General features: G+C 43.6%; 4 protein-coding genes across 8 annotated transcripts; 1 reads left to right on the plus strand and 3 right to left on the minus strand.

The window, feature by feature from the left end:
* Positions 1 to 210: 210 nt before the first annotated feature.
* LOC141091953 (cholesterol 24-hydroxylase-like) lies at positions 211 to 58,921 on the minus strand. The gene is given in 17 exon segments (XM_073577763.1): positions 211 to 614; positions 827 to 893; positions 978 to 1,066; positions 5,430 to 5,540; positions 8,305 to 8,389; positions 8,495 to 8,567; positions 8,676 to 8,738; positions 10,978 to 11,632; positions 13,855 to 13,995; positions 24,050 to 24,093; positions 24,096 to 24,147; positions 24,319 to 24,457; positions 31,847 to 31,933; positions 33,676 to 33,746; positions 34,074 to 34,155; positions 35,401 to 35,478; positions 58,718 to 58,921. Coding segments are annotated over 17 exon segments (2,124 nt in total). The 5' UTR covers positions 58,855 to 58,921; the 3' UTR covers positions 211 to 464.
* A 173-nt stretch (positions 58,922 to 59,094) lies between these two features.
* On the minus strand, positions 59,095 to 114,895 carry LOC141091926 (cholesterol 24-hydroxylase-like). 3 transcript variants are annotated; one of them, XM_073577712.1, is made up of 18 exons: positions 114,729 to 114,895; positions 103,883 to 103,951; positions 95,474 to 95,533; positions 95,224 to 95,301; positions 91,008 to 91,089; positions 84,220 to 84,290; positions 81,796 to 81,882; positions 80,195 to 80,333; positions 78,183 to 78,281; positions 76,127 to 76,283; positions 75,715 to 75,777; positions 71,021 to 71,093; positions 70,739 to 70,823; positions 64,712 to 64,822; positions 63,895 to 63,983; positions 63,672 to 63,738; positions 63,376 to 63,519; positions 59,095 to 59,431 (listed from the first exon to the last, which is right to left on the minus strand). In XM_073577712.1, exons 3-18 carry the CDS (start codon positions 95,509 to 95,511, stop codon positions 59,387 to 59,389), a joined length of 1,428 nt encoding a protein of 475 aa, XP_073433813.1. In that variant the 5' UTR covers positions 95,512 to 95,533; positions 103,883 to 103,951; positions 114,729 to 114,895; the 3' UTR covers positions 59,095 to 59,386. The 3 variants fall into 3 exon arrangements, with proteins under 3 accessions (XP_073433813.1, XP_073433812.1, XP_073433814.1); XM_073577711.1 differs by having other exon boundaries at positions 95,474 to 95,758; XM_073577713.1 differs by lacking the exons at positions 91,008 to 91,089; positions 95,224 to 95,301; positions 95,474 to 95,533; positions 103,883 to 103,951; positions 114,729 to 114,895 and adding an exon at positions 89,107 to 89,473.
* Positions 111,225 to 114,047, plus strand: ARF6 (ARF GTPase 6). Its single transcript, XM_073577714.1, has one exon. The coding sequence runs from the start codon at positions 112,582 to 112,584 to the stop codon at positions 113,107 to 113,109; it is 528 nt and encodes a 175-aa protein (XP_073433815.1). The 5' UTR covers positions 111,225 to 112,581; the 3' UTR covers positions 113,110 to 114,047.
* A 151,621-nt stretch (positions 114,896 to 266,516) lies between the features above and the next one.
* On the minus strand, positions 266,517 to 277,676 carry VCPKMT (valosin containing protein lysine methyltransferase). Of its 3 annotated transcripts, none has more exons than XM_073577716.1 (6): positions 277,377 to 277,676; positions 275,666 to 275,776; positions 275,508 to 275,580; positions 274,422 to 274,541; positions 270,745 to 270,849; positions 266,517 to 269,653 (listed from the first exon to the last, which is right to left on the minus strand). In XM_073577716.1, exons 1-5 carry the CDS (start codon positions 277,610 to 277,612, stop codon positions 270,745 to 270,747), a joined length of 645 nt encoding a protein of 214 aa, XP_073433817.1. In that variant the 5' UTR covers positions 277,613 to 277,676; the 3' UTR covers positions 266,517 to 269,653. The 3 variants fall into 3 exon arrangements, with proteins under 3 accessions (XP_073433817.1, XP_073433818.1, XP_073433819.1); XM_073577717.1 differs by having other exon boundaries at positions 266,517 to 269,679; XM_073577718.1 differs by lacking the exon at positions 277,377 to 277,676 and adding an exon at positions 275,874 to 277,359.
* Positions 277,677 to 288,358: the final 10,682 nt, after the last annotated feature.

The raw sequence follows: 288,358 nt of genomic DNA on the forward strand, positions 1-288,358 counted from the left end.
GACAATATATGAAAAGCCACGATTTGGTCATGGATTTGACTCTTTGTTATGCTATGGTAGTAGTGAAATCCAGAACAAAACATGGACAATATTCCCATTTTTGCTTTTGCATGTACATTTTCACAGATTCAGATTCCTTTCCCATAGGTCATAGAGTATGTAAACACAACTCCTCCAAACCTTTAAAATAAATTTACAATGACACAAATATAAAGCTCTATAATGTTAGACATTTACTGTTTGCTGAAAAAATACATATTTTACATACAATTTTTTTTGTCGTTGTACCTGTAACAAATATTTCAATGCTTACATTCAGTATCTACTGTATATAGACATTAAAGCCTGTATAGCAATAACTTGTAGTTGTTTAGTTTAATATTAGTCTGGGCATGTTTTGATATACAAAGCATTATCTGACTTCTTTTGTTCTAATGTAATTTCTTTGCGTTTTTGATTATTTTTTATTTTAGTTCCTCTCGAAGTCTAATTCTACAGACTACACCATCCAAAGGACGAAGAGTCCCATTATCCAAAATTCTGAAGCTCTGTCCTTCCACCAGCTCAAACTCAAATCTCTGCAAAATCTTTGCCATTACGACTTTTGCTTCCATCTGTATAAGAGAGAGAATGTAGACATCATATGGGGGAAGTGCATCGTTAAATTTGTACATGCCCAAGGGATACTTTCTTTTTCCATTTAGGGCATTTTGGTGGTGTATTTTGTCTAAGACGGTCTTCCATTTGTAATGCTTCAAACATAACCAATCCTTTTTTTTAACCCTCAGAGGTGTCTGACAGCTGCCTACACCCCTATTGACCTCACCTGAGCAAATACTTGACCAATGCATGACCGTGGTCCGAGAGAAAATGGAAAGTAGGCATAGCCAGGTCTGCGAACAAAAAAATAATCATATACTCTCTGCATAATACACAGGGCAATAACGATGATATCAAAGAACGAATAAGGCACATACTTGGGAGCGTCAGGATGAAATCTGTCTGGATTGAAGACCAAGGGATCATGATAGAATTTCTCCATCCGGCCCATAACATAAGAATTGAACTACAAAGAGAAAATTATGTCAACACTTACTAATACCTTATACAGATCAACTCTAAAGATGACCTAAAATACATCAACTTTCATCATAAACTATTTACTAGTAGTATAATAAAGTTATCACTAATAATGATTAAATTGATTTTATGCAAATTGAATTTGAGTCGAATTTAATTAAATTCGCAGGTCACCACAAATTCAGACAAGTTTGAATTGTGAAAAATGTTTGCTGCCTTCTTACACATTGCAGAAGACTGTATCAGTCACAGAGGGCTAGTATCACCTCAGGTGTGACTGTGTGGGCTTAAAAATAATGCCTTGCAGCTATCACATTACATTGTACGTATAGCAAAGCCAAACAGAAGGACTATCATAGCCTGTATAAAAGCCGAGGCAGGGAATGCAGCAGCCATATTAGCGTAATTTAGAATAGTTAGAGGATGTCAAAGATCATAGCTCAGCAAAAGAGGTAGGAAAACAAAATCTTACAACATTGAACAAATACACCAGAGTGTATTATGTTATATAACTGCAGCACTGAAGAAGATGAATAATAGTAGTCTGGGAATAATACAGAGATTGAATTGATAGGTGGAAAGTGACAAAGGAAAGGTCCCAGCTGTAGTGGCAAGCACAGCATGACTGGGCAAGTATATTGTAGGGCTTGTATCTGCTCTACTATTTCAGTTACATTTCCACATTGTTTTCTTTATTAATAAAACACTAGAAAGCAAAAGCAAGACAGCACAATAGTTTTTAAGAAAAAAAGTAAACATAAATGTTAGTCTGTTGACACAAACAACTGTACTGAGTTTTTGAATTTCTAGTTTTTCAATGTGGTAACACCAAGCCTTCTTGAATTCACTGGATCAGGAACAGAGGCCGCTATCTGCAGACCGGATATAACTTCAAGAGAAATGTGCTGTCTTCCAGGTGCAAAAATTAAAGATGTGTCTGACAGGATATCAGGACTCTTCAGACCTACAGATGACTACCCATTCCTGCTACTACATGTGGGGACAAATGACACCGCAAGAAACGACCTGGAAACCATCTGCAGAGACTTTGAAGACTTAGGCAAGAAAGTGAAAGAACTGGGAGCGCAGGTGGTCTTCTCTTCCATCCTCCCAGTGGATGGCCATGGAACAAGGAGGTGGAATAAGATTCTGCAGGTGAACAACTGGCTACGTCGATGGTGCCGTCAGCAACGATTTGGATTTCTGGATCACGGAGTGAACTACTTATACGATGGACTACTTGCTAGAGATGGGGTGCACCTTACGAAGACTGGAAAGCATGTATTTGGAAGTCGCCTTGCTACACTTGTAAGGAGAGCTTTAAACTAGAACAACATGGGAAGGGAAGCAAAAGACCAGAAAAAGCCATACACCTGACAAATGCTATTGAGAACTCTGCTAATAGAAGTGGAAAGGAAGAACAAAGACGAAAGAATCTAATTAATAAAAATATTGGAGAAAGAGAAACCAATCACAAACTAAAATGTTTCTATACTAATGCACAAAGCATGGGCAACAAACAAGGAGAATTGGAACTACTAACACAGGAAAAGAAATATGATGTCATTGGAATCACTGAAACTTGGTGGGACGATACACATGATTGGAATACAAGACTAGAAGGATACAACTTATTTGCAAGAAACAGACTTGATAAACGAGGAGGGGGTGTTGCATTGTATGTTAGAAACGCATATATCTGCACAGAGATTGAAGCTTCAGAGACTGGGAGTTCTGTGGAAACTGTTTGGGTAAGAATACAAGGACAGAACAATGGAAAGGACACCATTGTAGGCATTTACTACAGGCCGCCTGTGCAAGCTGAAGATATGGATGAACTCTTTATGCATCAAATGGCCAAGTTCTCCAAAAAATATGACATAGTTGTCATGGGAGATTTCAACTATCCAGACATTTGTTGGGAATCTCTCTCAGGCAAAACTAACAGGTCAAGGAAATTCTTATCCTCTCTTGCTGACAACTTTATCTTCCAAAAGGTAGGGGAGATAACAAGGGGAACTGCTACCTTGGATCTAATCCTTATAAACAGGGAGGAAATGGTTGAGGAGGTAAAAGTGGCTGGAACCCTAGGAGGTAGCGACCATGCTATTTTAGAATTTTGGATAACTAGAGGCGGAAGACCTGTGAAGACTCAGACGTCAAGGTTAGATTTCAGAAAGGCAGATTTTAAGGGATTCAGAAAGATAATTGGAGGAATCCAATGGCTGGATATCCTTAAAGACAAAAATGTCCAGGAAGGATGGGAAATCTTGAAAAATGAAATTCTCAAAGCACAGTTGTTAACAATTCCGAAAAGAGGGAAGAATAGGAAGCATTTAAGGAAACCAGGATGGGTGAACACAGAACTTAAGCACATGCTAAAAAGGAAGAAAAAAATGTTTATAAAATGGAAAGAGGGAGGCATATCTAAAGAAGAATATAATGCTGTCTGCAGAATCTGCAGGGCACAAATCAGATTAGCTAAAGCTGAAAATGAATTGAGGCTTGCAAGAGATGTCAAAAGCAATAATAAAGGATTTTGGGGATATGTCAAAAGTAAAAGAAAAGTCAAAGATGCTATAGGATTTTTACAGGATGAAAATGATGAAATGGTAAGACAGGATGTTGAGAAGGCTGAACTTTTAAATTCCTATTTTGCATCTGTTTTCTCTCAGAAAGGAAATGTAACACCAACTGTTATTCACTGTCCTATTAAGGGAATAGAAGAATCCAGGATATCTATAAACAGAAAGATAGTGAGGAAACACTTAGCTAACCTAAATGAATTCAAGTCTCCAGGTCCAGATGAATTACACCCCAGAGTACTGAAGGAGATAGCAGAAGAAATTTCTGAACCACTCTCCATAATCTTTGAAAATTCTTGGAGAACAGGAGAAGTGCCAGAAGACTGGAGAAGAGCAAATGTTGTTCCTATCTTCAAAAAGGGGAAGAAGGTGGACCCAGGCAACTATAGGCCGGTGAGTCTGACTTCTATACCAGGAAAGATCTTTGAACAAATTATTAAACAACATGTAAGTCAATACCTGGATAAGAATGAAGTGATCAAACAGAGTCAGCATGGGTTTGTAACTAATAAGTCATGTCAGACTAACTTAATTTCCTTCTATGACGGTATCACTGATTGGGTGGATCAAGGAAATGCTGTAGATATAGTATATCTTGACTTCAGCAAAGCATTTGACAAAGTCTCTCATACAATCCTTATTGAAAAAATGACTAAGTATGGAATGGACAAGGCAACTGTTAGGTGGATTCATAGCTGGCTTAGTGATCGGACCCAAAGAGTGGTCGTAAATGGCTGCACATCCAGTTGGAAGAATGTCTCAAGTGGGGTACCACAGGGCTCTGTCCTGGGCCCTGTATTGTTCAACATCTTTATCAACGATTTAGATGAAGGAATTGAGGGTAAACTGATTAAATTTGCTGATGACACAAAGCTAGAAGGGATAGCTAATACTAGAGAAGAGAGAGAGAGGATTCAAAAAGATTTAAATAAACTGGAGAAGTGGGCAGTAACTAACAGAATGGTTTTTAACAGGGAGAAATGCAAAGTACTACATCTGGGCAATAAAAATGAAAAAAGCATATATAGAATGGGAGGAATAGGGCTAAGTGACAGCACATGTGAAAAAGACTTGGGTATACTAATAGATCACAGACTGAATATGAGTCAACAGTGTGATGCAGCAGCAAAAAAGGCAAATGCAGTTCTAGGATGTATTAACAGAAGCATACAGTCTAGATCACGTGAAGTCATTATTTCCCTCTACTCCTCTTTGGTCAGACCTCATCTGGAATATTGTGTCCAGTTTTGGGCACCACATTTTAAAAAAGACATCAACAAACTGGAGCAAGTTCAGAAAAGAGCGACCAGAATGGTGACCGGTCTGCAAACCCTGTCTTATGAGGAAAGGTTGCAGGATTTGGGAATGTTTAGTTTGCAAAAGAGAAGACTGAGAGGAGACTTAATTGCTGTCTACAAATATCTAAAGGGCTGTCACATTGTAGAAGGCTCAACTTTATTCTCATTTGCACAAGGAAAGACTAGAAGCAATGGGATGAAACTGAATGGGAGGAGACACAGATTAGATATTAGAAAAAACTTTTTGACAGTTAGAGTGATCAATGAGTGGAACAGGCTGCCACGAGAAGTGGTGAGTTCTCCTTCAATGGAAGTCTTCAAACAGAGGCTGGACAGACATCTGACTGGGATGATTTAGCGAATCCTGCTTTGAGCAGGGGGTTGGACCAGATGGCCCAGGAGGTCCCTTCCAACTCTACGATTCTATGATTCTATGATTCTATGATCTCCACAGTCTATGGCTCACCACCAAAGTTGCTCTAGGAGGAATCCTCACTCCTTCGATTACCATTTCCTCTTCTAGGGTTCTTGATGTCCCAGGAGCTGTAGGATATAACCTCAAGGTTTCCTTTAAGACCTGTTAGAAAAAAAAAGAGTTGTATTGTTCTAAAATGCCAAGAGAAACACAGCTTTTTGTATTTGTCTTTAAAGTTAGAGTTACGCCATTATTCTTATTAGTAAAAACTCAAGTGAAAAGGCCAGTAGCTGTGGCAGCTCATTCATTCCTTCCATTCCTCTTTTCTTAATGGGATGTAACTAGGATTGGATGAAACTTTCTAGTATGCAGCAAAATTTTGATTCTGAAACTTGAAGGAAGACTATGCTTTGCAATTGTAGAACTTCTTGATGTAATTTCAAAACACTGGACAATGTAGCTTTACTATCATTAGCCTAATTAAACATTTTGAAAAATTTGATATGTCAAAGCCACTATTTATTAATTAGCGTGGAGAGAAAAGATTACCAGGGCCTAGTACAACAGCCAATAATCTACCACCAGCTGGCATCCCCCACACCTCTCCTGATTAGTGAATCCAACATGATGTCATGTGTGAATGAAACTGACCCAATGACATTGGTCTGAGCCTACTAATCAGAAGTGGCGTTAGGGATGCTGACAGACAGGAGGAGGTTCACAGGCCTCTTGTCTGGTGGCCACGGACTACCCACAATACTCTGTGCAGCCAGTGGATATTCTGTGAAACATATGGACAAAATTGTTGGAAATTCTTCTGTTAAAGTAAGAAAAGCTCACAATGGCTGACATAACTGGAAATTGATAAAACTATTATATCTTTAAATTTAAATTTACCGAATATTAACTAATGAAAATCAGACATTGCTTTCAAATTGTGGCTAGAAAAATAAATGAATAATGAAAATTTGAATAAACATGATGGTTTCCCCTAGAAGATTTAAAATAATTTGATCAGAGGTATCTATTAAACTGAGGTGTCTACAAACTTGTAATCAGTCAGTTGCCTATTTACAGGGTGAAAAGTAGTCACTGTTTTGTTTGGTATCATGGTGTGCACCACAATGAACATGGAGCAAAGAAAGCTAAGGATAGAGTTGTCTTCGGAGATTAGAAATAAAATTAAAAACAAACATGTTAAAGGTAAAGGCTAAAAGACCATCTCCAAACAGCTTGATGTTCCTGTTACTACAGTTGCACATATTATTCAGAAGTTTAAAGTCTATGGGACTGTAGCGAACCTGCCTGGATTTGGCCGAAAGGGTAAAATTCATGGCAAATCGAAGACATCGATAACACGAATGGTAACCGAACCCAGAACAACTTCCAAGACGTTTGATGTGAACTCCAAAGTCAAGGTCCATCAGTGTCCAATCACACCATCTTGCACTGTCTTGGCCAAAATGGACTTCGTGGAAGACTACTGTTAGGGAAACAACTGCTAAAAGCAAATCATAAAAAAGCGAGACTGAAATTTGCCAAAATGCATATTGACAAGCCACATTGCTTTTAGGACAATATTCTTTGGACAGAAGAGACAAATCTGGAGCTTTGGGGCATCACATCAGCTCTATGTGTACAGATGTAAAAATTAAGCATACAAAGAAAAGAACATTGTACCGCCTATGACATATAGAAGAGATTCGTTTAAGTTTTGTGGCTGCTTTGCTGCACCTGGTACAGGGGGTCTTGAACCTGTGCCGTGTACAATTACATTTCAAGACTATCAAGTCACATTGACGTGAAATGAGCTGCTGAGTGTCAGAAATCTTGGTCTGAGTCACAGGTCCATAGGTCCTCCAACAGGATAATGAGCCAAAACATAGGTATAAACATTGAAGAATGGCTAAGAGCAAAGCTAAGAGCAAAGCATCAGACTCTTCTGAAGTGGGTACTATGAGCCCTGATCTAAATCCTACTGGAAATCTGTGGAAGGAGCTGAAACCTGCCATATGGATAAGACGCCATCATACCTGAGACACCTGGAGCACTTTGCTAATGAGGAACTGCCAAAATACCTGTGGACAGGTGCAGAAGACTCTCACTGAGAGTCACAGAATTCAGTTTCAGTGATTGCCTCAAAAGATTATGTAACAAAATATTACGTTAAATGCACCTTCATTTTTGTCCAGGCCATTTTCATTAGTTTGTTTTTTTATTCTGTTGAACCACAATTCGAAAGCAAAAAAGAAACGTCTGATGCTCTTTAGTTAATAATCAGTAGATTTAAATAGAAAATTACTTGTGTCAGTTTCAAGTTATTTCAGTGACCATTGTAGACTTTTCTTACTTTGCCAGTAGGTACCAACATTTTTGTTTGTGTGTTTATGTTGTCTAGGGCAGATATGGAAATAAAGATCTTACTGTAAGGCCTGTTTCACACTTTCGTTTTTGAACATCAGTCAAAATCCGCCGTTTTTGAAAAAAAACGGATCCGCCATTTTTTTGGTGGATCCGTTTTTTTCCCCTTTGATTTGCATTACCGGCGGATCTTGACGGATGGCCATCCGTTGGATCTGTTTTTTTTCAGATCCGTCAATTTTTTTGCGTTTGCCGAGATGCCTGGACGGACCTTGCAACGTTTTTTGTGCTGCAGGATCCGCATTTTTATAGTGCGCATGCCCGGAGGAATGAAGTCAGGAGGAAATTTAACCCTGAAATCATATCTGGCGGACAGAAAAAATTCTCTCTCCCCCCCCCCCCCTGGGCAGCAGTTCCTTTAAAATTCTTCATTCGCCGGATTCCGTAAAAAAAACGGTCCGGTGGCATCCGTTCACATCAGTTAACAACGGATCCGCTTTCCGCCATTTTCGCAAATTTTAACTGACACAAAAAAACTGATGTGTGAAACAGGCCTTATCAGTACCTGGGACAGATATTGCAATTTCCTAAGATCTTCATATTCAATGTCTCTTTTGGATCCAATAGCTTCATCCACTTCAGCCTGGACCCTGAGGAACCAGAATTATTATCTGTCCAGGGACTAATATAATGACAGAACTAATATAACTAATATAATGACAGAACGTCTTCACAGCTGAACATAGTGGATTTACCTCATCAGGATCTCTGGGTTACGCGCTAACTCCATCCCCGCAAAGGAAAGCTGGTTGGCCGTTGTTTCTTGCCCTGAATATATTTGTAAATCAATGTTCCACTTCTTACTAACATATGGATAAAATGATAGATAGATAGATAGATAGATAGATAGATAGATAGACAATTAGATGAACTAACCTGCTATGAAGAATGTGACAAAGTTATCTATTAAATCCTCCTGACTGCAGCCATCTTCCAACTCTGAAAGAAGAAATAGAAGGAGATGTAAAGCATTAGGCTGCAAAATAGTAGTTGTTGTAGCTGTAGTTGTAGTTTAGGAATTTAAAATAGGTTTTATTGTGCAACAATACAAGGGCTTGTATGATTTAATTGTCACAAATATTTCATAATATACAGCCTATTGTCCTTTACATATATTCAGTAGGATATGTATGGTATGTAGCACTTTGCATATATCTAAGAATGCACATTATGTTTAGTATTCAACAATATATGGAAGTGTGTATGTTTTGTATAAAGCTTACTACTGTATACAAATATGTATGTTGTACTTCTTGTTTTGTTTTGGAGCTTAAATAAACAAATTTTTAAAAAAAAGAAATAGAAGGAGATGATGAGAAACCAGAATAATTTAATCATAAAAGCGGGATGACTATGTCACGGACGTGGTTTGTGGAACCACTGGGCCACGGGCCGCAGAGAACCTGGAGGGGCGTGACTAAGCAGTAACCTGACTGTTCACTAGAGCCTCTGATGGTGATTTTAGATTTGGCTCCCGATGAACACCAAGTACCACTCCTGGACAGACCAACCGTCGCGCAGCAGCTGGACCCAGAAGGACAGACTGGATGGAGAAGCAGGCAGAGCTTGCATCAGAGTGCAGTTGACCAAGTTCGTATCCGAGCGCAGCAGACAGAGTTTGTGTCAGATTGCAGTAGACAGGGTCTGCATCAGAGTGCAGCAAGCAGGATTTGCACTAGAGTACAGCAGGCAGGATTTGCACTAGAGTACAGCAGGCAGGATTTGCATTAGAGTGCAGCAGGCAGGGCTTGCACTGGTGTGGCGCCCCCTGGAGTATGGTCGCCACAATGGCATTGCCTTCCTCCTAGGGAGAGTGATGTCACGCCTGGAAGCAATGAAGGGTCTCTCTGGCAGTTAACCACTGCATGCAACACAGTTCCCGCTCCAGGTCAGCAGAGGAGCTCTGAACCCAGAACTGAGGGGAGGAGCTTTCTCTGGGGGACAGGAAGGAGTGAGTGAGTTAGTGTGAGGAGGGCGTCGTGTGCAGACATGGAGGAGACGCGCTGGGGAGACTGAGGAAAGTGGAGAGCTCAGTCCCAGTGATAGCGCATGATCTGGAGCCTGGTCTCCAAGGGTGTATGGATACTAACGTTCCTGCACCAGAAACCAGAGGAATAGGAAGCTGTAAATGCCCTATTCCCACATAATGCTCGGAGGCACAACAGCGACTGGTGAGCCAAGAGAGATAGAAGGCTACGGCTGTCTGCCATGCGAGTGGAGTGTGGATAACATCAGAAAGGAGGAACTCCAGTGTAACTCAGTACTGGGAGTACTTTATAGAGAGCGCTAGTAAGGAGACTGCACAACCCATCTGCCAGAGTGATTCCTGATTTGCTTCCAGGCTAACCAGCTCCTGTGCCATCTGTACTCAGGACCCTGGACTGCATTTGCCAGGTAAAGGTACAGAAACTGCAACCTATTGTGTCCTTGCCTTCTTGCTGCAACCTCCCCGGCACTGCTACATCTGTGTGCCTGACACTGCACCTTCCTTTCCAATACCCATCTACACTGCCCTGGGACAACAGCCCTGCCTGTGGAGGGTTATAACATCCTGGCTGCACCACACCATCGGTCCCAGCAGATCTGTCTGCAGCATCGGCTTAACATCTTCGCTGCTGAACACCACAGGTGGCGTCACGAATCATCTATTCATAAACTTTATTCCATCACTTCACTCCCTTACATGGACGCCCAGGGCCACGGACCGGGTCACCGCTACTGGGACACTTCCCTGTGAAATACCGGCCCGGTACCGAGTACCCCACTGCCCTGGCGGGCGATCCACTGGTATGCGACCTTACACAACATAGACTATAAACATAGACTATAAACAGGAAGGTTGCTCAGGCACCTCCCCACTGGGGTGGAAGCAATATATACATAATGTCCCACAGCCATTGGCTGGAGAGGAAATAGCATGTGCATGTGCTGACCCTTTAAGAGAGCGGGAGAGAACTGACTGGAACCATTTGGAAGGGAAGAACTGTCTGCAGCTTGGGTGAGTAAAGAGACACGCTGGAGACCCTGCCTGTCAGAGCAGGGATCCGGTGTGGTGCAAACAGTACCACCCCTTTATACCCCCTCCTCTTCAGGCAATCTAGGAAGTTCCGGAGAAGAATCGGAGCGTGAATATTCTCCTTAGGCTCCCAGGATCTTTCTTCGGGACAAAATCCTTTACCGTTGACCAGGAAGAAGATCTTGCCTCTCACCCGCTTCATGACCAAGATGTTCTCCATGTCAAAAACATCATCTGAGGCAGTTGGCACGGGTTTGGTACTGGGATCCTTGAAGAAGGGGCTCAGGATGATCGGCTTCAGCAGAGATACATGGAAAGCATTCAGAATCGGTAATGAAGAAGGCAACTTCAGTTTATAGGAGAACTGATTGATCCGCTTCAGCACCTCAAAAGGCCTGATAAAATGAGGACCCAACTTGTACGAGGGAACCTTCAGTCGGACGTACCTGGATGAGAGCCACACCTTGTCAACAGGCCGGAAGCACTGAGGATCCAGAGGCCTTTTATTTGCATGTCTCTTCATACGGGCGGAGGATGCTTCTAAAGTGGCTTTGGTATCCTTCCACAAGTTTACAAAATCCTTGGAAAGGACATCTGCCACAGGGACATCAGAAGGAATCGTCACCAGCAGGGGAACCTCAGGTTGCCGACCAAACACAATGCAGAATGGAGGCTCTCGCGAGGCTTCACCAACGTGATTGCTGTATGAGAACTCATCCCATGGAAGTATTTTTACCCAATCATTATGGTGGGCATTGATGAAGTGTTGCAGGTAGTTGCCAAGGACCTGGTTGACATGTTCCACTTGTCCATTGTACTGAGGGTGATAGGCCGAGGAGAAACCCAAGACGATATCTAGATGTTTACAGAGCGCTCGCCAGAATCTGGAAGTGAACTACAAATCTCGATCGGATAAGATGGGACGAGGAAATCCATGCAGGCGGAAAATATGCTTGATGAAGCTGTCAACCAATTCAGGAGCGGACAGAAGAGCAGACAACTGGGTAAATTCGCCATTTTGGAGAAGCGATTCACGACTACCCAGATGACGGCGCAACCCTCGGAAACTGGCAAATCCGCAAGTCCATTGCTATGTGCTACCATGGACCAGGTGGTATGGGAAACGGCAGGAGAGAACTGGAAGGAAGTCGTCTAGGAACTTTATTGCGGGCACAAATCGTACAAGCAGCCACATAGATCTCCCTCCTCATGGACGGCTACCAGTAGTGACGAGAGATCAATTGTAATGTCTTCCTTTTTCCCGCGTGACCAGCCACTTTGGTCGAGTGGCCTAAAGACAAAACCCGCTCCTTCTGAGATTCACCCACAAGGGTCTTCCTGGGGGAATTTGCAACAGGCTGACTGGGGTGGCAGTAATCATCTGGAAGGGTTTGATGATAAATTGAGGGTCCTCCTCTTGGTCCCCAGACAGAAATGAGTGAGAGAGCATCAGCTCTGACATTCTTATCACCACACCTGAAATGTAAAAGAAAGTTGAAACGGGCAAAAATCAAAGACCACCTATCTTGGCGAGGATTAAGTCTCTGGGTGGACTGGATATACGCCAGGTTCTTATGGTTTGTGTAGATAACTACTGGATAGACTGCGCCCTCAAGCAGGTATCGCCACTCCTCCAAAGCCATCTTAATGGCAAGCAACTTCCAGTTCCAGATGGCGTAGTTATGCTCTGGAGCAGAGAAGGCCTTGGAGAAGAAACCGCTTGAGACACTGTGACCCAAGGAAGACTTCTGAGTAAACACCACTCAGGTCCCTAACAAGGATGCATCCACCTCAAGGAAGAACTGTTTGTTCAGATCCGGACAATGCAGAACGGGTGCAGTGAAGAAGGACCGTTAAGAGAGTGGAAGGCCTTTTCAGCCTCGGAGGACCAGTTCTTTGGATCGGCTTCCTTTCGGGTCATAGCAGAGATGGGAGCAGTCAGAGTGGAGAAGTGAGGAATAAATTGTCGAAAATAATTAGCAAAGCCAAGGAATCTTTGGATTGCTTTGACTCCAACGGGCAGCAGCCATTTAAGGATGGAAGAGACTTTCTCAGGATCGATCCTGAGTCTGGTATCTGAGACAATGTAGCCCAAGAAGGACCCCTTGCAGAATGTAAAAGGAACCAGTGGTCACTGCAGACTCTCGTAGATAACAATGTCACACCAGAAGGAAGAAAAAGACCAGGTTTTTCAATGTATCCGCGCTGACCACACAAGGACAGGATTATTCTTGAAAGCTTTATTGTGCCGATGTGTTTCGTGGCAAATCTGCCACTTCCTCAGGGCCAAAGAATTGATTGAATTGATTCTTTGGCCCTGAAGAAGTGGCAGATTTGCCACGAAACACGGTCTTTTTCTTCCTTTTTTTTTGACAAAAATGAATTTCTCATACTTGGCGTAGAGTCAATTCTCCCTAAGACGCTGAAGTGCTTGCCTAACTGCTCATCTGTGGAAGGCCAGATCCTGGGAAAATACCAGAATATCGTCCAGGTACACTACAAAGCAGGATTAAAGCAGGTCCCGGAAGATATCATTGATGAACTCTTGGAAAACAGCGGGTGCATTACTGAGACCGAAGGGCATCACGCGGTATTCATAATGTCCATCCCTGTTGTTGAAAGCCGTCTTCCATTTGTCTCCCTGGCGCCCCTCAAATCTAATTTGGTGAAGATCCTGGCACCTCTTAACCGGTCAAACAACTCAGGAATTAAAGAGATAGGGTATCTATTCTTCACCGTGATCTGGTTGAGATCCCGATAGTCTATACAGGGTCGGAGTGATCTGTCCGTCTTAACGAAGAAAAACCCAGCCCCAGCAGGAGAGGAGGACTTCTGAATGAACCCCCTGGCCAAATTCTCCTGAATGTAGTCCGACATGGCTTGAGTCTCAGCTGGAAAACAGATTGTAAATTCGACCTCTAGGGGGGTGTTGATCCAGCAATTAAGTCAATAGGACAGTCATATGGCCTGTGGGGCAGCAAGTCTCTGCTTTCTCCTTGTCAAAAACATCAGCAAAGGACCAATATGCAAACGACAAACCGGGCAGCGATGCTGGAGAAGACGGAACCTTAGCCGGACGTACTGGATCCAGACATCTCTCATGACAGGAATTTCCCCAGCGGAGCACCTCTCCAGTTGCCCAGTCCAACACAGGTTCATGTTGTCGTAGCCATGGAAAATCTAAAAGAAAGGAGTGAGACATGTGCCGAAGAACATAGAAGATTATCTTCTCTGTGTGAAGCATCCCAATACGGACCACAAGTGACTCAGTAACCAGATGAGCCGCCTCCCGAAGAGTTCTCCCATCAACAGAAGTTATGGCCAGAGGGTTTTGAATTGGCGGACTGGAATTTGGAAGCGATCCACTATAGCCTGGAGGACAAAGTTTCCTGCTGACCCAGAATCCACGTGCGCAGTCTCAACAAACTGGGATTCACCGGTTGTCACGGCCACAGTAAGAGTCAGGGGTTGAGAGGAGACTTTTCCTTCTAGGAAGGTCTCTCCTACCGATCCTAGATGCTGAAGTTTTCCAGCCTCACTGGACAGGCACGAAGGAAGTGACCTGTGTCACCACAATACAGTCACTGGCCTTTAGCACGGTGATCCTTCTGTCGCTGACTGGCAAAAGCAAAGCAGTCGACCTGCATGGGTTCTGGTGAGGCCTCGACAAGGCAGGGTGGAGGAACAAGCGGTCTATGAAAGGACTGGGCCAGACGCCGTGATCTTCTTTCACGTGCGCTCCTGGAAACAAAGGTCTATACGGATAGTCAGGGAGACCAGGTCGACAAAGTTAGTTGGTAGGTCGCGACCTGCTAGTGACTCACCCCCAGAGGCTGTGGGGTACTCGGTGCTGGGCCTGTTGATTTCAATGGGAGGTGTCACAGTGGCAGTGGCCCGGTCCGTGGCCTCAGGCAGTCAATGTAAAAGGGGTTGAATGATGGGGATAAAGTTATTGAAATGATTCGTGACGCCACCTGTGGTTCCTGGTCAGTTTGACCAGCGCTGCAGGGTTGCTTCTCTGGGAGAGATGGTGTGGGGCAGCAATGATGTTGAAGCTCCCCGCAGGTGGAGCTGTAGTCCCAGGGTAATCGTAATAGGTGTCGAGGGAAATGGTGCAGTGTTAGGCACAGGGATATAGCAGTGCTGAGTGGGTTGGCGCAGGAAGATTGCAATGAGACAGCTGAGTGCTGTTCCAATTTCTTTTACTCACGTTCCTGGCACAGACAGGTGCCTGCTTCAATGCCGCGGTATCCAGGCCAGGGGCTCAGCCAACTCCCAGGCAGATGGAATTAACCTTTCCAGCACTCCCTTTCGTGTGTCTGTTATGAACGTCTCCTTTCTAGTGCTTATTTGAGGTACTTGCAGTACTGAGTTACACTGAAGTTCCTCCTGCTTGATGTTACTCAAACTCCACTTGTACGGCAGACAGCTGCAGCCTGCTTCGGGGACTTCTTGCTATCATGTCCCGGCACACACATTGCTGTTGTGCCCCCAAGTCTTAAATGGGAATAAAGAGGTGACTTCTATTCCTCCGGTTTCTGCTGCAGGAACATCAGTGTCCATACAACCTCGGAGACCGGACTCCGGACCATGCGCCTTAAACTTGAGGAGGGGCTCTGCGCTCACCCTAGTCCTTAGTTTTCTTCTCCTTATGTCCCGTACTAATCTCTCTTCCTTCTGAAGAATTAGGCTTTCTCTTGCTCTTTCCCGTGCCAACAGCTCCAGATCACAGGAGTCTGCTGCAGCACTTGCTTTCACTCCATCCCTCTCCGGGGATCTTCTCTCACCAACTGACCAACTTCCTAACATTCTCCCGCTCTCTTGTGCAATCTAACCTCCACCCACTTCCCAGCACTCTTTGTGTTCCAAGCAGGGAGCCACAAAGGGTGCTCTGCTATTCTAAAGTGTCTGTGCTGGATGTGAGTGGTGGAGTCTGGTCAGGTGTTACCATCTTACCTGGGGAGTGGGATACTACACCTCAGGAGGAGGTGCAGTACCTCTGTGGCGACTGAACCCTCAGGGGCGCCACATTAGTTTCCAGAGAGCCCCTCCCAGAATGTTGCCACCAATGTTTCGTTTTTCCAACTGAGTTCGGAAGTCAGAGTTCCCAAGCATATCGCATATTGTCTCACAGATGAGTTGGACTGGCGTAAGCGAAGAAGAGCAGAAGCTGACAAGGTAGCTCGCCCGGGTTCATCGAATACATTGCGAAAGGCCTCTATGAATATTTAGAAATTGGAGTTGATAGGGTCCTCTCTCTTCCATAATGGATTCAACCACGCCAGGGCCTCACCTCCAAGATGTGACATAAGGAATGCTACCTTGGCATGGTGTAACAGGAAGTGATGAGGAAGGAGTTCAAAATGTAGCCAGCACTGATTGATGAACCCACAGCAGAGTTTAAGATTGCCGTCAAAGTGTGGTGGAGCTGCGAGTCAGGGACCTGAAGCTTGAACTAAGCAGACTGACTGAGGGGTCTCCAGAGAAGAACGTGAGGAGACTCTGGAGAGATGTTTAAGGCCTTTATCTTGGTAGTCAGGGACTGCAACTACATAGACAAATTCTCTTGTATGCTTTTCTGCCGACAGAGCTCTTGGTACATGGTCTGATCAGACGGGATCCGAGATCCAGTGGGGTCCATGGCTTGAACAAACTGTCACGGACGTGGCTTGTGGAGCCACTGTGCCACGGGCTGCAGAGAGCCTGGAGGGGCATGTCTAAGTGATCACCTGACTGTTCACTAGAGCCTCTGATGGTGAGGTTAGACTTGGCTCCCGATCAACGCCAGGTGCCACTCTTGGACAGACCAATGGTCGTGCAGCAGCTGGACCCAGAAGGACAGACTGGATGGAGCAGAGCTTGCATCAGAATGCAGCTGACAAATTTCTAATGTGAGTGCTGTAGACAAAGTTTGTGTCAGAGTGCAGCAGACAAGGTCTGCATCAGAGTGCAGCAAGGAGGATTTGCATCAGAGTGTAGCAGGCAGGATTTGCATCAGAGTGCAGCAGGCAGCATTTGCATCAGAGTGAAGCAGGAAGGATTTGCATCACAGTGCAGCAGAAAGGATTTGCGTCAAAGTGCAGCAGGCAGGATTTACACTAGAGTGCAGCAAGCAGGAGTTGCATCAAAGTGCAGCAAGCAGGAGTTGCATCAGAGTGCAGCAGGCAGGACTTGCACTGGTATGCCACCTTACATAATATAGACTGTAAACAGGATAAACAGGAAGGTTGCTCAGGTACCTCTACAGTGGTGAGGAAGTAATATATACATAATGTGCACGCAAGCAAGTGCACGTGCTGACCCTTTAAGAGGGTGGGAACGCACGTGCCCTAAGTACATAGCTTGAGAACCGTCTGGAAGCATGCAGAGCATGGGGAAGGGAAGAACTGTCTGCAGCATGGGTGAGCAGGAATCTGGCGTGGTGCTAAGGCTAGGTTCACATTAGCGTTTGAGTCCGTAGCGTATCATCCGCATCCACAAACGCATGCAAAAATGCATGCAAATGCATGTTTACGCAGCATTTTTTATCTGCATCATCTTACGCATAACGGCAAATAAACGCATTTGTATGCGTTTTTGCATGCGTTCGCATTGTTTAGAGCATGCATTCAATATGACATCAGACAAAAATGGGCGTGTCTCATGGAATTTCTATTTACATTTTGAAGAATGCTTGCGTATCGAACGCGTGCGTACGCATGCGTTCCCATAGACCGTAATCCTTTTTTTGACGCACTCATCCACTTGTGCATGACTGCGCATATTTCACGGATTTTGGCCGCTTCCAAAAATGCAATATGATGCGTTCGTCGGACCCCACAGCACACCGAAAAATGACGCTTGAGTCCGGTGACGCATGCGAACGGATGCAAACACATGCCCCTGCGTACACCATGTTAAAGTTAGGGAAACATGACACATGCGGATTGCTGCGGATGAAACGCTGTGCACACAGACACAAATGTGAAACCAGCCTAACAAACTGTATTATGTACACACTAGATGGAGGCCCAATGCAATAGCTGTCTCCCTCCAGTGCTCTGTCTCTCATCCCTGTGTCTGACCGTGTACATAACATTCCACATCTCCTGGGCAGGGGAGGAAGCAAAAGACAATACTGACATTACAGTAGGAGATCGCAGAGGATACATTTTGTGAGGTAATATTGTTTAAAAACAGTCAGTGAAATATTTTACCTCACAAAATGAATCCTCTGTGATCCCCTGCTGTAATGTCAGTATTGTCTTTTGCTTCCTCCCCTGCCCAGGAGATTTGGTATGCTCCGTACATGGTCAGACACTGATAATTTTTAAAATGAACTTTCGTTCGTGCGAAAACCCCTTTATTGTGACCAGGTTCCTCTCCCTGTAGACACGTTGCGCATCTGCCGCTGGGATCAGCTGAATGATTCACTGCGCCTGCGCAGAATTAGCACAGGTGCAGTGAGATGGTGTTCCGCTGGTGTTACGGCTCTGCAGCACAGGAGTAGGGTAGGAGGGAGAAAACTGACCCTGTACTGCGACTAGGCTGATGCCCTGCAATGGAGTGGGAGACCCATTCCTTGTGTATAGACCCACCGATGATCCTAGGCTAATCTCAAGCAAAGACCTATAGATAGGGGGAAGTGGTTCCCTGAAAGATATAAGGACTGGGTACAAAAACGGGTCACCTCCTAACAGAAAACACAAAGAAGGCTGCAGAAACAAACTGAAAACAGAAACTAAGACTAGCAGAACCAGAGGTCCCAGAACTGCTCTAATTAAACACACAGAAAGCAAAGCAAGGCACCAAGCCAGACTTCAAGCGGATTAACACTGTTGTCCAGCAAGGAATGGGAGACAGATGCAGATTAATAAAGGGTGATACAATCACCTGACCAAAGGCAAACCCAGCACCACCAGGGGAAAAAGACCAGCAGCCAGAACACTACAAGAAAATGGCAGATAGTCACAAACTGAGCAGATTATAACAGCCGGTGGAACCGTGCAAGAGGCTGCGTGAGTGTGAGTATGAGGGTGTTAGGTTCCTACCTCCACACAGGAGGAATCCCGAGCCTTGCCTTCTGCGGTCTCCCATTCAGTCCCGACTGCAGAGGAGGCTGCTCAGCAAAGACGCCATTCCCAGTGTCTTGCTCAAGCTAGTGCTGTTAGGTTGGTTGCTGCTGCCACCTCTGGTTCAGCTATAGCAGTCTGCACTAGCCAGCAGCGAGCAGCTCCAGAGTCTAAGTCCTTTTTGCAGCCTTCTGAGCATGCCCGTGGGAAGACCTCTCCTTGGAGGTCGGAGGTCACATGCTCAGGTCCACAAGTGGCTCGGATTGGACCATCAGGAAGGTCCCGGAAGGATGCTGCTATAAAATGTTCGCATGACCACTCGGCCATGTGCTAGTATAGACTCTTATTATATTTTGTGTGAGTGATGATGGATGCATGTATCTGGTGACTGACTTATCATGACTCCCCTCCCTAGGAAACGCATGTTATAGTGCTATTAGAGTCAGAGTCAGCGCCTTGTAGTGGCTAAATTTAGTGCCACAGGGCTTCCAATTCACAGCACCTCTCTTAGCGCCATATTGTGCCATTCAGCACAAGGCATCTAAGTGACTGCATCCGCCTGCGCAACGCCGTGCGGAGTCTAGCGCTTTCCTTACCCTAGTCAGGGTGGTTAGTGGCATCCGCCAGAGCGGTGCAGTGCGCACTAGGTGCATTACTATTTCAGTTGCTTCCTTGCTGGCACCGCGGCTGCGGCGCCGACTGCTAGTGAACTAGAGGGACTCTGTTACGGCAGCCACGACCGCCTCCACTCATACTCACCTCCTCACTCCAGCAGCACTTCCTTCTCCACGTCGGAGCTCGCGGCGTCTGACAGGTCCGCGGCCGGCGGCGCCTCTGCGCATGCGCCCTAGACCGCAGCCGCGCGTCACCTCTTCTCCCTGAGCTCCGGCAGTGCCCTGACCCGGAAGCGCCGCCGCTCCAATGGGAGCTTGTGGGCCAGGTATATCTGGCCGCCCTCCCTTAATGGAGGCACCTGATCTTAATTTCTCTAACATTTGGCCTTGTTTCTTCTCAGCAGCATTACCTTGTCCTCTTCCTGCTTTTGTCTCCCCAGCTCTGCCCAAGCCTCGTCTGCCTCTCCTATGTTCCAGCTGTGCCCACCTGTCCTGAGTCCTAGCCTTGCCCGTTTCTCCTGTGTCCTAACCGTGCCCGCTTCTCCTGTGTCCTAGCCTGCCTGCCTGTCCTGTGTCCTAGCCTGCCTGTCCTGTGTACTAGCCTGCATGCCTGTCCTGTGTCTCATTCTGTGCCTCCTGGGTTTCCAGCTCTGTCCTGCCGTTACGTGATTCCTTTTTGTCCACCAGTTCCACTGCTGATCCACCTCCTGCACTCCACTCCGTCACCCTGTGCTCTCTCTGTCCTGTGGAGGGGCTTCCAGCTTCCCTAAAGAGCTGCCCCTCTTGGTACCGGCTATCGTGTCACTCGAGCCCCAGGGCCTGCTCCTAACTATTCCTGTATAGGGGTCAGCTCCATCTGGTCCGCTCGCCCGGGGGTCCTTGGTGCCACGATCCAGAGGGTCCACTCTTTGAGGTTTGCCTCGCCAAGTCGTAACAGACTCTAACCCCGTGTCTATGGGGCAGAGTCCTGTGTCTGCACTGCATACTAGCGCTCATCCGAGACCCATGAGTTTAACAGGCTCTGCTGTTTACACTGTGCGTGGTTCTGTGGAGCAACAGAACTTGCTCCAGTGCACACCGGGTGACATTAACCCACGTGTGTTCATTTATTAGTTGCCACATACCCTCCGCCATTACCGAGCAGTAGTTAACATCTCTGCACGGTGAACCCTGTGCTGTGAACGCACCTTGATTCCATCTCTTTTTCTCGGTGCGTTCCGCTAGCCCTAACAGAGTGTTAGTGTGTGTGTGTGAGAGTGTGTGAGTGCGTGTGTGTGTGTGTGTGAGAGTGTGAGTGTGTGTGTGTGCGAGATTGCGAGTGTGTGTGTGAGTGTGAGCAGGGCTGCCACTAGGAATTTCGGGGCCCCATACTGGCAAAATTTTAGGGGCCCCCTTGAGACTCTGCCCAGGCTCCAACCCAGCCCCGCCCTCCACCCCTCGAACAGTCCACAGTCTTACCGCTCTCTCTTGGAAAAACTCCACTTCTCACCAATCACACATTAACAGTTCCCATTTCCAGATCACACACATAGCCAGCAGCTTTTGTTTTGGCCAAAATATTTTTTAAATCTGCCACCACGACAAGGTAGACTCTTTTGGCCAGGCCCTACTCTACTCTAACCTAATAAACATTTGTTAAAATATCCAATATAATTTAGGTATATTTTTTATTTATTTTTCAATTTTTAAAATGAACAATAATATCACATCCAAAGGGACAAATATCACCACACCATGTCCAGACCACATATTACCACCACATAGTGACCTATAATACCACATATAATACCAAGGAACAAATACAGCCACACCATGACCAGACCACATATTACCACCACAGTGACAGAATAATAGCACATACAAGGGACCAATACCTCCCCACTATGACCAGACACCATATTACCACCACATGGTGACCAATAATACCACATACAAGGAACAAATACAGCCACACCATGACCAGACCACATATTACCACCAGTGACAGAATAATAGCACATACAAGGGACAAATACCACCGCACTATGCCCAGACCACATATTACCACCACATGGTGACTGAATACTACAATACTGTTCCCTCACTAATCTCACTAACTCACCTCTCTCCCTGTCTGACCACAACCTACTGACATTCTCTTCCCTCTCCTCTCCTACTGCGCAAGCCCCACTCCACAAACTTGCTCACCCTCACAGAAATCTCAAACAGCTCAATTTACAATCACTCTCTGAGTCCCTTCTCCCTCTCACAGACATAGCTTCCCTTCATAACACAGATGCTGATGCCACTTTTTATAACACCACAATAACAGCAACACTTGATTCGGCCACCCCCCTCACGCAGAGCAAAACTCATACAATCAACAGGCAGCCCTGGCTGACCAGCCTGACCAAAGAACTGAGATGGGTTTCCAGGGCCGCTGAGCGGAGATGGAAGAGAACTCGTTCTACTGAGCACGTCAACGCATACAAGCAGTCCCTTGCCAGCTTCAAGTACACACTCTCTGCCGCAAAACAAACTTACTTTGCATCTCTCATATCCTCCCTGTCTCACAACCCTAAACAGCTTTTCAATACTTTCAAGTCTCTACTCCATCCCACAGCACCTCCTACCTCTCCTCTCATTTCTGCTGAAGACTTTGCCTCCTTTTTTAAGCAGAAGATCGATACGATCAGAGAAAGCTTTGGCCCGCAGCCCCCAATGCCCCTCTTAGCCACTCAGCCCTGTTCTTCCAAAACCAGCTTCTCTACCATGACAGAAGATCAGCTCTCCACCCTCTTGTCAAGATCACACCTCACCACTTGCGCGCTTGACCCACTCCTGTCCCACCTCATCCCTAACTTTTCCACAGTCTTCATCCCAACCATAACCCACCTCTTCAACCTTTCACTTACAGATGGTGTCTTTCCCTCATCTTTCAAACATGCCTCAATCACACCCATCCTCAAAAAGCCCTCCCTCGACCCATCCTCTGTGTCTAACTATCGACCAATATCTCTTCTCCCTTATGCCTCAAAACTACTGGAACAGCATGTATATCTTGAACTGTACTCCCACCTCTCCTCCTGTTCTCTCTTTGACCGGATACAATCTGGCTTCCCACAGCACCACTCAACTGAAACTGCCCTAACTAAAGTCACTAACTACCTACTTTTTAAAAAAATGCTATTAAAATATCAAAGCTACCACAAATTGCTATCAATGAAAACTACAGATTATTGTGCAAAAAAATAATCCCTCACACTTTCATCGATAAATAACAAGTTACAGGTCTCAGAATTTTTAATTCTCTTCTAGCTGCCCCTGTAATCATACTGACCTGAAGAATAATGCTACCATATAATTTTTGCTACAAAATGAACCCTGTAAAAATGGACCCCGTATATGACGGCATTGCATTTTTTCCATTATTTCACTCCATTTTTCAGTACATCATGTAGTAAAGTGAATGGCTTCTTTCAAAGAAAAACAAGCCCTCATTCTGATGTTGACGTAAAAATAAAATGGGTGTCTCTTTTAAAAAAGGGGAGGAAAAAACAAAAGAACAAAAACATGAAAAATCGCCTTTTCTTGAAGGGGTTAATGGATATATGTGTGTTTGCCTCCCCCCTGGGTAGAATATAGGTATGCAGAGTATAATATACTAGATGGAGGCCCGGTGCTATCGCATCGGGAGGGCGGTAATGTCACGATGGGGGCAGGCTTTGCAGCGTTGAGAATCTCTCCCCCCATGTGCTCACCCACCTATCCACTCTCTCTTTCCCCATGTGCTGACTTCTCCCGTCTGTGCTCTCTTCTTTGACCTGTCTACCTCATGTGCTATCCCCCTTGGCTGCTGTCTCTCTCTTTCCTGTGCCGTGTTCTCCCCTCAAGTGCTGTCCCATTTGAGCTGTCTCCCCCCCTGTGTTCTGTCTCTATCTCCCCTGTGTCTGACCGTGTACAGAACATATCACAGCTCCTGGGCAGGGAAGGAAGCAAAAGACAATACTGACATTAGAGCAGGAGATCGCAGAGGATACATTTTGTAAGGTAAGATATTGCTTAAAAACAGTGAGTGAAATATTTTACCTCACAAAATGAATCCTCTGTGATCCCCTGCTGTAATATCAGTATTGTGTTTTGCTTCCTACCCTGCCCAGGAGATGTGGTATGCTCCGTACATGGTCAGACACAGACAATTTTTAAAATGAACTTTCGTTTGTGGGAAAACCCCTTTAATGTGACCGGCTTCCTCTGCCTGTAGACACATCACGCATCTGCGGCCGGGATCAGCTGTATTATTCACTGCGGTTGCGCGGAATTCGCGCAGGCACAGTGCGATGGTGTTCCGCTGGTGGTACCGCACAAGAGGCTGTGTGTGAGTAAGTGTGAGTGTGTGTGAGTGTGTGAGGTGTGCACGGCGTATAGAGTGTGTGTGGTGTAACGGTGTTCCACAGGTGGTACCGCGCATCACTTGGGTGTCCCAATATGGCGGTGGGTGAACTTCCTCCGCTTGGAATTCTGGGATGTGGCGACATCTGGACAGAACAGGAAATGAAAACATTACAAGGCAATTATATAAATAGATACCTTCGCCAAAGGATTCCGTGTCTCAAAAATCATTCCTTTCATCTGGGGAATGGCGTCTGGTCATCATGAAGAGAATTCAGCTCTATCCCAAAGGCGACCTGGAAAAGGCAAATAATAAGAAAAAAGGTTAATTATAGTAAAAATTTTCCTAGCTTTCAAGGGTGTTAAGGGTATGGGGCAGATAAGCAGCGCATATTTCAGGACGGACAACTCCTATAAGCAGTTTTCTAATATTTTCAGGCACAAATTTGAGGATTGTCCATAGGTACCTTGGCAATGACATCCAGGGTGAGTCTGCTCAGCATCTCGTGCATTCCAACCTGACTCTTTCCATCTGCCTTATTCCCCAGCTTATCCACCAGGTCTTCTGCTTTTTCATTGAAAGATCCCATTAATCCTATCAGGTAGCTTTGGAAGAAGAAAGGTAAAGACATTGAGCTCTCCAAAGACATACTGATAGAGAATGTAGATTGTGAGCCCCATCAGGGACAGTGATGATAATGTGTGCAAACTGTAAAGCGCTGCGGATATGTTAGCGCTATATAAAAAAATGAAGAAATAAATAAAGAAAAAAGCTCTCATGTTTACTCTTTGCATACTGTGCATTTATAGTTTTTAACCCCTCTCCTGCTGCAGCCAATTTTTGCTTTTGTCCTTTCTGCAATTTCATTTTTTCCGCCCCTTCTTCCAAGAGTCATAACTTTTTATTATCTTTTCCGTCTAAATAGCCACATTAGCGCTCTTTTGCCATCTAACGAGTTGTATTAATTGATTGAAACCAGTACTGAAAAAAAATCCCACTACAATCCTGAATTTTTTTTTACAGTGTCCATTGTACAGTTAAAATATCCTGGGAACATGATTCTCTGGATCAGTAGGATTACTTGTATAGTTTTAATTTTATATATTTTAAATTTTAAAAAACCACACCGTTTTTTTGATTAACTTTTATTTTTTTCTGTTGATGGAGCCGTGAAAGGTCTTTATATTTTCCGTGGCGCGCTGTCATTTATACTGATGTCATTCTGCGGCACACACAATGCTCTGATCACTTTTTATTGCATTTGTGGAGGGAGGAGAAGCAAAAAACAGCAATTCTGGCAGTTCAATTTGTTTCTGCTTTATGGCGCTTAAAATACGGCTTAAATCATTTTATATTTTTATAGATCCTGCTGTTAATCATGCAGCAACACTGAATACATTTATTTTTTTAACGTCTTTATTTTTAGTAACATCTATTGAATTCTTATGTTTTTTTTTATTTTATTGCTTTAAAACTTTTAAATACTTATTTTTAAGTTCTTATGTGGTACTTGACCCTGCTCTCTGAGGGGGCTGGTGGACTTTTAGATTGGGTTGCCCAATTGGACTACCCACCTTTAACTCCTTTCCGACGTTGGGCATAATGGAACGCCCACGTCAGACTCCCCATGTTTGGTGCAGGCTTTGGCACTGTGCCTAGACCTTTCCAGGCACATGACAGGTGATCTATGCAGCTGACATGTGCCAGCAACAGCTGCAGGTGGAATTGCAATCCACCCACGGCTGTTAACTAGTTAAATGCTGCTGTCAATCTCTGACATAACAACAAGCAAGCACAGCAATAAACACCATGCCAAAATATCCAAAAATATTAAAGAAGTCTTTAATGTAATAGTATCAAAATATAAAATTCACATAGATGAATAGTACAGCATGTAACACGAAACAGATAGTTATTAACACATGAGCCGGGAAAAAACGGATGAAAAAGCAGTCCTGCGTCCAGACATGGACATAAATGGGCTAAGAAACAAGAAGTATTAGTTCCTTAATTAGGACCATATCCCTTAGTCTGTAGCATAATGCCATCAGAGGATAAACCCCAGTCACCATATAATACTATTCCCTGTAGTAGATCCCCGTACACATGTAACCATGACTAGTAAATGGATCCCGGTATATGGGACAAAAACCACCATGGTTACTTACCGGTAGCCGGTTTTTCCGGAACCCATGACAGCACACCTGAGAGAGGGATCCGCCCCGCCAGGACAGGAACCTACTGAGATATAAGGGCGGCACCTCTCCCCCGCTTCAGTTGGGTTACAGAGCATTGAGAGGTTAGTACATGTTAATCCAACACCACATCACCCAAAAGCACCCTACTAAACATGCACACCCATACGGTGAAAAGGGGGGGGAATATACGGGTGCTGTCATGGGTTCCGGGAAAACCGGCTACTGGTAAGTAACCATGGTGGTTTTCCCTTCACCCATGACAGCACACCAGAGACACTTTTGGAGACTTCGAAACACCTTAGGGAGGGACCACCGCTTGCAGCACCCTTCTACCAAAGGTTAAGTCAGCAGAGGAGGATAGATTTAATCTATAGTGCTTAAAGAAGGTGGAAGGTGAGGCCCAGGTAGCGGCCTTACAAATCTGCTCAATCGATACCTCTGCTTTTTCAGCCCAGGAGGTCGCCACGGCTCTGGTAGAATGAGCCTTAATGCCGTCAGGAATCGGGTTACCACTAGCTGAGTAGGCTACATTAATGGCCTCCCTAGTCCATCTAGCAATAGTCCCTTTTGAAACCCCATAGCCTTTCCTGACACCCTGAAAAGCTACGAATAGGGACTGGTACCTCATCCACTGGCTGGTGATAGATATGTATTCTAGCAGGGCTCTCTTAACGTCCAAACTATGGAACTTTTCTTCCCCTGGATTCTTTGGATTATCGCAGACGGATGGGAGGATAATCTCCTGACCCCGATGGAAATCTGACGCTACCTTAGGCAGATAAGCGGGGTCTGTTCTTAGCACCACCCTGTCCTGAAAAACTTGTGTGTAGGGTGGGTTCACTGAGAGAGCCTGCAGGTCCCTTATTCTACAGGCTGATGTAAGGGCCACTAAAATTATTGTTTTTAGGGTCAGAAATTTTATGGGGAGCTGATGTAATGGCTCAAATGGTTCTTTTGTAAGGGCCTCTAGTACTAGATTTAAATCCCAGAGAGCTATCCTGGGTATTGGAATAGGTTTAGACCTATGACATGATTTGATGAATCTGGCTATCAACCTATTTGCTACCAAGTTGCAGTTATAGAGCGCCCCTAGTGCAGATACCTGAACCTTAAGCGCATTTACCGCTAACCCCAGCTGTAATCCTGCTTGTAAAAACTCCAGGATGGCACTAATCGGGGGTTCTTGTTCTAACGACTTACCTAGGAACTGTAGGAATTTATTCCATGTTCTGCTGTAGATATTAGTCGTCACCGGTTTCCTACTTTTAAGCAGGGTGGCCACCAACCCAGGAGAGAAACCTTTACCCCTTAAAAGCGACCTTTCAAATTCCACGCCGTCAGATGGAATCCCTTGACTTGCGCATGGAATATCGGGCCATGGGCTAGAAGGTCCGGGATTTCTGGCAGAACCCATGGATCGGAGAGGGACATTCTCCGCAGTAGAGCAAACCAGGGCCTTTTTGGCCAAAATGGGGCTATTAGAATTACTCTGGCCTGATCGCTCCTGATCTTCTTGACCACTGTTGGGATCAGAGCAACTGGGGGGAACGCATAGGCCAGCTTGAAGTTCCACTTAATGTGCAAAGAGTCCACTGCCCATGGATCTTCCCTCGGGTTTAGAGAGCAAAACCTTTGTATTTGCCTGTTGTGTTTGTTGGCAAAGAGGTCTATCACTGGTTCCCCCCAAAGCTGCATTACTTTTTTAAAAATGGACCGATTTAGGACCCATTCTCCCTGCCTCAGAGTATTGCGGCTTAGGAAATCGGCCTCTATATTTTCTGCCCCTTTTATGTGTAAGGCTTTCAGAGGAGTCTGAGGAGGACGCCTGTTCTGATTGAGACGAGGCCGAAAAGGAATTTGAGGGAGAACTAGGGGGGTTCTTCCTACCTTTCCTCCCTTTTTTAATAGGGTCTTAATTGAACCCTCCATTTCCGACCTAAGGGCCGATATCAAATTAGCCACGAAACTAGGCTCTTCCTCCGCTATGGTTCGCTGAATACAACTGGCGCAGAGGTCTTTCTGCCAGTCTCTTGCTAGGGCTGTTTTACATATCGCACAGTCCCTATTATTCTTCTTGCTTCCTGCTTTTTTGGGCCTTTCCTACAGGGTCAAGCATACACAGAGAAACCCTATTAACATAAATGCTAGCATTCACGAAGATCACTCACCACCTGTAACCAAGGGTACCGGACTAGGAGGCTGCGTCAGAGCACGTGACCTGTGCTCTCTGGATCTTGAGGATTCTCCCGACCTGCGGCTGGGGCGGCTGCTGCTTGAGCGGATTCCGTGTTTGCGGCCGGAGGGCTGTGAGGGCGGCAGAGACAAGGACCTCTCCTGCTCTGACTCCATACTTGCACCGTCTGCCCCGCCGCTTCTCCTCCTTTAAATATGCCTCCGTCCTGGTGAGTGGCCCGTTAAGCTGCCTCCCCTCCCCCTGCGATCGCCGGCCGACTGCTTCAGAAAGCCGGCCGGCGTCGCACTCGGCACCATGACACCGTCGCCTGGAGCTGACATCAGCCGGCGCACCCACAATCCTTTGCGCCGATGACGTCAGCGGCCGGAAGATGCCCGCGTCTCTCCCCATCAGATGCCTCGGGGATCGAGATGCGGGCGCACGCGAGGGGAGGGTGGCACGGTGGGGGCTCCCCGGAGCCACCGGGATCCCACCTGCGCCCACACGAACCCGGAGCCCCGGAGGGTCCGGGGACTGTGCCTCCAGCATCTGACGGCCGGCACTACAGGTAAGATACCTGTTCTTCCCGCACCGGGACGGAGATGGGCCCTTTTTTTTTTTTCTTCTTTCTTTCTTTTTCTTTCACTTTGCCCATGACAGGCACCGCCAACAGTGGGATTCCTTTCCAGGACAGGAACCCAACTGAAGCGGGGGAGAGGTGCCGCCCCTTATATCTCAGTAGGTTCCTGTCCTGGCAGGGCGGATCCCTCTCTCAGGTGTGCAGTCATGGGTGAAGGGAAAACATTTCCTATGCCGCATGTTTTTGTCCCATATACCTGGATCCATTTACTAGCCATGGTTACATGTGTACGGGGATCTACTACATGGAAGAGTATTATATGGTGACTGGGGTTTATCCTCTGATGGCATTATACTACAGACTAAGGGATGATCCTAATTAAGGAACTAATACTTCTTGTTTCCTAGCCCATTTATGTCCATGTCTGGACGCAGGACTGCTTTTTCATCAGTTTTTTCCTGGCTCATGTGTTAACAACTATCTGTTTCGTGTTACATGTTGTACTATTCATCTATGTGAATTTTATATTTTGATACTATTACATTAAAGACTTCTTTAATATTTTTGGATATTTTGGCATTATGGTGGTTATTGCTCCGCTTGCTTATTACATATCTGGAGCTCCATAGGGGATTTGTCTCCAAAAGTCACTGAGGGTGACCTAAGAAGGATTACTATTATGTACTCTGCACTTGGGATCTTGTTATTCATTGTCAATCTCTGACAGCGGCATTTAACGTGCGCTTACCGGAAGCATGTTGCTAATCCCGCCCATCAGTGACCCCGTCACATGATCGCGGGTCACCGATGGGTTGGCATGACAACCAGAGGTTTGAAGCAGACCTCTATGGTTGTCATTGCTAGATTGCTATGAACACCACCATGTAGTCAGTGCTCATAGAAAGTGAGCATTTCCGCTACACACAGACAATCTGATCATCACCTGTGTGTAGCATGATCAAAGTACTGCAGCTTCTAGTCTCCCATGGAAACTATTAAAGCATGCAAAAAGTAAAAAAAAAGTTTTTAAAAATATAAAAAAATTAAAAGTTCAAATCACCCCCCTTTTGCCCCATTCAAAATAAAACAATAAAAAAGCAAATATACACATATTTGGTATCGCCGTGTTCAGAATCATCCGATCTATCGATATAAAAAAAGGATTAACCTCTTTACTAAACGGCGTAACGAGAAAAAAATTAAACATGCCAGAATTACGTTTTTTTGGACACTGCTACATTGCAATAAAATGCAGTAACAGGCAATCAATAGATCCTATCTACAGGGGTAAGTTGGTTAGTGCTGCTGTTAGAGATTGACAGTGTCATTTAAGGGGTTGACAGCAGCAATTGAAGATCAGGTTTTTGTTACATGACATTAGCTGGGTATGGTGTGGACTCCACTCCTGAGCCCATGCCATACACAGGTACGGTGCATGTGATATACATGCATGTCACATGTCAGGTTAACCCCTTTCCAACGTTGGGCGTAATAGTACGTTCACGTCGGAATCCCTCCCTTTGATGTGGGCTCCAGCGCTGAGCCCACATCTTTCCCAGCACGTCAGTTATTTTGAACAATTGTGATCCGCCCGAGGCTGTTAAACTGTCAAATGCCGCTGTCAATCTCTGACAGCGGCATTTAACTTGTGCTTACTGGAAGCATGCTGGAAATCCCACCCATAGGTGACCCCGTCATGTGATCGCAGGTCACTGATGGGTTGGCATGACAACGAGAGGTCTCAAGCAGACCTCTATGGTTGTCATAGCTGGATTGCTATGAGCACCGCCTGGTGGTTGGCGCTCATAGCAAGTGAGCATTTCTGCCACACAGAGGCGATCTGATCATCACCTGTATGTAGCAGAGCCAATCGGATTATGGCAGCTTCTAGTCTTCCATGAAGACTATTGAAGCATGCAAAAAGTAAAAAAAAATTTAAAAAAATATTAAAAGAAATAAAAAATATATAAAAGTTAAAATCACCCCCTTTTCCCCCATTCAAAATAAAACAATTTTTTAAAAAAATCAAATATACACATATTTGGTATTGTCGCGTTCAGAATCACCCAATCAATACAAAAAAAATTAACCCAATTGCTAAACGGCGTAACAAGCAAAAAATTCAAAAGGTCACTATATTGCAATAAAATGTAATAATGGGTGATCAAAAATCATATCTACATTAAAATGGTATCAATAAAGACATCAGGTCAGCGCGCATAAAATGAGCCCTCACCCAACGTGAACTCACAGATAAATGGAAACGCTACAGGTCTCGGAAAATTGTGCAATTTTTTTTAATCAAAGTTTGGATTTTTTTTTCACCACTTAAATAAAAAAGAACCTAGATATGTTTGGTGTCTATGAACTCGTAATGAGCTGGAGACTCATAATGGCAGGTCAGTGAACATGGTAAAAAAAAAATTGCCCTTGGAATTTTTTTCCTTTTTCCAGTACACGATATGTTAAAACCAATGGTGTCATTCAAAAATACAACTTGTCCCGCATGACCGAAAAATAAAAAAGCTATGGCTCATGGAATAAAGGGAGCAAAAAAAAAAACCAAAACCGCAAAAACAAAACTATCTCCGGTCATGAAGGGGATAAACAAGCTATCTGATATGAAGAACCCATTGTCAAATAGTTAAAGAGGTCATCTGTGGAGAAGCGTCAGTGCATTCATACTACCTAGCTACCATACTACCAGACTCCTTATCTATGAACTGTTCCAATGTTTATATTTATGTTTCTCCCTCTCCCATATTGATAATTCTGCTTCACATCACTTGTCTTATCTATTGCATTTTTTCTAGGCTATATTGTGCATAAATATGTGACTTCAGATTTTGTATTAGTTAACGCCTGATGAAGAGACCTGAGTAGTCTGGAAAGCTTGCAATTTGTTACCATCTTTTCAGTTAGCCATTAAAAGGTATCAACCACTGAGGACTCTCAATCCTGAATATTTTTCTATCTACTGGCTAACTCGGTACAAAGATATACATCTTTCCTGTTTCATACTACCTAGTCTTCAGGTTCTTACGTTCTGCTGAATGCTGGGTCCATAATCCTGCTCTGTTTGTTCCAATGGTTGTAATCTCGATCTGACAGTAAACCCTTCCCCATAAATCTTTAAAATGGAAAAAAAAAATTCATAGAAAGTGTTAAATATTGCACTAGACAGTTTAGAAGTTTAATCTATACACAATATATAGGCAGGGATCTTCATCTTTAGCAGGTGTTTACAACAGGTGGAAACCCCTTTAAAGACCTGCCAATTTTTTACATTTTTCCCTCTCTGTCTTTCAGGAGCCATAATTTTTTTCTATTTTTCCACTGATGTGGCCGTATCAAGCTTTTCGTTTTATGCGAGAGAAATTGTATTTTGTGAACTTATAAAATTATTTTGTGATGCAAATACAGAAAAAAATCAACCATTTTTGGCTTTTTCAATTTTGTTTTTACAAGGACGACATATGCAAGGAGTTTGTATGTTCTCCCCATGTTTTCTTGAGTATCCTCGGGGTTTTCTGGTTTCTTCTCGCATTCCAAAGACATATTGATAGGTAACTTAGATTGTGAGCCTTAATGGGGACAGTGTCGATAATGTTTGTAAAACGCTGTGGAATTAATGGTGCTATATGTGAGTAAAATAAATAAATATTTGCTATTGAAATTTCACATTAAATAAGCTGTTTAATTAATTACCGTCATTGAAATGTATTCCTAAGAAAATGGATAAAAGAATTACAATTGCTTATCATCCGCAAGCCTATATGCACCAAAGATCTGTGGTTAGTTCTTCAAGTTATTTGGAAAAACCTCCAAGCCAAGTTATTTAAGGAAACTGTGTGCAAGTACAAGTACTTGTATTATTGATTTAGATTCATTGTTAATTTACTTTGCATTTTGTTAATTGATACAAATAAATAAATTAGCACAAGGACAAAATTAAGGATTATTGTGTGTACAATTTTTGAAGTGATCTGGAGAGTTTTTCTTCTGACACATATTTTTGCAGCATTTTGCTTGGACTATGCCTAGTTAGAAGTGAGAACCATCAGGAGACTCTTCAAAGAGGTGACATGCACCTTATGAGACATGGGAACATGAGACCAGGAAGGTGTTTTACAATGACAATGAATAGGAAAAGTCTTTCAAGCATTTTTTTTAAAGCGGATATCGAAACGGACCTGCTCCAAAAAACTCCTCAAAAAACTCTGTGTGCACCTACCCTAAAATATATACATAGTGAGTCTAATGCCACTTTCCTCTGACCAAAATTAAATGCAATTTTTTTTATGATTTGATGACAAAATACAGTTTAAACATTAATTTTCATAAACCTGCAGTAAGAAAAAATTACCTGCAGGTGGCACCACAGTACCCCAAAGCACACTACCAACACATTTGTAAACATGCACTGCTTTTTCGCTTATTACTTCGCCCCACACACACCCACACAAATGATACATTTGAAAGGTAAACTTGCACCCTTCAGTAAGAAAACAGCCAAACAAACCACACATTAACGATTTTATCACTAAATACAGTTTAAACATTCATTTTCATAAACCTGCAGAAAGACACAATGATCAGCAGGTGGCAACTCAACGGGAAAACATTTTTTGGCCTCTACTTATCAAAACAATTTATTGTATTGCCAGACTACATATATAAATGACCAGCTTGCTTTTTCTGAAATTGCCTGTGCCCCTGACGACCAATGTGCGACAATTTCGCACGGGCGAAGCTAGTATATATATATATATATATAGTGAGTCTAATGCCACTTTCCTCTGACCAAAATTAAATGCAAACTTTTTTTTATGCATTGAAACAAAGTTGCTAAAGAGGGCAAGGTATTGTTACCTTGTTCCAAATAAATTTTCAATACGTTTATAAAGAGGATCTTTGGGGTATTTTGGTGACATCAAGAATTCCTGTGAAATGTAAAGAAAATGAAACCATGAATTAAAGATAGGATTTATAAAAAAAAAACAAAAAAAAAACAATTTGGCCATGAAAGTCATATTGGTAAAAGTAACAAAAATATATCCAGTTGAATTGGCTTAGATACATTGGAACATAAAATACTAGTTGTGGGTGTACAGTATCTGTGTATATATGTAAGATCTAATTATAGAGGGGTAGATGTGAGACACTGATGGGCACTGTTGACTTGGGCAAACACATGGACATCAATAAAGGGTACAGAATCTGAGTGATTTGTGACTTATCTGACTACGTAGACATGTTTGGCTACTTACCTTAACTCCTTCTGAGCTGTGAACAAGAATCATTACATGGTGTAATCCATTAACCCGTATCACAGGACCGTACTTCTCAGCCCTAGAAAAAAAATACTATTATGGCATGACAGACAAGTGTGTGGATACATGTGCAAATCCTAAGAAGAGGCTAAGATAGATACAAACCAACCCCTTTTAGTATGAAGTCGGCCCAGAAATCATCTGATTGCTATATCTCCGGCTTCTCAGCCACAGGAGAGTTGCCTACAGACTGGAAAAGAACACCTGTAGCATTCAGCAAACCTAAAAAACGACGCAGACAGAAAAAAAGTGCATAAAAACATCATAAATTAGGCATAAAATTTGTCTAAAAACACCTATTTTTAATTTAAAAACATGAGTAAAAAGAATGTTGGGTGATTGGGGAAAAAAGCCTGAAACCCTTAAGAACTAGGTAAGTTTTCAATTCCAGTTGGGGTGAAATGGTAGAAAAAACCTCTGCAATTCTATTATTTCTTTTTTTGCGTGTTCACATCATGATTCTTCAGGTCAGTATGACTATAAGGATACAAAATAGGGTTAAAAATTTTGCCTCCCATACGCTGTTCAACGCCATTAAATTATTGTCGTTTGCATGTACCACTTCTACTTTGATCGAGACAGTGAATGCCCGCCTGGCATTGGCCCAGTAACTGATATCCAGCCTGCTGCCCTCTGCATAGGCGGCGACCAGAATGACAAAGCACTGAATAATTAAATGAGCTTTCTCTCATTCGCAACCTATGCAAAGCGCAGCAGCCTATGGAAAAACTAATTTCAGCTACTGAGCTGTGCATAATGTGACAGAAGCGGAGTACCTAATGTATGAAGACAGTAAGGAATCAATTACTTTAAAGACTTATTGAAACTAAGAGCTGCTTTTTACAGATTTTTTAACCCTCACTAGGTTTAAAGGTCATCATTGGAATAGGGTTAATATTAGGGATGGGGTAAAAACTTGTTACATAAAAAAAATATAATAAGCAGAAAAAAAATAAATCAACGTATAACTTTTTATTTTTAATATTTTAGCAAAAAGCATAAAAAAAACCTTGGAGGTCAAAGCACAAACTATAAATACATCAGTATTAGCCTCAAATAATTACAGTGCATATGCTTGAGTGTTATGGGGTTCAATAGTGGAAGGTTGGTGGGAACTCAGGGAAAGCTAATGATTCCTGGGATTGGGAGTGCAAAATACTTGCCTGCTCCCTGGGCTATGGCAACCCATACTATGCCACTGGTTGCACCATCTTCAAAGAAACATGAAAGCCAGTAATTAATCATCGCCGATCTGATAACTTACCATTCCAGAAAGGTATCGTATACAACCAAGTTATTCCTCATGATCTTAATTATTGTGGGTGAGTGTCCAAAAAGAAAACTGAAAAATAGGACATAGCTATGGGTATAATTATGCCTATAGTGAGCAAGTTTTGCAACAATCATGTTAGACATTGCTTCCAAAATGTTGAACTTTTGTACTTGTCTATATGTATGAAGCACATTAAGAGTGATATGTAACAGCCACTTCCGCATATATATTCAAGAATGTATAATATTTTGATTCACAGGATTAGTTTAGAAAGTGCTCACCAAAAGATTAATACCATTAAAAATGGACTTATTTGTGAATATACACAGAAATTCCCATATGCCTCCTGACGAACTTTCATCATGGGAGGGAAACGCATCAAGGCTGAATTCATATTTCTATTAATAAGTTCAGATAAGTCTATCGCTATCATTTGTTTTTAAGTCTTTATATTGATCTACTTTGGGCATGGTGCAATAGCTGACTACTCTGTGCATACTGCTTCTTGCAGGATTTCTGTTTAGGCTGGAGTCACACTAACCTGCGCAAAATACGGTCAGTATTTTACATGCGTAATACGGATGACAGACCCCTAAACAGTGCTCCGTATGTCATCCGTAATCAAGGTGTGTTCGCGTATTTTGTGCATGTCAGCATCCGTATGTAATCCGTATGGTGAGATTTTCTCGCAGGCTTGCAAAATGGACATATAATGGAGCCCTATGACAGTTTTAATAAAGAAATGAAAGAATAGATATAGACACATAGAATGCGCATATACAGTGGGGCAAAAAAGTATTTAGTCAGTCAGCAATAGTGCAAGTTCCACCACTTAAAAAGATGAGAGGCGTCTGTAATTTACATCATAGGTAGACCTCAACTATGGGAGACAAACTGAGAAAAAAAAATCCAGAAAATCACATTGTCTGTTTTTTTTTTCCTTTTATTTGCATATTATGGTGGAAAATAAGTATTTGGTCAGAAACAAAATTTCATCTCAATACTTTGTGATATATCCTTTGTTGGCAATGACAGAGGTCAAACGTTTTCTGTAAGTCTTCACAAGGTTGCCACACACTGTTGTTGGTATGTTGGCCCATTCCTCCATGCAGATCTCCTCTAGAGCAGTGATGTTTTTGGCTTTTCGCTTGGCAACACGGACTTTCAACTCCCTTCAAAGGTTTTCTATAGGGTTGAGATCTGGAGACTGGCTAGGCCACTCCAGGACCTTGAAATGCTTCTTACGAAGCCACTCCTTCGTTGCCCTGGCGGTGTGCTTTGGATCATTGTCATGTTGAAAGACCCAGCCACGTTTCATCATCAATGCCCTTGCTGATGGAAGGAGGTTTGCACTCAAAATCTCACGATACATGGCCCCATTCATTCTTTCATGTACCCGGATCAGTCGTCCTGGCCCCTTTCCAGAGAAACAGCCCCAAAGCATGATGTTTCCACCACCATGCTTTACAGTAGGTATGGTGTTTGATGGATGCAACTCAGTATTCTTTTTCCTCCAAACACGACAAGTTGTGTTTCTACCAAACAGTTCCAGTTTGGTTTCATCAGACCATAGGACATTCTCCCAAAACTCCTCTGGATCATCCAAATGCTCTCTAGCAAACTTCAGACGGGCCCGGACATGTACAGGCTTAAGCAGTGGGACATGTCTGGCATTGCAGGATCTGAGTCCATGGTGGCGTAGTGTGTTACTTATGGTAGGCCTTGTTACATTGGTCCCAGCTCTCTGCAGTTCATTCACTAGGTCCCCCCGCGTGGTTCTGGGATTTTTGCTCACCGTTCTTGTGATCATTCTGACCCCACGGGGTGGGATTTTGCGCGGAGCACCAGATCGAGGGAGATTATCAGTGGTCTTGTATGTCTTCCATTTTCTAATTATTGCTCCCACAGTTGATTTCTTCACTCCAAGCTGGTTGGCTATTGCAGATTCAGTCTTCCCAGCCTGGTGCAGGGCTACAATTTTGTTTCTGGTGTCCTTTGACAGCTCTTTGGTCTTCACCATAGTGGAGTTTGGAGTCAGACTGTTTGAGGGTGTGCACAGGTGTCTTTTTATACTGATAACAAGTTTAAACAGGTGCCATTACTACAGGTAATGAGTGGAGGAAAGAGGAGACTCTTAAAGAAGAAGTTACAGGTCTGTGAGAGCCAGAAATCTTGATTGCTTGTTTCTGACCAAATACTTATTTTCCACCATAATATGCAAATAAAAGGAAAAAAAAACAGACAATGTGATTTTCTGGATTTTTTTTTCTCAGTTTGCCTCCCATAGTTGAGGTCTACCTATGATGTAAATTACAGACGCCTCTCATCTTTTTAAGTGGTGGAACTTGCACTATTGCTGACTGACTAAATACTTTTTTGCCCCACTGTATATATATATGTATTCTATGTGTATATACTGTATCTATTCTTTCTTTCTTTATTAAACCTGTCAGGGTGAGTTTACTGTATAGCGCACTGAATTGCCGGCTTTGCTAAAAGACACCGGGTGCGTATTTCTCGCAAGTCACATGTGTGGTCCGTGTGTAATCCGTATTTTTTGCGCACCCATAGACTTGCATTGGCATACTACGGGCGTAGTACGCTGAAAATCGCAGCATGCTGCGATTGGCACGGAGCGTAGAATACGGATGAGAAATATACGGCTGGTGCGAGGGACCCCATAGAGAATCATTGGTCCGTGTCTAATGCGTGCTTTTAGCGCCTCTCACTCGGCCTTATTCCTCGCCAGTGTGACCCCGGCCTTAGGCACATTCTCTGGGCTGTGGTTAATGTCTAATTACATGTTATTGGGTACTAGAACCAAGCCTTAAAGATATAGATACACTTGTAAAACTATAGTATTTTTTTAAAAACCCATGGCTGCTATATCTATGTTTGCTTTCTGCTTAATGTGTACTGGTGTCGAGACCCTAGGGTGTCTATTTATAGTCACATAGCCCAATCACTTTGCACCTTGCACCCTTAAGGGGCCTTTACACATAGCGATATCGCTAGCGATATTGCTAAAGCGTCACCGATTTTGTGATGCAGCAACGATATCACTAGCGATATCGCTATGTGTGATACTTACCTCCGACCGGCTCCCCCGCTGTCTGTCGCTGATCGTGCGAGATCGTCCACGTCCATTTCTCGTCGGGTGCTTCCTGCTGGCGCCGACGAGCGACGCGTGGACGTGGGCGGGAGGACGTCAGGATCGCCGCGTCTGAAAGGTAAGTAACGACCACTGCTGCATCGCTACATCGCTGTGAGATCTGCCTGTTTGGCAGCTCACTAGCGACCATTTAGCGATGCACCAGCGATCCTAACCGGGTCGTATCGTTGTCGGGATCGCTGGTGCATCGCTAAATGTAAAAGGGCCTTTAGGCTGACTAAACTCTGGAGTCCTATGACTCTTTAGCTCCAGATTCCCTGTAGAAATTGGTTTTGTGGAATGAATTAATATCCTGAGCAGTTCCAACAAGGGACACCCTGAGTTTATCGCTCAATAACTTCCCTCTCCACTTCATTTGCACCCTTTTGTTCAAGTACTCTGTGGAGGGAAAGATTTAGGGGTCAGTGAGCGAGAGTCCTTGGTGAGCTGGTGCACCACTTGCGAATAACCTAGAGTGCCAACCTCCACAGCAAGGAAGGCACTCCTTTATTAGGGATTCTAGAGGGTGAGTTATAGTTACTATATCCTTAGTATTTCCCCCTCTCTCCACTCCTTCTAAAACTATAATGTTAATTCCTTTGGTTATTGATTGTCTCTTTATTTTATTAATATTGCTGTGATTTTTGGATCTGTAATTACATTTCTCTTGTTGGTTGGCATCTGAACTTTGGCTGTTTTCTTATAAAGTCCCACCACAGTCCTCTATTTATGTTGAACTGCTCCTCCAGGCCCAAACATGTACCGTATACCGTAAATGGTCTGGTAATAGGTTTTTTTTTTGTTGTTGTAGTATTAGATTGTATCGCTTGGTATGGTATTTTAACTTTGCCACTAGCTGAGTAGGGACTCCTAGGGTCCTCAGGGTGAGCCACCGTTGAGCAGTGGCGCCAATTTGCGTTCAAGTAAGGGTGACAACCTCCTTTGGTAGGCAGGGTCTTATCAGGGGACATAAGGCTGAATTAGGAACCCACTCTCCTTCCTATTGTTGTGCTAATCAGCTGTAGGTAAGCTAACATTTTATTGCCCGATAGGCGTTATATGTGTTTTATTGGTCATTTATAAATATTCTAATAAACGTCAATTTTTAACGCGTATATATACAGCACTGCTACAAATAGGGAAACAAGTTTTATTGTTGCATCTGTGTTTTTTAAAAAGAACATGAACAGACTGAAGACTGAAGGTCAAGTAAAAGGAGAAAAGTTGAATCACATGGGACACAATAAGCAAGCCATGGGTGAAATATGGCATCTTTGACATCATTGAGTGATGGGACCCTTTTAAAGTGGTGGGTTCATAAACAATATATCACATATACATCTCTATATATATTTCTGAATGTGTGTGTGTGTGGATATCACCATCCAATCACAAAGCATCTTTCATTTCACCAGAGCTGTGTAAAAGAAGATGAGCTGTGATTGGTTGCTATGATCAACAGTTTTCCTTGCAACCAATCACTAAGCATCTTTCCTTTCACCAGAGCTGTTTTGGTTGCTATGAGCAACAGTTTTCCCTCTCCAGAAAACACCTCAGCAGACACTGACATGGTGGGAGAAATCTAGCATTCCCGGAAATTTAAGCTCCCAGCCATTGTCTGCCCCCCAAAAAGGAGCAAAGAACACGACAGAAATGAATCACCCCTTCCGTGCCCATATACACATCACACATCCTCCATCCTATAGGTACATCTTCCCTCTTAAAGGGATTATTGGTATTGAAGTCGGGGCAAATCCCTCAGCGCTCTGATACTGACCCCAGGCTTCTATTAAAGGGATCATTGGTATGGAAGTCAGGGACAATCCATCCAGTGCTCTGATACTGACCCCAGGCCTCTCTTAAAGGGATCATTGGTATGGAAGTCAGGGCAAATCCATCCAGCGCTTTGGTACTGACTCCAGGTCTCTCTTAAAGGGATCTCCGGTATGGAAGTTAGGGCAAATCCCTTAGCGCTCTGACTCTGACCCCAGGCTTCTCATAAAGGGATCATTGGTATGGAAGTTAGGGCAATTTCACTCAGCGTTCTGGTTCTGACCCCAAGCTCTCTTAAAGGGATCCCCAGTATGGAAGACAGGGCAATTGCCTTCAAATGCTCTGGTACTGACCCCAGACTCTCTTAAAGGGATCTCCTGTATGGAAGTTAGGGCAAATCCCTCAGCGCTCTGAATCTGACCCCAGGATTCTATTAAAGGGATCATTGGTATGCAAGTCAGGGCAAATCCACTCAGCGCTCTGGTTCTGATTCCAGGCCTCTCTTAAAGGGATCCCAGGTATGGAAGTTAGGGCAATTCCACTCAGCGCTCTGATTCTGACCCCAGGCCTCTCTTAAAGGGATCCCCAGTATGGAAGTGAGGGCAAATCCACTCTGCACTTTGGTACTGACCCCAGGCCTCTCTTAAAGGGATCTCCGGTATGGAAGTTAGGTTAAATCCCTCAGCGCTCTGATTCTCACTCCAGGCTTCTATTAAAGGGATCATTGGTATGGAAGTCAGAGCAAATCCACTCAGTGCTCTGGTTCTGACCCCAAGCCCCTCTTAAAGGGATCTCCCGTATGGAAGTAAGGGTAAATCACTCAGCACTCTGAATCTCAACCCAGGCTTCTATTAAAGGGATCACTGGTATGGAAATTAGGGCAATTCCACTCAGCGCTCTGGTTCTGACCCCAGGCTGACGGGATGATGTGGGATATTAGGGGTAGTAGTCCGGTGGCTCTGGCTGATGGGACGATGTGGGATATTAGGGGTAGTAGTCCGGTGGCTCTGGCTGACGGGACGATGTGGGATATTAGGGGTAGTAGTCAGGTGGCTCTGGCTGATGGGATGACATGGGATATTAGGAGTAATAGTCCGGTGGCTCTGGCTGACAGGATGATGTGGGATATTAGGGGTAGTAGTTCGGTGGCTCTGGCTGATTGGATGATGTGGGATATTAGGGGTAGTAGTCAGGTGGCTCTGGCTGATGGGATGACATGGGACATTAGGGGTAGTAGTCCGGTGGCTCTGGCTGACAGGATGATGTGGGAAATTATGGGTAGTAGTCCGGTGGCTCTGGCTGACGGGATGATGTGGGATATTAGGGGTAGTAGTCCGGTGGCTCTGGCTGACGGGATGATGTGGGATATTAGGGGTAGTAGTCCGGTGGCTCTGACAGGCTGATGTGGGATATTAGTGGTAGTTGTCCGGTGGCTCTGGCTGACGGGATGATGTGTGATATTAGGGGTAGTAGTCCGGTGGCTCTGGCTGACGGGACGATGTGGGATAGTTCGGGTAGTAGTCCGGTGGCTCTGGCTGACGGGACGATGTGGGATATTTGGGGTAGTAGTCCGGTGACTCTGGCTGATAGGATGAAGTGGGATATTAGTAGTCCGGTGGCTCAGGCTGACAGGACGATGTGGGATATTAGGGGTAGTAGTCCAGTAGCTCTGGATGACGGGATGATGTGGGATATTATAGTGAATGTGGCTATGCGGAGTGGGCGGGGCTATACACTCAGCTTTATATATATATATATATATATATATATATATATATATATGTATATGGATATAATCATTATAATTTGTTATAACTAACCGTAGTTACTATGCCCGGGCATCACTGGACTGTTCAGCTAGTAGGTTATAAATGTGTGAACGCTAGGGACCTGATTGATATGGGGAAATGTAGGACCTCCAATGATTATAAGATGTTCACAAACTCCTCATTGTTTTTGGTTTTCACAAAGTTTGTTGCTTCAATGTATTCATATCTTTTGTCGGATATTTCTATGATCACTGAAATACAATTATAATCATTTCATTAATTTTTTAATTTTTGACAAAAACATAAAGTTTTCGTAAAGAATCAATGTGTACTTTTTTGACCCTTATTGTTCAAGATTTCTGCCCTTTGCCCTGGAGGCTGGAGATCAGCTACCTGGCCAGATTTTGACTGACAACAACCCATTTTTGTCTAATCAGTACTTGGAGTTTATTACAATTTCTGTTTTTGTTTGTCCTGCTGCTTTTTGAGGATTAACTGCAGGTTCTCAGTGTGTTTGAGATCTGAGGAGTTTCTTGGTCATTGACCTAAAATGTAAATGTTTTGTTGACCTAGCCACTTAGTTATCACTTTTCCCTTTGACCTGGTCTCCATTATGCTGGAAAAAGCATTGCCCATCATCACATTGCTCCCAGATCACTGGTAAAAGTTAATCTTGGAGGAGGCTTGGATCCCATTTTTTATTCATAGCAGTGTTCTTAGACAAAATTGGGAGTGAGCCCCCTCCATGCATGAAAAGCCCCCACACATGGACTCAGGATGCGTTACTGTTGGCACATATGACTCATAGTAGCGCTCACCTTTTCCTTTCAGGACAATCATTCTACCAGATGTCCCTACCAGTCTGCATGGTGCTTCATTAGAGAAAACCCAGGACCCATTGCACAAGTATAACGTCTAAGTGTGGCTCTGAATATTTCTTCCCAGGACATATCAGCAGTCAGGGTACCATCGGCTACCATGTGAAGGTCTGTGTGACTTTCCAAGGCTATACCTTTCCAGACCAACAATGACCCAAAAACAAACTGGTCTTGGTGGGTGATGTTGCAGAGAGCATAATGTTCACCATGTTGTCCCCAGACTCTCACTTCGATCACGTGCTCAGTGTGAACCTACTCTCATTTGTGAACAGAATGGAGCAGCAATGGAAGACCTTCCAATTCTGATGTCCTTTGATGAAAGCCAATCAAGCAGCACAGTACTGGGCTGTGAGCACAGTTCCCACTGCAGAATGTTGGGTCATCATTCCACCTTCATGGAGTCTTTTTCTTACTTTTTTGGTCAGAAACATGCACTGTAACTTCTTAAAGTCATTTTGTAGGGCTCTGGCAGTGATCATCCTGATCCCCCTCGCACAAAGAAGCAGATACCAGTCCTGCAGCTGGGTTGATGCCCTTCCACGGCCCTGTCCAGCTCTCTTCATGTAATGGACCATGTCCTGGCATCTGCATAATGCTCTTAACACTGAGCTGAGAGACACAGCAAACTTTACAGTAACATAATGGATGGATGTGCCATCCCGGAGGAACTGGACAACTTCTGCAACTTGAATGGGCTCAGGTATGGCCTCATATTGCCAGCACTGACAAGGACACTAACAAAATGCAAAATTCGAGAAGGATCAGTCAGATGGGGTAAGGAGAGAGCATGTGTCAGTGCCGCCCCTGCAAAACCATTCTTTTTGTTGCCTCTCCACTAGAGTTGAGCGACTTTTGTTTTTTTAGGGTCGCGTTTCGTTTCGTGAAACGCGACTTTTCCAAAAGTCGGGTCGAGCAAGATCGTCCGATTATAGGGAAAAGACGGGGTCGTACCGAAACACGAAACCCAATGTAAGTCAATGGGGAATAAAAGTCAGCAGTGAGAGGAGGACAGGAAACACACCAACAGTGCCCATTTGAATGCCAAAAGCATCAATTCTTCTTACTTAAGCTTGTCAACCTTAATTAACTTCATAATACAAGTTACGCACTGAAAAATGGGGGTTATTTGGCTACAGTTGTGGGGGGGAGGGCTGGCTCCAGGTTTTCATGTGCCCTGGGCGAAAGAGCGCCCCTTTAACACATACCACAACTCATCATACTCCGATACAGCAGAGAAATAGCGGTATAGTACAATGAAAAATACTTCACTTTTTACATCTCATGATGAGGCCCATCTATTTCTCCATACAGAATCATTGGTCCCATATAATGTTTGAAACAGTATATGATGAGCTCCACATAATACTACAGTATATGTTGGTCCCCATGGATGAAGCTCCACTGTCTTATGGGCCCAAATAATGCTCCAAACATAATGGGCCCCATTTCTAATGCTCTAGTGTATAATGGGCCCTGTAAATGCTGCTCCAGTGTCTGATGTCCACCTTTGGAATGTTCCAGTGTATGGTGGGCCCCATCTATCATTCTCCAGAGTATAGTGCTCCCCAAAAATTGCTGTCCCAACATTGAAAACAATCAAATAAGTCTCCTCGCTAGGGAATCCCTGTACTTGTCTGGACTCCTCGTCGTCCCCATCTTCTATCTCACTGCACAGTATTTCAACTTTGCAAGTGCTGTGATCCTGAGCAAGCAGGGGGGGCCCACTCGTTGGCGACGGCACTGGCACAGGGCCCCTGATAGTACGGTGGTGTGTCTGATGGCGGGTGGGCCGAACCTGCACTTTCATCTGCAGCTTCCTCTTTGTCACCGTGTAAGATGGAACTGTATATGGGAAGGGTAACCTGAGTTTCATCAGGGTCAGATTCAGGCCGTGTAGCGTGCGAGGGGAATGTAGTGGTCTGGGTCAATGTACCAGCAGATTCATCGAGCAGTGGCTGGGCATCAGTGCACTTGTGTCGCCCCCAGGAGTACGGTCGCCACAGTGGCATTACCTTCTTCCTAGGGAGTGTGATGTCATGCTTGGGAGCAACGAACGATCTCTCTAGCAGGTTAACTGATTGGGCGGCGTTATTCCCACGAGTCATGACCCTCCAAACAGCGTTCATGAAGGCAAAGTGTTTGTTTTACGTGGGCAGTATGGTTGCAAAGCTGAACCTTAAAGGAATGTCCAGAAGGGCACCACCAGGAGTGGAGCCTACGGTTAAATTCGACTCCACCTGGGAAACCTCAACCATGCCAGCTACAGAACAGATGCACACATTGCAAGCTTAATTCCGTTAACGAACGAGACTCCATCATGCCCCGCGGTCCGAGTCCGGCTTACTAGAGGGACACGTGAGGCTCTGGCACATGAGATTGGCCAATAACTGGTGTGTCATGCCCTTACATGTCCGTGGCTGCATGTGCGCTACACTGAAAAGGCCAGCGTTTGTCGCTTACAGGTGCAGATAACCCGCTGAACAACGTTAGTGATGGGGATCACTGATTACAATTATTACCCGCGAACAATGATTTCCCAGTAAGTGCAGGTCAACCGCAGTTCCGGAATTAGGCCTAACCGTCATTCCTGAAAAAATGAAAAACTTACGTATGCAAACCACAGGTGCTGTAGCTTGCTTAACAGCTCGCCAGCCGTTCTCACGCCCAGTATGGATTACACGTGATTGCACAAAGGTGAGAAAGGGTACCGTATCCCCAGATAACATGTATGGATAGCGTACACATTCAAAATATATGTCTATACATCAGGAGGCAGGCTCAGACGGTGTTAGGCCCAGTATGGATTGCACGCGATTGCACAAAGGTGAGAAAGGGTACCGTATCCCCAGATAACATGTATGGATAGCGTACACATTCAAAATATATGTCTATACATCAGGAGGCAGGCTCAGACGGTGTTAGGCCCAGTATGGATTGCACGTGATTGCACAAAGGTTAGAAAGGGTACCGTATCCCCAGATAACATGTATGGATAGCGTACACATTCAAAATATATGTCTATACATCAGAAGGCAGGCTCAGACGGTGTTAGGCCCAGTATGGATTGCACGTGATTGCACAAAGGTTAGAAAGGGTACCGTATCCCCAGATAACATGTATGGATAGCGTACACATTCAAAATATATGTCTATACATCAGGAGGCAGGCTCAGACGGTGTTAGGCCCAGTATGGATTGCACGTGATTGCACAAAGGTTAGAAAGGGTACCGTATCCCCAGATAACATGTATGGATAGCGTACACATTCAAAATATATGTCTATACATCAGGAGGCAGGCTCAGACGGTGTTAGGCCCAGTATGGATTGCACGTGATTGCACAAAGGTTAGAAAGGGTGCCGTATCCCCAGATAACATGTATGGATAGCGTACACATTCAAAATATATGTCTATACATCAGGAGGCAGGCTCAGACGGTGTTAGGCCCAGTATGGATTGCACGTGATTGCACAAAGGTTAGAAAGGGTACCGTATCCCCAGATAATATGTATGGATAGCGTACACATTCAAAATATATGTCTATACATCAGGAGGCAGGCTCAGACGGTGTTAGGCCCAGTATGGATTGCACGTGATTGCACAAAGGTTAGAAAGGGTACCGTATCCCCAGATAACATGTATGGATAGCGTACACATTCAAAATATATGTCTATACATCAGGAGGCAGGCTCAGACGGTGTTAGGCCCAGTATGGATTGCACGTGATTGCACAAAGGTTAGAAAGGGTACCGTATCCCCAGATAACATGTATGGATAGCGTACACATTCAAAATATATGTCTATACATCAGGAGGCAGGCTCAAACGGTGTCAGGCACAGTATGGATTTGACGGCCCAGACTACACAGCGGAGGAGCAGGGAGAGGTAAAGATTGCAAATGCTGGGGCCCTGCCCAAGCAAGGGGGGCCCACTCGTGGGCGTCGGTACTGGCACTGGGCCCCTCATAGTACGGCGGTGTGTCTGACGGCGGGTGTGCACCACCACCGTCAGAGACACTTGATTGCACTATGAGGGACCCTGTGCCAGTGCCCGCGCCCAAGAGTCGGCCTACCCACCTGTCCAGGGCAACGGCACTTGCACGGTGTCGTGCGCTAGGTGGTGACACCGGCCATGGGGGGGGGAGGCAGCACAGTTAGGGAGTTTTAGAAAGTGGCATATGTTGATGTTGGACATTCAGCTGATGCAAAAGGTGAAATAGGTCAAGTCCCAGGAAGAGGTGGACCAAAGCAAGCCATTTTTCTGTCACCCTATGTGTCATAAGGGGAAGGTGGGACAAAATCCTTGGAAACCCATGCGTGGTTCATTTTAATGAAGGTTAGATCATCCACATTTTGGGTTGACAGACAGGTCCTTTTTTCTGTCAGGATTGATCCAGCTGCACTGAAGACTCTTTCCGATAGCACACTTGCAGCTGGGCAAGCGAGCTCCTGTAGGGCATATTGTGCCAATTCAGGCCAGGTGTCCAGTTTAGCGGCCCAATAGTCAAAGGGGAATGACCTGTGTGGGAGAACATCGATATGGGAGGAAAGTAGTTTGTAACCATAGTTGACAACTGCTGTCTCCTGTCACTTTCCATCGATGCAGTATTACCAGTTGTGTGAGCGGTACTTGAAAAATCAGTCCACAACATTGTCATGAAACCCCTGTCTTCAACGCCACTTCTGCTGTGTGCACCACGAACACCTCTGCCAAGCTGACCCCGGCCCGTACGGCTCGTGTGAGAACCATCACCGCTGCTGTGTGCTGGGAATGCCTCAAGCAACCGATTTACCAGAGTTGCTTGTTTATTAGCCAATATTAGGTCAAGGTTCTCCTGTGGCATGATGTTTTGTAATTTGCCTTTATAGCGTGGATCCAGGATGCTGGCCAACCAGTAGTCGTCATCGTTCATCATTTTGGCAATGCGGGGGTCCCTTTTTAGGATCTGCAAGGCATAATCTAACATGTGGGCCAATGTTCCCGGTGTCAATGATGCTCTGCGAGTGCTGGTTGGAGGAGCACTTTCTGGCAAATCCACATCCCTCCAGTCACGCACAAACCGTGTACCAGACCTTGCCACGCCAACATTTTCACTTGCCCCATGAGATGCATCCTCCTCCCCTAAGTAATCATCCCCATCATCCTCCTCCTCCTCTTCTTCCTCCACCTCGTCCAGGAGAGGTCCCTGAGCAGACAATGGCTGAATGTCATCAAGGATTCCCTCCTCCTCTTCCTCCTCATCAACATTGGCTGCAGAAGCCTGCTCCTTAAGGTGCGTCAAAGTTTGCATGAGCAGACGCATAAGTGGGATGCTCATGCTTAGGATGGCGTCGTCTGCGCTTACCAGCCGTGTGCATTCCTCAAAACACTGAAGGACTTTACAGAGGTCTTTCAGCTTCTACCACTGCACACCTGTCAACTCCATGTCTGCTCTCAAAGTGCCTGGCCGTGTATCCTCCCACAAATGCATTATGGCCTGCCTCTGCTCGCACAGCCGCTCCACCATGTGCAGGGTGGAGTTCCACCTTGTTGCAATGTCGATAATGAGGCGGTGGTTGGGAAGGTGGAGCAATCGCAGCAGCTTCTGCATACGAACGGAGTGTACAGGCGACCGGCGGATGTGCGCGCACAGTCTTCGCACCTTCTGGAGCAGGGCTGTTAACTCCGGATAATTTTTGAGGAAGCACTGCACCACCAGGTTCAAGGTGTGAGCCAAGCAAGGTATGTGACTGAGTTTTGAAAGGGCTATGGCTGCCACAAAATTACGGCCGTTATCACTAACTACTTTGCCTTCCTTAAGATGTACACTGCCCAGCCATGACTCAGTTTGTCGCTTCAAGTACTCGGCCAGCACCTCGGCGGTGTGTCTGTCGCCCAAACACATCATCTGCAACACAGCCTGCTGACGCTTTCCACTAGCTGCTCGATAGGGGGACACCTCGTGTGCAACAGTGGCAGCTGCAGATGGAGTGCTCGTACGACTGCGCTCTGTGGACAAGCTTTCGCTTCTGGAGGAGGAGGAGGAGGGTCGAACGCCTACAGCCAACTGTTTCCTATACCGTGGGCTAGGCAGCACTGTCCCACCACCGCTGTCCCCTGTGGACCCTGCATCCACATTAACCCAGTGCGCAGTGATGGACACGTAACGGCCCTGGCCATGCCGACTGGACCATGCATCAGTTGTGAGGTGCACCTTTCCGCTCACTGACTGCTTGAGTGCATGGACAATGCGGTCTTTCACATGATGGTGGAGGGCTGGGATGGCTTTGCAAGAGAAGAAGTGGCGACTGGGTAGGTCATAGCGTGGTACTGCATAGGCCATGAGTTCGCGGAAAGCTGCGCTTTCCACCAACCGAAAGGGCATCATCTCAAACGAGATTAGTTTGGCAATGTGGGCGTTCAAACCCAGTGTACGCGGATGAGAGACTGAGTACTTTCTTGACCTACTCATAGTGTCTGGGAGGGTGAGCTGGACTTGAGAGCTGCATATGGTGGAAGTAGCGGTGGACAGGGCGGACTGAGAGAGGGTTGATGATGGTGATGGAGTTGGTGTTCTTTCTGATGGCCTAGAATCAGTCTTTCGTTGATATAACAGTGGGATTCCCTGACTGCTGTGGCCTTGCAACGACACCTCAACATTTGCTGCTGTGCTAACCGGTGGGCTTACAGTGGGGGAAACAATGTAGCGTTGCTGACTACCTTCGTTGTGATCAGTTGCACATGTGGCACTTGAGGTTTGGTGTTGTGTCCACGCTTGCAAGTGCATGGTGTTTAAATGTCTAAGCATGCAACTGGTATTCAAATTTTTCAGATTTTTCCCTCGGCTAAAGGTCTTTGCGCACTTCTTACAGATAACCTTGGCCTGATCATGAGGATTTTGTTCAAAAAAGTGCCACACTGCACTCTTCCTACTTTGGCAGACATTTTGCGGCCTAGCACGCTGTGATCTTTTGACCCTCTGGACAAGCTGTCCAGCAACTCTTTTGATTTTTGGAACCTGTCTTTGGAGTGCTCCGGGCCTGCCAGATAACAGCTGTTGCGATGTCGATGTCTGCTGTGGATGCTCCTCATCTGAGCTATTGGAAGCAGCACCCTCTTCCCCCAATGGATGCCAATCTGGGTCAACAACTGGGTCATCCATCACCTCCTCTTCAATGTCATGTGCACCTTCCTCTGTGTCACCGTGTATGGTGGTATAGTGTGCGGGAAGGGGCACCTGAGTCTCATCAGGGTCAGAATCTGGCTCTGTACACTGCGAGGACAATGTAGTGCTCTGAGTGAATGTACCAGCAGAATCATCCATCAGCGGCTGTGCATCAGTGCACTCCATGTCAGATTCATCTTGGCCTGGGTAATTCACCATTTGACTTGATAATCCAGGCATGGTATGTGAAAACAGATCCATGGAGTAATCAGTAGTATGGCCTGCGTCATCCTTCAATCTTGGTTGGGGTGAAGGACACAAGGAAAGGTGTGGTTCATGAACATGAGCCTCCAATGACGACTCAGTGCTTTTACTTTTTACAACTGAAGAAGAGGAGGCGATAGAGCTGGAGGCTGAGTCAGCAATGTAAGACAAAACTTTTTCCTGATGCTCTGGCTTTAAAAGCGGTTTGCCAACTCCTACAAAACTAAGCCTTCGAAGCCTTATGGAGCCAGATGATGACGCAGGCTCAACACCTCCTGCATTCGGTCCTATTTTGCTCTTGCCACTACCATCAGATCCACCACCAACACCATCATTACCAGCTGCCAACCCCCGCCCAATTCCACGGCCTCTTCCACCAGCCTTCCTCATTTTTGGTAGAAATGTAGACAAAATCCAACAAACTATATAGTAATGTAAAACAAGGTACAAGGTGTCTATAGGACAGGGGAGATTTTGAATTTCTGCTCACACTAGTGGACACTGGACACTTTTGGATTGTGTGAGGCCCACTGAATATCTGAGCGCTATGTCACAGGCTCGATGGCACAGCTGTGACCAAAGTGACTAGAGGATAAGTGAGATTTTGAATTTCTGCAGACACTTGTGGACACTGGACACTTTTGGATTGTGTGAGGCCCACTGAATATCTGAGCGCTATGTCACAGGCTCGATGGCACAGCTGTGACCAAAGTGACTAGAGGATAAGTGAGATTTTGAATTTCTGCTCACACTAGTGGACACTGGACACTTTTGGATTGTGTGAGGCCCACTGAATATCTGAGCGCTATGTCACAGGCTCGATGGCACAGCTGTGACCAAAGTGACTAGAGGATAAGTGAGATTTTGAATTTCTGCTCACACTAGTGGACACTGGACACTTTTGGATTGTGTGAGGCCCACTGAATATCTGAGCGCTATGTCACAGGCTCGATGGCACAGCTGTGACCAAAGTGACTAGAGGATAAGTGAGATTTTGAATTTCTGCAGACACTTGTGGACACTGGACACTTTTGGATTGTGTGAGGCCCACTGAATATCTGAGCGCTATGTCACAGACTCGATGGCACAGCTGTGACCAAAGTGACTAGAGGATAAGTGAGATTTTGCATTTCTGCTCACACTAGTGGACACTGGACACTTTTGGATTGTGTGAGGCCCACTGAATATCTGAGCGCTATGTCACAGGCTCGATGGCACAGCTGTGACCAAAGTGACTAGAGGATAAGTGAGATTTTGAATTTCTGCAGACACTTGTGGACACTGGACACTTTTGGATTGTGTGAGGCCCACTGAATATCTGAGCGCTATGTCACAGGCTCGATGGCACAGTTGTGACCAAAGTGACTAGAGGATAAGTGAGATTTTGAATTTCTGCTCACACTAGTGGACACTGGACACTTTTGGATTGTGTGAGGCCCACTGAATATCTGAGCGCTATGTCACAGGCTCGATGGCACAGCTGTGACCAAAGTGACTAGAGGATAAGTGAGATTTTGAATTTCTGCAGACACTTGTGGACACTGGACACTTTTGGATTGTGTGAGGCCCACTGAATAACTGAGCGCTTTGTCACAGGCTCGATGGCACAGCTGTGACCAAAGTGACTAGAGGATAAGTGAGATTTTGAATTTCTGCAGACACTTGTGGACACTGGACACTTTTGGATTGTGTGAGGCCCACTGAATATCTGAGTGCTATGTCACAGGCTCGATGGCACAGCTTTGACCAAAGTTACTAGAGGATAAGTGAGATTTTGAATTTCTGCAGACACTTGTGGACACTGGACACTTTTGGATTGTGTGAGGCCCACTGAATATCTGAGCGCTATGTCACAGGCTCGATGGCACAGCTGTGACCAAAGTGACTAGAGGATAAGTGAGATTTTGAATTTCTGCTGACACTAGTGGACACTGGACACTTTTGGATTGTGTGAGGCCCACTGAATATCTGAGCGCTATGTCACAGGCTCGATGGCACAGCTGTGACCAAAGTGACTAGAGGATAAGTGAGATTTTGAATTTCTGCAGACACTTGTGGACACTGGACACTTTTGGATTGTGTGAGGCCCACTGAATATCTGAGCGCTATGTCACAGGCTCGATGGCACAGCTGTGACCAAAGTGACTAGAGGATAAGTGAGATTTTGAATTTCTGCTCACACTAGTGGACACTGGACACTTTTGGATTGTGTGAGGCCCACTGAATATCTGAGCGCTATGTCACAGGCTCGATGGCACAGCTGTGACCAAAGTGACTAGAGGATAAGTGAGATTTTGAATTTCTGCTCACACTAGTGGACACTGGACACTTTTGGATTGTGTGAGGCCCACTGAATATCTGAGCGCTATGTCACAGGCTCGATGGCACAGTTGTGACCAATGTGACTAGAGGATAAGTGAGATTTTGAATTTCTGCAGACACTTGTGGACACTGGACACTTTTGGATTGTGGGAGACCCACTGAATATCTAAGCGCTATGTCACAGGCTCGATGGCACAGTTGTGACCAAAGTGACTAGAGGATAAGTGAGATTTTGAATTTCTGCAGACACTTGTGGACACTGGACACTTTTGGATTGTGTGAGGCCCACTGAATATCTGAGCGCTATGTCACAGGCTCGATGGCACAGCTGTGACCAAAGTGACTAGAGGATAAGTGAGATTTTGAATTTCTGCAGACACTTGTGGACACTGGACACTTTTGGATTGTGTGAGGCCCACTGAATATCTGAGCGCTATGTCACAGGCTCGATGGCACAGCTGTGACCAAAGTGACTAGAGGATAAGTGAGATTTTGAATTTCTGCTCACACTAGTGGACACTGGACACTTTTGGATTGTGTGAGGCCCACTGAATATCTGAGCGCTATGTCACAGGCTCGATGGCACAGCTGTGCCCAAAGTGACTAGAGGATAAGTGAGATTTTGAATTTCTGCAGACACTTGTGGACACTGGACACTTTTGGATTGTGTGAGGCCCACTGAATATCTGAGCGCTATGTCACAGGCTCGATGGCACAGCTGTGACCAAAGTGACTAGAGGATAAGTGAGATTTTGAATTTCTGCTCACACTAGTGGACACTGGACACTTTTGGATTGTGTGAGGCCCACTGAATATCTGAGCGCTATGTCACAGGCTCGATGGCACAGCTGTGACCAAAGTGACTAGAGGATAAGTGAGATTTTGAATTTCTGCAGACACTTGTGGACACTGGACACTTTTGGATTGTGTGAGGCCCACTGAATATCTGAGCGCTATGTCACAGGCTCGATGGCACAGCTGTGACCAAAGTGACTAGAGGATAAGGGAGATTTTGAATTTCTGCAGACACTTGTGGACACTGGACACTTTTGGATTGTGTGAGGCCCACTGAATATCACAGCGCTATGTCACAGGCAGAAATTGGCTAGTGTATCACAAACTACAAGGTGTATGTAGAATTGGGCAGAGTAGGAATCTCCCTAGAGTGCAGGTCTGTAAGAACGGAACATGTCCTCGACTTATTCTCACAGAGTGACACAGATAGCTTCACTGTGGCTGTGATAACAGCCGTTACACGGTACTGTGAGGAGCGTACACCGCTGTATGGTGTGAAAAAATGCACGCTCAGTACCTCAGCAGGACAAAAAAAAAAAATTGGGATTGCTTTTAAAAAAGCAGTTTGCAGAGCAGTGGGTAAACAGCAATACAGCTGTCAGGAAGCCTTAGAAGGCAGCCCAACAACCAACACCACTGATACACCACAATATAGCCTCCCCTTGCACTGCACACACAGTGACTGGTGTGTTGTACAGGCACAATCGCTAGCAGCAGAAGCAGATTTTTTTTCTTCTTCCCTGCCTAACACTCTCCCTACAGAATCAGCAGCAACCTCTCCCTATGCTAAGATCAGCAGAAGTAAGATGGCGGTCGGCGTGCACGCCCTTTTATACCCCCTGTGACGCCCACCAAAGCAAGCCAATCACTTGCATGCCCTTCTGAAAGATGGTGGTGACCCGTGCCTATGTCATCACGTTGCCCACAGTGTCCGTGGATCCTGATTGGCTGAAAAAGAGCGCAAAACAAACTTTTGAAACGCGACTTTGGCGCGTAAGTCGCCGACCTCGTGGCCGACCTCATCCTAGGGTCGGGTTTCGTTTCATGAAACCCGACTTTGCCAAAAGTCGGCGACTTTTGAAATTTTTCGACCCGTTTTGCTCAACTCTACTCTCCACCACTCATTTTGTAACTTTAATTTGCACCAAAGCAGGTAATTCACACTCGTGTTCTTACTTGACAATCTGATACAGGAAAGATGTATATCTTTGTACCATGTTAGCCAGCAGATAGAAAAATATTCAGAATTGAGAGTCCTCAGTGGTTGAGACCTTTTAATGGCTAAGGCCGGAGTCACACTAGCGATAAAATCGGACGAATGCAATGCGATAAAAAAATCGCATTGCATTCGTCCCAATGTTATTCTATGTTGCTGCTCCCATCATGCGTTTTTTTATCGCATCCGTTCATCGGACCGAGACAATCGCAGCATGCTGCGATTGTCACCGATTTTCGGATCGGATTCGACAATGCAAGTCTATGGATGCGATTAAAAAACGCACCACACGTGTGACTTGCGATTAAATCGCAAGACTTCTCCTGGTCAACAGGAAAGAGCATCAGGCATTGGCATTGGATGTCAATTTGATGCTTAGATGCAAATAAAATCGGTTAATCACCGGAAAATGGGATGACAGACGGATCCCTTGACAAGAATTCTTTGTGCGATTTCGTACCATTAAAATGGGACCGATTTTTTTATTCGTTGTGTGTGACTCCAGCCTAACTGAAAAGATGGTAACACATTGCAAGCTTTCGAGACTACTCAGGTCTCTTCATCAGGCATAGACTAATACAAAATCTGAAGAGTCACATATTTATGCACAATACAGCACAGAAAAAATGCAATAGATTAGACAAGTGACGTGAAGCAGAATTATGATTATGGGAGAGGGAGAAACATAAATATTGGACTAGTTCATAGATAAGGAGCCGAATGTTTTATTGTCCTCTGATAGGGGTCTCCTAATGTGTTGTGATGCCCCCACCAGGTCTTAGGAGCAAATTCCTTAATTGATGTAAAAAGACATAAATCCATGTGACACATTCATTCCAGCATTGAAAGTGTCAAAAGTCATCATAAATTTATACTCACAGACTCTTCTCTCTCTCTGAGATGTGAAGTTACCTTTCAATACCAGTAATTTCATATCCCTGGTGTTGTGGTCCATCATACAAAAATGTTTTGGGGTCTGTATGTGGGGGAGACAGGGCAAAACCTTAGAACAAGGATGAATGCTCATCGTCACACAATAAGAGAAAAAAGAATGGATCTACCTGTGGCAAAACATTTTTGTATGATGGACCACAACACCAGGGATATGAAATTACTGGTATTGAAAGGTAACTTCACATCTCAGAGAGAGAGAAGAGTCTGTGAGTATAAATTTATGACGACCTTTGACACTCTCAGTGCTGGAATGAATGTGTCGCATGGATTTATGTCTTTTTACATCAATTAAGGAATTTGCTCCTAAGACCTTGTGGGGGCATCACAACACATTAGGAGACCCCTATCAGAGGACAATAAAACATCCGGACTCCTTATCTATGAACTGGTCCAATATTTATGTTTCTCCCTTTCCCACAATGATAATTCTGCTTCACGACACTTGTCTTATCTATTGCATTTTTTCTGTGCTGTATTGTGCATAAATATGCGACTCTTCAGATTTTGTATTAGTCTATGCCTGATGAAGAGACCTGAATAGTCTCGAAAGCTTGCAATGTGCTACCATCTTTTCAGTTAGCCATTAAAAGGTATCAACCACTGAGGACTCTCAATTCTGAATATTTTTCTACTTGACAATCTGACATCCCTGAAATTTCATTAATATGAGGTCATACTGTGACATGGAAATGTTCACTTCATTTTTTTAGCAGTGCAAATATATATATATATAATTATATTTATTTATCTCTACAGTTGTGCTGAAAAGTTTACATACTCTGGCAGAATTTTTGCTTTCTTGGCCTTTTTTCAGAGAATATGAATAACATCAAAACTTTTTCTCCACTCATGGTTAGTGGTTGGGTGAACCCATTTATTGTCAAACTACTGTGTTTTCTCTTTTTAATCATAATGACAACCCAAAACATCCAAATGACCGATATCAAAAGTTCACATAGCCCATTTCTTAATACCGTGTATTGCCCCCTCTAACATCAATGACAACTTGAAGTCTTTTGTGGTAGTTGTGGATGAGGTTCTTTATTTTCTCAGATGCTAAAGCTGCCCACTCTTCTTGGCAAAAAGCCTCCAGTTCCTGTAAATTCCTGGGCTGTCTAGCATGAACTGCGCACTTGCGATCTCCCCAGAGTGGCTCAATGATATTGAGGTCAGGAGACAGACATGGCCACTCCAGAACCTTCACTTTGTTCTGCTGTAGCCAATGACAGGTCCACTTAGCCTTGTGTTTTGGATCGTTGTCATGTTGGAATGTCCAAGTACATCCCATTCGCAGCTTCCAGGCTATTGATTGCAAATTTGCCTCCAGTATTTGGTAATGTGCTGCATTCATCTTTCCTTCAACTTTGACCAAGTTTCCTGTGTCTTCTTTGTAGATCACACAAAACATCAGCAATCCACCTCTGTACTTTACAGTAGAAATGGTGTTCCTTTCATCATATGCCCTGTTGACCTCTCTCCAAATGTAACGTTTATGGTTGTGGCCAAAAAGGTCAATTTTGGTCTCATCACTTCAAATTACTTTGTTCCACAAGTTTTGAGACTTTTCTCTGTGCTGTTTTGCGCATTGTAGGCAAGATACTTTGTGGCATTTGCGCAGTAATGGCTTTCTTCTGTCGACTCGACCATGAAGCCCATTTTTCTTCAAGTACCTCCTTATTGTGTATCTTGAAACAGCCACACCACTAGTTTCCAAAGAGTCCAGTATTTCAGCTGATGTTATTTGTGGGTTTTTCTTCGCATCCTGTACAATTTTCCTGGCAGTTGCGATCAAAATTTTTGTTGGTCTACCTGACCATGGTTTTGTTTTTGCAGATCCCCTGATTTTCCATTTGTTAATCACAGTTTAAACTCTGCTGACTGGCATTATCAATTCCTTGGATATCTTTTTGTATCACTTTCCTGTTTTATACAGTTCAACTACCTTTTCCCGTAGATCCCTTGACAGTTCTTTTGCTTTCCTCACGACTCACAATCCAGAAACATCAGTGGCTGGATGAAAGATGCAAGAGTCTGTCTACAGTAGATCGCAGAAACTCACTCGGCTTTTATGCACACACACTGATTACAAGCAAACAGGTCACAGGTGAGGAGTTACGTTTAGTAGCCATTGAAGCCCATTTGTGCCAACTTCTGTGCATGTTATCAGGCCAAAATCACCAGGGTATGTGAACTTCTGATCAGGGTCATTTGGATGTTTTGGGTTGTCATTATGATTTAAAAAGAGAAAACACAGTAGTTTGACAATAAATGACTTTACCTAACCACTGACCATGAGTGGAGAAAAAGTTTTGGTGTCATCATTCATATTCTCTGAAAAAAGGCCAAGAAAGCAAAAATTCTGCCGGGGTAAGTATACGTTTGAGCACAACCGTATATATCAATATATATTTAAATATACCTGCAATAATGAAACCCAGTCATATGTACGTATATATATGTGTATTTTTTTCACAGTTTGAATACATACTGTACTAATTATAATCTATTGGACTGTTCACATCTCCGTGATTTTTTGCAGACCTAGTTGTGGATCAAAATTACCAATACAAGTTTATGGGTCTGTGAAAATCATAGACAGAACACATTGTCATCTGTGTGCAATCTGAGTGCTGCCATTTTTAACATTGTAGCGGGTAGAAGAAGCTTTCCAAAACAGTGTTGAAGACGAAAAAAAATCAATGATGAAACACTGATGATAAAACTGACACACGGACCAAACACTGATGAAAATCGGACTTTTCTTTTGCGCACGAGAAAATTCAATGACGTCTGAATGAGGCTTAAAACTCCTGGACTCAATGTACCAGCTGCACATGATGACGGTAGTATATAGCATGGTGTGCACTGTGTATCGATGCAACACCCACTTATAGAGCTCATATCTGTATTAGATTGTAAGTGCCTATATTTGTGCACCCATGAAATCTAAATGTCCAATATCTATGCCTGACCTGCAAGTTGTCAGCATGGGCAGAAAAATTGTTGTTGATTTTGTTTGTGTGTACCCCCTCCTAAATCCTTACCTGTCTCTTTGGGGCCCAGGGATGTGGTCATACTTCATGTGTGTATAGTAGATGTAGCCACAATAAAGAAGGAAACAGATGGAGACCAGGATCAGAAGCAAAATAACAGCTCCCATAATAAAACTCCACACCGACATGTTTTGTTCTTGTATCGAGCCGGGTATCAGAACAGTACAGAGGCTGATTTACTGTAACACAACCCAAGCTAGGAGCAGCAGGCTATACAATCAGTCCCAGTGTCCCTCCCCCAGAAACACAAGGAGGTGTTTATTACATTCTTGGGCTGAGGCCCTTTACATAAAGGAAAGCATATATTTCCTAGACAGAATGAGGCACATGATTGTGTGAACGCTTCCTAAAGAGCAACAATGACACAATTCTGCTGAACTCTTTATTTCTACATTGTTATACAGCGTTATAGACACATATACAAAGTGTTACACCCCACATAATGTAAGAAAGAAAAGGTATGAATGGGCGATAACCCAATACTACAAAAAAAATCCATAAATTATAGTTTAGTTAATTTAGAGGAGAATATCAGTACACCGGTAGCCATTGCTTTCTGCCAGCTAATTTGCACAATGTCAACTTTAAAAGAAAAAAAAATAAGTTTAGGGTCCAGATATCAATGAATGATAAACAAAGACTTCATTGTGTGAATGGACGTCAAACATTAATACATGGTTCAAAGATTAAATGTCTTCGAATTCTCTGAAAGAAAGAAACAAAAATGAGTCTAGAAAATAATATAAAGGTGTGAGTAATATAAGACTAAATCAAACACTGTAATGAAGAAATGGGCTGTAACATTAGGGAGTGCTACAGGAATTCATATACAGAGTTGCTTTGGTGGCTGTGTGGGTTTTTCTCTTATAGGAGCCACTGTGCTAATGATGTCACTCCCCACTGTACATTATGCAATGTAGAATCGCTAGAAATAATGCTGCTCACACATGCTGCAATAATGAATCCCATTCATAAAGGATCACATATCCGGCAGCAGATGTACAAATGCAAAGAAAATGGACACGTTCCAGGCTGCATGATCCTCACACTGCTGCCTGTGTCCAGGGCAGCCATCAGGGCATTACTGTCCTGACTGGCGTATGGGGTCCGGTGGGCAGAGGGGGCCTGCATTGGGCCCCGTCTCATCTGCTCACCGGGCCCTACCGGCAGATAAAACCGGGCCCTGGCTAGCGGCGCTGCGGCAGTTCAACTCTATTGAAATGCGGGCTCGGGTCCGTACGTCAATAGTAAACAGCCGCCAGCCAATCGGAGGCTGGCAGCTGACGTCAGCCGCAGCGCACACGTCGTCGGCGTCAGACGTCATTGTCAGTCGCCTTCGAGTGCGCGATTTAGCTGCGCGGAAGGAGCTTCTCCACAGGAGCGCGGCCAGGTAAGAAGAACGTGTTATTTTTGTTTTGTTTTTTATTGAAAGCGGCAATCCGGGGGCCCGGGTCAGAATGGACATGGGGCCAGAATGTGAGACACCGGGGCAGAATGTGAGACACGGAGGGCAGGGGGCAGAATGTGAGACACGGGGGCAGAATGTGAGACACAGGGGCAGAATGGACATGGGGGCAGAATGTGAGACACGGGAGCAGAATGTGAGACATGGGGGCAGAATGTGAGACACGGGGGACCGGGGGCAGAATGTCAGACATAGGGGCAGAATGTGACAGTGAGACACAGGAGGCGGATTAGTTGGGCAGAGTGTAGGATAGACTGGAGTGGTGCCAGAGTGCTGAAGGGGAGGCCAGAGAGTAGGAGGTTGGAGTAGTCGAGGCGGGAGATAATAAGGGTGTGCACTAGTGTTTTTGTGGTTTCATGGTTGAGGAATGCACGGATCTGGGAAATATTTTTGAGTTTGAGGGGCAGAAGGAGGCAATGGCTTGGATATGTGGTTTGAAAGAGAGGGCAGAGTCGAGGATCATCCCAAGGCACCGAGCGTGTGGGACTGGGGAAAGCAAGCAGCCATTGACATTAGATAGGTCTGGTGGAGGGGTAGAGTGAGATGGGGGAAAGATGATGAATTCTGTTTTGTCCATGTTCAGTTTGAGAAAGCGAGCAGAAAAGAAAGCTGAATTAGCAAACAGACATTGTTTTGGAATTTTGGTCAGTAAGGAGGTGAGGTCAGGTCCAGATAGGTAGATCTGCGTGTCATCGTGCGTATAGGTGACACTGCAAGCTGTGGAATTCTATGAGCTGTCCCAGGCCGAAAGTGTAGATGGAGAACAGTAGGGGTCCTAGAACTTAGCCTCGAGGGACACCGACAGACAGGGGGCGAGGTGAGGAGGTGGTGTGTGAGAGGGAGATACTAAATGTTTGGTCTGTTAGGTATGATGAGATCCTGAATAGGGCCAAGTCTGTGATGCCAAGAGATGAGAGACTCTGTAGCAGGAGGGAATTGTGCACAGTGTCAAAGGCAGAAGACAGGTCCAGGAGAAGGAGGACAGAGTAGTGTCGCTTGCTCTTGGCGGTTAGTAGGTAGTTAGTGACTTTAGTTAGGGCAGTTTCAGTTGAGTGGTGCTGTTGGAAGCCAGATTGTATCCGATCAAGGAGGGAACAGGAGGAGAGGTGGGAGTACAGTTCAAGATATACATGCTGTTCCAGTAGATTTGAGGCGTAAGGGAGAAGAGATATCAGGCAATAGTTAGACACAGAGGATGGGTCGAGGGAGGGCTTTTTGAGGATGGGTGTGATTGAGGCATGTTTGAAGGATGAGGGAAAGACACCATTTGTAAGTGAAAGGTTGAAGAGGTGGGTTAGAGTTGGGATGAAAACTGTGGCAAAGTTAGGGATGAGGTGGGACAGGAGTGGGTCAAGCGCGCAAGTGGTGAGGTGTGATCTTGACAAGAGGGTGGAGAGCTGATCTGTCATGGTAGAGAAGCTGGTTTTGGAAGAACAGGGCTGTGTAGCTAAGAGGGGCATTGGGGGCTGCGGGCCAAAGCTTTCTCTGATCGTATCAATCTTCTGCTTTAAAAAGGAGGCAAAGTCTTCAGCAGAAATGTGAGGAGAGGTAGGAGGTGCTGTGGGATGGAGTAGAGAATTGAAAGTATTGAAAAGCTGTTTAGGGCTGTGAGACAGGGAGGATTTGAGAGATGCAAAGTAAGTTTGTTTTGCAGCAGAGAGTGTGTACTTGAAGCTGGCAAGGGACTGCTTGTATGCGTTGAAGTGCTCAGTAGAACGGGTTCTCTTCCATCTCTGCTGAGCGGCCCTGGAAACCCATCTCAGTTCTTTGGTCAGGCTGGTCAGCCAGGGCTGCCTGTTGATTGTATGAGTTTTGCTCTGCTTGAGGGGGGCGGCCGAATCAAGTGTTGCTGTTATTGTGCTGTTATAAAAAGTGGTATCAGCATCTGTGTTATGAAGGGAAGCTATGTCTGTGAGAGGGAGAAGGGACTCAGAGAGTGATTGTAAATTGAGCTGTTTGAGATTTCTGTGAGGGTGAGTGAGTTTGCGGAGTGGGACTTGCTCAGTAGGAGAGGAGAGGGAAGAGAATGTCAGTAGGTTGTGGTCAGACAGGGAGAGGGGTGGGTTAGTGAGATTAGTGAGGGAACAGTATTGTAGTATTCAGTAACCATGTGGTGGTAATATGTGGTCTGGGCATGGTGCGGTGGTATTTGTCCCTTGTATGTGCTATTATTCTGTCACTGGTGGTAATATGTGGTCTGGTCATGGTGTGGCTGTATTTGTTCCTTGTATGTGGTATTATTGGTCACCATGTGGTGGTAATATGGTGTCTGGTCATAGTGGGGTGGTATTGGTCCCTTGTATGTGTATTATTCTGTCACCGTGGTGGTAATATGTGGTCAGGTCATGGTGTGGCTGTATTTGTTCCTTGGTATTATATGTGGTATTATAGGTCACTATGTGGTGGTAATATGTGGTCTGGACATGGTGCGGTGGTATTTGTCCCTTTGAATGTGATATTATTTGTCATTTTAAACATTGAAAAATAAATAAAAAATATACCTAAATTGTATTGGATATTTTAACAAATGTTTAATAGGTTAGAGTAGAGTAGGGCCTGGCCAAAAGTGTCTACCTTGTCGTGGTGGCAGATTTAAAAAATATTTTGGCCAAAACAAAAGCTGCTGGCTATGTGTGTGATCTAGAAACGGGAACTGTTAATGTGTGATTGGTGAGAAGTGGAGTTTTTCCAAGAGAAAGCGGTAAGACTGTGGACAGTTCGAGGGGTAGAGGGCGGGGCTGGGGTGGAGCCTGGGCGGAGTCTCAAGGGGACCCCTAATATTTTGCCAGTACTGGGCCCCGAAATTCCTAGTGGCAGCCCTGCCTGATTTTGCCAGTACTGGGCCCCGAAATTCCTAGTGGCAGCCCTGCCTGTGTCCCATGCCTTCCTCTTCTGGTGGGGAACATTACATGACCACTGTGGTTGCCAATGACTCAAAAGAAGAAAATATCTCATCATTGCTGCAGTTAAATAGAATGTCAAAGCTGCAACCAATCAGTAGCCATTGATTCACGGCAGCTGACATTTGAGGTTTCCCACCCATCTCCTTGCTTCTTCCAGGAAACAGTGCTGAAGAACATCTGGGGTCTGGTAGATCAGTATGTATTTTTTTTAATTTTTAAGACCACGATGGGACCATTTGTTAAACAAAAATATGGTAAGTAGTGGGCAACCTCTTACTTACTTTGAGTGTGCGATGTCTTACTCTGCAGATTAACCCATCCTTCAGATGCAAAGTTCCAGTACCCAGGATTTTGTATGTTTGTCCTTCTACTAGTTTAATGTGATAATTGTAAACAAGTTTAGCGATTATCACTTTAGCCATCATCTAGAAGAGAAATCACGAGGTTTAGTGCAAAAAAGTTAAAAAAAAGTTTCTTAATCATATAACTGATGAAAAATCACACAATTTTATAAGATGTATGTTAAATTATCAAAATTCCAAAATCACAAACACATCCAAGGATCTTATTTTCTTACCTGTGCAAACTCTTTTCCAATACAGGAGCGGGGTCCCAGTGAAAATGGAAAATATGAGAAGTATGGCCTGTGAAGAGACACATAAGAAGCCAACTAGAATTGTGAAATAAATTCTATAGAACATAAAACCCAAACATTAAATAATATGACAGGAGACCTTATGGAAAATAAAGTACAACAAAAAGGATGAAATACAGTAACTGTGGAGGAGAAAGCGTCATACCTGGCTTCATCTGGATGAAATCTGTCTGGATTAAAGATCAAGGGGTCATGATAACATTGATCCAACCGACCCATGATGTAAGAGTTAACCTGCATAGAAAACTATTAATTAGAGACAATAGGAAACTATGGATGGTTAGACAGGTACTCGTATATTAAGGGAGACCAGCCTAAAGACTACCAATAACATTGATGGTTCTCAGGGTGTCACAGATAGCAAGAGATTCCCATTCCAGAACAGAACAAAAGATTCACTCTTACAGGTGTTGACACAGCTCACCTCCTCCCCCTCCTGTACAATGATTGATATCTACTGTGTATATACAGTAGATAACACAGGATCCATCATTCACAATAGGTGATGTCACAATATAGTGTGAAGTTCTGGCAATTTATATTTTCAGAGCTGACCCCATCCTCTTTGATGTCATCAATGTCACCATACTGTAAGTCTTGTACATGCGCAGCTAAAGAATGTTGGGAGATTTTGTTATGTTTTATTTAGTCCTGGCATTGTGTCTGTGCCCTATGATCATACTATTAAGTACAGATGCCAGTCCTGTATATAAGCTAGATACTTCTGGACGAAGCAACATTATCTGGCTAATAATTGGAAACAAGCATTACTACAAATGTCTCATTTAACTGGGCCATAAGATTAAACCTACTGGCGCAAATAGTAGAAGGGCTAGCCTCTATATACAGCATGTCCATTAATGCACATGATGTAAAATCATACCACAACTTATTTATCAAGATGTCTTAAAAAAAATCCCCTTTTGTAAGTTGGATAAAATAAAGTCGTAATATTAAGCTACCATCACAGTGACACGAGGTGGAATCCTCACACCATCTATGACTATTTCGTCTTCTAGAGCCCGTGATGTCCCCGGAGCTGGAGGATATAGTCTCAGAGTTTCCTTAAGAACCTGCAAAGCAATATGTTCCTCTTTATGTATCAACGCAATTACAGAAATCATTTCATATCAAGAAAATTAGAACTGTAAATTGGAATATCATGTAGCAAAATCTAGAACAGAGATCGGGGACTGACACATGCGACTGTCATAGCATGCTTAGAGTTGCAGATCTGCAGCAGTCACAGACAGGGGATTAGCACTAGTAAAATATAATTGTGGTATACATCACTTCTTAGTCTTTTTATCACATTCATCAGAGTTGGAGCTTTTGGGTTTATTATGAGATTTACTATGTCATAAGTGACCCTGTTTATTATATATATATATATATATATATATATATATATATATATTACATAATTTATTTCTTGTGTGTTTGAAAAAGTGTTTGCCTCCTCTCTGATTTCCTGTTCTTTTGCATGTTTGTCACCCTTAAATGTTTGAGGACATCAAACAAATGTAATACAAAGATAACACAAGTAAACACAAAATGCAGTTATTAAATGAACATCTTTATTTTTAAGGGAAAAAGAAATCCAAACCTAGAAATCACTTAAGTAGGACCTGCCTTTACAATGTGAAGTAGACCAAAAGACCTCAAAAGCAAGACATCATGCCGCGATCTAAATAAATTCTGGAACAAATGAATTACAAAGTAATTGAGATCTATCAGTCAGGAAAAGATTATAAAGCTATTTCTAATGCTTTGGGACTCCAGAAAACCACAGTGAGCTATCCACAAATGGAGAAAACATGGAATAGTGGTGATCCTTCCCAGGAGTGACTGGCCAACCAAAATTACTTGAAGAGCGCAGCGTCAACTCATCCAAAAGGTAAAAAAAGACCATACAACAACATCCAAAGAACTGCAGGCCTCATTTGCAGTTAAGGTCAGTGTTCATGACTCCACCATAAGAAAGAGACTGGGCAAAAATTGCCTGCATGGCAGAAATCCAAGGTGAAAACCAATGTTGAGCAATAAGAACATAAAGCCTTATATCAGTTTTGCGACGTCAGTCAAAATCCGCCAGGTTGTGAAAAAACGGATCCGTTTCCGTTGTAGCACAAACGGATGCCACCGGATCCGTTTTTTGACGGATCCGCTTTAGTAGTGAGTGACTTAAAGTTAAAGGAAAATGAGTCTTGGGAGAGAGAGAGAGAGAGAGAGAGACTTTTTCTGCCGCCATAATGGAATTTGGGGTTAAATATCTGGCAAGGAAATTCTTCCGGGCATGCTCAGTGTCAAAAAACGGATCCGTTGCCGGATTCCGTCAAGAAACGGTTGGCAACGGATCCGCCGCCCATGGGCGACCATTATAACGAATGGCGGATAGCAGCGGATCCGTTGCTATCCGCTATTTTGACTCAGACAAAAAACGTTTCATTGTCCATCCAGTCAGCGAACGCCAAAATTTTGGCGGATCCATTAAAAAACGGATCCAACGGATAACCATCTGTCAAAATCCGCCGCTAATGCAAGTCAATGGGAAAAAACGGATCCACCAAAAAAATGGCGGATCCGTTTTTTTGCAAAATGGCGGATTTTGACTGATGTCAAACAACTGAAGTGTGAAACAGGCCTTAGAAGTAACACAGCATTTCAGAATAGCAACATCATACCATCAGTAAATAATGGTGGTGGTAGTGTGATGGTCTAGGGCTGTTTTGCTGCTTCAGGACCTGGAAGACTTGCTGTGGTAAATAGAATCATGAATTCTGCTGTCTACCAAAAATCCTGAAGGAGAATGTCTGGCCAGCTGTTCGTGACGTCAAGCTGAAGTGCACTTGTGTTATGCAACAGGACAATGATACAAAACACACCAGCAAGTCCACCTCTGAATGGCTTAAGAAAAACAAAATTAAGACTTTTAAGTGGCCTAGACCTGACCTTAACCCAATTGAGATGCTGTGACATGACCTCAAATAGACGGTTCATGCTCGGAAACCCTCCAATGTGGCTGAATTACAACAATTCTGCAAAGATGAGTGGGTCAAAATTCCTCCAGAGCATTGTAAAAGACTCATTGCCAGTTATCCAAATGCTTGATTGTAGTTGTTGCTGCTAAGGGTGGTCCCAACCAGTTATTAGGTTTAGGGGCAGTCACTTTTTCATACAGGGCACTGTAGATTTGGATTTCTTTTTCTCTTAATAATATAGACCTTCATATAAAAAAACGCATTTTGTGTTTACTTGTGTTATCTTTGTCTAATATTTAAATTTGATGATCTTAGCATTCACGTGTGACAAACATGCAAAATAATAGGAAATTACACATTTTTCACACAACTGTATATACAGTTGTGGCCAAAAGTATTGACACCCCTGCAATTTTGTCAGAAAATACTCAGTTTCTTCCTGAAAATGATTGCAAACACAAATTCTTTGTTATTATTATCTTCATTTAATTTGTCTTAAATGAAAAAACACAAAAAGAATTGTCCTAAAGCCAAATTGCATATAATTCCACACCAAACATAAAAAAGAGGGTGGACAAAAGTATTGGCACTGTTAGAAAAATCATGTGATGCTTCTCTAATTTGTGTAATTAACAGCACCTGTAACTTACCTGTGGCACCTAACAGGTGTTGGCAATAACTAAATCACACTTGCAGTCAGTTGACATGGATTAAAGTTGACTCAACCTCTGTCCTGTGTCCTTGTGTGTACCACATTGAGCATGGAGAAAAGAAAGAAGGCCATAGAACTGTCTGAGGACTTGAGAAACCAAATTGTGAGGAAGCATGAGCAATCTCAAGGCTACAAGTCCATCTCCAAAGACCTGAATGTTCCTGTGTCTACCATGCACAGTGTCATCAAGAAGTTTAAAGCCCATGGCACTGTGGCTGACCTCCCTAGATGTGGACGGAAAGGAAAAATTGACAAGAGATTTCAACGCAAGATTGTGCGGATGTTGGATAAAGAACCTCGACTAACATCCAAACAAGTTCAAGCTGCCCTGCAGTCCGAGAGTACAACAGTGTCAACCCGTACTATCCATCGGCGTCTGAATGAAAAGGGACTGTATGGTAGGAGACCCAGGAAGACCCCACTTCTTACCCCGAGACATAAAAAAAGCCAGGCTGGAGTTTGCCAAAACTTACCTGAAAAAGCCTAAAACGTTTTGGAAGAATGTTCTCTGGTCAGATGAGACAAAAGTAGAGCTTTTTGGGCAAAGGCATCAACATAGAGTTTACAGGAGAAAAAAGAGGCATTCAAAGGAAAAAAAACGGTCCCTACAGTCAAACATGGCGGAGGTTCCCTGATGTTTTGGGGTTGCTTTGCTGCCTCTGGCACTGGACTGCTTGACTGTGTGCATGGCATTATGAAGTCTGAAGGCTGCCAACAAGTTTTGCAGCATAATGTAGGGCCCAGTGTGAGAAAGCTGAGTCTCCCTCAGAGGTCATGGGTCTTCCAGCAGGACAATGACCCAAAATACACTTCAAAAAGCACTAGAAAATGGTTTGAGAGAAAGCACTGGAGACTTCTAAGGTGGCCAGCAATGAGTCCAGACCTGAATCCCATAGAACACCTGTGGAAAGATCTAAAAATGGCAGTTTGGAGAAGGCACCCTTCTAATGTCAGGGACCTGGAGCAGTTTGCCAAAGAAGAATGGTCTAAAATTCCAGCAGAGCATTGTAAGAAACTCATTGATGGTTACCGGAAGCGGTTGGTCTCAGTTATTTTGGCTAAAGGTTGTGCAACCAAGTATTAGGCTGAGGGTGCCAATACTTTTGTCTGGCCCATTTTTGGAGTTTTGTGTGAAATGATCAATGTTTTGCTTTTTGCTTCATTCTCTTTTGTGTTTTTTCATTTAAGACAAATTAAATGAAGATAATAATACCAAAGAATTTGTGATTGCAATCATTTTCAGGAAGAAACTGAGTATTATCTGACAAAATTGCAGGTGTGTCTATACTTTTGGCCACAACTGTACTGTGTGTATATATATACACATATATAAGGAATGGTTCAACATAATTAATGGTTAAAATTGCAATGTGCTTGTAAAAAGCAAACAATTTTGCAGTCCTCTCTGTTCCCAATAAGATATTTTTGTTCTATAGTACAGCTTGCTACCAATGTTCCCGAACATCTTTGCAGTCTGTCAGTATTGGTCAGCCTTCTAGGCAGGGTCAGACTAGCCCACCGAAGAACCGGAGGATTCTCCGGTGGGTCCAAGCAATGACACCTGCTGGCATACTGGCCAGCAACTGCCTAGGGCCCCCCCGCTGCTCCAGGAGTCCCCAGTCAGTGGCGTGTCGCTAATAGCAGCACACCCAGCTGCAATGGGGCCCCTGAGTCAGGGGGGCCCTCCCGGTGCCAGTGGAACAGCAGCTGGAGACAGGAGTCTGTCTCCAATGCCAAAGAGAAATGAATATTCACGCTTCGCCATGCACCAATGGGCGTGGAGAGGAGTGAATACCATTTCACTTCAATAGCGGGCAGTGTTAGCCGCAGGCTGTGAGAGTGGTGCTGTCTGTGTGTACTGGAGATTGGCAATTATGTGGGTGATGGAGAGAGCAGTGATGGGGGTGGTGGGGGAGAAGGCAATGTTGGTGATGGTGGAAAGGACGATAGGGTGGTGAGGGAAGAAGCAATGATGGAGGTGGTGGAATGGGCAATGATGGGGTGGTGGGGGAGAAGGCAATGATGGTTGTGGTCGAAGGGACAATGGTGGTGGTGGGGGGAGGCAATGATGGAGGTGTTGAATGGGCAATGATGGGGGTGGTGGGGAAGAAAGCAGTGATGGTTGTTGTGGAAAAGACAATCATAGTAGTGTTGCAAAGGACAATGGTGGTGGGGGAGGAGGCAATGATGGAGGTGGTGGAATGGGCAATGATTGGAGTGGTGGGTGAAAAGGCAATGATGGAGGTGGTGGGGGAGAACAATGATGGAGGTGAAGGGGGACAGCATTATACCATATGAGGGAGGCTGCATAATATCCTATGAGCGGGCTGTGTTATACTTTATGAGGGGGCTACATTATATTATGTAGGGGGGCTGCATTATATTCTGTGTGGGGGCTACATTATTCTCTCAGGGGGCTACAACATACTATATGAGGGGGGCTGCATTATGCTCTATGATTGGGCTACAGTATATTCTATGGGAGGCTGCCTTATGAGGTGATTCCATTATACTGTGAGGGGGCTACATTATATTCTGTGGAGGGGCTGCATTATACTATATGAGGGCGGCTGCATTATACCATATGAGGGTGCTACCTTATATTCTATGGGGGGCTGCATTATACCTTATGAACGGGTTGCATTATATTATGTGGGGTGCTCTATTATACCCTATGAGGGGAGCTGCATTATATTCTATGAGGGGGCTGCATTATATTCTATGAGGGGGCTGCATTATATTCCATGAGGGAGGCTACATTATATTCTATGAGGGGGGCTACTTTATATTCTATGAGGGGGCTACATTATATTCTATGAGGGGGCTACTTTATATTCTAGGAGGGGGCTACCCCAACCCCTGCTACATAAGACATGTACTACCTTATATTATACCCTGATATTATTGCGTTTTACCCCACAATTGGTGGTCTTGTATTTATTTCTATGTAGGTATATAGTGGGCCCCAAGAATGATTTTCTCTAGTGGGCCCAAGGTGCTCTAGTCCGACACATTTCCACTTCTTTGCAATACAGCTTGTAAGTGCTGTTCTAAAGCTGGCCAGTTGAGGTCTGCAGCGTAGTCTTGCTGCCAGCCTGAACTGTCAGTCATTCAGAAGCACACCCCACCAACAAGCATGAAGCCTGGAGGCAGGGGAGAGCAGTGTGCTCCTGAGCAAAATATTAAGAAAAACCCCTTTAATTTCACAGTAAAGCCATTTTGTGATTAGCCTCTCTACTTAGTGGGTATGTCTTAACATCTGACTTGCCTAAATAGGGACGTTCGTCATTTCATACCTGAGATAAATACTCAAATTGCTCAAGATCATTATATTCAAAGTCTTTTTTAGTTTGCATGACTCCATCGACCTCAAACTGAACCCTGAATATAGAAAAAAAACATTATCTGATGCACTCGAGTAATCAGTAGTCTGGTACCGTTCATGTGCAAGAATTTTATATGATCTAAACTAACAATATTACAGTAAAAGAGCAAAATAAACCTTTAGACAAACAGGAAAGCAGTCTATAACAATCAATGTAACATGTGGACGATTTTCAGCAGTATCTCATGCTCACTTTTCTAGTATTTCTGGGTTTTGTGCAAGCTCCATGACTGCAAATGTGAGAAAATTGGCGGTTGTTTCCATCCCTGTAAGACAGGTACATGGTCAACAGAATGGAAAAGGACAAATGTAAATGAGCTTGAGCTCACAGATACAACCACAATTATTCAACCTTCATCGCAAATTATGCTGATTATCATTTTGATTGCAACTGAATAATTTTGATTGTTATCCATCCTGCTAGCAAATAGGCTCCTAGCCATTACATGATGGTGAAAAATATACAGCCATTTCTTCAATCACTTACATGAGATTTAGGGACACAGCTGAGCAATGTTTAGGCTGGGTTCACATGTAGCGGAACTCTCGCGGAAATTACCGCGAGAATTCCCGAAATTCCATTCCGCGGGAAAATCGCATTTTAAATTCCTGCGATTTTCCCGTGGAAAAACTAGCATTTTGCAAGCGTAATTAGCTTGCAGAATTGCTAGCGTTTTCCAAGCGATCTGTAGCATCGCTTGGAGAACTGATTGACAGGTTGGTCACACTCGTCAAACATAGTGTTTGACGAGTGTGACCAACTTTTTACTATTGAGGTCGCCTATGTGGCTTCAATAGTAAAAGATAGAATGTAAATAATAATAATAAAAAAATATATATTGTTATTCTCACCTTCCGACGTCCCGCGCAGCCTTCCCGCCTCTCTCCACGCTCCCGGTCCCAGTAAGCTTGGTTTAAAAAATCAATTTCAGTAGTACAATTTCTCCTAATTCGTTTAAACTGGTTCACAGGTATGTTTACCAGCCATTTGTTATAATGGCCACTGTGGTAATGCAAGAAGCTATTCGCATCCACTTTCTTAAAGTATGTTCTTGTATTAATTTGAAGGTTTTCAATATAAATATTAAGATCTAAAAAATTAATTTCTTTCTCATTGTGGCATGGAGAAAAGGACATCCCCCAATCATTATTATTCAGATCTATGACAAAATCCTCAATATTCCCTTTACTACTGTCCCATATTATGAGGATGTCATCAATAAAACGTTTAAAAAATTTTATACAATTGTAAAAGCGTGATTTATAAGTAAAAATCTCTTCGAATCTCCCCATGAAGAGATTTGCGAAAGTTGGCGCCACTTTTGACCCCATTGCCATTCCCTTCTCTTGGTGATAGGTGTTTTTTAAAAAAGTAAAATAGTTGTTCTTAAGAATAAAAAATAATCCATCATAAATAAACCTCTTTTGTGCCACTGAAAAACGTTCATCATTTCTAACATAATGGTAAAAGCTTGTTAATCCCAATTCATGTTGAATATTCGAGTATAGGGCTGCTACATCTAAGGTAAAAAATGTATAGGATTTTTTCCATGTAAATTCATTCAATAATTCTATAAGATGAGATGAATCCCTCAAGTAGCTGGGTAAATTGGTCACATGTACTTTCATTAATTTATCTATATACTCTGCAAGATTACTCGAGATGGAGTTTATTCCAGATATTATGGGACGTCCGGGGGGATTGTTAATATCTTTGTGTAATTTTGGGAGGTGATAGAAGAAGGGTATGTTAGGGTTTTTTATTTTCAGAAATTTGCTTTCTTTTTCATTAAATATTCCTTCCTCAGTCCCTCTTTTTATTAAATCCGAATAGGCTGTTATTAATTCAGTTGAAGGGTAATTTATTACAACACTATAAAAATCTGGATCCGATAAGATACGGTTAGCTTCCTGGCAGTATATATCATAGTTTTGAATCACTGTACCTCCTTCCCTTATCAGCAGGGTGTATAACAATTTCATTATTCTCTAGAAGATCCTGAATGGCATTTTTTTCCCTCTTTGTTAAATTGTTTTTGTATCTATTTTTTATTCCAGATTTTTTCAATCCCAATTGTTTCATCTCATTAAGAATGATATCCCCAAATACAGTTATATGGTTCCCTTTGCTTTCAGTGGGGTAAAAACTTGATTTGGGTTTTACCTCAGCATATGCATTCACTTCTGGGTTTTCATGTGTTGGTACCTGTTCTAATTTGTTAGTGATTTTGTTTTTATTCATAATGAAGTGTCGTTTCAAGGTAAGATTTCTTAAAAAGTTTTGAATGTCCAAGAAAGTGTCAAAATCCTTAGGTGTGTACGTTGGACAATAGGAAAGTCCTTTGGACAACACCTGTTTTTCTAATGGTTTTAGAGTATAGGAGGAGAGGTTGAAGATGTTTGATCCATTGTTTTTTTGTTCGGATCTATTTTTCCTCTCTTTACTACGATTTTTTCTTCCTCCCCCCCTGCAGCCTCTATAGGGAATTTTCATTTTTTCTTTTTTACCAGAAAAAAATCCTCAATATTATTTTTCTTAGGTATTGCTCCTGGCAGGAACGGTACTAGGCACTCAGAATTATTTCTACTGTTATCTATGACAACAGTGTTTTGGCTCTCACTCGGTTGTGTATTTTCATGTAGGGAGAGATCCAGTAAGTCTTCTACCTGTATTTCATCTAAATTAATCAGATCAGAGGAAGTACTGGGGATCTCACCTGGATTGAATAATGGCATTTATAATTGATTGTCTGAATAGGATACACAATACTATCACGATCCCGAATATATGTTTTTCTATATATATATGTCACTTTGCTTGTCTTTTCCAAATATCTTTATGTGAAGCATGTGCAGGTTGACGCCCTTCTCTCACAACGGGGGTTACGCCCACACAGCATATAAAGCTGTCATTTGTATAGACCGATCACAACTCTGTACTCCTAACCTGAAGAAGAGGTGCGGTTTGTCACCTCGAAACGCGTAGTTTCTGTAGTACATATAATAAAGAACTTGAAAGATTTATATGGATTTCTGAAGAATACTTATCACTAAAGCAGCGTGGATGCTCAGAAGTGCTTTTCTTGGATCCTCAACTTATGATACCTAGTGGACGCTGTCCACCTGCACGAGCTCTGCAGCAGCTATATGACTGCAACAAACGTTGAGAGTGGTTGTGTCTGAACACAACCCATAAAGGGTGAGTACTCCAGAGTACTTTTATATTTTAATTGATTTATACCAGGTGAAGCCCTATGTCTGAGCCCCCGCCCTTGTTTTCTCTTATACATTATATTTTTAAATTTTTTATGTAATTATTTTATTACTGTAGCACTAATCCAAACCCTATCCTTAATTGTAACCCTATCTCTATCCATAACCCTATCCCTAATTGTAACCTTAGCTTTATCCATAATCCTATCCCTAATTGTAACCCTAGCTCTATCCATAACCATATCCCAAATTGCAACCCTAGCTTTATCCATAACCCTATCCCTAATTGTAACCCTAGCTTTATGCATAACCATATCCCAAATTGTAACTCTAGTTCTATCATAACCCTATCCCTAATTGTAACCCTAGCTCTATCCATAACCATATCCCAAATTGTAACCCTAGCTTTATCCATAACCCTATCCCTAATTGTAACCCTAGCTCTATCCATAATCCTATCCCTAATTGTAACCCTAGCTTTATCCATAATCAAATCCCAAATTGTAACCCTAGCTCTATTCATAACCCTATACCTAATCCTAACCTTAGCTTTATCCCAAACCCTAGCTCTAATGCTTGTTTAGGATTATACAAATTGTCTAAAATCACAAAGGCAGCTCTTAATAATGAAGGAAGACAATACTGAAACACGTTCCTCCTTCATTCATTAGTTGCTCAATCTCAGCTGCTTAGGCAGCGCTGTATGAGTGGACAAAGTGCAATTGCCTCTATGGCCCTCTGTTGTGAATTCCCTTGCTCGGACTTCAGAGCAAGAGCTCCCTCTGGTGGTTAATGGGAGTAGTGGAGCTGGCCAGTCTGATGAAAGTTTGCCACCTGACGACGATGATTGGGAATCTGACATTATTGGCTGGGAGCATATAAGTGAGCAGGCTTCTCTTAGTGGTTGCTGGTGATTTCCTCCTTGTGCATTTTGAGCTCTTCAGTCTCCTGCCTGATCTGCATGGTTCAGTTAAGTGATTCTTTTGCTAATCCTTTGCATCTGATCTGGTTGTGCCTTTTTTTGCATTCTGCTTTGTTGCGAGGGTTGAGCGTACTCCCTGCTGGGGGCAGCGCTGGGCCCTGCTCCATATGTTACAGCTTGTGCTAGTTTGTTCAGTCCCCTGTTATATTAGTATCTTTTGTTTTGCTTCCAGTTCACACCAGAGTGCTGATCTAGCGGGAGGTGAGGTCGTGTGGCCTCAGGTTTTTTGTATATCAGATGTGTTGGATTTTTTAGGGTTTTTGCATGATTGCAGACAGTATCTTTTCTGTCCTGTCCTATCTAGACAGTTTGAGCCCCATCATTTGCTCAGTCTATTTTCTGCCTGTGTTTGTGTTTCATCTTGTCTCACCGACAATATATGTTTGGGGGCTGTCTATTCCTTTGGGGATCTGCTCCGGGGCAGTTTAGATTTCACCTTTCTGGCTTTAGGCTTGGTTAGTTCTCCGGCTGTACCGAGGCATCTAGGGCATCATAGGAACGCTCCACGGCTACTGCTAGTTGTGTTGTTAGGATCAGGGGTCTGCAATCCGCTGAGTTACCAACCTCTCTGGTTTCCTGGTGGCTTAGCCTGTTCCTGCCATCCTCCTCAGTGACCCATTCATAACAGCCCTCCCTATGATACCCCAGTGGATAGCCGATTCCCTACAACCAACGTGAAATATGATACAAACCTCCAATAATAAGTGTGACAAAATTATCCACTAAACTCTCAAGATCACAGTCTTTCTCCAAATCTGCAGGAAATAAAATGAAAAAGGCTTAACCTGTATACAATATAATGACAGCTGCATCACAGAAAATATTTGCAAAAGACCTCAAAAGGTTATGTAAAATGTAATCATGTCAGTCTGGACTTTGCAGAGCTAATTTGACCTGTCGCAATGAAACTCCTGCTATACCCTGCAGGTCTTCAACCTCGGTAATTTAAAGTGATGTATGGTGCTGTAACCTTTGTTCATTATTGCTATTATACAGTAAAGTTCAGCATGAACTCTAAGTGTAAGTCTAATATGGAATATTCAGGTGATAGTCACTTGTTGTTTTTTCTATATAGTACAGTATTTTGGGGGACAACATCCATACCTGACGTATTGAGTATTTGTGTCAGTACATCATTTGGCAGCTGTTGTCCTCGTTCTTTTGCTTTCTTTCGCCTTTTGATACATTCTCTTCCCGTGTCTCGCAGAAGTCTGATGCTTCTCTGGACCTCTTTAATAAAGGCCTGCTTCCATGGAATATACTTTATATACAGTAAAATGGCATTAGTTAAAAAAGCATAAATGTTTTCATACCACTGTTATTGTACAGGAGGAGTTGAGCTGTGACATCACCTAGTGGTGTGAATGGTGGATCCTTTGTTATCTACTGTATATAGAGGTGTTATTAGTCATCCTACAGAAGGAGGAGGAGGTAAGCTGTGATATCAACTATTGTGAATGTTGGATCCTGTGTTACTACTGTATATAGAGGTGTTATTGTTCATTGAACAGGAGGAGGAGGCAAGCTGTGATATCACCTATAGTGAATGGGGGATCCTGTGCTATCTACTGTATATAGAGGTGTTATCAGTCATTGTACAGAAGGAGGAGGCGAGTTGTGCTATCTACTATATATAGAAGTGTTATTGTACAGAAGGAGGAGGAGGTAAGCTGTGATATCAGCTATTTTGAATGGTGAATCCTATGTGACTACTGTGTATAGAGGTGTTATCATTCATTGTACAGATGGAGAAGGTGATCTGTGACATCTCTTATTGTGAATGGTGTAGCGTGTGATACCTACTGTTTACATAAGTGTTATCAGTCATTGTACAAAAGGAGGAGGTAAGCTGCGATGTCACCTATTGTAACTGATGTATCCTGTTATCTACTGTATATAGAGGTGTTATCAGTCATTGTACAGAAGGAGGAGGAGGTGACATCACCTATAGTGAATGGTGGATTCTGTGTTATCAGCTGTAGAGGTGTAGAGGTGTTATCAGTCGCTCTACAGGAGGAGCTGTGACATTACCAATTGTGAATCATGGATCTTCTGATATCAGTGGTATATAGAAGTGCAATCAGTCATTGTACATGAGGATGTGAGGTGTGACTTATTGTGAATGATAAATGGTGCATCCTGTCAGTCACTATACAGGAGGAGGTGAGCTGTGACATCACCTATAGTGAATGGTGGATCCTGTGTTATGGGTATAGACGTTTTCTGTCATTGTAAACCTGTCCTTAATGATAATGAGATTAATGAGTCTAATTTTAGTCTTAGTGGACTGAAAACAGAAATTTTTATGATTTGTGTTAAGATATAGTGAAGTAATTACCAAATTGCCGAATGTGAAATAGACCCTAACGAAAGATCCTTAGACAATAAATATATAACTTTTAATGATTAATTATAATAATAATGAATAAATTGTGCTCATTAAAAATATAGTCCTGAAGAAGCCAGCAAAGGCGAAACATGTCGGGGGGGGAGCAGGTTGTTTTTAGATCAGATAGTCCACACCACTGCAATATGCCATAAGAGTGGTCCACGGCCAGAAAGGCTAAAATATAATAATAATTGCTGTCCTGTAAGCTAATGATAGGTTTCACATTGGGAAGTACTAAAAATATCTACCCCACAAAGGCTTATAACAAGCAAAATTAATCACTATAACTCGCATAAAGGGCGGAATTGAACAATACCTACCCTCATGTGAGACCATCTATCTTTATTAGATCTATACACTAATAGGGAAGTACTTCTCAATATCTACCACTGTAGTAATAGCCCCCAGCAGTTTACAATCACACTGCTTGACGAGGTATTATGTTGATGTATACTAGCAATACAACAAATCACGACATCAATAACTATGGTGGACTCTGTATTTTTAATTAGCACAATTTCCTCATTATTATTATAATTAATCATTAACAGTTTTATTTTATTGTCTAAGGATCTTTAGTTAGTGCCATTCGGAAATTTGGTAATTATTGTATTAAACCCTACGCTGATTTCAGCTGAACTGTATTGGTCAGCTAAGATATACAGTAGTGAAGGACATGTAAAAAAGCAGCAAACCTTGATTAAAAAGAAATTATATTCAACACAAAATCTAATAAAAATACATTTTCTGATAACGTGCTTTAGCACAAACCTTTGCAAGCGGGTTAAGAGCTTCATTCAGACCTTTTGTAACGACTGAAATGGCTTGTGGAATCAGTGTGTGACACCCCAGGTCCAAACCAAAAGCAGCCTGAAATACACAGAGAAGACCTACAATGACTACTACAGCCTGTAATTTTACATATGCCTGAGTATGTCTTGTTTTATGTGAGTATTATCATTGACCACAGTAGTTTCCTTGAATTCTGAGATCATATGTCCCATACTGGAGTCACAGAACAGATCTATATGGCCATTTAATTGAGTAAACACTGCACATACAAGAGTTCGAGTCACTAACAGCTCATCAAAATGTCGTATCTGTGTACAAGGACACAGTATGTACATACTATACAATTACACGTAAAGTTGAGGCCACTGTTGGAGGCTAAATTAGGTCAGAATTTAAGTTACATTTTCACCTTACAGGTGTGTGAAAGGAGTAAGACTGGACTGCGGGTACCTGTACTGAGCAGGGTCCAGAACTGTTGAGGCTGCATCCCATGTTTCCCGGGGGAAGGAACAGGGGACCGGCTAGGCCCCATGACCCAGGCAATGGGGTCGTATTCAGGCTCGGACTGGCCCATAGGGGAACAGGGGAATCCCCCAGTGGGCCCCTGTGCAGATTTGAACCCCCAACCCCACTGTATGGGCAGTACTTGTCATAATTCACTTGATTCACTCTGTACAGGAAAAAGCAGCATCTCATCATTCATTAACCAAACTACCCAGTTTATTATTACTTTGAGATATATACATAGAGATATAAATACATATGTGAACCAGGGTTGTGTAATATTTGTATGCAGGTGAAAAGTGGGCTCCCCCAAAGTCAATGTTACTGGTGGGCCCTTGGCACTCCAGTCCGACACAGGTCGTATTTAGAAAGGGAACCCGGCCGGAAGCTGAGAGAAAAGCGTGCGAAGCAGTAGTGGGATTCCCGCCTTCAGCGTGAGAGTGCAAGGTGGGCAGCACGCTCGGCACCAGAAGAGCTGGTGCTGTGACGGACTGCAGCAGACAGCTCCCGGTGCCACCAGCGAGATAGCTAGAGTAGGAGGCACCACGCGCCCGGTGACAGTAAAGTCGGTCCACGTGCAGAGAGCCCAGGGCCGGTTACAGGACAGTAACCTGCGGACCTTACTGCCGGACAGCGTACCACAACCCTCGTTTATCCCCCGGATTGCTGCAGCTATTGTTGCGTTGGCTGCACCATCTTATGGACTAGGGGCTCAGCGGAAGGTACCGGAGACCGACCGCTGCCGCCAGAAGACGGATCGCTAACCTTGGAACCCCCCTTGAGGACATTTCGTTGACAGCTACAAGGACTACTACCCTCATTGGAACATTTGCGGCTTAAGAAACCATAGACAAGATAAGTTTATTGAGTGAACTGTTGCTATTTTTTGCTATTCACCTTTATTCTTTCCCAGTTTAACTGTTTATCTCCCCGCGAGGAGTACCTTTATTATTAATTACATTTGTTAACCCTTGCAACCTGCTTACATGTGCACAAATGAAAAGCAGGTTTACCCTTTGGAGACATATTTTTCTTTATTGACACAAGTAATATGCCATGATAATGTTACCTAGAAGTTAAAAAATTCTTTGATGTGTGCAACGTTTTTCCTTTTTTTTAAAGAAAAGTTCCCTTAAAAATAGGTTGGTCAGAAATGGTCTTTCTACTTTAATCTCTAGCGATCAACAATAATTTATGGAGAACTCAGCAGTAAGTATTCAATTTCCCTGCAGTGCCACCACATGGTATATTAAGCATTGCATAGTGTACACAGAAATAAAAGGCTGTACTGGATACTACATGAATGTGCCATGTCCTGCAGCTCTTTATGTCGCTGTCCTGTCTTCTGGGCAATTGATAAAAGTTACAAATGAGAGACCTAAACTTTGAATTGCCTAATGAGGTATTTGAAAGAAGGCTTTCTATACCTTTTAATATGAGGTATACCTAGTTGGCTTGTAAAAGCGGACATGATATTTTTATTTTACCTTGGCAATTACATCCACTGTGACTCTTCTCAACATTTCGTGCATTACAATCTGACTTTCTCCATCGGCCATTTCTGACAGTTTCTCTTCCATCTCTTCTGCTTTTTCATTAAAAGTTTCCATTAATCCTATAAGGTAGCTGGAACATTGGAAAAGCAGAAAGAAGTTTATACTCCTTATGGGCACAAACTGAAAATATGCTTGCAGTGCTTGTAATGTTCAATGTGGATTTGCTGTGTCAGGTATAATCAGGCACAGCTCTGCAGAAGAGCTGACAGCACCATGAGAGGATAACTGCTGCTGCAAATGTTTGTAATGAGACAAGGTTCACTTCTGCTGTACTGTTTCAGTCAATACATGTCTCAAACTGTTAACATCCCCTTTTATTTAAAATAAGCTCTGGAGGCAGATTCTCGGTGAGATCTATGTCTGGCCTACAGATCTTAACAGCTCATTTATTTATAAGAAAAATGTGGATTTCTGTGGAATAAAATATCAGATTGAAGGTATCAAGGTTATCATTTTATTCAACTTTCTAGAGTTGCCCATATAGACAGCTTAGGCCTGTTTCACACTTCCGTTTGCAGGTGTCAGTCACAGTCCACCGTTTGGGTAAAAAACCGGATCTGACGTATTTGCCTGGCGGATCCGTTTTTTTCCCCATAGACTTGCATTGGCAGCGGATTGTGACGGATGGCCTTCCGTTGCATCCGTTGTGCGGCGGATCCGTCATAAAATTTGGGTCCGTCAGAGAAAAAAATGTTCATAGGAACGTTTTTTGTCTGCACCAAAAAGGCGGACGGTGACGGATCTGTCGGCGTCCGTTGTCTGATAGAATGGACGCCTATGGGCGACGGATCCATCCCCGTCCGTCTCTCTCTCTCTCTCCAGAATCATGTTCCTTTACATTTCAAGATCTGCAGTTTCGACGGATCCGTAAAAAAACTGAAGAAATGGATGAAAAAAATGGATGCAACTGTTTAAACACATCCGTTTTTCCGGCGGATACGCTGGACGGATCATTCGAAAAAACGGATCAGTTGCATCCGTTTCTCACAAATTTCGACGGATCCGTCATTCCGTCAAAACGGCGGATTTTGACTGACGCTGAAAACTGAACCTTAGCTGATCCTACTGATATAGTCTCTTTAGTATGTAGCAATGTAAAATAAATACAGTCAAGCTCCCTCTAAAATGAATGCAAATGTACAAAATTAGGAAATCGGGGGTGCAGACTATTTTGCTTCCTCTACAGCCGTGTGTAGAACCTGACACACAGGGTCTACATTCGGGCTGCGATGTCATGCTGTTTGGCCTCCAGCTAACTCTGACTCCTATGTGTTCAGGAGCTTGCATAAATTATGGGGATGCCTGGGCTCATTTTATGGTCATCTTGACTCCTTTTCATTGGACACTCTTTGTCTACAACAGTGGAAGTTCCAGAAATAGAACCCCCCGCTTATTAGATTATATCACATATATTATTATCGATATATATTTTGTGCAGCTCTTGAAACTGGTGTAATCACAAAATATAGCCTTTGGAACAAATAAGGTTGTGCACCTCTGCTCTAGAGAATCTCGTGTATGTCTTGACTTACTCTTTCTTGAAAGCAGGATCCATCAGCTTCCTTTGCCAACTCCAGTGATCGTTGTCTTGATCTGTCACAAGACCATTACCCATAAACCTGAAGAGAAAATAAATAAATTATTATTTATACCCTGAAAAAGGAGCATGGACCGCACCTCCAAAATATCATACACTGATCTAATGTCACCAGGCAAAAATATATATTATTGAACATTAGGTTCTTAGTTTAACATTCTGAATAGACTGTATGAATCCCACTGCCATGTCATGGCAAACCTCTCAGTAGGTCCTAACTTTTATTGCCTTAACCCCTTAACCCCTGGAGGTATTTTCATTTTTTTCAGTTTTTGTTTTTTGTTCCCATTCTTCCCAGAGCCATAACTTTTTTATTTTTCTGTCAATATGGCCATGTGAGGGCTTGTTTTTTGCGGGACTAGTTGTACTTTTGAACAACACCATTAGTTTTAACATATCGTGTACGGGAAAACGGGAAAAAAATCCAAGTGCCGTGAAATTGCAAAAAAACTGCAATCCCACAGTTGTTTGTTTTTTTCTACCATGTTCAATAAATGCTAAAACTGACCTGCCATAATGATTCTCCAGGTCATTACGAGTTCATAGACACCAAACATGTCAGGTACTTTTTTATCTAAGTGGTGAAAAAAATTCCAAAGTTTGTAAGAAAAAAAACAAAAAACGCCATTTTCCGAGACCCGTAGCGTCTCAAATTTCATGATCTTGGGTTGGGTGAGGGCTTATTTTTGCGCACTGAGCTGACGTTTTTAATGATACCATTTTGGTGCAAATGCAATGTTTTGATTTCCCGTTATTGCATTTTAATGTAATACTGACGTGGCCAAAAAAACGTAATTCTGGGGTTTTTACTTTTTTTATCGTTATGCCGTTTAGGAATCGGATTAATTCTTTATTTATATTGATAGATCGGGCAATTCTGAACATGGCGATACCAAATATGTGTATGTTTGATTTTTTTAAAATTGTTTTATTTTGAATGGGGCGAAAGGGGGGTGATTTGAACATTTATATTTTTTTAATATTTCTAAAAACATTTTTTTAACTTTTGGCATGCTTCAATAGTCTCAACTATGGGAGACTAGAATCTGCCATAATCTGATCAGCTCTAATACATGCAGGCGATGATCAGATCGCCTGTATGTAGCAGAATTGCTCACTTGCTATGAGCGCCAACCACCAGGCAGCGCTCATAGCAATCCAGCAGTGACAACTATAGAGGTCTGCTGGAGACCTCTGGTTGTCATGCCAACCCATCGGTGACCGGTGATCAATTGACGGAGTCACCGATGGGTGGGATTTCTGGCATGCTTGCCGGAAGTGCGAGTTAAATGCCGCTTTCAGAGATTGACAGTGGCATTTAACTAGTTAACAGAAGCGGGTGGATCGCGATTCTGCCCTCGGCTGTTAGAGGCACATGTCAGCTGTTCAAAACAGCTGACATGTGCTGGAAAATATGTGGGCTTAGCACCGAAGATCACATCAAAGGGAGGGAGTCCGACATCGGCGCAATTTTACATGCGATGTCGGAAAGGGGCTAAAGGAGTGGCGTTGTGTGCAAACCACTGTCGTAGAGATAATGCACCAGCAAGGCGGGTGGCCTTTTGCCCCACAGCACCTACACTGCAGGACAGAGTCCCCATAACTTCAAATCACACGGTCCCACCAGCACAAAACCACAGCAACAATGGTCGCCACACAGCACCAACACCAAGTGAAAGGAGCCATGAAACTCACCTTCGTTTTTCAGCATAATTATTACTTAGAATTCGTCGCCACTGTGGTCAAGTAGACAAAAACCAATGGCGTACCATTGAACTGTGGGAGCAATTTGAAAGGTGTACACTGTGTGAGGAAAAGTGCTGGGACACACATCTTATTCATTGAATTCAGGATAATATCCAGCCCCATTGCCCACGTGTATAACACCCGACCACCACCATGCCTTTACTAACATGCCTCAAAGGCGGGAGGTAAAGAACTCAATGATACCAGTGCAGTCCTGAAACTGGAGCCACCGGGGTAACAAGTCCATTCATGATATTGCTTCCTCCTAAATCTTCCCCATCACCTGTGAGTGATATTATTGAGAAGTGGAAGGATACGCAGGACTCCATAACTGTAGAGTCCAGACCTCCATCAGCACAAAAACTGTGGTCCCATCCAGAGCTTCAGGGCATGGAGTTCCATGGCCAAGCAGCAAGGTTCATAAACACATGACTGGGCTGTTTTCCTGTGGAAGAACATGACCAGCTGCCCAGAGTCTTGACCTTAATCCCATCCAACCCTTGCTAGGGATGGTCTGACGGGGAGTTTCTAACTCTTTTATCGAATAATTTGCCTATATTTGTAATGTTACGGTATGAATAGGTATAAAATAAAACAGGACACAGCCTCCTACCTTTCCCCGAACAAGTTATGAGCATGTCTATATTCTGCATCCTTTTTATATTTGGGTGACATAAGGATCTCCTGCAATGAAATAGAAGAATTTAGGTGTCTCCTTCCGTCATCATTTTAAGTCTTCTGTTCTCCTTAAAGGGAACTTGTCAGCAGGACTGTGCACAGTAATCTACAGACACTGTCAGGCCAGCGCCGTCATACTGATTAAAATGACACCTTGGTGGATGAAATCAGTCTTGTGGTTGTTGTTTGATCTTTATGTTCAGTTTTGAGTTAATGATATGCTCATTCTGCAGGGCAGTCTGTGGGGGGGGGGGTCTTCATGTGGTGCTCTGTTTAGGTATTCATCAGTATGGCTTCTGACAGGTCACTGATCCCTCAGTGACCTGTCCCCTAATTTACATAATGAATATTATATACAGAGTGGTCCAAAAGTAGGTGGACAGTATGTGTAATAGGGTAATGAAACATTTCCTAATAAATGGATTGGCTGAAGAGGCCCACTTGATTGGCCGGCACGTTCACCAGACTTGACCCCATTGGATTTTTTCTTTTGGGGAGTACTCAAGGACAAAGTTTATAGTCAAAAACCAAAAAGTGTCAGTGATTTGAAAAATTACATAAGAGATGCATTTCAAGAAATTAATACCCAAAGAGACTTGTGTAAAAATGTTTGTCGAAGTGTAAGAGGCAGACTTCAAAGCTGTGCAAATTGTGATGGAAAACACTTTGAGTACCTGCGTTGACAAAATTTAAGGGCTTTTGTATTATTGTTCAGAATAAAATGTATTTGTCAATGTTATGCTTGTGTTAGTAAATATAATTTTATATATAAATCAAAATAAATGTTATTATTTTCTGTCCACCTACTTTTGGACCACCCTGTATACATCTTGAAAAAATTCCCCTTCTGCAGGCAGGAGCCAGCGGTGGTGCCTGCGCTGCAGCATGACAGCATATATAATGTGTATGTAATTCATTTCTTTATTATTATCCATAAATGTAATTGAAATAAAATCAGTTTGAAATTGGTGCCAGCGGCGCCATCTTGCTAGAGAAAAAAAAATTGTCTCCACTAAGATGGTGCAGCCACCGTCTGCGCAGTAGCAGCTATCAAATCGCCGATAGCTGCTACTGCACTGGCGCCATTTTCAAACTTATTTTTTTTTAGAAATTTATGGATAACAGAGAAATGAATTACATGCACATTATAGATGCAATCATGCCGCAGCGCAGGCGCTGCTGTTAGCGCCTGCAAAATGTTATTTTTTTTACAAGATATATACTGTATATACTCGAGTATAAGCTGACCCGAGTGTAAGCCGAGGCACCTAATTTTTCCACGAAAAACTGGGTAAGCTTATTGACGTGAGTATAAACCGAGTATGTGTGGCGCCCCTGAGGCTCAGTCGCCACAGAGGTACTGCACCTCCTCCTGAGGTGTGGTATCCCACCATCCAGGTAAGGTGGAGACTCCTGACCACGCTCCAACACCTGCACCCCACACCACAAAGTAGTGTAGCAAAGCACCTTCGGCGGCTCCCTGCTTGGAGTATAGCAAAGCACCCATTGGTGGCTCCCTGCTTGGAACACGAAACGTCCTGGGAGGTGGGTGGAGTTACATTACATTAAAAGGAGCGGGAAGAGTTTAGGATGAGAGGTCAGTTGGTTAGAGAGTTGGAGAGAAGAAGATCCCTGGAGAGAGGGATAGATGGATGGAAGTGCTGCAGCAGATCCCAGTGACCTGGGTCTGCTGGCACGGGAAAGGAAGAGAGAGAGCAAAATAGACTGGAAGCCTGATTCTCCATAAGAAAGAACGACTAGTACGGAACGTGAGGAGTAAAAGGGAACAGAGGACGTGGGTTAGAAGAGAACCCTTCCTAGAAGGTCCAAGCGCAAGGCCGGGGCCCGGTCCCCGAGGTTGTATGGATACTAATGGTCCTGCAGCAGACACCGGAGGAATAGAAGTAGTGACCACTTTATTCCCACACAAGACTTGGGGGCACAACAGCAACTGGATAGTGAGCCGGGACTTAGCAGCAAGAAGTCCCTGAAGCAGGCTACAGCTGTCTGCCGTACAAGTGGAGTTCATAAGAACATCGGAGAGGAGGAACTCCAGTGTAACTCAGTACTAGGAGTACTTCATTTAAAGGCGCTATAAGAGGAGGCGTTCAGAAAGGCACATGTTGGCGGAATGTTGGAAAGGAGTATTCCATCTGGCCTGGAGGTTGACTGAGTCCCTGACCTGGAGGACACGGCACGGAGGCAGGCACCTGTTTGTACCACAGACTGTGAGTAAAGTTTTGGAACTACATGCCCTAGTGTCCTCCACTTATTCCTGCGCTAGCCTGCCCAGCACTGCTACATCCCTTGCACCTGACACTACACCATCTACGTGTCACTTCACCTACTCTACCCTGGGACAACAGCCCTGCCTGTGGAGGGCTATAACATCACTGCTGCACCACACCATCTGTCCCAGAGGATCTGTCTGCAGCGTCGGCTTACATCTTCATTGCCGAACACCACAGGTGGCGTCACGACTTACACATTGACACTGAACATTTACAATGGGCGCCCAGGGCCACGGGCCGGGTTCCAGCTACCGTGACATCTCCCATTGAGGACCATCGGGCCCGGTACAGAGTACCCCACTGCCCTGGGTGTGAGGGCGCCCCATATGCATTGTCCCCTCTCATTCCTGTCCTGGTATGCATGGCTCCCCCATCCCTGTCATTGTATGTATGGCTCCTTTTCCCCTATCCTTGTATGCACTGTCCCCTCATTCCTGTCCTGGTATGCATGGCTCTCCTGTACCTGTGCTTGTATGCATGGCTCCATATTCCCTATCCTTGTATGCATGGCTCCTTATCCTCTATCCTTCTATGTGTAAGCAGGTTGCGGGATGCAGTGACAGACAGAAGGCAGAGTAAGGGTTAACCAAATGTAACAACTTAATAGAACAAGGTATTCACTTCTGGCAGGGAGGAAAATGGTTAAGGTTGGTTACTAATAATAGTGAAAGTAAAACAATAGCAGTCCAGCTTTTAAGGAACTTATTGTGTCCTTTATGCTCCTCCTCTGCAGGTGGTCACACAGGGGTTGTAGCTTTGGCAGTGTCCGGGGGAGATTTCCTCAGATGAAGAGATATTTTCTCACATTTATTGATTACGTCTTCAGATATACAGTCGCCTACCTGCATCACAGTAAGGATGAAGTTCTACACAAAACTTGTTGTAGTGTTTAACAAATTTGGAAGAATGCCAAAAGCCATGTGTGCAGATAATGGAACCGAATATACAAGTGGTAAGGTGCAAACCATTTTGAAAAAGGATGGAATCATGTTCCAGACTACCATTCCATACTACCAAGAACAAAATGGCGTTGCAGAGAGAAAGAACCGTACTCTCTGTGAAAGTGGAAGTATGTTGTTTGATGCAAATCTACCTACAACGTATTGGAGAGAAGCCATCATGATAGTTTGCTATCTTCACAACAGAGTGCCAGGTAAAGCTACAAATAAAACTCCATATGAGCTATGGAACTACGAGAAGCCTAACCTGAAGCACCTCAGGATATTTGGAAGCAAAACGTTTGTGTAAGTTCCCAAAGAAAAACGTTTCAAGTGAGAATCACACACAAAGCAAAGAGTCCTGGTGGGCTATAGCAAAACGCAAAAGGGATACAGAATCCTGCACCCAGAGATCAACACAGTAACAATCAGCAGAGATGTAGTGATTGATGAAAACTCTATATCGCTCAAATTCCATGAAGTTACACCAGTTACTCAACCTAAGAAGCAAGAACAAGAATCTCAATTAACAAACCCAGACACCGAAAAGGAAAACACTGAAGTGTGGAAATGCACTGAAGCCACCAAGGAAGACACAGAAGAACCAAGTCAACCTTCAGTCAGGAGATCAGAAAAGCCAAAGGTATCCCAGCTAGACGCCTTTCTTATATGGTCAGAACACTTCCTGAACCAGAGCCACAGTCATGACAAGAGATGTAAAAACTGCCTGTCCATGGGAAGTAGAAGTGGATAAATGCTGCTAATGAAGAGTAGTAGTCCCATGACCAACTTCAGACATGGGAGCTTACTGAGCTACCACAATGTAAGGGAAATTGCAAAGCTAGATGAAATTCTCAACCAGCACTTTAAGACTAAGGACCTTGGAAATGTGACATATTATTTGGAAATCCAAATTGAGAGAGAGGAAGATGTGAGTTTTCTTCTCAACCAAAGTTCTAAACTTTCCACAATACTAAACCAGTTTGGAATGTCAGAAGCCAAAGATGTGTCAACACCAATGGATACATCCTATTTAAAGTTGGAGGGAGAAGAAGATCTGCTACCCAGCAATGAGAGTTACAGACAAGCAGTGGGGCCGCTTCTGTACATGGCAACCACAACTCATCCCACTATCACAGCCACAGTCGGAATTCTCTGCCGACGTGTAAGCAAGCCAAGCTAAAGAGACTGGAATGCAATTAAGAGAATTCTTCAATATCTTAAAGAAACTCAAAGGCTAAATCTTAAGATATCTGCAACAGGAGATCTCACTCTCAGAGGTTATGTGGATGCAGATTGGGCTGAAGATTCAAGTGATCGGAAATCAACAAGTGGTTACTTGATCAAGTTAGGAGAAAATTCAATTTCTTGGTCCAGCAGAAAACAAGTGTCATTTACATTATCTTCTACAAAAGCAGAATATATGTCTGCTGCTAATGGAAGTCAAGAAGAAACAACTTTTGGAAGATTTTGGAAAGCGATTAGCTCAACCAACAATTATCTATGAGGACAACCAAGGATACATTAAACTTGCCAGCAGTGAGAAGATTAGTGCAAGGACTAAGCACATTGAGGTAAAACATCACTACTTACTTGACTTAGTGGACCGTGGTGTACTCGAGTTTGTTTATTGCAAGTCTGACAAGATGATAGCTGATGGCCTGACAAAGCCATTATCAAGAGCCAAGTTTGTGGTCTTCAGAACCGCAATGGGACTAAAAGGATAAGTAGTTGTTGAGTGGGAGTGTTGGAATTTGTTTGGTGCAACAACTCCATTCCTGTCTATGAGTGTTTAGTTGCTAGATTTGTATGCTGTTTATAAAATTAAAAAATAAATAAATAAATCCCAGAGGCTCACACAGGGAGAGTATGTGATTGTATTTCCTGTTTTTCCTGTGTCTGTGTATGAGAGAAGCAGACTACTGTAGATGCTGGACAGATAGACACACAAATGAATTATTCCTGATCTATTAAGCTTATCATATACTGTTCCTGAATAAAGAAGCTCTGTAGTCACACGCTTGGAGAGTATCCTGAATAATCTGCTGCCAACAGTTTTTAATTATATTCTAATTTTGTGAGAAGCACGTGTATATGGGTTGGTAGGATCTTACTGTGATTAAAACCATAACATGGAACAAAAACCCATTAGAATGGCCAGGGCACAAAAAACTGACTTATATTAATAAACACAGAAGAAAAAATCCAGTATAACGTGCCAATATTAAAATGTACAATCTTTATTTAACTTGCTCAAAGTAGTTCATATACAAATAATACAAAGTTATTTCAAATAAAGAGTCAAGGTCACTACGTGAACCATCATGAGCCCGACCTACAGCCTATGTAAACAGTGCATTATGAAATTCTTCTTTATAGCCACTTAGAATCTCCAATCCCCGGTAACAGCCGTGTCCCACTAAGGCTATTATAAAGTAGAAAAAATTAAAAGCACTTACATTACTGGTGGTCTGCTGTGTGTGGTCACCCCAAGCGCCCCAATGCGCGTTTCGTCCCTTTGTCAGGAAGCGAACGCTGGAGGGAGGGGGTGAGTGCATTAAATAGTATGAGCAGCCAATAGCAAGCGTCGTTTCAGTTGTGTAAGAAGTTCTGTGTCATGTCAGGATCAACTCCGGTATTAATTGCGCATGCGCCGTCAACATCACCCATCTAACAGATGCCATGGATTTCCGCCGTGGAATGCAAACACAACATGATGGCCCATTTACGCAATTAATACCGGAGGTGATCCCGACATGACACAGAACTTCTTACACAACTGAAACTACGCTTTCCATTGGCTGCTCATACTATTTAATGCACTCACCCCCTCCCTTCAGCGTTCGGCTCCTGACGAAGGGACGAAACAAGCGTTGGGGCGCTTGGGGAGGCCACACACAGCAGACCACCATTAATGTGAGTGCTTTTAGTTTTTTCTACTTTATAATAGCCTTAGTGGGACACGGCTGGTACCGGGGACTGGAGATTCTAAATGGCTATAGAGAAGGATTTCAAAAAGCACTGTTTACATAGGCTGTAGGACGGGCTCATGGTGGTTCACTCCCCTATTGTGGTTAAGTAGTGACCTTGACTCTTTATTTGGAATAACTTTGTATTATTTGTATATGAACTACTTTGAGCAAGTTTATTAAAGGTTATTCATTTTAATATTGGCACATTATACTGGATATTTTCTTCTGTGTTTATGAAATTAAAACCATCATAAAGCATGTTTGTGTATTAAAAGACTGACTGTCACTTCCAAACAGAGAACATGAAATTCCAATTTCATATATTTCATATTTACATGCTAAAGCATTACAGAATGCAACTTCATTTGTTAGTTATCTGAGAAGAGAACAGGTTCAGACACAGAGTTGAGCACAGGGGCCCCTGGCTGTCAGTGTCCTCCCCTGATGATAAAAACGTGAAGACTCTTAGAAGGTTATGACTTCAAATGTTTGGTAAACACATAACTCCACATAATTTCATACCTTTATTCCTTCTGGATTACAAAGAAGAATCTTCACATTGTGGAAAGTATTAATACGTATTACAGGACCATATTTTTGAACCCTGAAAGCACAGATGATTTTTTAATAAAGGTTTATATATTTTACGAATGTTAGTTCTCCTTATGGTTTCTTGTCTGCACCTATCCACAATTTAATGAAGAAAAATGATAATGGAATATGATAGTGACCTAAGAGTCATACGTAGGCAAGGACAGATTCACACAATGGCTAGGCACAGCTAACAACATCACTAGCTACAGGACTCCTAAACTATCACCAGCCAGAGTGCCCTATTACCAGTACCAATTACTGTGCCCACAAATCACAACAAGCCACAGGGAGTCTAAAAAAGTATCAGCCATTATCATTCTCACAGCTTCAATAGCAGAACTAGCCACAATGCCCATACCAGGCACACCACCACACCACACTCTATCACAAGTTATTCTTCTCACGTATCACTGTCAGCCACGCTACCACTTTATGAACCAAAGCCACAGTGTCCTCATATCAGTGGCAGCTTCAGTGCCCACATATTCAGACCAGCCAATGGGTCCATATCAGCATAATCTTTAGAAAACTGGAATCAGCACCAATCACAGTGCCTTTAGATCCAAACTATCCATAGTGACCCCATAATATGACCAGCCCTTATACCATTGCCCGAACACAGCGCTCAAAAAGGAGAGACAACCTCAGGGTGTCTAAATAAGCATTAGCCATAATGTCCCATAATCAGTAACAATTCCATACCTCCATGACAGCCAGGGCCGGCGTTATGGGCAGGCAGACCAGGCAGCTGCCTAGGGCCCCCGCTCCTCCAGGGGCCCCCAGCCAGCGGCACATCACACAGCCACTATGGGGCCCCTGTGAGGCAGGAGGGCCCGCCTGCCCCCAGCGCCGACTCCCGCCGCCGCACTGAAGGAGGCAGTGATGGGGGAGAGAGCGTCAGCTGACGCTCCCTCTCCCATCATTCCCCGCTCTGCCTCTGACACAGCGGGGGCGCAATGACGTCATCGCGCTCTCACTGTGTGCAGGAGGAGACAGGAGCAGCCAGCAGCGCGGGCATGAGGAGAAGGTGAGGAGTGTTGTTTTTTTTTTTTTGTTTTTTTTGTTTTTTTTTTAAATCAGTGCGAGTATTAGACTGTGGGGCCACTTTGGGGGGACTATATACCATGCTGGGGGGTGCTATATACCATGCTGGGGGGCTATATACCATGCTGGGAGGGCCATATACCATGCTGGGCTGTATTATACCATGCTGGGGGGACTATATGTATACCATGCTCGGCTGTATTATACCATGCTGGGGGGGGCTATATACCATGCTGGGGGGCTATATACCATGCTGGGAGGGCCATATACCATGCTGGGCTGTATTATACCATGCTGGGGGGCTATATACCATGCTGGTCTGTATTATACCATGCTGGGGGGGCTATATACCGTGCTGGGCTGTATTATACCATGCTGGGGGGACTATATGTATACCATGCTCGGCTGTATTATACCATGCTGGGGGGGCTATATACCATGCTGGGGGGCTATATACCATGCTGGGAGGGCCATATACCATGCTGGGCTGTATTATACCATGCTGGGGGGCTATATACCATGCTGGGCTGTATTATACCATGCTGGGGGGGCTATATACCATGCTGGGCTGTATTATACCAGGCTGGGGGGGGCTATATACAATGCTGGGCTGTATTATACCGTGCTGGGGGCTATATACCATGCTGGGCTGTATTATACCATTCTGGGGGGATATATACCACGCTGGGCTGTATTATACCATTCTGGGGGGGGGCTATATACCATGCTGGCCTGTATTACACCATTCTGGGGGGGCTATATACAGTACCATGCTGGGCTGTATTATACCATACTGGGCTGCATTATTCCATTCTGGGGTGCTATATATCATGCTGGGCTGTATTATACCATGCTGGGGGGATATATACCATGCTGGGCTGTATTATACCATACTGGGCTGTATTATTCCATTCTGGGGTGCTATATACCATGCTGGGCTGTATTATACCATGCTGGGCTGTATTATACCATGCTAGGCTGTATTATACCATGCTGGGCGGGCTATATTATACAATGCTGGGCTGTATTATACAGCCCAGCATGGTATACAGCCTGTATACCATGGTGGGCTGTATACCATGGTGGGCTGGGCTGTATACTATGCGGTGTGTTATATACCATGTAGGGTACATTTTACACTATATTCTATAGGGGGAGGCTGTGTTAAATAATATGAAGGGCTACATTATATTCTATGGGGAGGTGGGCTGTATTATATTCTATGGGGGACGCTGTATTATAGTTATTATATGAGGAGGGCTACATTGTATTCTATGGAGGGGCTACATTATACTATATAAGGGGCTTCATTATATCCCATGAGGGGGTTGCCATATATTCTATGGAGGGGCTGCATTATACTATATGGGGGGTGGGACTGCATTATATACTATGGGGAGTTACATTATATTCTGTGGAGTGGCTGCATTATATTCTATGGGGGTTACATTATATTGTATGGCGGGGCTGCATTATACTCTGTGGGGTGGCTGCATTATACTATATGTGGGCTGCATTATGCTGTATCGAGGACTATGGGGAATACATTATATGAAGAACTATGGGGTGCATTATGCTATGGGAAGTGATTTGTACTACATGGGTGACTATGGCGGTGCATTATACTATATGGAGTGTATTATACGGAGGACTGAGCAGTGTATTTTAATATATGGAGGGCTATGAGGAGTGTAGTATACTATATGGAGGACTGAGCAGTGTATTTTAATATATGGAGAGCTATAAGGAGTGTATTATACTATATGGAGGACTTTGGGGCAGATTATATTATATGGAGGACTATGGGGTGTAAACTGTAGATGTCCTGCTGATAACATGATACTGTATGGTGATCTGTTAGGGTGGTTTCACATTAACGTTGCAGGCCGCTAAGCCCCCCGCTCTCTGCCGCACCTCCTTCGGTAGCTCCGCCTACGGGCGCATGACGCTTTAGCACTGGGGACGCACACGGCCGCCGCTAAGCCCTGCCACCTGCCGCGCCTCCTCTGGTAGCTCCGCCTATGTGCGCATGACGCTGCATGCGTCCTGCATCCCCTATCTTTAGCACTGGGAACGCAGGCTGTGCGCAGGTATGTGTTTGGCGGTGCATGCGTCCTTTTGACGGTGCGCCGAGCGCACCAAATTGCAACAGGTTGCGTTTGGCGCTGGTCAGCGCACCGACAAAAGGACGCATGCGCTGCCAAACGCATATCTGCGCACGGCCTGCGTCCCCAGTGCTAAAGATAGGGGACGCAGGACGCATGCAGCGTCATGCGCCCGTAGGCGGAGCTACCGGAGGAGGCGCGGAAGGTGGCGGGGCTTAGCGGCGGCCGTGTGCAGGCCGATGCTGCGGCCTGAAACGCTAATGTGAAACCACCCTTAGGGTGTGTGCACACGTTGCGGATTAGTCTGCGGCTTTTTCTGCAGCGAATCCATATCTCTTGGCAGAAACTGCAGGGTAAAACACATGCATTTTTTCTGCAGATTCCTAGCATGTGTACAGCGGATTTGATGCAGGTTCTAGTGCGGTTTGGCAGTGTGAATGAGAGAGAGAGAGATTGATTTGTATGTCCCGGAACATACACTGCAGCTGCGGTCCCGCAAAAAAGACGTAACATGCTGCGGAAAATAAACCGCAGCAAATCGGCGCGGAATTTTCCGCAGCATGTGCACGGCGGATTTGGTTTTCCATAGGTTTACATTGTACTGTAAACTGCATGGAAACTGCGGCGTAACCGCAGCAAAAACCGCAACGTGTGCACACACCCTTAGTGATCGTTCTGTTCCCATCATTCTTTCTCAGATGGTGGAAAGAGGCCGGGAAACAAGCATTGAACAACTTCAATTTTGACGATCATTTAGCGGCCCGAACTCAGTGCATGTAAATACAATCGAAATGCTTCTGTGTGATGTGCAGTATGTTAGCATTTGGGGCCCCATTTTAAACTTTGCCTAGGGCCCCACTTTGTCTAAAACCGGCCCTGATGACAGCGTCAACAATGCCAAAGATAAAGAGTGCCAGCCACATATCCACAGCCCCAGCCAACAAAAATAATAGACTTTGGAAAGGTCTAATATGTAGATTCAGAAAGCAACTTACCATTCCAAGAAGAGATCATGTACTAGCCCATTGTTTTCAAGAACTCTCAATATGGAGGGCAAATGCCCAAAGAAAAAGCTAGAAATGAAAAAAGGAATTTCTCTAAAATTCTGAATATGTATACAATGGGAATGGAACAAGTAATAGGCATTGTGTACCAGCCACAAATAAAAAAAAAATTCTTTATTTCCACATCAGTCTGAGAAAACAGATGGATTCAACACCATGCAGCATTAAATAGGTTGCCTACCTGTCTCGGGGTGGTCCAGGAATGTGGTCATACTTCATATGTATGTAGTAGATATATCCACTGTATAAGATAAAACAGACCAGTAGCAAAGGAAAAATCCACATAATCCAAATCCACATACTCATGGCTGAAGCACGACAGATATCTATATGTACTATACGCTGTAAGTTACAGCTCTACGGATGACTTCGTTTGTTTCCATTGAGACTTCATATCTCGACATGGTGAAGACGGGGCTGGGTTTGGTTCAGTGTGATATGGAGATGTCGCTCAGTCATCATCTCACTTGTAAAAAACATTAAAATTCAGTTGCTTTAGTCTTTTTTAACTTTTTTTTACATATTATTTACATATAGACACCTGCTGTCTAGGGTCTATTCTACAGTCCGTATTTAGTATTAAGATCCCTAGGGTACACTCACACTAGAGTATAAAAAATAGGTCCCATTCTCATCCAGGAGGGCAGGATGATTTTTTTCTCACTTGTCATCCGTGTGCTGTCTGTATGAAATTTGTTTTTTTACTCAGCCGCAATTAATCATTTACAGGAACATTTACAGTTTCCTCTGCTACAGAATTGTATGGTTATGGGAAGAAACAAGACTATATAATAGAGACAAAATATTATTAATGTCAAGACTTTTAGAACCATTCAATTTTCCTTTTTTGTGCTGTCATTTTTTCCTCCTCTTCTTCCAAGAACCATAACTTTTTTATTTTCCATCTACATCCAGGATATCTATAAACAGAAAGATAGTGAGGAAACAGCTAACCTAAATGAATTCAAGTCTCCAGGTCCAGATGAATTACACCCCAGAGTACTGAAGGAGATAGCAGAAGAAATTTTTGAACCCCTCTCCATAATCTTTGAAAATTCTTGGAGAACAGGAGAAGTGCCAGAAGACTGGAGAAGAGCAAATGTTGTTCCTATCTTCAAAAAGGGGAAGAAGGCGGATCCAGGCAACTATAGGCCGGTGAGTCTGACTTCTATACCAGGAAAGATCTTTTAACAAATTATTAAACAACATGTATGCCAATACCTGGATAAGAATGAAGTGATTAAACAGAGTCAGCATGGGTTTGTAACTAATAAGTCATGTCAGACTAACTTAATTTCCTTCTATGACGGTATCACTGATTGGGTGGATCAAGGAAATGCTGTAGATATAGTATATCTTGACTTCAGCAAAGCATTTGACAAAGTCTCTCATACAATCCTTATTGAAAAAATGACTAAGTATGGAATGGACAAGGCAACTGTTAGGTGGATTCATAACTGGCTTAGTGATCGGACCCAAAGAGTGGTCGTAAATGGCTGCACATCCAGTTGGAAGAATGTCTCAAGTGGGGTACCACAGGGCTCTGTCCTGGTCCCTGTATTGTTCAACATCTTTATCAATGATTTAGATGAAGGAATTGAGGGTAAACTAATTACATTTGCTGATGACACAAAGCTAGGAGGGATAGCTAATACTAGAGAAGAGAGAGAGAGGATTCAAAAAGATTTAAATAAACTGGAGATGTGGGCAGCAACTAACAGAATGGTTTTTAACAGGGAGAAATGCAAAGTACTACATCTGGGCAATAAAAATGAAAAAAAGCATATACAGAATGGGAGGAATAGGGCTAAGTGACAGCACATGTGAAAAAGACTTGGGTATACTAAAAGATCACAGACTGAATATGAGTCAACAGTGTGATGCAGCAGCAAAAAAGGCAAATGCAATTCTAGGATGTATTAACAGAAGCATACAGTCTAGATTACGTGAAGTCATTATTTCCCTCTACTCCTCTTTGGTCAGACCTCATCTGGAATATTGTGTCCAGTTTTGGGCACCACATTTTAAAAAAGACATCAACAAACTGGAGCAAGTTCAGAAAAGAGCGACCAGAATGGTGACCGGTCTGCAAACCCTGTCTTATGAGGAAAGGTTGCAGGATTTGGGAATGTTTAGTTTGCAAAAGAGAAGACTGAGAGGAGACTTAATAGCTGTCTACAAATATCTAAAGGGCTGTCACATTGTAGAAGGATGAAACTGAATGGGAGAAGACACAGATTAGATATTAGAAAAAACTTTTTGACAGTTAGAGTGATCAATGAGTGGAACAGGCTGCCACGATAAGTGGTGAGTTCTCCTTCAATGGAAGTCTTCAAACAGAGGCTGGACAGACATCTGACTGGGATGATTTAGGGAATCCTGCTTTGAGCAGGGGGTTGGACCAGATAGCCCAGGAGGTCCCTTCCAACTCTACAATTCTATGATTCTATGATTCTACATAGCAGAATGAGTTTTTTTTTTTGCAGGATGAATTGTAGTTTTGAATACCTCCATTCACTTTATCATATGTTGTACAGAAAAACAGTAAGAAAAAATTAATGTGCTGTGAAATAGTGAAAAAAAATACAATTCCACCAAATTTCTTTTTGAGTTTTGTTACTATTGTCTCCATTGTGCAGTAAAAATGGCCTGACAATATGATTCTCCAGGTTAGGCCGGAGTCACACTAGCGAGAAAATCGGACGAGTGCAATGCGATAAAAAATCGCATTGCACTTGTCCCAATGTTATTCTATGGGGCAGCTCACAGCATCCGATTTTTTCCCGGCCGTTTTCCTCGGGCTGAGAAAATCGCAGCATGCTGCGATTGTCACCTATTCTCAGCTGAGACTGATCAATGCAAGTCTAAGGGTGCGAGAAAAAAATCGGATTACACACGGACCACAAGTGTGATTTGCAAGAAAATCGCACCCGGTGTCCTTTAACAAAAGCCGGAAATTGATTTTGCATACAGTAAAATCACACTGACAGGTTTAATAAAGAAACAAAATAATAGATATAGACACATAGAATACATATACTGTATATATATACAGTGGGGCAAAAAAGTATTTAGTCAGTCAGCAATAGTACAAGTTCCACCACTTAAAAAGATGAGAGGCGTCTGTAATTTACATCATAGGTAGACCTCAACTATGGGAGACAAACTGAGAAAATAAAATCCAGAAAATCACATTGTCTGTTTTTTTGTCATTTTATTTGCATATTATGGTGGAAAATAAGTATTTGGTCAGAAACAAAATTTCATCTCAATACTTTGTGATATATCCTTTGTTGGCAATGACAGAGGTCAAACGTTTTCTGTAAGTCTTCACAAGGTAGCCACACACTGTTGTTGGTATGTTGGCCCATTCCTCCATGCAGATTTCCTCTAGAGCAGTGATGTTTTTGGCTTTTCGCTTGGCAACACGGACTTTCAACTCCCTCCAAAGGTTTTCTATAGGGTTGAGATCTGGAGACTGGCTAGGCCACTCCAGGACTTTGAAATGCTTCTTACGAAGCCACTCCTTCGTTGCCCTGGCGGTGTGCTTTGGATCATTGTCATGTTGAAAGACCCAGCCACGTTTCATCTTCAATGCCCTTGCTGATGGAAGGAGGTTTGCACTCAAAATCTCACGATACATGGCCCCATTCATTCTTTCATGTACCCGGATCAGTCGTCCTGGCCCCTTTGCAGAGAAACAGCCCCAAAGCATGATGTTTCCACCACCATGCTTTACAGTAGGTATGGTGTTTGATGGATGCAACTCAGTATTCTTTTTCCTCCAAACACGACAAGTTGTGTTTCTACCAAACAGTTCCAGTTTGGTTTCATCAGACCATAGGACATTCTCCCAAAACTCCTCTGGATCATCCAAATGCTCTCTAGCAAACTTCAGACGGGCCCGGACATGTACAGGCTTAAGCAGTGGGACACGTCTGGCACTGCAGGATCTGAGTCCATGGTGGCGTAGTGTGTTACTTATGGTAGGCCTTGTTACATTGGTCCCAGCTCTCTGCAGTTCATTCACTAGGTCCCCCCGCGTGGTTCTGGGATTTTTGCTCACCGTTCTTGTGATCATTCTGACCCCACGGGGTGGGATTTTGCGTGGAGCACCAGATCGAGGGAGATTATCAGTGGTCTTGTATGTCTTCCATTTTCTAATTATTGCTCCCACAGTTGATTTCTTCACTCCAAGCTGGTTGGCTATTGCAGATTCAGTCTTCCCAGCCTGGTGCAGGGCTACAATTTTGTTTCTGGTGTCCTTTGACAGCTCTTTGGTCTTCACCATAGTGGAGTTTGGAGTCAGACTGTTTGAGGGTGTGCACAGGTGTCTTTTTATACTGATAACAAGTTTAAACAGGTGCCATTACTACAGGTAATGAGTGGAGGAAAGAGGAGACTCTTAAAGAAGAAGTTACAGGTCTGTGAGAGCCAGAAATCTTGATTGCTTGTTTCTGACCAAATACTTATTTTCCACCATAATATGCAAATAAAATGAAAAAAAAACAGACAATGTGATTTTCTGGATTTTTTTTTCTCAGTTTGTCTCCCATAGTTGAGGTCTACCTATGATGTAAATTACAGACGCCTCTCATCTTTTTAAATGGTGGAACTTGCACTATTGCTGACTGACTAAATACTTTTTTGCCCCACTGTATATATATATATATATATATATATATATATATATACATATCATAGAGACACATATACAGTATATATATTTAGAATTCATACAGTTCTTCATAGACGAATAGCCACTAAAACATTTGCCGGCTTCATTAAAATCATTCCAAAACCCGACATGAAAAGACACATGGTTTACATACAGTAAACCATTTCATTTCATGTTGTTTTTATATGTCTTTCACTAGTAATTAGATGAGGGTATGTGTGTAAAATTTGGGAAGTGTAGGTGTTAATTTAAGGGGTTAATTCTTTGTAAAAAAAATTGTGTGGGCTCCTGTGGTAATTTGTCAACCAGAGAGGTAAAGCAGGTGAGTGAGGGCAGATTTTAATAGCCTTGAGAGGGACCATTGTTTTTGACCCACCAGCTACGAAAATCTGCCCCCAGACACCCCAGAAAATGCGCATCTATTAGATGTGCCTTTTCTGGCACTTATCCTCTCTATTCCCATTGCCCTGTAGAGGTGGCGAATGGGTTAATATAACAAAGGGTTAATGTCACCTTGCCATTGAAAGGTGACATTAAGCCGATTAAAAATGGAGAGGTATCAATAAGACACCGATCCATTATTAACCCTAGACTATGAAATGGTTAAAAAACACACACAGACATTAATCAAGTCTTTTAATGAAATAAAGACACCGTTTTTGACTAACTTTTATTATTCGGCTATTCCAAAATTAAACCATGATCTGCAAAAAAAAAACCCATAAAAAATCAACAATATCCTTACCTCTCCGCTGTTCAGTCATGTCCCATGCAGTAATCCTTCACAAGGGGTTAAATAGTTTACAATGAGGATCTGTGCTAATGCGACCAGCCCCACTGTAAACTACTTCAGAATGAATTAGTTCAGCTCTGCACAGCCTCACTGGCTGCCTGGAGATGAACTAATTAGCGTGGGAAAGTTTCTGACTTTTTCCCACGCTAATCAGTTCACCTCAGGTCAGCCAGGGACTCCCACTGACGTCACTGAGGCTGACAGCTGCGGCCTGGTATTCTCAGGCTGGAGCGGCCCATGGATTTTGGCCCTCACCAGCCTAAAAATAGCAGCCTGCAGCCGCCCCACAATTGGCACATCCAAAGATGTAGTGGTGGAAAGTGGTTTTCATATTTGAGAGGTTGTCACCTTTGCATTGTCAGGTGACATCAAGCCCACTGCTTAGTAATGGAGAGGTGTCTATAAGACACCTATCCATTACTAATCCTATAGTTGTATGGTAAATAAAGACACAGCCAGAATATAAAGTCTTTTAATTGAAATAATGACATAGACTCCTTTAATAGATCTTAATTAAACCATACTAACTGCATCGCCTATTCCACCGACGCAACGTCTCCTGGAAGAGAATTAAAATAAAAAAGCAACAATATTCTTACCTGTCCCAGAGAAGATATACATATTGTCCCACAACGAGTCCAGCACTGCTACATCTGGATGCATTTGGCTAAACGATGGCATTATGCCACCATTCAGCATGACATCCACAACACAGCGGAGCTTGAAGATGATCACCGGAGAAGCACTTTTACCAAGCGGTTACGTGCACTGCAGTTCTCGTGATCAGCTGATCATGAGAACTTGGCTAGTGACCGGAGATAACCCCGTCCTTGGCGGTCACATGCACTGCAGTTCTCGCTGTCAGCTGATCGATCGCGAGAACTGCAGTGTAGGTGAACTTCCGACTGAAACAAGGACGCCATTATTTAAATTAGTACACATGCATAGTTAGCTGCGTTCCCACACTTAATACACATGTGACTAAGAAGGTAATGCAGTTTTACCGCATCTAATGAAAGTATATGGGTAATTTACGCAGCGGAGACTGAGCGTCTCCGCTACATAAATTGACATGCTGTGGTCTGGAAAGACGCACTGCATGTGCGTCTCTGCAGGTAAGCCGGAGTCATCTCAGCATGCATAGTGGGCATGGGATTTTTTCAAATCCCATCCACTATGCTGTAACATCTGGCCGCAGCGGGTTGTACGCTGCGGATGTACGGAGCCACTGTGCACTCTGGAGATGGGGATTATGAAAAGGGGATCTCTCGCTATTAACTCAGAATTTCCTAATAGTGTGCATGAAAATTGTTTACTAAACTGAATACCGTAACTATTTTAAAGTTACACTTCTGCAACCTAATTTCTCTTTTTCAGACACATTCACTGAGGTCCAAGTAAAAAAAGTCCCTGTGCTGTATTTTTCGAATATAAGGTAATTCAATGAACTGGACATAACCAGGGTTTTTTACATGACATAAACTACACTGAACACATTATATTGCCATCCCAGGAGCAAGAACAGATAAAGATGACACTCCCTGAAGTAAGCGCTTATCTCTGGGAGGCACAGCAGGGTGGTGTGAGCCTTACTCAATAAGGGGTGAGCCACAATATATTATGTCACTGTTAGAACAATGTGTTTGCTTTCTACTTAAAAATATCAAAATAAGAATATTTATTGTGACTCTTACCAAAATACTTGATGTCCCTCACTGTAAGAGGAAGCTAGAAAACCAATAGCCATCACTATGAGCAGTACGGAGGAACAGTAGAAGCCAGGTAGAAGAGCATGAAATTTTTTGGGGACCACCATGGGCTCATATGTAAAGTAATAAAAAGTAATAGTCAAACTCTAAATGTGTTCTTCCTTATTTACTAAGTTCTATACACCACTGGGTAGTTTTTCCCCTATAATGGTCTAGAACAAACCTGGGCAAAGTGCGGCCCATGGGCCACATCCAGTCTAGCCAATGGGCTGAGAGTGCCCTCTCCCGCCCATCCGCTGTCACCGCTATCAATATCCATGGGATGCAGACAGCGGTGAATACATTGGTGGAAGAAAGTCCACTGGCCGCTTCTTCCACCAATCAGCGTGTGAGACCACTGACGCGATGATGTTATTTCATCTCATCAGCTGGGCACTGCGGAGAGTCAGTTCAGCAGAGACAGGAGCAAGGGGAAAGGGAGCAAGGTAGTATGTAGTGTTTTTTTCATGTGTACGGGATATTTATATGAATATAGGAGTCTAAGTGGGGCTCACATTGCATATATGGAGGCTATATGGGGACTCGCACTATATATATAGAAGCTATGTGGGACCTCATACTTTATGAGGCTATATGAGGCTCACACTGTATATCGGAGGATATGTGAGACTGATGATGTATATAGGAACCTATTTGGGGCTCATCCTGTATACGGGAGGCTATGTAGGGGCTCATATTGTATATGGGAGACTATGTCGGGGCTCATGCTGTACATGAGAGGCTATGTTGGGACTGATGCTGTATATGGGAGACTATGGGGTTCATACTGTATATAGGAGGCTATGTGAGGGTTCATACAGTATAAGTGAGGCTGTATGGGATATTACAGTATATAGAGGTCTGTTTGCAGGCTCATACATTATATTGGGAGCTGCGTGCGGGCTCATACAGTATATAGGGAGATGTCGGCATACTTAATTCTGCTTAATATTAAGTGATACAATTATTATTAAATAATTATAATAAATATGTTATAATTGATATTGAGTAGAATTAATTTGAGCCTATTGGCTCTGCCTCCACACAAGTCACAGTCTCTCATGTGGCCCCTTGGTAAAATGAATTGCTCACCCCTGGTCTGGAATATAAAACTTGTAAATCTCTAGAAGTGGCACACCACAGGCACAAACTGCAAAACGTGTATAACATATGTTAGGGGTCCTCAAACTTTTTAAACAGGGGGGCCAGATCATGGTCCCTCGGACCATTGGAGGGCCGGAATATAATTTAAAAAAAATTATGAACAAATTCCTATGCACACTGCACATATCTTATTTTGAAGTAATAAAACAAAATAGGAACAAATACAATATTAAAAATGAAAAAGTAAAGTTAAATCATCAAACTTACCGATTTTTGGGTTCTTCGAATATCCTACACTTCGAGTCAAGTTTTTCTCTTTCTTGATATCATTGTTTCCTAGGGATTCAAAATTGCTATTAGTAAAATACCAACATATATACAGCGCTACAAAAGCAATATACCAGCAGTAAAATTGCCCACACAGAGACATACAGACTGCACCTATGTCCTCCGCTGCTCTGAAGAGGCGCCCGCTCGTCTCAGTCTTCTTCCGTCACACGCACAAGTGGCGTGACTTCATCAGGCCGCGCAGGCAGCATGATGACAATCACGTCGTCTGTGTACACTATGCTGCATACGGAGGGCTGCGCAACGCCTTTCCTCTGCGCCTCGTCCCGCCCGCGATTACAGGACCCGCCGGCATTGAATTGCAGTACAGTTCAATGTCGGCTTGGCCAGTGGCCGGATAAAAGTCCTTGGCGGGCCGCATGTGGCCCGCAGGCCGTAGTTTGAGGACCCCTGAAATATGTCGTATCATGAGACACAAAAATAGAGGGGAGCATAAAGTGGCTAACAAGTTACTTTGCTTAACATACAGGACTGGGACCCCGGGACAACTCTGAACTACATTATGTGTTACAGTATATATTATTTTACACTATTATTATTATTGAACTTTTTGGCATTGTCTTTAATGTCAATGACTTAGGCTATGTGCACACGTTGCGGATTCCGCTGCGGTTTTTTCCGCGTGGAAACGCAGGTAAAACCGCAGGTAAAGTGACCTGCGGTTTTCCTGCGTTTTGGTCTGCGGTTTTGCCCTGCGGTTTCACACCTCTACTATGGTAGAGGTATGAAACCGCTGCGGAAACCGCACAAACAATTGACATGCTGCGGTTTGTAAACCGCAGCAAAACCGCGCGGAAAAAACCGCACCGTCAGCACAGCGTTTTTGAAACCCCATAGGGTTTCATTGTACTGTACTTGGTCAGCGGAACTGCTGCGTTTCCGCAGTGGCAAACCCGCTGCGGAAACGCAGCAGAAACCGCACCGTGTGCACACAGCCTTAAGTTCGGACATATTCTCATAGTCTCTTCCATGGCTATGGTCTTCTTCGGTTGTGGTTTTAGAGGGCTATATTTGTGAAATTTCTATACTTCATGTCAGTTCTGTACACTGCATGGATAAATGTATTAAAAACATATGTGACATTCACAATTGTGAACAAGTCGGTGGACAGTGTTCACACCACCCAATGACTGAAACACAACAAGAAAGCACAAAATGACAAATTTGCAAAAATACTTTGCATTAAAAAATATGACCGTAATCAGCAAGTGCTGGATAACAAATACAGGGTATTTAGTCGACACGTTTTTTGCAAAAAATGTATGCCAAGCTGCTCCACCTCGTCACGGTAACCCTTCACGGAGCAGTCCCTATCTAATGTATTTAAAACCTGAACATGTGAACAGTGTCTAAACACTGTCCACTGACTTGTTCACAATTGTGCATGTCACATATGTTTCTAATCCGTTTTTTCCTTGCTTAGCATGGTTTGGGAGACCCCACCCATCTCTTGTGTGACATGCACATAAATGAGCTGTCTTACACCACAAGCCCATACTAGGAGGCGCCTGTCTGCATCCTGTTCATTTAGACACTGTTCACATGTTCAGGTTTTAAATACATTAGATAGGGACTGCTCCGTGAAGGGTTACCATGACAAGGTGGAGCAGCTTGGCATACATTTTTTGCAAAAAACGTATCGACTAAATACCCTGCATTTGTTATCCAGCACTTGACGATTACTGTCATATTTTTTAATGCAGAGTATTTTTGCAAATTTGTCATTTTGTGTTTTCTTGTTGTGTTATGGATAAATGTATGTACAGTATGTCCTCCATAAAACATCTACAATATTTTAAAACCTCCCATTCCACATTCATAGACATTAATATTGATTTGGTCTCCCCTATGCAGCTATAACAGCTTCCACTATTTTCAGAAGACTATCTTTAGGATTTTGGAGGTGATTGTGGGAATTTTTACCCCTCCATTGAGAAAAGTGTTTGTGACGTCAAACCCTGATGTTGGGGAGAGGTTGGGCTCACAATCTCCATTTTAGTTTATCCCAAAGGTGTTAGATGGGATTGAAGCCTAGACTCTGTGCAGCCAGTCATGTTCTTCCACAGTATGCCTTTATGGACCTTGTGCACTGGGTACAGTCATGGGGAATATAAAAGGACCTTCCCCAAACTGATCCCACACAGTTGGAAACTACAATTGTGAAGAAATATCTTGTGCCTAAGTATTAAGATTTCCTTTGACTGGATATAAGTGGCTGAAAAACAAGTGTGGCGCCCCTGAGGGTTCAGTCGCCACAGAGGTACTGCACCTCCTCCAGAGGTGTGGTGCCCCACCATTCAGGTAAGGTGGAGACTCCAGACCACACTCCAACACCTGGCATCCCACACAACATAGTAGTGTAGCAAAGCACCCTTTGGTGGCTCCCTGCTTGGAACACGAAGCGTGCTGGGAGGCGGGTGGAGTTAGTTGGCACCAAAAGAGCGGGAAGAGTTTAGGATTGAGTCAGTCTGACAGAGTCAGTGGAAGAGTGAACATCCCCTGAGTGGGATGGATGAAGGAAGTGCTGCAGCCGACCTCAGTGACCTGGGTCCGCTGGCACAGGAAAGAGACATTGATGGAAAGCCTAACTCTCTCCATAAGAAGGAAGGATTAGTACAGAACGTGAGTAGAGGAGGACTAAGGATTAGGGTTGGAGTAGAACCCTTCCCAAGTTCACAGCGCAAGGCCGGGGTCTGGTCCACGAGATTGTATGGATACTAATGGTCCTGCAGCAGACACCGGAGGAATAGAAGTTGTCACCACTTTATTCCCACACAAGACTTGGGGGCACAACAGCAACGTGAGTGAGCCGGGACTTGGTAGCAAGGAGTCCCCGAAGCAGGCTACAGCTGTCTGCCGTACAAGTAGAGTTCATAGGAACATCTGACAGGAGGAACTCCAGTGTAACTCAGTACTGTGAGTACTTCACTATAGGCGCAAAAGGGAGACGTTCAGAAAAGGCACATATGTTGGCAGAGTGTTGGAAGGGAGTACTTCATCTTGCCTGAAAGTTGGCTGAGCCCCTGACCTGGAGGACACGGTACCGAGGCGGGCACCTGTATGCTTAAAAGACTGTGAGTAAAGCTTTGGAATTACATGCCCTGGTGTCCTCCGCTTATTACTGCGCCAACCCACTCAGCACTGCTACATCTTGGTGCCGGACACTACACTCTCTCCCTTAACACCTATCTTCTCCATCTACTCTGCCCTGGGACTACAGCCCTACCTGTGGAGGGCTACACCATCATTGCTGCAGCACACCATCTGTCCCTGAGAATCTGTCTGCAGCGTCGGCTTAACATCTTCATTGCCGAACACCACAGGTGGCGTCACAAATCATTCACTCAGAAACTTTATTCCAACATCACTTAACCCCCTTTTACAATGGAAGCCCAGGGCCACGGACCAGGTCACAGCTGCCGTGACATCTCCCATTGAAATCCACCGGGCCCAGCTTCCGAGTATCCCCGCTGCCCTGCGTGAGGGCGATCCACAAGCCCATAGCATTATCCCTCCTTCATCAAATTTTACAGCGGGCACAATGCAGTCAGGCAGGTAACGTTCTCCTAGCATTCACCAAAGCCAAATTCAACTGACAGAGAAGTATAATCCATCACTGCATAGATCACTTTTGCACTGCTTCAGAGTCTAGTGGTGGTGGATTTACACCACTCCATCCAGCACTTAGCATTATGCTTTGTGATGTAAGGCTTACAGGCTGCTGCTCAGCCATGTAAAGCACTTTCTTTTTAAATCCGCTAAATCATTTTTTTTTCCAGAATAAACTTGTAAAAATATATATGTACTAAAAAGAGATGAGCAAATTGATTTGCAGGACCCTGATCCATCGACCAATACAATAATGTATCTACTGTATATACTTCTTTCTACACATTGCAGGTTTCACTAGTACCAACAGATGGCAGTCTCTTGTAACATAAAACCTCATTCTGTAACTATGTTTTCATTCTAATCTGAGTGTTACTATTTGCACAGCTCCACCTTCCAATGTTTTGTGTGTATTTCCAAACCAGCCAGTAGGATTTCTCTGCTCCTCCTGTACCCTCTTCACGTGGGCAATAAGAAATCTGTTAAACTTATAAAAAAAATATCCAGCTTCAAGAAGCATATAGGAGTAAAAGAATTATGAAGGCACAAACTAGTTGGAGGATGCAGCCTCCAGACTGACAGCACTGGATATACCTGTGCTTGGGAGTAGTAGTGCATATTTATACCGCGTACTTGTTGGCCAGGTCTGTGTATTTCAAGACAGGCAAGCATCATTTGAAGTATGCAATGCCTTTATAATTGCACTTTTACTTCTTTGCGGACTTAGGTCATGATGAATTCTCCTGTTCTGTCACCAAAAGAGATCCTTTTATCACTTCATATTTGGGAATTTTTACCCCTTCCACTAAAACTTAAAAAATGATGGCTATTAAAAAAGATAGTAACATTCCTAAATATGCATTTGTAAATAATTATGGTTGTAAGTAGCCTTTATTTTTGCAAGTGCGTTTTATGCAAATAATGTGCTGATTCCTCTCCAAAGTCACTATGAAAAGACCTCACAATAAGTTCTAGCATATTGAGCAACATAAAATCACAATCTCTAAGTATAAGATATCGCCATAACTGGCAGCAAATTCGAAAAGGTTACAATATTTTTCATAGCCTTAATTTTATCTATTCGAAGCGTTGGTGATGTGGCCTCTTTAAAAATATTATTTTATTGAAATGCTTGTATTTGTGGTTAAAAATCATTTTTCGAATTGGACGCATATAAAAATTGTAGCACTGTTTGCCTTCTGTACAGCTCTGGCAAAAATTAAGAGACCACTGCAAAATTTTCAGTTAGGCCAGTGTTTCTCAACTCCAGGTCTCAAGACCCACCAACATGTCATGTTTTCAGGATTTCCTTAGTATTGCACAGGTGATGGAATTAATGCTTGAGCAGGTGATGAAATTATCCCCTGTGAAATACTAAGGATATCCTCAAAACTTCACCTGTTACCTTACTCCAGTCCTCTATGGTCCAATCCTTATGGTCTTTGGCAACCTTCAGCCTGGCTCTCCTTTGCTTCTCATTGATGAAAGGCTTTTTTCTAGCTTTACATGACTTGAGCCCTGCCTCTAGGAGCCTGTTACAAACTGTTCTTGCTATGCATGTCACCCCAGCTGCTATTTGCCATTCCTTTTGTAGGTCACTTGCTGTCATCCTGTGGTTGCTGTGTGACATTCGAATAAGATGACAGTCATCCCGGTCAGTGGAGAGCCGTTTTCGCCCTCTGCCAGTCTGTAGCTTCGTTGTCCCCAATGTCTGCTGCTTGACCTTGTTGTAATGGACTGCCGTCTTAGAAATTTTAAGGATGGAGGCAACATGACACACATTGTATCCCTCTGCTAGTAAAGCCAGAATTGAGCCCTTCTTTTCCTCACTCAAGACTTTTCTTTTCAACTCCTTTGGCATGGTTAAAAGTTATTTTTTTCACTCCTGTTACTTTTGGGATATTACTAGCACTTGTTTTGCCATATAGCTTGTCCTATTGCAAGAGGATTTTGAACACCACATCAGGTTTTTTATACTTTCCCTCATTAAATAAGATTTGTTTCAGGTGATCACCTAATCAGAAGCACATTAAGTAGAATGAGGTGTACTCTGGTTGAAATTAAACTGACACTGGAATGGAATGGTGTCAGTCATGTAGAGAAGCTGATTTTTATAAAACTGTGCAGTGGTCTCTTAATTTTTGCCAGAGCTGTAGTTTTTGTATTGCATTTTGAGACTATCTAATGTATATGCAGGACCTCCTAACTTTTCTCTGAGATAATGTAAGGATGACGAAAGATCGAGCATTTTGAATTTCCGCTGGAAATAAGCTGCTGCCAAAGGTTGGAAAAACATGTTCACCCTTATCCAAAGTGAGCATGCATGTGTATGAGGGTGGGGAGGTATGAGGAATAACTATCGCCTGAGCAAGTGTGATGCTTGATGCATGGACACCTCAAGCCTCTTTCAAAGATTCAATATTTTGGGGCCAAAAAATAGCACTGTATGAACTACGGTGGGCCGCTTTTTACAAATGTTCACCCACCAGCTCTCCAAAACTGTCCATAAGACCCTTAGAAAAAGGGAAACCTCCCGGACGAGCTGATAAATGATGGACACCTGATTTTCCAAACACCTCGCATACAGCAGCGCTTCCTGATGGTCCTTTGCACTCAAGACTGGGATTCTCAGCCATCAGGGCCGGCAATCTGCAATATCTCTCAAGGGCAGCATGGTGATGACAGTGTGCTACTGAGAAAGCCTCTGACATTGTTAAGTACCTCCTCCTCCAACATAGGACCATGATGGAGCGGAAACAGCATCTGCCTGTGCTCTGTACGTATTCATTCATTGATATTTTGAAGTGTTGTCTTCTCCGAGATCCAATATCATATCTTGCAAGTTAGGCAGCAGCTTTAGCACTGCCAAGGATAGGGAGATTCTCTTGGCCTATATTTCCATCTTCATTGCCGTATGAGGGTTTTTTTTTATGGGATGAGTTGTAGTTTTGAATGACGCCATTCACTTTACCATACAATGTACTGGACAATTGGAATGGCGGAAAAAAGGGTGAAAAGAAATGCAATTCCATATGCAATACCATTGTTCCTTGCATTTTGTTTTTACAGAGTTCATTCTCCATGCCGATGCGATTTTGTTGATACCAAACTTGCATGCAAGTGAAAAAAATTCTGAAGTTTGTAAGAAAAAAAGTTTTTGGCTTCTCACAGATTGAAAGTTCGGAGAGATGAATATATAGATGTCACTTGTTTTCAATTTCAAAAAAGGTTCCCTAAATATGGAAGGTAATATATTACACTGTAATCTGCATCTTATTCAAAATGACCGCCCCATTCTCATAGAAAGGACATTTCTTTGGCTTCTTCACTCTGGTAAACGCTGACGAGCCGATCTTATCACCTCACACCATAGCTGTGCAAGAACGAATGTGGGCAGAAAAACCGGGAAGATTAATTTGTTTCATAGGTTTTCTACAACACGTCCCTAATCATTGCTACAGCTCGAACCTGAGGTAAACCGTACATACTACATTTCCCTCACTGAGTCCCCTCAAAAAAAAAAACAGTTCTGGCGCGCGCTTTATTTTGAATCTTCCCTCCCACCCACGTGATGTTAGTCGCGCGCCACTCGTCACGTGACATTTTCCTTTGAAGCCTGGGCGTGTCGCCTTGTAGACTGCGCATGCGTTGGAAGTAGCAACCGCGCAAGCGCCAGTGGGCGGAGCCGTCACCGGCTCATTCTGGTGACTCGGAAGCGGCCCCTCCTTGTCAGTGGCGGCCGCCGGGATTCTGGCCCCTCCTTCTATCAGCCTGTGTGTCCTGCTCGCCAGTCCAGCACCGGAAGCTAGTGACTGGCGATATCCGCCGGGCCGGAGCGAGAGCACAGCGGGGACCGGCCTGTTTGTCCCGGGCTCCTTTTCGTGTGGTAACTGCCTCCCTCAGCAGTGCTGGGACGCCGTCCTGACTCGCGGCATTACCTCGGCAACCTCTTCATGGACTGTCCGGTCAGGGGGTACTGAAGGAAACTTGGCACTGCGGAATAGTCGAGAGTTTCCAGGAGCCTCATCTGACAGAGGGGTGACCGGCCACGCCGGCACAGGAGCTCGAGGAACCGGCGCCCACACAGGAAGGATCACACGCCCGGAACTGAGTGCCTCACCCCACACCCTCTGTATCCGAGGGCCTCACTTGGGCACCCGATAGCCTGAGGGACAAGAACTCACCCGAGCTCACTCTTCATTCATAGCCCACCCAAAAACTTACAGGACCCTCTCAACGGGCACCCAGGACCCTCCAAGCAGCAGCACCTCATACAAGTGGCACATAGGACCCTCTATGTCCCAGGATTTCATTCAGGGGGCATTTAACACCCTTTAAGCTGCAGCACTTTCTATAGGGGGCACCCAGGACCCTATAAGCCCCAGGACCTCATACAAGACCAGCTAACCACCAGGACTTCATACAAGGATCATCTAAGCCCAAGGACCTCATAAACGGGGCAGCCTCCAAGCTCCAGGACTTTATACAAGAGGCGCCCCCAACCTCATACAAGAGGTACCCAAGACCTTTTAAGCATCGGTAACTCCTACAGTGGTCACCCAACACGCAAAGCCTCAGGACCTCATATAAGGGGCATCTAGAACTCTCCATGCCACAGCACCTTGTAAACGGGGCACTTAACACCCTCTAAGGCCAACACCTAAAATAAGGGACAATCTCTTGAACTCTTCAAAAAACTCTCAGAAAAGAAGACTTTATTCAATCCAAGACTCTAATCTTCTGTATAAACCCCATTACTGACTCATCAGTGCACGCCACCTGAAACCGTCACTCCAGCAAACTATCATAACCCTACAATTCAAGGGCAATCTGTTTGGCACCCTGCCTGTGATACTGGACTTTTTGAGCTACATGATATTACACCTAGCTCCTTTGTGTTACATTGTTATTCTATAAGATTTGCTCGGATATTGGCAATTCAAGAATCTTGTCAGTATTGGATACACCCAATTCTTTCTTTCCATTTAAACCGTATTTAATGCTCCACCATGGGCAAGGTGCTTTCCAAGATTTTTGGCAACAAGGAGATGCGGATTTTGATGCTGGGACTGGATGCAGCTGGTAAAACCACCATCCTTTACAAACTGAAGCTCGGTCAGTCTGTCACCACCATCCCCACTGTGGGGTTCAACGTGGAGACTGTCACTTATAAGAATGTCAAATTCAACGTGTGGGATGTTGGGGGGCAGGACAAGATCCGACCTCTATGGCGGCACTATTACACCGGGACCCAAGGGCTCATCTTTGTGGTGGACTGTGCTGACCGGGATCGCATTGACGAGGCTAGACAGGAACTTCATCGTATTATAAATGACAGGGAAATGAGGGACGCCATCATCCTTATATTTGCCAATAAGCAAGACCTTCCGGATGCCATGAAACCACACGAGATTCAGGAGAAACTTGGCTTGACCCGGATCAGGGATAGGAATTGGTATGTGCAGCCATCCTGTGCTACTAGCGGGGATGGCCTCTATGAAGGACTCACGTGGTTAACCTCCAACTACAAATCCTAATGACTATTAGAAGATCCGTTATGGTTTTGAGATATTACTTCGCCGAAGTGTACATTATTTTGTTGATCTAACCAATCATCACATTAAATCACAAAAGAGTGGGCTGGAATATCTTATATAAATATATACTATTTCTTTTTTTCCTCTTTGCTCTGCTTTAGGTTTCTGACATTACAAATTTTTCAGTTTAAAAAAAAAAGTGAAACTTTACTTCAAAAGCAAGATATAGAGCCCCAAAGTTAAAGGGATTGAGGGTTAACGCTAATTTCTTTGCTTAATTTTTCTTTTCCCGATTTTGCTGTAGTTTCTACATTCATACAGGGTATGTCGCTAGGTCTCTTTCCTCTAGTAAACTTTACAAATTATTCTTTAAAAATCACCCGGCAGTTTTGTCTTTTATGCTAAAACTGTTTTTAATAATTTTGCTAGCTAGCATTTAACTAATTCTAAATTGTTATTTTGTTTTAATATATACCTATATATTTAATATTTTACATGATTATAAGACCTTCAAATCAGTTGCTGATTATCTGTACAAAAATATATATTTAGCGTTGCATATGTGTTGACGAGAATGTCATGACGCATGCATGAGTAAGCTGAATGCTGGAAAAAAATACAATGTTTCTCCTAATTAATTTTTAGCAAGACATTACAGGAAGACTGAGGTATTGGTTTGTACAATGTCATCTTTATCTATTATGTACTTCAAAAGAAGAAATATCTGGGGTTTGTACATAGAGCTCCATTCACATGTAGCAATACTTTCAAATTATGCAAAGCACAAGTTTGTAATTTAATGCAAATTGCGCAAAGTTTTCTCTTTTTTGGACGCTTAGTAATCAGCCTCCTGCCTGATTTCTGTGTTATAAGGTACTTTACTCCAAAGCGTCTGAATCTATATGCATTTATTAATAAATACACATATTATTTCTCTACCCTCTTAGTGTACAGTACACTTTTTCTTTCCCAAGTCTGATTGATACATAGTGTTTACAGCCCAGGTGTAATTAAAAGACATTTCCTGTATGATGAATGAGAGAAAAAAAAAAAGATCTAGCAGGTTACGTTGCGTTGGTGTTCAGGCCTGTTGGACTTTAGTCTGTACTTCTTGCACTAGTCTGCTTCTATCTTTAGCTTCTACCACCTCTTCCTTTATTGCAGGTACAGTGCTACTCACTATGCAGTCATGTTTCAGTATCGGCTATGCCATGTTATTCATAGTCTAAAGATCTGTGCGCCTATTCATAGGATCTTATTTTTTTTTTTCTTACGATTAAAGGTATCGATCAGCTAAAAACATCACTTATCCACATTGCTGTCAGTCCCATAGACATTGGAGGGAGAAGTAGTGCCTATGCATGACCACTGCTCCTTTCATTCAGAACCCCTATATCATGATCGGTGACTATTCCATGGATACGTGTGAAATGTTTTTTATTGGCCAACCTCTCTAACCTAAGTATTTAATAGTAAGTACCTTGTGAACTGTCAATGCTACCACTTTAGTTCAAACTATCTATATGTGTATGTGACTGACGCCAACTATAGACTTTAAAGGGGTTGGCACCCTTGTTTAAAGCCATCCCCCCCCCCCATCCAATTAGATTTATACTTACCTCTGTTGCTGGCACCATTCCAGTTGTGTCGGCACTGGGTATCCCAAGGATTTCATGATATTATGCCACTTGATCCCTGTGTCCAATCAGCATCGGCTTCACTCTACCCTCCTTCAGATAAATCAAGACATCTGGAGGAAGTGAGCGCAGCCACAGCTCTCTCTGGATGTCCATTACGTCCATAGGAGAGTGAAGCCGGTGCTGATGGGTGCAGGGATCACATGATATGTCACGCAATTCTCGGGAAGGCCGGTGCTGACACCACTGGAATGTTATCAAAGGTGACAATAGGTGTTATTGTCGGCTACCCTTGCAATAAATATATATGGTTTACTTGTGGATATTTCCCATAGACTTGAATGAGATTAGAAAAATCCACAGGTTAAGAACACACATTCACTTGTTTTTAGTGCATTTCCGACCCGGAAATGCCCCTGTGATTCACCTATTAAATCAAAATTCTTTGGGTGTATGAAACATGGATTTTCTAAATTGCACAATACTTCAGAGTTGACTTCACTTCAGTGACTCAAGGCCGGATTATATTTGATTAAATGTATAAGCAAGGGTAGACCTGCTGTTTGACAGGGTATTGCCAACTGGGAACAAACCACAAAACATGAGCTTACGTGTATTTCTGGTGAACTATTGTAAGGAATCATAGGTCATAATGTTATTGAGGGGGTGTACACTGATCTAGCAACCCACTCAGTTGTCTGAGGCTAGCAATGGAGCAGGTCTAAGGCCGGCTTCACATTAGCGTTCCTCAGAGCTGCGGACTTCCGTGAAGCTCCACCCACTGTCGCACCTCCTCCGGTCAGCTCAGTCTACGTCCGCATACTTCTGAAGTCCGCAGCTCCTCCATACGCAAATGTGAACCTAGCCTAATATTGCATAACAAGGAACAACCTTGTATTAATGCAAAATTCAAACTTGCCTTTCTTTTTCTCACCCATATAATAGTCAAATATTGTCTGTGCACGGTAGTCTATGACTTGTCAAGGGCTGATGACTGAGGCTGGTTTCACACTTGCGTTTTTTTGCGCTGTTTTTCCCCTATACTTTAACATGGGTGCGCATACACATGCGTTTGTATGCGCATGCGTTTTTTTTGTAGTGTGTGCTCGGGCGCACAAAATGCATCCTGTTGCATTTTCTGTGCGTCCGACTTGCCCCCAAAAAACGCATGCGCATGCAATGTGTTTTTTTTTTACAGCAAAACACCCATTAAAGTCTGGGTGCGCATACGTGCGCATTGTAATGCGCACATATGTGCAAAAAAAGCACCAAAAACCGCACACAAACGCATGATGCGTTTTTTCATGCGTTTTTGTGCGCAAAAAACGCAAGTGTGAAAGTAGCCTGATTTCTGTGTATCGCTGTAATTAGATAGGATTATCCATCTGCTTTATTGATCAGTCTCGTCTGCATTGTAAATAGTTTGCCTATAAACAAATTGACCACATAGTGAAAACAAGGAGGTTACTGCATGTACAGAAGAGAGCAAGAACTTTTTCTTTCCTGCCTACAGTTCATCATGCGCTACAAATCTGTCATACTTCTACCTCCGTCTTCAGATGCTGAGAGCTTCTGTCACACCCTGCTAATGTTGGTTTCAGAGCGGCCTATGTAGTTTCCTGCTGATAGATGACTAATAAGATGAGCTGCACGAGCTAGTCGTGTCACAGACTGTATTTTGTTTAACTTGAATGTCAATTCTTAATGAGGACAACTGCCTTGTTGTGCAAACAATATACGGTACATCCATGAGTTAAAAAAGCGACTTTTTTCTTCAAATGTGACTGCATAAGCAATATGTTCAATAACTGGAAATTAAATGTACTATCTTATTTGCTAATTAAGTTAAAGGCCCACTTAAATAGGCACCTGAGGAATGGCTAAAGCTTGTTAAAGAAATTATTGGCAGCATTTTGACCTGTATAAACAAGAACTTTTCTGTCAATAGCACAATGTTCTATGTTCAAACAATTGTGCTCGGCCCGTCTAAATAGACCACTGAAAGATGGTCTTGCATATAATTGATTGCCAGCTGTATAACAGCCATGACTGGCACATTTAAATACAATATTATGTTAATTTTATATTTGGAGGATCATTTTGTAAAAGCCACTGCAGATCAATGCAATATAATAGGGACTTTGATTAGTGTAGGGCAGGGTGTCGCTCCTGACTGCCTGCTGAAAGCAAGTGGCAGAAGTGGTTGGCTGAGTGTTGTGCCCTTTAGACTGTAATCATCTTTTTTAGCAGAGCAGTGTAAGGGTACCGTTACACTTAGCGACGCACCAGCGATCCCGACAACGATGCGACCTGGTAAGGATCGCTGGTGCGTCGCTAAATGGTCGCTAGTAAGCTGTCAAACAGGCAGATTTGCCCAACGACGCAGCAGCGATCCGTATAACGACCTCGGCGGTCGTTAGGACCTTGTCACACAGCAGCGATTCTGACTCCCACCTGCGTCGCCAACGAGGTTGCTCATCGGTGTCAAACACAGCGATGCGCGCTGGCCAGCGGGACACCAGCTATCAAAAAATGGCCCAGGACATTCCAGCAAGATCAGCGACATCGCAGCGGGGGCCTGGTCGCTGCTAAGTGTCACACGTAATGAGATCGCTGGCGAGGTCGCTGTTGTGTCTCAAAATCGGTGACGCTTCAGCGATCTCGCTAGCGATCTCGCTATGTGAGACGGGGCCTTAAGCATTGTACTGATCCACATAAGACCTGTCTCAGTACCGGAATCCCCACTGATCAAAACTTCTAACATGTTACTGTTACTTCAAAGTTTCTGATAAACCCAATATCCTTCAGAGAAAGTGATAGTTATCTATACCAACATTCTTGTATTTTTTTTTTTTTCAATTGCTTTTGTGAACGTGTGTCTTTCCTTCCATCTCTTCTGTTAGTAACTAGCAGATGACCTACTCCATTAAGGGATCTTATTCCTATAAACAATCATTTTTTTTTTATTTCATAAACTATTAGATTAATACAAAGTAATTGGTGCTCAACATCTGGTAGGACACGCCACAGATTTGTTCACAAACTTCTAGCTTGTGATTGGCCTGAATGATACTGTTTCATTTGTCAATCTGCACTGAATGTGACCTTGTATCATCTAGGAGTTCAGTTCAGCCATTAAATAGAGAGACGCTGCCCTGGAAGAGATCGTTGAAGTTGTCTTTCCCAAATATGTTATCCATTTATGCTTTGACAGCAATGTCAATAATCTACTCATAAAAATCAAGAGGAGATCTTGCCATGAGAAATAGAACATATTTCTATAGAATAGTCTTTCTTGTTACCACATACATGGGTACTGTAGTTTGGTCAGTCAGACGGCCATATAAATCTGACTTTGGTGTACTGACTGGCTGGCGGCTCACCCGACCCGAGCATGGTGGCTTTATTTATTTCTATGAAGCTGTCATTCTCTAGTTGGGAAAGCTGCCGGCCATTCTGTGCACTGCGGTACGTTTTCGGTCAATATGGCCGTCTGAATTAACAGACTGAAAAAAATATCAACTGCAGCCTTGTAGCATCCATAAACATGGACAGATTTTGCAGAAATTTGCTTCATCTTGGCCCAGTTATTTCTTTTGCAGATTTCCTACCTGTACATAGCTGAATTGTCATACTGAAGAGCAAGGCCCTGTAGTCTATAATAAACTTATGGCTTTTGAGTTCTTAGTACCCAAACACAGATTATCACAATGGAAGAAACCTAAGCAAAGGAAACTTCCACTCATGTACTAGATGAAAATAAACATTTCCATTAATCAGAAGATCGGGATCCTTTAGATGTTGTTCGTGTACGTCCCAATGCGCTTTTTGGCCTCCCTTACCTACAGGTAAGTTAATACAATTTGGCACATGGAGAGAAATTTGGCGTTAGTGCTACCAGTAGTTATATTATTACAAGAAGTCAGTGCAGTCGGTATCTCTGGCATTTTTAGAATGACTAGAAGATATTTTCTGTGCTTATAGTATCAGAATGTCAGGGAGGCAGTACTCTATACTGGCATAATTTTCAAGAAGGCAGTGCTATCTGTGGCTACATTTCAGAGAAGCAGTATTTCTCTACATATGACATTATATTGGTAGTGGTATCTAATTACATAGTTTTCAGAAAAACTAGGAAGCAGTACTAATTATACCTACATCCTTACAAGAGCCAGTACTATCTTCCTACATCAGACTTGAAGGCAGTACTACCTGTACCCACATTACTACAGGTAGCAGTGCTATCCAACTACATAATTTACGGACGTCCGCAGTATGATGTATGCACATCACTTATATAGAGAGCTGGGAAGGTAGCCGTATTTATGCCTACATAAATGGCTGGGTGTGAGTAAAGAGTATGGTTATATTAGCGTATCATTAATGGTTCAATACTGCCATGCTTATATAAAGAAAAATAGGTTAAGGATGGCTACCAGCTATGTGTGTAAATGTCAGATGTGGTTCCTCAAATAGAGGAAGTGAGTTGTTGCACAAGTTTAGTTTTGTTTCTGACTGATGGTTGCTACAATGTGAAATTCTCATGCGTGAAATTACTGTGTGCAAGGGGCAAAACCCACAACTCCTCCAGCCGTCTTATTTCCATACAGTCATGTGTTTGTATTAATATGACTACCTGATATTCTATATTCATTATATCACATGTGTCATCCCACCTCCACATTTATTATGTCTTCGTCTTGTTCTGCTGAATGCTCCTGGGAGACACTTGTCTCGTGTATACAACATATACTGTATATTCTCTCTACAGAGCTGTTCTTGATCGCTTGTAAACAATTTACTAACATCAGTATAAGGGACAATTACTGATGTATAAGTTTGTTATGATTATTTAAAAGCTGCAGGAAATTGCAATCCCCTCCAATACGAGACTATAAAATGCTAGAGGAACAGTCCAGTACATTTTTCAGGTCTTTATTCTACTTGCCCAGGGATATATATGCCACCATTTATTCTCCTTTTGTGTGAGTGGCAGTACTGAGATTAGAGAGTTAGCTACAAAGTGACTCAAAAATACGAATTGTTGCCTCTTTATAATCTAGTTGCTATGTGAAACATTACTTTATAAAAATGGCTGTCCACAGGTTAAGATTTGGAATGTCTCGCGGTTTCATAATATATTAAAAGAAACACGTCTTTGCGAGTTCTGGATTGAAGCGCTCATAGAAGAATTGGGCATAACTAAATTTAGGATAGTGCTTCACAGTTGGTATTTTGGTTTTCATACACATTGAATGACTCATTCAAGCAGGGAGACAAAATTATTTATTATGCATTGCTTATATAGTGCCATCCTATTCTGCAGCACTTTACAGACATTATCATCACTGTACCCAATGGGGCTTGCAATCTACATACAGTATGTCTTTAGAGTGTAGCAGGAAACAGGAGACCCCAAAGGAAACTCATACACCCATGGGGAGAGAATGCAAACTCCTTGTGGATGTCATCCTTGATGGGATTTGAAACCAGGACCCCAGGGCTGCAAAACAGTGTGAAGCGCTGAGCCACCATGCAGTCTGATTATTGTAATTTGTTTCCATGCCATTTCCTCACTGAGACTGCATATACTCATGGCATGGTGTCAATATGCACCTCATGCAGTTGTGTAGAATAGTAGATGGACATGCTGACCTCCAAAATGGCATTGTGAATCCAGTATACTCCTACAGTTTGGCGTCCGGCGTCCCCATCATAGCTATCCACGAAGAACATATGTTGAATAAATTCTAGTATGAGTGTTTGGAAAGGGATCTAACAAGTAACCATGGGGTAGTCATTCTATCAAGACTTCTTTCATTCTGGAAATTGAGAGTTTGATTGTTCACTCTGAACTCATGTGAGGGCACTGAATTTTTTTTTTTATCATTTGATAAACCATCTCCTAGACAATCAGTTCAGAATTTTTCCATCTTGTTTCCCATCTCTGATATTCCTGCAACTTGTGAGCAAACAAATCCTGACCGACCCTTCCTGTAAAACAAGTCTTGTTAGGCACATGTCAAAAGCTTGGAAGCAAGCAATGAATCACTGGGATACATGTGTGTAATGCACAGGGATAAATGTGTGTAAGGGTGGTTTCACATTAGCGTTTCAGGGCGCAGCGACGGCCTGAGCACTGCCGCCGCTAAGCTCCGCCCCTGCCGCGCCTCCTCTGGTAGCTCCGCTACGGGCGCATGACGCTGCATGCGTCCTGCGTCCCCTATCTATCACTGGGGATGCAGGCCGTGCGCAGTATGCGTTTGGCGGCGCATGCGTCCTTTTGATGGTGCGCCGACCAGTGCCAAACGCAACCTGTTGCAATTTGGTTGCGCTCAGCGCACCGTCAAAAGGACGCATGCGCCACCAAACGCATACTGCGCATGGCCTGCGTCCCCAGTGATAAAGATAGGGGATGCAGGACGCATGCAGCGTCAAGCACCCGTAGGCGGAGCTACCGGAGGAGGCGCAGCAGGGGGCGGGGCTTAGCGGCGGCCGTGCGCAGGCCGTCCCTGCACCCTGGAACGCTAATGTGAAACCACCCTAATGACTGCTGTGCAGTGCTGAAGGGAACTGAATGAACAGAGGAAGTTTAATGCAGGAGAATATAATACAATCACAGAGGTCATTATTATCTGTTCAAATACAGCAGGTAAACCTAATTCTTGATTTCAAGATATGAATAATAATAGTCTTTATATAGTGCCAACATATTCCACAGTGCTTTACAGTTTAATAGTTTCAAACACAACAGTCATAAGTAACAACATTAACAATAATACAATAATTAAAGCAAAGTAAATGACCCTGCTTACAATTTACAATGAGGTAGGGGATATACAAAGTACAGGTGTGTATTTACATTGATGGTCCAGCCATCTTGAGGGAGTGGGGGATAGATATAGTGAATGGGCTACACACACACACAGATAAAATGACTTTGATTAGGGAATGTGATAGGCCGCTCTGAACAAATGTGTTTTGAGGGGGTGCCTAAAACTGTGTAAGTTGTGGCTGGTCCTAATTTTTTGAGGTAGAGCATTCCAGAGGATTAGTGCAACGCGGAAGAAGTCTTGGAGTCGGAAGTGGGAGGTACGGATTAGTTCAGGGGTTAACAAATAAAAAAAAACAGCATCCAATCCAGGTGATGAAAAAAATTAACTTTATGCATCATGGCAGAATAAAGTTTGTTACTTTTTTTTTCATCACCTGGATTGGATGCTGTTCTTTTTTTATTTGTTGGACTGTTCATTTCCAAATTGGGTCCTTGGATTTGGAGCGTGGATCCTATTTTTGATGTGCTGTCGGCTGTTTTCTATATCTAGTGCAGAGGTTAGTCGAAAGTCGTTTGCAGAGCGCAGAGATCGGCTAGGCCGATAGAAACGAGGGAGGAGATGTAAGGGGGTGCTGCACTGTGGCGAGCACTGTGGGTGAGAACAAGTATTTTGAATTGGAGCCTATAATGAATGAGCAGCCAGTATAACGACTGGCGAAGAGCGGACACGTCCGAGTACCGATTAGCCAGATGGACGACCCTGGCTGCTACATTAAGGATGGACTGTAGAGGGGAAAGTCGAGTGAGGGGGGTGCCAATTAATAGAGAGTTACAGTAGTCGAGGTGGGAGTGGATCAGGGCGACAGTGAGGATTTTGTTTCCATGGTGAGAAAAGGGCGGATTCTAGAAATGTTCTTTAGGTGTAAGCGGCAAGAGCGGGTAAGCGATTGTATATGGGAGGTGAAGGAGAGATTGGTGTCAAACATAACACCCAGACAGCGCGCCTGCTGCCGTGGTGTTATTACGGTGCCACACACGGAGAGGGAAATGTCAGATTTAGGGAGGTTAGTAGACTGCGTGAGCAGAGTTCAGTTTTGGACAGGTTGAGTTTCAGATAGAGAGTGGACATGATGTTGGAGTCTGTGGATAGTCACTGGCATTCTGTAGTACAGCGGGGGTAAGGTCAGGGGGTGATGTGTGTAGTTGTATGTCATCAGCATAAAAATGGTACTGAAAGTCAAATCTGCTGATGGTCTGTCCAGTTTGGGACGTGTAGAGAGAGAGGAGAAAGGGGGCCAAGGACTGAGCCCTGAGGTACCCCAACAGTGAGATGAAGTGGAGCCAGTGAACAAAACACTGAAGGAGAGGTCAGAAAGATAGGAAGAAAACAGTGTCCTTAATGCCTAGTGACTGGAGCTTAGAGAGTAGGAGATGGTGGTCAATAGTGTCAAAAGCTGCAGAAAGGTCGAGAAGAATGAGCAGAGAGTGGTCAGCATTACATTTTGCTGTCAGAAGGTCATTGGTCACTTTGAGTGCAGTTTCTGTCGAATGTAGGGGGCGGAACCCGGACTGTGTAGGGTCTAGGAGGGAATGAGTGGAGAGGTAACGGGTAAGGTGGGAGTAGACCAGGCACTCCAAGAGTTTAGAAATAAAGGGGAGATTGAGACTGGTCTGTAGTTGTTTGTGCAGGATGGAGCAGGTTTCTTTAATAATGGAGTAATTATAGTGTTTGAAGGAGGAGGGGAAAATGCTCAAGGAGAGGGAGAGACTAAAGATTGTAGTTAGGTGATTTGTGATGACTGGCGAGCGAGACTGGAGGAGATGTGAGGGAATGGGGTCAGTAGTGCATGTAGTCGGATGAGAAGGAGATGAGCCTGGAGACTTCTTCTGTGATGGGATGAAATGCGGAGAGTGAGCCAGGGGATATGCAGGGAGGGATGGGAATCACGGCACCTGGTGGCTGGGTGTGGATTTCCTGATGGATGTTATCTATTTTCTCTATAAAGTGGGGGGCCAGCTCATCAGCACAAATGTCTGCGATAGGGGCTTGTGCTTTCAGCCTGAGGAGGGAGTGAAAGGTTTTAAATAGTTTCTTGGGGTTGTTGGATAGTGAGACGATCAGGGTGGTGTAGTAGGTCTGTTTGGTGAAGTGAAGGCCAGAGTTATAGGTTCTTAACATAAATTTGAAGTAGATGAAATCTTGTGTGTGAGTTTTTCTCCAAAAGCGTTCAGCACTCCTAGAGCATCGCTGGAGAAAGAGTTTACGATGTGAGCCACGGCTGTTTTACTCTGTGTTTGGATGTTGAGGGGCGCTACTTGGTCAAGGGTGCTTCTGAGAGTGTCATTGTAGTGATGTATAGCCAGATAAGGACAGGAAAAGGAGATTGGGGACAGTAATGAGTGTAGGGAGTCTGAAAGAGGGTTAATGGCTTGTGGATTTCTGAATGTGTGGTAGGTAGGAGTGTGCTGGGGTGGGCGAGGATTTGTGCGCGTGAAGGAGAGAATGTTTTGGTCAAAGAGGGGAAGTGGTGAGTTATCTAGGTAGGTGATTGAACAGAGCCAGACAAAGACCAGGTCAAGGGTGTTACTGTCTTTGTGTGTGTCAGAGGATGAGAGCTGTGAGAGGCCGAGAGAAGTGGTTAGTGATAGAAGCTGGGATGCAGATGTGGAAATGGGACTGTTAATGGGGATGTTGAAGTCTCCCAGGGTAAGGGTTGGGAGTTCTGAGGACAGGAAGTGTGGCAGCCAGGCAGAGAAATGGCCAAGAAAGTGGGTGGGTGAGCCTAGGGCTGGTATATGACCGCTACTCTGAAGGAGAGGGGATGCAAGAGCTTGATGGTGTGAACCTCAAAAGAAGGGAATGAGAGTGATGGAACTGGGGGGATGACCTGGAAAGTGCATTGTGGGGACAGGAGTATGCCGACTCCACCACCAAGTCTTTTTGTGGGTCTTGGGGAATGGGAGAATTGTAAGCCACCATGAGAAATGGCAACAGGGGAGACAGTATCACAATCCTGAATCCAGGTTTCAGTGAGGGCCAACAGATTATATTAATAACAGAATATTAATATCAAGGTTTGTTGCCAGCAGTGACTATTCTATAATCTCTGAGTAAGCTAGTAAAATAGTAATCTATGTAAAGCTCTCATTCCGATCTATGGCCCTCAACTCTCCACCCTGCTCTAAGCACCCTGCTCCTCCACAAGTATCAGATTGGCATTAGCACCCGACATTGCACAGACCATGAATTGTATGTAGATCTGCAAGTTTAGGCCTGGTGGTGTAACTTGATGCGTGTGGGCTCCAATGTAAAATCTCAGGACAGAACCTCCAGTCTTCTTTTATGGGCAAAACAGAACCTTTCACGTCTCTAAGCTCCAAGGCCTGGGTGCAACTGTAACCCCTGCTCTCAATATTGTTATGCTCCTGGTTAGACAGCAAAGCAGCATGCACAGACCCTGTATAGTACCCAAAGTTCATGAGAGTCTGGATTAAGGACCATAGATTTAAATAGGATACAGAAGTGTTCACAATAATAGCAGTCTAAGGCTATGTGCACACGCTGCGGTTTTTGCTGTGGTTCCGCTGCGGTTTTGGCCCTGCGGAACTGCAGCAGTTCTGCAGACATGGTACAGTACCATGTAACCCTATGGGTTTTAAAAACCGCTGTGCTCACGCTGTGGTTTTTTCTGCGCGGTTTTGCTGCGGTTAATAAACCACATCATGTCAAATGTTTCTGCGGATTCCGCTGCGGTTTCACACCTTTAACATAGTAGAGGTGTGAAACCGCAAGAAAACCGCAGGTCACTTTACCTGCGGTGTTACCTGCGGTTCCACACGGAAAAACCCGCAGGTGAATCTGCAGCGTGTGCACATAGCCTTATATGACTAACCAGATTGATCATTGGTTTTGGTATAAATGATATTACCACATGTCAAACCATTTACCAGTTGGTGCAGTCGATTGTAAGAAAACCACCAGACTCCACATTCATGATATGCAGGTTTTTGAGTCTGTGTATTAGAATAGTGTATTAGTATAATTAATTGACATGGGGTGTGTTCAAAATAATAGCAGTGTGGATATCAATTAGTGAGGTCAATCATTCTGTGAATAAACTGGTGTGAATCAGGTGGCCCTTATTTAAGGGTGAAGCCAGGGCATGTTGTACATGCATTTCTCCTTGAGATCCTGAGACATATGGGTCGTTCGAGACATTGTTTAGAGGAACAGCGTACGTTGATTAAAAAGTTGATTGGAGAGGATAAACGTATAAAGAAGTGCAGACAATGATCGGCTGTTCAGCTAAAATGATCTCCAATGCTTTATAATGGAAGGCTAAACCAGAGAGACGTGGAAGAAAATGGAAGGCTACCATTCCAATGGATGGAAGAAGAGCAAGAATGGTAAAGGCTCAGCCAATCATCAGCTCCAGGATGATCAAAGACAGTCTCACAATACCTGTGAGTACTGTGATAGTTGGGAGATGCCTGTGTAAAGCTAATCTCTTAGCAAGAAGTCCCCTCAAAGTCCCACTGTTAAAAAAAAAAACGTACTGAAGCAGATACAATTTGCCAAAGAACACATCAACTGGCCTAAAGAGAAATGGAAGAAATGGAAAAACATTTTGTGGACTGATAAAAGTAAAATTGTTCATTTTGGGTCCAAGGTGGTGGACCTATTTACCACATACCAGGGATCATGGACCATTCTGCATATATTAAAATACATGAAGCGGTCATATCGCCTTATGCTGAAGAGGATAAGCCCTTGAAATGGGTGTTTCAACAAGACAACGACCCTAAACACCAGTAAACGAGCAAAATCTTGGTTCCAGTCCAATAAAATTAAGGTTATGGAGTGGCCAACCCAATCCCTGGACCTTAATCCGATAGAGCACTTGTGGGGTGACATAAAAAATGCAATTAATGAGGCAAAGCCAACAAATGCAGAAAACCTGTGGGATGTAGTCCATGAAACCTGGGCAGGAATAACAGCCGACAGGTGCCAGAAGTTGGGTGACTCTATGCAACATAGATGGGAAGCAGTTCTAAAATACTGTGGGCATATAACTAAGTATTAGGTTAGTGATTCACAGGAATACTAAATCCACAAAAAAGTATATATTGTGAGTTTGTAAAGATAAATGCAGACACTGCTATTTTTCAGAACAGCCCAATGTTCAATTTTTATTTTCTGTAAAGTATTTATACATTATATACATTTCTCTTCATGTTTTGAATTAGAAAACCGTGTGCAACGTTCCCAATGCTGGAAATAAATACTAAGTAAAGATTTTGTGATTAATTTATATTTTTGATCACACTGCTATTATTTTGAACACCACTGAAGGAAGTACCGTATATCTGCGCTCTCCGGATTACAACACAAATATTGGTAATATAATTGAACGTTTACTGTCAACACGTTTCAGAGTCCACTGACTCCTCCTTTAGGACAACCATACATGGATTAAGGACCGTAGACAATTAGTGAGATTATATGGTCTTTTATGGTGTTTTTTATATTATCCTCACAGATTCCATATACCGTATATACTCGCGTATAAGCTGAGATTTTCAGCCCATTTTTTTGGGCTGAAAGTCCCCCTCTCAGCTTATATGCGAGTCATATGGCGGGGGAGTGGGAGCGGGGGTGTGAGATCATACTGACCCCCCCGGCGCGTGTCTGCAGCCCCCTTGCTTGTCATACAGTCTCCCTTCCTTCAGCGGTCACGTGGTACTGCTCATTAAAGACATGAATATGCGCATATTCTGTCCCCATTCCCACGTTGCTCGCCGCTGCCTGCTGCATCCTCTGTCAGTGATTTTCAGGTCAGAGGGCACGGTGACGTTGTTAGTGTGCGCCGCGCCCTCTGCTGCCTGAACGTCACTGACACGACGTGGCAGACAGCGGCGAGCAGCGTGGGAACGGGGGCAGGTGAATATCTTCGGTGCTGGGTCCTGAGCCAGCAGTTACATCGGCACCTGGCCCCCAGTGACGAAGAAGTGAATATGTAATTTTTTTTTATTTGCAGCAGCAGCGGCATATGGGCCATATTCTATGGGGCATCTTATGGGGGCCTATTCTATGGGGCATCTTATGGAGGCATATTCCATGGAGCATCTTATGGGGGCATAATCTATGGAGCATCTTATGGGGGCATATTCTATGGGGCATTTTATGGGGGCATATTCAATGGAGCATCCATCTTATGGGGGCATAATCTATGGATCATCTTATGAGGGCCTATTCTATGGAGCATCTTATGGGGGCCTATTCTATGGAGCATCTTATGGGGGCCTATTCTATGGAGCATCTTATGGGGGCCTATTCTATGGAGCATCTTATGGGGGCATATTCTATGGAGCATCTTATGGGGACATATTCTATGGAGCATCTTATGGGGGCATATTGTTTAAAGCATCTTATGGGGGCTTAATCTATGGAGCACCTTATGGGGCATAATCTATGGAACATCTTATGGGGCCATAACCTTTATGGAGCAGCATATGGGGCATATTAGTCTATGGAGCATCTTTTGGGGCCATTATTAACCTTTATGGAGCATTATATGGGGTGTATTTTGTATGGAGCATCTTATGGGGCCATCATGAACTGTATGGAGCATTATATGGGGTTCCTGATTCAATATGATTATTCAAAAACATTTAACCTACTGATGTCTCAATTAATTTTACTTTTACTGGTATCTATTTTTTTTTATTAAATTTACCAGTAGCTGCTGCATTTTCCACCCTAGGCTTATACGGGAGTTAATAAGTTTTCCCAGTTTTTTGTGGCAAAATTAGGGGGGTCGGCTTATGCACGAGTATATGTGGTATCTATCTCGGCTACTGCTTTACCTGTACAAGTGCTAAAAGGATTGCCTTGTGATAAAAATGAACTGGTGAAATAGCCATGAGCAAACTTTGCAATTTACTAGTTATTTAATCCATTCCATTCTTAAGAAAAGTGTGATTTTGTAATTATTATTATTACTTATTATTATTTTAGCGCCATTTATTCCATGGTGCTTTACATGTGAAAAGGGGTATGCATAATAAAAACAAGTACAATAATCTTAAACAATACAAGTCATGACTGGTACAGAAGGAGAGAGGACCCTGCCCGCGAGGGCTCACAATTTTTAATTGCTGCTGGTTGCCTAGATTACCAGTAAGGACCGAGGAAGGAGTGCAAGGAATACAAGCTTGTTTCTGTAGAGCTTGTAAGTGCTTCACTGAACCTGGCCAGATTGCTGGATCCTGCTACTTCAGTCTCACTGCGCTCCTGTGCTGCTGCAGATGCAATGCAACCCTTCTTTGCAGACTCATAAAGTGCACAGTTCGGACCAGTTGCTCAATTGCACCATTGAGCAACTGGTCCGAACTGTGCACTTTATGAGTCTGCAAAGACTCCAAAAAAGCCAGAGAAGGCAACTCTATTAAGACAAACATATAAGCTAGTGTAAAATTAGCTGATCACAACAATTTTGATGGAACTCTCCTTCAACAGCTGATGGAGAGTAAAAGAAGGATCAGGCTGTTGCTTTACAACATGTCCAATCCTCATGTTCCCAGGGTAATCTGCTGACAGAGGTGCCTGGGAGTGACTTACACACAGGATACTCTACAAAACCAGATATGTAGACCAAAAAGGCGTTCAGCTCCCAGCTATTGATGGGTTTTAATTTTTATGGTACTTATGGAAGCTCAGGATGAGCAACACCATATATTTTGTGAATCAGTAATGCATTGCTTGGAACAGAGTGAGAGCTCAAGGAGGCAAATGAATAGTACTTATGCTTATCCTCTGTAAGCAATGCTGCATTTACAGCTGCAGTTTATGAGGCCTCCTGAATAGCTCTTAACCGGTAGCAGGGAGATCACTCTTGCAGCCGGCCTCTCTACTAAACACTTATAACTCAAGTCTCGTCTGTATTGAAAGAATGCATTATTTCACTAACCTAGGCCTCTCTGAAGAATGCAGTGACTTCCTATAATGAAATACCAGCATTCTGTTATGCAGCTTAGGAAGTAAACATTACCTTTAATAGGGAGGAAAATGAGCCGTGGGGAGACATATAACCTCCAGTAAACATGACTGAGCGATGCATCTTACTTATGATAGTGGGTTCCAAGAAGTTATCGTTTTCTGGATGCTTTAAATGTGTGTTTTGTTAGAACGGTCTGTGTAACAAATGTAAGATGTAGCGATTCCTCACATTTGTTGGGTTTCTTTTGTCTAGTAATATTGTAGATATCCACGTTTTCCATATTTGAATCCAGGACTTAAACCTTCAATATATTACGTAGTCATAGCACAGCCAATGAGCCCCTGTCCATCTTTTAGACAGTCCTATACATTGAAGCAAAAAAAAAAAAAAAACAACATTTACTAGTTCACTAAAATTAGGCAGGTAACGTTCATTTATGATGCCAAAGGTTAGGAATCTGACAACCACTTAGCCATTGTGCAGTAATTATTGTTTACTTTCCCTAACTTTCCTCACATTAGGCTTAACACAATGTTTCATATTTGACAAAAGTTTCCCTTTAATTGAAGGTCTGCTTTAAGTAATCTGTTGTTTCAACAAAGTTTGCTTAAATTAATAAACCAGGAGCAAATATAAGAAACTTTGAAATACATCTTATCAGAATAATATGCTTCTTTCTCCTTTTATGAAACACTGTATTCCTTCCCCATGTACTCTGAAAAACATCTTAAGTCCATCTTAGCCAACATGAGACAGACTGGCAGCGCACTAAGAGTTCAACTACAGCTGCCTATGGAAAGTAGAAAGAGACAAGTCACAAACAGTGGAGTTCTACATCTTTCTAGTAAGTGTTTTATCTCACCACAGCGCTGGATTCACAGCTACACTGCTTAGTACTGCTGTAAGATGTTTTCCTTTCCATACTGCTGTTGCTTTCTAGTATTTTATCTCATCTAAGAGCTAGATTCACAGCTACACCGCTCAGTACTGCTAAATACTATGTATATGCTTCTCCATGCTGCTGCTTCTGAACTCGTGCTATGTGGCAATAAGAGAGAAATAATCCCTCAGGTCTGTGTGTTCTGTGTAAGAAAGACATAGCAGCTTCTCTGCACCCACTGGTTCAGAGAAAACCGAAATTTGGAGAGAGAGTGTAGAGGGAAAAACTAATGAAAAAATGCTTTAGACTTTGGTTTTTACTATAATGGAGTTCCCCTTTTAGACTGCTGCTAAATACATTGTGATGGTTGACATATAAATGTGTACAAAATACCACCTGTATCACTGTTCTAAGATATATTGTGTTGACATACTACAAATTGAGGATGGAAGACGAGTTCTGTTACTCCATCCTATTTATTTTCTTACTGAGGTAGTGATTGTGAAAGTATTGTGAGTCGGCCAAGCTCTCCCTGCCTGGAGCATTGATGAGCAGTCGTGAGTTACGATGGGTGTGGACAACCAAAGAACTGGAGCTGAACAATCAAGACTTTGAATATAATAACACCATTCAATGTAACACACCTCGACATGCCCTGTGGTGTGTCAACGCTTGGCTCTCTGGGAAGCAAAGAAGAGGCTGATCCCAGCGGTAACCGGAGCACAGATTACAGGACAAGGACATGACTCAGTGCAACTTATTAGCACACCTTTGTTAAACTGCAGCGTACAAAGGGCGTGATTGCACGACTAGTAACTTCAGCAGATTTAGAGGAATGTGACCGGTTACCCATTAACTTTAAAGTTAATATTGATTTACGTTTTGTAGACAGCGGTTGTATGTCTGAACACTCGCAGTGCACACGTTTGGATATTGATTCATTTGCCTTTTGGTAGATTGTACTCTATAACTGTAGGGCAGTTTGCTTAAAGCATTGCCCCCTAAAATACTGCTTTGTACAACTGACTTAAGGTCCATTGGCACAAGCCAATAATCAGAGAACGAGCATTCATCAGCCATTGTAAACATACTACCGATTGACCATTGATTGAACAAAATGCTCACTCATGGGCTGATTGGATCGTTTAAGTAGGCTAATAATTGGTAATTGGAAAAGCTTCATTGGGAAAATGGGATGAGCTGCCAAAAACTCGAACTCGTCCTGCAAACAAAGAAGCCCTCATATGGATATATTGATGAAAAAAAAAATTATGGCTCTTGGAAAAGGGGAAGAAAAATAAGGCCAAAAAAAGAAAATTGGATGCGGAGGCAAGAAGTTAAAGTGGTACTCCATGGAATTTTTTGTTTTTATTACATCAGAATAAAATAAGCCCTACCTCCACCCCTCGAACTGTCCACAGTACCACTACTCTCTCTTGGAAAAAAACCACTTCTCACCAATCACACATTAACAGTTACCATCACCAGATTACACATATAGCCAGCAGCTTTTGTTTTGGCCAAAAGATTTTTTTTAAACTGCCACCAGGACAAGGAAGACTCTTTTGGCCGAGCCCTACTCTACTCTATCCTATTAAACATTTGTTAAAATATGCAATACAATTTAGGTATATTTTTATTTATTTTTCAATTTTTAAAATTAATAATATCACATCCAAAGGGACAAATACCACCACAGTGACCATATAATAGCACATTCAAGGGAAAAATAACACCACACCATGACCAGACCACATATTACCTCCACATGGTGACTGAATACTACAATACTGATCATTAATAAAAAAAAACAAAACACAATACTATCACCATAAGTGCCATTATACACAGGAGATCTGTACTTAGTATGCAGTGTCTGTGTACAGGTAATACAGGGCTCACCGGTGATATTATACACAGGACCTCTGTATATAGTGCCAGTGTACAGGTAATACAGTGATCACCAGTGCCATTATGCACAGTCGCTCTGTATATAGTGCCAATGTACAGGTAATACAGGGCTCACTGGTGACATTGTACACAGGAACTTTGTATATAGTGTATAGAGCCAGTGTGCAGGTAACACACTGACTCACCAGTGACATCTTTAGGTTAAAGTCCTTCAGCTTCGCTTTTCATCTTCATCCAGCACAGACCACCATTACGTCTTCCAGCCAGGGCTCATCTCTGCAGGAAATAACACAGTTATCTAGAGCTCCACTTGCAGAACACATTACTGAATTTTCTCCCAATTTCTACACTACACCAGAAGAATAAAAAAATAAAAAATAGTGTCGCTCTGCACAGTAACAAAACCGCCCCCCCCATTTAAAACAGTATCCTCAAAAAAAAATACAATAAATACATCACTGCAGTAATAACATCTCTTGATTAGCCCCTATGGTAATAATATCCCTCATCCTGGCCTCGTGTATGTCATTCCTTGCTCCAGCCATATATTCTTCCATCCTGCCCTCATGAGTATCCATTCTGCCCTCATATGATCTCCCCATCCAGCCCATGATCCTGCCCCATCTGTCCCAAGATCCTTCCCCATGATCCTGCTGACCCATCTGTCTCCATCGTATCCATCCTGCCCCATGATCCTGCGCCATCTGTCTCCTTAAGAGAATAGAAGAACCCAGGATATCTATAAACAGAAAGATAGTGAGGAAACACTTAGCTAACCTAAATGAATTCAAGTCACCAGGTCCAGATGAATTACACCCCAGAGTACTGAAGGAGATAGCAGAAGAAATTTCTGAACCCCTCTCCATAATCTTTGAAAATTCTTGGAGAACAGGAGAAGTCCCAGAAGACTGGAGAAGAGCAAATGTTGTTCCTATCTTCAAAAAGGGGAAGAAGGTGGACCCAGGCAACTATAGGCCGGTGAGTCTGACTTCTATACCAGGAAAGATCTTTGAACAAATTATTAAACAACATGTATGTCAGTACCTGGATAAGAATGAAGTGATTAAACAGAGTCAGCATGGGTTTGTAACTAATAAGTCATGTCAGACTAACTTAATTTCCTTCTATGATGGAATCACTGATTGGGTGGATCAAGGAAATGCTGTAGATATAGTATATCTTGACTTCAGCAAAGCATTTGACAAAGTATCTCATACAATCCTTATTGAAAAAATGTCTAAGTATGGAATGGACAAGGCAACTGTTAGGTGGATTCATAATTGGCTTAGTGATCGGACCCAAAGAGTGGTCGTAAATGGCTGCACATCCAGTTGGAAGAATGTCTCAAGTGGGGAACCACAGGGCTCTGTCCTGGGCCCTGTATTGTTCAACATCTTTATCAATGATTTAGATGAAGGAATTGAGGGTAAACTGATTAAATTTGCTGATGACACAAAGCTAGGAGGGATAGCTAATACTAGAGAAGAGAGAGAGAGGATTCAAAAAGATATAAATAAACTGGAGAAGTGGGCAGCAACAAACAGAATGGTTTTTAACAGGGAAAAATGCAAAGTACTACATCTGGGCAATAAAAATGAAAAAAGCATATACAGAATGGGAGGAATAGGGCTAAGCAACAGCACATGTGAAAAAGACTTGGGCATACTAATAGATCACAGACTGAATATGAGTCAACAGTGTGATGCAGCAGCAAAAAAGGCAAATGCAATTCTAGGATGTATTAACAGAAGCATACAGTCTAGATCACGTGAAGTCATTATTTCCCTCTACTCCTCTTTGGTCAGACCTCATCTGGAATATTGTGTCCAGTTTTGGGCACCACATTTTAAAAAAGACATCAACAAACTGGAGCAAGTTCAGAAAAGAGCGACCAGAATGGTGACCGGTCTGCAAACCCTGTCTTATGAGGAAAGGTTGCAGGATTTGGGAATGTTTAGTTTGCAAAAGAGGAGACTGAGAGGAGACTTAATAGCTGTCTACAAATATCTAAAGGGCTGTCACATTGTAGAAGGATCAACTTTATTCTCATTCGCACAAGGAAAGACTAGAAGCAATGGGATGAAACTGAATGGGAGGAGACACAGATTAGATATTAGAAAAAACTTTTTGACAGTTAGAGTGATCAATGAGTGGAACAAGCTGCCACGAGAAGTGGTGAGTTCTCCTTCAATGGAAGTCTTCAAACAGAGGCTGGACAGACATCTGACTGGGATGATTTAGCGAATCCTGCTTTGAGCAGGGGGTTGGACCAGATGGCCCAGGAGGTCCCTTCCAACTCTACGATTCTATGATTCTATGATTCTTACTGCACCATGATCCTGCCCCATCTGTCTCCATCCTACCCCATCTGTCTCCATCCTGCCCCATATTCCTGCCCCATCTGTCTCCATCCTTCCCTATATTCCTGCTCCATGTGTTTACATCCTGCTCCCGTGTCTCCCATCCTGTCCCTGTCTCCAGTCTCCCCGTGTCTCCATTCTCCTCATATCGCCATTCTTCCCCTTGTCTCCATTCTGCCCTGTGTGTTTGTCCTTCCCCCGAGTCTCCCATCCTGCTCCCGTGTTTCCCATCCTGCCCTGTGTCTCCCATCCTGCACCCGTGTCTCCCATCCTGCCCCCGTATCTCCCATCCTGCCCCGTATCTCCATTCTGCACCATGTGTTTATACCTGCCCCCGTGTCTCCAATCCTGCTCCTGTCTCCCATCCTGCCCTGTGTCTCCCATCCTGCCCCCATGTCTCCCATCCTGCCCCAAGTGTCTCCCATCCTACCCCCCCGTGTCTCCCATCCTGCCCCCTATGCCTCCCATCCTGCTGTCTGTGTCTCCCATCCGGCCCCCCTGTGTCTCCCATCCTACCCTCTGTGTCTCCCATCCTGCCCCCTGTGTCTCACATCCTGCCCCGGGCTTGCCATTCTCAATTAAAATTAAAAACAGTTTCTCCCTACCTGGCCGCGGTCCAGCGGCGACGTCCACCCCAGGCATTTCAGTGCAGACTCGCCGGCGAATGACAATGACGTCATATGCCAGCAACGTGCGCGTTGACGTCAGCTGCCAGCCTCCGATGCGTCTCGGACGCATGTTCAGTTACTGCATCTGCAAAAGCCTGCCGCTAGGGCCCGGTGAGCAGATGAGACGGGGCCCAATTCGGGCCCCCTCTGTTCATTGGGCCCCATATCCCAATCAGGGCAGTAATGCCCCGATGGCGGCCCTGCGCTGGCTGCAGTTGTGATCTCCTCAATAATTGACTGAGTGGGTATTTCCAGTCTGTGTAAACTATGGGCCCAAGACGTGTAGACCATCCTGGATCCTGTGAGCACCAGATTGGGGTGCAGTCGAGAATCAAGGAGAGTAAGTATGGTTACTTTTATTATTTTAAAGCAGTTAATAAAATATTCTCTGAGTCTCCCTTTAATGTACATACAGTTGTGGCCAAAAGTATTGACACCCCTGCAATTCTGTCAGATAATACTCAGTTTCTTCCTGAAAATGATTGCAAACACAAATTCTTTGGTATTATTATCTTCATTTAATTTGTCTTAAATGAAAAAACACAAAAAGAATTGTCCTAAAGCCAAATTGGATTTAATTCCACACCAAACATAAAAAAGAGGGTGGACAAAAGTATTGGCACTGTTCGAAAAATCATGTGATGCTTCTCTAATTTGTGTAATTAACAGCACCTGTAACTTACCTGTGGCACCTAACAGGTGTTGGCAATAACGAAATCACACTTGCAGCCAGTTGACATGGATTAAAGTTGACTCAACCTCTGTCCTGTGTCCTTGTGTGTACCACATTGAGCATGGAGAAAAGAAAGAAGACCAAAGAACTGTCTGAGGACTTGAGAAACCAAAATGTGAGGAAGCATGAGCAATCTCAAGGCTACAAGTCCATCTCCAAAGACCAGAATGTTCCTGTGTCTACCGTGCGCAGTGTCATCAAGAAGTTTAAAGCCCATGGCACTATGGCTAACCTCCCTAGATGTGGACGGAAAAGAAAAATTGACAAGATTTCAACGCAAGATTGTGCGGATGTTGGAAAAAGAACCTCGACTAACATCCAAACAAGTTCAAGCTGTCCGAGGGTACAGCAGTGTCAACCCGTACTATCCGTCGGTGTCTGAATGAAAATGGACTGTATGGTAGGAGAACCAGGAAGACCCCACTTTTTACCCCGAGACATAAAAAAGCCAGGCTGGAGTTTGCCAAAACTTACCCGAAAAAGCCTATAATGTTTTGGAAGAATGTTCTCTGGTCAGATGAGACAAAAGTAGAGCTTTTTGGGCAAAGGCATCAACATAGAGTTTACAGGAGAAAAAAGAGGCATTCAAAGAAAAGAACACGGTCCCTACAGTCAAACATGGCGGAGGTTCCCTGATGTTTTGGGGTTGCTTTGCTGCCTCTGGCACTGGACTGCTTGACCGTGTGCATGGCATTATGAAGTCTGAAGACTACCAACAAATTTTGCAGCATAATGTAGGGCCCAGTGTGAGAAAGCTGGGTCTCCCTCAGAGGTCATGGGTCTTCCAGCAGGACAATGACCCAAAACACACTTCAAAAAGCACTAGAAAATGGTTTGAGAGAAAGCACTGGAGACTTCTAAGGTGGCCAGCAATGAGTCCAGACCTGAATCCTATAGAACACCTGTGGAGAGATCTAAAAATGGCAGTTTGGAGAAGGCACCCTTCAAATATCAGGAACCTGGAGCAGTTTGCCAAAGAAGAATGGTTTAAAATTCCAGCAGAGCATTGTAAGAAACTGTTTCATTGATGGTTACCGGAAGCGGTTGGTCGCAGTTGTTTTGGCTAAAGGTTGTGCAACCAAGTATTAGGCTGAGGGTTCCAATACTTTTGCCTGGCCCATTTTTGGAGTTTTGTGTGAAATGATCAATGTTTTGCTTTTTGCTTCATTCTCTTTTGTGTTTTTTCATTTAAGACAAATTAAATGAAGATAATAATACCAAAGAATTTGTGTTTGCAATCATTTTCAGGAAGAAACTGACTATTATCTGACAGAATTGCAGGGGTGTCAATACTTTTGGCCACAACTATACAGTGTGTGAAATAACTATTTAACATGTCACTAATTTTCTAAGTAAATATATTTCTAAAGGTGCTATTGACATGAAATTATCACTAGATATCAGTAACAACACAGTTAACCCACACCGACAAAGAATTCAAACCATAGCTGTCCATCAATTATGTGTAATAATGAGAAATGACACAGAGAAAACGTATTGAACACAGCTGAAATCTATCGGTAATTAGAAAGAAATCGTGCTACATAGTGAAAAATAATATCAGATGGTTCAACTGGTGGCCTATAAAAAGGTGTCTTTACCAAGGTGCCACACAAGAAACATCTTGATGGGTAAAACCAGTGAGCTGTCTCAAGACCTTTGCAACCTTATTGATGCAAAACCTACTGATGCCATTGGTTACAGAAGACTTTCTAAACAACTGAAAGTTCCAGGGAGCACATTTGGGGCCATAATCTGGAAGTGGAAAGAACATAATTTCATCACAAAGTAGCCACGACCAAGTCCAAGATTTCAGACAGAGAAGTGAAAATAATTATCAGAAGCGTTTTCCAAGAGTCAACGACCACCTGTGGAGAGCTATAGAAAGACCTGGAATCAGCAGTTACAATTATTTCAAAGAAGACTATAAGTAATGAACTTAACCTCCATGGCCTGTATGCAAGCTCAGCACACATGACTTCATTGCTGAATAAAAAGCATGTTCAAGAGAGTTTAAAGCTTGCTCAACAAGATTTAGACAAACCTATGATTGAACTCTTTGGATGCCATAATAGACACCATGTTTGGAGGCCAAAAGGCACTACATATCACCCCAAAAACACCACACCAATTGTGAAGTTTGTAGGTGGCAACATCATGGTGTGGGACTGTTTTTCAGGATATAGCATTGACAAAATCCATTTAATTGAAGGAAGGATAAATTGACAAATATATTCTTGATAAAAATCTGCTACCATCTAGATGAAATGAGGGTGAACATTTCAGCAAGACATTGATCCCAAACATACAACCAAGGAAGCCTTCAATTGGTTTCAGTGAAAGAAAATAAAGCTGCTAGAACGACCGGGCCAGTCACCGGACCTGAATCCAATAGAAAATGTATGGAAGGAACTAAAGCTGAGAGTTCATAGAAGGAGCCTACGGGACCTTCAGGATGTGAAGAGTGTTTGTGTGGAAGACTGGTCCAGAATCACACCTGAGCAATGCATGCGACTAGTTTCTCCATACAGGAGGCGTCTTGAAGCTTCATCACCAACAAAGGATTTTGTACCAAGAATTAATTAAATTTCCATATTTTTTACCAGTGTAATTTATCATTATCACACATAACATAATTTATGGACATCTTTGGTTTGATTTCTTTGCCTGTGTGGATTTGATGGGTTGTTACCAACATCTGGTGAGAATTTCATGTCAATAGGATCTTTACAAATATATTTACTTAGAAAATTGACGACTTGTTCAATACTTATTTTATCCACTGCACATAGATTCCTTACGTTAGCGCTCTGCTCATGTTTAGATGCTTCCATTTGCAAATTTTACAGAAATCAATTAGGTCCAAACTGTAACCCTACTGTGCTGATCTAGAGTATATAAAAAAAAACCCAGAGACGGGTGTAATTGCCTCATATTAAGGGAAAAATTCCTTCTTGACTCCAAATATTCTTTTTCACTTATAAGTTAAGTTCAACATATGTGTAAGTGAATGGGTCAGCTGGAGGTACAAGCTACCAGGTCAACCCTCAAGACTCCAGCAGTGGGTCAATGACCAACAACTGCAGAAAAAAAGAAGTCCCTATTGTCCCTGGAGCCAGTCAGCTGTCACTCTGCTTTTTATATAGTGCAGGGAACCTGTTGCTCTCCCTGTTCTCTGACAGGTTCCTGAAGCTGAATAAACAATGTATACATTATCTTATTGTGTACGTCTCCTCCCTAGAGACACATATGACCTGGGGATCGCCTTCCAAGGATGGGAATGTGAGGGACTTGTCTATAATAAGGCACCAAACACCTTAATTATAAAGATTTATTATCTGCATCAAAAGTGCAGTTGAGCAGTTGGTATACACCTACCTTATACACACACAGGTCGGACTATCTGATGGGCAATTAGAAGTCAGCTCGACAGGCTTCCTAGATGTAATGTTTTACTAGAAGGCCTTGATGAAACTAATGTATTTTTGGTTAATGTGCGATATAGTAATACTAAGGAGCAAAAGACTATTTATAAAACCTAACTTTTAATAATATCATTAAAATGTATGCACCTAGAAGTGAAGGACAATGATAATCGACCAACCTATAACAATGATATAAAGTGCAAGTGCTCAGAAATAGCCAGTGCAGGTTTTCACTGTGTTGCAAAACCTTGCACAGTTGATATGGTCTTCCAGTGCAGAGCAGTACACGCATGCCTAAAATACAAATACAAACTGAACACTCTCAGCCGTAGGTATTGGTCTTTTTGGATCACTTGCACTTTATATCATTGTTATAGGTTGGTCGATTATCATTGTCCTTCACCTGTAGGTGCATAAGTTTTAATAATATTATTAAAAGTTTAAAAGTTAGGTTAAGCTAAGTTTTAAGGCAGGCATTTACTGTACTGCACTTGACAACCATATTGACTGTGCAACACAGTGTAAATCTGCTCTGGCTATTTTTGAGCACTTACACTTTATATCATTGTTATAGGTTGGTCTAATATCATTGTCCTTCACCTCTAGGTGCATACGTTTGAATGATATTTTTACAAGTTATTTTCTCATCTTGCTGAATATACCACACATAGTCCTTAAGAGGTTCCTTGGGACTCCTCTATACTGTATAGTCCAAGTTCAAACACTTAACTCTATGTGCGATATAGACTGCACATAGGCAACACACCAACAAATCGGTAAGGGTGGAGATTCATTAAGACCAGTAATATGCCGGTTTTAACTAAAAAGCTTGTGGAGTAATTGAATAGGAAGTGCGTGTCTCTTTATAATTTAGGTGTATCTCTTGCTGTCTGTACGTGCATCAGAAAATTAAATCTCAGCTGGCGAGTTTAAACTATAATTTATGCCAATTTCTGGCATAAATGATAATAAATTTATTTGGTCGCTTTATGGCCAGCTTAGGAGTGAAGGATGTCCTGTCCCGCTGTTTGGCACTCATCTGTCAATAGTGCTGCGCCGGTAGAGAAGAATAGGCCACCAATAACTCAATATCCCCAAGGTAAAACCAAAACACATCATGATAATCTTGTCTGATGCTGTAAGAATAAAACCTTGAAAATTTAGTGAAACATGCCAAGGAGTTTTTTTAAAGTGATAGAGAAGGGACTTATATAATACATAGACATTACATCCAGTGCCATCATCCAGGTGGTAAATGCCGATACCGGAGGTGGTGACGGCCCATCCATCAGTCACATTATCACTGCAGCCAATCTCAGACCTTAGTGGTCATGTTTGCAAATATGAAACCACTGAGGCCAGAGGTTATGTGACTGATGTGCGGGATGTCATCACTAATCTTGGACAACTTACTTTAATTTATCTTTACACATTAGCTTAATTAGTGGGACTACACATTGGTTCCAGCTTGTGCCATGCAATGCTTCATCAGTGTATAAGCTGAGGTTTCCTGGCGAGAATCGCTTGCAAAATAGCAAATACTGTGCAAGATATTTACAGAATTTTATCTGTGGAGCAAAGTGCAATATAACAATGTCCATTGTGGTTTTTTCCTTTCTCACATGTGCAGGAGGTGCATAAGATTATAAAGAAAGAATGGATGCCAAGTATTTCTATAGATTTCCCATCTTGAGCAGCGTCTCTGAGCACTGCTGTAATCTAGTGTAATTAAACCATGTAACCTTTCTCCTGTATTTGTACAGTACAGGCCTCCCGTCCGCCGTCACGATCAGGAGCTTTGATAGGGGACATTTGTGCGTCAGTAAAAGACTTTCTCCTTGAACTTTTTAGATTTGTGCATGGAAGTTATAATCCAGGAATGTATCTGTGGTATGGCTGTGAAACCAGTGGGGCCCTGCGCCGCAGTTATCCATATGCTGTCCACCTGGACTTGTACTACTCCAGCAAGAATTTGCATTTTGCTGGAATGTTGATCAATAGATCGTTTGAACCTTGACGTTACTCTGCCACTTTTCTGAATAGAGCAATGACATTTAATATAACCCTCTTGACCCTGGGCTATGGTGGGATTATTAATTGGGCAAGCAAAAAGCGTTGGTTCAAATGGACCAACAGCGGACGAGAGAGTGCTAGTTTCAAATGTCTGAAATTTGCAGATGTGACTTGATGGGATGTAACACATTTATGTGAACTCGGCCAAAATTATCATAATCATGTCAGATACAATAGGGAACTTGTAGCAAAAGGCTTGTTTTGACCATGATTCCCAAACTGTCCCTGATACACGAGCTGCGCACCTGGGTCGTTTATATACTATCAGCAGATACTAGCGACCATTGGTAAAATACTAGATTCTGCTGAGAATTCTGTATGGGAACCTTAGGGAAATTCCTGTAGGTTATATGAAAATGCTCCCTTGTGTGTTATCATTAGGGGTTGTCCAATACCAATACTTGTTAGAATAGCCCCAAACTGCCCCCCAAAGTATTTCTTCTACTTTTTGTAAGGCTTTTACTAGAGATGAGCAAATCTTTTGAAATTAATTTTGGATAATTTGTTCATATTGGGTGTTAGAAAGTGTTGGGATGGGATTAAGAAACCATAAAATATTATGACCACCTGTCGTAGGCCCACCTCTCACCTATACTGCAATCGCCGCTCCCTGCCCGATCCTCCACTCATTCGCTCCAATCTTTTTTCCAAGTTGGGAATGTTTTTTGTTGTTTACTGGGCCTCATGCTTTCATCTGGGGAACAATGCACATCAATAAGGGAGCAAGTGGAGGACCAGACGGTAAGGAGTGGCAGCAGGACAGGTTAGGGATGGGCCTAGGATAGGAAAGTATAGTCTTATATTTTTTTTTTATTTTCTTCCTGGTCATCAAAAAAATCCAGCAAAATCAATGGGATTAGAACAAATTGAATTTCAAAAATTTGGGATTCTGGCAAATCCAACATTTTGCCGCAGTTTCACAGCCTTCACTAACTCCACTCGATCATGTCCCTTCTTTCAGCACCTTCAGTGCTCCCATTCCTCTCATCATCTCCATACGTGTGTTGTTGGCTTCATTGGTCAAGGAGGTGAGATCCCGAGCTTCTCATATACAGTCGGGAAAATAAGTATTTGATACACTGACAATTTTGCATGTTTTGCCACCTACAAAGAACGGAGAGGTCTGTAATTTTTATCGTAGGTACACTTCAACTGTGAGAGACAGAATCTAAAAAAAAATGCAGAAAATCACATTGTATGATTTTTGCATAATTAATTTGCAATTTATTGCAGGAAATAAGTATTTGATACAATAGAAAAACAGAAGTTAATATTTGGTACATAAACCTTTCTTGGTAATTACAGAGGTCAGACAATTCCTGTAGTTCTTGACCAAGTTTGCACACACTGCAGAAGGGATTTTGGCCCACTCCTGCTTACAGATCTTCTCCAGATCTTTCAGGTTTTGGGGCTGTCGCTGGGCAACATTGAGTTTCAGCTCCCTCCTAGATTTTCTATAGTGTTCAGGTCTGGAGACTGGCTAGACCACTCCAGGACCTTGAAATGATTCTTAAGGAGCCACTCCTTTGTTGCCCTGGTTGTGTGTTTTGGGTCATTGTCATGCTGAAAGACCCAGCAATGACCCATCTGCAATGCTCTTACTGAGGGAAGGACGTTGTTGGGCAACATCTCACAATACATGACCCCATCCTTCCTCCCTTTAATATGGTTCAGTTATCTTGTCCCCTTTCCAGAAAAGCACCCCAAATTATTGTTTCCCCCACCATGCTTCACGGTTGTGTTGGTGTTCTTGGGGTTGTACTCATCCTTCTTCCTCCAAACACGGCAAGTGGAGTTGATACCAAAAAGTTCTGTTTTGGTCTCATCTTACCACATGACCTTCACCCATGCCTCCTCTGAATCATCCAGACGGTCATTGGTGAACTGCAAACGGGCCTGGACATGTGCTGGCGTGAACAGGGGGACCCTGCATGCCCTGCAGGATTTTAATCTATGAGGCATATTGTGTTACTAACGGTAATGTTTGAGACTGTGGTCCCAGCTCCCTTCAGGTCATTGACCAAGTCCTCCCTTGTAGCTCTGGGCAAATTCCTGACCTGTCTCAGAATCATCCTTACCCCACGAGGCGAGATCCTGCATGAGGCCAAAATCGAGGAAGATTGACAGTCATCTTGTGTTTCTTCTATTTTCTAATAATTATGCCAACAGTTGTTGCCTTTTCACAAAGCTGCTTGCCTATTGCCCTGTAGCACACCCCACGCTTGTGCAGGTCTACAATTTTGTCCCTGACATCCTTAGACAGCTCTTTGGTCTTGGCCATGGTGGAAAGTTTGGAGTGTGATTGATTGTGTGAACCTGTGTCTTTTATACAGGTAACGAGTTCATTCAGGTGCAATTAATACAGATAATGAGTGCAGAGTAGAAGGGCTTCTTAAAGAAAAACTAACAGGTCTGTGAGAGCCAGAATTCTTGTTGGTTGATTGGTGATCAAATATGTATTTCATGTAATAAAATACAAATAAATTATGTCCAAATCATAGACTCTGATTTTCTTTTTTGTTTGTTTGTTTGTTTTATATACTGTCTCTTACAGTTGAAGTGTATCTACGATAAAAATTACAAACCTCTCCATTCTCTGTAGGTGGGAAACTTGAAAACTTGCAAAATCAGCAATATATCAAATACTTAGTTAAAAAAAAAAGGAAGTGGCGCTCACCAATCTTCAAAGCGTAGAAGCGCAATAGCGTGAAACGGCCGTCGTCACCTGCTCACTCCTTTTCCCCGTTCTCACGGCGAAGATATTTTAACTGTTATGTAATAAACTGTGGACTTTGAAGATTGGTGAGTGCCACCTCCTTTCTTTTTACCAAGATTTGCAAACATTGTATTATTCTTGGTGAGCACCTGAAATCTCAGGTGTATGCTTGCAGCCTTACTGGACACCGGACTGAGGTGATTTATTGCTGTGGTTTTGGCGGTGCTGTTTCCCCTTTTACTTGGACAGATGGATATCAAATATTTATTTTAACCACTGTAGTTGCCAGCATGCCTTCAGACCTGTGCTAAGTCTATCAGTGCATGCTCAGTGAAGGTTAGAGCCAGTAGCGGTGGGAGAAGACTACACAGGTGCCAGGAGGACATTTTTCAGCTACAGATTTTAGTATCGGGCAACCCTTAGGCGTTCATATTCGTATAATTCCTTAATGCAACCTTTAAAATGGATCTAGAAATGGAGCTCACACCCTATTAGGCAAGCATGACGCTTTGTTACAAAACCTGTCCTGCTTTACGAGTGAGTAAGTTGAGGTTTCACAGTTGATTCCAGGATGTTCCGGCATCGATCAGCTTTTTACCAGGGAATCTGCAATATTCCCTGGTAAAAAGAAGTTGTACTCATCAGACGAGGGGGGTTCCCATGCTAATACCAGGACAAACTGCTATGGTTGACATTGTATATTTACTTTTTAATCTAACCAAGTGTAATATATCACGCTCATAAACTGTATGTATAAAGAAGGATTAGGGCGGGATGTAATAAGATTGTCATCGGTGTGTCAGACAGAATGAACGCTTGTTTAGCAACTAAAGAAAGGTATGAAAGAGATCGTTAGATTGTAGCATGTGCAAATTCTTTTTTTTTTAAACAAATTCTGTTATCTTATTGTTGGATGTTTTTGGGATCTGAGATACAAAATATATTTGATGCATCCAAGGTAATAGTAGCAAAATTATTCATGTGGGTTGGGAGAGGTGTTTTTGCATAACATTTTTAGCATAAAAGCATAAAGAGGATGTGCAATCAGAAAATGACATCGATTAAATCATGTTTTTTTTAGTTAGAATGAAAGGTAGCACCTCCATAAATATATATATAGAAAAAGGTCTGCTTCGCTGTGGTAAGGATCCTGAAGGTGCTCTAAAGAAAAATGGTCTTCACATAAAAAAGGGGAACCCTGAACACTGTGTAGGAAGTGTTCTTTGGACCAAACCAGTGGATTGGGACCCTATATCTGCTCTGACCAAATGAGTCTTAATATTTCTGGGTCTCTTATTACACAATAACGGTATAGTGTGCATATCCTTTTTTATTCCCTCTTTCTTCTTCCTTCTAGTTCCCCTTGTTTCTTTATTTCCCTACTTCTATGCAATTCTCCTTCTGTAGCTTGTTCTCTCTCATGTTCTCCAGCACTGTCTGCCTTTACTCAGCATATCGTAATCCCCGCATGCGCACTCTCATTGCTCTGCTTGATGTTACACTGCACATGACTGCACTTCTCTCAGCAATTTTCGCCATTATTTGGCTGCATACTCTAGGCACATGCGCACTGAACATCCGGAAGTTCAGCGTATGTGCACTGAACACTCAAAGGTTCGGAACATGCACAGTGAACACTCGGAGGTTCGGCGCATGCACACTGAACACTTGGAGGTTCGGCACATGTGCACTGAACACCCGGAAGGCCGACACTTGTGTCACCTGACTGCACGTTGAGCATCGCCCACACCTTTCATCCCATCCCTCTCGTGGTCCTGTACATGGCTGCATGATTTGCGACCTGGCACCGGACGCTTCACGTGATCATGACGCAGGCACCCGAGGGGATGTGAGGAAACTGGATCCCAGCACACTGCTCTGCCCAAGTGCGAAAATAAAACATGTTACTAGCTGTTACCTGGTCAGGTGACCGGAACAGCGCAGTAGTTACACTGGACAGTTGCACCCATTAGCCACGCCCCCCTGATGAAGCGACATTGACGCGAAACGCACGTTGGGGAACGCGGCCATGGAGCAGACAGGACTGCTTAACATAACGGGTAGAATAACCTTGCCTAATAACTAAATTTTTGATACTGTACATAATGCTTTCAGGATGAACCTGCTGTTACTTGCTAACAGACACTGAGTTACCGTCTTACTATATAGACCCTTTTCCATTTAGGGATCATATGAATCACTGATTTCAGATTACTCATATGTCTCTTTTTTACTGCACACATTTTACCTATTATGTCCTGATCTATTCCTTGGTCAGTATTTTATACCTTGGGATTACATCACAAATATACCTATAACTATATATTGATATATGTTGTGAGATATTTTTTTCTCTTTTGTAACTTAATAAACTTCAATATTTTAGCTTATCTAGACTAGTAAATATGAGTTGTTACAATATATAGGTACATTTACAATGTGGTACTGGTATCCGTATACTATTCTTTTGCATGTTTGTCACACAGTTGAAACCAGAAGCTTACATACACTATTATAAAATGACACATCTGCATGTTTTTCTCAATATCTGACATGAAATCAGAATAAACCTTTCCCGTTTTAAGTCAATTAGGATTACCATAATTATTAATATTTGCCAAATGCAAGAATAATAAAAGACAGAGAGAGAATGCTTTAAGGCATTTTATTACTTACTGCAAAGTCAAAAGTTTACCGTATTTTTCGAATTATAAGACGCACTTTTATGATACCCAAAATTAAGGGGAAAATGGGGGTGCGTCTTATAAACCGAACACTGTTCTTACCGAGGGGGTCAATGCTGCAGGCCTGGAGCTGGGGGTGTTGCGGTAGTCCTACGGCAAGCGGTGGTGGTACGGCGGCAAGCGGTAGCCCTGCGGTGGAGGCATATGGCGGACGCTATTCTTCTTCCTGGGTCCGGCATCCGGAAGAAAATTTGCATTTGGCAAATATTAATAATTATGGTAATCCTAATTGACCTAAAAAGGGAAAGGTTTATTCTGATTTTATGTCAGATATTGAGAAAACATACAGATGTGTCTTTTTATATAGTGTATGTAAACTTCTGGTTTCAACTGTAAATGTTTCAGATCACTAAACAAATTTAAATATCAGACACAGATAACACAAAATGCAGTTTTTAAATTAAGGTCTTTATTATTAAGGGAAACAGAAATCCAGACCTACAGGGCCCTGTGTGAAGTGATTTCCACCCCCCTACTTAAAACATAAATTAACTGTGGTTTATCACATCTTTAAGAAGCTGTGTTTACATTCCCTAGCTACACCAAGGCCTGATTACTGCCACACCTGTTCTCAATCAAGAAATCACTTAAGTAGGACCTGCCTGACAAGGTGAGGTAGACCAAAAGAGCCTCAAAACCTAAAGATCATGCCGTGACCTAAAGAAATTCTGGAACAAATGAGAAACAAAGTAACTGAGATCTATCAGTCTGGAAAATGTTATAAAGCAAACATGTAAAAAAAAATAGTAAATCAGGAAAGGGACAAACACTTTTTCACACTACTGTATATTTCTCCACCGTATGTGTGCATCACTGAGACTCTTTCGCCCGGGGCTCACGAAAACCTGGAGCCGGTACTGATGTCCAGTTTCTATTTCTTTACAAAAAAAAAGTCTCCGTCTATCGCTGTTAAATTCTATGTGAAAATCAGGAATGAGGAGGTAGGAGTCTGATATTAGATCTACTCGCCTGTGTGAAAATAACAATATGAAAAAAAAATGATAGAAGTTTAAAAAAAGAATATGTTTAACATAAAAATCTGATTTGAACAATAGGTAATTTACTGATGACACATACCCTTTAACTCCACCCAAGTGCAGGCTTGAAGGCGTTGTTCCCTGCAGGACAAGCCTCACCCGAATACCCTTTTAACCTATGTGGACATTACAGACGTTCACCTTATTAGCTACAGAGGTCTGCAACTGGGAAAGAAGCTTCTGTTCCGGACAACTCAATGTATTACATGGTGATGTTGCAGTTGGGAATCTACTTGCTGAACACCAAGGGTCAGAGTAGCGAGACCTCAGGGGATTAGTTGACCCCAGCAAGGGTTGAGCTGCCATTTCTAGAAATCAGTTGGGTGTACCAATAGTCAGTACCTTGATTTAATATAACCCCTTGACCTACTCTGTCCATCCCCTTTACCCTGTGGATTGTATTTCTATATGAGGGCAGGGCCCTCTCTTCTCTGTACCAGTCTGTCACTGTTAGCTTTTCCATTGTAATTTAAATATGTTTTGTATATGTAAACTCTCTTTACATGTGCAGAACCATGGAATCAGTTTATCCAGGCTGTCATTTGCTCTACATTGCCCCCTGCAACTAATAGTCATCAGAGGAAATAATCACATAATCCTACCACTCACTGAAATCCAAATTTATAAACTTGAAATTGCTTATACTGTGGTTTTTGTGGTCGGACACATGATTCAGAACCTGATGACTGAGTCACAGATGTAATTACATATTTCATATAAAAGATACACCTCTATCCTTCAGTCTCACTTGGGAGCTAGAGCTGGGCCACCAGTGATGACAGAAGAGGGAAATTATACAGTGGACGCTCGCAGTTAATGAGGATCTGCACCTCAATACATTTATTTATTTATTTATTTTACACAATATCTGATTAATAATGCTAAAGTCATGTAAAGTAGATTGGGAGATACACCATTTTATATGGGAATCAGGCATGTTTTTTTTCTAGGTATCAAAAAGGTTTTCCATGCATCCTTCCTTAGGATAAGTCATCAATACTTTATAGGGCATGTGAAATGAAGTATATTTGCTATATACATCCATTAAGAATAGTGTGTGGTTTTGTTTATACATTACCGTATATTCCTGTCTGTGGTAGCGACCCTTGCTACTTCCTAATAGATAGATAATACATAGATAATAGATAATAAATAGATAGATAATATATAATTAGTAGATGATAGATAAATAGATAGATAGATAGATAGATAACAGACAGGTGATAGATAGATGATAGATAGATAATAGACAGGTGATAGATAGATAGATAGATAATAGATAGAGAGATAGATAGATAGATAATAGATAGAGAGATAGATAGATAGATAGATAATAGATATATAATAGACAGGTGATAGATAGATTGATAGATAGATAGATAGATAATAGATAGAGAGATAGATAGATAGATAGATAGATAGATAGATAATAGATAGAGAGATAGATAGATAATAGATAGATAATAGACAGGTGATAGATAGATAGATAGATAGATAGATAGATAGATAGATAGATAGATAGATTAGATTAGCAGAAGCAGACTACAATGCATTCCAGGAGTAGAGACCAAAAGGTGCAGAGGAGTAAATAAAAAGGACAAAAGGAGTGAAAATTACACCAGAGAGTGATATTTTTTCTTTTATATGGATAAAATATTGGGATACATTACCCCCTTCCCCCCCCACACACACACTTTTTTGTATTGCAATCTGTGGGATACCCCCTTTTTAAGCCTGGAATGTCCCTTTAATCATCCATTTTTATGAATAAAGCTAAAATGGAAAACAAAAAGCATAACATATGAATTATTTCCATGTTATCCTTTTTTTTCCGATTAAGAGATTATCGTCAAAGGACCAGTCGAAAAGTCTCTGTCACTCGATAGTTGTAAGAAGCAAGCGCATGCAAAAGTTACCTGGACATGTAATTATTGCACGACCCATAGATTCCTTTGCAGGGCAATTTTTGAGAAAAAGTAGCTAAAAAAAAAGTGAATCACCTAGGAAAATAATATGCAAGCAATATGTTGGTGCCATAGTAACAAGGACACAAACAATTTGCTCATCTCATGATCCATGTAAAGAAGAACTCTGTCATTTTGAGTCAGGAAAATCATGTTGCTCATAAGTGGTTTCTCTCCACTAAAATGAGTTAGGAATATTTTTTGTATGGACCCCGAAATGGTAATAATAAAGACTATAGCACATAGCGCAAAATACAAGTTATATACAGTTCTGCCGATTGAAAAAAAAAAAAAGAAAAATTACAGCTCTTGGAAGGTGAGGAGGAAAAATGTAATGCAAAGAGGGACCCCGTCCCTCAAGGGGCTGCGTAAACCTGGAACCGGCTCTATAGATCAGGGTTCCCCAACTCCAGTCCTCAAGGCCCACCAACAGGTCATGTTTTCAGGATTTCCTCAGTATTTCACAGGTGATGGAATTCCTGCCTGTGTAGGTGATGGAATTATCACCTGGGCAATACTAAGGAAATCCTGAAAACATGACCAGTTGGTGGGCCTTGAGGACTGGAGTTGGGGAACCCTGCTGTAGATCACCCCAGCCTATACCGTATGTTGGATGAATGGAGCTGTATGGATACATTTCATTTACTGTTGTATCCACCAAATCTAATTGCCATTTGAAGCATTACAAAGCCCAGTATGTGCATTTTTTACTATAAACAGGCATTTTTTGGACATTTTAATCTAGGATGTTGTAGATCTTTAGAGTTATATAAACCAAAATGTATTCAAAAATGATGCAGCCTTTGCTTATGGACTATAAAGTACAAAAAGTAAAATAAACCTAAAAAAAGGAGAAATTGTAAAATCTAAATTAAAAAAAAACTTTATTTTAATAGCATTTATATTTTCATATTTAAACATCAAAATATTAATTATTTTAAGTGCAGTCAACTTTTCTTACTAATCAACTTTCGTCTTTCCTGTTCTTATATCTCACAAAGCTAAGCTTATCTGAAAATTAATTAACTTCCAAGTCATCTATCTCCCTCATGGTAGAGTAGATATTCTCAGCCTGTTGAATGAGAGTCTCCAGGGCCCATTATTAATTTAACAATTAAAGGAACGGGAGGAAAGAAATTCTTCCAGGGATTTATGGTTTTTTAGGCTGATCTAACCCAAGGTTGAGGTAGAAGAGAACATATCCAGCTGTCAGGGGGAGGTTACATGATTAAAATACTGTCATTCAGACTCTGAGTGACTGTTTAGTCTGAAAACTCCCAGAAATCAGGAATTCTAATTAGACCCCGTGAGGGTCATGTGGAAAATTTCAATCATAAGCCAGAGCTGACAGGAAGAATTGTTTGATGTGCCAGTGGTGTCCACTGATAACTAGTCATCATCAGGAGAAATAAGAAAGTGGGACATATATGTAGTTAGTATCTTTGTCTCAGATTTCTCCTCCAAAACAAGATATCATTTTATGTGTTGTATACATGTATCTGCTCCAATATTTTGTAGTCTGATTATTTGCTATTTTTTTCTATCCTTGTGTGTTTCTTCCTAAGATTTTGTCACTCCATTGTTGCAAAAAAATCACATGCTAAAGTTGCATTGACAAATGATTGTTATGGGTCGCCCTCACAGGGCTGTGGGGTACTCGGTACCGGGCCCGATGAGCTTCAATGGGAGATGTCACGGCAGCTGGGACCCGGCCCGTGGCTCTGGGCGCCCACTGTAAAAGGGGAAGAAATGTTCAGTGTGCTTTTGTTGATTGGAATGAATGAGTCGTGACGCCACCTGTGGTGTTCGGCAATGAAGATGTTAAGCCGACAACGCTGCAGACAGATCCTCTGGGACAGATGGTGTGGTGCAGCAATGATGTTATAGCCCTACACAGGCAGGGCTGTAGTCCCAGGGCAGAGTAGGTGAAGTGACACTTAGATGATGTAGTGTCGGTTGCAGGGGATGTAGCAGTGCTGGGCAGGTTGACGCAGGAATAAGTGGAGGACACCGGGGCATGTAGTTCCAAAGCTTTATTCACAGTCTGTTGTGGCACCAGAGCCCGCATCCGTGCCGTGTCCTCCGGGTCAGGAGCTCAGCCAACTTCCAGACAAGATGAAGTACTCCTTTCCAACACTTCGCCAACATATGTGCCTTTTCTGAACGTCTCCCTTTTGCGCCTATAGTGAAGTACTCTCAATACTGAGTTACACTGGAGTTCCTCCTGTCAGATGTTTCTATGAACTCTACTTGTACGGCAGACAGCTGTAGCCTGCTTCGGGGACTCCTTACTACGTAGTCCTGGCTTACACATGTTGCTGTTGTGCCCCCAAGTCAGGTGTGGGAATAAAGTGGTGACAACTTCTATTCCTCCGGTGTCTGCTGCAGGACCATTAGTATCCATACAACCTCGGGGACCGGACCCCGGCCTTGCGCTTAGAACTTGGGAAGGGTTCTCCTCTAACCCTGATCCTTGGTTCTCTTCTTCTCCTCACGTTCCGTACTAATTCTTTGCTTCTTATGGAGAGTCAGGCTATCTATTAATATTCCTTTCTTGTGCCAGCGGACCCAGATCACTTAGGTCGGCTGCAGCACTTCCTTCATCCATCCCACTCAGGGGATCTCCTTTCACAGACTGACCTCGTCAGACTCCTGTGACTAACTGACTAATTCCTATCCTCTTCCAGCTCTTTTAGTGCAAACTAAACTCCACCCGCCTCCCAGCACGCTTCGTGTTCCAAGCAGGGAGCCACCAAGGGTGCTTTGCTACACTACTATGTTGTGTGGGATGCAGGTGTTGGAGCATGGTCAGGTGTCTCCACCTTACCTGAGTGGTGGGGTACCACACCTCAGGAGGAGGTACAGTACCTCTGTGGCGACTGAACCCTCAGGGGCGCCACAGTTATATCCTTAGCAAGTTTTATCCTTAGCAAGTAGCAACACGCATAATCAATTCAGTCAGCCCAAGGTCCATGGAAAGAGGAACCCTGTGTTACTGTGTATCAGAAAAATATTGCTAAGGAACATAGTGAAGCCCATATTTTTTCTTTAAAGGGGATCTGTTGCGAGTTCATTTTCCCCTTCATTACTGAGGCCCGGGGAACTCCCTCTTCTGGTAAAGAAAGGTAGTGAGCCTGATTATCAAACACCTGAGGCTGATGATGATGACTGGCTGAGTGGAGTTACTGACTGGATATAAGGCTGCCGACGCCCTTCTGCCCTGCGGGTGATTTCTCTGTGGGATCCTTGGAGACCAGTCTGAAATCCTGCTCCTCTAAAGCTAAGTTTGCTGCTCGGCCTTTTGCTTTTGTGCTTTGACTTTGTTTTGCTTTGTTTTTCTGGATTTCTGCCATTCCCTGCTGGGGTGTGCTGAATTCCTTTAGCTCTGTCTTCTGAAAATACCTGAGTGCTGATTTAGTTTTTGAAGCCTAGCTGCTTCAGGGCCTTTTTCATATCAGCTTGTTGGCTTATGTCTTTGATAGGGTTTTGGCAGATTGCAGACAGCAGCCTTCCTGTCCTTTCCTATCTAGGTAGTTTTGGGCCCCGTCTTTGCTCAGTCTATCTTTCTGTCTGTGTTAGTGTTTTCATCTTGCTTCACCGTCATTATATGTTGGGGGCTGCCTATTGCTTTGGGGTCTACTCTGGGGCAGTTTAGATTTCCCCTTTCTTTCTTTAGGCCTATTTAATTCTCCGGCTGTGATCGAGGGGTCTAGGGCATCGTAGGAACCCCCCACGGCTACTGCTAGTTGTGTTGATAGGTTCAGGGGTCTGCAATCTGATAGTTGCCAACTTCTCTGGTTTTCTGGACTTAGCTTGTATTTCTGTTTTTGCCTCCTACGGTGACTCATTCATAACAGGGATCTGTCACTTGCCACAATTCTGTAATTTTTTTATGTGCTCTAGATGCCGCCATTCTCCTGAATCCATTGTTGTTTTTCTTTTGTTCCTGCTCCTCTCTGTTCCTGAGATACGGCTCCTTCTTCCTTTTGTATAAATCCATTCTCGGTAGCTAAGTGGGCGTGGTCATCAACTCTACTGTGTGGGCGTATTCTCACAGGCCTCGCCCAGTCAGATAATAAGACTAGATTTATATATAGAGATGAGGAGGTCATATTCAGGAACGGAGAGGCGCAGGAACAAAAGAAGAACAGTGCCAGATTCAGGAGAAAAGCCACATTACGGCAAATTAAAATATATTTATCTTTAAGGCAAATGACAGGTCTTCCTCGAAGGTGTTTTCATATGCCCAAATAAATATTTTAAAAAGACTGTTATAACTCATTAGACAGGGGCTATATGGTAATTTTACTTCAGAACATCTAGATCTTGCTATGTCACTGCTGCATCACAGTATAATGTAAGCGAATATGGTTGTGTTTTTTTTTCCTTTATCATTGTAGGGTTGTTACTTTTCCTCCACTGTCACTGCCACTTGTCCCTTCTTTTGGCCTCTGTAGGTTCTGTAGAAGAATATGAAGATCTGTAACATTTTATTAATCTGTAGAATTTTTTAACATTTTTCTGTTTCGCCATTACATTACATTTTGGACTTGTATCACAGAGAACCTCGATATGGTGGAGATGAGTTCAGGCTCATATTAGCTGAATAGCAAAATCCAGGCCACGTGCAAAATTGTGCTGAGCTTGCTGTTAGCGCGGTGAGGAATGCTTCGGCTCTGCAGGGACACTGCCATGCCTGGGACTGCTCCACATGAGTAATTACTAGCAGCTCCCATAGGAGTTTTTGCACAGGTTTACAAAACTCTTTGCAAATCTGACTAGTTAGGCTATGTGCAAAATAAGTTTTTTTAAGGATGTCAAAAACAACAGTTTTCTTTAGTGAAAACACTTCTTAGGCCGGTTTCACATTAGCGCTTTTTAAGCGCACGCACGGCCGGGGGTAGCTCCGCCCCCGAGCCGGCTCTCTGCCCGGCGTGCCCGCCCCTTGCTTGTAGCGCCGCCTTCTAGCGGACAGCGGCGCCTGCGATCGGCGCACCCTATCTTTAGCATAGGGTGCGCAGATCGTGCGCAGGCCGTGCGCTAGTTGCGCTTTGACCTGCGCTGCGCACTTTTGACGGTGCGCCGTGCGCGCCAAAATCGAACTTTTCGGATTTTGGCGCGCACGGCGCACCGTCAGAAGTGCGCAGCGCAGGCCAAAGCGCAACTAGCGCACGGCCTGCGCACGATCTGCGCACCCTATGCTAAAGATAGGGTGCGCCGATCGCAGGCGCCGCTGTCCGCTAGGAGGCGGCGCTACAAGCAAGGGGCGGGCACGCCGGGCAGAGAGCCGGCTCGGGGGCGGAGCTACCCCCGGCCGTGCGTGCGCTTAAAAAGCGCTAATGTGAAACCGGCCTTATTTGGGTATCTGCACGCAATGCCTTTTTCAGGTGGAATCTGCCTGGAAATTACCAGAAAAAGGACTAAAAAACATTAAAAAAGGAACATAGTGCACAGTAATGTATAAACGAAAGAGAGGTCACAAAATACATCTCATCGCCTTGAAAAACTCTACAGGTAAGCCGGCGTCTAAAATACGCCATGTACACATACCCTTTTGGAAGTTTTTGGAGGAGTTTTTAGTTTCCTAAAGCAAATTGAAAGCGTTTTGGAAATTAATTTTTACTTCATTGTTTTTTTGCAGCCTTTTGATTGGACGGTGCCTAGTTTGGAGTTGATGTCATCAAGAGTTGCTTTAAAGAAGTGACATGCACTTTTTTCCCAGTAGACATTTTTCAAAAACTAAAGTGGACAAAAAAAAACACACAAAAAAACAGCGGTAACTGCCAAAATTAAGGATTTTCTTTCCAAAAAAAGAAGAAGCAGATAAGGAAAACTCAAAAGACTGAACACACGGACAGCAAAATGATTTTACAAACAAAATGAAAATGGGAAGAGTCTTTCAAGCATTTTTGACTATTTTTCGGGTGGACATGCTCCAAAAAAAACTCCTCAGAAAGTGCAACGTGCCTATAACCTTCCATAGAAGACATGGGGAAATTGGGTAATAATGGCAACAACCGGCAGATGTAGAAGCCTCTATAGGGTACATACATATGTGAGTAAGGGTACCGTCACATTTAGCGATGCACCAGCGATCCCGACCACGATATGACCCGGACAGGATCGCTGGTGCATCGCTAAATGGTCGCTAGTGAGCTGCCAAACAGGCAGATCTCACCAGCGACGCAGCAATGCTCGGCGGTCATTACTTACCTGTCAGACGCGGCGATGAAGACGTCCTCCCGCCCGCATCCACACGTCGTTCGTCGGCGCCAGCAGGAATCCCAGCAGGAAGCGGCCAACGAGAAACGGCCCAGGACGTTCTCGCGCGATCAGCGATAGACAGCGGGGGAGCCGGTCGGAAGTAAGCATCACACATAGTGATATCACTAGTAATATTGCTGCTGCGTCACAAAATCGGTGACGCTTAAGCGATATCGCTAGCGATCTCGCTTAGTGTGACGGGGCCTTGAGTGTATTCCCAGCTGGTTGTGTAATCACGGCCACATTTGTAGCATTGTAGATCGAAATGCATGAAACTAGATGAGTAAGCAGAAAAGAAGACATAAGTGGAATTCATTAGATTTATCATGTGGCTGTAAGTCTCCAGGGAACCGGCGCTGAGCTGTAAAAAGAACAAGTAGAAGATTAAAATAGCAAATCATTACATTTACATAATTTGATCAATGTGCCATTCTACAAAATAAAGGCCAGTCCACGTTATATAGATCTACAAAGGAAGAAGGATGTAGCTGTAGTTGAGATTGTAGGACACAATGCCAGTCTGCTGCACATCTAAGGGTTCTGTTACACTTGCCGTCTTTTTTGCGGCCCGTCTCCGGCAAAAAGGGCCGCAAAAAACCTTCTCGAATCGCCGTTTTTCCCTGTTGTAACAAATTGGAGGAAAAAAAACGGTGATCCCCAAATACGGTGTACCGCAAAAACAAGCTACCATTGTTTTTGCGGTACCATTGATTTAAATGGAGGCGGTGAGCCATGAAAAATATCGAGTTATTTTTTCGCGACCGTAAATACGGCCCTCACGGCCTTACGGCACACGGCGCTCTGGTGTATTTTTGCGGGCCGTTTTTGCGGCCCCATAGAAATCTATTGGGGCCGCAAACACGGCAAGTGTAAAAGAACCCTAAAGCCAACAAAAAGCTGCCTTGTACTAGAAGAGGTTTAATTTTGCTTTTGTAGGGTGTAGGGTAATATTTTAAAGAGGTTGTCCACTTTTTCTAGATGATAATAACGATTTTTTTTATACGCTCATGTAAACTTCATCACATAAGCAACTGCTTTTTATAAAGTGACAAAATTAATACTATGCAGAATTAACGGTAATCCGAAAACCAAAGGTGACTTTAATACTAAATTTAATTCATAATCTAATCACTTTTCTAATATATTTCAGTTAAAAAAATTCTACCTTCCACTCTCTACTCTGACTTCCTGTCTGCTTGTGTTTTTTTTTTGTTTTTTTACTTCCAATGACATTTTGTTTGAGAATCCCAGTGCATTTTGGGGTACTCACACGGGACATCATCAAGGGGCAGAGGATGCGGTCACTGCCACAGCTGCTTTCCCCACCATGAAAAGAAGCATCCTCTGTTTCAGAGACTGGACTGGCCCCTGCCGGGTCAACTCTTCTCCTTAGAGCCAGCAATGGAGCGCACTGTCACTGTGCATTCAAAGGAATATAGCACAGAAAACTCATATTGAGTATGCATCAGAATTCATCCGGCAGTGGAAGGCTTATGGAACTACTGTTAGCCTTCCACGGCCTGGACAGCCTTTGAAAGTTTCCTCCCGTGCCGAGGCCAGGCTTGTCCGAAGAGTCAAGGCTAACCCAAGGACATTGGTTTCAGTCAATACCATAAGTAACATACTCCACCGCAATGGTCTCCGTTCCAGACGAGCCCGTAAGGTACCTTTACTTTCAAAGCGTCATGTCAAGGCTCGTCTACAGTTTGCTCATGATCACTTGGAGGACTCTGAGACAGACTGGTTCAAGGTTCTCTGGTCTGATGAGACCAAGATCGAGATCTTTGGTGCCAACCACACACGTGACGTTTGGAGACTGGATGGCACTGCATACGACCCCAAGAATACCATCCCTACAGTCAAGCATGGTGGTGGCAGCATCATGCTGTGGGGCTGTTTCTCAGCCAAGGAGCCTGGCCATCTGGTCCGCATCCATGGGAAGATGGATAGCACGGCCTACCTGGAGATTTTGGCCAAGAACCTCCGCTCCTCCATCAAGGATCTTAAGATGGGTCGTCATTTCATCTTTCAACATGACAACGACCCAAAGCACACAGCCAAGAAAACCAAGGCCTGGTTCAAGAGGCAAAAAATCAAGGTGTTGGAGTGGCCTAGTCAGTCTCCTGACCTTAACCCAATTGAAAACTTGTGGAAGGAGCTCAAGATTAAAGTCCACATGAGACACCCAAAGAACCTAGATAACTTGGAGAAGATCTGCATGGAGAAGTGGGCCAAGATAACTCCAGAGACCTGTGCCGGCCTGATCAGGTCTTATAAAAGACGATTATTAGCTGTAATTGCAAACAAGGGTTATTCCACAAAATATTAAACCTAGGGGTTGAATAATAATTGACCCACACTTGTATGTTTAAAATTTATTAAAATTTAACTGAGCAACATAACTTTTTGGTTTGTAAGATTTATGCATCTGTTAATAAATCCTGCTCTTGTGTGAAGTTTGAAGGCTCTAACTTATTTGCATCTTATCAAACCTGCTAAATCTGCAGGGGGTTGAATACTACTTGTAGGCACTGTATATATATATATATATATATATATATATAAATATATATATATATAAATTTATATTTCACAGAGTTCTTCATAGCAGAATAGCCGCTAATTAAATTGCCGGCTTCTATCAAATCATTCCCCAACCCGACATGAAATGACACATGGTTTACATTCAGTAAAGCATTTCATTTCATGTTTTTTTATATGTCCCTGACTAATAATTAGATGAGGGTTTGTGTGCAAAATTTGGGAGTTGTAGTTGTTATTTTAAGGGGTTAATTCGTTGTTAAAAAATGTGTGGGCTTCCCATTGCCCTGTAGCGATGGCGAATGGGTTAATCTAACAAAAGGTTAATGTCACCTTACAATCGAATGGTGACATTAACCCTTTGTTAGATTAACCCACTCTCCACCACCGGGTTGGGGAAAGATTTGATAGAAACCGGCAATTTAATTAGCGGCTATTCTGCTATGAAGAACTCTGTGAAATATAAATATATATATGTTTGTCACAATGACATGTATGTATATATATATATGTATTCTATGTGTATATATATATTCTTTCGTTTCTTTATTAAACCTGTCAGTGTGAGTTTACTGTATAGCGCACTTAATTGCCGGCTTTGGTAAAAGACACCGGGTTCGTATTTCTCACAAGTCACATGTGTGGTCTGTGTGTAATCCGCATTTTTTGCGCACCCATAGACTTGCATTGGCATACTATGGGCGTAGTAAGCTGACAATCGCAGCATGCTGCGATTGGCACGGACCGTAGAATACGGATGAGAAATATACGGCTGGTGCGAGTGACCCCATAGAGAATCATTGGTCCGTGTCTAATGCGTGCTTTTAGCGCCTCTCACTCGGCCGTATTCCTCGCCAGTGTGACCCCGGCCTTATATTCACACATGGTTTCTGAGGATTTTTGGGGGGGAGTGGATCCTCTACAAAATTCTTCTCACAAACTGCTTCACAATGGCTTGAAAAACCTTTCCTACTTAGATCTATGGAAAATCTGAATTGCTGTAAATGTTTTTTTTTTACCTTTTTTTCTTCTTAAGGGGTTTGGAAAAATGCGTTGTGAAAGAAGGTTGGATAAAAACGCTGAAAAAAAAAAACTGTGTGCACACGCCTTTAATGAGTTGAAACATTTAGGGTAATATTATTTCTCGCATGATGTAAATGCTATGGATTTTCCGCAGCAGAAAAACACATGAAATCCATTGAAACGTAATTGTGGAAAGAGAGCAGACATTCCGCACATTTAATTATTTGCACTGCAAAGCGAGAAATACGCAAGGACTTGCGCAGAATAAATTGTCATGAGGATTAAATCCACAGCGCTGCAGATTTTTTACGTAATAAATTCTCATTCACAATGCTGTTGCTGTAATGCAGAGCGGATTTTCTACAAGCGAATCTGCTGCTTATTTGCTGCTGATTTTCTTTGCGGACTTACAGTATGTGCTGAAAATCTGCATCTGCAGCATAATACGGCCCCAACTGAAATCTCATCAAATCTCATTTACATGGTTGTTGAAAATTTCTGTCTGGAAATTGTATGAATTTTACCTTTTGCAATAGAAATAATGAAATCTGCAACAAAATCCACATGTGCCACGTGCTGATTTTGCTGCGGAGTTTCCTGCGGATACGCTACTGATATGCTGCACAAAAACTGTGGGAACATTCGCTTCTGAGGTTAAGTGCCCACATTGTAGAAATGCTGCGGAAATGTCCGCAGCATTTCCGCAATTCCCCGCCGTGGGTAAAACGCATGCGGAATTCGTATGCGTTTTCTCGCAAAACACTAGCGTTTTGCCAGCGTTTTTAGCTTGCAGAATGCTTGCGCTTTCCAAGCGATTTGAAGCATCACTTGGAAAGGCGTTTGACAGGTTGGTCACACTTGTCAAGCATAGTGCTTGACAAGTGTGACCACCTTTTTACTATTGATGCTGCCTATGCAGCATCAACAGTAAAAGATAGAATGTAAAAAAAATATATATATATATGGTTATTCTCACCTTCCGACGGCCCCTGATCTCCTCAGCGACGCTCCCGGTACATTCCGGTCCCAGGGATGCATTGCAAGAATCACCCCAGATGACATCACGCTCGCGAGACGACGACGTCATCTCAGGTGATTCGTGCAATGCATCCCTGGGAACGGAAGATGCTGGCTGCGTGGCTGAGATGCAGGAAGGTCTCAGGGGGCCATCAGAAGGTGAGTATATCCCTGTTTTTTATTTTAATTCTATTTTCTACAGGAATATGGTACCCAGGGTCTGGAGGAGAGTCTACTCTCCTCCAGACCCTGGGTACCATCCGCACATGAAGCGCTCACTTTACGCATGGTGGGCATAGTCAAATGCGTAAAGTGAGTGTTTCAATGCAATCCTATGGCGGCGGAATCACCGCAATTCCGCAGGAATAATACACATGCTGCGGATTTTACCGCTATGCGATTCTGCAGCTGCAAAATCCGCAGCATGGGCACAGCAACTGCGGAATACCATAGGATTGCATGGGATGCATTTTAATAGCGTTTTTTAAGCATTTCCACTGCGTAAAAAAAAGTGGCAAAAACGCTTAAAAAACGCAACGTGTGCACATACCCTGGCTCCATGGGGAACCCAAGGTGAAACCTTGAGGCTTACAAAGGAGAACTGTTCTTAATTTTATAGCGTGTGACTTTCAGGCTGTGTGGCCACGTAGCATTTTTTAAGCATTTGTGCAGCGCTTTTAGACAAGCATTTCTGCTGCAAAAACACTTAAGAAAAGCATTCAATGGTTTTGTAATGAAAAACGCACATGTTGTGCCAATGGTGTGTTTTTAACTGCTGCGGAAACGCTTAGGGGTTAAAAACGCAGCATGTTCATTAATTTTGCGGAAACCATCAATTATATGGGCAAAAACGCTTAGGAAAACGCATGCAAAAATGCTTGACAAACGCTTACAAAAGCGCGCCAAAAAACGCATGCGTTTTCCCGGGAGCAGGGTGTGCGATTCTGCTCAGGTTTATTCTGCATGAGAATCGCTACGTGGGCACATAGCCTTACATTAAGGTGATTATGGGAAAATCTCTGTAAAAACCCCAACAATCCCTAGGGGCAATGTTTTTTTTTTTCAGATCAGTTCTATGGAAATAATATTAATGTAGAAGATATTTATGTGTTTTGTATATTAACCCTTTAGATACCAAAGAAGATTAGCATTGACTTAGCAACTGCAGGCTCCTAATACTCTAGGTGTCTGCGGTGCAGGATAGCACCGTCCCCGGGGGTCTAATTATAAGACGCTTATTTTAGAACCTGCTTTCAATGAAGAGTGGGTGTCAAAAGCACTTCACAAGCTTTAATCCTGAGACATAAATTAAGAAACATCTTTTCACATTCCTCTCGCTCTTGTTATCCTCATCATATGGATACAATAATACCAGTCATCATTGCAAAGGGACTTGTGAGTACTGAGTCAGGGAGGGTCGGGGAAATAGGGCTGGGATTGCTTTACTGCAGAGACCTAAAAGCCTATGTGTAATACATGAAAGCATGAGATACACACTATAGGGACTAAAGTATTGTGACACCACCACTCTACTGGGAAAGATTTTGTAGGTGCCTGTGGGAATTCTGCCCATTCACCCAGAAGAGCATTTTTGGGGTCAGACCCTGATGTTGGGGAGAGGCAGAGATCACAATCTCCATTCTAGTTCGTCCAAAAGGTGCTGGATGGGGCTGAGGTCTTGACTGTGTGCGGCCACACATGTTCTCTCTCTCTCCATGTCTGCATGGACCTTGTGCACTGGGCACATTCATGGGGAAAATAAAAGGGTCAACTGATCCCACAAAGCTGGAAGCTACAATTGTCCACAATGTCTTGTGCTGAATATTAAGCTTTCCCATTACTGGAATTCAGGGGCTGAGGCCACCCCCTGATAGCAGCACATAGCATTATCCTCCTTCACCATCTGTACAGCAGGCACAATGCAGTCAGGGGGTCACGTCCTGCTGGAATCACCAAACCCAGACTCCTCCATTTGCGAAGTGTGATATGTCACTGCACAGAACACATCTCATCCAGAGTCCAGTGGTGGCAGCTTTACACTACTCCATCCGATGCTCGGCATTGTGCTTGGTGATGTAAGGCTGCTTGCAGCTGCTCATCCTTAATGCTCCTCTGCAGGGGCACAATGTCTGTGCTGATGTTATACCAGAGAAGGTCTGGACTCTAAATTTATGGGGTCAGCAGAGTGGTGGTGACTTTTATGGTCTTTGTGCCTCAGCTCTGTAATGTTATGGGATCTCCCCTTCGTGGCCGAGTTGCTATGGTTCCTCCAACCTCTCAACAATATAACTTACAGCTGATGGGATATTTTGGAGGGAAGAAATGTCATGAACGGACTTGTCACCCCCGTAGAGAGTACTGCACCACCGGCCATTTTGCCACATGTTAGTAAAGACAAACAACATTGTGGGGGTCTGGAGGTTATACACCGGGAGGGTTGAGGGGCTAGATGTTGTACATTTGGGGCAATTGGACTAAATGAAAAGCACAAATTCATTAAGATATATGGGAATATTTTTGTTCATATAGTGTATCTAACATTGATGCAGTGATGGCCACGAATGAGTGACATTGCTCCAATCATTGTCATTCTTAACTGCCAGAGATACAGCCCTCAGCCATCCCATAGAAAATAAATTGTGATTAACAAAGAAAAAAGAAATAGGCCACAAAGCAGGGGATCGCCCTAGGAAGGAGATAGCATAAACAATTCACATTTTATTCAACACAGAAAAACAGACAAAAAATTGTTAAAAACATTAAAAATGGTCAAACATATGACACATATACACTTTGCACAAAGCTCATAATAGAGCAAACCACCTACCGCTAAACACTCCACAATGGGAAAATGACCCTAGGTCCATGTAAACAGCATACCAGAGTGTGAAAAAATACACCCCCTCAAACAGAAATATTTAACCATGCAGAAGGTAGAAAACACTCTCTGTGTAATAAAGGTGGACAATAAATTCATTACCTAAAAAGAGGGTTAACACTAATACCATAAGTCACCACAGATAGAGATATATAACTCAAGAAGTGTCTTGTCCGAATGCAATAAAAAAGAATATATTAGAGGCAAACGGTTTAAATCACCCCCTTTAAGAACATATATTGCACTGCTTCAAAAATACACATGAAGCATACAAATAACCCACATGGTCTAAGCCCCTGAACTAAGGAGAGAGAGGTATAGGCTAAAATAGCCTCCTACAATGGTCAGCACATGTTCACATTAGCGACGTACAAAACCCATGTAGAGAAAGGTATGGGCAAAAATAGCCTCCTACAATGGTCAGCACATGTTCACATTAGCGACGTACAAAACCCATGTAGGGAAAGGTATGGGCAAAAATAGCCTCCTACAATGGTCAGCACATGTTCACATTAGCGACGTACAAAACCCATGTAGAGAAAGGTATGGGCAAAAATAGCCTCCTACAATGGTCAGCACATGTTCACATTAGCGACGTACAAAACCCATGTAGAGAAAGGTATGGGCAAAAATAGCCTCCTACAATGGTCAGCACATGTTCACATTAGCGACGTACAAAACCCATGTAGAGAAAGGTATGGGCAAAAATAGCCTCCTACAATGGTCAGCACATGTTCACATTAGCGACGCACAAAACCCATGTAGAGAAAGGTATGGGCAAAAATAGCCTTCTACAATGGTCAGCACATGTTCACATTAGCGATGTACAAAACCCATGTAGAGAAAGGTATGGGCAAATGTAGCCTGATCATTGTAGGACGCTATTTCAGCCTATACCTTTCTCTACATGGGTTTTGTACATCGCTAATGTGAACATGTGCTGATCATTGTAGGAGGCTATTTTGCCCATACCTTTCTCTACATGGCAAATACACAACTTTAAGGTGTGCCACTAATAAAACCAACTCGTGCAGCAGACCTACATTGATTGAATAGAAACAGTTGATAAACACAAATAATAATAACCAATTGCTGCACCGAGGAGGTAATGATCGTGTACCTGATAATGCACCATAGGAAAATTACAGCAGGTTTAAATCCATTACTCAAACGTAACTCAGATAATCAAGTTACAAACACCTGTAGTGAATAACTATGCACTTACCCAGCTCCAGGCTTCCCCAGTCTCTAATCACGGGGTATCATCCCGATATGGTGGGTAGAAGATGGGCAATAGTAGTATGGCACTCTGGTGTCAAAATGGAGTGTACAGGGAAGCCATGCAGAGCCAGAGGCGCCCCCCCGGCTGGTGGCGTCCCTCGTTACTCGGTGAAAAAAATGTCCGACAATGCTCAGCAGCGTGTGATGTCACTGAGTTTCACACTCAGTGAATAAGCTTAGAACGAACTCGGTCAATACCCCTGGCTTTAAAGCCTGCGGGATTGCACTTGTGTTTTGAACGGAAGTGTTTTGGGATAGCCTTAAGAGTGCCAATGTCCGACACATCATGGGCGGCCTCAATGTCTCTTATATGCTTACGTATACGTAGTTCCCTAGATGTTGACCCAATATAAATCAATCCGCAGGGACACACTGCATAATATACCACGAATATGGTTCTGCAGGAAATATAATCCCTGATCTCATATATATTGAGGCCGTCCGATGAAGTGAAGGACACAGCCCGTTTTAAATTTTTGCAAGCAAGGCAATCACCACAAGGGAAAAAGCCAGTTCTAGAGGCACCAGCCCCCAAAACCCTAGGAATTTGTTTTACAAAGTGGCTCCTTACCAACATGTCTCGCAGATTTTTACTTCTTCGTGCCGTCATCAGAGGGCACTTTGGAAGGCAGCTCTGTAATATGAGGTCCGTTTGAAGAACCGACCAATGGCGGTTCAAAATTTCTCATAATGTCCCATCTGTGATTGAAAGTAGAGATGAATCTCAAATCTCCATCTGTATTCTCAGTTTTCAAACCTCTCATCCCCCCCATCAGTAGACCATCTCTAGAGGTACCCTTTGCTCTTACATAACCCCTCTTAATACAGTGGTTAACTGTAACCTCTCATTCTAAACCTCTCCCCAAGGTCCACGGCCTGTCTCTCAAACAAGGAATCTGTAGTACATATTCTCCTGGCCCTCAGAAACTGCCCTACTGGGATGGATCTGATCGTGGATTGCGGATGGGAAGAAGAGGCATGCAGGAGAGCATTAACAGGCGTCTCCTTGCGAAATAGATCAGTATGAATAAGACCATCCTCATGGACCTTAAGTGTGACATAGAAAAAGGAATTCCCTTGCATGATAAACATACGTGAGTTGTATGTTGGAGTCATTGCAATTCAGCTCCGACATAAAAAGATGTAAATCAGCAATTATACGGGCCCAGCCATATAAAGAGGATGTCATCGATATATCTATACCATCTTACAATTTGGGGAGCGGCGTGTGCGCCATCCAAAAATATGCTCCACTCCCAAAATACCAAAAATAAATTAGCATAAGATGGCGCACAAGCTGCTCCCATGGCAGTCCCTTGCTTCTGTAACAAAAATTTATCATTGAAAGTACATCACATCACCGCACCTTGATAAAGTGAACGCGAAATGCGCATCGGTCGCGGCGGGCTTTGGTCCAGTTCAGCACAATATGGGTAAGCACTATGCTTGAGAAACTGAATAGACTCCAGCTTATTGTCTGTGCACATGTTAAAGACTTTTATTAGCAGAGGTGTTAGCTATTTAACCCCTTATTGTCGCTTGTACTTCAGACAATTTAGCACTTTCTATTTTATTATTGGTGACCTTAGCCATCATTGCCTGATCCTTGTTTTGTCTATCTATTTATATACTTATATGTGTTTTGTCATTTTTGTGGAATTGTTAAATAAATTTACAATTTTTATATCAATATGGACTTTTTACTCCTTTGCGCCCTTTTTGTTTACAAGATTATACTATATGAGGAGGCTACATTGTATTCTATGGGGCGCTGCATTATATTCTATGGGGGGCTAGATTATATTGTATTGGGGCTTCATTATACTTTATGAGGGGGCTACATTATATTCTATTGGGGCTGCATTATACTACATGAGGAGGGCTACATTGTATTCTATGGAGGGGCTACATTATACTATATAAGGAACTGCATTATGTTCTATGGTGGCTGCATTATGCTCTGAAGGAGCTGCCATATATTCTATGAAGGGGCTGCATTATATTCTATGGGGGTTACATTATATTCTGTGGGGTGGCTGCATTATGCTCTAAGGGGTGGCTGCATTATACTAAAAGAGGGGGGCTGCATTATATTCTATGGGGGTTACATTATATTGTATGGTGGGGCTGCATTATACTCTGTGGGGAGGCTGCATCATACTATATGTGGGCTGCATTATACTGCATCGAGGACTATGGGGAATACATTATACTATATGAAGAACTATGTGGTTCATTATACTATGGGAAGTGAATTGTACTACATGGATGACTGGTGGTGTATTATGCTATATGGAGCACTATGAGGAATGTATTATACTATATGGAGGACTGAGCAGTGTATTTTAATATATGGAGGAGTGTATTATATTATATGGAGGACTGAGTGTAGGGCTATGAGGAGTGCTTGGTTTGAACAGCCATTCTGTGCTGACAGAGAGCCTTTAAAGAGGTGTCCAATACACTTGAAGGTTTTGACTCTGACTCACAACATTGTATATAACGTACCCAGTATTATATATCAGTATAATGTCAGCACGATTCTCCTGCAGAGCGGGTCCACTGTGGAATACACGCAGCGGGCATCCCGCAGTGGACTCGCTAGTGTAAAGCTACTCCAAGGTTGGTATCCAGGGATTCTGTTACAGGGAATCTGTCATTGATTTCATGGTGTCCTAACTAAGGGTAACAAAATAGTGACAGATCCCCATAGCAGAAAGCTGGGTCACTCAGTTGTACCAAAATCTTGTATTGGAAGCTCCAGCACATAATGATGAGTCCTGAATATTCATGAGTTCCTGACGTTCTCCGCCCCTGCTGCTAATTCAGTTAAACAAAAAAAAAAGCTGTAAATCAGGGGCCTGGTGTAGAGAAAGCCGAGAGCTTACGAACATCTGGACTCATCATTTTCTGCTGCCAGAAATTTATTTTCCTAATGAGATATAATACAAATATGTTTAACATCCCTGTCCTTATATTATATAAAAATGCTTATAGAAGCTGTAGAGTGGGCCCCTAGAGTTAATTCCCCTGGTGGGCCCTAGGCACCCCAGTCCGACCCTGATTAGAGGATATTCCCAACATTTTAAATGAACAGAATACAGGCTCTCAAAAAAGAACATCTGTATTCTGCTGAATTGCCAGGCAATGGCAGGACCCAGGAGGATTCTGTCCAGTGATAGCGTCACATTACGGAATGGTTATACGTTACTGTAACCCCCATACAGTTCTATGTGATGTTACCACGTCTGCAGCCAGAAAGGCAATGGGACCTTGTAGTGTTTTGGATCGATTGTTTAAAAATTGTTGCAAACTGTAACTTTAATTGAGAACTATGAAGGATCTAGTGTCCAAAAGCATCTGTGCAAGGACATGAATAATACAGTAAAGATGACAGAGGAGACAGCAGGATGTGGTGTAACTGCTTCAGTGCACGATACGTTATGTGATGCAGGTGTCAGAGATGTGGCCATGTTCTTATGCCCCATGTAGTAGCAGTGGGCGATTAGAGAGAATAATACAGAACTGAGCTGTAATACCAGACACAACCTATGGGCCAGTGTGGTGCTGTTTTTGGAAGAAATGAGCCATGTTTTTCTAATACTGGACAATCCCTTTAAAAAGGTTTTCCCATCTTATGATATTGTTGTCCAATAACTATGATGTGCCATCACTTTTTGATTAGTGGGGACCTTACCTCACTAATCCTTATGTGCCAAATCATTGCCTTCCTTTGTCTTGGTGCTCCCTATGATAATATATATGATAATAAAGTGATGGTATAATAGAGTAATATGCCCTCTCTTTTCCACGAAAATAAATCTGCGTCCATAGGATAGATATTAAATATAGAATCAATGGAAACTTAATAAGTAGCACCAACACCAATCATGAGGATCGGGGTCCCAAAGACCCCTGTGGCAGTGAGGCACTAGTGTTCATGAGTGAACAGTGCATTTTCAGGGACTGATGGAGACACCAATCCCGTAGATGTGAATGGAGCAGTGGCCACGCACGAGCGCTTGTGCCCCATTGACAAGGGGATTTTGGCACCTCCATTATCATGATCAGTTAAGACCCCTTATTTAGACCTCCATCAGTTTATCCTGTCCTGCTTATAAGTCATAAATGTACTTAGAGGGATTATCCCCTTAAAATGTAAGGTGAGTAACATGCAGCTACATAAAAAGGACTTCCTTGGGCTCTCACGTTTACAATCCATATTTCAGCTTTAGAAATCCCAGGCTTTGTATTAATTGCAATGACCTTCAATACCATTCTTCATACTCTATGGGGTTTTTCACTATTAAGTGTCAGATTAAAAGAGTTTTACATATTATATTAAATTACAGAGGAGAAGGAGTATTCAGTATTATGAGTCTCTATCCTAAAACTAATATTGGAGTCAAATAACATCTGAAGCCTGAAATCTCTCTTTACTTTTACTCTTCCGATAAAGTCTCAATGGAATTATGCAGCAGTCATCTTTACATCAAGGCAGAGACAGATGATGTCTCCAGTCTTTCTCATGAAGCCATGTCTGGTTCTTTTTTTATCATGCTGTGCAAAACTTTTAGGCAGGTGGGAAAAAATGCAGTGAGAATGCTTTAAAAAAATAGAAATGTTAGGTTTTTTTTGCCAATTAATAAGAATAAACTATGGTAAGTGATACGCAAACGAGAAATCTAAATGAAATCAATATATGGTGTGACCTCCCTTTGCATTCATCAGTTCTTCTACGTATACTTGCATACAGTTTGTGATGGCCCTCGGCAGAATGTTTGTGGCAAACATCTTGGAGAACTAACCACAGATCTTCTGTGGATCTAACTTGTGGATCTAGCTTCTGTGATCCCAGACAGATTTGATGATGCCAAGATCGGGGATTTGCAGGGTTGTATCATCACTTCCAAAACGCTTTCTTTTGATATGCCTTTGTATAACGAGAGACAGAGAGACAGCCAAAGATTCAGCTAAGACTTCCAAACATCCAGGGACTCTACAGGACTGCAGCCAATACATCATGGCTTCATCGCGTGGGAAACGGATCTATCATTCTAAGGAATGTCTGCTTAGGGGGACCTCGGCCCCAGCTGGAAGAATACAGATCTGCTTCATTGACCATTGCTGAACCATGGATGCGTTTGGAGAAAGCCATAATTGGGACCTGCCAGTTGCCTGGTTCCATGGTGATGTTCGGAGAAGCCAGGTTGTGACCCTCCAGTCAACTGGCCTTGTACCTGAATGGACTGTCATCTTCCTACACTTGTCGTTACCTCCTCTCTGTGTGCGTGCCACAGGTGGGGTAGTCGACCCTTGAAGCTCTGAAGTCACAGCTGCTCTTATCCCAGCGAGTTAGCAGAAGAGTGAGACTATGTAATGTGCACCATCTTAGGGTATTTTGCCGGGACTGTTCTACGTGTTATGTACCTGTTTTGTGGTTCAATAAAGTGTTGCCACAATGTTTTACCCTCACCCTGTGATGTCTGAGTAGCATCATGCCCAAGTTAAAAGGAGAGCGGGCGTTCGGCAGGACGATCCCTTGTCCGTGCGGTTTTGACTATCTGACCGGGGATGTCCGTCGAACCCCCCCCATGTCTCCACACCCAGCTAAAACCTACCTCCTGTTACAGCCAATTATTTCATATTTTGACTCCAGTCCGGAGCACCTCGTGGTATTTTTATGCACCCTTGGTATTTTGTTGTCCTGCAGAGTTGAGTTACTTGGCTTTGTCTCCACGTCAAGTATGGTTTTGGCTGCAGTTCTTCAATGAAGACCACTTCTGACCAGATTTATCTGAACAGTAGATGGTCCCACAGGTTTCTGCTCATTCAGAACTGATGCCACTGCTGGACATTTTGCAGGAAAAGTAAGCATGATGTGTCTTTCATCTGCTGCACTGCAATCACTGTTTCTATGTTCCCAATGTTGTCCACTTCTTGAAGTTCGCAATGCTGTGAAATAAAGATAGATATTTATCCATCACGCAATTTAATCATGGAGGCTTCTGATCTGCTAAAAATGCATTGTGGGGCAGGAGAACGACCCCAAACACACAGCCAATGTCATTAAGAACTATCAGCGTAAAAAAGAGCAATAAGTCCTGGAAGTGATGATATGGCCTCACCATTATCGAGTCTCTATGGGATTACATGGAGAGATAGCACTATATAAGCAAATAATGCTATCATATTCCACAGCACTTTACATACATTGTGATTGCTGTCCCCAATAGGACTCACAATCTAAAATCACTATCAGTATGACTTTGGAGTGTTTGTGGAAACCAGAGAACCCAGATGAAACCCACACAAACACAGGGAGAACATACAAACTCCTTGCAGAGCAAGGCTGCAGTGCTAACCACTGAGCAATCGTGCTGCCCAAGATATATGGATCTGCACAAGTCTAATACACAGGAGATCTTGGGGGAAGTCCTCCAAGATGTTTGGAGCAACCTCCCTGTCGAGTGCCTTTAAAAACTATGTATATAGATATATACACATAGTTGTTGTGAACTCGCTTTCTGGCCTATCTCTGGTTAGTAGTGAAGGTAGTGGAGCTGGTTATGTTGATAGAGGGGTTGCGAGTTCTCTTCCCGGGCTCCCTCTGGTGGTTACTGGAGGTAATGGAGCTGATCTAATTAACAGAGGCCTGCCACCTGATAATGAGGAGGATGACTGGAGGTCTGGAGTTTCTGACTGGATTTAAGACAGCCGACTCCCTCTATCCCTGCTGGTGATTTTTTTTCCTGCCTCCTGAGGTCTTAGTTTCCAGCTCAGTCCTTGCATGCTCAAGCTAAGTGTTCTTTTGCTATTGTTCACATCTGATCTGGTTTTGTCTATTTCAGTTTTGTGTGGTCAGCCAGCTCCGGCTGGGGCTGTGCTGAATTTCCATCCTTATGTTACTGTTTGTGCCAATTTGTTTTTGTCCCTTATTAGATTGGCCTCTTTTTGCTCTTCTTTCAGAATATACCAGAGTGCTGATATAGTGGGCGAAGTCTAGTGACTTCAGTATTTTTTCTATCAGACGTGTTGGGCATTTTTTGCAGGGTTTTTTGCGTGATTGCAGACAGAGTCTTTCCTTTCCTGTCCTGTCTAGTTAGTGTGGGCCCCATCGTTTGCTCAGTCTATTTTCCTACCTGCATTTGTGTTTTCATCTTGTCTCACCGACAATATATGTTTGGGGGCTATCTATTCCTTTGGGGTCTGCTCTGGGGCAGTTTAGATTCCCCCTTTCTTGCTTTAGCGTTAGTTCTCCGGCTGTGCCGAGGCGTCTTGGATAGTGTTGAGCATTCCGATACCGCAAGTATCGGGTATCGGCCGATACTTGCTGTATCGGAATTCCGATACCGACTTCCGATATTTTTTCAATATCGGAAGTCGGCATCGGAATCGGAAGTTCAAAGTTGATTGACAGCCTGACGTCATCATGATGCGGTGTGTGTGCGCATCATGATGCGCCGTCATTTCGGGCCTTCCGGGGGTCTCTGCCGGCCTGCCGGGGGGCTGTGCCGGCCTGCCGGGGGGCTGTGTGGACTGCCCGGGGTCTGTACCGGCCTGCCGGGGGGCTGTGCCGGCCTGCCGGTGGTCTGTGCACCCTGTGGGGGTCTGTGCCGGCCTGCCGGGGGGCTGTGCCGGCCTGCCGGGGGGCTGTGCTGATGTCCGGGGGTCTGTGCAAGCATCGTCCGATGGGACTACAAGTCCCATCTGGCGATGCCTGCTACCATGACAGTGATTGACACATTAGCCAATGATGGGACAGTAGTAGTCCCATCATCCGGCTAATGTGTTAAATGTTAAAAAAAAAAAAAAAAATACTACATACATACTACATGCATGCTACATACATACTACATGCTACATACATACTACATACATACTACATACATACTACATACATACCACATATATACTACATACATACTACATACATACTACATACATAACACATATATACTACATACATACTACATACATACTACATATATACTACATGCATGCTACATGCATGCTACATGCTACATACATACTACATATATACTACATACATACTACATGCATGCTACATACATACTACATGCTACATACATACTACATATATACTACATGCATGCTACATACATACTACATGCTACATACATACTACATATATACTACATACATACTACATACATACTACATGCATGCTACATACATACTACATGCTACATACATACTACATATATACTACATGCATGCTACATACATACTACATGCTACATACATACTACATATATACTACATACATACTACATATATGCTACATACATACTACATATATACTACATGCATGCTACATACATACTGCATGCTACATACATACTACATGCTACATACATACTACATATATGCTACATACATACTACATATATACTACATGCATGCTACATACATACTGCATGCTACATACATACTACATGCTACATACATACCACATATATACTACATACATACTACATGCATGCTACATGCTACATACATACCACATACATACTACATACATACTACATACATACTACATGCTACATACATACTACATATATACTACATGCATGCTACATACATACTGCATGCTACATGCATGCTACATACATACTACATACATACTACATGCTACATACATACCACATATATACTACATACATACTACATACAATACATTCATACAATACATACATAGACATACAGTACATATAACATAGAGTAACATACTTACCAATACTTGTCACATTGTTCCCCGAAGCCATTGTCTTTTACGGAATAAATATTAACATAACAAACCACAAAAATACTCACCCACGATCCGAAGCAGTCCACGAGTGTGTCCCATGACGATCTTGGGTAGAGAACTGCAGCATCAGCTGTTGCTGCCGTTCTCTACGGGCTGCAGGAATCCAATGACGGAAGGTAGGTATCCTTCCGCACTGTATTCCTCCGCCACTTAAAAAAAAAAAAGTCCCTAGTCTCACTTTATGCCATTGCTGTGTGGGAAATTCCCACGCAGCAATGGCATAAAGTGAGACTAGGGACTTTTTTTTTTTAAGTGGCGGAGGAATACAGTGCGGAAGGATACCTACCTTCCGTCATTGGATTCCTGCAGCCCGTAGAGAACGGCAGCAACAGCTGATGCTGCAGTTCTCTACCCAAGATCGTCGTGGGACACACTCGTGGACTGCTTCGGATCGTGGGTGAGTATTTTTGTGGTTTGTTATGTTAATATTTATTCCGTAAAAGACAATGGCTTCGGGGAACAATGTGACAAGTATTGGTAAGTATGTTACTCTATGTTATAAGTACTGTATGTCTATGTATGTATTGTATGAATGTATTGTATGTAGTATGTATGTAGTATATATGTGGTATGTATGTAGCATGTAGTATGTATGTAGTATGTATGTAGCATGCATGTAGCATGCAGTATGTATGTAGCATGCATGTAGTATATATGTAGTATGTATGTAGCATGTAGTATGTATGTAGTATGTATGTAGTATGTATGTGGTATGTATGTAGCATGTAGCATGCATGTGGTATGTATGTAGTATATATGTGGTATGTATGTAGCATGTAGTATGTATGTAGCATGCAGTATGTATGTAGCATGCATGTAGTATATATGTAGTATGTATGTAGCATATATGTAGTATGTATGTAGTATGTATGTAGCATGCATGTAGTATATATGTAGTATGTATGTAGCATATATGTAGTATGTATGTAGCATGTAGTATATATGTAGTATGCATGTTGCATGCATGTAGTATATATGTAGTATGCATGTTGCATGCATGTAGTATATATGTAGTATGTATGTTGCATGTAGTATATATGTAGTATGTATGTTGCATGTAGTATATATGTAGTATGCATGTTGCATGCATGTAGTATATATGTAGTATGTATGTTGCATGTAGTATATATGTAGTATGCATGTTGCATGCATGTAGTATATATGTAGTATGTATGTTGCATGTAGTATATATGTAGTATGCATGTTGCATGCATGTAGTATATATGTAGTATGTATGTTTCATGTAGTATATATGTAGTATGTATGTTGCATGTAGTATATATGTAGTATGAATGTAGCATGTATGTAGTATGTAGTATGAATGTAGCATGTATGTAGTATGCATGTTGTATGTATGTAGCATGTAATTTTTTTATTTTTTTTACATTCAACACATTAGCTGGATGATGGGACTACTACTGTCCCATCATTGGCTAATGTGTCAATCACTGTCATGGTAGCAGGCATCGCCCGATGGGACTTGTAGTCCCATCGGACGATGCCTGCACAGACCCCCGAAGCCTGCACAGCCCCCCGGCAGGCCGGCACAGCCCCCCGGAGCCTGCACAGCCCCCCCGGCAGGCCGGCACAGCCCCCCGGCAGGCCGTCACAGCCCACCGGAGCCTGCACAGCCCCCCTGGCAGGCCGGCACAGCCCCCCGGCAGGCCGGCACAGACCACCGGAGCCTGCACAGACCCCCTGGCAGGCCGGCACAGCCCCCCGAAAGGCCCGTACAGACCCCAGAGAGGCTGTACAAGGGAAAAACAGGATTTTTCTTATTCCGATACCGGAAGTCCCATAGACTTGAATGGGACTTCCGGTATCGGAATCGGCGATACCGATACTTTTTTTTAAGATCGGCCGATCCATTCCGATCCGATACTTTGAAGTATCGGACGGTATCGCTCAACTCTAGTCTTGGATCATCGTAGGCACGCTCCACGGCTACTGCTAGTTGTGTGGATAGGATCAGGGGTCTGCAATCTGCTTAGTTACCAACCTCTCTGGTTTTCTGTGGCTTAGCTTGGTCTTGCTTTCCTCCTCGGTGACTCAATCATAACACTTCCTTGTGCAAATGAGAATAAAGATGATCCTTCTACAATGTGACAGCCCTTGAGATATTTGTAGACAGCTATTAAGTCTCCTCTCAGTCTTCTCTTTTGCAAGCTAAACATTCCCAAATCATAACATATAGTACTATCCATGGTGTTATTATACAGTATAATGTATAATCAGTATGCAATAAGCACATAATATGAATTTCAATTTTTTGACATTGCAATGGTTTATATTGGCTGAGTACATATTCTTTAATGTTTTATTACTTATAATCCGTAGTGTATTTATAGTTTTATAGTATATTTTGCAGGGAATGAACATGCATATTTTCAGCAGTAGATCAGCGTTTGAGTTGCATTCTCTGGTGTAAATTATTCCTTCGATTCTTGAAGCTTTCCTTTGTGTACAAATGAGCAATATTTCCTTCCTGAGTGCACATCTGGATGTTTCACCACATGGTCAGTCCAGGTCATAATAACCTTGTCCTCATTATGCCGGTTCTGCACCACAAAGCTTTTAGGATCTTTCAATGTTAGTAGTACAACAGCCTTACCCGTCTGTGCTCCGGCACTGGCTGCCTCTGCTGTCGGGCACAGCCACTCCATTTCAGTGGGCAAGACAACAGTGTCGGGGATACTCTCGTATCAACTCCTGTGAAGTGGGAGCGTTCGCCGTTTCCCCTGAGCGGTATGAGCACCATCCAGTCCTAAATATTAATTTTACAATACAAGTAAATATAAGTCCTTGATTATCGCTGGGAGCCAGTCAGCGGACTAATGTCAGAGCCGGTTTGATTGCCACATTTCCTTTAGTACGAACGCTATTCCCTGAAAATAAACTTCTGGGGGTCTGAGCAAGTATATTTTCCAGTTATTGTGTTGTACTACAGCTGATATTGGATTGACCCAGTGGCTCCTGTTCAGCGTTTATTCTGCCATTTGGATACCACTTTAGATTAGACCCCTGGGCTGTGTGTTTACTCTTCTTTCTGACCCCCTGGACTTGAATACGGCTTTTCCTGACAACCATTTTGGCGTCTGATTCTGTAATTGCCTCTGCATTTCTGGTTCTAACCCGGCTAACTGACACTGGTTCCTTCAGCTTCCACCACCAGCAGTTTTTCCATAAATGCAACTGAAGGCTAGATCCCTCTATAGGGGTGAAAAGTTGGAAATATGAGAATCTACTAAGTGGAGTTGCTTGCACCAGGTCTGTCCCTGGCAGACCATCTGGGTTTATGTAGCAGTAATGCAATGCCATCAGCAGACGTGACGTAGACACTACCACAAATACAAATCTAGAAGGCTTACAGCATATGTACAGGCAACGAAAAAAAAGTAACATTTCTTTGTTGGCATTGACGTTCCAAGGTCAGTGTCTCAGCATTTTGCTACTGTATTTAATTTTAGAGTTTTCCTATGGCAACACTTCCGGCTCAGACTTGTTATGCAGACAGTTTAAATATGTCAATTGCTGTGTACATTCATTAAAGATAAGCAAACGTTGTGAAATTGGAACATGCCAGCATAGTGAATTTTTTTTCCACAAAATCGATTTGCATTGGATCGTAGCCTGCGATTGTCCGGAAAAGACGAATACCACTATGTCACGTGGTGGTCGCAGGGTATTATAGGGAGAACTGCGCAGCCAGGCCTGGGGTTGTGTGAGCCCTCTGCAGCTCATGCAATCTTTTGTAATGCGTAGGATGGCAGCTAGTCTTCTTTTGGTGATTTGCATCAAATTGCAAATTGTTTGATTCATCAAATTACCTAAAATTTGGTTCATATAGAATCGAGTAGCTCATCTCTAACATTGATGTTTAAATTACAATGGTTGAGGTTCTTATGAAGGTTCTGGTGCTTACGGCAAGGGTCAACCATCACACTACCAGATGGGAAGTCATATGGACAACAGAGAAGAGCTGGGGATTTGGAAACTGAGAAGAGGACTGAAAACTATTTTTAAGTTTTCATTTACATTCACTCCTTGAAGTTCTTCTTAAAGGGTCTACTAGGACTTTATAATTTAGCATAGGTTATCAATTTCAGATTGGTGGGGGTATGAAACCCAACAACTCAACTTCATTTGGCACCAGAAGTGATCGATTCTACTATGCAACTGATCACTTCCAGCTTTCGACAAGACCAGGAACACCTGATCAGCCGTGAAGCCACGTATTGCACCTTCACCGATCTGGTATTGATGGCCGATCCTAAGGATGCTCCATTAGTATAAACTCCTGGACAACCAGTTTAACTGTTATAAGGTGTGAACATTTCCTTGAAGGAAGTGTGATTGTAAAGTGTATCTTTACTCAGCACTTTCCTTCTGATACTTTGCACCCAATAAAACCTTTGAGAAGATTTATAAATAAAATCATACAACACAAGTCATCTATAAACGTAGAAACAGCTCTGATTACCAGCACAGGATTGCTGCATAGTTTGAGTTACACATAAAGTGAGGGAAAAAACAAAAATGGAAAGCGCACATAGGGTGTATTGTCTTGAAGAACCACAATAGCAAGCAAGCTCAATCAGTTAGACTCACCTGCTGAAGTTGTGTGAGTCACAACAAACTGGGAATCACTCATAAAGGTCCGGTCGTCGCTGGTATCCCGCTGGTAGTAAATGAAACAAATCCAAAGTGGAAAAAAGAGCCGGGCTAAATAAACCGCGCTGACCAGAAAAAAACGCACCTTCGGCAGTCCATATAATAAAAAACTTCTTTAATAAGCCTACGCGTTTCGTGGCAAAACCAGCCACTTCATCAGGGCATAAAAAACAATCACAAATTTCAGGATATAAATACAATCACAAACTGTTTCAATACACCTTTCTTTGACATCATTTCCTGTGGAAACACCCATATATCATATAAAACCATGTAGATAAATAAAAAATGCTTAAATATTGTGATTAAAATCCAATAAAATATCTATCAATATCATGAAAATTTTATACACCAAAATAACAAAAAAATATATGATAAAATAAAATGCAAAAAAAATGAACTCGAACCCACCACTTCAGAACAACTCAAAAATGTAGTTTATGTGTCTTAGCCCACTGGACCACACCAAATCCACAAACACCTTGAGATCCTCATATGTAACAAATACCCCACTCATTTAATTATTTCACCAAAATATGTCTAAAAAAGGTCACTAATTTCATTTAAACCCATTGGTTAGAGTGTATTTAATTTATATATCCAATAAGTTTCCTTTCTTTTTAAATTTTGTATTCTATTCGGGGTATGTTCGGATACATGATCTATGGGAAGCACCATCAGAGACACAGAACCCTGATGGAACACTGCGCAGTGACGGGACAAACCATGTTTCATATATCCCTTCCGAATGTTAAACCTATGGGAATTAATCCTCTTATGTAAAGGTTGAGATGTCCTACCTACATATTGCTTCCCACATTTGCATTGAATCAGATAGATGACAAAACTGGTCATACACGTCATCCTATATCTGATCCTAAATTCCCCACTCGGTTAACTAAAGGAGTGGAATCTATCAGTAGAATCAATTACAGATCTACAACACTGACAGCCTTTCCTGTTACATTGAAAAGCGCCTTTTTTCTCCTGTAGTATACTACTGCTTAGTGAAATATCCCTTGAGGAGATAACACTTGGGGCTAAAATATTCTTAATGGTGGGAGCCCTCCTAAAAATCAACCCCGGCTTCTGATCCACCACTTTATTCAGAACTGGATCATTTAAAACAATTTTCCAGTGTTTTTCCAATATGCTACGAATCTGAGAATTCTGTACAGAAAAAGTGGTTATAAAATTCGCATCATAATTATCCACACCTCTATCAATCTTACGGGAATAAATTAAATCCTTTTGAGTCAAATTTTTTGCTGATTTATATGCTCTTTTTATCAGTCTGGAAGGATAATTTTTTTCTTGAAATCTATTTAATAAAACTTTGCTCCCCTCCTCAAAGGTTATATTTGAGGAGCAATTTTTTCTAATCCTAGTATATTGATTGCGGGGAATATTATTAAGCCAAGGTTTATAATGGCCACTATTATAGTGAACATAGCCATTGGCATCAACCTTTTTAAAATAATTCCTAGTAAAAACCTTCCCAGAATTGTCTGCATAAATAATGAGATCCAAAAAAATAACACTCTGCTTATCAATCAGTGGAATCAATTCTATACCCCAACAATTATTAGTCACCCCTTCTAGAATCTAGAGAATGATGTCAAAGAATTTCTAGATGGGGTGACTAATAATTGTTGGGGTATAGAATTGATTCCACTGATTGATAAGCAGAGTGTTATTTTTTGGGATCTCATTATTTATGCAGACAATTCTGGGAAGGTTTTTACTAGGAATTATTTTAAAAAGGTTGATGCCAATGGCTATGTTCACTATAATAGTGGCCATTATAAACCTTGGCTTAATAATATTCCCAGCAATCAATATACTAGGATTAGAAAAAATTGCTCCTCAAATATAACCTTTGAGGAGGGGAGCAAAGTTTTATTAAATAGATTTCAAGAAAAAAATTATCCTTCCAGACTGATAAAAAGAGCATATAAATCAGCAAAAAATTTGACTCAAAAGGATTTAATTTATTCTCATAAGATTGATAGAGGTGTGGATAATTATGATGCGAATTTTATAACCACTTTTTCTGTACAGAATTCTCAGATTCGTAGCATATTGGAAAAACACTGGAAAATTGTTTTAAATGATTCAGTTCTGAATAAAGTGGTGGATCAGAAGCCGGGGTTGATTTTTAGGAGGGCTCCCACCATTAAGAATATTTTAGCCCCAAGTGTTATCTCCTCAAGGGATATTTCACTAAGCAGTAGTATACTACAGGAGAAAAAAGGCACTTTTCAATGTAACAGGAAAGGCTGTCAGTGTTGTAGATCTGTAATTGATTCTACTGATAGATTCCACTCCTTTAGTTATCCGAGTGGGGAATTTAGGATCAGATATAGGATGACGTGTATGACCAGTTTTGTCATCTATCTGATTCAATGCAAATGTGGGAAGCAATATGTAGGTAGGACATCTCAACCTTTACATAAGAGGATTAATTCCCATAGGTTTAACATTCGGAAGGGATATATGAAACATGGTTTGTCCCGTCACTGCGCAGTGTTCCATCAGGGTTCTGTGTCTCTGACGGTGCTTCCCATAGATCATGTATCCGAACATACCCCGAATAGAATACAAAATTTAAAAAGAAAGGAAACTTATTGGATATATAAATTAAATACACTCCAACCAATGGGTTTAAATGAAATTAGTGACCTTTTTTAGACATATTTTGGTGAAATAATTAAATGAGTGGGGTATTTGTTACATATGAGGATCTCAAGAGGTTTGTGGATTTGGTGTGGTCCAGTGGGCTAAGACACATAAACTACATTTTTGAGTTGTTCTGAAGTGGTGGGTTCGAGTTCATTTTTTTTGCATTTTATTTTATCATATTTTTTTTGTTATTTTGGTGTATAAAATTTCCATGTAGATAGATATTTTATTGGATTTTAATCACAATATTTAAGCATTTTTTATTTATATACATGGTTTTATATGATATATGGGTGTTTCCACAGGAAATGATGTCAAAGAAAGGTGTATTGAAACAGTTTGTGATTGTATTTATATCCTGAAATTTGTGATTGTTTTTTATGCCCTGATGAAGTGGCTGGTTTTGCCACGAAACGCGTAGGCTTATTAACCCCTTTCTGCCATCCGACGTACTATCCTGTCCATGTGCCCTGGGCCCCTATGCCCATGGACGGTATAGTACGTCGGCGCGATCAGCGGCGCCCACGTGGTGAGCGCCGCTGATCGCGGCCGGGTGTCAGCTGATTATCACAGCTGACACCCGGCACAATGTGTCAGGGGCGGTCACGGACCGCCCCCGACACCTTAACCCCTTGCACACCGCGATCAAACATGATCGCGGTGTACCGGGGGTTAAAGGGAAGCATCGGCAGGGAGAGGGCTCCCTCCGTGCTTCCCTGAGCCCCCCACGGCAGCGCAATGCGCAGCGCTGCTGCGGGGGGCTCCTTTCCTCCAGGCCCCCGAATCCAAGATGGCGACGGGGGCCTTCGGGGGCCTGAGGAAGCTGGCTTCCTCAGTGCCTGCAAAGCGCAGGCATGAGGAAGCCTTCTGCAGTGCCTGTGTCAGATCGCTGATCTGTCACAGTGATCTGTGATGTGACAGATCAGCGATCTGTCACAGGACAGTGATGTCCCACCTGGGACTATTTAATAAAGTAAAAAAAAAAATAAAAAAAAGTGTTAAAATAATTAAAAAAAAATCGCCAAATAAATTAGAAAAAAAAATATATATATTCCCCCAATAAATCCATTTTTTGGAAATAATAAAAAAAAAACAATAAAAGTACACATATTAGGTATCGCCGTGTCCGTAATGACCCACCCTATAAAACTGTCCCATTAGTTAACCCCTTTAGCGAACCCCTTAAAAAATAAAAATAAAAAACGAAGCAAAAAATAATGATTTATTATCATACCGCCAAACAAAAAGTGTAATAACGCGCGATCAAAAAGACGCATATAAATATCCATGGTACCGCTGAAAACGTCATCTTGTCCCGCAAAAAACGAGCCACCATACAGCATCATCAGCAAAAAAATAAAAAAGTTATAGCTCGCAGAATAAAGCGATGCAAAAATAATTATTTTTTATATAAAATAGTTTTCATTGCATAAAACCGACAAAAACATAAAAAAACTACCTAAATGAGGTATCGCTGTAACCGTACTGACCCGAAGAATAAAACCGCTTTATCAATTTTACCGCACGCGGAACGGTGTAAACGCACCCCCCCAAAAGAAATTCATGAAACGCTGGTTTTTGTTCATTCTGCGTCCCAAAAATAGGAATAAAAAGCGATCAAAAAATGTCACGTGCCCGAAAATGGTACCAATAAAAACGTCAACTCGTCCCGCAAAAAATAAGACCTCACAAGACTCGGTGGGTCAAAATACGGAACAATTATAGCTCTCAATATGTGGTGATGCAAAAACTATTTTTACAATAAAAAGCGTCTTTTAGCGTGCGACAGCCGCCAAACATAAAAACCGCCATAAATAGTAAATCAAACCCCCCGATATCACCCCCTTAGTTAGGGAAAAATAATAAAATTAAAAAAAAAGTATTTATCTCCATTTTCCCATTAGGGTTAGGGTTAGGGTTAGGGCTAGGGTTAGGGCTAGGGTTAGGGCTCAGATTAGGGTTAGGTGTGTGTTGGGGGTGGGGTGGAGTTATAATTGGGGGGTTTCCACTGTTTGGGCACATCAGGGGCTCTCCAAATGCAACATGGCGTCTGATCTCAATTCCAGCCAATTCTGAGTTGAAAAAGTCAAATGGTGCTCCTTCCCTTCCAAGCTCTGCCATGCGCCCAAACAGTGTTTTACCCCCACATGTAGGGTATCAGCCTACTCAGGACAAATTGCAAAACAATTTTTGGGGTCCAATTTCTCCTGTTACCCTTAGGAAAATAAAAAATTGGGGGCAAAAATATCATTTTTGTGGAAAAAAATGATTTTTTTATTTTCACGTCCGAGTGTTATAAACTTCTGTGAAGCACTTGGGGGTTCAAAGTGCTCACCACACATCTAGATAAGTTCCGTGGGGGGTCTAGTGTCCAAAATGGGGTCACTTGTGGGGAGTTTCAATAGTTTAGATACATCAGGGGCTCTCCAAACGCACATGACACCCGCAGACCATTCCATCAAAGTCTGTATTCCAAAACGTCACTGCTTCCCTTCCAAGCCCCGACGTGTGTCCATACAGTAGTTTTCTCCCACATATGGGGTGTCAGCGTACTCAGGTCAAATTGGACAACAACTTTTGGGGGTCCAATTTCTCCTGTTACCCTTGGGAAAATGAAAAAATTGGGGACTAATTGATCATGTTTCTGGAAAAAATACGATTTTTTTATTTTCATGCCCTGGCATTATAAACTTCTGTGAAGCCCTTGGGGGTTCAAAGTGCTCACGTCACATCTAGATAAGTTCCTTAGTGGGTCTAGTTTTCAAAATGGGGTCATTTGTGGGGGGTTTCCACTGTTTAGGTACATTAGGGGCTCTCCAAAGGCAACATGACACCCGCAGACCATTCCATCAAAGTCTGCATTCCAAAACGTCACTACTTCCCTTCCGAGCCCCGACGTGTGCCCATACAGTAGTTTTCTCCCACATATGGGGTATCAGCATACTCAGGACAAATTGGACAACAACTTTTGGGGTCCAATTTCTCCTGGTACCCTTGGGAAAATAAAAAAATGGTGACTAAAAGATCATGTTTGTGGAAAAAATACGAATTTTTTATTTTCACGCCTGGGCGTTATAAACTTCTGTGAAGCACTGGGGGGTTCAAAGTGCTCACCACACATCTAGGTAAGTTCCCTGGGGGGTCTAGTTTACAAAATGGTGTCATTTGTGGGGGGTTTCCACTGTTTAGGTACATTAGGGGCTCTCCAAAGGCAACATGACACCCGCAGACCATTCCATCAAAGTCTGCATTCCAAAACGTCACTACTTCCCTTCCGAGCCCCGACGTGTGCCCATACAGTAGTTTTCTCCCACATATGGGGTATCAGCATACTCAGGACAAATTGGACAACAACTTTTGGGGTCCAATTTCTCCTGGTACCCTTGGGAAAATAAAAAAATGGTGACTAACAGATCATGTTTGTGGAAAAAATACGAATTTTTTATTTTCACGCCCGGGCGTTATAAACTTCTGTGAAGCACTGGGGGGTTCAAAGTGCTCACCACACATCTAGATAAGTTCCTTGGGGGGTCTAGTTTACAAAATGGTGTCATTTGTGGGGGGTTTCCACTGTTTAGGTACATTAGGGGCTCTCCAAACGCAACATGACACCCGCAGACAATTCCATCAATGTCTGCATTCCAAAACGTCACTACTTCCCTTCCGATCCCCGACGTGTGCCCATACAGTAGTTTTCTCCCACATATGGGGTATCAGCATACTCAGGACAAATTGGACAACAACTTTTGGGGTCCAATTTCTCCTGGTACCCTTGGGAAAATAAAAAAATGGTGACTAAAAGATCATGTTTGTGGAAAAAATACGAATTTTTTATTTTCACGCCCGGGCATTATAAACTTCTGTGAAGCACTGGGGGGGTCAAAGTGCTCACCACACATCTAGATAAGTTCCTTAGGGGGTCTAGTTTCCAAAATGGTGTCATTTGTGGGGGGTTTCCACTGTTTTGGTACATCAGGAGTTTTCCAAACGCGACATGGTGTCCGATCTCAATTCCAGCCAAAAACGTCAAATGGCGCTGCTTCCCTTCCGAGCTCTGCCATGCGCCCAAATAGTGGTTTACCCCCACATGTGGGGTATCAGGGTACTCAGGACAAATTGCACAATAACTTTTATGGTCCTGTTACCCTTGGAAAAATAAGAATTGAGGGTGAAAAGATCATTTTTGTGGAAAAAATATGATTTTTTAATTGTATGGCTTTATGTTATAAACTTCTGTGAAGCCCATGGGGGTTCAAAGTTCTCACCACACATCTAGATAAGTTCCTTAGGGGGTCTAGTTTCCAAAATGGTGTCATATGTGGGGGGTTTCCACTGTTTTGGTACATCAGGGGTTTTCCAAACGCGACATGGTGTCCGATCTCAATTCCAGCCAAAAACGTCAAATGGCGCTGCTTCCCTTCCGAGCTCTGCCATGCGCCCAAACAGTGGTTTACCCCCACATGTGGGGTATCAGCGTACTCAGGACAAATTGCACAATAACTTTTAGGGTCCTGTTACCCTTGGAAAAATAAGAATTGAGGGTGAAAAGATCATTTTTGTGGAAAAAATATGATTTTTTAATTGTATGGCTTTATGTTATAAACTTCTGTGAAGCCCATGGGGGTTCAAAGTTCTCACCACACATCTAGATAAGTTCCTTAGGGGGTCTAGTTTCCAAAATGGTGTCATTTGTGGGGGGTTTCCACTGTTTTGGTACATCAGGGGTTTTCCAAACGCGACATGGTGTCCGATCTCAATTCCAGCCAAAAACGTCAAATGGCGCTGCTTCCCTTCCGAGCTCTGCCATGCGCCCAAATAGTGGTTTACCCCCACATGTGGGGTATCAGCGTACTCAGGACAAATTGCACAATAACTTTTAGGGTCCTGTTACCCTTGGGAAAATAAAAATTGGGGTGAAAAGATCATTTTTGTGGAAAAAATATGATTTTTTAATTGTACCGCTGTACGTTATAAACTTCTGTAAAGCCCTTGTGGGTTCAAAGTTCTCACCACATATCTAGATAAGTTCCTTGGGGGGTCTAGTTTCCAAAATGGGGTCACTTGTAGGGGGTTTCCACTGTTTAGGTACATCAGGGACTCTCCAAACGTGACATGGCATCCAATCTGAATTCCAGCCAATTTTGCATTGAAAAAGTCAAACGGCGCTCCTTCCATTCTGAGCTCTGCCATGCACCGAAACAGTGGTTCCCCCCCACATATCAGGTATCTGCGTACTCAGGACAAATTGCACAATAATTTTTGCAGTCCAATTTCTCCTGTTACCCTTGGTAAAATAAAAAAATTGAACCTGAAGTATTTTTTTTATGAAAAAAAGTTAGATGTTCATTTTTTTTTAAATATTCAAAAAAATTCCTGTGACGCACCTAAAGGGTTAATAAACTTCTTGAATGTGGTTTTGAGCACTTTAAGGGGTGCAGTTTTTAGAATGGTGTCACTTTTGGGTATTTTCTATCATATAGACCCCTCAAAGTGGCTTCAAATGTGATGTGGTCCTAAAAATAAAATGGTGTTGTAAAAATGAGAAATCGCTGGTCAACTTTTAACCCTTATAACTTCCTAACAAAAAAAAATTTTGGTTCCAAAATTGTGCTGATGTAAAGTAAACATGTGGGAAATGTTAGTTATCAAGTTTTTTGTGTGCCGTATCTCTGTGATTTAAGGGCATAAAAATTCAAAGTTGGAAAATTGCGAAATTTTCAAAATTTTCGCCAAATTTCCGTTTTTCTCACAAATACACGCAAGTTATTTGAATGAAATTTTACCACTAACATGAAGTACAATATGTCACGAGAAAACAATGTCAGAATCACCGGGATCCATGGAAGCGTTCCAGAGTTATGACCTCATAAAGGTACAGTGGTCAGAATTGTAAAAATTGGCCCGGTCATGAACGTGCAAACCACCCTTGGGGGTGAAGGGGTTAAAGAAGTTTTTTATTATATGGACTGCCGAAGGTGCATTTTTTTCTGGTCAGCGCGGTTTTTTCAGCCCGGCTCTTTTTTCCACTTTGGATTTGTTACATAAAGTGAGGAGCATATGCTCCTGGTCACCAGGAAAAGTATCAAAATCCAATTTTTTTTTTTGTAGTTTCTATATAATTTCCAAAAGCAATTCTGTATATCTTCTACTATCTGTGAAGTTTAAATCACCCTGTAATTTCAGACATCTTTATCGCATTTGATTAGCAATCTGATAAATAGACAATCTGCAAATCACTTTATTAAATAATGTTGTCTTACCTCCAATTAACTTATTCCAAGGTGCCAGACTCTAGGTGTCAAACCTGTGTGATGTAGTCCAAGCATCCTGGGCTGGAATCACAGCTGACAGGTGCCAGAAGTTGGGTGGCTCTATACAACATAGGCGTGAAGCAGTTCTAAAATACTGTGGGTATATAACTACAGTAAGTATTAGGTTAGTGATTCACAGGAATGCCAAATCCACAAAAAAAGTACATATTGTAAGTTTGTAAATATAAATGCAGACACTGCTATTTTTCAGAACAGGACATTGTTCAATTTTTATTTTCTGTAAAGTAGTTAAAAGCTATATACCTTTCTCTTCATGTTTTGAATTAGAAAACCGTGTGCAATGTTCCCAATGCTGGAAATAAATACTAAGTAAAGATTTTGTGATTAATTTATATTTTTGATCACAGTGCTATTATTTTGAACACCACTGAAGGAAGTACCGTATATCTGTGCTCTTCGGATTACAACACAAATATTGGTAATATAATTGAACTTTTATTGTCTGCTACCTGTTGTCAGGTGTAATCCATCGCTAGCAGCAGAGATAACAAGACCAATTAGAGAAAGTGGGGACAGGTCTTTGTCTCACTACAGAAAGTGGGGACAGGACTTTGTCTCTCTACAGAAAGTGGGGACAGGTCTTTGTCTCTATAGAAAGTGGGGGCGGGTCTTTGTCATGCTACAGAAAGTGGGAATGGGTCTATATCTCCATAGAAAGTGGAGACGGCTCTTTGTCTCTCTACGGAAAGTCGGGGGACTTGTCTTTGTCACGCTACAGAAAGTGGGGACGGGTCTTTGTCATGCTACAGAAAGTGGGGACGGGTCTTTGTCTCTCTACAGAAAGTGGGGACGGGTCTTTGTCTCTCTACAGAAAGTGGGGACGGGTCTTTGTCTCTCTACAGAAAGTGGGGGCGGGTCTTTGTCTCTCTACAGAAAGTGGGGATGGGTCTTTGTCTCTATAGAAAGTGGGGACGGGTCTTTTTCTCTATAGAAAGTGGAGACGGGTCTTTGTCTCTATAGGGGGTGGATACAGATCTTTGTCTCTCCACAGAAAGTGGGGGCGGTGTTATGAATGGGAACCCGAGGAGGAAAAAAAAGACAACAAGCTAAGTCTCAGAAAACCAGAGAAGTTGGTAACTATGCAGATTGCAGATCCCTGATCTTAACCGCACAACTAGAAGCAGTCGTGGAGCGTTCCTACGTTGGTCCTAGACGCCTCGTCACAACCGGAGAACTACATAAGCCTAAAGCAGGAAAGGAGGAAAACTAACTGCCCCAGAGCAGACCCCAAAGGAAAGACAGCCCCCCACATGTATTGACTGTGAAGCAAGATGAAAATACAAACAAAGGCAGGAAAATAGGCTGAGCAAACGATGGGGCCCGGCTAACTAAAAAGGCCAGACACTGTCTGCAATCTGCCAAAAAATCCTACAAAAATATTGTCCAACACTTCTGTAAGCAAAATTAACCCTGAAGTCACTAGACTTCTAAACCTATATCAGCACTCTGAAATATTCTGAGACAGAGCAAAAAAGAGGCCAACCTAATAAGGGACCAAAAGCAGATTGTCAAATACTGATTTTTAAGAGTGGAATTTCAGCATAGCCCCAGCAGGGGCAGGCTGATTACACAAAAAACTGAATTGACCAACAAGCGCAAGTGTGAACAATAGCAAAAAACAAACTTAACTTGAGAAGACTGGAAGAGAGCTGAAGTCCAGAACCTGAGAAGCAGACTGAATCACCAGCACCTGGATAGGGCGTCAGCTGTCTTATATCCAGTCTGATACTCCAGAGATCCAATCGTTATCTTCCTCATCAGGTGGCAAATCACTTCCACTTAAACCAACAGCACTACCTCCTGTCACCACCAGAGGGAGAACGGAAGGGGAACTCTCAACTGGTGGAGCAGAAAATGAGTTCATGACAGGGCGGGTCTTTACTCTCTACAGAAAGAGGTAGACGGGTCTTTGTCTTTATAGAAAGTGGAGACAGCTCTTTGTTTCTCTACAGAAAGTGGGGACGGGTCTTTGTCACGCTACAGAAAATGGGGGTGGGTCTTTGTCTCTATACAGAAAGTGTGGGCAGGTCTTTGTCTCTCTACATAAAGTGGGGGTGGGTCTTTGTCTCTCTACAGAAAGTAGGGACTGGTCTTTGTCTCTATAGAGAGTGGAGACGGGTCTTTGTCTCTATATAAAGTGGGGACGGGTCTTTGTCTTTCTACAGAAAGTGGCTGACAGATCTTTGTCGTGCTAGAGAAAGTGGAGATGGGTCTTTGTCTCTCTAAAGAAAGTGGGGACGCGTCTTTGTAATGCTACAGAAAGTGAGGACAGGTCTTTGTCACGCTACAGAAAGTGGGGAGGGTTGCTGTCTTTCTACAGCAGTCGTACCCAATCTTTCTATCCTTGAGAGCCACATTCAGTTCTGAAAGAGGATCGCCTGCACATCCTACTCTGAGAGGGTTACCAGCCACATCTAGCTCCTGCCCCACTCACAGTAGTGACAACCAGAGACACATATTACAAGTATAGCCAAAGCTTTTCCACTGAAATCACACTAAGGCAGTATGCCAAGCACCAGGGTTTACTATCTTATCCCTATTCATACCTGCTCTTCTGTGCCGGGCTACACACAAAAGTCACCATCACCATGCACCAAGCTGACAAACAACCGTGAACCACACATCACGGGCCTGCGAGCCATATATGGCTCTCGAGCAACAGGTTGGGGACCCCTGTTCTACAGGAAGTGGCAACAGGATTGTGTCTCTCTGAAAGAAGTGGGGGCGGATCTTTGTCTCTACAGGAAATGGGAGTGGGTTGTTATCTCTACAGGAAGTGGGGGTGGGTCTTTGTCTCTCTACAGGAAATGGGGGTTGGTTTTAGTCACTAAAGGACTATGTGTAGTTAGGTTAAATACACAAGAATTATTTAAAGGGTTTTCTTATCAGCCATATGGTCAATCAGTTCTTCAGTGTGGCACCCCAATTTTTTTTTTTTTTTTTTTTTAAAAAGCAAATATTTGCCTTTGTTAACCATTGCATATTGAAGTTTTCCGTTTGCTAGAACAGGTGCTGAGCGGGGAAACGCTGTGCTCATATGGGTTGTGCTTAGTTAATAGAGGAGTTTTCGGACTGGACTCTGTTACCTAGTGTACTTCATCACAATGTTATTTTATGTAACTAATGAAAAATGCAATTAAATTAAAAATATTGGAAAAGAAAATGCCTAACACAGCATAACAAATAAACCTTAATCAGTGCGCTCAGGTGCTCCCTGGTATTAACAAGTCACAGGATGTGATGATGAGATGTGTCAGTAATAAAATGTATCGTTTGGTAACAACCCGAGTTTCCCTCTGTAGTTATCAACTAGGCAATTCTTCAGATGCCCAAATGGATTTTTTTTTTCTAAAACTCTTGAAATTTATTAAGAGCTTTGAGTCATCAGATGACTACATTGTAACTCATCTTCATATGAACACTAGTAGAATTATTTGCCTTTCTATTTAGCTCCTATAACTGTTTAATTGTTCTGTATGTTCTCCAATTATTCAATCCAGTATAGTAAACGACTATTTCACATATTCCATTATTTGCACCGTTAAAGCAGATTTCACAATACAAATTGTACTACATACTGCGACCTGATGAGGCTGGACTACATGTTTGTAAATCCATTTTATGAATTCAGCTACTAAAGAGTGATAGAGCTCGAGTTCAACAGTACTGTCTCCACCCATCCAGCTTGACTGTCAGTTACAGCTTGGACTGAGTAGTGTGAGATCTCAGCTGCATCAGCAGTGAAGAGGGACACTGAAGAGCTATCTATCAGGCTAGTTATGTCACTAGCAGGGAGGAGGGGCACTACGTAATCGACACTGAGAATGATGTGTGGAGATTCAGAAACGGCGAGGAACGACATTAAAGGGGTTTTCCCACGAACAAAATTTCATTTTAATCAATAGATTTTGGAATAATATTTTCCACAATTGGTTGTTTAAATAAAATGTTCCTGTGCTGAGATAATCTTATAAATGTGTCCCTGCTGTATACTGTGTAATGGCTGTGTCTGACTGTGCAGGGACATGGTCTTATCATAGCACATCTGTTGGTACTGCTCAGTGTTCGCCGGAGTATCCTGATTGACAGCTTCTCAGTGTCCCTCCTCTCTGCTGCTGCTGCTCAATCTCTGCCAGAGTGTCCTGATTGACGAATTTGGACGATAATGCGATATCAGGCTGCGCTGCTGTAATAAAGGATCCCTAGGAGCAAGATGAGTTGAATGGTTTTTATTTCCACAACGCGTTTCAACGCTGGACTTGCAACTTTTTCAATTGAAAAAAAACAACTGCACAATCTGAAGTATCCCGATTGATAGCTCCTCAATATCCTTCCTCCCTGATGCTGCTGCTAAATCTCTGCCGGAGTATCCTGATTGACAGCTACCCAGTGTCCCTCCTTCCAGCTGCTGAATTAGGCAGAGGAGGAGAGACATTGAGTAGTAAAAAGGAAGAGGGACACTGAGGGGCTCTCAATCAGTTTAGGTGGGCAACGATTGAGTGTAAACTTTCAAAACATACTGTAGAGTCATTCTGACATGCATTTTCAAAGTAAGTACACCAGTCTTATCAAGTCTAAAATATGCATTTAGCATGTATGCAGATTGTATTATGAAATTTGGTATCAGATTACCTTTAAATGATCATTTCTTTTTTATTGGACCCAGCATGTACCTGGAAGCCTAAATCACAACAAGTGCTCTCTAAGAATTGCACCAAACCCGTTTAGCTTCTCTTACTTTAGATTGGTTTATCTGAACATATCGATTACAGTGAACTTACAATCACAGATGCAAATCTATCGTTACCCCTGATTATTATGACTGATGACATGTCCCTTAGGGATACTAGTAATGACAAAGTCCTGTACAGGATGTTCTGAATACACTTTACTACATCTCTACTGAAAAAAAAACCATTGAAGATATAATACCCATAGAAAATTAATTCTCACATATTCCTGGAGACGAAATCTGCGTTGTTTTGTTTTGTTTTTTTTTTCTTAATCGATTGTCTCTGATGATGAGAAGTGACTTAGAAGAACTGCAGAGAATCAAGGACCAAAATAACACTTCTATGTCCGGCAATGCATGTAGTCACGATGAATCACCCTGTGATCATTATTAGTAACCCTCTACTCCAACCTCAGATAGCTGGGGATGGTCATTATTTAAAGGGAAAGTTTGTATTTTCTCTGATGATCCTTTTCAGCCTAGAATAGACAGCTTGGAAAGATTGATAAACGAGGAGGGGGTGTCGCATTGTATGTTCGAAACGCGTATATCTGCACAGAGATTGAAGCTTCAGAGACTGGGAGTTCTGTGGAAACTGTTTGGGTAAGAATACAAGGACAGAACAATGGAAAGGACACCATTGTAGGCATTTACTACAGGCCACCTGTGCAAGCCGAAGATATAGATGAACTCTTTATGCATCAGATGGCCAAGTTCTCCAAAAAATATGACATAGTTGTCATGGGAGATTTCAACTATCCAGACATTTGTTGGGAATCTCTCTCAGGCAAAACTAACAGGTCAAGGAAATTCTTATCCTCTCTTGCTGACAACTTTATCTTCCAAAAGGTAAGGGAGAAAACAAGGGGGACTGCTACCTTGGATCTAATCCTTATAAACAGGGAGGAAATGGTTGAGGAGGTAAAAGTGGCTGGGACCCTAGGAGGTAGCGACCATGCTATTTTAGAATTTTGGATTACTAGAGGTGGAAGATCTGTGAAGACTCAGACGTCAAGGTTAGATTTCAGAAAGGCAGATTTTAAGGGATTCAGAAAGAGAATTGGAGGGATCCAATGGCTGGATATCCTTTAAGACAAAAATGTCCAGGAAGGATGGGAAATCTTGAAAAATGAAATTCTCAAAGCACAGTTGTTAACAATTCCGAAAAGAGGGAAGAATAGGAAGCATTTAAGGAAACCAGGATGGATGAACACAGAACTTAAGCACATGCTAAAAAGGAAGAAAAAAATGTTTATAAAATGGAAAGAGGGAGACATATCTAAAGAAGAATATAATGCTGTCTGCAGAACCTGCAGGGCACAAATCAGATTAGCTAAAGCTGAAAATGAACTGAGGCTTGCAAGAGATGTCAAAAGCAATAATAAAGGATTTTGGGGATATGTCAAAAGTAAAAGAAAAGTCAAAGATGCTATAGGATTTTTACAGGATGAAAATGATGAAATGGTAAGACAGGATGTTGAGAAGGCTGAACTTTTAAATTCCTATTTTGCATCTGTTTTCTCTCAGAAAGGAAATGCAACATCAACTGTTATTCACTGTCCTATTAAGGGAATAGAAGAATCCAGGATATCTATAAACAGAAAGATAGTGAGGAAACACTTAGCTAACCTAAATGAATTCAAGTCTCCAGGTCCAGATGAATTACACCCCAGAGTACTGAAGGAGATAGCAGAAGAAATTTTTGAACCCCTCTCCATAATCTTTGAAAATTCTTGGAGAACAGGAGAAGTGCCAGAAGACTGGAGAAGAGCAAATGTTGTTCCTATCTTCAAAAAGGGGAAGAAGGTGGACCCAGGCAACTATAGGCCGGTGAGTCTGACTTCTATACCAGGAAAGATCTTTGAACAAATTATTAAACAACATGTATGTCAATACCTGGATAAGAATGAAGTGATTAAACAGAGTCAGCATGGGTTTCTAACTAATAAGTCATGTCAGACTAACTTAATTTCCTTCTATGACGGTATCACTGATTGGGTGGATCAAGGAAATGCTGTAGATATAGTATATCTTGACTTCAGCAAAGCATTTGACAAAGTCTCTCATACAATCCTTATTGAAAAAATGACTAAGTATGGAATGGACAAGGCAACTGTTAGGTGGATTCATAACTGGCTTAGTGATCGGACCCAAAGAGTGGTCGTAAATGGCTGCACATCCAGTTGGAAGAATGTCTCAAGTGGGGTACCACAGGGCTCTGTCCTGGGCCCTGTATTGTTCAACATCTTTATCAACGATTTAGATGAAGGAATTGAGGGTAAACTGATTAAATTTGCTGATGACACAAAGCTAGGAGGGATAGCTAATACTAGAGAAGAGAGAGAGAGGATTCAAAAAGATTTAAATAAACTGGAGAAGTGGGCAGCAACTAACAGAATGGTTTTTAACAGGGAGAAATGCAAAGTACTACATCTGGGCAATAAAAATGAAAAAAGCATATATAGAATGGGAGGAATAGGGCTAAGTGACAGCACATGTGAAAAAGACTTGGGTATACTAATTGATCACAGACTGAATATGAGTCAACAGTGTGATGCAGCAGCAAAAAAGGCAAATGCAATTCTAGGATGTATTAACAGAAGCATACAGTCTAGATCACGTGAAGTCATTATTTCCCTCTACTCCTCTTTGGTCAGACCTCATCTGGAATATTGTGTCCAGTTTTGGGCACCACATTTTAAAAAAGACATCAACAAACTGGAGCAAGTTCAGAAAAGAGCGACCAGAATGGTGACCGGTCTGCAAACCCTGTCTTATGAGGAAAGGTTGCAGGATTTGGGAATGTTTAGTTTGCAAAAGAGAAGACTGAGAGGAGACTTAATAGCTGTCTACAAATATCTAAAGGGCTGTCACATTGTAGAAGGATCAACTTTATTCTCATTTGCACAAGGAAAGACTAGAAGCAATGGGATGAAACTGAATGGGAAGAGACACAGATTAGATATTAGAAAAAACTTTTTGACAGTTAGAGTGATCAATGAGTGGAACAGGCTGCCACGAGAAGTGGTGAGTTCTCCTTCAATGGAAGTCTTCAAACAGAGGCTGGACAGACATCTGACTGGGATGATTTAGCGAATCCTGCTTTGAGCAGGGGGTTGGACCAGATGGCCCAGGAGGTCCCTTCCAACTCTACAATTCTATGATTCTATGATTGCTGCACAAAGTGCTACTGCATAAGTGACTTCTACCCGATACCAGACAACACAGAAACTTGTGCTATGTGACCTATGGTTCCCTTTAGGTTAGGGAATTCATATGAAGCGCCCTCACTCGCCAGGGCCGTGGGGTACTCGGTACCGGGCCGGTTGATCTTCTCAACGGGAGTTGTCACGGCAGCAGTGACCCGGTCCGTGGCCCTGGGGCTCCGTTGCAAAAGGGGTTGTTTCAGTGTGCTTATGGTGGTGAAAGTTTATAAGTGATTCGTGACGCCACCTGTGGTGTTCGGCAATTGTTAAGCCGAAGCTGCAGACAGATCCTCTGGGACAGATGGTGTAGTGCAGCAATGATGTTATAGCCCTCCACAGGCAGGGCTGTAGCCCCAGGGCAGTGTAGGTGAAGTGACACTTGGATGTTGTAGTGTCAGGCGCAAGGGATGTAGCAGTGATGGGCAGGTTGGCGCAGGAATAAGTGGAGGACACCAGGGCATGTAGTTCCAAAGCTTTGCTCACAGTCTTTTGTGGTACAGGTGCCCGCATCTGTGCTGTGTCCTCCGGGTCAGGAGCTCAGCCAACTTCCAAGCAAGTTGAAGTACTCCTTTCCAACACTCCGCCAACATATGTGCCTTTTGTGAACATCTCCCTCTTAGCGCCTTTGAGTGAAGTACTCACAGTACTGAGTTACACTGGAGTTCCTCCTGTCAGATGTTTCTATGAACTCTACTTGTAACGGCAGACAGCTGTAGCCTGCTTCGGGGACTCCTTCTACCTAGTCCCGGCTCACACACGTTGCTGTTGTGCCCCCAAGTCTTGTGTGGGAATAAAGTGGTCACTACTTCTATTCCTCCGGTGTCTGCTGCAGTACTATTAATATCCATACAACCTCGGGGACCGGACCCCTGCCTTGCGCTTAGAACTTGGGAAGGGTTCTCCTCTAACCCTGGTCCTTGTTCTCTTATTCTCCTCACATTCCATATCAATCCTTTCTTTCTTATGGAGAGTCAGGCTTTCTATCAATGTTCCTTTCTTGTGCCAGCGGACCCAGATCACTGAGGTCGGCTGCAGCACTTCCTTCATCCATCCCACTCAGGGGATCTCCTTTCACAGACTGACCTCCTCAGACTCCTGTGACTAACTAACTAAATCCTATCCTCTTCCCGCTCTTTTAGTGCAAATTAAACTCCACCCGCCTCCCAGCACGCTTCGTGTTCCAAGCAGGGAGCCACCAAAGGGTGCTTTGCTACACTACTGTGTTGTGTGGGATGCAGGTGTTGGAGTGTGGTCAGGTGTCTCCACCTTACCTGAATAGTGGGGTACCACACCTCAGGAGGAAGTGCAGTACCTCTGTGGCGACTGAACCCTCAGGGGCGCCACACATACAAAGGTAAACCAGTATTTTTTAAAGGGGTTGTCATCTACCTTGATACTGATAGGTCATCATTATGATGGCTGACATCCGACACTCTCACAATCAGCTATTCACTGTAACAGTAGCTGAGTTGCAGTACCGGAAGTGGCCACTACACAGTATACAGCTCTGTATTATCAGTGGGGATAACACTTGTCGAACCCCCACCAATTTGATTTGGATGACCAATTGATATCAAAGTAGTGGACATCCCTTTTAAAATGATTCAATAAAGCACCAATTAGCACTTTAAGAAAGCACATGTCTCTAATGATGAATTTTCCAGCCCATCGATTAGTACTTTAGGAGGCAGTTTAGCATCCTGTGGTTGCAGCAGTAAAATATGGAATCCAAAGTTATACAATAGCCATTAATAAAGCAGATATCCAGAATCTCACTGCATTTGCCTCAGTCTAGGTGCAGCAAGTTGTCTTGTGAATATATATAGCAAACAATGCAAAAAAAAAGCAGACCTGCAGTGTAAAGTAAAGGGAAAAGTAGATTAACAGTTTGAAACTCTAATAAAACTAGATGGGTCTTAGAAAGCCACATTTTTTTTCTTTGCATTTAACATCTCTCTGTTAGGCGTCGGGCTCTGGTCGCTGCACAGCGGGAATCTCGAGCCTTACTTCCAGCGGTCTCTCATTCCTCTCCAGTCGCAGAGGAGGTTGCTCAGCAAACTCGTCAGTCTCGGCGCTCTGCCCAGACCAGCTCTGTGGGTTTGCTTGCTGCTGCCACCTCTGGCACAGCTACAGCAATACATGCTGTTCAGCAGTGAGATTCTCCAGGGACAAAGTCCCCATGTCGGGCCACTGAGCATGCCCGTTGAGTGATCTCCCATTGGAGATCGAAGGTCACATGCTCAGGTCCTGCTCCAATTCGGATTGGCCCATCCGAGAAGCCAGGAAGGTCCCGGACGCTCGCGGCTATAAAAGGTTCGCATTGTCCGCTCGCCCATGCGCTAGGATAGACTGTATTTTCAGACTATAAGGAGTGAGTGATGAATGCACGTATGAATGTCTCTGGTGACTGACTCATTATGAAACCCCTACCCTTGGTACGCATGTGTTGTGCAGCCTAGCCTGCTAGCGCCCAGGCTTAGGTGTAGGTAGGTCAGAGTCTGAGTCAGGCATTAGCCATTATCAGTGACTCGGCACGCCTATGTGCAAGTGCTCCATACTCCTTAGCCAGCGTCTATAGCGGCGTTCGTGGCAGCGACGCCGCGCGCCCAGTTTGCTGTGCGCTCTTTGGCCGAGCTCTGTGAGCTAAACAGGCTCCGGCATCCACGTTCAGCGGCTGTGCGGTTCTGTGAATTAACAGTGTCTGCTCCTGTTCACACTGGGTGACGTAACCCACGTGTGACTGTTTTTCATGCCGCTCTATTCTTCCGCCATTGTCTAGCAGCAGTGTACCACCTCTGCACCACCGTGCTGCGAACACACCCACTACTACTTTATAATCTGGTGCGTTCCGCCAGCCCTAACACTCTCCATTCCTAAGATAATGACCTTATCTTGCCTGTAAAACTATTCTTGTTATCCAACTGGGTGTGGTCTTTGGAGAAAACGCCCATACTGTAGAGAGTTCCACACCAAGTTTGCTAAAAGCCTGGATTTATATATTTCTTATCAGATTATTGGTCTTTAGCTTTGATCAATTAGCCATTTGTTGCCAAGCATTTCCATATATTGATCAGCCATTACAATATAACTGACGGCTGATGGGAATATCTTCAATACTTGTGTCCTAAAATATCACTAAATCTCCTACCACAGACAGGCGCCATTGTGGCCAGATAACCATAGGCAGCCATTTCCACCAGCGTCTAGACCTGACGGACAGGCGGTCTCCTTCCAGTTCTGTTCTCTCGTTATGTATAAATGTTCTTTACAAGGTTTCCACTATTTTGTGACAACAGTAACCGAACACATAGCCACAATGTAACACGTGTCACCCTGGTCGTGTGCACAGTACTGGATGACTCTGTCTGACCCCAGATATTACTAAAATATCGCAGACCTGCTCTCACATTCTTCCTTCTTCATAAAAGGAAACTTATTACTTTTAGCTTCACCATAAAGTTAAAGATCAACAAAACCCTAAAAAATAAAAATGATCCAGTAATCAGACCTGCAATGCTGTAAATCCACATAAAAAACCTTAAAAAAAAAGTTGTGGATGAAGTTTTTATGTATGGGGCGTCTTTTCTGCTTCAGTTAATTAAGTGTTTATAATTTTAATTTGGTATTTATATATTACAACATAAACACCCCAACAAATGACTTGTTTCTTCTTTTCCCTCATGCAAAAAAAATAAAATAAACATTTGGAAAGAATAGCACATAAACTAAATGCATGAGAATCCTTAAAGTGAAGTGTTATCCCTGATTTAGCCGTGTTTATTTGTGAGTATGCAAATAGCATCTTCATAAGGGAGCCCTGCATGACCATAAATCAGTTTATCCAAACTTGTCACTTTCCGCAAAGAAAAATGTTACCCCTTAGACTCACTTTAACCCCTTAGCGACAGAGCCAGTTTGCAGCTTAATGACCAGGCCAATTTTTACAATTCTGACCACTGTCCCTTTATAAGGATATAACTCTGGAACGCTTTAATGGATCCTGCTGATTCTGAGATTGTTTTTTCGTGACATATTGTACTTCATGTTAGTGGTAAAATTTCTTCGATAATTCTTGTGTTTATTTATAAAAAAACGGAAATATGATGAAAATTTTGAAAATTTTAAAACTTTAAATTTTCATGCCCTTAAATCAGAGAGATGTATCACAAAAATTTCTTAATAAATAACAGTTCCCACATGTCTACTTTTGGAAGCAAAATTTTTTTTGTTAGGAAGTTATAAGGGTTTTAAAAGTTGACCAGCGATTTCTCATTTTTACAACAAAATTTACAAAACCATTTTTTTTAGGGACCACATCATTTTGAGGGGTGTACATGATAGAAAATACCCAAAAGTGGCACCATTCTAAAATCTAGACCCCTCAAGGTGCTCAAAACCACATTCAAGAAGTTTATTAACCCTTTAAGTGCTTCACAGGAACTAAAGCAATGTGGAAGGAAAAAATTAACATTTAACTTTTTTTTTGCAAAAAATTTACTTCAGAACCAATTTTTTTTATTTTCACAAGTGTTAAAAGAGAAAATCAACCACAAAATTTGTTGTACAATTTCTCCTGAATACGCCGATACCCCACATGTGGGGGTAAACCACTTTTTCAGCACACGGCAGAGCTCGCAAGGGATGGAGCGGAGCGCCGTCTGAAAAAACGCAGAATTGGGTGGAATTGAGATCGGATGCCATGTTGCGTTCGGAGAGCCCTTAATGTGCCTAAACAGTGGAAACCTCCAACAAGTGACCCCATTTTGGAAACTAGACCCCCCCCCAAGGAACTTATCTTGATGTGTGGTGAGCACTTTGAACCTTCAAGTGCTTCACAGAGGTTTATAACGTAGAGCCGAGAAAATAAGAAATCCATTTTTTTTCCACAAAAATGATCTTTTCACCCCCAAATTTTTATTTTACAAGGGTAACAGGAGAAATCATACCCCCACAGTTATTGTGCGATTTGTTCTGAGTACGCTGATACCCCTTATGTGGGGGGGAACCACTGTTTGGGTGCATGGGAGAGCTTGGAAGGGAAGGAGTGCCATTTTGGAATGCAGACTTTGATGGAATGGTCTGCGGGCATCATGTTGCATTTGCAGAGCCCCTGATGGGCCTAAACAGTAGAAACCTCCAACAAGTGACCCCATTTTGGAAACTAGACCCATTAAGGAACTTATCTAGATGTGTGGTGAGCACTTTGAACCTTCAAGTGCTTCACAGAAGTTTATAACGTAGAGCCGTGAAAATAAAAAATCCATTTTTTTCCACAAAAATGATCTTTTCGCCCCCAAATTTTTATTTTTACAAGGGTAACAGGAGAAATCATACCCCCACAGTTGTTGTGCGATTTGTGCTGAGTACGCCGATACCCCATATGTGGGGGGGAACCACTGTTTGGGCGCATGGGAGAGCTTGGAAGGGAAGGAGTGCCATTTTGGAATGCAGACTTTGATGGAATGGTCTGCAGGCGTCATGTTGCGTTTGCAGAGCCCCTGATGGGCCTAAACAGTGGAAACCCCCCACAAGTGACCCCATTTTGGAAATTAGACCCCCTAAGGAACTTATCTAGATGTGTGGTGAGCATTTTGAACCCCCAAGCGCTTCACAGAAGTTTATAAACGCAGAGCTGTGAAAATAAAAAGTCTTTTATTTCCACAAAAGTGATTTTTTAGACCTAATTTTTAGACCCCCAAAGTTGGTAAATAGTAGAAACCCCTCAATTCTTGCTACAACCCTAACCCCAACACACCCCTAATCCCAACCCTAACCTTAATCCCAACCCTAATCCTAATTCTAACCCTAATCCTAGTTCGCCCTAACCCTAATTCTAACCCTAGCCCTAACCCGAGCTCTAACCCTAGCCCTAGCCCTAACCCTAGCCCAACCCTAACCCTAACCCTAGCACAACCCTAACCCTACCCTAACCCTAGTCCAACCCTAACCCTAGTCCAACCCTAACCCTAGCCTAACCCTAACCCTAGCCCTAACCCTAGCCCAACCCTAGCCCTAACCCTAGCCTAACCCTAGCCCAACCCAAACCCTAACCCTAGCCCAACCCTAACCCTAGCCCAACCCTAACCCTAGCCCTAGCCCTAACCCTAATGGAAAACTGAAAAAAAATATATTTTCTTTATTTTGTTATGTTGGCCTAACTAAGAGGGTGATAAACGGGGGGGGTTATGTACTATTTTGTTTATTTTGACCACGATGATAGTTTATCATCGTGATCAAAATGAATGAATGGAATCTGCCAGCCGGAGCCGGCAGATTCCCGGCGGACGCACTACGCATGCGCCCGCCATTTTCCCCGGATCCAAGATGGCGCCACCCACTGGAGGACGTCGGCAGGACGCAGGACCACCAGGAGGGGACAGAGGACCACGGAGAGGTACCGGGGGGATCAGGGACCCTCTTTCTCTCTCCTCTGATGTGCGATCACATCAGAGGAAAGAGAAATTAAATGTAAAATCGCGGCTTTTTTTGCGGTCGCCGTTAAAGAGTTAATATCGGCGATCGCAAAAGCCGGGTCGGTAAAAACCGACCAATTCATATTCTCTGGGGTCTCGGCTACCCCCGGCAGCCGAGACCCCAGAGAAAATCCGACATTGGGGGGCACTATTCACTTTCTCCACAGCGCCGTGAATTAGCGGCGCTGTGGTTTTAGTACAGATAAATACCGCCGTTAAAAGGCGTATCGGCGGTCGCTAAGGGGTTAAAAAGCAACCGTTGTTTCAATTTAACTAATTAAGTTTGTAGTATATCTTATCAGATGAATCTCCTTCTTTTTCCTTTTGGATTATATTTCACTCTAAATTTATGGAATCTGTAAAATCAGTTTTCAGTGATGTTCCCTGTTACGTGTTTTATAAGTCCACGGAACTTTTGGCGATAGGCCTCTGGTGTCAGCGCATACTGGGCCAAGATCACTTCTTTGATCCGCTCATAGTCCATACAGTCCTCATCAGGTACCGTGCGATAGGCGTCCACTGTCCGGCCTGTCAGCTTGCTGGCCAGAATCTGAACCCGTTCCTCCGGCTTCACTTGCTGAAGGGCACACTGCCGCTCAAAGTCCTGCAGAAAGCCATCAATGTCTTCCTCTGCCTCCCCCAACTGTCGGAATGCATTATACTGGATCTTTTTGTGGCTTACTGTTGAAGGTACCTGGTCGAAGGCCAGAGCTCCCCCTGCTCGCTGACTCTCCGCTCTGCCATCTCCATCTTGGCCAGCTCCACTTTGGTCCGCTCTGCCATCTCCATCTTGGCTAGCTCTATCCTGGTCCGCTTGGCCATCTTTTCCTTCAGATCAGTACGCACATCAGCCATCACCTCTCGTATGATCTCTACTGCAGGGTTTAGGCCATAGAACGCCAGTCTGTTCTTTACCTCCCTCTGGAATTCGGTCTCCTCCACGTTCACATTGGGGGGCGCTGCACTGGCGTGTTCCATGATGGCTGCTATCAAATCCGCTTTTGTTTTGTTGCTGGCGATCAACCCTCGGGCTTCCACCAGATCTTTTAATGTAGTCACTTGATTCCGAGCTTTCCTTTGCCCCCCACATTCGATCACTGGCTCGCTCTTGTCATCTGCACCTCATAAACATTTCTAGAATTCGACCTTTTCTTACTTTTGACTCTGCAAAAACTCTTACTGTTTCTCTTATTCATTCTCGTCTCGACTATTGTAACTCTCTTCTAATCGGTCTCCCTCTTACCAAACTCTCCCCCCTCCAATCTGTCTTGAATGCTGCAGCCAGGATCATATTCCTCACCAATCGTTACACCGATGCCTCTACCTTGTGCCAGTCATTACACTGGCTACCCATCCACTCCAGAATTCAGAATAAGCTTATTACCCTCACCCACAAAGCCCTCCATGGCTCAGCACCACCCTACATCTCCTCCCTTGTTTCAGTATACCACCCTACCCGCGCCCTCCGTTCTGCTGATGACCTGAGGTTAGCATCCTCAATAGTCAGAACCTCCCACTCCCGTCTCCAAGACTTTACACGTGCCGCGCCAATTCTTTGGAATGCACTTCCCAGGTCCATACGATTAGTCCCCAATCCCCACAATTTTAAGCGTGCCCTGAAAACGCATTTATTCAGACTGGCCTATCGCCTCAGCACATTAACCTAATCTATCCCTGTGTGGCACAGCCAAAAGTTTTACCATAACCAGATTTCCCGCATCATGTTCCCACATGCTTTATGCATCCATTAGCCCTCTGTGTCTGTACTGTTACACACTTAACATTATGACTGGTCCATACAATCAGGGCAACTGTTACCACTCACCTTTCGTGTCTACCTCTTTCCTCATAGACTGTAAGCTTGCGAGCAGGGCCCTCTTTCCTCTTGGTATTTGTTATAATCTACTGTATGTGATTATTGTTATGCTGTAATGTCTATTGTCTGTACAAATCCCCTCTGAAATGTAAAGTGCTGCGGAATATGTCGGCACTATAAAAATAAAATGTATTATTATTATAGTAGTCCTCTTTAACTTCTGGTAGTTATTTTCCATTCATTCCTTTCCTCCTGTAGAAGGGGTATCAAATCCCGCTGTCTGCCACCAGTGTAACGTGGTCATCCAAGCTGGGGTACCTCTTTCAGTACCACCCTGTGTTTTCGGAGGTCCGCTCTGCGTTGGCTGGAGTCTGAATGAATGCCGCTGGCAGGAATTCCTCTGAGTGCATGGGTGCATATAAAAGATCACTGCTTCTCCATGTATTTCCAGTCTGACAACACTTTACTCACAGGACACAGAATATATCACACAGATACAGAGGGCCGGCCAATAGACAAGCGTCAGGCCAGACATGCATTACAAAAGCCGCAGGTGGCCGGAGCCTGCCATGTTTACTGTGGGAATTACAAAGGTGGGGGGAGGGCGGACACTGCTGATACATTAGGGACATGCATCTCTCATAGAACCTATTATACATCCATATAACTGCACAACATATTCTGGGTGCTGAGTGGTTCTGTAACACGTAACATTCCCATTACTGAGATAGGCGATGACAATTAGTGCTTTTAAAATGCTATGGAGGACGAAGAAGCTAGAGGCCGACAAACATTCTGCTGCAAGCTCTCCTGAAACAACAGTTACAGTTCTCCATAGAACGTTATGAGCACCAACTGCTAATCCCCTATCTCAGTAATGGGAGAATCTTTATTTATTGAGGAAAGATATTATACCGTGAAATTAATATATTGAAATTGAATGATCAGTCAAAGCAGGAAAGAAGGAATAATACAATGCTGCTTATTTTCATTTTCTACCATTGATTTATATTACAAAATTACAGGTTACTCTTTAAAAGTGCACAAGAAGAAAAAAAAAAAAAAACAGCTCACCTTAATAGCCTGTGGAGCGGGGAAGCACGGAAACCATGGATTCGTCATGGATAATAATGAAGAGAAAAAAGAAGGATGTTCCAGCTTCCAAAAAAATTCCAATTTATTGTAGATAAAACAACATGAAAAAATAGACAGTAGTTCACATGGTGTGAGATAAGGTTACGCGTTTCGAACAGAACACTGTTCTTTCTCAAAGCTTCTTTTTTCTACTCTTTAAAAGTACATTTACACTGAGCTTTTATTTACATTGATTTTTGAGCAGTTGCCGCTCCAAAAAACACAAACACTTCACATCCTTTTTCAACGTGCTTCCTATTAATCTCAATGTGATGTTTTTTTCCGTGTGTGATTTTTTTTTCAGATAGAAAAAAGAAGCAACATGTCAATTCTGCTGAAAAAAGCAGTACACATAAAAGCAGGAAAAAAACATCCCCATACAGAGAAATACCCATATACACAAAATGCTCCAAAGGATTTTTTTTTTTTTCATATACCAGTTTTTCAATGTGTATTTTCTTCAGATGGACAAAAAAAACTGCATAAAAAACTCTGTTAACTTTAATGGAAGGAATGTGCAGTAATTTTAGGTAAGAGATTTAATAATAATAATTACAGATTTACACAGCTCTCAAGTTGTTAAGGCATTTTAAGGTATGTGCACAAGTTGCAGATTCGTCTGCGGATTTTTCAGCGTGGAATCTGCGGAATCCGCAGGTCAAAATGCCTGCGTTTTACCTGGAGATTTAGTGCGGATTTCTAGCAGATTTAGTGCGGATTTCTCCTATGTTTTTATACCTGCAGATTCCTATAATGGAATAGGTGTAAAAACACTGCTGAATCTGCACAAAGAATTGACATGCCGTGGAAAATAAACCGCTGCGTTTCCGTGCGGATTTTCCGCAGCATGTGCACAGCAGTTTTTGTTTTCCATAGGATAACATGGTACTGTACATTCCATGGAAAACTGCTGCGGATCCACAGACAAATCCGCAACGTCTACACATACCCTTAGGTCGGGATCACACATGCGAAAAACACGGGCGAGTCTCGCATGTTAATACCCGGCACTGCCGTCGGCACTCGGGAGCGGAGCGTGCGGCTCCATGTATTGCAATGCGGCCTTAGAGAGCGCCATGTGAGGTTAAAGGGATCAGCAGGTGTTAGAGATCATAGATTGCCCTCAGAATTTTTCCAAATATACAATTGCACCACAGCAGTGTTCACACATTGCAGCCGCACTGAAGATTAATGCAGATTTTACGTGGACGGCAGCTAAAAGCAGTTTGGTCGTTTTCAGTCACATTTCCCATAAAGATGGAATTGTTTTAACCTGGTGTAAACACCGCTGTTCTGAATCCGGCGCTGTATTGATTTTGTTTCTGCGCCTCTCCGTTCCTCTCTTCTCCATGTGGAAATCTAGCCTTTTATCCGAGTTCTGTGCAGGTCACTGTCTTTCCACAGACCATGTGTCCGTGGGCAAGACATGCTGACATGTCCGTTTTTTAACAGCAGCATGGGCAGCACAACATTCCACACACGTGCACACTGATGACACACAGGGATGTCATCAGTATGACACGTACCGGCGCCTGGAAAGCAGCGGTACAGTTAACGCTGTTCCCCGGCACCGGATGCTGAAGAAGGCTCACATTATTCTCCCATGCTCTGCCGACGATCAGCATGAGCAGGAGAGAATGATGAGAGCTGTGTTCAACTGATAACAGTTAAAGCAGGAGGTGTCTGATGGGACTATTAATCCCATCAGCCTACACCTGTTGCCGCTAACAATAGTGAGAATAGGTGGCGGCAGATGGGAGTATTCATCAGCCACTGCCTGTGCTATAAAATAAATAAATAAATTTAAAAAAACAGCGTGGGTTCCCTTATATTTTTGATAACCAGTCAGGCAGAACTGACAGCTGCGGGCAGCATCCCTCAGCTGTCAGGTTGGTTATCAAGAATAGAGGAGTTCTCACGCTGTTTTTTTTTTTTGTTTTTTTTTTAAATATTTAATAAAATTTTAAAAAATGGCATGGGGCTCCCCAGATTTTTGACAACCATCCTTGCTAAAGCAGACAGATGGGGGCTGGTATTCTCATCCTTGTAAGGGGCCATGGATATTGACCTCCCCCAGCTGCCAAGAAAAGGTACATCTAATGGATGCGCCAATTCTGGTGCTTTGCCCGGCTCTTCCCACTTGCCCTGTAGTGGTGGCAAGTGGGGTTCATATTTGTGGGGTTGATGTTACAAACACAGTTATACTCACCTAACGCCCATTCCACTGAATCCCTCATTTCCTGTAATAAAAATGAAAAAATTCAACAATATCCCTCACCTGTCTGATGTTCTGTCCCACGCTGTAATCCATGTCTGGGGATAAATAGTTTTCAATCTGGATGACGCCAAGATGTGACCGTCCAGGCTGAGAACCACTGGTGAATGAGCTACTGAGAGCGCAGCGTCAGTAAGCAGTGGTGATATCATCGAAGTTACTGCCAGTCACTTCACGTTGGTAGTGTCGAGTTGCCACCAGACAGGCATGGGAACCATCTCACCCTGTCACCAAACCTCCCCCCCGCCTCACCTCCAATAATCCCCACCACAAGACACGGAGACTCGAAATTTCTTTTGGAATGTTATGGCCACAGCAGCCTTTATTATAAACACCAAAATACAAACAGTGAATCATAAATCACATTAACAATAACATGAACCTGAGAAGGAGTCCTTGAAGCCCCAAGATCTTGGTGAATAACCCCAAAAATTGCTGTGGACAAAAACCCCTCATGATTGCTCCCAGCTGATACCCCACAGGCTCGGGAGCACCAACACTGATATATCTTGTCCACTAAGCTACTCGGGGATCCACCACTTCGGCCGGAAACTCCCCCACCACCTTTCACCAGATCACCCCCAAGATACCTGTTTAAACGAAGGAGACCCTAGACACTGAGTCTCCAAACCCAATTTTTACCGACTTCAAGGACTCCCCCCCTCTCGAAACTGCCATGACCCAAAATAAAATATAACCAACAGCACACCAAGAACACAAAGGGAGGGAGGGCGGGACTTCTCCTTGTGTGGGGCCAGATCCAAAGAGGAAGGGGACACCCACACCCCTCCTCTATATACCCCCCAACTCCAGGGTACTCCCCCTGGTAGCCGACCACCCCCCCCGTCATGCTGGCCTCCGCCTATGCCTCCTTGGGGGGGGCAGGGGAGGCTCAGCTCCGGCCAATTCTTGACGTTGGTAGTGTCGAGTTGCCACCAGACAGGCATGGGAATCATCTCACCCTGTCACCAAACCTCCCCCCCCCCCCCGCCTCACCTCCAATAATCCCCACCACAAGACACGGAGACTCGAAATTTCTTTTGGAATGTTATGGCCACAGCAGCCTTTATTATAAACACCAAAATACAAACAGTGAATCATAAATCACATTAACAATAACATGAACCTGAGAAGGAGTCCTTGAAGCCCCAAGATCTTGGTGAATAACCCCAAAAATTGCTGTGGACAAAAACCCCTCATTATTGCTCCCAGCCGATACCCTACTGGCTCGGGAGCACCAACACCGATATACACTCACTGGCCACTTTATTAGGTACACCATGCTAGTAACGGGTTGGACCCCCTTTTGCCTTCAGAACTGCCTCAATTCTTCGTGGCAGAGATTCAACAAGGTGCTGGAAGCATTCCTCAGAGATTTTGGACCATATTGACATGATGGCATCACACAGTTGGCGCAGATTTGTCGGCTGCACATCCCTGATGCGAATCTCCCATTCCACCACATCCCAAAGATGCTCTATTGGATTGAGATCTGGTGACTGAGGAGGCCATTTGAGTACAGTGAACTCATTGTCATGTTCAAGAAACCAATCTGAGATGATTCGAGCTTTATGACATGGTGCATTATCCTGCTGAAAGTAACCATCAGATGCCTGTTCTTAGCTGAGAGGAGTGGTACCCAGTGTGGTCTTCTGCTGCTGTAGCCCATCTGCCTCAAAGTTCGACGCACTGTGCGTTCAGAGATGCTCTTCTGCCTACCTTGGTTGTAACGGGTGGCAATTTGAGTCACTGTTGCCTTTCTATCAGCTCGAACCAGTATGCCCATTCTCCTCTGACCTCTGGCATCAACAAGGCATTTCCGGCCACAGAACTGCCGCTCACTGGATTTTTTTTCTTTTTCGGACCATTCTCTGTAAACCCTAGAGATGGTTGTGCGTGAAAATCCCAGTAGATCAGCAGTTTCTGAAATACTCAGACCAGCCCTTCTGGCACCAACAATCATGCCACGTTCAAAGGCACTCAAATCACCTTTCTTCCCCATACTAATGCTCGGTTTGAACTGCAGGAGATTGTCTTGACCATGTCTACATGCCTAAATGCACTGAGTTGCCGCCATGTGATTGGCTGATTAGAAATTAAGTCTTAACACACAGTTGGACAGGTGTACCTAATAAAGTGGCCAGTGAGTGTATCTTGTCCACTAAGCTACTCGGGGATCCGCCACTTCGGCCGGAAACTCCCCCACCACCTTTCACCAGATCACCCCCAAGATACCTGTTTAAACGAAGGAGACCCTAGACACTGAGTCTCCAAACCCAATTTTTACCGACTTCAAGGACTCCCCCCCCTCTCGAAACCGCCACAACGAGGGCCCATTGAACACCTCAATGGCCCGAGACCCCCCGAACCCGCCATGCCATGGCCCGCTCAATACCCTCCTGGAGACCGAGAGCCCAAATGTCAGAACCAACCGAATTCAAATGAACCCCATCGGCCAGCCAGAAATCACCCCCGCCTTTTTCCAAATCAAAGTGTCGCACCGCCACCCCTCCATTCCTGATAACAAAAGAAGACACGGCCCTGTTCACTTTTATCCGGGCCTTATCAACCTTCGCGAGAGACCTCATGGAACGCCATCGCCTCCGAGGAACAATGTCGGACCAAACGATAGTGACCCCTCGGTACAATAACCACAAGCGCAGACAGTCCTGCTTGATGTCCCGTATCAACTCCCGAAAAGGTCGAACCGCCAAGTCGTTACCCCCAACATGCAACACCAGGATGTCCGGAGCACGGTCCAACCGAACGCACTCGTATATCTCCGGCAAGACACGTCTCCACTCCATCCCCCTAAAACCACACCAACGCACCAAGGCCGTGTTCCTGGAAAAACCGAGCTGTCTGCCTTCGTTCCGGACATCCGCCCGCAACGCTCCCCAGTAAACGAAGGAATGACCAAAAATCCACACCAGCAACGGCTCGACACCTGGAATAAAAAAGGCGATGCCAACATCAAACACAAACACCATTAGCGTGAACGCCCTCTACCTCACCCATCACCACCCACCGACCTAACATAACTTCGGTAACGATTGGACGCCCAACCACCAATGCGCCGAATCGAAGCCGCATCCAAACCCCGAACTGCTGCTTCTGATGCCGCCCCAATCCTGAACGAATGAGAAGCGAAACGGGATTCATCCAAACCCAGCGATCGGATGGACCTCTTGAGAACCGCACCAAATTGGTATCTCAACAAACTAGAGCCATCCACGTGACACAAAAGGGGGCCGCTCAAACTAGGACCCAGCTCCCAAAACCCCCGCAAACACTGAACGGGACACATCAAAGACCTGGGCACATGGCGACCTTTACCCGCCTGATCCGTCTTAGACCGTCGCAACCAAAACTCAATTCCCCGCGCAGTAAACACAACATCCCTAGCCAATATACCCCCGGCTGACTGCCTGTTCCCCGACACTAGTTCCCCTACCCTTAATGCGCCAAAAAATGCCAACGAAAAGGCTAAGCGAAATAACAAAACCTCATAGCGTGAAGAACACACCGTCTCCAAAATGCTGCCCAACCGTTCAAGCACCTCAAAAGATATCGGACGCCGCAAGTCGCCCCCGCTTTTTGACCGGCGAAACCCTTTTGCCGCTTGTTTCACCAAAAATGTTTTCGTCCAATCGTGGCAGCCGCGCAAGCGAAATCCAAAGGACAAACCCGCTAAAACGCACATGGCTTTTGCACCCGACCAACCCTCGGAGGCCCCCCGCCCCAACCAAGACAACAAAACTCCCTCCTGATCCAAGCCGGGCCCGACTGCTACGCCGGCGGCTAATTGTTCCTCCCACTTGCACCATACAGCCCGGTAAGCCTCCCAGGTCTTTGGAGCCAAAGACGACTCAATCAGAGATGCCGCGGCCCGTAGGCCACTATCCATAGCTCCTCCGGACAAGCTAAACCCATGACCTCCGCCTCTGGCGCCAAAGAGCGAAACCGATCCCACTGTAAACGAGAGAGAGAGTCAGCGATATCGTTCTTGACACCTGGAACATGCGTCGCGGTCACTTGTGCATTCAGGTCCAAACAGAGGAGAACCAACCGCTGTAACACCCGAACGACTGGGGGAGACGATGCAGTAAGACCATTGATCGCGCACACAACGCCCATGTTATCGCAATTAAAACGCACCCGCCGATCCCGAAATGCACGTCCCCACAAATGGACGGCTACCAGAATCGGAAAGATCTCCAGCAGAGTGATATTGCGTACCAAGCCATCCGCAACCCATTCCTTGGGCCACCGGGATGCGCACCACTGCCCCCAAAAGTAAGCCCCAAAACCAACACCGCCAGCCGCATCTGTGAACAACTCCAAACACGTCACTGCTGACCACCTCTTCCATCAACAACGAACGACCGTTGTACCCCTCCAAGAATGACTCCCAAATCGCCAAATCGGCCCTGAGTTCCGCTGACAACCTGATGAAATGATGAGGGGCCTGAACACCCGCGGTCGCACTGGCCAGACGACGTGAAAAAACACGCCCCATTGGCATGATTCGACAGGCAAAATTGAGCTTTCCCAGCAACGACTGTAGATCGCGCAGCGACAACTTCTTGACCCTGCGCGCTCGGACCACCTCCGCCAAAAAATAAGCCAACTTATCCTCGGGCAGCCTGAACTACCCAATTCACCGTATCAATGACAATTCCCAAAAAACGCAAACACGTACAGGGGCCTTCGGTTTTTTCAGGCGCGAGAGGAACACCAAAACGCTCCGCCACCCACTCGTTGGCCTGTATCAGTCTCTTGCAACAATCGGAATCCGTGGAGCCCACGCACAAAAAATCATCCAAGTAATGAATAACCGAATCAAAACTGGAAACATCGCGCACGACCCACTCCAAAAAGGAACTGAAGGCTTCAAAATACGCACAAGACAACGAACATCCCATGGGTAGACACCTATCCACAAAAAACATGCCTTCCCAATAGCAACCTAACAACTTCATGCTATCCGGATGAACCGGGTGCAAACAAAAAGCGGATTCCACATCCGTTTTAGCCATAAGGGCGCCCCGACCACATTTCCGCACCCACCGCGCTGCTTCATCAAAGGAGGAGTAAACCACCGAACAGATTTCCGGATCGATACCATCGATCACAGAACCCCCGCGAGGGTACGACAAATGTTGGATAAGCCGAAACTTATTCGGCTCTTTCTTCGGAACCACTCCTAGAGGAGAAACAACCAAATCCGAAAAAGATGGGGAAACAAAGGGGCCAGCCATACGTCCCAACGAAACCTCCTTTTGCAGCTTTTCTGAAACCACTGAACCATGTAACAAGGCCGAACGCAAATTTTTTAAAACCCGAGGAATGGCAAAAGGGGGGTGAGGGATCACAAAACCGTCCTTGAAACCCGCGTACAGCAAAGCCGACTTCTCCCTATCCCCATATCTATCTAGATAAGGGACCATCCTTTCCAGCCTCACTGGGGTCTCCCCCTTGGGAATTACCACCGCCGGTTCGGGGCTTCCCTTTCTTAAAACACTTGGCGGCTCAATGGGATGCGCTATTGCAGTTGGAGCAAAGATGTTTAAATTTGCAGTTCGCCCCGAATTTACACAGGCCGTCGTTGAACTGCCAGCAAACCCCCAACTTATGATTTCCCGTTTGAACCTGCCCGCCCCCTCCTGAGACGCCGGAACTGCCGCTACTCTGGCTGGTACTCCCAGCCCCCCCATGAAAGGAGCTACCAAATTTATTTTGAGCTATGACCCGCATCCACAGCCCAATGTCCTTCTGGTCCCAACGGATAGCCGGACGGACGGCCTTCCTCTGCCGAAATTGCCCATCATAGCGCAACCAAGCCTGACCCCCGTACACCCTATAGGCCTCCCCGATGGCGTCAAAATAACAAAATAACGCCGAGCAATTATCAGGGGACTTTTCGCCAATGACGCTCGCCAAAATAGCGAACGCCTGTTGCCAATTAACGAACGTTTGCAGGATCAGACGCCATCTACGCTTCTCTTCATCCTCCTTTTTGCTATCCTCCTTCTTTCCCTTATCCAAATTAAATTTCTCTAATGGCAATAGGGAAAATATTTCAACATACTCGTCCTTCCAAATGCGCTCCTTTACTTCTTTCTTTAAATGAGCCCCCAACTGTCCCTCAAAACAAACATATACCTCCCCATGAGCTCTATCGTCCAAGTGCACGCGACATTCTTTCTCTTTCTCAGTCTGCACCGACACCGGTTCACTTGCGCGCCCGGCCAAATCCGACCCACTCCGCCCCGCCGGACTCCCAGCTTGTGCCCAAGCTGCCACTGGTGACGGTGAAGCGAGACCCGGCTCCAGACGTGACACTAAATTACGCATATCCGCAAGCACGTCGCTAAGCCCCCGGCCGCGGCTACGCCACCAAATCCCAACCCCCCGCTGACCCCGAGGGATTCCGCCAACGGCCCCCCACCCAACCAGGATGATGTTGCAATTGGATGACAAACAGGGGACACAGAGCCATACTCACCGGGCTGCGAGGGGGCTGTGTGCCCTCCAGCCGGAAAACCTGGGTCCTCGGATGTACCTTCGCCGGCTTGCTGTCGACCTCTGGGACTCCCCGCAGGAGGAGCCAAACGATGATGACTGGGCCCCCCGAGGGACCCCGGCAATGGACGCTGACCGGGACACCGTGAGGTCTCCTCCCGCTGCCACGGCTGGCTCCTGCAGCGAAGCACTGAGGGCCCCCCGCTGCGCCTCCAGGCCCCCGGAAAAGAGCCCATCGCCACTGTACATGGGCATCGCTGTTGGCGGCCCCACAGGGGAGCAGGCCGCGGTCCTGGTGTGGAGACGTCCCCCTCCTCTTGTAGCGGCCCCCGAAGCGGACCGCCGATGCTGGGCCCCTTCGCTGCGGACCCCTGCCGCACTCGGTGTTCCCCCACTGCCTGGGGATGATGCTGCCAGCCCTGCCAGGCTGCAGGCAGAAGCTCCCCCGACGTCCGCCCCTCTGCTGGAGAGGGAGGCAGGCCGCGCGGCGAGGTTACCGCCGCGGCCTCCCGCTGATGCCGGAGCTTGCCGCCGCCCGGCGCCTGACAGGCCCGCCCCCCGCCTGGAAGTAGGCCACGGCCTAGCCATCGCCGTGGGCCCTCGCCTGGCCTGCGGATTCCTCCCGGGCCGGGTAGCGGCAACCGGCACAGAACGCTGCGCCCGGCCTGGAGGGTCCCCGGAGGGGCTCCGGCGGCGTCGCGAGGCCCTGGGGGATGCATCGGGTGAGAGACGCTCGGGAGGCCTCACCCGTCTGTAGCGCCGCTCCCTCCCCGCTGCTGCTGCAGACTCTCCGGACGTCCCGGGAACAATGCTGGCCACCTGAGACGCCCGCCAGCCTGGGGGCTGTGACTGCGCCGCCGCTCGCAGCTGCTCCAAAACCCGCTCCACGTCCGACATGGTAAGGTGACTTCTCCTTGTGTGGGGCCAGATCCAAAGAGGAAGGGGACACCCACACCCCTCCTCTATATACCCCCCAACTCCAGGGTACTCCCCCTGGTAGCCGACCACCCCCCCCCCGTCATGCTGGCCTCCGCCTATGCCTCCTTGGGGGGGGCAGGGGAGGCTCAGATCCGGCCAATTCTGAAGCTGCGTTCTCAGCCAGCTGAACTGCCGTGACCTCAGTACCATGGGAAAAAGTCACTGAGTTCACTGCAGATCAAAGCTCAAAGGTCTGGGGTGAACTCACTGAGCTGAACTGCTGTGAACTCAGTGACTTTTTCATCAGTGGTTCTCAGCCTGGACGGTTGCATCTTGGCATAGGGTTTTATTTAGTACCACTAGTGCATAATATACAAAATTCACTCTTGACCAAACTCCTGCACAGTGTTTGTCTTTTTCTGTACTGTTTGTGTTATCATCTCCACTTTTGATCAATTGTTTTTATGCTTGGATTGTTAATAAAAATTTATACTTTTGGATACTACTCTTATTTTCTTGAATGATCCTTTTGTTCTATTTAGGTTTTATACTGTAAAAAAGTCTGCAAAGGTTGAATGGTGTCATTAATAAGTTGTAAAAGAGGTAGTCCCCTTTCGAAAGGTGATTGTGCACAGGCTGCAGTGATGTCGTCACATCAACAGTGCTGCAGGCAATCACTGATCTCACATTGGCAGTGCTGTTGAGCTAAGTGATTGGCTGCAGAGTTGCTGCTGTTACATCACTGCAGCAGTGAGAGGCAGCGCTTCATTAAGTCTTCATACACTTCCAGAAAGAACAGCAGAGGAAGAGCAATAATAGCTGGAGTGCTTCTTTAAGTACATTACTCTCTTTTATATAAAAAGCTGACTCATCACCATTAAATAAACCAAGAACTCAAGTAACAAACCATCTGTATGACGTAACATTGGGGGATCTCCTTGGTTTATAAGATTTAGGTTCCATAAACACATCTTCTGTTCACACAAACAATAATCCGAGGGCTGTACTGTACTCCAATCTGCTGAAGACTTCCAGGAATCACTGTCCTCACATCAGCCGGGACCAGCATGGAGTCGTTTCTACATTCGCGGTCACTAACATTGTCTCCAAAGTAACAAAATATTTATTGTTACCATTGATGGTGAGGAAGTGAATCTCCCATTGCTTCTATATATTGTAAACATATTCTGCAACATTGTTCCCAGAACGCAATCACTCCCATCAGATCTTGATGTCAGAGCTGACCACCACTCCTCTGACAACTATTCCTCTGGAGCCTCCATATAAACACTGAGTATCAAATACCGGGCACACTCAAGGATTTTTGGTGCAAAAAAATCAGAATTTTAATGCATACAGTAGCCACTATTTACAAACGTTTCGGTCGTGATAGACCTTCATCAGTGTACTAGGGTTAATTTCTAGATGCTAGTGTGAGTAAATCACAAATAGTAGCCAAAGATCAGGTAAAGAGTGTAGCCCGGAACATAGGTGGTCAGTGACCTACAAACAGGTATGCCAAAATAGGTATATGTCGGGTATCTTATGTCATGATATCCACCGCAACACAGGGACTCCTTGTCTTGCAGTGGATAGCGTGACATAAGGTATCTGACAAATACCTATTTTGGCAGGGGTGGACCTACCGCCCGTGCAGCCCGTTCATTGAACGGGGGCCCCGGGGGAGAGGGGGCCCCTCCAGCTTCCAGCACCGCATGGCTAATTCATGGCTCCCAAGTTCCAACCGTCCTGATTCCCGCAGGACAGTCCCGTTTTTGACACCCCTCTCCCGCATCCCACCCAGGATGCTATTTTTCCCGCATTGCACTGAGCCGCCATGCTCGCCGTCCCAGATAGACGCACTGCAGCCTGCAATGATGTGGCTGGGCTGTCTGTGTTCTGTGCGTAGAGGACCTGTGAGGGGGGAGGAGTCGTGTCTATGTGGCTCGGCTGTGTGTGTTCTGTGTGCACAGGACCTGTGAAAGGGGAGGAGTCAGGGGTCACATGATCAGGGGCCATGTCTGCCTCTGTGTCTGTCTGTACTCTGCAGGACCCTGCTGTGCTGGTTGTCATGGTGCTGGCTGGATGAGGTAAAGTTTCTGTGTGGGGTCAGGAGGGTTTTACAGTGTGGATGTAGCAGAGCTGTGTGTGTTCGAGGTGTACGGAGCAGAGCCGCAAGTGTATGAGGTGTACAGAGCGGAGCTGCACGTGTACAAGGTGTACGGAGTGGAACTGTGTGTGTACGAGGTGTACAGAGCGGAGCCGCATGTGTATGAGATGTACGGAGCAGAGCCGCGTGTGTACGAGGTATACGGAGCAGAGCCTTGCGTGTACGAGGTGTACGGAGCGGATCTGCATGTACGAGGTGTACAGAGCGGAGCCGCGTGTACGAGGTGTACAGAGCGGAGCCGCGCGTGTACGAGGTGTACGGAGAGGAGCCGCGCGTGTATGAGGTGTACAGAGCTGAGCCACACGTGTGTGAGGTGTACGGAGCAGAACCATGTGTGTATGAGGTGTACGGAGCGGAGCCGCGTGTGTATGAGGTGTACGGAGCGGAATCGCGTGTGTATGGGGCGTACGGCGCAGAGTCGCGTGTGTATGAGGTGTACGGAGCGGAATCGCGTGTGTATGGGGCGTACGGAGCAGAGTCGCGTGTGTACAGAGCGGAGCCGCACGTGTACGAGGTGTACGGAGCGGAGTCGTGTGTATACTTCGTGTACGGAGCGGAGCCGCGTGTGCATGGGGTATGCGGAGCCGTGTGTGTATGGAGTGGAGCCATATGTGTAATGGATGTAAGGAGCAAAGCCAAGTGTGTACTAGGCATACAAAGTGGGCTTTTCCCAAGGACACAGGAGTACACGGCAGAGACCTGAGGAGCACTTTAAAACTCATACATGACGTTCCACCAGAAGTGATGTGCTGGAAGCTGACCAGAAATGAGGTAATTACATGAGGAGATTGTGACGGAACCAGGAATGCTTCAGATCCATCACCATGTCCTCCTCGGACAGCAGGATCGCCTTGGAATCAGGGATGCCGGCCATGTGAGCGGATCATGATATGTCCTGCACCGGGAGGTTCAGGTGGGCATTACAATGGGAGCCGGGCTGCTATAGTATCTTTATAGAATCTTTCTTTCTTTCTCTCTGTGCTTTCTTTCTCTGTTTCTTTCTCATTGTCTGTTCTGTCTTTCCCTCTCTTTTTCTTTCTCTCTCTGCTCTTTCTTTCTCTCTCTAATCTTTCTTTTTTTTTTCTTTCTCTCTCTCTCTGTTCTTTCTTTCTCTCTCTGTTCTTTCTTTCCAATCTTTCTTTCTTTCTTTCTTCTCTTTCTTTCTCTCTGTTCTTTCTTTCTTTCTTTCTCTCTCTGCTATTTCTCTGTCTCTCTCTGTTCTTTCTTTCCCCTCTTTCTTTCTCTCTGTTCTTTCTTCCCCTCTTTCTTTCTCTCTATCGCTCTGTTCTTTCTTTCCCCTCTTTCTTTCTCTCTCTGTTCCTTCTTTCTTTTTCTCTTTCTTTTTCTTTCTCTCTCTCTATTCTTTCTTTCCCCTCTTTCTTTCTTTCGCTCTCCCTCTGTTCTTTTTTTCTGTCCCCTCTTTCTGTCCCCTCTTTCTTTCTCTCTCTGTTCTTTCTTTCTCTCTCTCTCTCTCTGTTCTTTTTTCTGTCCCCACTATCTTTTTCTGTGTTCTTTCTTTCTCTTTCTTTCTTTTTCTCTGTTGTTTCTTTATTTCCCCTCTTTATTTTTCTCTGTTTTTTCTTTCTTTTCCCTCTTTCTTTCTCTCTCTCTGTTCTTTCTTTTCCCTCTATTTCTCTCTGTTCTTTCTTTTGCTCTCTGTTCATTCTTTCCCCTCTTTTTTTCTCTCTGTTCTTTCTTCTTTCTCTCTCTGTTCTTCTCTCTGTTCTTTCTCTCTGTTTTTTTTTCTCTCTCTCTCTCTCCTTTCTTTTTCTTTCTTTCTCTCTCAATTTTCTTTCTTTCTTTTACTTAGTACCAGACAGTGCCCACAGTACCAGCCACTGTGCCCATAATGCCAGCCACTATGCCCCTAATAGCAATCAGTGTGAACAGCAGTGCTAAATGGGTGAAGCTGGGCGTAGACATGGGTATGACTAGTCGCAAAATGGGTGTGGTCGGGGGCGTGGTCTAAAACTTGTGCTGCAGCCTTTGTCCCTCTTTCCTTTCTTCAAAAGCTGGGAGGTATGCTAATTATTTACCTATTCAAATTTACCATGTGGAGCGCCGCGGAGCCAAGGCGCAAGGAGGAGAGCAGCACTGCAGGAGGTGCGTGGGAGCGGGTCCTGAGAGTGCGAGTGCCAGTGCACAGGAGCCAGCCCTGAGGTGAGATCAGCGTCAGTGCTGTGCTGTGCTGCCACTGTGGGGGAGGAGAGGAGGAGACAGGCTGACTGTCACTTACTGTGCGTGTGGCGCCGGCTGGCCAGTGGCTGCGGCGTCAGTGTGTATCTGTGAAGTCACTGTGTGCCGTGCCCCATAATTAAATGCTGCAGCTCAGGAATGTGCGGACAGTGGATGGATCCTCTTGGTCTGGCCTGCCCTGCCTGCTCCAGGTAAGAGTACCAGAGCTGAGCAGGACTGTGGGACTGGGACCGAGGCAGGCATGATTTTGGGGGCTCCTGGGGGAGAACTGAAGCTTGGCAGGCATGATTTTTGGGGGGCTTCGTCCTAGGGGAGAACTGAAGCATGGCCTGGCTGCTCAGGAATGGGGAGCCCCTGGCCTGGGGAGAAGGGAAGCATGGCCTGGCTGCTCATGAATGGGGGGCCCCTGGCCTGGGAAGAAGCATGGCCTGGCTGCTCATGAATGGGGGGGCCCCTGGCCTGGGGAGAACTTGAAGCATGGCCTGGCTGCTCATGAATGGGGGGGGCCCCTGGCTTGGGGAGAAGCATGGCCTGGCTGCTCATGAATTGGGGGGTCCCTGGCCTGGGAGAAGCATGGCCTTGGCTGCTAATGAATAGGGGGGGCCCCTGGGGAGAAGCATGGTTGCTCATGAATGGGGGGCCCCTGGGGGAGATGCTTGGCTGCTCATGAATGGGGCGGCTCATGGGGGGAGAAGAAACATGAATCGGGCGGCCCACATAGGGGGAGAAGCAGCATAAACTGGGGGGGCACATGGGGAGAAGCAGTGTAAACTGGGCGGCCACATAGGACAAGAAGTACTATGCCAAACGTAGACTGCATATGGGGGAGACCATTATGAAACAAAGGGAAACGGGGGTGCCTATATATATTACCTGGAGGCTGTCTTGGGCTATATATGTTACCTGAAGGCTGTGCTGGGCTGTATATATTAACTGGAGGCTGTGCTGGGTTGTATATATTACCTGGAGTGGAGGCTATGCTGGGCTGTATATATAATCTGGAGGCTGTGGTGGGCTGTATATATTACCTGAAGGCTGTGCTGGGCTGTATATATTAACTGGAGGCTGTGCTGGGCTGTATATATTAACTGGATTATGTGCTGGGCTGTATATATTACCTGGAGTCTGTGCTGGGCGCTGTATATATTACCTGAAGGCTGTTGCTGGACTGTATATATTAACTGGAGGCTCTGCTGGGCTGTATATGTTATTTGGATGCTGTGCTGGGCTGTATATATTAACCCCTTAACGACCGCCGATACGCCTTTTAACGGCGGTAATTAAGGGTACTAAAACCACAGCGCCGTTAATTCACGGCGCTGTGATTTAAGTGAATAGCGCCCCACAGTGTCGGATCTTCTCCGGGGTCTCGGCTGCCAGGGGTAGCCGAGACCCCAGAGAACATGAATCGGTCGGTTTTTACCGACCCCCGCTTTTGCGATCGCCATTATTAACCCTATAACGGCGACCGCAAAAAAAAAAGCCGCGATTTTACATTTAATTTCTCTCTCCTCTGATGTGATCGCACATCAGAGGAGAGAGAAATAGGGTCCCCGATCCCCCCCGGTACCTCTCCGTGGCACTCCGTCCCCTCCCGGTGGTCCCACGTCCTGCCGGCATACTCCGATGGGCGCCGCCATCTTGAAAATGGCGGGCGCAAGCGCAGTGCGCCCGCCGGGAATCTGCCGGCTCCGGCTGGCAGATTCCATTCATTATTTTGATCACTATGATAAACGATCATAGTGATCAAAATAAAAAAAATAGTACATAACCCCCGTTTATCACTCCCTTATATAGGCCAATATAATGAAATAAAGAAAATATTTTTTTTTTCAGTTTTCCATTAGGGTTAGGGTTAGGGTTGGGCTAGGGTTAGGGCTAGGGTTAGGGTTAGGGTAGGGTAGGGTTAGGGCTAGGGTTAGGGCTAGGGTTAGAGTTGGGCTAGGGTTAGGGTTAGGGTTGGGCTAGGGTTGTGCTAGGGCTAGGGTTGGGCTAGGGTTAGGGCTCGGGTCACGGCTAGGGTTAGAATTAAGGTTAGGGCAAACTAGAATTAGGGTTAGAATTAGGATTAGGGATTAGGGTTGGGATTAGGGTTAGGGTTGAGATTAGGGTTAGGGGTGTGTTGGGGTTAGGGTTGGAGCAAGAATTGAGGGGTTTCCACTATTTGCCAACTTTGGGGGTCTAAAAATTGGGGTCTAAAAAAAAAAAGACTTTTTATTTTCACGGCTCTGCATTTATAAACTTTTGTGAAGCGCTTGGGGGTTCAAAGTGCTCACCACACATCTAGATAAGTTCCTTAGGGGGTCTAATTTCCAAAATGGGGTCACTTGTGGGGGGTTTCCTCTGTTTAGGCCCATCAGGGGCTCTGCAAGCGCAACATGATGCCCGCAGACCATTCCATCAAAGTCTGCATTCCAAAATGGCACTCCTTCCCTTCCGAGCTCTCCCATGCGCCCAAACAGTGGTTCCCCCCCACATATGGGGTATCGGCGTACTCAGGACAAATCGCATAACAACTGTGCAGGTATGATTTCTCCTGTTACCCTTGTAAAAAATAATAATTTGGGGGCGAAAAGATCATTTTTGTGGAAAAAAATAGATTTCTTATTTTCACGGCTCTACGTTATAAACTTCTGTGAAGCCCTTGGGGGTTCAAAGTGCTCACCACACATTTAGATAAGTTCCTTAATGGGTCTAGTTTCCAAAATGGGGTCACTTGTTGGAGGTTTCCACTGTTTAGGCACATTAAGGGCTCTCCGAACGCAACATGGCATCCGATCTCAATTCCAGCCAATTCTGCGTTGAAAAAGTCAAACGGCGCTCCATCCCTTGCGAGCTCTGCCGTGTGCTGAAAAAGTGATTTACCCCCACATATAGGGTTTCAGCGTATTCAGGAGAAATTGTACAACAAATTTTGTGATTGATTTTCTCTTTTAACACTTGTGAAAGTAAAAAAATTGATTCTGAAGTAAATTTTTTGCAAAAAAAAGTTAAATGTTAATTTTTTCCTTCCACATTGCTTTAGTTCCTGTGAAGCACTTAAAGGGTTAATAAACTTCTTGAATGTGGTTTTGAGCACCTTGAGGGGTCTAGTGTTTAGAATGGTGCCACTTTTGGGTATTTTCTGTCATGTACACCCCTCAAAATGACTTTAAATATGATGTGGTCCCTAAAAAAAATGGTTTTGTAAATTTTGTTGTAAAAATGAGAAATCACTGGTCAACTTTTAACCCTTATAACTTCCTAACAAAAAAAAATTTTGCTTCCAAAATTGTGCTGATGTAAAGTAGACATGTGGGAAATGTTATTTATTAAGAAATTTGTGTGACACATCTCTCTGATTTGAGGGCATAAAAATTTAAAGTTTTAAAATTGCAAAATTTTCAAAATTTTTGCCATATTTCCATTTTTTTCATAAATAAACACAAGACTTATCGAAGAAATTTTACCACTAACATGAAGTACAATATGTCACGAAAAAACAATCTTAGAATCAGCGGGATCCATTAAAGCGTTCCAGAGTTATAACCTCATAAAGGGACAGTGGTCAGAATTGTAAAAATTGGCCTGGTCATTAAGCTGCAAACTGGCTCTGTCGCTAAGGGGTTAACTGAAGGCTATGCTGTTCTGAATACCATATTTTATTTGGAGGCTGTGCTGGGCTGTATATATTAACAACTAGAGGCAATGCTGGGCTAGTGGGCTATATATGTTATCTGGAGGCTGTGCTGGCCTGTATATATAATTTGGAGGCTGCAACTGGCAAATAATAAATACAGCCCAGCAGCACCCTACAGATATTATATCCAGCCCTGCATAGCCTCAAAATTAAATAACAACAAATAACTTTGTTGCCCTATGAAGGGCGGGGGGGGGCCCGAAAAATTTCTTGCACAGGGGCCCACTACAGTCTGCATCTAGAAATTATCCCTAGCACACTGATGAAGGTCTATCACAACCGAAACGCTTGTAACTAATGGCTGCTGTATCTATTAAAATTCAGATTTTTTTTTTTTGCACCACAAATCCATGAGTGTACCTGGTATTTGATACTTGGTTATAAGGTTTGGGAACCTACTGTGTGGCACCTCCCTGTTTGGCTGTGCTAACATTTATTCCGATCCATATAAACACTCACTTGGCTCCATTATGTAGAGGGGAGTCGGCAGCTTCTGGACAAGTCTGATGGCGGCATCTCTCCTCCGGGAACAAACACATCAGACATTGAAATCCAACATGTCAGATCCTTCTTGGGGAAAGTCAGGACACCCCCATATGCTAAGATGGTTGGCCAATCCCGAAGAAATCAGAGAGTCTAGCTAATTTGTGATTCACACATGTGTGTGCCACAAGTACAGGACCACAGTGCCAGAACTGGCATGGGTCTCCTGAATTAAACCCAACAGCCTCATATACTGTATGCCTATAGGCTGCGTTTCTCCAAAAATAATATATTATATTATCTTTTGCTCAGAAGAAGGGTAAGAGCTTATTTTCAGGGGATGTCTTATTTTTTCCATGAACAACAATCAACCTGCACAAAAAAATCAACATTTATTCAAATATACTCATGTCACCACACACACTGCACATACATATACTGTACACTGCACATACATATACTGCACATACATACACACACTGCACAAACATACACAAAGACTGCACATACATACACACACTGCACATACATATACTGTACACTGCACATACATATACTGCACATACATACACACACTGCACAAACATACACAAAGACTGCACATACATACACACACTGCTCATACACATATAAATACATACACTGCAACACTGCACATACATACACACACTGCAAAAAAAATACATAAACACTGCACCTACATACATACACTGCACATACATACATACACTGCACATACATACATGGGCATGTAGCAGGAATTCCTCTGTAACATGCAGTGAAAATAATTGCTAAAAGGCACTCAGCATCATAACCTGTCAGTGGGCGTATTCATAGTGATCGTCCCTTCGCAGGCACGAAAGGCTGGAGGTCAGGAGGTTAAGTGGGAACCTCATCTCGCCATTATTACACATACTAGTCACTCCCTCACAGTCGCCCTTTCGCCTCTAGTGATCAAACACAAACACACTAACCAGTCTATTTAACCTCTGGGTAATTGACCGAGACCTCTATGTCCACACTTCTTAAAGGGATTGTGTAATCAGAAAATGACCTATTGTTTAAATCAGGTTTTTGTGTTACATGGATTTTCTTTTTAAATGTTGCCATTTTTTGATATCCCAATCTTTATTATAAAAAAAAGAAGAAAAATCGCAATCTTTAAATTTTCACACTTGCCACTATTGTTATTTTATAATAAATTCCTGTCCATTCAGGAAGAGTTTTCAAGAGGCTTATTATCAGCAGAGGCAGGATTACAACAGGTAACACCTGTATATAAAGCAGTTAACACACAGTATCCAACATTCACAATAGGTGATGTCACAGCTCACCCCCCTTCCCTGTACAGTAACTGATATAACTCTATATACAGTAGATAACACAGGATCCACCATTCAGAATAGGTTATGTCACAGCTTACCTCCTCCCCTTCTGTACAAGGACTGAACACCTCTATATAAAATAGATAACAAAGGATCCACCACTCACAATAGGTTATGTCACAGCTCACCTCCTTCCCCTGTACATATACAGTACATAACACAGGATTCACCATTCAGAATAGGTGATGTCACAGCTCACCTCCCCTCCTGTACAATGACTTCTAACACTTCTATATACAGTAGATAGCACAGGATTTACAACAGGTGACGTCACAGCTCACCTCCTCCTCCTGTACAATGACTAATAACACCTCTTTAATCAGTAGATAATACAGGATCCACCAATCACAATAAGTAATATCACAGCTCACCTCCTCCTGTACAATGACTGATAACACCTCTATATACAGTAGATAATACAGAATCCACCATTCACAATAGATGATGCTAAGATACCCTTTATTCCCACTGTCCAGGTTGAGGGCCCGCTCGTCTTTTGCATCTCTGACTTTGCTTATGCCCCAATGTTGGCAGGAGCTACATGAAAGATCCATTATATCTGTGCATTACTCCAATGAATATTGAAACTATGTAATGAGGGCATTGCAGGGAACGGATAGTTGTCAGACTGATTTGCCCGAGATAAAACTTGGGAGTTCCAGTATCCATCGCTTGCAAACAGTTGATCATGTCAGTCATGATAACAGCATAGTTGGCTGAGCATATGTGCCAAGAGGGCGTTGCACTGCGGACAGCCTTGCAAATGGTTAAATTTGCAGTTTTAAATGATGAAGTGAATGCAGTACCAGACGCAGCCACACTTGAGTTCATGGCGCTGTGCTCCCTCATCGTGATAACTGCAGGTGGTTGTACTCCCATTATTCACACACTGATAATCTCAAATATAGAATTAACTATAATATTGTGACCAAATGAGGAATTACTTTTTCAAACAAAATATGTTTTATGAAAGCTAATTAATAAATTCGGTTTTCATGCAACTTCCACAAAAACAACACAATTTCTGCTTTTTTCCCCCAAAGATTTCGGAAAGGAGAACTAGGGCTTTGTGCAGTATAAAAGCAAAGAGTATGTGTGTGAAGTTCTTTCAGGATACATTCACATGTAGCGGTAATGTTACACCAGGAAATCATGACGATAACACAGCAATAAAAACCTCATGTGAATGTACGAGGCTCTTGTAGGTCCAAACTTCTGTACTGGTTTATTTCTTAATACCTGTTTATAATAATCGACATAAGAGTCATTATTTAGTTGGATTTAGATATGCAGGGAGCTCCCCCTAGTGGTGGCTGCAGGCAGACACAATCTTATCATGTACCTCTGTATACAGGGAGCCCCCTAGTAGAGGCTGCAGACAGGATCTTATCATGTATCTCTGTATACAGAGAGCTCCCCCTAGTGGTGGCTGCAGACAGAATCTTATGTTTCTCTGTATACAGAGAGCTCCTCCTAGTGGTGACTGCAGACAAAATCTTATCATGTATCTCTATGCAGGGAGCTCCCCCTAGTGGTGGCTGCAGACAGAATCTTATCATGTATCTCTGTATACAGGGAGCTCCCCAGGGTCGGCTCCAGGTTTTTGAGGGTCCCGGGCGAAAAAGTCTCAGTGGGCCCCCCCCTTTAACACATACCACTATTCATGCCGTGTGACATCCGTGGTGCCGGCCAAAAACAGACTTGTCTCCGTGTGGATCACATGGACCCGCATGTGATCCACACAGACACTCGATCTGTGGCAAAACACGTTCATGTGAAGGAGGCTATTGATTAGTAGTGTACGCATGAAAGAAGATAGAGAGAAAGAAAGAAATAATAGAGAGAGAACAGAAAGAGAGAAAGAAAGAACAGAGAGAAAGAAAGGAAGAACAGAGAGAGAAAGAAACAGAGAGAGAAAGAAAAAGAAAAGAACTGAGAGAAAGAGAAAGAAAGAGGGTAAAGAAAGAAAGAACCATGAGAGAAAGAAAAAGGGGAAAGAAAGAAATAACAAAGAGAGAAAGAAAGAGGGTAAAGAAAGAATAGACCGAAAAAACAGAGAGAAAGAAAGGAAGAACAGAGAGAGAAAGAAACAGAGAGAGAAAGAGAAAGAAAAGAACTGAGAGAAAGAGAAAGAAAGAGGGGAAAGAAAGAAAGAAAAAGGGGAAAGAAAGAACAAAGAGAGAAAGAAAGTGTAAAAAAAAGAACAGAGAGAAAGAAAGAGTGGACAGAAAAAAAGAACAGAAAGAGAGAGAAAGAAAGAAAGAAAGAAAGAAAGAAAGAGGGGAAAGAAAGAACAGAGAGAGAAAAAGAGTGGACAGAAAAAAAGAACAGCGAGAGAGAGAAAAAGGAGGGGAAAGAAAGAACAGAGAGGTAGAGAGAAAAAGAAAGAGGGGAAAGAACAGAGAGAAAGAAAGAGGGGAAAGAAAGAAAGAGAAAGCACAGAGAGAGAGAAAGAAAGAGAGGAAAGAGAGAACAGAGAGAGAGAGAAAGAACAGAGACAGAAAGAAAGAAAGACAACAGAGAGAGAGAAAGAAAGAACAGAGAGAGAAAAAAGATTAGAGAGAAAGAACAGAGAGAGAGAAAGAAATATTCTATAAAGATACCATAGCAGCCCGGCTCCCATTGTAGTGCCCACCTGAGCCTCCTGGTGCAGGACATATCATGATCCGCTCACATGGCCGGCATCCCCGATTCCAAGGCGATCCCGCTGTCCACTCTGTCAGAGGAGGACACGGTGATGGATCTAAAGCATTCCCTGAAGTGCCTCCATGGTTCCGTCACAATATCCTCCCAAAATTACCTAATTTCTGGTCAGATTCCAGCACGTCACTTCCGGTAGAACGCTACGTGCGAGTTTTAAAGTGCTCCTTGGGGCTCCGCTGTGTACTCCTATGTCCGCGGGAAAAGTAAGCTCCCAGCTGGGGCAGTCTCTCTCTCAAAATCGGGACTGTCTCGCTGGATCCGGGACGGTTGGGACTCGGGAGGTATAAATGCTCCCCATCATACACCTCGTACACGCACGGCTCCGCTTTGTAGGCCTCGTACACACACATCTCCGCTCCGTACATCTTGCACACCCCCGGCTCTGCTCCGCTCCATAAACACACGGCTCAGCTCCCTACACACAGGGCTCTGTTCCGTACACCTCGTACACACACGGCTCCGCTCCGTACACCACGTACATATGCGGCTCCGCATACCTCATACACACATGGCTCCGCTCCGTACACCTCGTACACACATGGCTCCACTCCGTTCACCTTGTACACACATGGCTCCGCTCCGTACACCTCGTACACATGCGGCTCCGCACCGTACACCTTGTACACATGCGGCTCCGCTCCATACACCTCGTACACATGCGGCTCCGCACCGTACACCTCATACACATGCGACTCCGCACCGTACACCTCATACATACATCGCTCCGCTCTGTACACTTCGTATACACATTGCTCCGCTCTGTACACTTCGTACACACATGGCTCCGCTCCGTACATCTCGTACACACACGGCTCTGCTCCGGTACACCTTGTACACACATGGCTCCGCACCATACACCTCGTACACTCGCGGCTCCGCTCCTTACACCTCGTACACACGCGGCTCCGCTCCTTACACCTCGTACACACGGCTCCGCTCTGTAAACCTCGTACACACGGCTCTGCTCCGTACACCTCGTACACACACGGCTCTGCTCCGTACACACACGTCTCTGCTCCGTACACCTCGTACACACACGGCTCCGCTCCCTACACCTCGTACACACACGGCTCTGCTACATCCACCTTGTAAACCCCTCCTGACCCCACATATAAACTTTACTTCATCCAGACCAGCACCATAATGACGCGACCAGCACTGCAGGTTCCTGCAGCCACCCTGATCATGTGACCCCTGACTCCTCCCCTCCTGTGACCTCATCACAGGTCCTGTGCCGCACACAAGATTACAGCCGAAGCAATGATCATTGCTGGTTGTAAGGGGCTGCGTGGGTCCCTCGGGGAGGGAGCAGGATGGGGTCAGTACATGGGGGGCATGGTGGAGCCAGCGGGTATCCCAGACAGCGTGAGTGAGCCCCCCATCTCGCCAGAGCCCCGACACTTGCCCAGGTGCGCCGGGTGCTGACGCCGGCCCTGGAGCTCCCCCTAGTGGTGGCTGCAGACGGGTTAACCTAGTATCTCTGCTGCCTGAGGCAGGTGAACCACAAAAAAAACACAAAGTGGTGCTTAGAGTGCAGAATCCCAGCATTAAATCTACACCAAAAATACAAACACAGGGAAACCTAAAAAATACGTCAATGACCCAATAATCGGAGCAGATTGTTAACAACAAAAAATATATATATTAAAGACGAAATGTGGAAAAACGCAGGGTTTCTGCATTTAGGACCATGGCACAGGGGGCAGACAACCTGGATATATCGGCAGTACCCAGGGTGTAGGATTTGGGGCCATTTTGCTGACACAAATTACTTGTGAATAAAACTGGTGATAAATCTTATTAATTCCTCCTGCTTTGTCCAAGCTCTGCACCTTCCTGGGAGCAAACATTGCCCGTATGCACACAGATAGGGCTGCCACTAGAAATTTCTGGGCCCCCTTGAGACTCCGCTCAGGCTCCACCCCAGGCCTGCCTCCACCCTGCGAACTGTCCACAGTGCCACTGCTCTCTTGGAAAAACACGTCTCATGTATCACACATTAACAGTTCCCATCACCAGATCACACATATATTCAGCAGATTTTGTTTTGGCCAAAAGATTTTTTAAGCCGCCACCACGACAAGGTAGACTCTATTGGCCGGGTCCTACTCTACTCTAACCTATTAAACATTTGTTAAAATATCCAATACAATTTAGGTATATTTTCATTTATTTTTCAATTTTTAAAATGATCAATAATATCACATACAGGGGACAAATACCACCGCACCATGACCAGACACCATATTACCACCACATACAGTAGTGACCTATAATACCACATACAAGAAGCAAATATCACCACACCATGACCAAATCATATATTACCACCACATAGTGACCTATAATGCCACAAACAAGGAACAAATGCCACCACACCATGTCCAGACCACATATTTCCACCACAGTGACCGAATAATACCACATACAAGGAACAAATCCCACCACACCATGACCACAACACATGTTACCACCACATGGTGACCAAATAGCACATACAAGGAACAAATATCACCACACCATGGCCAGACAACATATTACTACAACAAGTGACTGAATACTACAATACTGATCATTAACAAAAAAAAACACAATACTAATGTCACCTTAAGCGCCATTTTACACAAGGGATCTGTACTTAGTATGCAGTGTCTGTGTACAGGTAATACAGTGATCACTGGTGACATTATACACAGGAGCACTGTATATAGTGTCAGTGTACAGATCATACAGTGATCACAAGTGACATTATACACAGGAGCTTTGTATATAGTGTCAGTGTACAGGTAATACTATATAGTATGCAGTGTATAGTGTCAGTGTGTAGGTAACACACTAACTCATCAGTGACGTCTCTAGGTGAAGTCCTTCATCTTTGCTTTTCATCTTTCATCCAGCACAGACCGCCATCACTTCTTCCAGACAGGGCTCATCTCTGCAGGAAGCAACACAGTTATTTAGAGAACTGCTTGCAGAACACATTACTTAATTTTACCCAAATTCTAAACTACACCAGATGAAGAAAAAAAGCGACAGTATCGGTCTGCACAGTAACAGGACCACTCCCCATTTAAAACAGTATCCTCAAAAAATAAAATAAATACATCACTGCAGTAATAATATCCCTTAATTAGCATATAAAACAGGAATAGAACAATCCACAAAATAGATTATCTGTGTAGCAAGGTGGATATTAAAATGTAACCTTTATTAGGCAAAATTGTAAAACGCCAAATTAGTCAAACAAAAACAAAGGGGTACCACAGTGAAGGAAGTGCCCTATAACCAACAAACAGAAAAAGGGGGGGTTAAAAAGGTACTACTGGCCTCTCAGATCCTCAATATTAAACAAACAACATAGAGAAAAAAACGATCCAAGGTCCCAAGATTAACCCCTTTCTGACATCAGACGTATTATCCCGTCCATGGGCCCCGGGCCCCTATGCCCATGGACGGGATAGTACGTCTACCGCGATCAGCGGCGCCCACGTGGTGAGCGTCGCTGATCGCGGCCGGTTGTCAGCTGATTATCACAGCTGACACCCGGCACAATGTGTCAGGGGCGGTCATGGACCGCCCCCGACACGTTAACCCCTTGCACACCGCGATCAAACACGATCGCGGTGTACCGGGGGTTAAAGGGAAGCATCGGCAGGGAGGGGGCTCCCTCCGTGCTTCCCTGAGCCCCCCACGGCAGCGGAATGTGCAGTGCTGCTGCGGGGGCCTCCTTTCCTGCAGGCCCCCAAATCCAAGATGGCGACGGGGGCCTTCGGGGGCCTGCAGGAAGCTCGCTTCCTCAGTGCCTGCAAAGCGCAGGCAAGAGGAAGTCTTCTTCAATGCCTGTGACAGATTGCTGATCTGTCACAGTGATCTGTGATGTGACAGATCAGCGATCTGTCACAGGACAGTGATGTCCCACCTGGGACTATGTAATAAAGTAAAAAAAAATAAAAAAAAAGTGTAAAAATAATTTTAAAAAAATCGTCAAATAAATTAGAAAAAAAAAAAAATATTCCCCCAAATAAATCCATTTTTTGGAAATAAAAAACAAACAAACAATAAAAGTACACATATTAGGTATCGCCGCATCTGTAACGACCCGCCCTATAAAACTGTCCCATTAGTTAACCCCTTTAGCGAACCCCTTAAAAAATATAAATAAAAAACGAAGCAAAATTTAATGATTTATTATCATACCGCCAAACAAAAAGTGTAATAACGCGCGATCAAAAAGATGCATATAAATATCCATGGTACCGCTGAAAATGTCATCTTGTCCCGCAAAAAACGAGCCACCACACAGCATCATCAGCGAAAAAATAAAAAAGTTATAGCTCGCAGAATAAAGCGATGCAAAAATAATTATTTTTTATATAAAATAGTTTTCAGTGCATAAAACCGACAAAACATAAAAAAACGACCTAAATGAGGTATCGCTGTAACCGTACTGACCCGAAGAATAAAACCGCTTTATCAATTTTACCGCACGTGGAACGGTGTAAACGCACTCCCCCAAAAGAAATTCATGAAACGCTGGTTTTTGTTCATTCTGCGTCCCAAAAATCGGAATAAAAAGCGATCAAAAAATGGCACTTGCCCGAAAATGGTACCAATAAAAACGTCAACTCGTCCCGCAAAAAAAAAGACCTCACATGACTCGGTGGGTCAAAATACGGAAAAATTATAGCTCTCAATATGTGGTGATGCAAAAACTATTTTTACAATAAAAAGCGTCTTTTAGCGTGCGACAGCTGCCAAACATAAAAACCTCCATAAATAGTAAATCAAACCCCCCATTATCACCCCCTTAGTTAGGGAAAAATAATAAAATAAAAAAATGTATTTATTTCCATTTTTCCATTAGGGTTAGGGTTAGGGCTAGGGTTAGGGTAGGGTTAGGGTTAGGGTTAGGGCTAGGGTTAGGGCTAGGGTTAGGGTTAGGGCTAGGGTTAGGGTTAGGGCTGAGATTAGGGTTAGGGGTGTGTTGGGGTTTGGGTTGGAGTTAGAATTGGGGGTTTCCACTGTTTGGGCACATCAGGGGCTCTCCAAATGCAACATTGCGTCTGATCTCAATTCCAGCCAATTCTGAGTTGAAAAAGTCAAATGGTGCTCCTTCCCTTCCAAGCTCTGCCATGCGCCAAAACAGTGTTTTACCCCCACATGTAGGGTATCAGCCTACTCAGGACAAATTGCAAAACAATTTTTGGGGTCCAATTTCTCCTGTTACCCTTAGGAAAATAAAAAATTGGGGGCAAAAATATCATTTTTGTGGAAAAAAATGATTTTTTTATTTTCACGTCCGAGCGTTATAAACTTCTGTGAAGCACTTGGGGGTTCAAAGTGCTCAGCACATATCTAGATAAGTTCCGTGGGGGGTCTAGTGTTCAAAATGGGGTCACTTGTGGGGAGTTTCAATAGCTTAGGTACATCAGGGGCTCTCCAAACGCACATGACACCCGCAGACCATTCCATCAAAGTCTGCATTCCAAAACGTCACTGCTTCCCTTCCGAGCCCCGACGTGTGTCCATACAGTAGTTTTCTCCCACATATGGGGTGTCAGCATACTCAGGACAAATTGGACAACAACTTTTGGGGTCCAATTTATCCTGTTACCCTTGGGAAAATGAAAAAATTGGGGACTAATTGATCATGTTTGTGGAAAAAATACGATTTTTTTATTTTCATGCCCGGGCATTATAAACTTCTGTGAAGCCCTTGGGGGTTCAAAGTGCTCACCTCACATCTAGATAAGTTCCTTAGGGGGTCTAGTTTTCAAAATGGGGTCATTTGTGGGGGGTTTCCACTGTTTAGGTACATTAGGGGCTCTCCAAACGCACATGACACCCGCAGACCATTCCATCAATGTCTGCATTCCAAAACGTCACTACTTCCCTTACGAGCCCTGACGTGTGTCCATACAGTAGTTTTCTCCCACATATGGGGTGTCAGCGTACTCAGGACAAATTGGACAACAACTTTTGGAGTTCAATTTCTCCTGTTACCCTTGGGAAAATAAAAAAATTGGGGACTAATTGATCATGTTTGATTTTTTTATTTTCATGCCCGGGCATTATAAACTTCTGTGAAGCCCTTGGGGGTTCAAAGTGCTCACCTCACATCTAGATAAGTTCCTTAGGGGGTCTAGTTTCCAAAATGGTGTCATTTGTGGGGGGTTTCCACTGTTTTGGTACATCAGGGGTTTTCCAATCGCGACATGGTGTCTGATCTCAATTCCAGCCAAAAACGTCAAATGGCGCTGCTTCCCTTCCAAGCTCTGCCATGCGCCCAAATAGTGGTTTACCCCCACATGTGGGGTATCAGCATACTCAGGACAAATTGCACAATAACTTTTAGGGTCCTGTTACCCTTGGGAAAATAAATATTGGGGTGAAAAGATCATTTTTGTGGAAAAAATATGATTTTTTAATTGTACCGCTGTACGTTATAAACTTCTGTAAAGCCCTTGTGGGTTCAAAGTTCTCACCACATATCTAGATAAGTTCCTTGGGGGGTCTAGTTTCCAAAATGGGGTCACTTGTAGGGGGTTTCCACTGTTTAGGTACATCAGGGACTCTCCAAACGTGACATGGCGTCCGATCTGAATTCCAGCCAATTTTGCATTGAAAAAGTCAAACGGCGCTCCTTCCATTCTGAGCTCTGCCATGCGCCGAAACAGTCGTTCCCCCCCACATATCAGGTATCAGCGTACAAATCATCAGGACAAATTGCACAAAAACTTTTGCAGCCCAATTTCTCCTGTTACCCTTGGTAAAATAAAAAAAATTGAACCTGAAGTATTTTTTGTGTGAAAAAAAGTTAGATGTTCATTTTTTTTTAAATATTCAAAAAAATTCCTGTGACGCACCTAAAGGGTTAATAAACTTCTTGAATGTGGTTTTGAGCACCTTAAGGGGTGCAGTTTTTAGAATGGTGTCACTTTTGGGTATTTTCCATCATATAGACCCCTCAAAGTGGCTTCAAATGTGATGTGGTCCTAAAAATAAAATGGTGTTGTAAAAATGAGAAATCGCTGGTCAACTTTTAACCCTTTTAACTTCCTAACAAAAAAAAATTTTGGTTCCAAAATTATGCTGATGTAAAGTAAACATGTGGGAAATGTTAGTTATCAAGTTTTTTGTGTGCCGTATCTCTGTGATTTAAGGGCATAAAAATTCAAAGTTGGAAAATTGCGAAATTTTCAAAATTTTTGCCAAATTTCCGTTTTTTTCACAAATAAACGCAAGTTATTTGAATGAAATTTTACCACTAACATGAAGTACAATATGTCACGAGAAAACAATGTCAGAATCACCGGGATCCATGGAAGCGTTCCAGAGTTATTACCTCATAAAGTACAGTGGTCAGAATTGTAAAAATTGGCCCGGTCATGAACGTGCAAACCACCCTTGGGGGTGAAGGGGTTAATGAAAAAATGCAAAATGTGCTTTATTAAATGTCACAGGATACAGGCAGGGGTCAACGGTGAAAGGCATAAATACAAGCAAAATAACACATGTAGGGCACACACGAGGACCACACATGGGTGGGGGTAAGGGAAAGAAATTGAATGTAAATCACATTTCAATAAAGGCGGCTACAATGTATGCCACTATGCATATTGCATTGATCCCAACTGGCCTAAAATTCAACAAACTGAATGCATCATATGAACAAGTGTGGAAATGAAAGTTTTAATCCATTACCTATATCGGCCAGAAGCTGCCCACCCGGTGCGTCCACCCCGACGCGCATTTCGGCGTGATGACCTTTCTCAAGGGGTGATGGGAAAGTGGAAGTGCAAGGATTAAAAAGCCCCATCCACCAATGATGAGGCAACCCCCGCTCACATGATCCAAATGGTCCAAACGATCCCTGGTAAGCCGCCGCTTATATATTGAAAACACCCCCTGTTGTCATGGAATAAATCATGCTACTGCCTCGTGAGACCATGCCGGGACCGCCTCCAGTGACGCGTGTATCACCGCAGCAACCAAGGACGCCAACCGGCGGCAGCGTCAGGTGCCCGGTGACGTCACAGTGACGTGACCGCTCACCCAGGTAACTGGAGACGCTGCAAGCCGGAAGGTATGCGAGGGGCCGCGGCGCACGCGTGTACCAGCGGTGGGCATGATTACAGGAGAGCAGCGCACTGAACTAGGAGAAAAAATGGGGGGGGGAAAGTAAGGAAAAAGAGCATGTATATTGAAAGTACCCAATATACAAAGGCACAACTCTGTCCACAATTCCTACACAAATATGTATACATATTTCAATAGTGGCATATTAACATCCTGAATGGTACAAATAACATGTGGGAACATATTAGGACCTTATGAAAAAAACAATAATACATGGTACAAAGAGTTGCATAATTGGAACACCACGATTATAGTAATAATATCAATGCCTCTAATTCTAAGTAATGAGGCATCACATCCATGGTGTAACTTAAAATGTGTTGGTAGTGTCCTAAGCGTGGTAGGGTCATCATGGTCGGCCGCCACCTGAATCCCCAAGATGTGTTCACGAATACGTACTTTAAATTGGCGGGTAGTCATACCAACATAAATCAAATTACAGGGCTATAAAGTAAAATAAATCACATAACGAGAAGTACATGTGATGTATCCCCTAATATCAAATGTCCGAGTGCCAGCTGAATTAAAAAATGAAGAAGTGCGTTCAACATTTGGGCAGGCGACGCACCGACCGCTAGGAGCACAGCCACGCCTAGGACGACCAACATGGGCAAAAACGGGCCTGGACTCACTGTGGTAGGGGCTATGTACCAGATAGTCTCTAAGATTCTTGGACCGTCTAATGGTAATACTTGGTACACTAGGGAGAAGTTGATTTAAGGCAGAATCAGTCTGGAGAATGGGCCATGCCCTCCGGGGCAGTCTTTCATGCGCGCAAACTGAGAATGATAACTGGTGATAAATCTTATTTTCTGAGATGGATTTTTGTCATTCTTTTTGTAAAGTAGAGACTGGCGTGTAGCATATTTAGCTCTATTGTATGCTCTTTTTATTGCCCGTCTACTATATCCTCTTTCCCGAAATCTCTCAACCAGATCCTGTGCTTGACTTTCAAAGTCGTTATCATTGCAACAAATTCTGTGTAAACGCAGAAATTGTCCGATGGGGATGGAGTTAATTAGTGGTTTTGGATGGGCGGAGGAGGCATGAAGTAGCATGTTGGTAGATGTTTCCTTCCTGAAGATACTGGTCTGTAGAATATCATCTGAGTCTCTCCATATCTTGACATCCAGAAAGTTAATCACATCAATAGACGACTGATAAGTTATATGGATGTTTTTATCATTGTAGTTGATGCTCTCCATGAACTCACGCAATAATGTAGCACACCCCTGCCAGATCAGGAAAATGTCGCCAATGTACCGCACCCAAAAGGGGATGCAGTCCATTGGGGACACCAGATCCGACAGGTAGAGGTCCCTCTCCCACAGCCCTAGGAACAGGTTGGCATAAGATGGGGCAAAGGATGCACCCATCTCTGTGCCCTGGAGCTGTAGGTAGAAGGACCCCTTAAATGTAAAAAAATTATGCGTAAGAGAGAACTCCAACAGTTCCAGAATCAGCTGGATGATCTCCGTTGGTAGATTAAGACATATTCAAAAAATACTTAGTGGCCGCCAATCCATCCGTATGTTTAATGTTGGTGTACAGGGATTCCACATCACCTGTCACCAACATGGAATCGCGGCCAACATGGAGACCATCCACCCTCTTCAGGAACTCACCAGTATCAACAAGGGAGGAAGGAAGGCCTTCCACAATAGGCTGTAATTTGGAGTCTATCAGCAATTCACTTTTTCTAGATAATTTCCTGAGCCCGAGATGATTGGAAGTCCCGGGAGAACCTCCATGCTCTTGTGCACCTTGGGTAACAGGTACATAGTGGAAATGGTGGGTTCCCGTACTTGCAGTGCCGAAGCCATCTTTTTAGTGATAACACCATTCTGAACATAGAAAAAGATTTTCCAGCGTCTCCAGGAGATAAAATAACAATTGCTTTATTGAAAATATAAAATCTTCTTACCATCAAGTAAAAACAACATAAAGAGGCATATGGAGGGGAGCACTTTCCTACGCGTTTCACCCTGAAAGGGCTTAATCATGGAATGACGCATTCCATGATTAAGCCCTTTCAGGGTGAAACGCGTAGGAAAGTGCTCCCCTCCATATGCCTCTTTATGTTGTTTTTACTTGATGGTAAGAAGATTTTATATTTTCAATAAAGCAATTGTTATTTTATCTCCTGGAGACGCTGGAAAATCTTTTTCTATGTTGTGCATGCACTATACACCCGGGTCAGGGTGTTTCCGTGCGTCGGAGGTGTGATAAGGAGTGAAGAGGGGTGAGCAGAACATTTCCTTTTGTGCATAACACCATTCTGGGTAGCTGAATTTAAAATTTTAAGTAGCTGTCCCATGAATGATGAAAGGGGGTTAAAAGTAAGACGTTTATAGCATGTTTTATTGCCAAGTTGTTTAAAAGCCTCCTTTTCATAAAGGGGCTTAGGCCATATAACTATATTGCCCCCCTTATCAGCTGGCTTCAGCACTACATCGGGAAGTGACCTCAGTACGTCCAACCTCTCACGTTCCTGGTGACTCAGATTGTCCCTACCTATACTTCTAGGGATATTCATGAAATCCCGTGTAACAACTTGTACAAAAAGATCAACTTGTGCACAAGTGGATAGGGGAGGGAGTCTTTTACATTTGATTCTTATTGATGCTGGGATCTTACCTCCCTCGCCTAGTTCGTGTTCAGTGGATAAGTCCTCCAGTTCTTGTAACGCTATTTGTTCCTCCTCTGTGGGGAACAAGGTTTGCAAATTAGGCAAAATTGTAAAAAGCCAAATTAGTTAAACAAAAACAAAGGGGTACCACAGTGAAGGAAGTGTCCTATAACCAACGAACAGAAAAAGGGGGGGTTAAAAAGGTATTACTGGCCTCTCAGATCTTCAATATTAACCTGACCTGATAGAAAAATGACTACAGTTGCCCATAGGATATGTCCTCCACTTGCCCAAGTAAGTCACAATAACATGTATGGGTATAACATCCTTTTCTTATAAGCACCACTTATTTGTACCATATAAATGAGATCATGTATATACTATTCATCCTATGAATCCTATCTTTGTGTACTGGTGGCTGCAGACAGAATCTTGGCATGTACTGGTGCTTCTCACAAAACTAGAGTATTATCAAAAAGTTAATTTATTTCACTTCTTCAATACAAAAAGTGAAACTCATATAGAGTCATTACAAACGGAGTGATCTATTTCAAGTGTTTATTTCTGTTAATGTTGATGATTATGGCTTACAGCCAATGAAAACCCAAAGGTCATTATCTCAGGAAATTAGAATAATTAACAAAAAACACCTGCAAAGGCTTCCTAAGCGTTTAAAAGAGTCCCTTAGTCTGTTTCAGTAGGATCCACAATCATGTGGAAGACTGCTGACTTGACAGATGTATAGAAGGCAGTCATTGACACACTCCAGAAGAAGGGTAAGTCACAAAAGGTCATTGCTATAGAAGCTGGCTGTTCAGAGTGCTGTATCCAAGCATATTAATGGAAAGTTGAGTGGAAGGAAAAAGTGTGGTAGAAAAAGATGCACAAGCGACAGGCATAACCGCAGCCTTGAAATGATTGTTAAGCAAAGGCCATTCAAAAATTTGGGGGGGATTCACAAGGAGTGGACTGCTGCTGGAGTCATTGCTTCAAGAGCCACCACACACAGACCTATTCAGGACTAGAGATGAGCGAATTTGTTCGGATTTTGTCCGCGAATCTGATTTTGACATATTCGAGCCATATTCGAACAATATTCATGCCGAATGTATGTCTTATAATCGGTTCCGAACATATTCGGTAATTTCTACTCCTATTAACTCTAATGACGTTCGACTGTGTTCGACGAATATTGCAAAAACAATATTCGATTCATATTGTATTTGGAACCAAATCCGAACAAATTAGTTCATCTCTATCCAGGACATGGGCTACCAGTGTCACATTTCTTGAGTCAAGCCACTCATGACCAATAGACATCACCAGAAGCCTCTTACCTGGACCAAGGAGAAAAAGAACTGGACTGTTGCTCAGTGGTCCAAGGTGTTGTTTTCAGATGAAAGTTAACCCCTTAGTGACAGCCATTTTGCAGCTTAATGACCAGGCCAATTTTTACAATTCTGACCACTGTCACTTTATGAGGTTATAACTCTGGAACGCTTTAACGGATCCCGCTGATTCTGAGAATGTTTTTTCGTTACATATTTTACTTTATGTTAGTGGTAAAAATTGTTCGATATGACTTGTGTTTATTTATAAAAAAAAAGCGGAAATATGGCGAAAATTTTGAAAATTTTGCAATGTTCAAACTTTAAATTTTTTTGCCTTAAATCAGAGAGATATGTCACACAAATTTCTTAATAAATAACATTTCCCATATGTCTACTTTACATCAGCACAAGTTTGGAAACAGCATTTTTTTTTGTTAGGAAGTTATAAGGGTTAAAAGTTGACCATGATTTCTCATTTTTGCAACAAAATTTACAAAACCATTTTTTTAGGTACCACATCATATTTAGGGTCATTTTGAGGGGTGTACATGACACAAAATACCCCAAAGTGACACCATTCTAAAAACTAGACCCCTCAAGGTGCTCAAAACCACATTCAAGAAGTTTATTAACCCTTTACGTTCTTGACAGGAACTGAAGCAATGTGGAAGGAAAAAATTAACAATTAACTTTTTTTTTGCAAAAAATTTACTTCAGGACCAATTTTTTTTATTTTCACAAGTGTTAAAAGAGAAAATTGTTGTGCGATTTTTCCTGAATATGCTGATACCCCATATGTGAGGGTAAACCACTTTTTGGGCACACGGCAGAGCTCGCAAGGGAAGGAGCGCCGTTTGACTTTTTCAACGCAGAATTGGCTGGAATTGAGATCGGATGCCATGTTGTGTTCAGAGAGCCCCTGATGTGCCTAAACAGTGGAAACTCCCAACAAGTGACCCCATTTTGGAAACTAGACCCCTTAAGGAACTTATCTATATGTGTGGTGAGCACTTTGAACCTCCAAGTGCTTCACAGAAGTTTATAACGTAGAGTCGTGAAAATAAAAAAACATTTTTTTTCCACAAAAATGATTTTTTCGCCCCCAAATTTTTACTTTTTTAAGGGTTACAGGAGAAATTAAACCCCCAAATTTGTTGTGCAATTTGTCTTGTGTACACCCATACCACATATGTTGGGGTAAACCACTGTTTGGGCGCACGGCAGAGCTCAGAAGGGAAGGAGCACCGTTTGACTTTTTCAATGCAGAATTGGCTGGAATTGAGATTGGACTCCATGTCACATTTGGAGAGCCCCTGATGTGCCTAAATAGTGAAAAAACCCCACAAGTGACCCCATTTTGTAAACTAGACCGCTCAAGGAACTTATCTAGATGTGTGGGGAGCACTTTGAACCCCCAAGTGCTTCACAGAAGTTTATAATGCAGAGCCGTGAAAATAAAAAAAAAAATTTTTTCCTCAAAAATTATTTTTTAGCCCGCTATTTTTTATTTTTCCAAGGGTAACAGTACAAATTGGACCACAAAAGTTGTTCTGCAATTTGTCCTGAGCACGCTGATACCCCATATGTGGGGGAAACCACTGTTTGGGCACATGGGAGAGCTCATGAGGGAAGGAACGCTATTTTGGAATGCAGACTTTGATGGAATGTTCTGCAGGCATCATGTGTTTGCAGAGCCCCTGATGTGCCTAAACAGTAGAAACTCCCCACAAGTGACCCCATTTTGGAAACTAGACCTCCCAAGGAGCTTATCTAGATGTGTGGTGAGCACTTTGAACCCCCAAGTGCTTCACAGAAGTTTATAATGCCGAACCTTGAAAATAAAAAATCTTTTTTTTCCACAAAAGTGATTTTTTAGCCCCAAAGTTTTTTATTTTCTCAAGGGTAACAGAAGAAACTAGACCCCCAAAGTTGGTAAATAGTGGAAACCCCTCAAATTCTTTCTCCAACCCTAACCCCAACACACCCCTAACCCTAATCCCAACCCTAACCCTAATTCCACCCCTAACACTAATTCTAACCCTAATTCTAACCCTAATTCCAACCCTAACCCTAATTCCAACCCTAATTCTAATCCTACCCCTAATTATAACCTTAACGGAAAATTGAAAATAAATATATTTTCTGTATTTTATTATATTTGCCTAACTAAGGGGGTGATAAACGGGGTTTTTTTTTACTATTTTTTTTTTATTTTGATTACTGTGATAGTTTATCACAGTGATCAAAATGAATGAATGGAATCTGCCAGGCGGCAGATTCCGGCGGGCGCATGCCTGCCATTTTGTTCCGGGACCAAGATGGCAGTACCAACTGGATGAGGCAGGAGGGCCCGGGGACCACAAGGACCACCGGGAGGTACCGGGGGGGATCGGGGACCTTATTTCTCTCTCCTCTGATGTGCGATCACATCCGAAGAGAGAGAAATTAAATGCAAAAACGTGGCTTGTTTTAAGATCACCGTTATAGGGTTAATAACGGCGATCGCAAAAGTGAGGTTGGTAAAGACCGATCCGAATCATGTTCTCTGTTGTCTCGGCTACCCCCAGCAGCCAAGACCCCGGAGAAAATCCAACGCTGGGGGGTGTTATTTACTTTATCCACAGTGCCGTGAATTAACGGCGCCGTTTGTTAAGTACCCTTAACGACCGCCGTTAAAAGGCATATCGGCGGTCGTTAAGGGGTTAATGTTGCATTTCATTTGGAAATCAAGGTCCCAGAGTCTGGAGGAAGAGTGGAGAAGCCACAATCCAAGCTGCTTGAGGTCTAGTGTGAAGTTTCCACAATCGGTGATGGTTTGGGGAGCCATGTCATCTGCTGGTGAAGGTCCACTGTGTTTTTATTAAGACCAAAGTCAGCTCAGCCATCTACCTGGAAATTTTAGAGCACTTCATGCTTCCCTCTGCCGACAAGCTTATTGGAGATGGAAATTTAATTCTCCAGCAGGTCTTGGTACCTGTCCACACTGCCAAAAGTACCAATTCCTGGTTTAAAAACAACAGTATCACTGTGCTTGATTGGCCAACAAACTCCCCTGACCTTAACTCCATAGAGAATCTATGGGGTATTGTCAGGAGGAAGATGAGAGACACCAGACCCAACAACGCAGATGAGCTGAAGGCTGCTATCAAAGCAACCTGGGCTTCCATAACACCTCAGCAGTGCCACAGGCACTGCCTCCATTCCGCATTGATGCAGTAATTGATGCAAAAGGAGCCCTGACCAAGCATTGAGGGCATTTACTGAACACACATTTCAGGAGGCCAACAATTCAGATTTTAAAATCATTTTTCAAGCTGGTGTTATAAAGTATTCTAATTTTCTGAGATAATGACTTTTGGGTTTTCATTGGCTGTAAGCCATAATCATCAACATTAACAGAAATAATCACTTGAAATAGATCACTCTGTTTGTAATGACTCTATATAATATATGAGTTTCACTTTTTTGCATGGAAGAACTGAAATAAAATAACTTTTTGATGATATTCTAATATTGTGTGAAGCAAGTATGTAGAAAGCTCCCCCTAGTGGTGGCAGCAGATAGAATCTTATCATGTATCTCTGTATACAGGGATCTCCCCCTAGTGGTGACTGCAGAAAGAATTTTATCATGTATGGTGCTCTGTATCATAATTAATAACTCATTGCCATAAAAATATATTAAGAAATTAATCTGAACATCTTTAGAAAAAAACAAAAAAGCAAATGTTAAGGGTTAAACGTTCTAATTTAATTAGCCTGTGCAACCTGTGTTAATTTGGCATTGATGGGACAGATTCAGTTACGGGGTAGGGTGTAGTGACACAGTCTGAATGAGGTACGTCAGCCGGTTAAACAAGTTGGACAAGAAAAGTACTGATGGATTTGGTGATATTAGCACAGTCTGGGAGCGGCCGCATGTAGCGAAATGAAAGTGGAAGGATGGAGACGTGGCTGGTTATGGAGCTATCAGGATATCACATGGGGAACAGGTCACTTTCTGTGCGCTTACCCCAATGATCTCGTTTCCTATACTAAATTACAAAATCCTCAGTAACTACAACTCACTGCTGACAAATTCTAAGAATCATATTTAGGGGTTCATCAGGTGCAGCGCTCTTTAAATGAAGCTGAAATTTGCTTCCTCAGATTCTGTCTGAGCCCCTGTAATAATTACGGTACTAGACAGACCCTAGTTACAGCGCCATGCAAACAGCCCCCAACTCCTAGTGACATCAGAATGCCTTATTTATAATGCCATCATTGTACCACCAGATTACCCCCTATCCAGAGTGCAAGGAGAGTGCCCCCTCTCCATACTGACAGCAGAATGCCCTTAAAGGGATTATTCAGGCTTGGAGTACCCCTTTAATTTTACAATCTTGCCTAAAATCTATGAAGGGAACTCGTCTTTTCTCCCACAGGAGCTACTTGGCTCGTGAAGAAGCCCAGACAATATGGAGGAGTAGGCAGGCACAATAGAAGCCTAGTTATAAATTATACACTACTGTACTTTCTGGAAAGCTGGGAAACAATCAGCATGACAGCCACTAATATCTCATTAATCAGTTTCCAAACTGCACAGTGAACTGTGACAGCACACGGCATCGCAAGGAAAGATTCTGCTATTCCCTGCAGAAGTAATAAAACCGTGAAACAAATCAGAATGTAATGGAGTCAATGAAGAATCTTCATGATGTTTCTCCTTTTTTATTATTGTGTCACAGAGTCTTCTGTGCTTCATATATGAGGATCCGGCTATTCAGATGGTGACCGCGCTGCTCAGTAAAGCACATATGTAGATCCAAATAGATTTCCTTTAGGTAAATTTTACTTCCTCTTTCAATTTACTTCCCCTGTGGTTTTCGGCAGTGACGCTATAAGCACTTACTGACTGAACATAATATCATCTATGCCCGGATACATTACCCCCAAATCAGAGCGTATTAGTATACACCGAGCTATGTTACATGTAATAGGATATAACCACCTGATCAACATTTTACAGTTCAAGTAGCAGAATAGTGAGTGCAGCTCTGGGGTAGAAAACAGGATGTAACTCAGGATCAGTAATGTATGTATGTACAGTGACTGCACCAGCAGAATAGTGAGTGCAGCTCTGGGGTAGAAAACAGGATCTAACTCAGGATCAGTAATATAATGTATGTACACAGTGACTGCACCAGCAGAATAGTGAGTGCAGCTCTGGAGTATAATACAGGATGTAACTCAGGATCAGTAATGTATGTATGTACACAGTGACTGCACCAGCAGAATAGTGAGTGCAGCTCTGGAGTATAATACAGGATGTAACTCAGGATCAGTAATGTAATGTGTACACAGTGACTGCACCAGCAGAATAGTGAGTGCAGCTCTGGAGTATAATACAGGATGTAACTCAGGATCAGTAATGTATGTATGTACACAGTGACTGCACCAGCAGAATAGTGAGTGCAGCTCTGGGGTAGAAAACAGGATGTAACTCAGGATCAGTAATGTATGTATGTACACAGTGACTGCACCAGCAGAATAGTGAGTGCAGCTCTGGAGTATAATACAGGATGTAAGTCAGGATCAGTAATGTAATGTATGTACACAGTGACTGCACCAGCAGAATAGTGAGTGCAGCTCTGGGGTAGAAAACAGGATGTAACTCAGGATCAGTAATGTATGTATGTACACAGTGACTGCACCAGCAGAATAGTGAGTGCAGCTCTGGAGTATAATACAGAATGTAACTCAGGATCAGTAATGTATGTATACAGTGTCTGCACCAGCAGAATAGTGAGCGCAGCTCTGGAGTATAATACAGGATGTAACTCAGGATCAGTAATGTATGTATACAGTGTCTGCACCAGCAGAATAGTGAGTGCAGCTCTGGAATATAATACAGGGTGTAACTCAGGATCAGTAATGTAATGTATGTACACAGTGACTGCACCAGCAGAATAGTGAGTGCAGCTCTGGAGTATAATACAGAATGTAACTCAGGATCAGTAATGTATGTATACAGTGTCTGCACCAGCAGAATAGTGAGCGCAGCTCTGGAGTATAATACAGGATGTAACTCAGGATCAGTAATGTATGTATACAGTGACTGCACCAGCACAATAGTGAGCGTAGCTCTGGAGTATAATACAGGGTGTAATTCAGGATCAGTAATGTAATGTATGTACACAGTGACTGCACCAGCAGAATAGTGAGTGTAGCTCTGGGGTATAATGCAGGATGTAACTCAGGATCAGTAATGTAATGTATGTATACAGTGACTGCACCAGCAGAATAGTGAGTGCAGCTCTGGAGTATAATACAGGATGTAACTCAGGATCAGTAATGTAATGTATGCACACAGTGACTGCACCAGCAGAATAGTGAGTGCAGCTCTGGAGTATAATACAGGATGTATCTCAGGATCAGTAATGTAATGTATGCACACAGTGACTGCACCAGCAGAATAGTGAGTGCAGCTCTGGGGTATAATGCAGGGTGTAACTCAGGATCAGTAATGTAATGTATGTACACAGTGACTGCACCAGCAGAATAGTGAGTGCAGCTATGGGGTATAATGCAGGATGTAACTCAGGATCAGTAATGTAATGTATGTACACAGTGACTGCACCAGCAGAATAGTGAGTGCAGCTTGGAGTATAATACAGGATGTAACTCAGGATCAGTAATGTAATGTATGTACACAGTGACTGCACCAGCAGAATAGTGAGTGCAGCTCTGGAGTAAAATACAGGAGGTAACTCAGGATCAGTAATGTTATGTACTGTATGTACTCAGTGATTGCACCAGCAGAATAGTGAGTGCAGCTCTGGAGTATAATACAGGAGGTAACTCAGGATCAGTATAGGATCAGTAATGTAATGTACAGTATGTACACAGTGACTGCACCAGCAGAATAGTGAGTGCAGCTCTGAAGTATAATACAGGATGTAACTCAGGATCTGTAATGTATGTACACAGTGACTGCACCAGCAGAATAGTGAGAGCAGCTCTGGGGTATAATACAGGATGTAACTCAGGATCAGTAATGTAATGTATGTACAGAGTGACTGCACCAGCAGAATATTGAGTGCAGCTCTGGGGTATAATACAGGATGTAACTCAGGATCAGTACAGGATAAGTAATGTAATGTATGTACACAGTGACTGCACCAGCAGAATAGTGAGTGCAGCTGTGGGGTATAATACAGGATGTAACTCAGGATCAGTACAGGATCAGTAATGTAATGTATGTACACAGTGACTGCACCAGCAGAATAGTGAGTGCAGCTCTGGAGTATAATACAGCAGGTAACTCAGGATCAGTAATGTAATGTATGTACATAGTGATTGCACCAGCAGAATAGTGAGTGCAGCTCTGGAGTATAATACAGGAGGTAACTCAGGATCAGTAATGTAATGTATGTACACAGTGACTGCACCAGCAGAATAGTGAGTGCAGCTCTGAAGTATAATACAGGCTGTAACTCAGGATCAGTAATGTAATGTATGTACACAGTGACTGCACCAGCAGAATAGTGAGTGCAGCTGTGGAGTATAATACAGTAGGTAACTCAGGATCAGTAATGTAATGTATGTACACAGTGACTGCACCAGCAGAATAGTGAGTGCAGCTCTGGGGTATAATACAGGATGTAACTCAGGATCAGTAATGTAATGTATGTACACAGTGACTGCACCAGCAGAATAGTGAGTGCAGCTCTGGGGTATAATACAGGATCAGTAATGTAATGTATGTACACAATGACTGCACCAGCAGAATAGTGAGTGCAGCTCTGGGGTATAATACAGGATGTAACTCAGGATCAGTAATGTAATGTATGTACACAGTGACTGCACCAGCAGAATAGGGAGTGCAGCTCTGGGGTATAATACAGGATCAGTAATGTAATGTATGTACACAATGACTGCACCAGCAGTATGGCGAGTGCAGTATTTTTCTTACATCTACAAGTGTGAATAATTGTCCAGTTACTGATAATCAGAAATCTATAAGGGAAATGCACAGATGCTTCCTGTCATTGAAATTGTCTCTCGTCTTATAGTAGTCCTCGGCTTAATGACTGTCCTAACCCAATACACCACACGCCCTGTTTGATGCCTGTAAATGTAGTTTTATGCCCACGTCTGTAATTATAATGTATTCTTTTAGGTGTCTGAGTCAGTAATCACACATCTGATCTCACTTCCTTTATTGCTGTACTGTAAGGCTACGTGCACACGATCAGGAATAGCAGTGGTTTGGACGTAGCTCACCTGCGCTGCATCCACGCTGCGTTCTAGGTTACTAGCACCGTGGATGGATTTATAGAAATCCTGTGCCCACTGTGCATCTATTTAAACTCCCCCACGGTGCGGGTTTATGAGCAGCAGCATGTTAATTATCGCTAGATGCAATTGCAATAAATCTGCATGGCTGACTGAACTCATTCGGATTTACCTGTGTGATTAGGATGCAGCGTTTTGAATGGAGCGAAAATACGTTGCGTACCATTAAAGGAGAAATGTGAAGAGCTCTTCCAATATTGAAGGAAACCTGTCACCTGATCTTCGAGGTATTTTGTTTTTTATTGGATCCAATGACGTGAAGACGGGTATACACTGGGGGGGTTCTCTATCAACATATCAACCACACAAGTCACCAGAGGACAGCATTACTATTCTGATCGCTTTCATTTTTTCTAGATTTTATTTCCATTCTGATAAAAAGAGCGGATTCAATATTTATTTTATTTTTTTAACAATATTTTCATGCATTTGATCCTTTTTCTATTAGTCTCCCTAGGAGTCTTTCACCAGGGATCACACAATCGTATTGTAAAATTATCCATCTCCATAAAGTCCAGCCTCAGGCTTCATAGTTGTACCAACATGGCAGACACAGAGCCTTTGGCACCCTGCCATCATGTCGGGTGGTTTATTAGGGACACATTCCCGTTTCCAAACTCTCTATTGCATCTGTCACGAATGACAGACGCCTCTAAGCGGTTAAACTCCCGCAATGGCAGCCAGGTCTGTTTGCAGCAGGTAGTCTTGGGTGCCAGCAGGGCACACAGCTATGGCGGACATCCCAAAATGAAACCTGGGCTAAGTGGGCACTAGGGTGACCGCAAAAAATCGATGTCGGAATTTTGTCCGTCTGGACCCCACAAAACGATTCCCCTTTCCAGATATTGAGATAGCCAAAATTTGAGCTCGATCAAACGGCGTTAACCCGTGCCGCTCGTCGCTCAAAGTTTGAAAAAATCCAAATTGAGGTATTTTAAGATTTAGGTATTTTGCATAGTCTGTTAGACTATAAAGAATGTGACAACAACATTGCAGAAATAGCCCTGACCAAATTTTCGAACCATTTGTGGTATTTGAATGCAGAGTTGGTGGGATTATCGTTTTTTGATCCCACCATTACATACAATGAAAAGTTGTTAATGGCTAATAAATTGCTCAGTAGCACAGATGAACCATCAGAGCACGCTAACCTACATGAGTTGATAATTTTACATAGTTATCTAATCTATTCTAGAGCTTTTGTTAAAGTAGTTTTTGAAACGTCAGAATATAATGCTCGGCATTTGCTTACAACTTGCAGGACATATTGCTTTTGTTCTTCATCTTTTGTCAGAAGGTCGTTAAAGTCGGTTACTTCCTACCTCTTTTAATTTTTCTTTCCTAACTTTTGGATTTACAACCCTAGCGTGCTTTGATGGTTCATCTGTGCTACTGAGCAATTTATTAGCCATTAACAACTTTTCATTGTCTGTAATGGTGGGATCAAAAAACGATAATCCCACCAACTCTGCATTCAAATACCACAAATGGTTCGAAAATTTGGTCAGGGCTATTTCTGCAATGTTGTTGTCACATTCTTTATAGTCTAACAGACTATGCAAAATACCTAAATCTTAAAATACCTCAATTTGGATTTTTTCAAACTTTGAGCGACGAGCGGCACGGGTTAACGTCGTTTGATCGAGCTCAAATTTTGGCTCTCTCAATATCTGGAAAGGGGAATCGTTTTGTGGGGTCCAGACGAACAAGATTCTGACATTTTCTCCCCTCCATATGAGATCCGGTCACCCTAGTGGGCACCCCAGTCTAGTGTATCCCTGGACTTGCAGAGGTTTGCCAGGTGATGGCACCAACCCCAACTCTAATTTTCACATCCCAAGTCCCCATTCTGGGGTTTCATGCATTGAAATGTAAACGTTCCAGGCCACTGGCTTCCTCTGTAGACTGCAGGCGTCGAAGGCATGCGTCAGGTTCTGTGGCCATTATGCACACCCCCCCCCTCCAAATTCAAGGCCCGGGATGCAGCATTAATGACATACTCACAGTACCACTTCCTGAGGAGCCACGTGTCACAGCGATAAACCTCTTCCTGACTGATAACTTCTCACTTTCCACCATTAATATTATTCCAGACTATGCATTCCCACCAAGCAAGACGGCTGACCACTGCTGAATCCACGTCATTTCACTATGCTGCAATTATTGGTTCTATCTTTCAATGGCGGTATCCCAACATCTATGATATAAAAGATGTGGATTTCATCTTCTGGGACCTCCACTTATTTCCAAAATGGGGATGCCTAACTCCTGTCCTCCTGGTGAAGCAGCTGCTGGAGGAGAATGAATTGAGAGCTAGGAGCACATGCATATGGCTCTATTCACTTCTATGGGGTAAAGTTTCCCCTTGCGGAGAGCTCCATGTTGGCGTAGGTGGACTTATAGGTCATGCAATGCTCCCCTGAGAAATCAGATAGAAATATTCTCTTCACATAGGAACGGTAGCGCCACCTATTGGAAGTAGCAATGCTCAATGTCAATATCAACTCTCTAATAAGGATGAGTCACCAGAAAATTACCTATTGTTTAAATCATGTATTAAAAGAACATTTTTTTTTAATTTCTTTATATCACAATCTTTATTAAAAAAAACAAACTAAATTAATAATATTAGAATTTTCACATTGGACACAGGCTATTTTAGACTCATACGCCCTGTCCTTTAAAGGGAACCTGTCACCTCGTTTTTCAGCTATATGATGTGGCCACTGCCTTTCTGCATTATAGAATGCTGTAGATAAGCCCCCAATCTAACCTGGAAGATAAGAAAAACAAGTTTTATTATACTCACCCGGGGGGTCCAGTCAGATGGGCGTCTCAGGTTCGGGTCCGGCACCTCCCATCCTCATGCGATGACGTCATCTTCCTTGCTTTGTGTCGTGGCTCCTGAGCAGGCGTACTGATCTGACCTGTTGAGTGCAGAGCCAAGTATTGCAGTGCGCAGGCGCTGGGCCTCTCTGACCTTTCCCGGCCCCTGTGCACTGCAGTACTTGGCTCTGCACTCAACAGGTCAGATCAGTACACCTGCGCAGGAGTGCGGCACGAAACAAGGAGAAGGATGACATCGCATGCAGGTGGTTGGCGCCGGACCGGGACCTGTGACACCCATCGGACCGGACCGCCCCCGGGTGAGTATAATAAAACTTATTTTTCTTATCTTTGAGGTTAGATCAGGGGCTTATCTACAGCATTATAGAATGCTGTAGATATGCCCCGAAAGGCAGTGGCCACATCTTATACCTGAAAAATGAGATGACAGGTTCCCTTTAAAGAAGAGTTACCAGCAGGCTCTTTATCATCAGAGGTAGGATTACAATGACTGATAACACCTCTGTATGCAACAGGTAACACAGAATCCACCATTCACAATAGGTAATGTCACAGTTCACATCCTATTAATGTGCAATGACTGATAACACCTCTATATACAGTAGATAACACAGGATCCACCACTCACAATAGGTGATAGCACAGGTGAGTTCCTTCCATGACTAAGTATGGAATGGACAAGGCAACTGTTAGGTGGATTCATAACTGGCTTAGTGATCAGACCCTAAGAGTGGTCGTAAATGGCTTCACATCCAGTTGGGAGAATGTCTCGAGTGGAGTACCGCAAGGCTCTGTCCTGGGCCCTGTATTGTTAAACATCTTTATCAACGATTTAGATGAAGGAATTGAGGGTAAACTGATTAAATTTGTTGATGACACAAAGCTAGGAGGGATAGCTAACACTAGAGACGAGAGAGAGAGGATTCAAAAAGATATAAACTGGAGCAGTGGGCAGCAACTAACAGAATGGCTTTTAACAGGGAAAAATGCAAAGTACTTCATCTTTGAAATACAAAAGCATTTACAGAATGGGAGGAATAGGGCTAAGCAACAGCACATGTGAAAAAAGACTTAGGTATACTAATAGATCATAAACTGAACATGAGTCAACAGTGTGATGCAGCAGCAAAAAAGTAAATAGATTTCTGAGATGTATTAACAGAAGCATACAGTCTAGATCACGTGAAGTCATTATTGCCCTCTACTCCTCTTTGGTTAGACCTCATCTGGAATACGGTGTCCAGTTTTGGGCACCACATTTTAAAAAAGACATCAACAAACTGGAGCAAGTTCAGAGAAGAGTGACCAGAATGGTGATCGATCTGCAAACCATGTCCTATGAGGAACGGTTACAGGATTTGGGATTGTTTAGCTTGCAAAAGAGAAGATTGAGAGGAAACTTAATAGCTGTCTACAAAGAAGAAGAAGGATCATCTTTATTCTCATTTGCACAAGGAAAGACTAGAAGCAATGGGATGAAACTGAATGGGAGGAGACACAGATTAGATATTAGAAAAAACTTTTTGTTAGTGAGGGTGATCAATGAGTGGAACAGGTGGCCACGAGAGGTGGTGAGTTCTCCTTCAATGGAAGTCTTCAAACAGAGGCTGGACAGACATCTGTCTGGGATGATTTAGTGAATCCTGCTTTGAGCAGGGGGTTGGCTGACCAGATGACCCAAGAGGTCCCTTCCAAATCTGCCATTCTATGATTCTATACAATGAGTGATAACACCTCTATATACAGTAGATAACACAGGATCCACCATTCACAATAGGTGATGTCACAGCTCACCTGCTCCCCCTCCCTTCACAATGACGATTACTGTATGCCACGGTTACACTTATTTACAAATTAGTTTGAGTCAGTCTATTTCTAATATTAGGCCTATTTTTTGAGGGGGAATTTTGTCCCTGTCCGCTCCGCCTACGTTTTGCACTGGTGCATGGCAGCTGCAAGCAGTGGGAATTTTGTTAAGAGTCGCACGCTCCCTTAAACAAGACTGGAGGACAAAACACAAATCTTAGTGATTCTGGACCAAAGATTTATTACAAAGGTATAAAACGCCTTTAATTATTGAGAAATTAGGAAACCTTCTTTAATTCTGTGAAAACACATGCACTGACAGTGAAAGAGTCACTTGAGAATGACCTGCAATCTTTGGCGTTCTCCCACTCTCCTCCTCCCATGGTCGGCTCTGCATTTTCCCTGGTAATTGACTATTGCACACGACCGAGCCAGTGTCGTTACATGACGAGCAGGTCCCCTGCCCCCCGAGTGCTCCCTGCTTCCTGTCCCCCCATCAGTAGGTGTGGTACACCGAGATTTCCTGTGACAAGGCCGCATTCTGCTCAGTAATCATTATCAATTTGCTCAGCCTAGTACCACACCCAGCAACCATAATAATCTCATTATATATTAAGGCAAACAACGCGCACGCCAGCAACACGGGGGATACACAACATAACACTGCGCTGCGTAATCAGTCCCAGGCATGCCAGATGTTGCAAAAGTTTTACTCTCATCGTGAGCAAGAAGCGTCCAACCTCCTGCATGACTGATCAGTTCATGCAGAGAGCATAGCCCCCAAAAAGTTTTCACAACTAATGTATCTTCAAGAACGCCACTTTTGTGGTACTGCAGGTCACAGCATGCCCTGGAAGATGCTGTAGTGTATAGAGAAGCGTGGAGGACCTATAGCAAAGACCTAAATGTGTTCCCCTTCCATGTCAGCTGATTCATGGTTTGGCTTACAGACCAGTTTATTCTTCTCAGAAACATTCCCTGGTCATAGCATGATGGACAATAAATTAATTGTATTAAAAGGTAACTTCAAGTCTCAGAGAGAGAGAAGAGTCTCAGAGTACAAATTTATGACAACTTTTGACACTCTCATTGCAGGAATGAATGTGTCTCATGGATTTAGGTCTTTTTACATCGATTAAGGAATTTACTCTTCAGACCTTCTGGGGCATCACAACACAGAACCAGACCCCAATCAAAGGACAATAAAACTTTCACACTCCTTATCTATGAACTGTTCCAATATTTATGTTTATCCCCCTCTCATAATGACAATTCTGCTTCACATCACTTGTCTTATCTTTTGCATTTTTTCTGTGCTGTGTTGTGTATAAATATGTGACTCTTCAGATTTTGCATTAGTCTATGCCTGATGAAGAGACCTGAGTAGTCTCGAAAGCTTGCAATGTGTTACCATCTTTTCAGTTAGCCATTAAAAGGTATCAACCACTGAGGACTCTCAAATCTAAATATTCTTCTATCTACTGGCTAACATGGTACAAAGATATACATCTTTCCTGTGTCAGAAACATTCAGGCGTTTCAGAAGAAATATAGTTAGAAGATCCTAGTCTGGCTGTGATTATGGCCGACTTCTGCCAGCGCTGCTGCAGGTGATTGACAGCTTTCTCCCTTTGTACACACACAGGAGAGATCTGTCAATCACCTGTAGCAGCGCTGGGAAGAGCCAGCCAGTTGAGTTGCCGGACTAGTTTAGTCTCTAGCTGGATCTAAGAGATTCAGAGACAGATATATCTGGCTGTTATCATGCAGCATGGCTCTACCCACTTTTTGGGCAGCATAAATCTACTGACTGGTTCCAATTGGCCAGGACTGGAAAAACATGGCTGCTTTGTTCCATGTATACAGTGAGAAAAAACGATTTAATCAGCCACCAGTTGTGCAAGTTCTCCCACTTAAAGGGAATAGGTCACCAGGTTTGGCCGCTATAAGATGCAGCCACTGCCTTTCAGGGCTTATCTACAGCATTCTATAATGCTGTTGATAAGCCCCCGATTCGGCCTGAAAGATAAGAAAAATAACTTATTATACTCACCTGGGGGGGCGATCCGGTCTGATGGGTGTCGCAGGTCTGGGTCCTGCGCCTCCCATCTTCTTGTGACACAGCCCTCCTGTTGCTTCATCTCTCCCTGGCATCATGCTCCTGCGCAGGCATACTTATCTGCCCTGTTGAGGGCAGAGCAGATTCCTGCAGTGTGCAGGCACTTGGTCTCTCTGACCTTTCCCGGCGCCTGCGCACTGCAGTACTTTGCTCAGCCCTCAACAGGGCAGATAAGTATGCGTGCGCAGGAGCACGATGCCGGGGAGCGATGAAGCAACAGGAGGGCTGTGTCACAAGAAGATGGGAGGCGCCGGACTCAGACCCGCGACACCCATCAGACTGGACAGCCCCCCCGAGTGAGTATAATAAAAGTTATTTCTCTTATCTTGCAGGTCGGAGCAGGGACTTATCTACAGCATTATACACACGTGGTCAAAATTGTTGGTACCCCTCGTTTATTGACAGAAAAGCCCACAATGGTGACAGAAATAACTTGAATCTGACAAAAGTAATAAAACAAAAATCTATGAAAATGAACAAATTAAAGTCAGACATTGCTTTTCAACCATGCTTCCACAGAATCTTTGTTTTAAATAAAACATGAAATAGGCCTGGACAGAAATGATGGTATTCTTAACTTAATATTTTCTTGTACAACCTTTTGAGGCAGTCACTGCAATCAAATGATTCCTGTAACTGTCAATGAGACTTCTGCACCTCTCGACAGGTATTCTGGCCCACTCCTCAAGAGCAAAGTGCTCCAGGTGTTTCGTGTTTGAAGGTTGCCTTTTCCAGACGGCATGTTTCAGCTCTTTCCAAAATGCTCAATAGGATTTAGGTCAGTGCTCATAGAAGGCCACTTCAGAATAGTACATTCTTGGGTGTTTTTAGCTGTGTGTTTTGGGTCATTATCCTATTGCAAGACCCATGACCTGCGACTGAGTCCAAGCTTTCTGACACTGGGCAGCACATTTCTCTCTAGAATTTCTTGATAGTCTTGAGATTTCATTGTATCATGCACAAATTCTAGACACCCTGTGCTAGATACAGCAAAGCAGCCCCAGAACATAACAGTGAGGACAGTGTTCTTTTCTTGATATACTTCATTTTTCCGTCTGTGAACAGAGCTGATGTGCCTTGCCAAAAAGTTTAATTTTTGTCTCATCTGTCCATGGGACATTCTCCCAGAAGCTTTGTGGCTTGTCAACATGTAGTTTGGAAAATTCCAGTCTGGCTTTTTTATGATTTTTTTTTCCAACAGTGGTGTCTTCCTTGGTTGTCTCCCATAAAGTCCAGTTTGGCTCATACAACGACGGATGGTTCGATCTGACACTGATGTTCCTTGAGCTTGAAGTTCACCTTTAATCTGTTTAGAAGTTTTTCAGGGCTCTTTTGTTACCCTTCGTATTATCCGTCTCTTTGATTTGTCATCAATTTTCCTCCTGCAGCCACATCCAGGGAGGTTGGCTACAGTCCCATGTCACTTAAATTTCTGAACAATATGTGCAACTGTAGTCACAGAAACATCAAGCTGCTTGGAGATGGTCTTATAACTTTTACCTTTAACATGGCTGTCTATAATTTTCTTTCTATTATCCTGAGACAACTCTTTTGTTTGCTTCCTCTGGTCCATGTTGAGTGTGATACACACCATGTCACCAAACAGCACAGTGAGTATCTGTAGCCCTCTATATAGGCCTACTCACTGATTCCAAGATTGTAGACACCTGTGATGCTAATTAGTGGACACACCTTGATTTAACATGTCCCTTTTGACATATTATGTTCAGGGGTACCATCAATTCTGTTCAGGCCTATTTCATGAGTTTAATTTATTTTTTTTTATTCTGTGGAAGCATGGTTGAAAAGCAATGTCTAACGTTAAATTATTCATTTTCATAGATTTTTCATTTGTTATTACTTTTGTCAGATTCAAGTTATTTCTGTCACCAAACGAGGGGTACCAACAATTTTGACCACATGTGTAGAATGCTGTAGATAAGCCCTGAAAGGCAGTGGCCGTATTTTATAGCAGCCATAACTGCTGACAGGTTTGCTTTAAGAATATGAGAGAGGCCTGTAACTGACATGATAGGTAGACCACAACTATGAGAGTCAAAATAAGAAAACAAATCCAGAAAATAACCTTGTCTGATTTGGCAAGATTTATTTAGCAAATTATGGTGGAAAATAAGTATTTGGTCATTAATATACGTTCATCTCAATATTTTGTTATACAGCTTTTGTTGGCAATGACAAAGGTCAAACGTTTTCTGTAAGTTTTTTGACCATTTCATCACACTTGGAATTTTATTTTCATAGTTTTCAGTCCATTATGTACAGTGTAACATCCTTGTAAGACATCCTAGTGGTGTCCGTTTTTTATCAGACTGTGCACGGACCCAGAAAAATCTATGGGGATTGGTATAAAATAAATGACGCGCAGAAGAAAGACTTTGTAATTCAATGTTCAATTTTCTATCCGAGTTTCATTTATTTATTTTTTAACTGAACCAATGTGAAGAGTCAATGGATAAAAAAAAAAAATCACAGACAGTGAGAAAAAAACAGAAGTAGCTGAGACGATACCAAAGAGAAACAAATCAGGTTGTTACTTGTTTGTGCCAATGTGACCTTAAGGGTATGTGCACACGCTGCGGATTCTGCTGCGGTTCCGCAGCGGATTTGGCCACTGCGGGTCCGCAGTTTTTGCTGCGGTGTACAGTACCATTATTCCCTATGGGAATTAAAAACCGCAGTGCAGACGGTGCAGATTTTTCCGCACGGTTTTTCTGCGGTTTTGACATGTCAATTCTTTCTGCGGATTCCGCTGCGGTTTGCCATCTCCTCCATTGAGGAGATGAAAAACCGCAGGGCAAAACTGCAGAGCAATCCGCAGGTAAAACCGCAGGTCTTTTGACCTGCAGATTTACCTGCGGATTTTACAAAATCCTCGCGGCCAAATCCTCACTGCAATCCGCTGCGTGTGCACGTACCCTAAAACTTCAACTCTTCACAAAAAATATAAGCCCACTCATGTCTGTGGTAATGGAAAAGAAGAAGGGGAAGAAAAAAGAAAACAAAAAGGTGATATTTGGCGGCATTCTTAAGGGCCATGCAGAACAAATCTGAGCATTTGGAGAATCTGATCCTTGGTATCTGTACACACCTGCTGTGACTGTGAACCACGTATGACTGATTAAATGAAGCCGGGCTCTGTAATCTCATGCACAGCACAATCATCCGCCGCTTTATCCAGGCACAATGCCCCTCATTACAGGGATAACGTACCATAAAGAGGAATGCCCCCTCAGCAGAAACGTGGCGGTGACTTGCCAGTTCTGCCTTCTCTTTGTAAACCCATATAGTGCTACAAAGCGACAACCCCAGAGAGACAAAGTTTTCTTGCTCTGGATTATAAAAGAGGAAAATCCAATAACTCTCCGTAAGGCCGGGGTCACACTTGCGAGAAACTCGCATGAGTCTCGCGTCTCAATACCTGGCACTGTCGCAGAGCAGAGCATTCAGCTACATAGAAATACATGCAGCCGCACACTCCAGTCCCGAGTGCTGGCAGCATATATTGCCGGGTATTGAGACGTGAGACTCGTGCGAGTTTCTTGCAAGTGTGACCCCGGCCTTACACGGTTATACGGTCTGTTGCTGCCACAATCCAGACGGCAGAAGAAATAAAAGTGTAACCTACTTATCTGTATTCTCAGATTAATACGAAAGAGAGAAATAAGGACACAGGTGCCGAGGAACCAACATCAGCCCATCAGTCACTATACGAAGCAGTGAGCGGACACAGCCGAAAAATCTTCTCCAAGTACCCCGATTAAAAGTGATGGGACCCTAACCGATCCTGAGAGCAAACATTTAGCTAGTCTTCAGAATTGAGTCCCTGGGAAAGCTGTGCGACAAGTGTGGTCATCATTAAAGCGAACCTGTCACCAGGTTTGGCCAATATAAGATACGGCCAGGGCTGCCACTAGGAATTTCGGGTGCCCATACTGACAAAATATTCGGGGCCTCCTTTGAGACTTCGCCCAGGCTTCATCCCACCTCCGCCTCCACCCCTCAAACCGTCCACAGTCCCACCGCCCACTCTTGGAAAAACTCCACTTCTGTACCACCTCCTTTCCAATCACATATTAATGCCATGTGCACACGATGTGTTTTTTGATGCGTTTTCGCTGCGTTTTTTACACGCGTAAATGGTTCAAAAATGCAATGGAATACTTATGCAAGGTAATGCAATGACAATCCTGAAGTATTGTGCACATGATCCGTAAATTTCCATCCGTATTTGAGCGTTTTATTTTCCGTAGCATGTCAATTCATTTTGCGTTTCTGCAGCGTTTTTTTGACTCATTGACTTCAATTGAGACAGTCAAATCTGCAACAAAAACGCAGGTGTAAAAAGGTTTGTGTATTTGCTGCCAAAAACGCTGCGAATTGTCAAAGGAAATTATGTCAGAAGGAGGAAGAGTGTGTGAGTGGAGAATATGTGAGTGTGATTGTGTGTGTCTGCGTCTGTGTGTATCCATTCGAAGAACAGCCCATAGTGATTGTACTTAGGCGTCGTCTGATGGGACTACTACTCCCATCCGGCTATGTTTGCTGTCACATATAACAGAGACAGCATGAGCCGATCATGGGAGAATAGTCTCATCATGAGGCGCCTGTGTCCATTGGTGAAAAAAAACAAACAAAATCAAAACAATTACATACATATTCACATACAAAATACATACTCACCAATGTGACTGTTCTACATGTGAGATCGCCGTGGGACACGGTATTAAATGGACTACAGTGGACAGGATAGTATTATATATTGGTTTATTATTTTTTGATTGTTTGCAGGAGATGAGTGATTCGGGGATTAGGCATTCAGTAAGTATGGTAAATTTAGATTAAATAAAGTAGTCTTAACGTGTTTATTTAAAATAAAGGACTTTATTCTGGCTACGTCTTTATTTACCATATAACTATAGGATTAGTAATGGATATGTGTCATATAGACGCCTCTCAACTACTAACCTGTGGCCTTTATGTTACCTGACAATACAAAGGTGACATCAACCCCACTTGCCACCGCTATAGGGCAAGTGGGAAGAGCGAGGCTAAGTGCCAGATTTGGTGCATCTATAAGATGCGACATTTCTGGGACGGCTGAGAGCTGATGTTTTTAGCCTGGGGTGGTGCCAATATCCATGGCCCCTTCCCAGGCTATTAATATCAGCCCGCAGCTGTCTGCCTAGCCTTTGCTGGTTCGATTTTATAGGGGGACCCCCATGTCAATTTTTTCTGGGGTTCCCCTGTTAACTAGCTAGTAAAGGCTAAGAAAACAGCTGTGAGCTGATAGTAATAACCTTGGAAACTTCAACTCCTTCCCAGAATATTAACATCATCCCTCAGCTTTCTCTCTGCTGGTTATGAATATTATGCGGGAGACCATGCAGTTTTTTGAAAAATAAACAGATATTGCGTTTATGTTAAAGCTACTAAATAGGCTGGTGGGTGAATGAGTGTGTCTTTATGTAACTCTTTATGTACCGTTTTATTAATTAGGGTATCTGGCTGATCACCTGTTCATTACTAAACCTTGGGCTCGGTATTATATAGCTATACCTAAATATATCTATATGTATCACCACCACGACAAGGTATACTCCTCTGGCTGGGCCCTACTCTATTGTAACTTATTAAACATTTGTTAAAATATCCAATACTCTTTAGGTATATTTTTATTTATTTTTCAATTTTTAAAATGACCAATAATACCACATACAAGGAACAAATACCACCGCACCATTACCAGACCACATATTACCACCACAGTGACCGATTAATACCACATACAAGGAACAAATACCGCTGCACCATGTCAGGACCACATATTACCACCACATAGCGACCGAATAATACCACATACAGGGGCCAAATACCGCCACATCATGGCCAGACCACATATTACCACCACGTAGCGACCAAATAATACCACATATGAATGCTATAATACTGATCATTAATAGAAAAACACAGTACTAATATCATCTTAAGTGACATTATACACAGGAGCTGTATACTGTGTCAGAGTACAGGTAATATAGCGATCATCAGTGACATTATACACAGGAGCTCTGTATGTAATGTATAGTGTACAGATAATACAGTGATCACCAGTGACATTATACACAGGAGCTCTGTATATAGTGTACAGGTAATACAGTGATCACCAATGACATTATACACAGGAGCTCTGTATATACTATATATAGTGTCAGTGTATAGGTAATACAGGGATCACCAGTGACATTATACACAGGATCTCTGTATATAGTGTCAGTGTACAGGAAATACAGAGATCAGTGACGTTATACACATGAGCTCTGTATATAGTGTATACTGTACAAGTAATACAATGATCATCAATGCCATTATACACAGGAGCTCTGTATATAGTGTCAGTGTACAGGTAATACAGGGATCATCAGTGACATACACTGGAGCTCTGTATATAGTGGCAATGTACAGGTAATACAGAGATCAATAGTGACATTATACACATAAGCTCTGTATATAGTGTCAGTGTACAGGTAATACAGAGATCAATAGTGACATTATACACATGAGATCTGTATATAGTGTCAGTGTACAGGTAATACAGTGATTGCTAGTGACATTATACACATGATCTCTGTATATAGTGTACAGGTAATACAGTGATCACCAATGACATTATACACAGGAAATCAACCTGCACACACGCCATACACACTGTATATACACATATATACTCACATTACAACACACAGCCTGCACACACTATACACATTGTGTATACACCTACAGTATATATTCACGCTTTTTCTTCATCATAAAAAACAGGAAATGGAGTGGGTTATGTCGTCAGGAATCAGCAGTGCAGAGAGCCTTCTCAGCATTGCACACCTCCCCCATCCTGACTGCTGGAAGCATTACAGGAGGGAGGGGGCTCCTGTGTGTGAATAGCAGCCATACAGGGGAACGTGCTGGCAGTTTTCTCTCCTCAGGAATATTACTCTACGCTACTCTCCCCAGTACTGTGCATCAACCTCCCCTCAGTAGCTTCTCCCATCATCATCACTCTCATCAGCACTGTCTCATTCCCCTACATACCTGGCCCCGCCCACCTCTTCCCTTTCTTGCTTGTTGCCATGGACTCTTTGCACTGCTCTGCACATACAGGGAAACCACCCATCACTGGACTCTTTGCACATACAGGGAAACCTCTCATCACTGGAGCCGAAGAGGAGGTCCAGGAAGTGGTGAGGAGGAGCTCACAGCCTATCACAGACACAGACAATGCAGGACTGTTTATACATCCTGCATGTGTGTGCGGCTGTGTTAGCCAATAAAGATGACTGACGCTGCCCCTGGGGCCCGGTGAGGAGAAGCAAAAGAGGACGGGCCGTATTGGGTCAGACACTCTGCCAGCGTGTCTCAGGCAGTCCAGGCCCCTCCTCCTTTGCTTCTGCTCATTGGGTCCCTTACACCAATAAGGGTAGTAATGTCCTGATGGCGGCCATGGATACAGCCACCGCCTTTCAGGGTTTATCTACAGCATTATGCTGTAGATAAGCCCCCGATCCGACCTGAAAGAAAAGAAAAATAACTTATTATACTCACTTGCAGGGCGGTCCGGTCCGATGGGTGTCGCAGGTCTGAGTCCGGCGCCTCCCATCTTCCTATGATCGCTGCCCTCCCTCTTGCTTCATGGCTCCACGGAATCACGCTCCTGCGCAGGTGTACTTATCTGCCCTGTTGAAGGCAGACCAAAGTACTGCAGTGTGCAGGCACCGGGAAAGATCAGAGAGGCCCAGCGCCTGCTGTACTTTGCCCTCAACAGGGCAGATAAGTACACCTGTGCAGGAGCGCAATGCCGGGGAGTCTGTGAAGAAAGCAGGAGGGCGGCGTCGAAGATGGGAGGCGCCAGACCCGGACCTGCGACACCTATTGGACCGAACTGCCCCCCGAGTGAGTATAATAAAAGTTATTTTTCTTATCTTTTAGGTCGGATCGGGGGCTTATCAACAGCATTATAGAATGCTGTAGATAAGCCCTGAAAGGCAGTGGCCGTAACTCGTACCGGCCAAACCTGGGGACAGGTTCCCTTTAATATGCTCAACAGTTTTCCAGGTGTCCTGAAGTGCCGTAGTTAGGCCACACATGGTAAAAAAAAGGTGTTTGGCCGTCAGATAACTGGAGAACTTGGGTGTAAATCTCGGTAGAACCTATAATGGCATCTGAACTTTCATAGAAATAAGAACCAGCTTCTTGGGTGGCATAGAGATGTGGTTGGAATGGGGCATATGGGCCGTTCATGCACCTCCAGGAGGCTAGGGACTGTGCACTGCGTAGAGCAGGGACCCCAACCTGTAGCTCGGGAGCCACATGTGGCTCGCGATCTCATGAATTGCGGCTCGCGGCTGTCTGCTAGCTTGGTGCATTAGGTCCAGGTCTAGCAAAGAGCTATGAAGAACGCATCTCAAAATGGTGAATTTTGTGAGTAGTCCGGCACAGAAGAGCAGATCTGTATGCACATATACTGATCTTAGGGGTTTAGAGATAATTTAAGGATGGTGTGCTGGACACAGGATTATACTACTGGTCAGAGGAGGTGCTTGAAGCTGGATACGACAGTGTGGTGGGAGTGCTTGATGGGAGAATACTGAAGGGGGGGATTGTGGGAACCCTTGGAGCTTGGTATACTGCTTCTGTGGAAAAGCTTTGGCTGTCATTATACCCATAATAGGGGCTTTGGTTGCTACTAATGTGAGGGAGTGTGGGAGCTGGATGTGGCTCCGACCATCTGTCAAAGCTGAACATGGCTTGCGACCCTCTCTCAGAGCTGGATGTGGCTCGCGACCATCGCTCACAGCTGGATGTGGTTCACAACCCTCTCTCAGAGCCGGATGTGGCTCTCAAGGTCAGAAAGGATGGGGACCACTGGTGTAGAGCATGAGGTCCCCAGAGGCTCTGTATACGAGTCCAGATTACTCCAGCCTAAGCAAGCATTTGCCTATCCAAAGATCGGAATAATACCCCCATCTATGGGCAGAGCGGAAACTTGTGCCCACCTCTTACACCTGCCTTCAAGACAGCAGCCAGGAGTTGAATGGATCAGCAAATGTCATTATGGCACCATAAGCTTGAATGGAGACATCTTGACCACAGGCTTGTGGTCAGGAGAGAGCGGGAACCATTAGTCCCCCATTCTGGCAATAAATGGAGGTCCTAGTAGTGGGATCCACACCAATTTAGTAGATGAGAAAGGATGAAAGTCACCATAGCCACCATTACGGCTCCCACTAGCAACGTCACCCAACGTTTCCAGTCATAAATGGCAAATCCTTCTAGTTACCCGGTTGCGAAAGAAGAGCCCTAGGGAAAGACGCTGTATGGCTGTGGATGGGATTGCATGGCCTCCGGACAGCGTATGTAAAGGAACAGTAGCTCCATTCAAACAAAACCCAAAAGTTACGAGTATTTTTTAAATTTCTGTTGATCACCAGCATTCAGGTCCTATTTCTATGGCATCCCTAGTCAAAAAAATGTCTTCCAGCATGGATGAAAGTCGTAAAAGATCCTAACAGACCTTGTCAGTCGGGGTTAAGTCAAGGTCACAAAGAAAACGCCATCCTTTCTCCATAGATCAGTGTGCCAATAATAGCACTCCGTGCACACTGTCATTATTTCCCCATTGATTATGATGGATCTAACCCTGCCTTTGTCAGAGGTGATGACGCCCTGAACAGCGACATTGATTTTGGACACGTCAACCGTAGATCTTGAGTAATAAGTGAGGATGAAGGATATTCCTCAGTAATGGAGGAGAAAGCAGTATAAATAATACAGCGCTGTCCTCCTTACCTGCACGATTTCTCTTTCTACACACTGGATTATTCATGGTCTTGGGGAATTAATATTTCAGGGTAGAGCTGACCATTGCTACATAAAAGATTTTAGGCTTTGGTCATTAGTGTGCACGTCTGTAACCAACATTATCAGGACTACTTGTAAAGCGGCTTCAATTGTCATTGCGGATGCATGAATTGGACGGAGAAACATACACACCAATAAACGTGTTAGGCTACGTTCACACCTTGCATATTTGGATTTTTACACAGCAAATTTGGAATGTGACACATGTAGATTTCAATGAATCATCTTGCTGCTGATTTAATACACTGCGCATCAGGTCAATTTACACAACAATCACAATTCTTCAGTTCTCACCTACTTGGCTGCTACTGTATTAATCTGTGGCTTTTCTGCATGCAACTCTGTGCGGAAAATCGGATCCAATTATGCAGTAGGGTTAATGTGGGACCCCCATGCTTCCCTGGTCACAAGATCTCGGCCAAGTGAGTGGAGTACCCATCACTCCACGGCAGTGACGAAGAAGGGCGACCAACATCACTGCCATAGACAATGGGCAGCATCGCGATTGACCGGCCGCTCCATTCAACTCCTCACAGCCATTGTTTTATGGTCAGAATATTATTTCCCCCAATCTTACGATTGGTGCGGGGCACAATCTAACAGTTAGTCCCTATGCAGTGGATTGACGACAATCGTTATAGATTCAGTTTAATTCTTGGGTAGCAGAAAGTAGTGACAGAGCTTGATTCCTGGGCTGTCACATAAAATAAGGGTTTCTCAGCTGCAGTGGGAGCCGAGCACTGAAGTCCACCCGCTGATGTGCGGACGCTCAGTTTCTCGTATTCATGACTTGCGGCTTCCTCCAATGTCTGGTTCTCTCACTATACACAGTATACATAGAAAGCTGTCTATCATTCACAGGAGGGTGCGGAAGCCGCAGCTCATGGACACAAGGACTGACACTGTGGATCTCTTAGTCCCTACTTCTCGGTTCCTTCTCGACACACAGGCATGGCCGATAACTACTCTACCTCACCCAGTGATTGGCCGAATGGCATTGCTTCATAAGGAGGAGCAGAAAACTGAAGCCAGTGAGGATGCAAGGAGCACCGATACAGCAGAGAAACAAAGGTGGGGGTTTTTGCATCGGTCAGACATCCCCTTTAATATTGGAATCAATATTTCAAGCAACAGCAGTTTTCAAACATGTAAATGTGTTTTCTAATCTTCTTTCTTCAAAAGCACACAGCTCTTCCACCTTACTGTTTGCCAGTGGGAAGGTACGTTTCTCAAGATTGACAGTTCGGACCAGTGGTATGATTACACCTCTGTGTTCTGCGATGTCAGAATCAGAGGAAGATTTGTCTCTGCAGCATCTGAAGAGCGCAGGGGCCCTGATCCGTCCAGCAGGGCTTGCAGGCTCTACAAGCGGCGCCCGCTCCTTGATTAGGTAACGTGGCACTCATATTGCAGGGTGGCCAGTAATCTAGGCAAAACGCTATAAAGTATAAAATTAAAAATCCCTCCAATCTTGAAACTAGAGAATATTATTAAGTCATAAATTGCAAAGTTGATACTTTTTACAAACACTTCGCAATTTTACCCATTAATGAAAAGGAGAAAACCCCTTTACGGCAGTCTTCACAGCGTTTTTATGATTTGATGTGGCGTCCGTCGTCTGCTTACCAGACTTTCACTTTTGTGCACCACCACCAATGCGCAAACAAAGCGTGAACAGTCCCCATGTAAGTCAGTGTCTCTTCTATGTAATGCACAATTGTGTTGGGTCTTCCAGAGACAGATTTTTTTTTTTTTTTTAACTCTCTGGCCAGACCGTAAAGTAAATCAGAAGTTAAAACAGCAGTCAAAGTCCGGTAATTATGTCGTCTTAAAGGAGAGAGAACAGGAAGTGCAGCCATTTTGGTTGTTACTTTTAGGGCTCAGTCACACAAATGATATTTTCGGGCCAAGTGCTGTCAGTAAAAAAGAAGGCGGACCGCATTTGGCCCAATGTTTTTAAGTGGGGAAAATGCATGGGAGCGATTTTTTTTTCACTGACCAAACAAATCAGCGTGTGAAAAAAAAAAAAAAAATTGCAGCATGCATGATTTTCCTCCGTAAATCAAATGAGTCTCATCCATTCAAGTCTATGGGTGTAGAAAAAAAAAAACAAGATTCCATACAAAGCCACAGTAAAGGATCCAACTTTTATGGATACATTTTATTCTGCAACATAGGAAACTGGAAATTATTAATCGCTGCTGTAAAAAACAGATTGTACACGGATGACAAGTGAGAAAAAAAAAAAATCATCCCAATTTTGTAGATGATAATCTGAACGATTTGTTATACTCTCCTGTGACCCTAGCTTTATACTAGCCCTTGCAGAAACTGGTGATAAACTCTATTTCAGTAAAATAGAAACTAGTAATAAAAACTGTGACTAAGTACCGTATATACTAGAATATAAGCCGAGATTTTCAGCTCATTTTTGGGGGCTGAAAGTCCTCCTCTCGGCTTATATTCGAGTCATATACACCAGGGGGTCGGAGGGGGAGGGGGGGTGTCAGGTCATACTTACCCGTCCTGGCACGGTCTCTGCAGCTTCCTTCAGCAGTCACATGGTACCGCTCATTAAACTCATGAATATGCGCATATTCATGACATTATTGAGCGGTACCACGTGACCGCTGAAGGCAGGGAGATCGCGGAGATGCTGAGGGCTGCAGAGACCGTGCCAGGACAGGCAAGTATAGCGATACTCACCTGTCCGGGGTCCATCACTGCTTGCTGCTGTCTGGCACGTCATCTGTCAGTGACGTTCAGACAGCAGAGGGCGCGGTGACATGGTTAGTGTGTGCCGCGCCCCCTGCAGTCTGAACGTCACGGACAGATGACATGGCAAACAGCAGTGAGCAGCGATGGACCGGGGGACAGGTGAATATCTCAGGTGCCAGCAGTGACACTGGCACCTGGCCCCAGCGACGGAGAGGTATGTCATTTTTTCTATTTTTAAATGCAGCAGCACATGGGGGCATAATCTATGGAGCATCTTATGGGGGCATAATCTATGGAGCATCTTAAGGGGGCAGCATATTGGGGCATAATCTATGGAGCATCTTATGGGGGCAGCATATGGAGCATCTTATGGGGCCTATTCTATGGAACATTTTATGGGGCAGCATATGGGGCATAATCTATGGAACATCTTATGGGGCCATAACCTTTATGCAGCAGCATATGGGGCATATTATTCTATGGAGCATCTTATGGGGCCATTATTAACCTTTGTGCAGCATTATATGGGGCGTATTTTGTATGGAGCATCTTATGGGGCCATCATGAACTGTATGGAGCATTATATGGGGCTCCTGATTCAATATGGATATTCAAAAACATTTAACCTACTGATGTCTCAATTTTACTTTTATTGGTATCTATTTTTATTTTTTAAATTTACCAGTAGCTGCTGCATTTTCCACCCTAGGCTTATACTCAAGTCAATAAGTTCTCCCTGTTTTTGTGGCAAAATTAGGGGGGGGGGGGGGGGGGGTCGGCTTATACTTTTTAATAAAAACAAAAAAAACACCACAACACAACTAAAACCAAATATTTCTATAAGGAGAAAAATTGCCAAATTTTAGCTGTCGCTTTCACAGAGCCATAACTTTTGGAATTGTTCATCCACAGTGTAGACTGGCAACAATGGTAAAGAAGATCACATTGTACATGAGATCAGATGGTGAGGAGCAGGGACCACAAAAAAAAAAAAAAAAGGAATTGATTTTCATGCAATTTCAGAGAACTTTGTGGCATTGGTAAAGGTCACAATGTAGCGGCAGCACCACCAACAGGACAATGACAGTGACTGCATCTCAACAGCAATGAGTGCAGCTTGGTCAGGCAGCAGATATGGGAGAAAACAGACAATCAGATTGTAGCAGCTGATGTCAGGACAAATCCCACCCAATTATTAGTCTTATTTTAATGGGACAAATCTGTCACAAATGTTTATGGATTTTTTTTTTTTAATCTACTACACGTGACTAGGGCTACAAAACCTCATTTACTTGCAGGGGATGCGGGGAGCATTTGTGAATGTGATAAGATTGTTGGGAGTGGCTTTTGCTCATTCTCATTACTTCTTGAATGAATTAATGGGGTCAAAACATCAAGCAAATGTAACAAGATTTCAGACCTGTTCATACATCCAGGATCTAATTGGGATTAAAGAGGGGATTCTGTGCCAATATTCTCACCACATCCAGTGCATCTGTAAGGATTTCTTTTAGATTCCCTTTATTCTACATGAATATTTGTCTGCACAGTGAAGAAAAAAAATCCACAAGGAAAATATGCACCATGAATGTTTTCACGATTTCTGCATGTAAAAGCAGGTGGATTAGTCCCAAGAAATGGTGCAAATTTGCATATAGTTCACATCAAAAATCCCAGCCAGCCTCAGACGTGGGGACACGTGTCATCAGCAGGTATTGTGCACCCCCGATATCCTAATGGTGGCACAGGAGCACAATTCCTGACTGGCAGGCAGCAGTAGACATGACGTGTCTGCCTTACCCCCCAATGTGGATGTGAGTGGACCCAGAATAACCCTTTCTGGCCTAGCCACAAAATCTTCATGAATGGCAGCTTGGTGAGGTGGTACAGAATACTTCTTCATTAACATCTATGGAGAATGTGACAGCTGTCAATTGTTTAATGGGGATCAGCAGACCCCAGCCCTCCTGAGAAGTAAAAGGTCCCATTGGGCATTTATGGCACATCCCTTTCATATAACTTCACAATGTTATGATTCATTCTTTTCAGATGTATCTTACAGATTATTACCTGGCTACATGCACAAAATACACAATATAACCAAGCACTGACAAAATGCAGAATTAGAAAAAAAAACCCTTAGGAGATATAGAAATATAGAGTGTTTATCTGCCGGACAGACATGACACGTGTGCACAGGTCACGCACAGACCACAGATTCCTATAGCCGATCTTCCCTTTCCATGATTACCACCTGGTAAATATAAAGTCTTCATAAAATTCACGCTGTAAATAAATAGTGACTGTGAAGCAGATTGCACTGAGCAGAAGGCGGCCGTACCGCAGACGTCTCCTACAATCTTCCTCGCTGCGGTAAGAGCCCGACAGTCTGATGTGCCCCCCGGCCATAATCTCAGCATGCTCCTGGGGTCTTCTCCACCATCCAGCACACATTTACCATGTTCTTAGCCTTGTGGAGCTGTTCCAGAAATGCCAGAGGATGCGATGACGACATTACTGCCAGATATTCCCTCCGTTTCTACAAGACTGAGGAGAGAGATAAAAAGATCCACCTGTAGGAAACATGATATTTGCACAAAACTTAAGGTAAGTGAACGTTACTAGAACCCAAGTCCTCATTTAGACGTCAGTGAATCAGATGCTTGTTCTCCGGTTTTCACCAATAGAACACGTACCCATTCTAGGCTATGGTGACGATCACACCTTCGTGGTTTATTGGGGACTTTTGAGGATCTAACGACACTAGGACCGTTTTTTGGGCATGTGAAAATTCACTGACGTCTGAATAAGGCCATAGGCCCTATAAAAAGAGAATGAACCAGTCGTGTCTGCAAAAGTGTGGATGTGGACCAGAAGAAGGTATACTTTTTTTTTCTTCCACGCAGATCATTGGTCTTTGTGGAAAGACGCCCTTTTATTGATTTACTTTTTGTTACTCAAATGCATTTATTTCAGGAGACAATTCACTATTGCAATTAAGTTTCCTTAAAATGTGATCACCGTTTGTCTTCCACTGTCATGTAGTATTCCAAGGCCGTCAGACAAGCGCGGCTAATCAAAAGAGGAGCCGCGATTTGCAGGGCAACCGTCCAACAGCAACAGATGCCAACGCAGCTGCCGGACTGGGTACTGCGAATCCATTTGCACCATTTATAAAACTCTTAATCTTCCTTCTTCCAAGCTCCTAAGTTGATTTATAAAATCACCAAGTTCAGGTCAAATCAGTGTAGGAGGAGAAAGAGAAGAGATAAAAACGTGCTGTCTGAGCAAGCTCACTGATGGATCCTCAGTTAACTCATTGTGCAGCCAGCAATAGACAGTGCAGCACAGAGGCTATTGAAATCAAACAGTGCAAAATTTTTAAGGAAACCCAATTGCAAAAATGATTTTTAGCCAAAACTACATGCATTTCAGCTATGCAAACAGGACAAGGATGGGAACAAGATGGTCTCCATTCACTAATGGCGAGCAGAGCTCTTGCACAAAGTATATGAAGAAAAAAATAAAAAACTAAATTGTACAAAGCTCAATATGAATCCACATAGAACGGGAAAATCCTTTATGACATCAGGCAAGAATCATAGCAACGGCGAAGCTCTCAAGGACGTGCGACTCACTTATTTTTTCCTGTAGATTTGTAGAATATGGATGTCTTCGCTGCGATACTCCTCATCGTGTTTCTCAATGGGCACCTCCTCATAGTCAAAATCCATTTTCAGCAGCTGCATAAAGAAACAGGGACTGAATTACCACCCTGCTTAAAGGGCTATTCCAGGAGTGTCCATAACGCAGGTACAGCAATAGTGACAGAAGCTCAGGCCTGACACAGAAATGCGGTGTTTATATCCAACTTGTCCCCCAATTCTGTACTCGCTTTTGCTGCAATTGTGATTATCTTGATCTTCCTAGTTCTTGAAGATAATATCAGACCTGTGGGATTGCCAGAATTATTATGACCCTCAAAAAGCAGCAGCTGATAAAAGATAGAGGACAACACCTAAGGGAACTGTAATGGAAGCTCTTTGTAGGAGGTGAAGACAGGTGATGACTTAATGCCCGGTGAAATGGAGTGGTGGCCGCGCATGTGAACCACACATTGTTTATGGGACTGCGGGGAAAAAGCCACGTGCTGATTTGGCCATCTCCAACAGTCCCGTGGACAATACATGGAGCGGAGCACTACCTGCACAATAGTACTCGCTGGCACTCCACTAATCCCACAAAAGAGGCTCTAAAATGCCGTGATGGAATAGTATGATGACCACAGAGCAGTGCCACATGTGCATTCATGTAACTGCCAAAATTAGCCCAGTTCAATGCTTTAAAGCTACTTGACTTCCGCAGCATTTCACTGGGGCAAAACCCAGCAGTCAGTTACCCACTGTTTAGCAGGTCATACCCTGGTTTTAGTTGGGAATGACTCTTTAATAATAAGCTGTATAACTACTGCTAAGTTCAGCCATTATCTACCTTATTTTTGTGTGTTATTTTCTTTGCTTATATAGCGCCATTAATTCCACAGCGCTGTACAGACATTATCATCACTATATGTCTTTGGAGTGTGGGAGGAAACCGGACTACCCGGAGAAAACCCACGCAAACACGGAGAGAACATACAAACTCCTTGCAGATGTCGTCCTGGGTGAAATATGAACCCAGGACCCCAGCGCTGCTCATAGTTAGGAAAACCATACAGTTTATATTACGGCAGGCCTATGCCTGCACCAATGGTAGATCCCTGCTCTTATATCTACTATGGTAGGTCTGTACCCGCATCCATGGTGGCTCTATGCTCTTATACTATGGTAGGTCTGTACCCGCATCCATGGTGGCTCCATGCTTTTATACTATGGTAGGTCTGTACCCGCATCCATGGTGGCTCTATGCTCATACTATGGTAGGTCTGTACCCGCATCCATGTTCTTATACTATGGTAGGTCTGTACCCGCATCCATGGTGGCTCCATGCTCATACTATGGTAGGTCTGTACCCGCATCCATGGTGGCTCTATGCTCATACTATGTATGGTAGGTCTGTACCCGCATCCATGGTGGCTCTATGCTCATACTATGGTAGGTCTGTACCCGCATCCATACTCTTATACTATGGTAAGTCTGTATCCGCATCCATGGTGGCTCTATGCTCTTATACTATGGTAGATCTGTACCCGCATCCATGGTGGCTCCATGCTCTTATACTATGGTAGGTCTGTACCCGCATCCATGGTGGCTCCATGCTCTTATACTATGGTAGATCTGTACCCGCATTCATGGTGGCTCCATGCTCTTATACTATGGTAGGTCTGTACCCACATCCATGGTGGCTCTATGCTCTTATACTATGGTAGATCTGTACCCGCATCCATGGTGGCTCCATGCTCTTATACTATGGTAGTCTGTACCCGCATTCATGGTGGCTCCATACTTTTACACTATGGTAGGTCTGTACCCGCATCCATGGTGGCTCTATGCTCTTATACTATGGTAGGTCTGTATCCGCATCCATGGTGGCTCCATGCTCTTATACTATGGTAGGTCTGTACCCGCATCCATGGTGGCTCTATGCTCTTATACTATGGTAGATCTGTACCCGCATCCATGGTGGCTCCATGCTCTTATACTATGGTAGGTCTGTACCCGCATCCATGGTGGCTCTACGCTCATACTATGGTAGGTCTGTACCCACATCCATGCTCTTATACTATGGTAGGTCTGTACCCGCATCCATGGTGGCTCCATGCTCTTATACTATGGTAGGTCTGTACCCACATCCATGGTGGCTCCATGCCCTTATACTATGGTAGGTCTGTACCCGCATTCATGGTGGCTCCATGCTCTTATACTATGGTAGGTCTGTACCCGCATCCATGGTGGCTCCATGCTCTTATAGTATGGTAGGTCTGTACCCGCATCCATGGAGGCTCCATGCTCTTATACTATGGTAGGTCTGTACCCGCATCCATGGTGGCTCCATGCTCTTATACTATGGTAGGTCTGTACCCGCATCCATGCTCTTATACTATGGTAGGTCTGTACCCGCATCCATGGTGGCTCCATGCCCTTATACTATGGTAGGTCTGTACCCGCATCCATGGTGGCTCCATGCTCTTATACTATGGTAGGTCTGTACCCGCATCCATGCTCTTATACTATGGTAGGTCTGTACCCGCATCCATGGTGGCTCCATGCCCTTATACTATGGTAGGTCTGTACCCGCATCCATGGTGGCTCCATGCTCTTATACTATGGTAGGTCTGTACCCGCATCCATGGTGGCTCCATGCTCTTATACTATGGTAGGTCTGTACCCGCATCCATGGTGGCTCCATGCTCTTATACTATGGTAGGTCTGTACCCGCATCCATGGTGGCTCCATGCTCTTATACTATGGTAGGTCTGTACCCGCATCCATGGTGGCTCCATGCTCTTATAGTATGGTAGGTCTGTACCCGCATCCATGGTGGCTCCATGCTCTTATACTATGGTAGGTCTGTACCCGCATCCATGCTCTTATACTATGGTAGGTCTGTACCCGCATCCATGGTGGCTCCATGCCCTTATACTATGGTAGGTCTGTACCCGCATCCATGGTGGCTCCATGCTCTTATACTATGGTAGGTCTGTACCCGCATCCATGGTGGCTCCATGCTCTTATAGTATGGTAGGTCTGTACCCGCATCCATGGTGGCTCCATGCCCTTATACTATGGTAGGTCTGTACCCGCATCCATGGTGGCTCCATGCTCTTATACTATGGTAGGTCTGTACCCGCATCCATGGTGGCTCCATGCTCTTATAGTATGGTAGGTCTGTACCCGCATCCATGGTGGCTCCATGCTCTTATACTATGGTAGGTCTGTACCCGCATCCATGCTCATACTATGGTAGGTCTGTACCAGCATCCATGGTGGCTCCATGCTCTTATAGTATGGTAGGTCTGTACCCGCATCCATGGAGGCTCCATGCTCTTATAGTATGGTAGGTCTGTACCCGCATCCATGGTGGCTCCATGCTCTTATACTATGGTAGATCTGTACCCGCATCCATGGTGGCTCCATGCTCTTATACTATGGTAGGTCTGTACCCACATCCATGGTGGCTCTAAGCTCTTATACTATGGTTCGTCTGTATCCGCATCCATGGTGGCTCTAAGCTCTTATACAATGGTAGGTCTGTACCTGCACCCATGGTGGCTCCATGACATTTCTCGATCACTATGTACAGGCCAAAGATAAGTACAAGCCAGTAACCAGCAGCAGAAGTAAATAACTTATGGAAATCATTGTAATTTTTTTACCTCAAAAAATTTCCGTTCTATTTCAGGATTTTTACCGGTAGTTCTCTCCTCGTAACAGCATACAATACACGTCTCGCCACTCGCCAGGTCCCTCAAGGTCTTCAGTAATGGCTGCAAAGACTGGAAGGATTCAAGGGGCAGAAATAGAAAACATCAAAAAAGATAACCTTTAATATAGGACGTCAGAAGAGGGCATGCCTCAGTCAGCAACAGTGTCTAAGACTGAATCTACACACTTTAACCAGTGAGAAAAAGAGTCTTGAGATCTCCCAGTCAGAAAATAAATAATACGTCACAATCAGAGTGTAGGTACTAATATTTCATAGGCCCATGAGAATTAATCAGTGCCAGATTTAACAATGCAACATAAAGTCACCCGAGAATATTGCAAAAGTGTCCTCTGGTCATCATATGCCAAAAAATTGTCAGTGTCCTTCTTTACAGGGCAGGAATTACGGTCCAGTCCCTACAAACATAGCAGTAACCCTGTTGTGCCCCTGCATTTAAGCCGTACCCAAGCGTGTCACTACCACCGAAATTCCGAACCCCCCAATCCTCCCTTCTCACGTGTTTCGTATTGATTCCAAGATTCATCAGGGGAATATGTGAGATAACAGCAGAGGACCCAAAAATGGGGTCTGCACCGCTGGACACACTAAGGTGGACATTTACCCCTGTAACTCTGCCTTGTCAGGAATGGCCCTGCCAATGTTTGGAGCATGATTACTAGAAGACCAGGCGACATCTCACTTTCCTCTGAAATGGGCACTTTTCGATGTTATTTGGGTGACCTAATCTTGCTTTGATAACTTGCAATGTTTTAAACTCTGGGACCTACAGAATATTACTATCTACACTCTATGACATATTAATAGCTACATTTTGCCTAGGAGGTCCCAAGATTTTGCTCACCACTTTATGTCATTAAGCTTATACGTGTGTAATTCAACCTTGTTGTTGTTGATGCATGGTCTCTTACAATGTGGACGAAAGGTTATGTTTTTATTCATTCTTCTGATTATTGGGGCAAGTAAAAAACATTTGAAATATATTGCATTTTATCCTAGTAATATAGGATCCACACACCTCCTCGTAGTAGATGCAGTCAGCCATCAGGATGTAGTCAGGAGAAGGGGAGAAATCCGTAACGTCCTCACCCCTGAAATACAGAAACAGTGTTTTACAAACCTCACTGAGAGTCACCTGGGTCAGCGCCGATTCTGCAGGTCCACAAAAATACAAACCATTTCAATACCTTCGCTTCGCAAGAACCTGTGATGAGAGCAGAGTTGCTTTTAATGTTCATTTTCATCAGATCTTGTAAATCTTCCAGATCTGTCACAGTGACGTCCACTCTGTAAGAGTAAAGGATGGTCAGTGCGATCCATGAAGTGTGGATCCTACCAAGATCTGAGCTGCTGGTCTGTGGATGTCCGTGTGCAGCAGTTATACCTGACCCCAGGCCTTATGTACAGGATGATCTCGCTGCAGGAACGGCTGATCGTATGGGGATTCTCACCCTCCATAACACGACCTTCTGCAATCAGATACCCCACGAGCTCCATTATCCGGGTCTCCTACCCGTTCCTAGTCCCTGCTTAAGCGATGAAATGTCTGACATAGTCCGGTGACTTCTGAGGATAATGACTGGCTGTAGCAGGTCACTTCTAGATGCAGGGACTGGCAGGGAAAGCCTGCCATTTGCAGCACTTCCTGGGACACCTAGCATGGCTACTTCTGTCATGTCAGACCAATTTAATCGGCTTTCATAATTTATGCAACTGGACACTAAAAGAATGATCTCACGTTGGCTTATCAGGCAGACGCCCATACCCAGTCCCCAGCTTCCTCCATGCCATGTGGGCAGAGTGCTCTTGCTTGAGTGACAGTTTGGAACAGTGGCATAGTTTCATTGCTGATCCAAACTGTGTTCCAGAAGCTGCAAGCAGAGGGCGCCATAGCTCTAACATGGAAGGCGTATAGGGACACTGAAGCTTCATTGCAGTGCTCCCCGGCTCTATAGGAAAGGGCTTGTAAGCACTGGGCATGCAACCTCGGCAACGGGCAGTAAACAATAAATTTAGACATCCCTCTATGCTGGAAAATGGTGACGATTTTTCATGAAAAAAATTCACAGTTGCTCGCTTGTACAAGCACTTTGTAATTTTATCCGTTTATAAAGAGGGTTATCCACCCGGCAAAAATTAATGGAGGGCTGCCAACAGAAAATCAGGACCTGAGCCCCAGCCATCAGCAGTGGTTGTCAGCGCCACATAAGAGTATGGACAATTAACCCCTTATCTGCTGCAGTCAATAGTATCGGCAGCATCTAAGGGGTCAGACAGAGAATGGGTGGTCCCTCTGTCACAGCACTAATGCCCCTGCAGCATGACTGGTGTGTGTCAGTGGCATGTGGGGGCTTAATAAAGGTGGGCACCTCAGATCCACCATCTCTGAACCTCTAATAAAAGGGAAGGGGGACACATCTGACATTACTACGCACAGAATTACCAAAGCATAAACTTCTAACATTCGTATCCTACATTAGAATCACTGCTTTGGCTCTCTTAAAAAAAAAATAAACATTAAAATATTGTTTGTTCCCCAAAATTCTACCAACCAAAGCTGTAGATTGTCCATAGGCCGCAGCGCGCCTGTGACTAGGCATGCTGGGGCTTGTAGTGCGCCTGTGACTAGGCATGCTGGGGCTTGTAGTGCGCCTGTGACTAGGCATGCTGGGGCTTGTAGTGCGCCCATGGTCAGTCATACTGGACTTGCAGTGCCCCCATTACTAGGCCTGCTGGGGCTTGTATTTCCCTCCACCAGGTCTGCTGGGGCTTATAGTGCCCCTGTGACTAGGCATGCAGAGGACAGAGCCTGCTGGAAGCTGTGGTGCAGCAGCACACATGAATTATCGCTTCCTGCTGGGGCTGTAGTTCTCTTATCACGGCTCACCCGAGGGTCGCTGCCATGATGCCCACGATGCCGGTGCCCGAGCCCAGCTCCACCGCTGTTTTCCCCGTGAACAGCCCGGGCTCCGCACGTGCCCGCCGCTCCATGAATTTGGAGAGGACGATGGCGGCGTCCCACACCACACAGCCCACATCCCCGGAGCTCAGCTGCCGGATCTCCAGCACTGCCCCATCCCTGCGCTCCAGCTCACGGACAAACACTCCAGACTCCTCCGACATGGCTGGTGAAGAAATCGCGCAAGCGCTTACAACCAGCCCAGGAAATGCTACGGCGCATGCGTGTCACTCAGTAGTTACTTGCGTGCTTTACTTTACGTTTTTGTGCTGCAAACAACCCTAGAAAACAGGTCACTTATTGACCAAGATACTAATTTAAAAAAAAAAAATAAGACACCACACTGAATTTTGGGTGGACAATTCTGCAATTCTTTAATTGTTTTATTATTTAACTTTTAATTGTTATCCCCCTAATAATACTATGCTGGGCTATATACCATGCTGCACCATATACTATGCTGGGCTATATACCATGCTGCACCATATACTATGCTGGGCTAAACACCATGCTGGGCTATATACCATGTGGTGCTGGGCTATATACCGTTCTGGGCTGTATACCAGTGGTGCTGGGCTATATACTATGATGTGCTATATACCAGTGGTGCTGGGCTATATACTATGATGTGCTATATACCAGTGGTGCTGGGCTATATACTATGATGTGCTATATACCAGTGGTGCTGGGCTATATACTATGATGTGCTATATACCAGTGGTGCTGGGCTATATACCATGTGGTGCTACTATGCAGCTGTGTTATATACCAAGGGGGGTACATTTTAAATTATATTCTATGGGGGAGGCTGTGATATAAATGGTGGGTTACATTATATTCTATGGGGGAGGCTGTGATATAATATGGGGGGCTACATTATATTCTATGGGGAGGTGAGCTACATTATATTCAATGGAGGGCTGTATTATATTTATTATATTTTATGGGGGGTGATTGCATCATACTCTATGAGAGGGCTACATTATACTATATGAGGAGGCTACATTGTATTCTGTGGGGGGGCTGCATTATATTCTATGGGGGGCTAGATTATATTGTATGGGGGCTTTATTATATTCTATGGGGGCTGCATTATACTGTATGAGGAGGGCTATATTGTATTCTATGGAGGGGCTACATTATACTCTATGAGGGGCTGCATTATACTCTATTGGAGGGTTACATTATATTTTGTGGAGTGGCTGCATTATGCTCTAAGGGGTGGCTGCATTATACTATAAGAGGAGGGCTGCATTATATTCTATGGGGGTTACATTATATTGTATGGTGGGGCTGTATTATACTCTGTGGGGTGGCTGCATTATACTGTATCGAGGACTATGGGGAATACATTATATGAAGAACTATGGGGTGCATTATACTATGGGAAGTGAATTGTACTACATGGATGACTATGGCGGTGCATTATACTATATGGAGCACTATTAGGAGTGTATTATACTATATGGAGGACTGAGAAGTGTATTTTAATGGAGGGCTATGAGGAGTGTATTATACTATATTGAGGACTGTGGGGAGTGTATTATACTATATGGAGGACAGAGGAGTGTATTATACTATATGGAGGACTGAGGCGTGTATTATACTATATGGAGGACTATGGGGCACATTATATTATATGGAGGACTATAGGGAGTGTATTATACGATATGGAGGACGTTATATTATATGCAGGACTATGGGGTGTAAACTGTAGATGTGCTGCTGATAACATGATACCGTATGGTGATCTGTTAGTGATTGTTCTGTCCCCATCATTATTTCTCAGGCAGTGTAAAGAGACCGGGAAACAAATGTTGAACGACTTCAATATTGTTGATCACACTCATTTACCGGCCTGAACTCAGCGCATGTAACTACAATCGAAATGCTTCTGTATGATGTGCAATATGTTAGCATTTGGGGCCCCATTTTAAACTTTGCCTAGGGCCCCACTTTGCCTAAAGCTGGCCCTGCCTAACAGGTAATGTGACAGAGGGAGTAGAGTCTTCTAACTGCTCAGATGCTAGGCACCATGGCATCTGCAGGGTTCAATAGACCAGATCGTAGTTGTCTCTAATCCAGGCCGTTTCCATACAGATATGTGGATGGTGTGAGCTCCTGGGCAGCCCCATGGGGGCGGTGAGGACTACCCAGCACCAGGAGCTCACAGGGTCTGCCTTGTTGCCATAGCAATAATGGTGGTCATCATGTCAACAGTCTAACAAGGCTTCTCTCCGATTGAATCACCTCTGCAGTTATCTCTAGTCTGGCACAGACCGTCGTCTGAATGAGGCCCAAAAGCAGGACCGGACCCACTCACATCCTGCGTTGTTACGTGTGTATGTTATTAGCAGTGGCAAATTTTTACCGACCTCACTGGGGTCCATAGCCAGAGGCAAGACTACTCCGGTGTCACCCCGGGCTACTCTCTGTACCGCTGCAGGTGATTGCCAGGTGTCTCACTGAGGAAGAGACCTGTCAATCACTAGGAGCATCGCTGGGAGGAGCCGGCCAAGGTGGAGGCTCAATGTATATCCTTCACAAAATGTCAGAACATTTCAGAAAAAATATATACCTATTTGTAATCATGCAAGAGGCTCTGGTGAAGGCTACCTGCCGTTTAGGCAAAAATCAATTAACAGCATCACTTTAATACATAAAGTGTAGCATCTTCGCATCGATAAAAATCACACCTGTAGTATAGACTGTAGTGGGTTAAGCCGCATTTACACGGCCTTATAATTGGGAATGAGTGTTCGTAAAAAAACGCTGGTTTCACAAAAATCTTTATTTGTAAACAGGCTGCCAATCACCCGATGAATGTGCTCCATCATAAATATAAATAAAGACTCGTGCTGCCGCGAACCATGGCAGCCTATGTGCAAAGCGATCTTACTGTCCGATGTGTGCATCGTTTACTTTGGTCTGCCTGTGTAATCTCTTAACCCCTTAGTGATGTATTCAATTTGCAGCTTAAAGGGAACCTGTCGCCCCCCCTGGGCATTTTTAACTAAAAGAGCCACCTTCAGCAGCACTAAGGCTGCATTCTGTGAAGGTGGCTCTTCCGTTTCTGACCCCGAGTAACGCCCAAATATTAACTTTTATAAATAGGTCCTCATACCTGTAATGCGTACCATAGGTATGGATTCTCCCCCTGAAGCAGTCGCCTCCCCGCCGTCAATCATGTCTCTGTAGCGTCTGAGCCCCACCTCCCATAGCTGTCCATCATGCCCCTGCTCTGCCGTCTGTGCCCCACCTCCTTCTGTCTCCTATGGCGACGCCTGCTCTGTGAAAACAGTTCTCGGGCATGCGCAGTGCGCGCTGCCCGTGAACTGACATCAGGTGATCACGCCTGCATGTTGCGGAGGCCCCAGATCCCGCCCCTCAGTGTGAATACATTATAAAACACACACTGCAGGGCAGGATCTGGGGCCTCCACAACACACAGGCGTGATCGCCTGATGTCAGTTCACGGGCAGCGTGCACTGCGCATGCCCGAGAACCAGTGGCGTAGCAACTGTTTGTGGCGCCCGGGGTGGTCGAAAAATTTGCCGCCCCTTTGGTCGTTGATAATTCTGAAGCATCCGAAGAGCCCACACTACACTCAAAGATCTAATTTTTAGTCTGCTACTAACTCAGCTATTATTTCTAAATTTCTAGACTTCCATCTTCTTGCAGCTCTCTATATATATGTATGTATTAGCTTGATGATGCTGGATGAAGACCTAATGGCTTTTTTAATAATAATTTTTAATAATGTGACAGAAAAAAAAACAAAGTACAAATTATTTTGGCGGACAGGGGGCAGACACTGACAGCTTGGGGCCCCTGTACAAGAAATGTGTCCGGGCCCCCCTCCTTTTATGGCGTCAAAGCTACGTGTGTGTGTGTGTGTGTGTGTGTGTGTGTGTGTGTGTGTGTGTGTGTGTGTGTGTGTGTGTGTGTGTGTATATATATATATATATATATATATACAGTCATATGTTAAAGTTTGGGCACCCCTATTAATGTTAACCTTTTTTCTTTATAACAATTTTGGTTTTTGCAACAGCTATTTCAGTTTCATATATCTAATAACTGATGGACTCAGTTATATTTCTGGATTCAAATGAGGTTTATTGTACTAACAGAAAAGGTGCAATCTGCATTTAAACAAAATTTGACCGGTGCAAAAGTATGGGCACCTCAACATAAAAGTGACATTAATATTTCGTAGATCCTCCTTTTGCAAAAATAACAGCCTCTAGTCGCTTCCTGTAGCTATTAATGAGTTCCTTGATCCTGGATGAAGGTATTTGTGACCATTCCTGTTTACAAAACAGTTCCTGTTCAGTTAAGTTTGATGGTCGCCGAGCATGGACAGCCCGCTTCAAATCATCCCACAGATGTTCAATGATATTCAGGTCTGGGGACTGGGATGGCCATTCCAGAACATTGTAATTGTTCCTCTGCATGAATGCCTGAGAAGATTTAGAGCGGTGTTTTGGATCATTGTCTTGCTGAAATATCCATCCCCTGCGTAACTTCAACTTTGTCACTGATTCTTGCACATTATTGTCAAGAATCTGCTGATACTGAGTTGAATCCATGCGACCCTCAACTTTAGCAAGATTCCCGGTGCCGGCATTGGCCACACAGCCCCAAAGCATGATGGAACCTCCACCAAATTTTACTGTGGGTAGCAAGTGTTTTTCTTGGAATGCTGTGCTTTTTAGCCTCCATGCATAACGCCTTTTTGTATGACCAAACAACTCAATCTTTGTTTCATCAGTCCACAGGACCTTCTTCCAGAATGTAACTGGCTTGTCCAAATGTGCTTTTGCATACCTCAGGCGACTCTGTTTGTGGCGTGCTTGCAGAAACGGCTTCTTTCGCATCACTTTCCCATACAGCTTCTCCTTGTGCAAAGTGCGCTGTATTGTTGACCGATGCACAGTGACACCATCTGCAGCAAGATGAGTCTGCAGGTCTTTGGAGGTGGTCTGTGGATTGTCCTTGACTGTTCTCACCATTCTTCTTCTCTGCCTTTCTGATATTTTTCTTGGCCTGCCACTTCTGGGCTTAACAAGAACTGTACCTGTGTTCTTCCATTTCCTTACTATGTTCCTCACAGTGGAAACTGACAGGTTAAATCTCTGAGACAACTTTTTGTATCCTTCCCCTGAAAAGCTATGTTGAATAATCTTTGTTTTCAGATCATTTGAGAGTTGTTTCGAGGAGCCCATGATGCCACTCTTCATAGGAGAATCAAATAGGAGAACTACTTGCAAGTGGCCACCTTAAATACCTTTTCTCATGATTTGATACACCTGGCTATGAAGTTCAAAGCTCAATGAGGTTACAAAACCAATTTAGTGCTTCAGGAAGTCAGTAAAAAATAGTTAAGAGTGTTCAAATCAAGAAAATGATAAGGGTGCCCATACTTTTGCACCGGTCAAATTTTGTTTTAATGCAGATTGCACATTTTCTGTTAGTACAATAAACCTCATTTGAATCCAGAAATATAACTGAGTCCATCAGTTATTAGATATATGAAACTGAAATAGCTGTTGCAAAAACCAAAATTGTTAGAAAGAAAAAAGGTTAACATTAATAGGGGTGCCCAAACTTTTACATATGACTGTATATATATATAGATATTATATAGCCACACACACAGGTATATATATTATATAGTCTCCTTTATTATGTATATTGCTGTCCCTTACACAGTGCCCTCTCTTGTTATGTACAGTACCGTCGCTTACATATTGGATTATATACAGCCCTGTTATTTATTACACACCGTCCTGTCTTGTTGGTTGTATAATGCAGTGATGGCTGATGGAGCATGGGAAAGCTTCCCTTCTAATGGAGGAGCTGATGGACTGGTAGTTTGGTCACCGGCTCCTCGATCAGCAGTCATTTTATATCTAAAAAGAGAAGGGACTATGTAATAAAAGAGGGCACTGTAAATAACAAAATTAACAAGAATACACTATGTAAGAGACAGCACTATACATAACAGCAGAGGAAGCTACAGTATATAATAAGGGACGGCATCATATATAACTAGAGAGGATGATACGTAATAAGGGATGGTGTTATACATAATAGAGGAAACTATGTAACTAAGGATGGTGTTAGACATAATAAGTGAGTACACTATATACTAAGGGACTGTGTTAGACATAATAAGCGATGTCTTCCTCCACCTCCCCCTGTTCCTAAGGCCATTATAAGTCCCCCTTCCTCCCATCCCAATCCCCCACACCCCTCATTGTCCTCCTCCCCTCGCATTCCATTATTGTCCTCTCCCCCACCCCATCATTGCCCTCTTCACCACCTCCATCATTTTCTTCTCCACCACTATCTTTGCTTTCTCCCCCTCCACTCCCATCATTGCCCATTCCACCACCTCCATCATTTCCTCCTCCACCACCCCCATTTATTGCCCTTTCCACCACCACCATCATTGCATTCTCCCCCACCACCCCATCATTGCCCTCTCCATCACCCCCATCTTTGCCTTCTCCTTCACCCCGTCACTGCCTTCTAGACCATCACTCCCATCATTGCCTGCTCCATCACCCCATCATTGTCTTCTCCCCATCACCCCCATCATTGCCTGCTCCATCACCCCATCACTCCCATCATTGCCTTCTCTGCATCACCCCCATCATGGCCTTCTCCCATTACCCCCACATGGCCTTCTCCCATTACCCCCTCAAGGCCTTCTCCCATTACCCCCTCAAGGCCTTCTCCCATTACCCCCTCAAGGCCTTCTCCCATTACCCCCATCAAGGCCTTCTCCCATTACCCCCATCATGGCCTTCTCCCGTCACCCCAGGCATCATGGCCTTCTCTCCCCATCACGATCTTCTCATGTCCCCATCTCCTCCAGGGCCAGGCTAACCTACAGACACACACACAGACATACACCCACACACATACATACATACACACACAGACCTACAGACATACATATACATACACACAGAGACATACATACACACAGACACCACCTCTCTCCTCTCACCTGTTCGCAGCATCGCCCGTGCTTCCTCGCTCACACAGCAGCGGCCGCTGAATGATGACGTCATTCAGCAGCGCTCCTCTGTGTCAATCAGGAAGCGCGGCCTCCGGGCAGGACGGGTCCTTGCAGCTCCGCTCCTGCTATTCCCTCTTGCAGGCAGCGGAGCTGCTGTGATCGCTCCCTGCCCGCCGGTGCACTGCACTGTGCCTCTGCGCTTCTCCCACAGGGTGGAATTGCTGCTGCTGCCGCGCCGCCCCCACACACGTGCCGCCTGGGGTGACCACCCCCCCCACGCTACGCCACTGCCGAGAACGGTTTTCACAGAGCAGGCGCCGGCATAGGAGACAGAAGGAGGCGGGGCACAGACAGCAGAGCAGGGATATGATGGACGGCTATGGGAGGCGGGGCACAGACGGCAGCACAGGGGCATGATGGACGGCTATGGGAGGCGGGGCCCAGATGCTACAGAGACATGATTGACGGCGGGGAGGCGGCTGCTTCAGGGGGACACACCATACCTATGGGACGCATTACAGGTATGAGGACCCATTTATAAAAAGTTAATATTTGGGCGTTACTGGGGGTCAGAAACGGAAGAGCCACCTTCACAGAATGCAGCCTTAGTGCTGCTGAAGGTGGCTCTTTTAGTTAAAAACGCCCAGGGGGGTGACAGGTTCCCTTTAACGACCAGGCCAATTTTTACAATTCTGACCACTGTCACTTTATGAGGTTATAACTCTGGAACGCTTTAACGGATCGCGCTGATTCGGTGATTGTTTTTTCGTGACATATTTTACTTCATGTTAGTGGTAAAATTTCTTCTATATGACTTGCGTTTATTTATAAAAAAAAATGGAAATATGTCAAATTTTTAAAATTTTGCAATTTTCAAACTTTTAATTTCTATGCCCTTAAATCAGAGATATGCCACAAAAAATACTTAATAGATAACATTTCCCACATGTCTGCTTTACATCTGCACAATTTTGGAACCAAGATTTTTTTCCGTTAGGAAGTTATAAGGGTTAAAAGTTGACCAGCGATCTCTCATTTTTACAACAAAATTTACAAAACCATTTTTCTTTTCTTTTTTTTTTTTTAGGGACCACATCACATTTGAAGTCACTTTGAGAGGTCAATATGAGAGAAAATACCCCAAAGTGAAAGCATTCTAAAAACTGCAAACCTCAAGGTACTCAAAACCACATTCAAGAAGTTTATTAACCCTTTACGTGCTTCACAGGAACTGAAGCAATATGGAAGGAAAAAATTAACATTTAACTTATTTTTACAAACATTTTACTTCAGAACCAATTTTTTGTTATTTTCACAAGTGTAAAAAGAGAAAATTAACCACAAAATTTGTTGTGCAATTTCTCCTGGATACGCAGAAACCCCATATGTGGGGGTAAACCACTGTTTGGGCGCATGGCAGGGCTTGGAACGGAGGAGCGCCGTTTGACTTTTTCAATGCAGACTTGATGTGCCTAAACAGTGGAAACCCCCAACAAGTGACCCCATTTTGAAAACTAGACCCCTTAAGGAACTTATCCAGATGTGTGGTGAGCACTTTGAACCTCCAAGTGCTTCACAGAAGTTTATAATGTAGAGCCATGAAAATGAAAAATCATTTCTTTTCCACAAAAATGATATTTTCGCCCACAAATTTTTATTTTTACAAGGGTAACAGGAGAAATTAGACCCCCAAAATTGTGCAATTTGTCCTGAGTATGCCCATACTGCATATGTGGGGGTAAACCACTGTTTGGGCGCACGGCAGAGCTCAGAAGGGAGGAGCGCCGTTTGACTTTTCAATGCAGAATTGGCTGGAATTGAGATTGGATGCCATGTCGCATTTGTAGAGCCCTTGATGTGCCTAAACAGTGAAAAAAAACCACAAGTGACACCATTTTAGAAACTAGACCACTTAAGGAGCTTATTTAGATGTGTGGTGAGCACTTTCAACCCCCAAGTGCTTCATAGAAGTTTATAACACAGAGTAGTGAAAATAAAAAATCATTTTTTTCCTCAAAAATTATTTTTTAGCCAGCTATTTTTTATTTTCCCAAGGCTAACAGGAGAAATTCTACCACAAAAGTTGTGCAATTTGTCCTGACTACCCCGATACCCCATATATAGGGGTGGAAACCACTGTTTTGGCACATGGGAGAGCTCGGAAGGGAAAGAGCGCCATTTTGGAATGCAGACTTTGATGGAATGTTCTGCGTGCATCATGTTGCATTTGCAGAGCCCCTGATGTGCCTAAACAGTAGAAACCCCCCACAAGTGACTATTTTGGAAGCTAGACCCCCCAAGGAGCTTATCTAGATGTGTGGTGAGCACTTTGAACCCCCTTCACAGAAGTTTATAACGCAGAGCCGTGAAAATAAAAGATCTTTTTTTCCTCAAAAATTATTTTTTAGCCTACTATTTTTCATTTTCACAAGGGTAACAGGAGAAATTAGACCCCCAAAGGTGTTGTGCAATCAATGGTGGTGCCATGTTGCGTCTGGAGGCCCCCTGATATGCCTAAATAGAGGAGACCCTTCAATTCTAGCTCCAACCCTAATCCCAACCCTAACCCTAATTCCAACCCTAACTGAAAAATAAAAATAAATATATTTTCTTTATTTCATTATATTTCCCTAACTAAGTGGGTGATAAAGGGGGGGGGGGGTATTTACTATTTTTTTTTTTTTTATTTGATAACTGTGATAAGGTTTATCACAGTGATCAAAATGTACCTGGAATGAATGAATGGAATCTGCCGGCCGGCAGATTTGGCAGGCGCACTGCGCATTCGCCCGCCATTTTCTTCCCGGAAGAGGATGGAGGCGCCCACCGGAGGATGCAGGAGGGCCTAAGGACAACCCGGAGGTACCGGGGGGGGAAATTGGGGACCCTATTTCTCTCTCCTCTGATGTGCGATTACATCAGAGGAGTGAGAAAGTAAATGCAAAATTGCGACTTTTTTTGCGGTCGACATTTTATGGTTAATAACGGCGATCGCAAAAGCGGGCTTGGTAAAAACTGACCCAAATCATATTTTCTGGGGTCTCGGCTACCCCTGGCAGCCGAGACCCCGGAGAAAATCCGACTCTGGGGGGCGCTATACACTCTTTCCACCACGCCGTTAATTAACGGCGCTGTGGTTTAAGAACTCTTAACTACCGCCGTTAAAAGGCATATCGGCGGTTGTTAAGGGGTTAATGAGTTCAGTGTCATGGACTTAGAATACTTTTTGCTATCATTTTCACCACTTTTAACGGGAAAAAAATAACGGGAGTGTAGTGCAAATACGTACATGTAGGCGATGTAGGATCGGCAGTAAATTAGCATCTGTTCTTAGGCTGCAGCTCTTCACAAAGGTCATAGCCTATGTTATCTATCACAAAAAGTAGCTTTTCTGGCCTCAGACCCCAGGGTGCCTTCCTGAGAAGACAGAATTGGAACAGTTTCACACCTCTGATGCTTTTGAAGGGAGACACCAAAATGCAGCCTGACAGTCTATTTACTACGGGAAAGAAAGGTTAATATGAAGAGCGTTTAGAAAAAAAAATAATGTACTTATTGGGAAAGTAGCTATTGTCCAGTCACAAACCAGGAATTATAATATTAACATGAAAGGCTTGGTCTAGAAATCTAATCTCCAGGCTGAGCATATAAAACGGGGGCACTCCACAAATAAAGCCGTGCACAGATAGAGGGCAGCCAAGCTGATGTGATCCATTTCATATCCCCCCTACAGGGAGCAGAATATCAGACAGCAAAGTTTAGATATTTCTGTAGGTTTTTCCCTTTTATTTTATAGCTGTTTTGCATTGTAGTGAAATATGTATATGTATGGATGCATGACCAGCAGTAACTTAGCATCTGTTCTAGGCTGCAGCCC

The sequence above is a fragment of the Dendrobates tinctorius genome, unplaced genomic scaffold (assembly GCF_039654945.1).
Source record: "Dendrobates tinctorius isolate UK_male_01 unplaced genomic scaffold, ASM3965494v1 ptg000057l, whole genome shotgun sequence".
Lineage (NCBI taxonomy): Eukaryota > Metazoa > Chordata > Amphibia > Anura > Dendrobatidae > Dendrobates > Dendrobates tinctorius.

Bases quoted from the DNA above. Each gene is read 5' to 3' on its own strand.
- ARF6 (XM_073577714.1), top strand. From the start codon at position 112,582: ATGGGCAAGGTGCTTTCCAAGATTTTTGGCAACAAGGAGATGCGGATT.
- LOC141091926 (XM_073577711.1), bottom strand. From the start codon at position 95,598: ATGAGTATGTGGATTTGGATTATGTGGATTTTTCCTTTGCTACTGGTC. The intron at 76,284-78,182 runs GTTTGTGCTAAA...CTGTATATAAAG, and splicing joins CTCTTAACCCGCTTGCAAAG to TATATTCCATGGAAGCAGGC. The intron at 63,739-63,894 runs GTATGACGCTTT...GTCTCTTCACAG, and splicing joins TTTCATCCAGATGAAGCCAG to GCCATACTTCTCATATTTTC.
- VCPKMT (XM_073577716.1), bottom strand. From the start codon at position 277,612: ATGTCGGAGGAGTCTGGAGTGTTTGTCCGTGAGCTGGAGCGCAGGGAT. The intron at 275,777-277,376 runs GTGAGCCGTGAT...TTACTCTTACAG, and splicing joins ATCATGGCAGCGACCCTCGG to AGTGGACGTCACTGTGACAG. The intron at 275,581-275,665 runs GTTTGTATTTTT...TCTGTATTTCAG, and splicing joins GAAGCGAAGGTATTGAAATG to GGGTGAGGACGTTACGGATT.